The 288358-nt window shown below is 42.3% G+C and overlaps 1 protein-coding gene across 5 annotated transcripts; it reads left to right on the plus strand.

Moving 5' to 3' along the window:
• Positions 1 to 23344: 23344 nt before the first annotated feature.
• PDZD2 (PDZ domain containing 2) lies at positions 23345 to 239718 on the plus strand. 5 transcript variants are annotated; one of them, XM_075184731.1, is made up of 24 exons: positions 23345 to 24116; positions 143778 to 144207; positions 150265 to 150407; positions 151463 to 151595; positions 154843 to 154995; positions 172139 to 172250; positions 173782 to 173930; positions 177417 to 177536; positions 179408 to 179522; positions 180312 to 180385; positions 182098 to 182323; positions 182688 to 182805; positions 186514 to 186646; positions 192045 to 192126; positions 192710 to 192813; positions 193901 to 194072; positions 198203 to 198984; positions 199929 to 200073; positions 204416 to 207566; positions 210185 to 210302; positions 219746 to 219847; positions 221611 to 221866; positions 234032 to 234163; positions 236386 to 239718. In XM_075184731.1, the coding sequence occupies exons 1-24, from the start codon at positions 23641 to 23643 to the stop codon at positions 236550 to 236552; spliced, it is 7593 nt and encodes a 2530-aa protein (XP_075040832.1). In that variant the 5' UTR covers positions 23345 to 23640; the 3' UTR covers positions 236553 to 239718. The 5 variants fall into 5 exon arrangements, with proteins under 5 accessions (XP_075040832.1, XP_075040842.1, XP_075040851.1 ...); XM_075184741.1 differs by having other exon boundaries at positions 193904 to 194072; XM_075184750.1 differs by having other exon boundaries at positions 150268 to 150407.
• The last annotated feature ends 48640 nt before the right edge of the window (positions 239719 to 288358 follow it).

Here is a 288358-nt window from a genome sequence, read left to right on the forward strand (position 1 = left end):
GTACTGGCGCGGAGCTGCAGCTAGCGTAGGGGCAACGAAGCTGCAGCTAGCGTAGGGGCAACGGAGCTGCAGCTAGCGTAGGGGCAACGGAACTGCAGCTAGCGTAGTGGCGTGGAGCTGATATAAATCCTGTAAATAATTGAACAAAGAGCTATTTGTTAGGTGTTACTATCTGTATGTATTAACTATGGTTTTTCCTATAACTACGTTTTGCCAATTCAGATGTGAAGTATCATCATCAGCTATTTATATAGCGCCACTAATTCCACAGCGTTGTACAGAGAACTCACATCAGTCCCCGCCCCATTGGGGCTGTGAGAGCGGTACTCCCGAAGAACGTCTCGAAGGATCCCCTGTAATGAGGAAAGGTTCTCACCTGATCCCGAGGGTCGCTATGGGCGGAACCCGTCAAGTGCAGGAGGCTTCTGCTGCAGTCACGGTCCCTCCTGCGTGCGAGAGGAACAGAGGCACGAAAACAATGGGGGAAGTGGAAGGGGGTGTCCGGAATGCCGCCCAGGACTAGAGGGTTACTCAGCCCCGCTTGGCGACTCTCCGTTTTATTCTGGCCAAGCCACGCGGCTCCAAGAGTTCGGGGTAGAGAACGTTCTCGCCCGAACTCCCTACTCCCCTCTGGAGAGGGCCACAAGTGTGGGGACAAGACTCACTCCGCCGGCGGTGCGCCGCGAGGTATCACAGTCCCCACCCAGAACCGTCAGTCTCCTGCCGGCGTGCGGGCGGACTCCGTCTTACCCCACAAGGCACCGTCTGCCCTGGAACCTTGCCGGAACTCAGGCCAGACACCCCAATGGAACCGTGGACGGCCGTGACCAACCCCGGAACTCACCAGGGCAGGGCTGTACTGCCCCAGTGGAACCGCGGAACGCCCGAACCGCCCTCGGAACTCAGAAGGGCTGTGCTACACTACTTCCAAGGCACCGAGGGAGACCTTGATCTCTCCCAGCCCGCGAAGAAGTCGTGCCACACCGCCGCCCAAGGATCTGCCCCACCAGGGTCTACACGGAAGGGGGAAGGGAAAGGGGATAGACAATACTTACCGGCTCGGGAGACCCTCCTCGGTCCTTCTCCCTGGGGTGGGACGTAGCTTGCCTACTTGCCCTTTCCAGGCCGTACGCACGGCTCGGGAACGAGTTGAGTCCACCCGGCGATCAGTCCCAACACACCACTTTCCGACCCCTGCAGGGAGACACAACACGCCCCAACCACCCACTACACCGTACAATACCCCCCAATACAATACTCAATTGACAGTACAATACTCACAATACAATACTCAATTGCACAGTACAATACCCAGGACACTATTAACACGGAAAAGTGTAATATCAAAGCAGAGTGTGTGTGTGTTCCTGTCCTACTCTGCCCCAAGGGTGATACGGTTAGGAAAAGGGAGAGAGGGAACAAAGACAGACTTCCACGGCAGGGCCTAAAGCCCAGGGGTGACCTGAGGGCCTCGCGCCCTAGGGAATCTACTCAGGGCCTGGTGCCCTATTGGGTCTAACGGGAGCTACCAAACGGAAAGGCAGACTGAATGGACGCCGGCAGAAGGCCCTGGGCCCGGGTAAAGAGTGTCCGAGAGCCTGCGGGCGTGGGCCCGGGAGGGGTGGTCCCCACTGGGGTCTTACCTGGTCTAGGTCCTCCGCTCGCGACGTCAGCGTAACTCCTCTTCGGTTCTGCTGCTGCTGCTACTGTGGGTGCTACTGCTGCTGCTACCGTGGGTGCTGCTGCTGCTGCTACCGTGGGTGCTGCTGCTGCTGCTACCGTGGGTGCTGCTGCTGCTGCTACTGTGGGTGCTGCTGCTGCTACCGTGGGTGCTGCTGCTGCTGCTGCTACTGTGGGTGCTGCTGCTGCTACTGTGGGTGCTGCTGCTGCTACCGTGGGTGCTGCTGCTGAGGGTGCTGCTGCTGTGTCCGGACGTCCTTCCTCCAGCTTCACTTCCCGCTGAACAGGCCGCTTCCCACGTGGCCGCCGACGATGTCCCCGGGCCAGGCGCTTCCCTATGACCTCATCACGGCCGGGAGCCGTGATTGGTCCGTGGGCGGGCGCCGTGATTGGCCCGCGGCCCGTGTGTGGAGCCGGCGTCTCCACAGGGCTTACAGTTTAAATTTCCTAACATACACACAGACCAAGAGAGACTACCACTAAACCCACGCAAACACGGGGAGAACATACAAACTCCACACAGATAAGGCCATGGTCTGGAATCAAACTCATGACCCCAGTGCTGTGAGGCAGAAGTGCTAACCACTGAGCCACCGTGCTGTCCACAGTAAGAGTTCATGAAATTTCCCAGCATTCAAATGGGTTGTTTCCCATGAAACTTGTGCTTGTACAGAGCATCTGCAAGTCTCAACATAAATGTAGCAATGTATGTTTTTACCACATTTGCATAATATTTAAGTCTGGTATCTCATGTATTTTGTACTGTTTCCAATAATGGGCAAATAACTTTATTTCTGCTCTTGTTTTTCTCTGATAATTTTAAGCCACTAATTTTGATGTCCCAAAATAAAATACAAAGTAAGCATCACAAAGAGAAGGGAAAAAAACGCAAATGCTCTTATATGCACAGGGCAGATTTTTGTTTAAACAACAAAAAAAAACAAAACTTTTTTTTATTTTTTTTTATTGAATCATCCAAAGGAAAAAAAAAACATACATAAAGAATCAGAGTTCAAATGGCAGCTAAATAGATCAGGTATCATAAGCACATACACAACCAACCAAACTGGCAAAAAAACCTTTATCTTTTAATAAATATCGTCCTTATTTCCTGCTGTGTCCGGGAATATTCGTATAACGCATGTGTTTAAGTATTCCCTTTGCCAAAGAACCATCAGCCTTACTTAGTAGCTCTCAGGGCTTAAAGGGTAGGGTCACAAGGTACAGAGAGGAACTGGGTGGGGGGATGGGTTAGGGTGAACAGGAGAGATGGGATATAATATAGGGGAGGCTGTGTAATCGGGGGTGACCGTCTCACACCACGTGTGTGATGACGGTCATACATAGAACACATATTTGGTGTCCCTATACCGTGGACATCGAGTGGATTTTGTTTTGCAATTATTTGAAACTCATACTTGCCTACTTTTGGCAAGTTGTATCCGGGAGAGGGGCGTGTCGAGGGAGGGGGGGTGCGGTGAATCGCATCATTTTGCCCCCCCCGTGACAAATATGCCCTTTTGTCGTGGGGGCGGGGCCAAAATGACACGATTCACCCCTCATCGGACATTCCGGGAGAGTTGGCAAATATGAACTAACTATGGGAAGTAGCAATTTTTCCCTCCTATAATGCTTCTACAATAAAAATATACTCTATTTATTAAGCTACCAAAAGACAAGAAGAAAAATAATCTAAAATCTATTTGTATGGACTGTGCAAAGTAAGGTTCATTTGAATCAACACATCCTAAAATGTGAAATTTGGCCCAGGGAATAGTGGAACCCTGAAGCCATGAAGTGGATAATAAAGTATCACGTTATAATGACCAGTCCACAGCTAGAAGTTGGGATTGTTCATCTCCTTTACGTCTTACAAGAAGGAGCACTTTAAGAACAGAAAGAGTTAATGAAAGCCTGGTCACAAGCCTTCCCTGTGATCTTGATTGTCCGTATGTGGAATGTTTGGGAAACAAATGAAGGGAAATAAGTGGAAATGAAGGCTTCTTGAGGAAATGTTCCCTTTGATTACTGTATAATTACTAACAATGGGACAGAGGAACATGCAGCCCCCGCATTGATTATTATATGAGACCGCAGACGCCGGGCCCGAACTGAACCATGAATTTTGCTGTAAATGAATATGAAGGAATCCATCAGGTGTGTGTGTACATCTATAGTACTTGACCGTAACAGACACAGATTTATTCTTAGAACACGGTTTCTGGATAAAAATGAAAGGCGTTTGAAGCTGGAGGACTTGTGTGATCAGTTCTGTGAGCTTCCTCAGCTTCGGAGCCTGATAAGGAGGCCAGCCCCACAGTCCTGTCATCTCCTAGGCCGGAGACGTCTGTCTGAAGCCTCTTTTGAAGTGTCCTCCGTGGTGAGGCCGCTTATCGCTAATACTGCTTCACTATCTGTCACATTTCATGGGGTGTTGAAATGACGCTGCAGCTGTGCTCTCACCCGGTGTTTGATGATAAGTAACAGGCCCTCCAAGGAACTTTTTATTTTGAAACTGATCTAAATTGAAAGCACTCGCCTCCTGTGCTATTCTGGCAGCCGGAGTCACAGTTTAATTTCGGAAATAAGATTGTACTAATTCCGGACCAGAGTCAAACTTGTAGGAATTAATTACATCCGGATATGAACCAAACCATCTGCTATGAAAAGAAATATATTTTTAAAAAAACAACACGCATTATGGCTTAATCATCAGCATCATCATCACCATTTATTTATATAGCGCCACTGATTCCGCATCGCTGTACAGAGATCTCACTCACATCAGTCCCTGCCCCATTGGGGCTTACAGTCTAAATTCCCTAACAGAGACAGACAGACAGAGAGACTAGGGTGAATTTTGTTAGCAGCCAATTAACCTACCAGTATGTTTTGGAGTGTGGGAGGAAACCGGAGCACCCGGAGGAAACCCACGCAAACACTGGGAGAACATACAAACTCAGCACAGATAAGGCTATGGTCGGGAAGTGAACTCATGAGCCCAGTGCTGTGAGGCAGAAGTGCTAACCACTTAGCCACCATGCTGCCCTTATTTATAAGCATTTATTTGTATACGTACTTGGCCACTTTTTCTGGATGAGAGGTCATGTGATGAGTGTATGAGGTGCCTACTCTTCTGTGCATTCTGGGAGAGTAGGCAAGTGTGTTTATATAGCTCCACCATAGTCTGCAGCGCCTCACAAATAAATAAAATACTTTTTGTTTTCCATTCTTCTTGATTAGTTAAGCAATGTATAGGAGAAGCTTTGTAGGAAAATGTTTGTTTTAGAATTCTATCATTATGTCTATGGATTCATTTTAGTAGTTATCTGGCTACCATTTACAAAGCCATATTGAAATTCCAAGCGATTTATACTAAAATGGGAAAAAAATTGAAGTGGTGAAATCCAAAAATGTTCTTAAAAATGGCTTTGGAATGACAATGTTACATCATACAATATTAAAGTTTATGTTATGGGCGTCCTTTTTTGTTTGTTTTGTTTTAGTTTGTTGTTTTGTTTATGCTCTCTTAAGATTTTTTCTTTTTAAGGCCAGATACATTTTATTATTCGGAAAGGAAGTAAATGAATACATAGTTTAAAAAAAAAAAAAAAAGCCTCTGCATTATGTGTATTCAGTAAAAGTAGTTTCCAAGAAATGGATCCACACTAAAAATGCAAATCCAGGGAGAGAACACCTAGGGCTTGCACCAGCCCTGATTGGACATATCCTCAGGAAGGGGCAATGGTGAAGATCTGCATGGGTGCTTAGAATTATTCATTTTTTGTATTTTGTATATAAGTGCTGTTTGTTGTGCTTGTTGTTTGTTACATTTTAAGTTAGAAAAAGTTTTTATAATTGTAATCTACTTTGTGATTTCTCAGAAAGCAGCAATGGATTTTGAGCAAATTACTTACAAAAATAATGTTTTTAAAAGCATTTGTTTTTCCTCCCTGATATCACTTCTGCAAGCAATTAACCTAATTGACTATTTAATCTCTACTTTTCCAATGATCTGAGTAAGGTTGTATGATCGGCTAAGTGTTTCCGGATGGAATCATTACATAAACATGTGGGTGAGAAGGACTATGCGCTAATCCCCGATGTGTAATACAACCAATGCAAGGAGGAATATTTTAAGCAGATGTATCTGTTTTATTGGTACAATAGACCTATGTACTTGCTGAGCCAAGACGTATCGCTAGAAGTGTTACTGTTGTCTGTTTTTCTATTACTTTGGTGGGACTGTATAATGTCCCTGCTTGAACAGGGCAGTCTCCCTGGGCTTGGGCAACTTATGCCCCTAGAGGTGGTTTGCGGCCAACTTCTCCCTACCTCAATGTTGAGTTCAGTCCCATTGGGAACATACTTGCCCACTCTCCGGGATCTCCCTGAGGGGTAACCGAAAAAGTATGGTTAACATAGGCAAATCGAGGGGGGGGGGGTTCCTAGTGCCTGAAAACCCCCCTCCAAGCCTGGGGCACTGTATAATTGAGGTGGCTGGACCATGTCCCCGCTTCATACAGCTCTGCTTGAAAAGGGAGAGCTTCGTGCATCTAACAGTAGTGCACGTAGCATTGCCCATGTATATTATAGGGATAGGAAGAGTTGGAGAGCAGCCAAGCACTGTCTAACATTATAGCCACACCCCCAGGCATGCTGGTCACGCCCACTGGCGGCATGGTGTGGAAACCCCCCCTCTACAAATCCTGCGTTTGCCCCTGGTTAAGTTGTTTAAGACCACAGTCCAGCTCTCTTAAGGGGGCCTCGTTATGTTGTCTTATGGGTGCTAACACCAATACAGTGAAAAGATTTTCTTATAACAGCCTGGTTATTTAACGCTTGAGAGTGGCACTGCTCCTCACAGTGCCTATAGGGAAGAACGTTTAGTGGTCATGTAACTGTGTATAACACTCCCACCTGCTTGTCAGAGCGACAATAGACAGGGACAGTAAGTTATGATATGTGTATGTGACATTTGCAGTGAGCAGCAGGTATTTACTTTCTTGTCTGAACCTTTTGGATGAACGGATTCTGGATAAACAATCTTACATTTGTTTTATAAAACGGAACCTAAGAGTCCAAAAATGCTGCCTGTCTGTGCAAAATAGACCTTCATAACATAATTTTTATTGTGTGGTTGGATCATAACGAAGAAGAGAAACCTCACAGGTGACTAGAGGGGGTGTATTTACTAAACTGCGAGTTTGAAAAAGTGGAGATGTTGCCTATAACAACCAATCAGATTCTAGCTGTCATTTTGTAGAATGCACTAAACAAATGAAAGCTTGAATCTGATTGGTTGCTATAGGCAACATCTCCACTTTTTCAAACCTGCAGTTTAGTAAATCTAGCCCCAGGAGTTTATTCCAAGTCTCCCACATTCTGAAACTTGTAAAAAAAAAGTAAACTGTGCTCACTCTTTACTGAAATGCTGACTTTTTATCATACTTTTGTCAACTATTGAAAAATGATTTCAGGGAGATTATACAAAGCACACCTTTGTGCTGCGCTTGTGCTGTCAAAGTGGGCGTGCACAGCTCCACCTAAGGGCTTGTCTGTTATTCTTTATAAGATTATTTATACCTGTATTGTAGTAGTCCTTTAAGTGAATGCAGAGGCTACATTCACCATACACGTGTTCTAGCTACAGTCACCTGGGTTGCATACAGGGCACCTCATAAATTATGGGCCCCCGACAATGTTTTATAAACTCTGTTTGAGGAAAGAGTTTGAAACTTGTTGTATCTCAAGGTCCAATTAATAAAATTAAGTTTAGAACAATATTTTGTATTATGTTTTTGGGTGGGTAAAGCAAATACATGCAACAAAATTTTACATTTTAAACCAGTGGTGGGTAACAAATTGCCCGCAGGCTGCCCACTAAACAAACCTTCATCATCCGCTCCTGATCTTAATAAGACCGGGGGCAGCTGATCTCCGCATCACGTGACCTGCTCTGCACAACGCAGGGAGGTCACCCTGCATAAGGAGTAGGACGGAGTGTACTGTGCTCTCCCTCCTTCCTCTGTGTGGCCCCTTTGAACGTTAGTGGGTCCCAAATGCAGCCATCGAGGAACACGAGATTGCCCATCGCTGACCAGAGGCAGCAGAAAATGTAGAAGCCAAAAGCTCTTCCATCGAGAAGTATAATTCATGCTTTGTTGATAAAACCAAGTTGTTTTTCTTGAGGTGGTTATTATTATATAAATGTTTGCTGAATCCTCATTCTTCACAAGCTGAGTACAAAGTAATCTGAAAGCAATGAGTTCTGAAAGAACAGTTTGCAGCTACATTAAGGGGAGACTTTTTGTCATCTTTTTTTGTAGTTTTGGGGAAAAGTTGCTTTGCACATTGACTTTGCTGGGTGGATTTCCTTACTTTGGGTTTTCGGACAAATCCTTAGGATATTTAGACATACTACACAGTGTGGAGTGAGCTGAACTAGAAATGGTGATCTGAAGAATACCTCCTAAAGTATAACAAACCTCTCCAACTCTCCAACAATGAGCTCCAGGTGCGAAGTCATTTTGTCAGTTCTGACAACAGAGGCAGATATTTTTTTAAAATCAACTTCTGCATTTTCTTCTTTCGTCGCCCGATGTGATATCGTTAATGATTTTACCAGTGAAAGTCCCGATCAGCATCCTGATTCCTGTGCACACACTATACACGTTTTACCATCAGATCTGTGCTCCTCATCTGTCATAACCATCGGCTGAAAAGATGGTGACTCTGTAAGTTCTACGGAGATCTGCCTACACTGCCGGTCCTTAGTGCGTACACACTGCAGAATCAGCACGACATCGTTTCATTGGTTATAGAGATTTTTAGTCTGTTTATAAAATCAAATGAAACGATACAATGTGCTTTGGAACCACGATCGTTGCAGCGCACACAATAATGCGATATCGGGCTGAACAGTCACTTATCGTGTGATTGGGCCGATAATCGAGTGAAAGACCTGTAGTGTGTTACACTTCTCTTGTACAGCACTAAGTGCGTTAATGACCTCTGTTCAATGTTAAACAAGCGTTTTAATTACATCAGTTCTTGAACTTCACCTAGTTTCTGAAACCTTGTGAAGAGGTTTCCCAGTGGGCTGAAGTAGCACCTGCACTAAAGAAACGATACATCTGTCTCGTAGAGTTAAATAAAACACAAATATGTTGTGAACTGTTAGCAGCACGAACACCAACTAAGTTTAGAGAGTGGGCAGCGCAGGGAGAGAAAGTTACAGTGGGGTTTGAGTCTTTCATCCGAGCCTGAACTCCTCATTTAACTTGTCCAGACATATTTTGCTCTATGATTGTAACACAGAGCAGACATTGTTTTATGTTAACTTTGTGCCTTGTGATCTCTTTAACATTCACATTGGCTGTGGTCATTTTATGGAACTCGTACTATTCCATGAACCGTTTATTAATTGTCCTTTTTTATTTTCATCTCTACCATATAAAACATATCTTAAAACCCTTATGTTCTGTTCGGTCTTGGAGATGACCATGAAGCTTTGGGATGCGTTGTCTGAGTGAAAGGTTGTCAAGGCAACAAGGTGGGTTAGAACATAGCCCTGTTTTTCAAAAGTTTCTAATATATATATCCTAATGTTAGTTCTTGAGATCATAGACCCCCAACATGCCTGCAACCGCCCCCGATGTACCTTCCCTGTGGGCTGCCCTGGCTGCGTATGTATGACCTCAAATGAAGTGTGACCTTAGAAAATAAAATAAATGTAAAAATCCTACCACATTTTTTGAAATTGAGTGACAGCACAGAACACGTTGTCATTCATTCAATACAGGTTGTTTTTTTTATGGTCTGTCATTCAATACAGGTTGTTTTTTTTATGGTCTGTAAAAAGTTTGTATTCATGACAGATGACATCTTCTGTTTGTAGCTGAGTTGTGACATTCTGACCAGAAATCTATTTTTTTCCTTTCACTATTGGGATCAGACTGTTCTAATCCATGGAACCACCAGCTTTAATTCCTGGTTTAGAAGCGTATTCATAGACCGTAATCTCTTCAGCATGTCGTTGTATTGTTATGGCTGTTTCCACCAGCATCCGCTTCCTGGATCTTTTCCAGAGATTTATGAAGGTACAGGCAAAAATAAATATATAAAATAAAGTATTTAAACCCTGTAATAGATGCAAATCCAATATACTGGCGTCTAAATACAGTAATAAGCTTCTGACCTACGAGTTTTATTAATATCAGTGGAACGTAATAGTTTTCAGTGTGCCTCCGTGTGGCATGTGAGTTATATTTAATTTATTATGAATGGAAAACTTAAAATGAGGCTGCTAAAGTTGTGATGCTAAGGAACAAGGCTAAGGGGTATATTTACTAAACTGCGGGTTTGAAAAAGTGGAGAGGCTGCCTATAGCAACCAATCAGATTCTAGCTGTCATTTTGTAGAATATACTAGATAACGAGAATCTGATTGGTTGCTATAGGCAACATGTCCACTTTTTCAAATCCGCCGTTTAGTAAATATACCGCTAAGAGACCACAGCGCAAGACAAATCACTGTTTTTCCCTTTTCCCTGCCATGCAGAAAATAAAAGGATGGAGAAGTGCCCTCACTTGGAACCTTTACCTTCAGCTTGCAGCTGGACCACGCTGTTTATATAAATGCAGCTCACAATGCAGGAAAACAAATTCTCTCCAGTTTGGTTCAAAAGACCAGAATGGAAGGAAAAGAATTAGAAGAAAAAAAAATGAAGCCCTTAGTTATGAAGCCCATGCGTGGGGCCTTGGTTGTGGAGCCCATGCCTGGAGCCTTGGCTGTGGAGCCCATGCGTGGGGCCCCCTTGGCTGTGGAGCCCATGCGTGGGGCCCCCTTGGCTGTGGAGCCCATGCGTGGGGCCCCCTTGGCTGTGGAGCCCATGCGTGGGGCCCCCTTGGCTGTGGAGCCCATGCGTGGGGCCCCCTTGGCTGTGGAGCCCATGCGTGGGGCCCCCTTGGCTGTTGAGCCCATGCGTGGGGCCTCCTTGGCTGTGGAGCCCATGCGTGGGGCCTCCTTGGCTGTGGAGCCCATGCGTGGGGCCTCCTTGGCTGTGGAGCCCATGCGTGGGGCCTCCTTGGCTGTGGAGCCCATGCGTGGGGCCTCCTTGGCTGTGGAGCCCATGCGTGGGGCCTCCTTGGCTGTGGAGCCCATGCGTGGGGCCTCCTTGGCTGTGGAGCCCATGCGTGGGGCCTCCTTGGCTGTGGAGCCCATGCGTGGGGCCTCCTTGGCTGTGGAGCCCATGCGTGGGGCCTCCTTGGCTGTGGAGCCCATGCGTGGGGCCTCCTTGGCTGTGGAGCCCATGCGTGGGGCCTCCTTGGCTGTGGAGCCCATGCGTGGGGCCTCCTTGGCTGTGGAGCCCATGCGTGGGGCCTCCTTGGCTGTGGAGCCCATGCGTGGGGGCTCCTTGGCTGTGGAGCCCATGCGTGGGGGCTCCTTGGCTGTGGAGCCCATGCGTGGGGCCTTGGTGCTAGGTTAGTTATAGAAAAGGGCCAACGGGTGTAAAGTGGGGAGGGTTTAATTGAATAAGACATTATTTATTTAGTCTGATATCACTTCCTCATAGCTTTTTCAGTTTCCCAGTCACTTCTTATTATGTTCACAATATGTTATATGTTTCTGTGTCCAATTCAAGCTTTGGGCATCACTAGGGTTTGTGTTTTTATGTCAGGAGTAAGTGCCGAGTGATAGTGATGACGGCTGTGTATACAGCTAGAACATGTTTGCAATCAGGATCAACTGTTAAAATGCATTTTATGTACAGTAGACATTATTAACATCCTTATAAATGTGTTGCATGGGGGATAAAAAGATTTCTTTTTATTTTTTTTATTTTTTTTCATTCATGGCTATATTATTAGCAGGTCACATTCATTGTAGTTGGATACACACGAATTACATGCGTTTTTCAAAAACACAATTTACATTCGTTTTCCGTGCCTTATTGAATCGGGCCCATAAAACGGAGACCACTAATGAATGTAATGTGAAGACACGTGGGTGCAATAGATGATCCACATGGATGCAGGAGAGCAGCTCCTAGAGTTGGACGCTCCCACGGGTACTCGGATGCCTCCAGGACTTAACGTAGTAGAAGCCTATGTGCAGGAGCTGGTAGCACTGAGATAGGAGAAATGGGGCCAGGAGCACGGCCCCCACGTTCACTCAAGAGGCAGCAATAATATAATTACAGCCAGGCGCCCCGGCTGCCTGTCACTAGCTAGGACACAGCGGAACTGTGAGGCGTCCTGGTTGGACGCCAATGCATTAAGAACAACCAATAACCACTAGTCTGTGTGAAGTGTATTTAAGTTTGGGATTAAAGCAATTGATCTGCAGTATTGTCTTATCAATGTTGTTCCCACTTGTAAAGCGCTACGGAATTTGCTGGCGCTATATAAATAAATGATGATGACTCTTTTTTTTTTTTTTGTTTTTTTTTAATTAAGATCACCAAGTGAAATTTTGTAACTTTAATTCCTATAATGTGTGTTCTCGACATATATATATATATATATATATATATATATATATATATATATATATATAATTTTTTTTTCCTATTACATGTAGCTAACTGTATTAACTTCTACTGTGATGTCTCCCCCCTCCCCCCCTGATTAAATCACCAAGGTTTTCATTAATCTGAACCGGCATTTGGCTTGTACCCAGCAAAATCTGTTATATTTTTGTGGCCTACTGTAAAAGTGTTATAACACCCGGAGGCTTGACTGGCTTTTTCCAGCACAAATCTCCCGTTTAATCCACAGCCTAATAACTCGCCTAAATGTGAAATCACACAGAACGCAAGTAATAAGCGGTTAATTTGGCTTACAGAATCTAAAATTCCCCCTGTCTAGGTTCATTTCTAATATACTTTTCTGGGGTGGGTTTGTTTAGGCTGTTACTTACTCTCATAATGTACATTTCTATATAGCTGACTTTTGTGGATTCTGTCCAGAATATGTGTTTAAAAGAAAACCTTTTATGTATTTCTTGTGTAACTTATTTATTTTTCTAACACACCCATACCACCCAACGTTAGTCTCTCTTGCAGCTTGGGGGGGGGGGGCATGGCCATGGCACACTGGGGGCTAGGATGCCCCCTTTTCTCCTCCCTTCCCCTCCAAACCCCCTTCATTGCCATGTATAGCAGCAGTGGACAGAATCTTCCCCAACTTTCCCACCGATCGGGACAAAGCTGTCCGGATCAGGATGTCTGGACAGAGCCCTAAAATTGGGACTGTCCTGCCTAATTTGGCATGATTGGTATGTATATGCAGAAACAGTATGCATACCCATAATGTGATTTGGGGCAGCACTGTGGCACAGTGGTTAGCATTGTTGGTTCACACTGTTAGGGTCATGAGTTTGTTTCCGACCAGGGGCCTTACCTGTGTGGAGTTTCTATATTCTCCCAATGCTTGCGTGGCCTTCATCCAGTTTCTTCCCGCACTCCAAAAAAAGCATACTGGTGGATTAAGTGGCTTCTGACAGAGTGGACCCTACTCTTTGTGTGTGTTAGGGAATTTAGACTGCAAGCTCCAACAGGGGGCAGGGACTGGTGTCAAGGATTCAATATTCTCTGTACAGCCTTGTGTAATATGATTGGTACTATGTAAACAATCAATAATAAAAAATAAATGTAAGTGTATGAGAAGTGTTACTGTCCACATGCACACTTTCGTAGAAGCACTTACACTATTAAGACTCTTCCAGGATAAAATTGTGATGTGCACAAAACACGTGAAGAGCATTTACTTAACAAAATTTAAATTCAAAGGAGGAATCCTCCCTGTGAAATCACTGCTCTCTCCCCAGGATCTTCATAGAGGCTGTCCCCATCTTTGTTTTGTAAACAACTAGAATCCCTGCTGCCTATTTTCTTTGTATCAGAAACATCCAACAGGAAAGGAAGTGATAGGTGAAATAAAACCCCCAAAAATAAAAAGACCAAATTTCCAGCAAGGGCGGTGTGTTCTAAAGAACGTGCTCATTCATGGTGACTGGTGTTCTTATCCCAAAATCTGACTACTTTTATTTTCAATTGGCATAGTCAATATTTAAGCATGCAATTCCCACACCAATCCATGCGACACAGAAAAAGAGTGTGTCAATGTGGATTATCACTTGCCTCTGTCCCTTAGTAGTGCTGTATAGGGTTTACTTTGAGTTTTCTATTCAAAATTGAAATTTCAGTTTTAGGTGAAATTATCTTAATATGAATATACAGCTTGAGAATCATTAGACTATATCTAGAACAGTAGTGGTTTAGCATTAATCCCAAGGCAAATGCAGGATTTCTAGAAAGTGGATTTATTTTTGCAACAAAGCTAAAAATAAAAAAAGTGCCTCAATAAATCTACAAGACATGTTCTCCCCCAGATCATGTCTGACCACCCAGGAAATAATCCTTTCCCCAATTTGACAAAGTCAATTAGATGCATAAGTCATGATAATACCCCCAAATAAAGGACCCTCCATGCTTCTTCCACAGTGCATTGTTCCCCTGGCAGGTCATGATTGGTAATGGATTCCCTCTCTCAACGGTACTTACCCATGGTGGCTACAAGTTCCAGGCAGTGAGGAGTATCTACAATAGGCTAGCCGGGCTCTCGCATGCGGTGAAAACCTTGTCTCACAAGACAAGACTTTGCTCACGTCTCACTCTTGGAACTAAGAGCTCCGCAGTAGAGCATGTGACAATCTGGCAGCGAATCGGACTGCAGCTGATTTATTCTAGTTCACTCTCTAATCGCTCCTAACTTGGCCAATGGTCTGGGCATCAGGAAACCAAGTGCACAAAGTGATCCTCTCATATATCCAGAGAATACAAACTACTACGCACGGCGATTGAAAGAGGAAAGCTAGAAAAGCCTGTAAATAAGAGAGCGTTATTTAGCCAGTGCATATAATTATACAGCTATGGTTTGGTCTTTCTGTGCATCTAGTAAATGTTTATTATTGCAAGTAGGATCTGACATATATAGATAAAATGTGGCTTACTAGCAATCAAGGGGGGAAATAATTGCTAACTTGAAACCATAATTACACCTTTAACCTGAGTAATGCTATATTTTCAGAGCGCAGTTAGAGGCTGGGCTTTGGTTCCCCAAACCTAATTGAAAGCCTCAGCAAAAACATATTTTTTTGCAATAAATGTAGAGAAGACTCCAGACAAAAGTCTATAGAAGAGAGTTAAGAAAACTCACCCCTGGCCCGTTCTGTGTAACGGGAACTCCCTTGCCTAAATGTGTGTCTGTGACCATTACTCCTCCCGCACAGCAACACAAGTATGAGATTCCTTGTAGATTTGCCCTTTTGCCTTCAATACATGAAGATTCAGAAGATTGAAGTTGCCACCTTGTCATTTCCTATGTCCAACATGTTATTACGTTGTGCAACCAAACTGTTCAGCGGACGTGTAACTCAGAAGTCAGTCTTGCAAAAAAAATAAAAATAAAAAAATACACACTCATAGGGGTATATTTACTAAACTGTGGGTTTGAAAAAGTGGAGATGTTGCCAATCAGATTCTAGCTGTCCTTTTGTAGAATCATCATCATCATCATTTATTTATATAGCGCCAACATATTCCGTAGCGCTTTACAATTGGGGACAAACGTAATAAACTAATAAACAAACTGGGTAAAACAGACAAAGAGGTGAGAAGGCCCTGCTCGCAAGCTTACAATCTATGGATGCACTAAATAAATGAAAGCTAGAATCTGATTGGTTGCTATAGGCAACATCTCCACTTTTTCCAAACCCGCAGTTTAGTAAATCTAGCCCATAGACTTTTTCCCCATAGGTAATCCAGCCTGTGCCTTGCAAACCACAAATACGAGTATAGGTAAATAATTGCATATATATTTCTTTGGATTGCTAAAAAAAAAGAACTTGACAATCGGGTTGTGTGCTGAGTGCCAATTAAAAATAAAACAAATGTGATGAAATGAGGTTTTGGTTGTCAAAGAGGCTTTATATATATATATATATATATATATATATATTAGTATATACACACATACATACATACATGTAGTCCTTGGACCCTAGAGTGATCTGCTCGGTGACCTCTAGGGGCAGTAGTGTGCATTTAGCAAATTTACATTGAGCTGCAACCTTTGCACTGAAACACAGCAACCAATCAGCAATTAGCATTTACATATTATATAACTTAGGGAAAGCATGGCTGGTTGCTGGGATTTGTTTGTATATTGTCTCTTTAAAACAGTATTAGAAAATGAACCTGAGCACTGTGATTTTAGTATGCAGGGTTCAATGTCTTGGCTTCTTGTAATTAATACTACAGATAGTTAAAAGTGTATCATTAGTTCCCCTCCTGGCTGAGATCATTTTATTTACATAGTGACTACACAATGTGTACATTTAATTTAGTTAAAAATCTGAACAGTTGTCTTAATAGTTCTATTTAAAAAAAAACCAAAGAAAATATGTTTTAAACATTAATTTACTTGTTTGTTAATATAGACAACAATATAACTCTGCCCCTGTCTAAGTAGTGTACTGTGTAGAGAATAATCTGCATATATTTGTGTGTATGTATGTATATGTGTGTATGTGTGTGTGTGTATATATATATATATATATATATATATATATATATATATATATATATATATATATATATATATATATAATATGGATCTTTTTGCATGCAATTAAATATATTCAAAGGTATCGATGCTACTGGGTGGCCAAATTATCACAAAGACTGTTTTACACTTGTGTGACATTCAATAACTTGTGAGAACATAATTTCTGTGATGTTTTTACTCAAGGGCAAGAATAAACATGGACATCTTTGATACAAACTTGTATCTTAAAGGACCAATAAACCCAAAAAATATAAATTTCCCTTATATAAAAGAGCCACTAGCATATCACAAATATATAAATATATGTAATGTCGTATATAATATTCATATTTACCCTATTTTGTCTCATTAAATTACTCTGCTGCCGTTTACTTTTAACTTTCTAGGTTATCAAATGCTTTAAAAACAAGAACTAATATGCAAGTATTAGAGACAGTGTCAGTGGAGGGGATGTTTCTCTAACCGTAGGTAAACGTCATAATATTTCTTAGTGTAGATGTTTTACATCCCTGTAGATCTTACGAGCTGGTATCGGTTTTAGTCATTGAAGTTTCTATGCGGCTTGTTCGATATCCAGGAGATTTATCATTGCAAACAAATGAGAGGCCTGTATGATTTGGATGAATGAAAGTAGACTTGCCATGGAGAGCCTTCAGTTGTTGGGGTATACAGCTCTCCAATTCAGTTGACATAGCTTCACCTTGCTGGACCGGATTTGACTCCTGATCATCCGCAGGCAATTCGTCTAAACATATCTCTCTGGGTTGGACAAACCCCTTGAGACTTAGTAGTTAAAGCAAGGTAGAGATGGAGAGGGGGGAAGGGGGGACCAGTGTTCTCTAGGACATGGGTTAGGGAACATAACCTTTAATAGCCATTGTGTGTTGTAGGTCAATCATTTTTGGAAAACCCTTTTGCCTTATAATGGTTCTATTAATGGCACTTTGCATTACTATATAATAACGAAGACCTCTGGATTATTCATAGCGATGCTTTTAGTCAGAATTAGTATGAAGGAGTTCCAGCTTCTTACAGGACGTAAATATGGGTTAACCCTCTAATAACCACAATAGATGTCTGCTAAAAAATATCTAGTTCAGGGTCATGGTCTTGGGGTACTTAAAAATATAATATATATATATTCATCCACTTTGGGAGCATGGAATCCGACAGTTGGCCAGTGGGTGAGTATTAATACATATGAGCTGGGCAGTACGGTGGCTCAGTGGTTAGCACTTCTGCCTCACAGCGCTGGGGTCATGAGTTCAATTCCCGACCATGGCCTTATCTGTGTGGAGTTTGTATGTTCTCCTAGTATTTGCGTGGGTTTCCTCCCACACTCCAAAAACATACTAGTAGGTTAATTGGCTGCTATCAAAATTGACCCTAGAGTCTGTCTGTCTGTCTGTGTGTGTATATGTTATGGAATTTAGACTGTAAGCTCCAATGGGGCAGGGACTGATGTGAATGAGTTCTCTGTACAGCGCTGCGGAATCAGTGGCGCTATATAAATAAATGGTGATGATGATGAGCTAAAGGAGACATGCGGAGGGGAGGCTGCAGTCAACCTGGCTAACATTGGTTTAATTAAAGGAGTAGGTTCTGCAGTTATATCATGCACGTTTCTAGCATGGACGCTTAAGAACATACACAACGCAATTATATCTCATTACAAGTCTGGCACTTAAGTGAACTTAAGAAGTTTAAATTCTGTAATTGCTAAATAATGTTACGTCACCATAACAACAAGTATTAGAGAGTAGGAAAGTCAACAACAGAATAGGCGTCTTCATCCAACTGACGTGCTGCAGTTTAAGGAGAAGTGCATTGTGGGTACTAAGCAACTAGAGCGTAACTGTCCGAGGATATTGAACCATTCAGCAGAGCACTATGTAACTGCTGGAAGAGAAGAACGGTAACTAGATCAATAGACTTGATCCTACCAAAACAGCAAAGGGAACGTGTCCCTCCATAAACACTGGTAAGAATGGAAGCACATGTAGGAGAGAGTGAGCTTGTCAGGTCGGTGCGGGGTCAAGTGGCCCCAATCCTTTGTACGAGAGGGATCACTTATCTGGGACTGTCTGCAACTCTGATGAGCCTGTTGGGTCCTTGAGTTTGCCTAGATTAGTAAGAAAGGCTGAACCATCATCTTGGGTCTCATAGGTGAGTCCATATTCGGTGACATTTAGTTTAAAGGTTGTTTTTTTTAGAGGAGACTTCAGTATGGCTCCAGTGTAGGTTTATTGTGATCTTTAATTGCAGCATTCTTGGCGTGAGCCATTTTAGTTAGTCATTTACACTGCACATACCTATAGCAAGATGTCCTTGTAGGTAAATGTCAGTAATATATATATTTATAGTGAAATCCTGTGTGGTTTCCAGCTAAATGTATCCCAGCAATTCTCTACATAACATGACAGAAGGAAAGAAGAAGGTTTGGTTAACTATAGTCCTTGTCTGTAAAATGTGTACAAAGTACAGATTATTCCATCCAATGAGGATGGAACCAGTGAGGTGTACAGGTGGGAGGAGCCCCAATGTTAACATTTAAAAAAAGAAATAAGTTTCTCGTGGGTCCACCATTAGCGCAGGGATAATATTAATCAATGAGCATATGAATCATATGGAGTGCTCTTATCCACAAAGATGAATGTAAGTTCAATGGGTCTCCTTGATGAAGCTGACAATGTACATGAAAACATTGGGAGAGGTGAGAAGTGTCACATTCTGCTCTAGCGTTCAGAGTGTGATTTTATAAATCTGCGGCTGGTGCTGAAACCACATTCATACGCCTGTAGCGGATCTTACATTCATGTTTGTGGGTGAGAATGTTCTGTATAATTATTATCATTGTGCTGATCTATGACCCCTGTAAACTTAATGGTGCTGCCAAATGGACCATGGGGCATTTGGAAGCATAAAAGAAACAATAGGATTTTTGTACTCACCGTAAAATCCATTTCTCGTAGTCCATTGGGGGACACTGCTATACATAGGGGTATAGTAGGTGGTACCAGGAGTCCAGGCACTTAAACAGTTAAGTCTGTGAGTGTAACTCCACCCCTGCTATACCCCTCTCACAGAAAGGATATTCAGTTTATGTCTAACAAAGCCCGAAGGAGGTCAACTAGGTTAGCTAACCACAAACACAGTCAACCATACAACATTCAGAGCAAAGGTGGGTGCACAGTGTCCCCCAGTGGACTAAGAGACAGGGATTTTATGGTGAGTACAAAAATCCTATTTTCTCATATGTCCAATTGGGGGACAGTGTGATACATAGGGAGCCTAGCAAAGCTGCACGCAGAATCGTACAGCCAAAGCTGGCATCCTGTGATGCAAAGCCCTGTAACCTATAGAATTTTACAAACGTGTAAACAGATGTCCACGTAGCCGCACAGCTGTTCAGCAGAAGCTCCGTGTGACGCGCCGCCCAGGAAGCACCTACAGCCTTAGTGGAATGAGCCGACAAACCTCCTGGCAATGGTCTATTTGACTTCTAGTAAGCCAGCTTGATGGTGGAGGTATCCACCTAGCTAAAGAGACCTTAGAAGCAGGCCAAGCTCTTTTCTTTGTGTCATAAAGCACAAGGAGATCTGTGGGTCTGCGCAATCCGGCTGTGCGGCCCACAAAGCACCTAAGAGTCTGATGAAGGCTTCCTGGCCTTGATCATGGTGTTAACTACCCTAGTTGGAAAAACCTTTGGCCTTCAGAATCATGGTCTCAATAACCATGCCGTTAAAGTCAGACGATCTAACGAGTGGCACTGAAGGGGACCCTGAGTGATTAAGTCTGGCCTGATAGGTAGTCTGAACGGAGGTTCTACTACCATTCCTAGCAAGTCTGAGTACCAGGCTCGGCACGGCCAGTCCTGAGCTACTAGGATGTCGTTCACCAGTTCCCTCTTCAGTTTCTTGAGAACCTTCGGGATCATAGGAAGGGGAGGGAATAAGCAAACTAGGTGAAACTACCAAGGAATCACTAGAGCATCCACAAATCCTGCTGCGGGGTCTCTGGTCTTTGAGCAAAAGAGAGAAACCTTGAAGTTTAACCACGAGGCAATCCCCAGCGTTGAACCAGGAGATCGAAGACTTACGGATGATGGGACCATTCTACCGGATGAACTATGTTTCAGTTGAGATAATCGGTCTCCCAGTTGTCTACACCTGGTATGAATATTGCCGATATAATTGGAAAGTGTTTCTCTGCCCACAGTATTATCCTGGTCACTTCGCTCATGGTCCTGGCACTGCGCCTGCCTCCCTGATGATTGAAGTATGCTACTGCCGTTTCATTGTCTGAACTCTGATCGACTTTACGCACAGAAACACCTGAGCCTGTACCAGCACCCTGTATATAGCTTGTAGCTCCAACACGTTTATGGGAAGAGCCGACTCCAGCGAGTCCCACCGACCATGGAATCTGGGGGTTGAAATGAATCCTCCCCCCCAACCTAACAGACTTGTATCTGCGGTGACAACCGTCCATTCCCAGGTCTGAAGAGATCATTCCCGGGAGAGATGTGACCTGAGCAGCTACCAAGTGAGGGACAGGCGGACCTGAGATGATAGCATGATCATCTGCCTGTCCAGATGTGAGTGAGAGCATGACCACTTGCGTAGGATTTCCCACTTCAGAGGCCGCAAATGGAACTGAGCATAAGGCACTGCTTTCAAGACTGACACCATTGTCCCCAGCAGCCTCATGCATCACAGCAGGGACACCTGATTCTTGCTTAAGAGGTCTCTGATCCTAACTGAAGTGATAGAATCTTGTCTTCCGGAAGGAACACTCTGACGTCTGGTGTCAAAATCTAACCCTAGAAACTGCATCTTCTGCAATGGGATTAAAGATGACTTTGGCAGGTTGATTATCCAACCATGCTCTTCTAGGAAGGATCTGGTCAACTGAATGTGTTGTGACAAGATCTGAGCCAATGGAGCCTTCAAAAGTAGGTCGTCCAAGTAAAGAATTATCGTGATACCCTGGAAGCGGAGAAGGGCCGCCATTACTGACATCACCTTTGTAAATACCCTTGGAGCAGTCACTAGACCGAAGGGTAACTGTTATGGCCACCAGTGTGACATAAACTCATAGAACAGGTAGAAGAGGTCTTCACCTTTAGCAGCCGCCTTTCCCGTAGAGAGTGGTTATGCTCACAGGTACTCGGATACCCCCAGGTCTTATGCTCAGAGAAGTATGAGTTTATGCTAACATGGCAGCGCACAGGTACAGGAGGTAGCACACGGAGTAGCGGCAGGCCAGAGATCAGCGGACTGGACAGCGCACCAGAGAGTATGTCAAGTACAGGCAAAAGGGTCAAGGGCACAGGTTCAGTATCCAGGGACAGGCAATAGATCAGGGTTACTAGCACAGGTCCAGATTCCAGGAACAGGCAAAGGTCATACACGGGTAGTCAATCTCGGGTTACAACACCAAGCACTAGGAAAAGGTTTAAGTAAAACCCCAAACCTCTTTCCGGTGGCGGAACTGGAATGATGACTCCCGCATCCAGCAAGTTCTGGATTGCTATCTGCAGGGTCTTGCGCGAATACCACAGCATGGAAGCCTGCTGATCTGTGCCCCCTATGTGAGGTGCAGCCACTGCTGTGCTCTACGATTCAACGGAGATCTGCTGTGGCTACTTCTGGTCCCTCTTCTTGCCCAGCAATGCTCGTTTAGGGGGGGGATCGCGACCGCAGCTGTGTGCCGGGAAATTTAAAAATGAACTGCCAGCAATGCTGGGGGAGAGTTAGCTGTCAAAGCTACTCACTCTGGCTCAGGGACCCGGGGTGGAGGGAGGCTGCAGGTTGTCAGCTAGGCGTCCCTGAGCCTAGCACTCCCTTCCCCCTCCCCCTCCTTCCTGTGGGAGGGGTATAGCAGGGGTGGAGTTACACTCACAGATTTAACTGTTTAAGTGCCTGGACTCCTGGTACCACCTACTATACCCCTATGTATCACAGTGTCCCCCAATAGGACGTAAGCGAAATATAGTTTTTAGGGACTTTTTTTGAGGAGTTAGTTAGGTATGATTTCCATTATTTTTTTTATCTTTGTATTGCTGGAATGTGTTTTTGTGATACTGATTCCTGTAGTTATTTTTCATGTGCTACAATTATTATATTTACTTAACCAGAGTAAGGTTTAGTATTTTGTGCAGTTTTATAAAGATGAAAGAACCTTTGATGGCATTTAGCCTTCAGTATCGGAACATTCGCTATTAGGATTTTTACGTAAGGCTTCTGCTTATCACAGGTCAATCTGCTGCTTAACAGGCACATGTAAGTGTTTATTTAATGCTGTGTGAGTATATGATCAGCGAGATGTGACGAGCCCAGTAACAGCGCCCGGCGAGATGTGACGAGCCCAGTAACAGCGCCCGGCGAGATGTGACGAGCCCAGTAACAGTGCCCGGCGAGATGTGACGAGCCCAGTAAAAACTAAATCAATCCGGATTGAATTATAAACCAACACATATATAATCAATATTGGTCTTAGCACATCATGATGTTTAGAACAATAGATAAGATCAATTAAGTTGGTTCCCATAACATGAATAATGTGTAGGGGTTTTATTGAAACAATGATCTCCAAAAGTCCTGTAAAAAACTGTATCCGCATATCAGTTTAAATACAACCCCTACACATTATTCATGTTATGGGAACCAACTGAATTGATCTTATCTATTGTTCCAAACATCACAATGTGCTAAGACCAATATTGATTATATATGTGTTGGTTTATAATTCAATCTGGATTGATTTAGTTTTGGGAGATACTGGTAATAATACATTTATTATGCATAACTTTGCATTTAATTTTATTTATCAGTATTGTTTTTAATGGTTTTTAAATGTGTTTGCAACACTAGTGAATGAAGTAATTGATATTTTAATCAGCGCTTTCCTCATTAATCTATATCCTTTAAACATATGGAGTAAAAGAATAATTGACACCGTATCATAAACTTGAAAATCGGTTTTGCAGTAATTAATTAACTGTAATTGTTGCTGTTTTGCAGGTGGGTTGAGCACAATACTTTTTCTTTGTTCCACTGTGGATCTGATTCATAAATGTTGTGACACGAAGTGACTGAGAATTCCGGGCTGCTTCCTGCATCCTGAATGCTCCTCTGCAGTCGGTTCATTTTCGGAAGCTTGGTTGAACCTTTCCAGCATGTGACATCACATAAGCCAGTTCCGCACTCCCCCTCTGTAGGATATGAATGTGTGTTGCCATCTTTCACCTTTACTGGAGAGAATCCCGCCAGTGCCTATGCAGCGCTAATGTGTCACATGATGCTAGAACTATCTGCCTCTCACAATGCCCATCACTCAGGAGAATGCTGTCTTTCATCTCACTCTTCTTCACCAGTGGCTGCAGGACAACCTCCAGGTGGACGACAATGGACCAGAGGAGACTCTGTACCTTGCTGCCATTCGGAAACTCAAGGCGTATATACAGCTAAACTTCGTTTTGGACGAGGTATCGTCCGGCTGCCATCCAGGCGGTTTAGACTTGGAGATCTGCACTGTTTACCTCACCAGGGGAGGAGATGATGACAAGATCCTCGGTCTAAATTTTGGAAACATTCCCATATTCGGACACTGCGGAGAAAAGCGCAAAGGGGGCAAAAAGCGTAAAGTGCAGAACGGGCCGGTGCTCGATGTTGGATGTATTTGGATAACGGATTTAAAAAAGCAGAGTCCGGCCGCGAAGTGCGGAAGGATAAAACTGCGGGATGAGGTCCTTTCGCTGAACGGGCAACTGATGGTTGGCGTTGACGTCTCTGGCGCCAGGTAAGGGTATCAACATGAATAAGTCACTTATATTTGTGTTTTTACAGTTGCTATGCAGCTGACACAAGCTATTGTTCTCAGTTATCAGCCAGTTCAGATTGCGAGTGATGATTGCAGTGTTCTTCAGTGTATTTAGCGCTCGTCCAGATAAGCGCTTATTTAGAAACTATTAACTTTTGAAATGCAACATGATGCAAGTATATAACCCGGGTTAAATACCACCATTAATGATCCTATGACAGAGCATTTTGTGTTCATCAGTGATTAGTATTCCTGAATAAATCTTTTTATTCCATGATGTAGCACAGTGGTTAGTATTGCCGCTTCACAGCGCTGGGGTCTAGAGTTCAATTCTCTGTGTTTGCAGGTTTCCTCCCACACTCCAAAAACATACTGGTCGGTGACTTGGCTTTTGAAAAAAATAGACCTTAGTGTATATATATGTGTGTGTGTGTGTGTTTGTGTATATTAGGGAATTTAGACTGTAAGCTCCAATGGGACAGGGACTGATGTGAGTGAGTTCTCTGTACAGTTCTATGTAATATGATTGGCGCTATATAAATAAACGATAATAATTATTCAATTATGTAAGAAAAATAAAATGTGAAAAGCAATATTAGCCACTGTATATATTTGTGAAAGTTATTTTATACATGGTACTTTGTAACCAGAGATGTCTTTTTGTTAAAAATAACATTTTAATATGTCACTTGTGAAGGGGGTGGAATGCGATTTTGTGTGATACAGTAAATGGCTGCCTGCTTTGGTTCCTTGATGTGTTAATATTAACATATTGATCGTCATTAGTTTATTCCAAAATCACTTTAAAGTAATACATGGATTAAACTCCTTTAGTACATTACAATCTCACACCTGTAAAGTTTTAAGGCTAGATTTACCAAAGGGCGGTTTTTGCTCAATCCGCCGCTTTTTGGCTATTTTTTTAAAAACCGCCAGATTTGCTAAAGCCCAAACCGCTGTTAAAACGGCAGAATTGACACTTTTCAAAACCACCACTTTACAAACCACCTGATTTTAACGCTGATGAACATACAAACCAGCAGATTTACTAAGCTGGTTTTTCAAAACTGCCGCAAAACAGCCATCCAAACGGCCAAAATGATAGAGGTGGTTGTGAGTGGGGATATTGCTCAAATTGCTGCTGTTTCAGCTATTATTAGAGGAAGCACCATTGACATTTAAATTATTTGGGTAATTATTATTTTTTGATTAAGGGGCAAAATGAATTTAATAACTTATGAGGGATTTTTTTTTCTTTTATATATTTTTTTTAAGGGGACACTAATATAGCATTATATTATGTGGGAAATGTGAATATATAATATTATCAACTGATTGATAATAGGGGATATAATTATTTATGCTGCACAATTTGTCATTACATAGTGCCCGAATAATATAATTAAATAATTTTATCCCCTTAATATAATGAAATTTTTTCCCCCCATAAGTTAATGTTTAATTCAGTTTGCCCCTTAATCAATAAATAATGATTGCCAAAATATTTAAAAGTCAATGGTGATTTCTCTTATGTTCTGAATTGCAAAATAGTTCAATACGCATGTTTGAGCTAACAAGTCATTCTGAAGCAGGAAAATTAAAACTGTCCTGTCCTGTCTTTTGGATGGCGGTTTTGATGGCGGTTTTAACCAAACCGCCGACAATTTAGTTTTTTCAATCCACCACACATCACCATTCATTTTAAATTGAAGCCTCAAACCGCCCTATAGTAAATGCAGCGGTTTGGACCACTAAACTGCCGGCGATGGGCGGCGGTTTCAAACCACCACCAAACTCGATTCTTAGTAAATCTAGCCCTTACTCTCATCTATTAACTTTTCTGCCCTGAGTCATTAAGGAAAGTAAGGCACACAAATACTTGATAGCTTTATTTTTACACTGAAATGTAAAGTTGATCTAGGACATACCCTACCCCAACTATAAATCTGTCCCCACATTTTAAATTTACCTCCCCCTCCAATGCAACATGGTTTTGCCCAGGTGCAAAGTTACTCCTTTTTTATGCTTTGCTCTCCTTAATGACTCAGACACTTCATGTTTATATTTATTGTGATGCATCAAATTCATCAATCGTAAAAAATAAATAAATGGTATTCGATAGTACTACTGCTACTGTATAACTTCGGAATCTGAATCCTTGGTCTTTATGGACCTTTGTCATAGAACATTGTTGCTGAATGAAATTTATGGGAGTATGTTATCCTACCAAAATTACAGCTAGGTAACAAGGCAACCTGCAGCCCCACTCTCAGTGGGTATCAGCACAGTATCACTTGTCATATCTTCCCGAATTATACCATTATATCCTCCCAGAGCTCTGCTGCCAATCTCAAGATGGCCACACTCGAGCAGCCGGATAGGTACCTCTCAGTATGTCTGGGCATACCAGTGCACACAGGACAATCGCGCTAATCTGCGGTCACGCTCTTTCTGCCTTGACCGACATGACGGATATTGATCCGGTTAATTTCAGTCAGGTATTGCTGTTGTTTTTGGCTACATACGCAGCTTAATCAGGACTATTGCATGACCTGTGGCAAGTAATATATGTGACATAATTGGAAGCAGGATATGATATCAATAAGGGTGTGGTAATTCTGGAAAATATTTGGGACAATTAAATCTAGGGCTAGGGTTTGAGAACTGGGGGTAGACACAAGATATTGAGGTTGGGGAACCCAATAAACAATGATCAAATAAGCAGTGCCCAAATGTCTGAGCCAAAATGTTGATAATATTACGTACCGCTCTGTGGTAAGATGATGGTACTGGTACGTACCGCTCTGTGGTAAGATGATGGTACTGGTACGTACCGCTCTGTGGTAAGATGATGGTACTGGTACGTACCGCTCTGTGGTAAGATGATGGTACTGGTACGTACCGCTCTGTGGTAAGATGATGGTACTGGTACGTACCGCTCTGTGGTAAGATGATGGTACTGGTACGTACCGCTCTGTGGTAAGATGATGGTACTGGTACGTACCTCTCTGTGGTAAGATGATGGTACTGGTACGTACCTCTCTGTGGTAAGATGATGGTACTGGTACGTACCTCTCTGTGGTAAGATGATGGTACTGGTACGTACCGCTCTGTGGTAAGATGATGGTACTGGTACGTATCTCTCTGTGGTAAGATGATGGTACTGGTACGTATCTCTCTGTGGTAAGATGATGGTACTGGTACGTACCGCTCTGTGGTAAGATGATGGTACTGGTACGTGTACCTCTCTGTGGTAAGATGATGGTACTAGTACGTACCTCTCTGTGGCAAGATGACGGTAATGGTACGCACCGCTCGGTGGTAACATGACGGTAATGGTACGTATGGCTCGGTGGTAACATGACGGTAATGGTACGTACCACTCGGTGGTAGGGTGTTGGCAGAGCCACTTTTAGTGACTCCTCTTGGGCATTTATGTTTTGGCAATGGATTGGTGTTCACTGTTGGGAATTTCTACGCTATAGGTAGAAAGCGAAGGAGAAGGAGTGCTTATGTGTTAGATGGGGCGTATAGCAGATCGACCAGGCTGACCTATCCGCCCCCTTAGGAGAAGTCGTAGAGTCCATTAAATCACTCGACCACTTATATAACTCCAGGCTGTACCAGACATTGTCTGACGCTGACGAAAGTATCTCTCTACTGAAGCTACATCGTGTTATTGTTGTAGGTTACTGAATAATTATTTTCCATCCCACTTCCCATGCAACAGCAATCAGTAGTTGTACAATACTTTATTAAGTATAAAAGCGAGAGAACGTAAGTTGATGGTAAAGCCCTTTTTAACGCTGTGGTTTTCACCCCCCCCCCCTCCCTCATGGGACCCGCCGACCACCCTGGGAAGCGGTATTAGGAAGGACCTGTGTTACCTGCCCACACTGGAGAGCACTGATCTTCTACTGCACGAAATTATTGGGCGGTTGCCACAGATTTCTGGTCTGGCTCTCGGCCTGGAGGGAAAGATTGGAAACCGCTGCGCTAACTGAATAATACTCCGCAGACAAAGAGGGTCTATTCCTTCACATGTCGCAGTCATAAAAACACCTATAATTTGCTTTCCTGGGAAATAAACGAATTACTGACAGTTATGTGAACATTATGTCAAGGTCATAAAAACAAAATGTGTGTTTATTAAACAGTGATTGTTCCCTGTCCCTTGTGCGTAAGATGCCAAGAGATGCCCTAGATGTTTGCAACACTTTATATTTTCTGCAGAGAGTTTTGGTAATTCTACCGCAGTGTTTATATAACATGCATAGATTTTGTGTTCTATATTATCATTTGTATTCTCTATCTCCTTTAATTATGTTTTTAGACTTTATGCTCTAATGGTTTTTAGTTCCCAATTACACAATATAACAAGGCCACGTATTGTCCTCCAGGGCTGGTTTTGAGGAAACCTCAAGTAAACACCGCAGATAACAATTGTGGGAAAAACAAATGTGTTCTCAGCACTATTTTGTCTGTTCCTGAGAAATATCCCAAACTGTGTGTTTTTATAAACAACTTTCATTTCAATCACAGTATAGAACTATTATACTGTGATTCTATACAGTTATATAGTTCTATACTGTGATTTTAAATTGTTCTGGTTAGAACGTGTTTATCATCATCATCATCATTTATTTATAAAGCGCCACTAATGCCGCAGCGCTGTACAGAGAACTCGCTCACATCAGTCCCTGCCCCATTGGGGCTTACAGTCTAAATTACCACAGACAGACAGAGAGAGAGAGACTAGGGTCAATTTGTTAGCAGCCAATTAACCTACCAGTATGTTTTTGAAATGTGGGAGGAAACCGGAGCACCTGGAGGAAACCCATGCAAACACAGGGAGAACATACAAACTCCACACAGATAAGGACATGGTCGGGTATCGAACTCATGACCCCAGTGCTGAGGCAGAAGTGCTAACCACTTAGCCACTGTGCTGCCCACACTATATGCTATATAATTGTATTAAAATATAATTTTGTATATCCACTTCTTTATTTTTACATATACACATTTCATGCGCCCAGGAACCGAATCCATTTTTTTAATATCGTTAATTTTGGAGGGTTCCACCTTGTGGTAGCATGACCATAAATTAGGAAGCGCGGCCTTACCTATCTGTATTTTTCTATTTCTTTGAACTTTTATTTCAAGTCTGACATATGAAGTGTAATCTTTTGTTAGCAATGCGAGTGCACATTTTTTAGAAAAGAGGTATAACCCCACTAGTTATATGTAAACTTCTGTATATAGAGAGAGAGAACATTTTTCTCAGCCTTCACAATACATCAGTGGAGCAAAGACTTTATACACACATACAATCAGTGCCCATTTTATTAGTTTCACCTGTACACCTGCTCGTTAATGCAAATATCTAATCAGCCAATTCAATGCAAATGCATGCAGACACGGTCAAGAGGTTCAGTTGTTGTTCAGACTGAGCACCAAAATTGGGAAGAAATTTGATCTAAGTGACTTTGACCATGGAATGATTTTTGGGGCCAGATGGGGTGGATTGAGTATCTCAGAAACTGACAATCTCCTGGGATTATCACATGCAACAAATTCTAGAGTTTATAGAGAGTGGTTTGCAAGCCAGAAAACATCCAATGAGTGGTAGTTCTGTGGGTGAAAACTCCTTGTTAATGAGAGAGGTCAGTGACCAAGCTGACGGGAAGGAGACAGTAACTGAACTAATAAGCTGAAGAACATCTCTGACCGCACAGCACGTCAGACATTGAAGTGGATGGACTACAGCAGCAGAAGACCACACCGGCTTCCACTCCTGTCAGCTAAGAACAGGAAACTGAGGCTATAGTGGGCACAGACTCCCCAGAACTGGACAGTCGAAGGCTGGAGAAGCGTGGCCTCGTCTGACGAATCTCTGTTGCATCATGCAGGTGGTAGGGTTAGAATCTGGAGTAAACAGCATGAATCCATGGAGCCATCCTGCCTTGTGCCAACGGTGCAGGCTGGTGGTGGTGTAATGGTGCAGGGAATGGTTTCTTGGCATCCATTAGACCCTTTAATACCAAATGAGCATCATATGAATTCCACACTGTCCTTGAGTATTGTTGCTGACCATGTGCATCCCTATATGGCCACAGCCTACCCATAGTCTACTTCTAGCAGGACGACGTGCCATGTCACCAAGCACACGTCCTCTCCAGCTGGCTCCAGGTACATTAAGTTCAGTGTACTGCGATGGTCTCCACAGTCACCAGATCTCCATCCAATAGAGCTCTTATGGGAGGTGGTGGAATGGGAGATTGGCAGCATGAATTAGGAGCCGCCAAATCTGCAGTAACTGCGTGATCCCATCACGTCACCGTGGACCAGAATCTGTAAGAAATGTTTCCATCACCTTGTTGATCCATGTCATGAAGAAGTCAGACTGTTCTGAGGGCAAAGGGGGGTCCCATCCTGTACTAGAACGATGTACTTAATAAAGTGACCGCTGACTGTACAAATCAATTGTAAGAGGTACAGAGTGTCCTGTTTATAAGAGATTACATTCTGAAGAGTGTCCTGCTTATAAGAGATTACAATCTAAAGTGGAAAAGTGAAAAGTCCATCAGGAACTGTGTTGTAACAGAGGGTGGAGTGGTTGGAGGGCCGTAAATGTTTGCAAAACTTAAAGTTCTGTGTATTCAATGTTTATACAAGTGATAACAACAAACTTCATGACTACACTGTAGATGCTGCTGAGTATGTATAGTTTATTTATAACAGTAAACCACAATGTGAGGCTCTTGACATAATTATAAGGTGCATACAAGTTAAAAAAGTGCATAAGGTAAAAGAATATTCATTCAACAGAAGCAAGGGAATTTCCTTTCCCCCAGAGTTTTGCACCGTGTTTACAAACACATTCATATTGCATTTAATGCAGCAAACTATTTGATGAATAAAGAGGTTCTGTGGCGGATCATGCTGCTTATATCTCAAGAAGAATGTAAGAAATATACATGTAGCAATTCCACAATTCCTCTCTTGGCAACAGAGAATGGTGCTCACAGAGACTACTCAATGCTGCCACCTTGTGGGGAAGAATTTCTTCACCTCATCCTCATCTATGGGCTGATAAGGGATATTAACTACTGTAACTTCCTTGCTGAGATTTAATATACTGACTGCCATACTGAGCATTACAACCTGGATAATGATCATATCATAGTGATAGTACAACATTTAATTTTAAGCCATCTTTCATTGGCACTATTATTATTCCCATTTATTCATATAGCACCAGCATAGGTGATAGCTCCTGACTAACATAGTAATGAAACAAGTCTGAGTATTAACAGACAAGAGGTAAGAAGATCCTGCTTGGAGCCTCACAATCATTAGGAAACAGCAGTTGGATATCTCTGGTTAAGTGTCACAGATTACATATTGGTCCACCCAGATTGCAATGGGAAAAAGTGCATAGTGGAGTTATATAAACCAGACAACCAGCAATGTGGGCTTGTGGGCCAGTGTGAGTATAGAAGGTGAATAAGTGTAACTGAGTGAACTGTGTAGAGAGGTGGTAGTTCGTAGAGTAGCCGAGGGAGGTGAGGAAGATGGTTCAGGAATTTGATAAGCTTGCCTGAAGAGGTCAGGTGTGGAGACTAGGAGAAAGTTTTGGTGTACAGGAGAGTGAGATCCAGCGAGTAGAAGCAGCCTAGGAAAGGGAGCAGGTAATGAGCGTGGATGCGAGGCGCAGATCTCGTGCAGAACGTAAGGATTAAGCTGGACGATACTTTGAGACAAATGAAAAGATGTTTGTACGTGCAGGTTTTTTTAACGGCTTAGAATAGAAGTATTTTTATATTGGATACAGTGCAGGCAAACAATAGTCTGGCAGAGCGTAGCAATTATTATTATTATTATTATTATTATTGTAGATTTGTAAGGCGCCACAGTGCTCCGGAGCGCCATACAGTAGGGAAAACAGTACATACATAAACCAGGGACATACATAAAACAGGGACATACATAAAACAGGGACATACATAAACCAGGGACATACAAGATAGACAAAATAAACGCAGACATGAAAACAACGGGTATAAAGGACCCTGCTCATTAGAGAGCTTACATTCTAAAGGGAGAGTGAACAGCTGAAACAAGAGGAGCGAGTGTGGCTCAGAGTGGAGATTGGGACACTTTTGAGGGTGCATTAGTGTGAATAGTGTTATCGGGGATAAGGTCACCTCTAAAAAAGATATGAGTATTCACAGAGCATCTAAAGATGTGTGTCAGGCACCGTCCCCGCATCGCGACCATGGAGCGGGGACGGCCGCCCACCACCTCTGGCCGAGGGAGCTCTGTTGCTAGGCAACGGAGAAGCAGTCTCCCCCGGCCGTCTGAGCGTCACCCGAGCAGGCGCAGTAGCGTGCCCAACAGGATGCTATTTTTGGCTTTCGCTCTGCGGTCTGCGACGTCACTGACCGCCGACCTATCAAATCCAGGGCTTTACTATTAAACTTGTCTCTGGCACCATTAGGATGTCAGAGTATCAGGTCCATTCCTGCCTTCAGCGTTTCTATGAAGAGATCTCAGCTATTCCACCTGTTTTGACCCGGCTTGTTCTGTGACAATGCTTCTGGATCCTGTTTCTATTGGTTTGCTCCCCTGGTTTGACCTTGGCTCCTCTGACCTCTCCTTTAGATCTCCCTCGGTACTGCATTGTCCTATTGACTCGACCAAGACTGTCCTGACCACCCTCGTCACTACTACACTGGTGACTGTCCCAGAGAACCGCGACCTGTGCACCTCTTGCAGCGAAGTCCAGACCTCTTGTGGGGTTCCCTGGTGAATACCGGGCACTCCGCGCCTCCTTGTACAGTTGAGCTAATACCAGCTAGTAGCCCCATCCAGGTCACAGTCCTGACAATTTGAAGGTTGAGGGAAAGTCTGATTGGGCGTGGTAGGGAATTCACGGGAGAAGTCTTGTAGGCGGGAGCAATAGTAGAAGAATGTTTTGTGAAAAAAATTATTCTCTCTGCTGCATTAAAATTAGAATGTAGAGGTCTTATCAGGGAAAGCCCAGTATGGAGTGAACTACAATAGTCAATGCGAGAGATTGGGCGCATGATTTAAGGCTTCTGCAGGGTCTTGTGTGAGTTATTCTGAGATGTATGTAACAGGATTTGGATACAGATTTGGATGAGGGGAACAAAGGACATTTCTGATTTGAGGATGGCACCGATCTTAGGGGTACAGTTTATTGTTGCGCTTTCAACAGAAATAGAGTTGTCAGTTTCTGTCAACAGGTGGAAATATTATTAGCTTCGTTTTCAGAAGCTTGTGTTTGAGGTGGTGAGAGGACATCCAAGAGGAAATGGCAAAATTACACGTAGTAACACAGATATGAAAGATCCGAAAAAAGGGAACATACATTTGGGTATGGTCCATGTAGATGTGATCCTGAAAATCAATGGTGCTTGTAAATTTTCCAAGAGAACAGGCATAGATAGAGGAAATAGAGGGTCCGAGCGTTGCACTCCGACTGATAGAGGAAACGGAAAGGAATGAAGTCCAGAGAAACGGACACTGAAGGATCAGTTTGATATGTCCTGAAGATCGATGTTTTACAGAAGAGAGTGGTTGACTGTGTCAAATGCAGCAGAGAGGTGAAGGAGATTTAGATGTGAGTAGTGTCCTTTTAGATTTAGCATTGAACCGGTGTGTTGTGTGGGGCAAGTGCAGGCAAACCTCTCAAAAGCTTGGAGGAACAGAAAGAGAGATGTTACAGATGTTAGTTAATCTGATCGACTGATTTTTGAGGGCACTGGTACTAGAGTGGGAGAAGAAGGTAGAGACTTCATCTTCTTCGGTGAAATCAAATTAAGAGAAGTTGCAGAAAAGGAAGTGAGTAGAATGTTGCTCAAGGAAGAAGATTTCATTCTATATTTGTTGTTGTCAATCTTTACCTTGAAGCATTCTAGGAAGAAAGATCCTATACAGTGATGGTGGTCAGATGGGTTGTTTTGCATTTTTGTTGAAAGAGATTTAAATATATAAAAGTGTGTGGGGTTAAAACTATTTAAGAACGCAATAAATAGGACAAATAAGAGTCTGTTTTCCTGGTGGTGTCCTACAGTGTAAAGTTGCACTTAGTTTGAGCTTGGCATACCCTGTGTGTAGTCTTACCTGGTGTGTCTGGAAGATATTTGTTTGTTCACGCTGTTGGCTTTGTTGACTAGCATACATCATTCCATCCCTACACCTGTCCTATATAAAGCAATTGGGCTACATTAAGCTTTTATCAAAGGCTGACTCATCCTGCCACCGCCTATAACTATATCGAAGCCGTCCCCCGCATGGGGAATGCTCTGACCTGCTTTCAAAGCTTTTACATTCCCTTAAAAGAAACCTGCGCTGCTGGTAACACTTCTTCCAAGGGAACGACACTCTCAGGATATTCTACCACTTGTTCTGTGGAAGATGGAACGTTACATTGTAGCAAAGAGATGATAGAATGTGGCGTAGAATGTTGTCACCACCTGTTTCCACCAGATTTGCTGTCACGTAATTTCAATTTAATTATATTTTGTTGCAGATCTTGGAGTGTTTATTAGTTTTTATTTTCATTTTGAAGCGATATTAAAGCCTAAAACCGAATGAGCTTCATTTAGTTAAACATATCACATTCTATTCAATGGCATAGTAAGTATTAAAAGTGTTGTCTTGCTGAAGGGTTGCTGAATATTTCAATATTTACCACAACAGACTGGCGACATGGCATGGAATAGATCTTCCACTATGTCCAGCTATGTATCAATGGACTGTGGCTCTCCTGTTTCTGTGGAACTATAAATCCCAGCATGTCCTACAAGTACGCACCCAGACATGGACTTGTCTCTTGTTTTACTGTATCTGCTTGCACAGTGTAGTACTGTGTTAAGCTCAGTACACACCTAGGCACTCATACTTCACATGCAATACCTCTAACGATTGAAAGTCCCAGTGAGCATGCAGTTTCATGTGTGCACTAATTACCGTCAGATCTGTGCTCTTCATCTCTCATAACCAGTGACAAGCATCAGTCAGTCACACGCATCAGTCAGTCACACGCATCAGTCAGTCACACGCATCAGTCAGTCACACGCATCAGTCAGTCACACGCATCAGTCAGTTACACGCATCAGTCAGTTACACGCATCAGAGAGAAGACCTGAACAAACACCTTATGTGTCATGGGGCACTCGAAGGATAATAGAATTATATTAAAACATATCCAAATTTGTATATGTTTTAATATAATTCTATTATCCTTCGAGTGCCCCATGACACATAAGGTGTTTGTTCAGGTCTTCTCTCAGATTTTGTATTTTGTGTGGGAGCACCTACCTCCAGGTGTTAGATACTATATGAAGCAGGATATTTATTTATCATGATATTATATCCCTCCATCTGGAGTATTAAGGATTATCCTGGTGTGATTGGGTGGTTCTTTAATAATCAGTTACACGCATCAGTCAGTTATAACACATCAGTCAGTTACACGCATCGGTCAGTTATAACACATCAGTCAGTTATAACACATCAGTCAGTTATAACACATCAGTCAGTTACACATATCTGTGGGCAACATAGTGGCTTAGTGGTTAGCACTTCTGCCTCACAGCACTGGGGTCATGAGTTCAATTCCCGATCATGGGCTTATCTGTGCGGAGCTTGTATGTTCTCCCCGTGTTTGCGTGGGTTTCCTCCCACACTCCAATACAGGGCTGGTGCAAGGTTGCCCAGCACCCTAGGCAAAGCTTAAGCTTGCCGCCCCCCCCCCCCCCCCCCCCCCCCCCCCCCCCCAAAAAAAAAAAAAAAATCTATTTTCCCAGCCCCTAACACACTTAAAAATAATAACTCTTACCTCCTCTTGGCTGGCTAGGATGCAGTCCAGATGTCTGAAGCAGCACTGATGTCTGATGCAGAATGCTGTCCAGGCTTCACTGCTGCCCAGGAGCAACACCAGGATATCTAGAGGGGAGGCTCCAAATGCTAGACTTCAGAACAAAACAAATGAAAGAAAAGAAAACATGACATCACTCACCTGTTACACACTGACATTTACCCCGCTGCCCACCAACTTCACTCACACATGCCCATCTGCCCACTAGCTGTTCTCACATATGTCACCCCTTGCCCATCAGCTTGTGTCACATATGTCAGCCGCATAACACCAGCTTTACTCACATGCCCCCCTGCCCACTACTTGGCTCTCCTCTGTTGCTGTCTATTAATGTATTCTGTAGATGATATATTAAATATACTAACACATGCAAATAAATAGAGAAAGGTAATCTAAATGACAGATAATCTAGACCGTTCTATTTTATTTGCATTTGTTAATGTAGCCGTGTGAAGCGGAGGCAGGGTCCAGCCACCTCAATTATACAGTGCTCCAGGCACTCAGGCACTAGGAACCCCCCCCCCCCCCCCCCCCCCTTCCTCAGTTTGCCTATGCTGTACAGCGCTGCGGAATTAGTGGCTTTATATAAATAGATGATTATAATAACCATCTACTGAAGAGATGGTGACTCTGTACACACTTCCACATTTGCCCGACATTGTTCCATCGTTGATCGGGATTTTTAAGCTTCTAAAACCAAACCAAACTATATAATGTGCTTTGGAACAATAAAACATGATCGACAGAGCGTACACACTCATATATATATATATATATATATATCTCAATATCTGAGCACACGTTCGTGAATCGCGTGATCTGCACGATAATTGCATAGGTGTGTACCCAGCTTTATTTCTTCTGTGGGAAAATACATTTATTTCACAGTGCTGTGCATAGTGTAGCATTAGAGATGTCCTCTAGGGGGCAGTAGAGGACAAAGTATTAGCCTCAGGGTTTCTCTCCTTTATAAAAAGCTTATTCAAATAGCACTTGCAGGACTGTCAGAAACCATCTTTGTCAACCTGACCTGATTTTATGCAGGTTCCAGAAACCCATTCCTTTTCTATCGGGTTCAACACACTGAGAATTTATGATGTAACCCTGCAAGTGACTCATTGTTTGTGAACATTTTGAGCAATGTTATGTTTTTTGTAGATCTAATCAAATATCCTGTATGGCTATTGTTATTGTGAGCAATTTCCCTGTATATTAGACTTAAGAATGGGCTGACTGATTCATGGGAGGATGCGCTGAAAAATAGTCTTCCTATTGAGTAATATACAAGTGTGCAAGTTACTTAAAAATGGTAGTACTTCCTGGGGTAAATGTGTAATAAGTAAATGCTGGAGAAATGACTAATGGTCTTGATTCTGGCCTGGTAATTGCAGGTGTTCCAATATTATTTGTTTCTATATGTGGGGCCTGATTCATTAAGGATCTTAACTTGAGAAACTTCTTATTTCAGTCTCCTGGACAAAACCATGTTACAATGTAAGGGGTGCAAATTCGTATTCTGTTTTGCACATAAGTTAAATACTGACTGTTTTTTCATGTAGTATAAACTGGATATTAACAGACAGCGGTAGGAGGGGACTGCTTGCAAGCTTACGATCTGTTTTTTTGGTCTCATGGAAAGTTGGAGCAGTTTAGTTGTCAGAATGGTGGATGCAGCGTTTTTAGCAGCTGAAGCGCTTCCTGTGTGTTAGGGAAACCGCGTTTCCCATTCACTGCCAAGTGTCACTACACTAGTTCTAGAATGTTGTGCTTCTCTGGCTTAGTTCCGGAGTGCCACGTTATCTACCCCTGCTAGGCCTTGCAGGTCAATTCTGGTGTTTGACAGAGGATATCTGTGAATAAGAAATGTGGCTGCTGGCAAATTCTAATTACATTTTAGCCCTTTAAGTGAATATTGTACACCAGTTCATGCAGACGGACTATCTTTCCATTTTGGAAGCTTATCAGTAGGGAGAAAGTTTTCTGCATAAAAGTACTGTAAAGCCAGCCTCAACGAATAGGATAAAGGAGAGTTTTTGAACATCTAATTGGCATAATGTGAATTGGGGGCACTACTCTGTTTCATACTGTGAATTGGGAGCACTACTGTGTGGCATAATGTGAATTGGGGGCACTACTGTGTGGCATAATGTAAATTGGGGGCAATACTGTGTGGCATAATGTAAATTGGGGGCAATACTGTGTGGCACAATATGAATTGGGGGCACTACTATGTGGCACAATATGAATTGGGGGTAATACTGTGTGGCATAATATGAATTAGGGGCAATACTGTGTGGCATAATGTGAATTGGGGGCAATACTGTGTGGCATAATGTGAATTGGGGGCAATACTGTGTGGCATAATGTGAATTGGGGTCACTACTGTGTGGCATAATATGAATTGGGGGCAATACTGTGGTGGCATAATATGAATTGGGGGCAATACTGTGGTGGTATAATATGAATTGGGGGCAATACTGTGGTGGCATAATATGAATTGGGGGCAATACTGTGGTGGCATAATATGAATTGGGGGCAATACTGTGGTGGCATAATATGAATTGGGAGCTACTAGCGTGTGACATAATCTGAAAGTTATTTTTTGGTCCTATTACTATTAATATTATCATGATGAAATAAGAAATTATATATTTATTATAGATTTAGTCGGCTTATTGATAGAAAAGGTTGTTGACCCCTGGACTAAGCAAACTTCATGCCACAGAAGTGTGCAGAATTCATGGTTAAAAAAGGAACATTTTCTGCATCTTGATGTACTGTGTACAGAATATAATTGCCAGGGCCGGCTGAACATGGTAATCCTGGTAAACCCCACATTTACCGGGAGAGGTTGACTGCGCCACAGAGTTTTTTGTTTCGGTGCGGACAACTTCCCCTTGTACCGAGTCCCGCGCTCTAAATACAGCGAGTACAGAACAAGCGAGGGGTATAGAGGATTGGTGAAGGGCTTCACAGCTAGAGGTGCTGGAGAACCCCTGACCGGCCCTAATAATATCATATGTTACCAATATGTTCTTTATATATAAAAAGTTCTTTGTTGTCCATTAGAGGGAATGCCAGGGTCGGTAATACCTATTAAGCTAAATGTGGATTAACATAATAGTATTTGGATATTGCTGTCTCTCAAGGATTTGGCACTGGTACATATTTGAAAACACTTCAGCACTGAGTGGAAGGAATAATCTTGAGAACTTTTATTGTATATCCAAACAAACCCAATTGATGATTGGAAGCAGCCGTCCTTCTATGCTGAAGCACACGCATCATAGACGAGCAGTTCTCACCTCCGTGAAGATCCGTCTTGTGGATCCCAGATGTCGGTCTTGCTGTGAAGTTTATTGGAAAGTGCTAAGTGTATGAATCATGATTGCACAAGCCTGAAACTCCAGGAGGCTGACAACTCTTATACCTTTCTCTGCAGTAAATATAGACGTTGATGGGATAAACTGGGAGAATTAATGTATTTCTTTACATGTCATTACATCTGTGGGAATATCATTGAGTCCTTATCCTCAAATGCTGATCTGCACAAGATGTGGTGAACAGATTTACATAGTGACAACTGCACAGAGCTTCCCGTTGTGTAGTCTGTATGTGTGGATTACTACCGCCTCACATTTAATGTATGCTTCTTGTTTGTTCTGTATGGTAATGTAATCCTCACCTAGTTTTATAAGCCATGTAATATATAACTTAATGTGTAAATATATGCTGGCTATTACAAGTTATGATATAATGTCATTGGTGGCACAGTGGTTAGCATTGCTGCCTTGCAAAACTGGGGACATGGGTTAAATTCCAATCAGGGCACTATCTGTGTGGACTTAGTATGTTCGACCCATGTTTGTGTGTTCAAAGCCATACTAGTAGGTTTATCATACTTGCCAACTTTTCGTTGTTGGCTTCTGGAAGATCCCGGGGGAGGTGGGCGTGCGGGGGTGGGGCTTGATTAATTGTATCATTTTGCCCCCCCCCCCCCACCTAAATGATTGCCACCATGTTGGCCAATTACAGCAGGGGACGGAGCTAAGATGACACAATATTTGCGTCATTAAGCCCCCCCCACTTATCTATTGCCAGGGCGGGAACCGGGAGGTTGCCCTGCTCTCCCGGGAGACCGGGAGGTCTCCCAGAAATGCGGGAGTCTCCCGGACATTCCTGGAGAGTAGGCAACTATGCGTTAAAGAAAAGCAGCTAATGAATCTACAGACTGAAGTGTCTCCATTACTGAAGTCATGTTGTCTTACCTGTCAGTCTTTGATTAAATCTTGGTCTCCATGAAAATGGCCACCTCCATAGACATCAATACATGGACATAGGACACAATTTCTGAACTGTGTCATCATGCCACAGATGGCGAAGCCAACCACGTCTTGTACTGGCTCAGCATCAGGGAGAATGCCAGACTCTTCAGGGAGTGAGGGAGGTCACCCCTAGTTCAGGGAGTCTCCCTGACATTCAGGGAGAGTTGGCAAGTATGGTGATAAGTGGAGAAGGTAAAGCCATGAAAAAGCCAAATCGTACAGCTACCACTTATTACTTTCAGTCCTTTAACCTGTCTCTCAGCCCCACCAGACCCTCGGCACTTGGCTCACATTTCCCTTTGTTAATGTAGTCCTTGGACTGTTCGGTTTCTTGTCATCAGTCCTGGCCCTGTGTTGTGTTGTCTTCCTGTGATGGGAAAATTAAATGGTTAACTCCACTGCAGCAGGAGGTAATATGAATGAATACACATTATGTGATTGTACAGTGCTGTGTAATATGTATAAATAAAAGATTAGAGTTTTGTAATTAAACTTTCAGACACTACAATGTTTCGCTAGTTGTCTTTGGGTTTACCAGTCTAAAGCACATTCTTACACGCTTACTATAATAATGAATGTGGCAATGGACACGTTCTAGGAATCATTCTAGAAAACAGGAATGTATTGTTTGCAGTGAGAGAAACTCATGTATAATGTGACTGATCTCTTGCCAGTGGTAATAAGCAAAGTGTAGAAGGATGTACACAAGCCTGTGCTTGTAGCGCATACTGCAAACGGATATTCTATGTTACCTAACGATACATGTAATGTATTGTGTGCTGGTAAACGGCATTGAAGGAAAGACTGACCGTGAATACACAACATAGTATGATAGATACAAATAAGAACAACCGCAACAAAAATAATCTCAGCGATTTGTTAGGCAATAAATATGATATACAGTAGCTGACAGGATAAACTGCAGCAGTGAAATCCGTTTCTTTATTTTCCAGGGTGCTGGATTAGGGCCCACGTTGTGCTATTTGCGTCATCAGATGAGCGGGACGAGCTTAGATTCATCATTACACCAAACCCAATCAGTGTCCACTCATTAGGGCATGTCCCTGCCTACCTTGCAAGCACCCCTGTGAGAGAATTGCTTGCTCTCTCACATACTTGCCAACTCTCCCGGAATGCCCGGGAGGCTCCTGAATTCCGGGTAGGTCTCCCGGACTCCTGAGAGAGCTGACAATTATACCCACTTCCTAGTGAAGTGAGCAGATTTGAAGCCTCAATCATGTGATTCTCCGGGAATCGCATAATTTTGGCCCGCCCTCCGTGCTACAATGACGCTACAGTTGCGTCATTATGTCACAGGGGGCGGGGCCAAAATGATGTGATTCGCGGAGCCCCGCCCCTCACGCCCACCTCTACACTGAGACTCCCAGAGGCCAATCGTTAAAGGTTGGCAACTATGCTCTCTCATGAGTCCAGGAGTACTCAGACTAATTGAGAAGTTTCCGGGAATTCGGGAACTTTGGCAATATTAAATGTCTGAAATAATATTTTACCTCTGCAATTAGATTCTGAGCATCATAACAAGATTAAAATGTTAAGTTTAGTATTTTGCAGTCTCAAAAATATTACCCAGTACCTTATGGTCCAAAATGTTTGTGCAATTAGGAGGGGTGCGATAGGCCTGGGCTTAGCCTAGTCTCACAGTTAATTCAATATTAAAAATATTTAATCGTGGACTAAATTAGGGATAAATGATTGTTTTTTACGCATAAGCACCGCAGTGGAGGTTCAGACTTTGGAGAACAATAGTGTTGCTGATGGTGGAATGGAAAAAGCAGTTTGATGTAGATGTAAATCCAGCCGGAGAGAAGATCATTTTCAGATTGAAAAACTTAATCCCCAGAAATGCAGATTTGATTGATTCGTTTTGAAGTTTTTTCATTCTAAATTTTTATAACAATTATTTAATGGGGTCGGCTGATGACTCCCGGTGGAGCGTGAGGTGTCAGCTGACCTGATCGCGGTGTACAACATGTAAGTAACCAACTGTCTATTTCATTCTATGGTGCTAGAATGACCAAATCTATATAATCCCGGTCTTGAGGCCAGTTGTTCGGAGATCTGGCGTTTTGGTGATCAGACAATGTGCGTGGCCATATTTAACTTAAAGCAGTTAATTGGTATGTTACATATTGACTAGTGAACTTTACTAGCCATCATTGTTTGGTTTTTATTGAACCATGTGCCTCTTGTCTCCAACTTATTAGCCATATTTACAAAGTAGAGGGAATTAAAAAAAAAAATTCTATGCGGATGATACCCAAATCTATTTATCCTCTCCTGATCTCTCGACATCTGTGTTGTCCCGTGTTACTGACTGTCTTTCTGCCATTTCATCCTGGATGTCCTCTCGCCAACTCAAACTCAATCTTTCTAAAACAGAGTTAATAATATTCCCACCAAGAGCATACCTGACATTTCTATCTTTCTATGTTAATAACATGACCATAAATCCCACCCCACAAGCTCGCTGCCTAGGTATAATCCTCGACTCACACCTATCCTTTGTTCCCCATATTGACTCTATATCTAAATCATGTTACATACATCTAAAAAACAATTCCAGAATTCGCACATATCTCATGCAAGACACCGCAAAAACCTTAATTCATGATCTTATCTCCCGCATTGAATATTGCAATTCCCTCCTTACTGGTCTTCCCCAAAACACACTCAAACCCCTACAATCTATTTGGCAAGCTGTGGCTAGATTGATTTTCCTTGCAAATCGTTATTCCTCTGTAGAATCACTCTGTATGTCTCTACACTGGTTGCCTGTTTTCTACCGAATCCAATATAAAATACTTTCACTAACCTACAAGGCCATCAACAAAGCTGCACCAACATACATCTCCTCTCTTGTCTCAAAATATCTCCCAACTCGGCAACTCCGTTCTACACAAGATCTGCGTCTCTCATCCACCCTCATTACATCCTCCCATTCCCGGTTACAGGACTTTTTTCGGGCTGCACCCACTCTATGGAATTCACTACCTCGCACAATAAGACTCTCTTCTGGTCTACAAACTTTCTAGTGTTCTCTGAAAACCTACCTCTTCAGACAAGCATATAATATTCCTCAACCACCCTCTTAACCTCACTACATTACCCTATTACCACACGTTACACAATTTCACACAAGACAACTACCCCCTGACCAACATTGTTGTGTTACAGGATCATTTAGCTTATGAGTCACTTTTACCTTTGCAGCCTGGCTGGGCCGAAATGCAAAATGTAGACTTAACCTCATGTATCAAACTCCCATTGTCCCATAGATTGTAAGCTTGCCAGCAGGGCCTGCTCACCTCTTTGTTTTACCCAGTTTGTTTGTTAGTTTACTATGTTTGTCCCCAATTGTAAAGCGCTACGGAATATGTTGGCGCTATATAAATAAATGATGATGATGATGATTTTACTGTAGCGGAATGTTTGTTCTTGTTCATTTCCGTCTACTGTAATTCACATATATATTCGCCACACCTGCACAGTCTAAAAATAGTTTAATGGAAGACTTTTGCCAAAATTATTTTCCATCAGATTTACTATCATTCTTTGTAAATGTGGATAAAGACTCACTGTTTTTAGCATTAATTTATTCTAAGGAAAAGTTGCTAAAGGAAGGAAGGAGAAAGATCAGTTAAGTCTGGATTAACAACATTACTTTGTCAAATCTAAATTTCTTTTTATATGTTTTGGTTGCCAAATAATATACTTTTATAAGTCAGACTTTACAACTAAATGACAGTATAGTTTCCTACATTAATACAACTTATCTTAAATATTATTGCTAAAAATGGAGAATGAATAAGGATACCAGAAGTTTGTCTGGTCCAATGTCAAACTGACTATTGTAAACTTAGTGAGGGAATGGGAAATTCATTTTCCATTCTACTGTATTTACCATTTGTTGCACAACTTTAGTTGTTTCACCTTGTTTTACAAACCTTCTCGCCAGTCTGGTCTCATCACTGCCAATTCGTGACATCAATCACCATGTATATCAGGAGGCCTTTGGAAGCTCTTTAAATGTGTCAAAGTCTTCCAGTGTTTGCTTGTAAACCCTCAACTGAAGAACGGTTTTTCTTGTATCTTTCAACTCCGTGATTAAAGCTAAAGCTTCTATATAATAACCACACCTATTTAAGTCACGAACATGGTGCCACTTAATTGTTGAAGAATCTTGTCAGTGAGATTTACAGCTGATGCCAATCCTTTCATTGTTTGCGCTTGGGAGGCCCATTTTTAATCTGCTATGAATTAATGTGAGGTCAACAGCAAAAAGAATGATAAAACCAGTATGTTAATACTGTTAGAAAAGTGAATTTGTAACTCTGAGGGGTAAATGTATCAAGCTGCCAGTTTCCGGCAGGTTTGTAAAGTGCAGATGATGCCTATAGCAACCAATCAGATTCTAGCTATCATTTTGTAGAATGTACTAAATAGATGATAGCTAGAATCGGATTGGTTGCTATAGGCAACATCTCCACTTTTCAAACCCGTCGGAAACGCGCAGCTTGATAAATTTGCCCCATAATGTCAAAAGTACAATATATTCTCCATTCAAACCTTAAATCTCTATGGTGGTTCCAGGTACGTACATTATACCTCTCCCTCGGCTTATCTGTCCTTTGTTGTGTTTCTTTATAACTTATTTCGGATCATTTTTGTGTAATGTTTTTTTTATAGTCATGTTTTACCTCACATGATTTATTATACTATATATATGTCCGGTGTTGCAGAACCTTTGCTGTCTTAGAAATAAACGATGATGTTGATGAATTCATACACAATAACGTGGTCAGAGAGGTCACATCAATCATAGCTGATTATGTTAAGGGAAAATACGTACTTAAAAATACATAATTACACTTTATAGCAATGTCTGGTATGTGTCATATATACAGTATGTGGTGTGGTTTTTCTTGACAAAATGAAGTAAAGCAATATGAGGACATGTTGCTCTCTGCACTTACACTGAAGGCTGTTTGGATATTTGAGCCAAAACACAACATCTGTAGCCTCAGCTAAACTGCGTCTACACATGGAATTCTCTTCCCTTCGCACACATTGTCCAGATGTGCCTGGTCGTCAATGGCGAGAATATGTGTCAAAGCTCTTCTGTAAAATACAGTATATGATAAACCTTGTGCTAATTGTGCTAAGTACTGAAATTCTGATTGTTATCAGAGTAATTTTTGACAAACATTGTCAGGAGACATAGATCCTCATTACTGTCCTGGTCTTGAAGGACCGTCCCGGCCAGTAACTGTTGGGAGTAGTGTCCTGTTGTTCGTGGTGAGTTGGTGGCATACGCACCTACTGCCACCTGTACGTTTGGCAGTGCAGGGGTGTTTTGGTGGGGGCGATGGGGGATTTGTAGTGGGTATACACATCAGAAGTGCTAGACACACCCCTTTGGGTACACCCCAACCTGACATGGCCGTACCCCCTTTTCACTATCCTCTATTCCAATCGGCACCGAGGGAATGAAAAACCATTCCTTCATAACCAATAATAGTTCACTTTTCAGTGGCCAAAAAGAGTGGGGTGTACTGATCTGGTCGTGATGTCTGTAAATGGGGTGCTGGCTTTGCTGATGGGGCATGGCTCTGAGGATTATGGGCAGGTCTTGAAATATTTGGAAATGTAGTGTCACGGTCGTCTGAATTTCTTGATCCGATTCGGGACCCTTGGGACTAGCTGGAGCAGGAGTGAAACAGAACTTAGCAGCCTGGATGAACTTCTTGCTCATGTTCGTGCTGATTGTAGAATATAGCAGGGGAATTAGCAGTCTGGAAATGTAGACAGGAACACTGCACTTGTAATGCAGTCAGGAACACTGCACTTGTGATGCAGTCAGGAACACTGCACTTGTAATGCAGTCAGGAACACTGCACTTGTAATGCAGTCAGGAACACTGCACTTGTAATGCAGTCAGGAACACTGCACTTGTAATGCAGTCAGGAACACTGCACTTGTAATGCAGTCAGGAACACTGCACTTGTAATGCAGCCAGGAACACTGCACTTGTAATGCAGCCAGGAACACTGCACTTGTAATGCAGCCAGGAACACTGCACTTGTAATGCAGTCAGGAACACTGCACTTAGGAGTGCAGACAGGATTACTGCACTTGTAATGCAGTCAGGAACACTGGAGCCAAGAACTATCCTCTGGGGAGAAGTGTGTTGTTCTGGCAATGAACAGATCACAGCAGCAGGTTTAAATAGGATGTCCCAAACAACTATTGGCTGATCAGTTCATGTGATCACAGCTTCTGAATCTGGTTGGTTAGGACTGATCACCTGACTGCATCCAAGATGGCCGCGCCCATGCAGCAGGACAGACAGTATGTGTTTGTTTACAAATGAAGGTGTGGAGAACGGGAATGCTGCAGATGACCAGAAGGGACCCAGGTAGCCGTGATATGACAGCGGCGGATGAGGTAAGTGCGGCTAAGATCCCGATTTGTGACAGTACCCCCTCCCTTACGAGTGGCCACTGGACACTTAGATTGGGGCTTAGTTGGAAACTTGCGGTGAAATTTTTTGATGAGAGATGGAGCGTGAACATCAGAAGCTTTGATCCAGGCCCTCTCTTCTGGACCATAGCCTTTCCAGTCGACTAGATATTGTAAGGTTTTATGTCGAAACCGAGAGTCCAAGATCTCTTTAATTTCATATTCGTCACCATGTTCAGTCTGCACTTCAGGAGAAACCAGTTTGGGTGTATAAAACCGATTTAGCACCAGTGGTTTCAAGAGAGAGATATGGAAGGTGTTGGGTACCCTGAGGTAAGATGGTAGATGTAATTTGTAGGACACTGGATTGATGACTCGGGAGATGTTAAACGGTCCAATAAAGCGAGGAGCGAATTTCATAGATGGAACTCTGAGGCGTAGATTGCGAGTAGACAGCCAGACTCTGTCTCCGGGTTTCAAGCTTGGAATGGCTCGTCGCTTTTTGTCGGCTTGAATCTTGTAGCGTTGGGACGCCTTAAGTAGAGATTCCCGTACCTGGCGCCAGTGGCCTGAAAAATTCTTTAGGAAAACTTCAGAGGCAGGTACTGAGGCTGTAGGAAGTGGAGTAAACAAGGGTACCCTGGGGTGTAGGCCATAGACCGTATGAAATGGAGTGGAAGCAGAGGATTCGTGATAATGATTATTATGAGCAAATTCTGCCCAAGGAAGCAGATCTACCCAGTCGTCTTGAGAAGAGGATATGTACAAACGGAGAAATGTTTCTAGGTCTTGATTAACTCTTTCCGTTTGCCCGTTGGATTGGGGATGATAGGCCGAAGAGAAGTTTAGTTTGATCTGTAGTGCTTGGCACAAGGATCTCCAGAATTTCGCCACAAACTGAACTCCTCTATCTGAGACGATTTCTTCAGGACACCCATGCAAACGGAAGATCTCCTTTATAAATTGCTGAGCCAGGATAGGTGCTGATGGGAGTCCACGGAGAGGAACAAAATGCGCCATTTTAGAGAATCGGTCAACGATGACCCAGATGGTATTGAAATTATTAGAATTGGGCAAATCGGAAACAAAGTCCATAGAAATATGGGTCCAGGGTTTGGTGGGAATAGGCAGAGGCAAAAGTTGACCAGCTGAAGATTGTCTTGAACTTTTATGTTGGGCACAGCTGCCACATGCGGAAACAAATTGCTGAACATCCTGATGAAGCGTAGGCCACCAGTAGCTTCTCAATATGAAAGACTGAGTTTTGCGGATGCCAGCATGACCGGCAAATCTGGAACAATGTGCCCATTGGAGCAATTTTTTACGCAGATTCTCAGGAACAAAAGTTTTCCCCTGGGGAGGTGTATTGTCGGGTCTACTGACTGCGATGCTGAGTGGGCTGATAATAGGCCGTGGATCCACAATGATGGAATCTTCTTCTTTTACCATAGAACGTGACAGAGCATCGGCCTTGCGATTTTTGGAACCGGGACGGAAGGTGACATGGATATCAAATCGAGAAAAGAATAGTGCCCATCGGGCCTGACGTGGATTCATGCTCTGTGCAGTTTTAAGGTAGAGCAGATTCTTGTGATCCGTGTATATTGTGACAGGATAACGAGCTCCCTCAAGTAAATGTCTCCACTCTTCAAGCGCCAATTTGATGGCAAGCAGCTCTTTGTCCCCTATGGCATAATTTCGTTCAGCTGGTAAAAATTTTCGGGAGAAGAACCCGCAGGGATGCCATTGCTCATCAGCTGGTTTTTGGGAGAGAACTGCCCCTACTCCGACAGATGAGGCATCAACTTCCAAGTAGAATGGACAGGTTAAATCTGGTTGCCTCAGTATGGGAGCAGAAATAAATGCTTGTTTCAGAAGTTGAAAAGCAGATTGGGCTTCTTCAGACCACTTGGCAGGATTAGCTCCTTTTTTGGTGAGGGCGGTGAGTGGTGCTACTACAGTAGAGTAGCCACGAATAAATTTTCGATAGTAGTTAGCAAATCCCAGAAATCGCTGTACTGCCTTTAGTGTAGATGGTTGAGGCCAGTTAAGAATAGCTTGCGCCTTCTCTGGGTCCATACGGAGACCAGTGCCCGAGATAATATACCCCAAGAATGGAATGGATTCAACTTCGTAAATATTTGCGCACCTTTGACTCTGTCAAATAACTCTGTGATGAGGGGCAGAGGATACCGGTTCTTGATGGTGATGTCGTTGAGACCTCGGTAATCGATGCAGGGACGTAATCCACCATCTTTTTTTTTTACAAAAAAGAACCCGGCTCCTGCCGGTGAAGAGGATGGGCGAATGAAGCCCCTTTCCAAGTTCTCTTTTACATATTCAGACATAGATTTTGTCTCAGGGATAGAAAGAGGGTAGACTCTGCCACGCGGTGGGGTTTTACCCGGAACAAGATCAATGGGACAGTCCCAATCCCGATGAGGTGGTAGAGTTTCAGCGGCCTGCTTACTGAAAACGTCTGTGAACTCTTGGTAGGCAGAAGGAACTGGCAAAACTTCCTTATCAGAGGTGGAGCAATGTGGAAGAACACGTTGTAAACAGGACCCGAAACAAGTTGGAGCCCACGCCAGGATTTGTGGAGTCGACCAGTCAATATGGGGGTTATGCGTTTGAAGCCATGGAAACCCAAGAACCACAGGGCTAGTGGCTTCTGGGATGACCAAAAAGGTAAGAGACTCGGAATGCAGAACTCCTATTTGGAGCGTCACTGGAGAAGTCTGATGCGTAATGGTACCCCCTGGAATACGGCTACCGTCAACCGCAGAGAGAAAGATGGTCACTGGAATTTTCTCTAGTGGAATGGCTAGTTCAGCAGCTAATCTGGCAGACATGAAATTCCCAGCTGCTCCAGAATCCAGCAGGGCTGAAATGTATTGGGAGCCTTGAGCGTGTTTCAGAGTGACTGGGATAATACAGTCCTTGCCTTGTGGGGAGCGAAGAGCCACTCCTAGGCTCACTTCCTCATCGTCAGCTAGGAGGTTGTGTTTACCCGGCTTACGAGGACAATGATGTAACAGATGTCCGGAACTGGCACAGTATAAGCAAAGTTTCTCTCTAACTCGCCGTTCTCGCTCGGTGGGTAAAAGACGTGCTTTGCCTAATTGCATGGGTCCTTCAGGGAAAGGAGACGGTACACGGACCCGTTGAATAGGGTGGAACTTGGGGTGTTTCAGCTTCCTCTTTTCTAGAGCTCTTTCTCTGAACCGAAGATCAACCCGATTGCAGGTGGTAATCAATTGGTCTAGCGTTGTAGGTAAGTCCCGAGACGCTAATACATCCTTAATGTGGTCAGACAGGCCCTGCCAGAAAACCGCAACAAGAGCATCGTTATTCCAAGATAGTTCAGAGGAAAGTGTTTGAAATTGAACGGCATATTGGCCCACAGACTGCTGCCCTTGCCGAAGGCGCAGAATATCTAAAGCGGCTGACGTTGTTCTTCCAGGCTCGTCGAATATTCTGCGGAAGGTAGACAGGAAGCTATCAATGTCAAATAAAATTGGGTCAGATTTTTCCCAGAGCGGTGATGCCCATGCCAGAGCTTGCCCTGATAGTAGCGAAACAATATAAGCAGTTTTGGTACGTGCAGTGGGGAAATTTCCGGGTTGTAATTCAAAGTGTATACTACACTGGTTGAGAAACCCGCGGCAATTCTTCGGATCGCCATTGTATTTAGCTGGCATGGGAAGATGGAGTCTGGATGAAGTAAGTAGTGAAGCAGGTATTACTGGCTCAGGCGGAGTCTGGGATGGTTGACTGCGGAATAACTGCAAGGTATCCATACGTGTAGAAACATCATGCAGCAATCTCAAAATTTGCCCCTGGTTAGTTTCTTGTCTCTCAATGCGTTCAGCTAATATTTGGACAGAGTCCTCCCTCGGGGTATGTTCCCCTAGCGGATCCATTAGGCCAGAACAAACTGTCACGGTCGTCTGAATTTCTTGATCCGATTCGGGACCCTTGGGACTAGCTGGAGCAGGAGTGAAACAGAACTTAGCAGCCTGGATGAACTTCTTGCTCATGTTCGTGCTGATTGTAGAATATAGCAGGGGAATTAGCAGTCTGGAAATGTAGACAGGAACACTGCACTTGTAATGCAGTCAGGAACACTGCACTTGTGATGCAGTCAGGAACACTGCACTTGTAATGCAGTCAGGAACACTGCACTTGTAATGCAGTCAGGAACACTGCACTTGTAATGCAGTCAGGAACACTGCACTTGTAATGCAGTCAGGAACACTGCACTTGTAATGCAGCCAGGAACACTGCACTTGTAATGCAGCCAGGAACACTGCACTTGTAATGCAGTCAGGAACACTGCACTTAGGAGTGCAGACAGGATTACTGCACTTGTAATGCAGTCAGGAACACTGGAGCCAAGAACTATCCTCTGGGGAGAAGTGTGTTGTTCTGGCAATGAACAGATCACAGCAGCAGGTTTAAATAGGATGTCCCAAACAACTATTGGCTGATCAGTTCATGTGATCACAGCTTCTGAATCTGGTTGGTTAGGACTGATCACCTGACTGCATCCAAGATGGCCGCGCCCATGCAGCAGGACAGACAGTATGTGTTTGTTTACAAATGAAGGTGTGGAGAACGGGAATGCTGCAGATGACCAGAAGGGACCCAGGTAGCCGTGATATGACAGCGGCGGATGAGGTAAGTGCGGCTAAGATCCCGATTTGTGACATGTAGCTTGTCCATCCTTAAGCATCCTAGATGAGTCTGTGGATATTGTTTACTGCTGGCATGCTGTCTCCCACCAGTGGGGTGCTGGGCTTGGATTGGTACTATGCAGAAGAAGGGGTGTCAGGAATGAAAAGGGGGTGGCTAGCAGCATTGATGCTGAGACCTGCTAATTGGTTCACTCCTTGAATATGTAGTATTAAGTCATGCCCACCACTATGTTTAGACTTTATCCAATATCCCAAACCCAGTCCTCTTGGATTATTATTATTATTATTATCATTTATTTGTTATGCGCCACAAGGTTTCCGCAGCGCCGCACATAGTACAAACAGTAGACTATACAGGGTATAACAGTACAGAACAATAAACAAAAAGTAAAATACTTCAGAAACTCCAGGCAGGGAGATGCAATAGACACGGAGCAGAAGAACGGGTAAGGAGACAGGAGGGAGGAGGGCCCTGCTCATTCGAGCTTACATCCTAAGGGAGGGTTGACAGACCAGGCACAAGAGGAGCCAGTTAAGGGAATGGGAGAGAGGGGAGAATGAGCGGAGGAGATAGGGGTTAAGTGAATGGGTGGTAGGCTTTGAGAAAGAGGTGAGTTTTGAGTGCACGTTTGAAGGAGCACAGAGTGGGAGAGAGGCGGATGGAGCGAGGGAGGTCATTCCAGCGAAGGGGGGCTGTACGGGAAAAGTCCTGGATTCTGGAATGGAAAGAGGTGATCAGAGTGGAGGAGAGGCGACGGTCATTGGCCGAGCGCAGGGAGCGGGCGGGAGTGTGAATGGAGAGGAGGTTGGAGATATAAGGGGCAGTAGAGTGGGAGAGAGCCTTGTAAGTCGTGGTAAGGAGTTTGAAAAGAATTCTGTAGGGGATGGGGAGCCAGTGAAGGGCAAGGCAGAGAGGGGAGGCAGAGGAGGAGCGGCGTGAGAGGTAGATGAGTCTTGCAGCCGCGTTGAGTATAGAGCGGAGGGGGGAGAGACGAGACTGGGGGAGGCCGGTGAGGAGGAGGAGGATTGGATCCCTAACAGTACATGTTCTCCATATCTCCTTGCTGGAGCTCAAGTGTAATCATTAAAAAGACTTCTCCTGTGCTGCTCCCCACTTATGGAATTCCCTGCCATGCCCATTAAGGTTTTTAAACAGCCTTCAACCTTTAGACACTCTCTGCAAACCCATATCTTTTTTTCAGAGATTACCTGATACCGGATTATACTATTCACACTAATGCACCCTCACATCTGTCCCGATCTCCACTCTGAGCCACACTCGCTCCTCTTGTTACAGCTGTGCCCTCTTCCACTTAGACTGTAAGTCTCATGAGCAGGGACCTCCATACCCTTTGTTTTCATTTCTGCATTTATTTTGTCTGTCTTGTATGTCCCTGTTTTATGTATGTCCTGTTTTCCCTACTGTACGGCGCTGCGGAGCACTGTGGCGCCTTATAAATCTATGAAAACAATAATAATCATTACTAACTGACACATTGTAACAGATCCACAGGTGGTATAATTATTTCACCTGTGACCTGGAAAACCTGCACTGTTATGGGTCCCTGATTGGGTTTGGGAAACTTTGCAATAGGGCAAAGTACCAATTGAATTGCTAGCAATCTGTGATTTATGTATACAGACATTTCATCCTATATTTCCCCAAATCATAGAACAGCCTGATAAAGGCACGTGTTTATCCTCTGTGATAGCACCCCACCCCCCACCTCTGCTGCTGGGTCCCATGGCTAAAGTTACACCCATACTGGTAGGGAATTTTGGGAATGATAAACCCCTCCCAGCTATGATATTCTACTTGGCAAGTTGGAGATTGTTCAAACCAAAATTAGAGTTTCTTCAGTGGCATTTGTGACCAACAGGTCAAATCACTCTCATTTATTTCACTCTTGCAAACCCTTATTGTGAATTTCATCATCATCATCATCAATTATTTATATATTTGTTGACTATTTTAGGGAAAGATGGGTATAGACCTATGAATGTGTTTTTAGGATATTTTTATATTTTTATGTATGATTATATATACTGTACATGACTGATGTAACATGATTGCATTTTTCATTTGAGAAATTGTTTTGCTTTAATCCTCCAACAATAATCCTGCACTTGCTCCTGTCTGATCGATATTATGGATTGTGTGTTTCCTAGCTGAAAAGTACCATTCACATCCTCACCATTTGTTAGACGTTCATTAAAAGCCAGACTGATGGCTCTTATGAGTTTTCAAATGAAAAATCTTTACCCATCTTCACTGCACATTGTGATTATCAGGCTAAATCAGGACCCTGGGAATGCAGCTAAGCTTCGATTATTAATCAATATTTAAATAGCATTGAGGACAAATGACCTTTTCTCATGGCTTGAATGGACACTGTGGTAATTCATATTCTGCTTGTGGAAGGTCTGTTAAATACACATTAAGAAGCTTTTGACCTAAAATGTCACACAAAGTTTCTATTCACTACTGGACTGGGGGATGTCCACAACGTTAGTTGTCCGGTTGTTGACTTTGTTTGTGTGACCGTGATTTTAGGTTAGTAATTGGTGAATAGATTAACACATCTTGCGGTTCTTGATCATTTCAGTTAGAAAATTTGTTTTGTGAAATCCAAAAGACAAATCACAGTTAACCAACCTATATAAAGAAACTGATATAAAAACAGTGAATAAATGGTGGCTGGGTATCCCTTTTCCCCCACCATCATATTTCAGAGCATGAGTTGTACAATATTAAGCTCTAAACACTATCCAAAGACACAATCACGTATGGCATCTTACACGAGGAGGCCACAACACCAACATGTGATCTAATATATATAATATGGTGTAGGGCCACTGCAGCGACCCAGAGGGGCCCTGTCATGGTTAGATTGTCGCTCTAAGTACATACAACTGGAGAGTGGCAGTGCCAGAGATCCCGGTGGTCTAGTCTAGGCCACTGCATCGATTCCCGGAAGGCCCAGTGGTGTTTGGCTGCAGTGTGACTGGCGAGTGGCTGTGTCGGAGGCCCTCAAAGCAGCTGTGGAAGGGTTCTCTAATGAGCCTGAAACGAGCATTGCCTCCTGGGAGCCGATAAGCTACAGACCCCTGGCTGTGCCTCCAGCATCTGGCTCCAAATCTCTTGTTAAATTCAGCTCTCAGGTGACGCTGGACCCCAGGGACAACTAAAGCAAAGTCAGCTTATTTATTGGTGCTTAACCCCTTCATGACCAAAGGTAGTTTGTACCTCCGTGACCCCTCCATTTTCCACACTGCGTTCATTTCATTGGGTATGCGTTTTATATTTCTTAGCTTACCCATGCAAATTTTATATTTATTTCAATGACATATATGACTTCATTCCTACTTTATTTAGTTTGGTAGTATTTTTTCTTTCTTTCTTTTTTTTTTTTTTTTACTTTTCATTTTATCACATTATTATATATTATTAATTTTTATTTATAGGGCGCCACAAAGTATCCGTAGCGCCGTACAAGGGCAAACAATGGCACATATATATATATATATATATATATATATATATATATATATATATATATATATATATATATATATATATATATATATTATATATATATATATATATAATATATATACACATTATATATATATATATATATATATATAATGTGTATATATATGTGTATATATATATTTTAGCCATATAAAGCAGAGCGCCTGCATGCTCAGCAGCGTCATGGCGTACTGGCCCAATGACATCATCATTTTGCAACTCCTCACCCCGCCTCCACCAACAGGAGATACAGGTGGGGGGTAACTATGACTTTTACTTCTTTGAACCAGTGCCAAGGATGAGAGGGACTCGTCCTTAGCACTTTAGTGGTATAGATGGAGGACGAGTCTCGTAGTTTGTCCTTAGCGCTGAAGGGGTTAATTCATAGCGTGAAGCAGGTGCAAAGGCCAGGAACTATCAGGCATGTGAGTACCTGATTCCATCACTGGAGCCACGGGTTGACATTGACAGCTGGGGTCACCAAAGCAGCCACGGTCAGCGTTTTAGCCCCAGACTTGCAAGCTGCATCTATGCAATACCTTGATAAAAAATTATGCATGAAACATGAACATTTCTAATGCAAGTTTAGTTCATGTAAACAGATAAAAAAATGATTAAAAATCATCTTATCAAATGAGATCACATACAATTCCGTTTTCAGGTGCGTTTAATTTGCATTGCGTTAATTTTGAATGCGTATTGCTCCATTTCAGTGCGGGTTGTCAGTTGAAAACTGAACCATCTATAAATACATACCTAAACACACGTCAAACACGAACCTGCGGTAATCGCAATGCGGCTTATAGGCATTCTTACTTGTATATTAACAAGCATTTATACGTGCTTTCCAGACACCACTGATGTGAATTACGGCCCATTTACCTTTTGTATGTTCCTAGTAAATATTCCCTGTGGCAGCTTTTGAATTTTATTGCAGAAAAAAATCTGAATTGAGGAGAACATCTTGTTTACCCCTTAGGTGTACATAGATCGCCGTCCAGGCCTCTGGAATAACAGACTGAATGTTCTGGGATCTGTCATATCGGACGAGGAAATACAACAACTTTTCCTACCTGATTATAAATGAACGTCTTGGGATCTCTGGCACTGATGTAGGAGCAGATCTTGCAACACACGAAGGGGTCACAAACATAAACAGCATTTTTGGGTTGTGGTAGAAATGGTTTCAGATTTCTTCACAGTAGAAAAAATAACTTATTGTACAGAGGTTTTCTGGAATTGAAGGAATGGCTGTAATTAATTCAATAACACAAAACTGTTTATAGTCTTATACAATATGTGCACAATAAAACCTGCAGTTTTATCCTGTTAGCAAACGCAGTGTAATAAACAGCACATCCAACACTGTGCTTTACAAGAACTATATAAAATACAAACTAATTTATACCTCTCATTGGTTAAGTACCAGGTGTGGTGCAACACAATTAAGTAATTAAATAGGCAATCAAACATAATTAACTATTACAACTGTTGTTATACAGCAGAATAATGTTTATCATCAAGGAATTCCTGAAAAAGAAAACTGTTCAACTGTGAATGGGTGTTTGAAGGCGAGAGGGGGTACAGGGCAGTCTAGCACTACAAAACCACTAGGCACGCTCTTGGGGTGTGGCCACTCCCTCATTGCGACATGGTCCCGCCCCCTGCCTTTAATGGAGAGGTAGCAAAGTTGGGAGATATGCTCTATGTGACTTCAGATGACCTTTGCATGTTTACCTATACATACATGCACTCCTGCAACTCTTACTAGGTACATTGCTTTACCCCTCTGCTTTCTGTGATACTCATCCATGTCTAATTATAATCAGGCACAGTTGGTTACCTTTGCTGATGTGGGATATGACACAGCTCAGCTGTGCTTAGTGGGTCTGATACATTGGTATCCAGAGAGCAGCTGTGTCGTATCTCACTGCAACTAACATAAATAATTTTGATGATATAAAGACATGACTGAAAGGCGCGGGAGAAGCCAGAAGGATAATGCAGTGGATTTAAAAACAAACTTGCAGGAAAGCAGGTACATGCCAATAAACTAAAGCCTCCTGAAAATAGGAAAAAACCCTTTAACTTCAGGTTACCCAGGGCTTCTACCGTTACTAGCTGTCTTGAAACCAGCTACAAATAACTGTTGTTACACTGGTCTGTGTGAGGTGCTCATTGGGGGGTGTTCAATTGTCCACGAGTTCTTTCTTTTGACCGTTAAAGTAGTTTTAACGCTGTTTTTTATAATTTTCGAGCGGGTTAACTTTACCCACAATTCAATTCCATTTTTAACGCTACGGTTTTTTCATCAAACGGTCCTCTCGAACTCCAGTAGATGGTCTATTGAAAGTATAAGGTGTGCAAGAGGCAGCCGCGTTAAAAGCTATTCAATTCTTTTTTATTGCGGCGGGTAAAACAGGCCAATATGCTGTTTTATCTCGCACCTCCTTGGGGAGTGTTAAAAATAAAAAACCTCTGAAAAATATTTGAAATCATGTAAAAATGTGGGGAAAAAAGTTAAACTTATGTCTATCACTAATGCCTAACTTGTGTAAGTTGATTTTCTTGTGAAAAAATAATGAAATTAAAAATAAATAAAATAAAATCACTAATTATATTTTATGTGTGTATTTGGTACAAATATGAATGTAGTAATGTGTTTTGACATGGTATAGATGATTGTATGGTAAAAAAAAATAGTCCAATTAAAAAATATGCTAAAGAAAGTGCTGTAATGTAGATATTATCAATGTGTAATGCAATCTAATGTATGGAAATGTATGTAAAACCTTTTTTTTGTGTTTTATACATGACCGTGTTAAAACTCCCCTTCACTCCCCTAAAATCTCGCAAACACAATTTTTAACGCACGGGGGCAGGTTCCATCTTTTTCAATTGAATTGCACGAGTTTTCCCGCTGCGCTAACTAAAAACCGGTCGCTATTGCCGTCAAAAACCCGCGGGAGATTTTCTTTGTTTTTTACACGGCGGGGGAAAAAAAACTCGCTAACAATTGAATACACCCCATTGTGGGAGAGTGTCTCAGAGTTTGTAGATGGAGACATTTGTGTTGTGACCTTTTGTGCTCTAAGAGGCATATTCAATTATCCCAAATTTCGAGCGCTCAAAAAATATTACCGTTAATAGGGTAATCTCTCGCTGGATTTCAGCTCGCAGCTCCCTGAGCTGCGAGCTGAAATCCAGCGAGTAAATTACCATATTAACGGTTTTTCCGCGCACGATTACCGTAATATCGGTAATCATGCGCGGTCCGCGGGATTGCCGATATTACGGTAATCGTGTGCGGAAAAACCGTTGAATATGCCCCTTAAGAGTACTTCTGACTGTTACATTAAACACAGTCTCAGTTTTACAAGAGCAAAGACAAAACAAATCCTTAGCCTTGAGTTTGACCATTGCCCAGTTTTGGACTTGGATAACAGACCTTCAGTTTGTCAAGGCCAAAGAAACCTATGTAGAACTCAATGAAAGACTTACTAATGTCTTGAAGTTTTAAGTCTCAGACCTTCACATTAACGGGGTTCCACTTATCTGTCTGGCAGGCCCTGGCCAGGCAGCGTCTATACACTGCTTGGCTCCATGCTCCCGCCATTTGATGGGTCTGTGGACCGTCGTTTCCATGCAGCTCTCCTGCCTCTCACTGTAACGTGCAGTATGTAATAGCGCATTCAAGTTGAACTTAGATGCTGCAAAGCAATGGTTCACTGCAGTAATTGTCAGCTAGATAAGTGGAAATAAAATATTAAAATGAATATTATTCTGTTCCTTTATTATTTAACTGAAGGATCTAGTGGGTGTAGTGATCATCAATGCCCCAATAAGTCAATTTTTATTTTTATTTTTATTGTGTCGATAGAAAAATATTACTTATATCTGCAATTTATAGAAAAAAAAATAATACTCGCTCCTTCGCCAGTTTTAGTAACTGTGCACATGCGTGAACAGGCTCGCTAGCTCACACGTTTGAAGTGGAACTGAAAGCTTTTGATTTTACCTAATAAATTTAAAAATGCTAATTGCAGACTAACAATAGATAAAATGTATTTTAAAAATGTATTATTATGGAAATAATAAAGCCATTTTTTTTTACGATGATTATGCACATGTACTATCGCCGGCTTCTTAAAGTGAATCTGCCATGTAATATGTACAATTATTAGTATGCACATCATTCTTGGTATATCTAAGCTTTAAATCTCCTCCCTAACTCTTTCCCAGTTTTTGCCCTGAAATGTCTCTCACATTATTTAAAATAGCAGATGGTGTGGGCTGCCCTGTGGACCATAGATCTACATCAGATGTTCCTACTCATAGTAATACTCATGAATATCATTAGATGTTCACAGTAAGTGTAACATATGGTTAGTTACAATATCGATTTGTAGTTGCGTGGATGGAACAAGTCCACTTTAATGTTTCTGAAAAATATTACAAGATTTTTCTTTTATCTTTTTATATGTATTTTCTGTAAAGAGAAAATCGTCCAGCATCAAGCTGCATCCTAGCTAAATCCTTACCAATGACCTGTATATATTTCTTTCTTGCACAACGGCATGGCTCTAATTACAGAGGTTGCCTAGAATAACCATATAATCTTACAGATTGCTGCACAAACTATCCTTTACTGTATAGTTCATGTTTATTTTCCTACCCCGCTGGAATGTCGCGGAGTTCGCAGAACACAGGTTTCAAACCGCAAGAGCGAGGAAAAGCTTTCCAAAAACAAAACAAAAAATATATGTTTACTTTTCCTCCTGAACCCACTGCTGCCCGAAGAATTATAACCCAGATAATGACAGACTTTTACTTAGAAAAATATTTCAGCCTTAAAGTATGAACTTTCACTCGGTGTTACAATTGCTTTTAGAATGTGTGATGTATCCATTTGGCATTGTTTGCTGCTTGTAATCACTTTGTGTTATCCCTGGGAGTGTGAAATCCATTTGTATCCTGTTTCTCTTAAGTGCGTTTCATTGTATACAGATCAACGCCATCTACCCGGTCCTGAGACTGTTCATTCTGACTAAATGTCCATTATCTTCAAAACATTAAGATGCTAAAAGCCTTTCTTCAAAATTAATTTCAGACAACCTACTTTAGTTTTAAGGCTAGGCGGTATAGATAGATATATATATATATATATATATATATATATATATATATATATATATATATATATATACACATACACATACATATACACAGACAGCTGTAAAACAGTAAAGCACTAATCTCATCCTACTTGGAGAGAGGTGGAAGTTTATCCAGCTGTAAATTCATGCTCAGAACAGGAAAACAGCTTAATTGAAGATAAATGCTATTTTTAGACCCTGAGCCTATAGAATAGATCTCGGTGGGGTTATGCAGAGATGCATGTATGTATGGACATCACATTAATATTGCAAAAGGAATAATAGAACATTAACACATGGAAAATGTGTTTGTCTAATGTTCTTCCAACAATAAAATGTTTGAAATACGTTTAGTAAAACCTCAAATCACCTTTTCTGGCATTTATTCTGAATATTGGCTGTTTACAGCTCAGATAAGAAACAAGTTGGGCACTTTTCAAAGAGACAGAGCCTAGCCTGTACCCTTCTACTTATACTGGTACTGATAGCACACAGCGCTGCACAGTCCAATGGACTACAAAGAGACAGAGCCTAGTCTGTACCCTTCTACTTATACTGGTACTGATAGCACACAGCGCTGCACAGTCCAACGTACTGCAAAGAGACAGAGCCTAGCCTGTACTGTTCTACTTATACTGGTACTGATAGCACACAGCGCTGCACAGTCCAATGGACCACAAAGAGACAGAGCCTAGCCTGTACTGTTCTACTTATACTGGTACTGATAGCACACAGCACTGCACAGTCCAATGGACCACAAAGAGACAGAGCCTAGTCTGTACACTTCTACTTATACTGGTACCGATAGCACACAGCGCTGCACAGTCCAATGTACTGCAAAGAGACAGAGCCTAGCCTGTACTGTTCTACTTATACTGGTACTGATAGCACACAGCACTGCACAGTCCAATGGACCACAAAGAGACAGAGCCTAGCCTGTACTGTTCTACTTATACTGGTACTGATAGCACACAGCGCTGCACAGTCCAACGTACTGCAAAGAGACAGAGCCTAGTCTGTACTGTTCTACTTATACTGGTACTGATAGCACACAGCGCTGCACAGTCCAATGGACCACAAAGAGACAGAGCCTAGCCTGTACTGTTCTACTTATACTGGTACTGATAGCACACAGCGCTGCACAGTCCAATGGACCACAAAGAGACAGAGCCTAGCCTGTACTGTTCTACTTATACTGGTACTGATAGCACACAGCACTGCACAGACCAATGGACCACAAAGAGACAGAGTCTAGTCTGTACCCTTCTACTTATACTGGTACTGATAGCACACAGCACTGCACAGACCAATGGACCACAAAGAGACAGAGTCTAGTCTGTACCCTTCTACTTATACTGGTACTGATAGCACACAGCGCTGCACAGTCCAACGTACTGCAAAAAGAGAGAGCCTAGTCTGTACCCTTCTACTTATACTGGTACCGATAGCACACAGCGCTGCACAGTCCAATGTACTGCAAAGAGACAGAGCCTAGCCTGTACCCTTCTACTTATACTGGTACCGATAGCACACAGCACCATCAGATCATAGATCTCCTATGCCCTGGAACGCTGCTGTCCCAGTGTAAGCTAGGAATCCGGGGATATTTGTGCTTGAAGAGAGCATCAAAGAGAAAGGGTCTCCTCACCTGCTTACTTACAGAAATCATTTATTTTATATTTATCCACTGTTCAAGTGAGAAATTGCACCAGAACACATCATTCTAATAAATAATTTATTTTATTAGTATAAATTTTACTTTCTCGAGACATAAATCTGCTCGGTTGATACATTTTATGGTTTGTTGTAATAATTTTGTAAGAAATTCCAACTTGCAGAAGTTTGACCAGATGTGATCAACAGCTCATACTACTACTTATGTACAGTGCAGCATCCAGAGAGTCATAACTAATAGCTAGAAGTATATGTATCCTTTAATATTCCTTTCCTACGTAAGGACTACCTGTCTTCAATGTTTTCCATGGTTCTACCTTATTATTTACTTAAGCTGCATAGTGAAGGATTCCTTTCTGATTTCATAATGTTCCATTGCAATGCAAACTGCATGGTTACTTTCAGTGGATATGAATTCTGAATAGCTCCAGAGCTGTCTATTGTGATGCCTTACCCATGGCTGCAGAGCTTGCAGTTGAGGTACACTGAGCTTGTGTGCAGAGCTTTCAGTTGGTGATGCATTGTGCTTGGCTGCGGAGCTTGCAGTTAGTGATGCATTGTGCATGGCTGCAGAGCATTCAGTTGGTGATGCATTGTGCATGGCTGCAGAGCATTCAGTTGGTGATGCATTGTGCATGGCTGCAGAGCATTCAGTTGGTGATGCATTGTGCATGGCTGCAGAGCATTCAGTTGGTGATGCATTGTGCATGGCTGCAGAGCATTCAGTTGGTGATGCGTTGTGCATGGCTGCAGAGCATTCAGTTGGTGATGCATTGTGCTTGGCTGCGGAGCTTGCAGTTAGTGATGCATTGTGCTTGGCTGCAGAGCATTCAGTTGGTGATGCATTGTGCTTGGCTGCAGAGCATTCAGTTGGTGATGCATTGTGCATGGCTGCAGAGCATTCAGTTGGTGATGCATTGTGCTTGGCTGCAGAGCTTGCAGTTGGTGATGCATTGTGCTTGGCTGCAGAGCTTGCATTTTCGATGCCTTGCCCACGGCTGCAGAGGTTTCAGTTGCGACACATAGTGCATAGTAACTTAGTATTAAATGCTAGTGCATCTGGAGAAGTGTTGCTACATGCAGAATATAAACCAGACTGATTTATAGTTCAGTTCTAACCGGCTTTATACTGATCTGTGACTTACCTGGGTAAGCACAGGCTAGCTGTGCGGCCACACCATTTTCTGGTGTTGTTTTTCTGGAATATTGTGATCACATTTCAGGAATACTCTGACGTTTCATACAATCCTCCTAACATTTACTAAAGAAAAACTTATATTTACATCAACTGAGGCAGGAAGCCAGTATGGGGGGCAATGCAGATAGTTTAGACGCCCTGTTCCAGCTTCCTTAGCACTTTGCAGCTGGGCTTCTGGCATCCCTATTCAGAGCAGCTACTTGTTTCCCCAGGGAAGGGCTGCTGATTGAAGTGTGTTGGAGAAGGGAGGAGCCGTCTTGTTTAACGGAAGGTAGAGAAGAAATATTTGGACTATGCAGTCAAATCAAAACTATTCGGCTCAGCGAAGCCAAACAGCAAAGTGAATCTAATAAGATTTATATAAATAACCTAAATCTATGAGTGTGTTCTGTACACACATTTTCAGGGATGGCTGGGCTGGGGGGCATATGCCCCCTGGTCTAGTCCCCAAGTGGCCAACCTTGGGCTGGGTCACTGGGATACCTGCATTTATTTTCCTTTAAAATATTGCAAATTGGCTGTTGAGCCGAGCCTTGACCCCTGGGCTAAAATTTGCCAGCTCTACTCTGCACACTCTAGTGGCAGAGTATTTTGGGATTTGTAGTTCAACAATAGCTTTTCGCTGTGTAAGCTAATGTTATTCCTTCGAACATAATACAATTTAAAGAAATAGTGTCGTCGCTAACTCCTAGTGAAATGCATTATCATAGTGATCGGTTTTGCCCTTAAAAATTCCTGTCTTCACTATCTGTAGGCAATAAGGACACTCTGTGCTGCTGATTCTGGTAGCCCACTTTGGGTCCTGACCCACCAGCTCACATCTCTGGTTTAAATATCTTTAAACTCATACTTGCCAACTCTCCCTGAATGCCAGGAAGAGTCCCTGACATAGGGGTGATCTCCCTCACTCCCTGATGCTGAGCTAGTACAAGACGTGGTTGGCTTCGCCATGTGTGGCATGATGACACGGTTCTTCTATGTCCATGTATTGATGCCTATGGAGGTGGCCATTTTCATGTAGACCAAGATTTAATCAAAGACTGACAGGTAAGACAACATGACTTCAGTAATGGAGACAGAAATGTAAAAGACACTTCAATCTCTAGAGATTCTTTAGCTGCTTTTCTTTAACGCATAGTTGCCGCATTTCTGGGAGACCTCCCAGGCTCCTTGGAGAGCAGCGCAACCTCCTGGTCATCTCCCCCCACCATAGATAAAGTGGCTGGGGGAGGGGGGCTCGGGCTTAATGATGCAAATATCGCATCATCTTGGCCCTTGCTGTAATTGGCCAAAATTGTGACAATCGTTTAGGGGTGGGACTAAAATGATGCAATTCACCAAGCCCTGCCCCCGCACGCCCACCTCCCCTGGGATCTCCCTGAAGCCAACAAGGAAACGTTGGCAAGTATGTTTAAACCTCCCCTGCAGCATGCAATATAGAAAAAGTTGATGCATTTAGTTGTACAGTTCAGTGGTGCTGGCTCTCGCATGATGCATAATAAAAGAATTCTGATGTGCAGGAATATGGCAATTGTTTCAGTGTTTGTCTAATCTCTGTTACAGGCAGGCTGCCCGCCACAGAGCTTTGCTACAGTTATTTAGTTCAGCTGTTTTGGAAATTGTTTGCTCAGTGCACTCCCATACAGACTAATGCTAGGTAAACAGAGCTCCCTCCTCTGTGTGTTGTGTGTGTGCTCCTTCCTCAGCAGCTGAGTTTGCCACACTCACCGTGAATGCCAGCAGGTGATTAGGCTAATGGGATCTCTGCGTCATCTTATCGTGGATTAACCTGCTGCAGAGCTCTGCTCCAGAGAGGAATCCCACGGAAAAGGGGACACTATGACGGAGAAATAATATTCCAGAGGTATGCCTTGTTTTTTTATATTGCTAATGCTGATGTCAAGTCAGAAAGGCTGTCTACACACTTGTTTTATAACCATAAGACATATGATTTTCAATATGATCTACTGGCAAATGTCTTCCCAACAAACTTGTACTATATACAGCAAGTCCAGGGGACAGAGGTTTTGATTGCGGATATCCTGTGACCCAATGGAATTTAGATTAGAACTATTAACGTTTCCAGTCTTTCTTAGTTGATGTTCTGCATCATTTTATTACTTGATTTTATTGAGCAGAAACTAAAGCACAGGTCACAGTCACTCTCTGGCAGCCTGATAATGTGTTACTGAGTATTCTACAGTATTTTCTTGCTGTATTAAGGATTTACCTGCTGTGTAGATACACTAATGTGGAGGGCGTCTCTTCTCCATCTCTCAGGACTTTGCATCTAGTAAAGGGAAGATAAATAACTAAATTAAATATCTGAAATAGTGAGAATGGATACAATTTCAATAGATAAACAGTAAGTGATAAAACAAGTCAGATAAAATAGAACGTTGCCATAGTTGAAAATGGGATCCTGAGAGTAAGCGCCAGAGAGATTGTGAAACTCCCAAATTATAGGATTTTCTCAGCTCCTTTATGATGACTGATGTTTTGATTTTATTCCTCTATTTAATAGGCAAACATTTCACTCAGGACTAAAGTGTCAGATTTTCAGGATCTCTAAAATCCAAGCAGTGTCCTGAATACCGGACAGGACATCCCAAAAACTGTGACCTGGGGCAGGGGCAAACGCAGGATTTGTAGAGAGGGGTTTCCACACCACGCTGCCAGTGGGCGTGACCAGCATGCATGGGGGCGTGGCTATAATTTTAGACAGTGCTTGGCTGCTCTCCAACTCTTCCTATCCCCATAATATACATGGGCAATGCTGCATGCACTGCTGTTAGGTGCACGCAGCTCTCCCTTTTCAAGCAGAGCTGTGTGAAGCGGGGGCAGGGTCCAGCCACCTCACTTATACAGTGCTCCAGGCTTGGAGAGGGGTTTCCAGGCACTAGTAAACCCCCCTCGTTTGCCTATGTGGGCGGGGTATGGGACTTCTAGGAAGTCAAGATTGAAGCAGGAAAAGCAAATTCTTACTTCATACTAATCTATGTAACAAAAGGAAAATATTGACTTGTATTATATTGAAGGACTCTTGTAACATTGCTGCAGTGAATCAATCCCCCTTTATTGTTAATACCATCTACATAAAGAGTAAGTATGCGTTGAGTTTCTATTGGAATGTTTTTGGAACGGTTTGTATCAATGACTGCCGAGGTGTATGAAGTAAGGGGTGAAATAAAACCATTGGGTTGCTAGTTTCGAATTTTACAAATGAGATGCCAAATATTATACATGAGTTTGCATTGGTGAAGACATAAGTGGAACATGGCAAAAGTTTTTTGTGGCTGAACCTTTATTCAAGCCATCATGAACAATGGATCGACTGCGTCCACTTTAACTTATTTGCAAATGAAAAGAACAAACGTTAGAGGAAATAAGATGCTATGAGGTTGTCCATGATACAAAGGAAAATGATAACAAAACGATAACATCGGTGGCCCCTTGATATTGTGTATGAATGAAATGAAAAGGGACAATAAATGTGTTGAGGGTCTGTTCTCCGTCTGACCCCTCAGTTTTCTTACTTATTGAGTTCCTCTGCCTTAAAATGCAAACCGAGCGCTCCGATAATAAGCGTAGAGTATATTTGTGACATTGCTCGGATTTGCATACATTTGCATTTTTCCAGAGATGAAAGAGCCGCTGTACTCGCTGCTAACGAGCCGCGGCTGTGAAAAGTTTGTTTCTCATTTCACATGACGTTATAATTTCCTTCATTGATAGATCTCCATCCAAGACCATTATGCAGTCAGTGCATCTGGGAGAGAAATGTTTTCTTGTACATTTCACACATGGATCCTTTCTAAACAAACATATTGCTTCCTGGGCACAATAGAAAAAGTGTTTGGTTTTTTTTTTCCTATTTTAATTTATTTCCCATGGTCGTAATAATAAAAAGCATTATTACTTTTAGTTTTCTTTTTTTTCCAGACATCCTGAATTCCTCCTCCATCCACACTAGGATCACCAATATGAGAAAAATAAATACTGAAGAGGAAAGTTGACTCTATTGTGGTAGTGTCTTAGTTAAAAAAAAAAAAAAAATGGGCAGCACGGTGGCTAAGTGGTTAGCATTGCTGTCTCAGCACTGGGGCCATGAATCTGATTCTGACCTGGGCCCTACCTGTGTGTGTGGAGTTTGTATGTTCTCCCAGTGTCTGTTTCCACCCGCAGTCCACAAGCATACTGGCAGGTTAATTTATACTTGCCAACTCTCCCGGAATGTCCGGGAGACTCCCGCATTTCGCATGAGTCTCACGGACTCCCGGGAGAGTGTGGAAATCTCTCGGATCTGTGGGCAGAATTAGGTCCAAAGCGCCGGGAATTGCGGCGTTTGGCCCCGCCCCCGCTGTAAAATGACGCGGTTTGCGTCATTAAGTCACTGGGGTGGGGCAAAAATGACGCAATTTTTGAAGCCCCGCCCCCTGCACACCCTTCTTCCCCGGCAGGCTCCCAGATCAAATTTGCCATAAGTTGGCAAGTATGGGTTAATTGGCTTCTGACAACAATGAACCCTAGTTCATTTGCAATGAACGCTCCAATGGGGCACAGGTATTGATGTGAATGATTTAACATTCTCTGTACAGCGTTCCATATGTGAAGCTCTATAGATAAACAATAATCATAATCTAATATCATCTATTGGTTTATCTGTCATTGGAAGCTGCCATAGCTGAATGGATTTTCATTTTTCTTGTGCCCATTTTTTTTTAAATCTAATTCTAATAGTACAGATTGAGTAATTCACTGCATTGCAAATGTGTTAATACAAATACCAATACCAGCCATAAATCTGTGCCCCTCACTCCCAGCGTCATAACTACCTTGGGCATTATTTAAATTAGTTGCTGTTGCGGTCAGACGTTCCTGGGGTCCTGAGCTCATGTGATCATTAAGAGCCATGGCACTGAAAGCTGGCGACTTGATGACATCACAGCGTGTTTTTCAGGGGCACACTGAGCATGCTCCTGCCAGTACATGGTATATTCATTGTCTCGGCAATAGGCATGAGTAGTTACACTTGCTGAGAAGATGCCGGACTTCTTAAAAAGAGTGTAAGAAAAAAAACAACGGGTGAACATAGGAGTAACACTACAGCTGTAACACACAGTAAATGCAGCATGTTTAGTTGTGTTGTCTGTTTAGAAATCTGCAGCCCCCCCCCGTTGTGGACACTGCTTGCCCCAAACAGTGCATTTGTGCAAATCAAGTCTGCCAAGCTGTCAGTCACTCTTTACCTGTGGTGAGAATCACTTCTCTCCTAACATGGTAACTCTTCAGTAATATTATTCTGGCCAGTAATACACAGCTTTGATAGATATATTGCTTTTAAGATGGGTTGGTGGTTTTCCTGCCTACTTGCATGCAGTGCATTGAATTGCCAATTGTTCCAACCGTTTTTCACTTTTCCTCTGGAGAAAGTCACTGGGCGGGAGATTAACAGCAGAATCTCACCACCTACCTGTGGTTAGAAAAACTATTTAGACTGTAACAACCCTTTGTAAAGGGAAGTGACTTATTGTGCTTCTGTGGAAGTTTATTTAGCAGTCCCAGCCGATCCCTCTCCTGTGATCGCAGAACGCAGCCATTGAAATAAAGGCATTCTCTGCTCTTCCTGCAGAATACGGTCATGCTGTTTTCAAGTATTATTTTCTTTCTTAAGTGTACCCTGGCAGGATAAAGACAGGAGAACGCTGAGAGAAGAGCTTGGGAAAGGCAATACCAGAATCCTCAGGGGATGATTTATGTGCAGGATGGAAAAATATCTAGAGCTGAAAGTTAATTCTTAAAACAGTGTAATATACAGGATGGGACGTATAGGATGTTCAGATAATGTACAACATTCTGCTTCTACTCTGTATCATAGGTTAAAGTGTATCTGTCACCTAAAGACATGGTGGCACTGTGGTTAGCATTGCCGCATCACAGCGACATTTTATCAGGGTCTGCACCCAGGGAAATCTAGATACACAGCGTCTCAGCGTGCCACTGGGGGGTGGGGGGGGGACATTTCTAGCACCACCTGGGGGGGAGCCCAGGGGCACCAGATCATATCATGCCACACAGTAGTGCCCCTAGTTCATATTATGCCACACAGTAGTGCCCCTAGTTCATATTATGCCACACAGTAGTGCCCCCGGTTCATATTATGCCAGACAATAGTGCCCACGGTTCATTTTATAATACACAGTAGTGGCCCCAAGACAGCTCATCTCCGCCCCTCTGGGGGTGGAGGTTATTAGGGCACAAAGTGAATGGTAGGGCGCTGCAACATCCTGAAGTCACTGAGTGACTTACTGACACGGTCAGTTTATTGGTATACCGCCGGCACTGATTGGTATACCGCCGGCACTGATTGGTATACCGCCGGCACTGATTGGTATACCGCCGGCACTGATAGTTTTGCTGACAATCACGAAGACTGTGTTTGACATTAGGGTGTGTCTGGGCACATTCTGGGCACACACATATGCTCACCGCATCGGAGTTACAAGCATACTTGTAAGTTAACTGGCTTCTGATAAAATGGACCCTAGATTGTGTATGTTAGGGATTAGAGTGTAAGCTCCAATGGCGAGGGACTGATGTGAACAATTACATATCCTCTGTACAGAACTGTGTAATATGATATGCTCTATATAAATCAACAATATTAATGGAGGCAGTCAGTGACCAGCCAATGCCAGGTCACCCTGCGACCAGTTGTACCTTAGACTCGTGTTCTGTCAACCATACTGATTCCTAAACTGTACACAAACGCCTAATTTAGATACAATGTTTCTTCTGTACTACCTCAAAGTGACGATTGCCTTAATTCATGCGAAACCATCGGTACCATCTTACTCAATGACGCTTAATAGGTTTATCTGTTCCAGGGCTTGATTAAGGGTTCAGCCCACCCTGGGCTAATATACTCGTAGCACCACCCCCCCCCTCGTCTGGCTATTAAGTAGTAGACGTAAATGAGAGCTCACGTTTAATAAAAAAATCCGGCTTCCTTCACCACCACCACCATATGGCTGAAAAATGAGTCAAGTTTTGGAATCCTTTCCAATAAAGAACCTTCTTGGCCGTCTCTCTCCTTTGTGCGTTTTCAAAACTCTGCTCCACTTGGCTTTTAAAGGGGTCCTGTCATTCATTTTGTTTTCATTATAATCAGAACACTGTAGTAGATCGGATGTGTGAAAGAGTGCTTACTGAGGGTGGAGCGGGGCTGTCGCTCTCCGAGCCTGACTCATTGTTTTCAGCCTTTACTATGACAGTATGGGAATTAAAACCTTACTACGTTTTTTTTTTATGTTTTCACTTGTTTTATCTTTTTACTTTGGAGAACAACTATTATCTCGTATTTTAAAATTATTTTCAGTTTATGCCTCTCACTCTTACAATTTTGCATCCCTAAAAATCTTGCGCTGCCCCTTCAAAAGCCTCGCGCCCTAGGCTGAAGCCTGTAGCATTACCAGGCCCTGATCTGTTCAGACATCATCTACTGTATCTCAAAACACAATGACAGTGTCACAATTGTACAGTTTTACTAGGAGCCTGAACAATATGGATGTATTCACTAGAGTTTGATTAATACACTGTAACTTGGCCTAATTTCCGGACACCCATAAAATGTGCTCATGAATTGACTAAGATTGTGATCACAATAGCCAGACAATGCTACTTTGTTTGTATTACTGGGGAAAATATTGTTTTTGTGAGTATTGTTCTTGCCTAAGTGATGAAGTTAATATGTTGACATTGCAGTCTTTATCAGAATGGTTTTTATGATGATTTGCTGTCAATATTTTTAAAGTGAGAACGTGCTGTGGTATGGAGTTCAGTTACATATTGATTTATATAATTATTACCACTGATTATTTATCAAGCGTCCACTTATTACGCACTTCTGTACATCAGTCCTTACCCAGTGGAGCTTACAGCCTAACTTTACTTTGCTTTTCTATTTAAAGGATTAGTAACTGGAAAACACTGATTGTCTTTTATAAATAGAATTCAAAAATATGTATATATGTATAATATGTAAAATGTAGACCCTTTTTGTGCATGACGTTAGCCATCCTCTGGGCAGGTATGAATATTTGAGTATCAGAGTGTTGGCATCCTAAGTAATGGCAGGAGCAGACTCACTGTACCACTGAGGTACTTCCTGTGACATCATCAGAGGGGGGGGGAGCTTGGCAACGTTCAGCACATACTTGCCTACGTTCAGGCAGTGCAGTGCGGGAGGAGGCGGGGCGCGGTCAATCATGTCTTTTTGCCCCCACCCCAGTGATGGAAATGCCTGTTTGTCACGGGGCGGGGCCAAATGAAGCGACTCACTGCGAAACGCGTTATTTTGGCCAGGGATGCGGGAGATTTGCCTGCTCTCCCGGGAGTCTGGATGACCGACACGGATTTCGAGAGTCTCCCGGACATTCCGGGAGAGTTGGCAAGTTTTTGTTCAGCACATTGGCTGCGAATGATCACATGACATTAGCATCACGTAATCTGCAACTGCGTCCAACAGCTATTTTACTATTCTTATATTTCTTTATATGACACCAACATATTACATGGCCTTTACATTGAATGCGCACCAGAGCTACACCTGGAGAGAGCACGCAGCCTCCTTGCATGTAGTGCCTTGTCCTCTGTGCCCCCCAGATAAGGTAGGAGGCGGGGGGGGGGGGGATTATTTTTTTGCAGCTGTTCTCAAGAATGGCATGTGTGTTAAATTACATTGCAAGGGGGGGGGGGTTCTTTAGAGTTTCTTGGGTTTATTATACTTACCCAAAATCTGGAGTTATTTAATCACAAAGATCTCTTGCCATGGACAGGTTTCTGCAAACTTCCCAGAGCAGCACCAAGTTTGAGAGCTATTTGGATTGTTTTGCTGGCAGAAAGTCATTAGGCGATGGGAATAATATTTCAAAAATATTTGAAATGCTTAGAACTGGGTGCCATGAGGTTGTAAATAAATCAGCGTTTGATACTAAAAAAAGGCCGCTCTCACCTCTGACAGAATACTGATCATTTCATAGCACTGCAGTTTCTGCATCGTTTCCAGCAGATGTTCTAAGGAGTAAAAAATAAAATAAAAATGTTCAATTATATGTTTTCTGAACGCTCTGCTTTCTATTTTTTCACTGCTACTTGGCCTGATTGAGAGACTCGTGCACAAAAAATGCATGTGTATGTACAGTACACGTAAACTGCACTTGTGGAACCTTGTGCTTGGAGAGGCCCTAAGAATCAAACTTATCATGCTTGTAGAGTTTGAGGAGTTTGTGTGCATTCAAAAGCTGCCGTCCCCTCTACAAATCAGGTGTGTGTGTGTGTGTCTGTTTACATAAATCACTCTTGAGAATTTTTGTCTTAGGGTTTTGATTCAAGCTCCTCTTAGGGAGGAATTCAATGCGCGGCTGCACATTTTTACTGTTTTACGGTAAAATTAGCCACTAATTTTCGCTGGCGCCTCTATGGGGTCACAAGCAAAATCGGGGGATATTTCTGTGGGGGGAGAAAATCTGCGCAAAGTGCCTTGTGGCCTTCTGGAATTGCCGGCTTAATGATTTAAAGTTACCATGGCAACCACAGTCATATGACCTAGAAAATGCTACTTTTTCAATAGGAAAGGGAATAACTGAGTTTTAGGAGAACCCCCTGAAAAAAATGAGTATCAGCTTCATGTGAAAGAGGTACTAAGCTTGCTGTTTAAAATAATTAAATAAATGTTATCTGTGTGGTATTACACCTTTAAAGAGGCACTGGTTCTCTGATGATTAAGATTATTATTATTATTATTTTTTGCTTTACTATAAATTGCCTTGTGTTAACAAAAAAAAGTCTCCTTTTGGCCATGAGAGAGTGTTTTAATCTGTTAATATGCAATGCTCTCTCCAGGGGGTAAATGTATCAAGCTGAGAGTTTTCCGGCGGGATTGAAAAGTGGAGATGTTGCCTATAGCAACCATTCAGATTCTAGCTGTCATTTTGTAGAATGTACTAATAAATAAATGATAACTAGAATCTGATTGGTTTTTCAAACCCGCCGGAACATTCTCAGCTTGATACATTTACTCCCTGGACTGTTTACTTTCAGGCTGCAGGGGAGCTGTGGGGTATAGAGGGAGCGGACCTGGAATTATAGCGCAGTGTGATAGACTCAGAAGACGTGACGGACTGTCAGTCTACAGAGCTCTCTCCTAGACCGCTTCCTGTATCTCACAGCTCTCCCACTGTGGGTCTAAAAGAGACAGAATATGGGAAAGAACAGCGTGCAGAGACAGCAGGATGAATACAATGCTTTACTTTAATTTTACTAACTAGTGCACAAAGCGCTGTATCAAGGCCGCTATCAGAATAATTAGGGATCTCTGAATCCTAATTGACCGGGCCCTACACCACCCTCCTGTTTGGAGTCTCACTTCTTACTACGAACTGATAAAACATTTGAAGCCAATGGAGACGTTCCATTGCAATCTATAAAGCAGAAAAGAAAGTGCAAGGGGGATAGAGACATTTTGTCGGGAATTCAATGAGCCGCAAAGTGTCTCCGGAATGTATGTGAGACACTTCGGCGGAGATTTGACAGATATCTTAACTCATTTTCCCCGCACCCCATAGACATGCGAGCAGGGCCGCCTTCAGAAAAAATCGGGCCCAGTACGGGCCCCCCCCCTCATGAGCGCCCCCCCCATGAGCAACACATACTTTCATACTTACCTGGGGCCCGCCGCTGGTCTCCGCTATTCTGTCTTCAGCCTGGCTGTCACCGTGCTCTGCCTGTGACAGATCACATGATCGCAGGGGGAATGATTCCTCCACCCCTGCGATCGGATCCTGGTGCCTGGCTGTCACGGTGACAGCCAGGCTGAAGACAGAGTAGCGGAGACCAGCGGGGCCCCAGGTAAGTCTGTGCTGAGCTGTTGTACCGGGCCCCCTGGTGAGCCCGGGCCCGGTACAACAGTACCCCCCGTACCCCCCTGATGGCGGCCCTGCGTGTAAGGAAAAATGAGTGGAGATTTGTACCACAATTCCCGGCAATGTCACGTGACACGATGTTCGTGCTCCACATCAACAGCAATTAAATTCCCCCCTTGGCGTTAAGAGTTTAATACTTCATCCCACTCAAAATTGTAAGCGTTTTTATCAAACTCCCACCTCCTACCACTTTGACATCATCCCTTTATAGAAAAATAAACTCTTCCATTTTTCTCCTGAACCACCACTCGGCTTAGAGACAGTGAGGAGTCTTTATTATATGTAGCATGTTTGTGTATGTGTAGCTTTTACTTTTATTATGCTGGGAATTAACCATTGACATGGTGATGTCTGTATTAATATGCCTGACATATATGCCTTACCAAAAAAAAAAAAAGGATGATTATGTAGTTCGGAGTCCTAACTTGCACACAATACTGACGGCATTGAAGACTGATTTATATAATCCTCCGTGTCCTATGGTGTTTCAACAGTTTAGGGCTCTAAGCTGCCTGATTGCTGAAGAAATTCTCTTTTGCAGACTGAAAACTATACGGCCCACCAAGGTTGCCGTTTTGCCAGTTTTCCACACATCTTGGGCTATGTTGGCTAGAAGCAGAATAGTTTTAGAGGAAAGACTGAGTTAATACTGTAGAAAGCAAGATATCTGAAGTAAGTATGGATGAGCTTGTATTATGTACATCTATTAAGCCTACTTGCCAACCTCTGAATAGTGAATTCCAGGAGATCCCGGTCAGGGGACCTGTTTGGAGGGCAGGAGGGGCGGGGCGCGGCCAATCGCGTCATTTTTGCCCCACCCCCTCGACCATCACTTTGTCGCGTGGGGCGGGGCCAAAAATGCAGCAAATCACGTAATTTTGGCAAGTAAATTGCAGTATGCGGGATACTTGCCTGCTCTCCCGTAGACCTACCTGGATTTCGTGAGTCTCCCGGACATTCCAGGAGAGTTGGCAAGTATGCTATTAAGTAGCACTATTAAGTATTCCGTAACCATGGGCTAGGTTATAATCAGCATTGGCTATTTGCAGACATCACATTTTCAGTTAAAGTAAATTGGTGGCTCTTACAACAATGACATTTGCAGGTTTCACTATATGGTAAGACGCTAATTAATGACGTAATTGCATTTTAGGGATCACTTTGCAATTACACTGAATGACAGAAAATGGAAAACAGCTCTTTATTTTCACTTTGAAGTAAAAGTTTGAGTGTTCCACATTTATACCAATTTGTAATCCCTACAGATTCTGTCACCCATCCTCGGGTGCAGGCTAAGAACCGGTCCCATAGTGGGCTACCTGGGGCTGGGTCACTGGGCTACCAGCATTTTTTTTATCTAAAATGTTCCTAATAGGCTGCTGAGCCGAGTCCTGCCCCCCAGGCTAAAATTTGCCAGCCCTCCCCTGCCTATCCTACCTCTATATCGGATATAGGCAACGTCTGTCACTCTCCAACAGAAATGGAACTTCAACTGCTTTGGCTAACGAGGCTTGTTGGAACCTGTAGTCCTACAGCAGCCCCATGCTATGCCTGCCTCAGATCTATACTAAAAACTTTTGAACGTCTGCTTTTATAAAAACAAGATGAGTATATTTGTTGTTAAATAAATAGTGGAACTTTTTATTTCTGCATTGATTTAAAGCCTTTAATCCAGTATTTGAAAGGGTTTTTCCACTTTCGACAACCCCTCCTTAATCAAACATGCTCCTCACCTATAGCAAAGAGTGGAGGCCCCATGAAAAAATAAGTTGTGTTTTTCAACATAAATCATTGTGGCAGGCTATAATTTGATTATTGTCCTTGGTTTGCTTCTTCAGGCTGCTATTAATGGTTCATAAATCTGCAGTGTTTGACAGATGATGTAGTGAGCAGAGAGGCTTTGGAACGCCCATCAGAACTCAATCTGCTCTTTGCACTGTAAACTTCCCCCTGCTGCCATCACATGACATGTTGAGAGCAGTGAGTCTGACTGGGTGTCTGCCTTCCAGAGTGATTTTGAAAAGGAGATAATGATTTGTAGGGAGGTAGTTAAGAAATATGATTATTACATGCAAGCTTAAAATGTACTTAGCTTGCTATTCAAAAATCCTAAAGAAAACCCTAAGTGAGTTTGTTGCTTTAAGAAAGTCCATCCATTTGGACTCCAAAGCTCTTCAGTCGATTTCTACTGGACGGTTTGCAGAGCGCTTGCTTGCCTACAGTATGGACTTGATTCAGCTTGAGCTAGCTTTAGGATGCCGGTAATGAAAGTGGGGGGTCATATTTGATCAAGGAAGTACTGTACAAAAGTGGATTTACCCCCCTTTAACTGAATCTGTGTATTATTACAAGACGCTGTTTCCTATCACGAACTCTGTAATTATTGACAGAATAATCACTATCTTGGCTGCTGAAAGCAGAGTCCTATGAAATTTCTTACAGCTGTCGAACGGATGGTGCCAGCAGTACAATAGCTAAGTCATGCATTTGAGAATCTGGGGTCAATAAATTCTCTGTTTGTATTTGGAACTGGCTCCTGCATGGTATAATAGGAGAGCCAATAGTGTGTGAAAGGGCCTCGCCCCTTTAGAGCTCATAGTAACCGATACATTATGGTGCAATGTGCTCTCTGTAGTTGCACTAGGTGCGGTTGTGACTGTAAAAGGTACTGTAACTTAAACATTTTTTTTTTGATTAAAGGATATCTGCAACAAAGCTTTTATTTTCCCAATAATTGTGTACGTGTTTTTCTGTTTTTAATATATATACTTTTTCATATCTCAGTTGTGATGTCCCCATTTTGGTGGGACATCCCGATTCGTGGCCCGCTAAAGGGGTGGGGCTTAACCGGAAAGCATGTGGCGTTTTATCTATCACAATACGTCCATTTGTGGGCAGAGTATGGGTGAATCGGGGTGGGGCTTATTTTGTCCCGCTTTCGGGATTCTAAATGTTGGGAGGTATGCTTTCTGTAGACAAAAATTCTGGGAATCCCAGTAACATTTTAAAGGTTTTGTATTTTTTCAAAATGCAGTACTATGGAGGCGGGTAGCCTGTATTGTGTGTGCTGTGATTGATTGATAACTACATGTACATTCGTGCATTACCATATGTCATATCGCACAACGTTTAGAATCCCAAAAGCGGGACAATATAAGCCATGTCCTAATTCAGCCCAAACTCTTTCCAGAAATATGGGTACAACTCCACCCTCTTATCTGTTAAACCACACCCCTTTACGGTCTGCAAATCAGAACCATTGGGGGTTATGATATGTCTCTCCCCTGTGACATATCACCAGCTGCCTGCAGCATACGGTTGGAGCAACAACTGATGTAATCAGACGTCCAAAGAGCTAACATTTGCAGATAAGGCACAATAACCTAAAAGTTTGAATTGGAAAATGGCAGCCAGGCCTAAGACTATATAGCAGCGCCTTTTACCAAGAGCAACCAAACAATACTACTAAACAGGAAGACAGACAAACAGGCATTACTGTATCTTCTCAAAAGCGCAGAGGTACCATGTTGTATTGGCAAATATGTTTTTTTCTTCATAATAGATTTGATATACACAATTTTGTTTGAAAATGGCAATGACCGTTACCCATGCCCAACATGCGGGATTACGAGGAATGTATAATCTGTACATAGTTTTATCTCTCTGTCATATTGTCAGTACTTTCAGGACCCGACTAGACCCACCAATTATGTTCACACCATCCCAAAACAACAACAATAAAACATTATTTTGTTAAGATGATGGTAAGATCTAATATAAAATGCTTACTTACATTCCTTGCTGCATTTGCTGGAGTCATGAGAGACTCTGATGGGTCTAGCAGAGCATATATGGTAGAGATGAGCGGGCTCGGATATCTGCCGATCCGAGCCGGATCCGAGACAGATCCGGGTATTCCTGCCAATTGCAAAACTGAAACCGAGGCTCTGACTCATAATCCCGCTGTCGGATCTCGCGATACTCGGATCCTATAAATTCCCCGCTAGCCGCCGCCATCTTCACTCGGGCATTGATCAGGGTAGAGGGAGGTTGTGTTAGGTGGTCCTCTGTCCTGCTATATCTTGTGCTGTGCTGGGGAAATAACAATGCCCTTAGAAGGGCACAGCACAGCACGAATTTTTTTTAAAAAAGTAAAAAAAAAAATTATTATTAAAAAAAAAAAGAAATTAAAAAAAAATATCCAAAAACAATCCTGCAGTATAAGTCCATTGGTACTGCAATATTACAAAGTTCACTGATTCTGCAGAATAGACTGGGAATTAGTGGAAATGATTGTTATTGAATGTTATTGAGGTTAATAATAGCGTAGGAGTGAAAATAAACCAAAAAACTTGATTTTAACACTTTTTATGTTTTTTTCAAAATAAATCCGAATCCAAAACCTTAAATCCGAACCAAAATCTTTCGTCAGGTGTTTTGCGAAACAAATCCAAACCCAAAACCTCAAGCAAATCCGAATCCAAAACACGAGACACCAAAAGTGGCCGGTGCACATCCCTAGTATATGGACCTTGGCTGATACCCATACAAATGTGTGTGTGTGTGTGTGTGTGTGTGTATATGTATATATATATATATATATATATATATATATATATATATATATATATATATATATATATATATATATATATATATATATATATATATATATATATATATATATAAATAGTTTGGGTTGGAATTATCCTGTGAATATTCACATCAGAAAAATGCAAAGGTAAACTATCAAAATATAGGATTAGAGGCAATTTAAGATGTCAGCAAAGAGAAGGGATACATTTGTTACAGGCTCTTAAGGGGATCTCAAAATGATTATTTTTTTTGTTACAGCTGATCAGCATTACTAGTGTATCACAATCACACCCATTATTAGATACATTTTATATGCGTAAACAGTAACCGCTATTTACATAATATAATATGAAATGAAAAATATTCTTCCCAGTCCTGAGACATCAAGTTGATGGGTAAGAACAGCATAAAATGATTGGAAAATATTTTCAGAATGTCAAAGCTTTTATGTTCCTATTCACATTCCTTTGAACTAATAGGATCTTGCAGTCAGACATTTTGGCAAGAGTGAGAACTGATTACAGACTAAAGATGGTACACTTCAACACTGCATATATATATATTTTTATTTTTTTTAAATGTATGGCAAGAAGACCATTTCATTAGGTACCTACATATGTTATCTATAGCTAGTTGTCATATACTGGAGTGGTACCTGTAAGTTTAGGGAGAAGGAAGTGTTTATTTATATTGGTTTGAAACTCCTTGGGCTGGATTTACTAAAGGCCGGTTTTTGACAAATTTTTCCAGTGGTTTTGAAACCGCCGGATTTACTAAAGCCCAAAGCGCCATAAAAGTGGACAGGATTGAAATGTTTAAAAACCCCCACTTTACAAATCGCCATCCCGATTTTAGCAATGTTGAAAATACAAACCACTGGATTTACTAAGCTGGGGTTTGCAAAACCGCCATCCAAATGGCCAAAATAAAAGAAGTGGTTGTGAGTGGTGAGATTGTTCAAATTGCACCCTGTTTGAGCTATTTTGCCATTTAGAACATAAGAGAAAGCAACATTGACATCTAAATTATTTGGCCAATCGTTATTTATTAAGGGGCAAAATTAATTTCATATTAACTTAGGGGGGAATTTTTGTTTAAATATTTTTTTAAGGGGGTACTATTATAGCATTATATTATGGTAGAAATGTGAATATATAATATTAACTGATTGTTAGTGGTGGATGTAATTATTTATTTTGCACAATTTGGCATTATTATAGTGCCCTAATCATATAATAATTAAATAATTGTGTCCCCTTTAATATAATTAAAAAAAACTAACCCTAACCTTAACCCCCATAAGTTAATATTAAATTAATTTTGCCCCTTAATAAATAACTATTGTCCAAATAATTTAAATGTCAATGGTGCTTTCTCCTATGTTCTGAATGGTAAAATAGTTCAAACAGAATGTTTGAGCTATCAAGCCATTCAGAAGCAGGTATTATAACTGTCCTGTCCTGTCTTTTAGATGTCTCTTTTGATGGCCGTTTTAACCAAACCGCCGGTGGTTTAGCTTTTTTAATCCGCCACACATCACAGCCCATTTTAAAACGCAGCCTCAAACCACCCTATAGTAAATGCGGCGGTTTGGACCACCAAACTCGATTCTTAGTAAATCTAGCCCTAGTCTTTATTATGGCATGATCAGGAGTAATATATTAAGGTAGTCCAAATCTCTCTTTCAAGATGAATTATTTTTAACATATAAAGTCCCTGTGTGTAAATAAACCAGGGATTAATGGATACTGAATCTGACAGCCTATGTTTTATCCCTCCATTGGAATCTTTAACCTAGGATAAGATCAGCATGTCAGTTAGGGTTAATGGTGCAACCCAGATGCTGTGTATACAAAGAATAATGGCTGTGGGCACCCCAGTGCATTTACTGCAGTGGAAATACATTGAAACAAAACTATTCATAATCCATATTTGAGAAGATCCCAGGAACACATCTATAACCAGTAAAAACAGACACATGATATGTGTTATCTATAAATGCTAGTCTCATAAGGAAGATATAGAGTAATTATTTTCCCAAAGGACAGATCAAGCATATTCATGTTTCCTATACATGTGTGTGGGGAATCATAACGTTCTTATTATATTTCTGTGATGTTCCAGTGAAAAGATATCCTAGTTATAGAATTCACTACTAAAAAATAGGTAATGTACATTGCGAGAAATGTCAGTTTTTGGGGTCAGTCTGCTACTGTCCACATTCTAGCATTTCCCCAGGCAACATACTAAAAGTCCTTGAATTTTCTGTTACTGTTATTGTTCCTTTTTATTTAATGAAACCATGCTGCATATGTAATTCTCTGTCAATTTGGTATCCGTTTTTATTCAGTAGGCATTGTGACTTTTTTTGTCACATTAAACTCCATTAAATAACATTCTGTCTTTGTGTCCTTAATGAATTCACATGATGGTAGACTTGGTTGTTATAAAGCTACATTAAGGGTAAATAATTGTTTGGTTTACAATAAGTCTGATTAAATAAGGTTAACATTGTATTTTGAGATGTCAGGTAGTAAACTTAGTGTCAGCTCTAGATCTAAATCTTAGTTGTTGCAGAACTGGATGGTTAATAGTAAGTGGAAGATGTGACTTTGCGGGGATTATGGTCATATATAGACACACCAGGTGGTTTTGTTTTGATTAACTCTTTCACAAACACTTGTCATGCATGCTCAGGTGAGGCTTGTTGTGACACTCCCCATACATGTTATATAACATAAATTATAGCATGCCACCTTTATTGCACCATGAGAAATGTTTAGAAATCAGGAATGCAGGAGTGAGAATGACAACCTTTAATTCAGTGTAATTAGTAATTTCCCGCTGTCTGTGTTTATGGTCACATAAAAGGTATTTTTCACAGTGTGATAAATGAGATGATGTAATTACACTTAGTAAGGGAGATTAGCTTCTGACTTCTGGAGTTTGTAAGGGAATGGGAAGGAGGAGTGGGTTGTGATGTTTCATATGGTAAAATAGTTGTGTGTCTGGAAAGTATAGAAGACATCTGTTGCATAATTACATCTTATACCATATGTGGAGTTCATACAAGTTTATCAAAAGTTTTTCGTTTGGGTTCATTAAGGTAAGATGCATGGTTTGCACTAGACTTAACAGTTGTCACTTTAAATTAAGGCCGCAACATAGCTAAGGAATGTAACTGGACTCACCCACCATTAGGGGTCCAGACCTTCTGCTGCTTCTTTACACTTTATGCCATTATATATGGCCTATAAGTTATGCTGCCCTGTGTTGTGGCACAAATACAGAGAAACATCCCCCAGCACACTGTGAACCAGTATCAGAGCTGCTATTCTACACGCACAATGCAGAAAATTCACCTATTCACATTTGCAAATGTCTGATAAGCCACCCGCCCCGTGAAGGCGCTTCTGCTAATACGGTGGTCCTATCTTTACACATTGAGAGTCCCTATATTGGGTCATTCAGTCATGTCTTTTTAACTTGAGAGCTAACTTAAATTACCAAAGTGTACCCCAGGCACCTCCATCCGCTACTGATACCAAACTTGCCTCTCTGTCCTGTGTTGTGACACAGTCAATCAGAGCTCATGGAAAAATGTGAAAGAGGAATGTGCCAAATCCACTGTGTTTATTTAATGTCCTTTCAAAGGGCACATACATGTATTGGACAGCATGAAATAACACAGTGATTAACTGCGTTCTCCTGCACAGCAAGTGAACACCATGATGGTAACCAGCAAATGAGACATCCTCATGTATTGCAGGTAAACACCGCCTATTGAAAACCACATATTGCGGAGAAGCAACTCCCCCATTTCAAATCAAGCCAAATAGAACACGCCCCATTGTAAACCACATTTTGCAGAGAAATACCCCATTTGTAAACCTTATATTTCAGATAAAGATAAACATCCCATCATTGCCAAACAAGGGAAGCATAGACCACACCCTATTGTAAACCACATATTTCAGAACCCCCACCCCACCCATTTTGCAGGGAAAACCTCCCGCACGGAAAAACCTGTATTACAGATAAACTCTTTCCTCATTGCAAACCGCTTATTACAGAGAAACACCTCCCCCATTGGAAACTGTATAATGCAGGCCCCCCAGCCCCATTGCATTCCATGTATTGTAGAAACACTCCATCTGCCAATCACCTTTTGCACAGAGGCTCTCTAATTATAGAGTGCTTATACCCTAACCACCCGTATCAGGGGCAAACGCAGGATTCGTAAAGGGGGGTTTCCACACCACACCGCCAGTGGGAGCGGACAGCATGCATTGGGCGTGTGGCTATAATTTTAGACAGTGCTCTCCAACTCTAACTATTCCCATAATATACATGGGCAATGCCGCATGCACTACTGTTAGGTGCACACAGCTCTCCCTTTTCAAGCAGAGCCGTGTGAAGCGGGGGCAGAGTCCAGCCACCTCAATTATACAGTGCCCCAGGCTTGGAGGGGGGTTTCCAGGCACTAGGAACCCCCCCCCCTCTCGGTTTGCCTATGCGTATAATAAATTGTCTTTTCTTGTTTTAATTAGCTGGTAAAATATATAATGGCAAAGTGAAAAAGCGCTCCCTTATTTGCAGAGAACCCAGCACCCAACGTTATCTCTACCAATATAAAATGGATCCAAAAGCAGCATCTTATTCATACTTGCCTACTCGCTCGGAATGTCTGAGAGGCTATCGAATTTCGGAGAGTCCTCCAGAAAGTCCCATGGGCAGATACCCTCTTGGATGCCGAGCGTAGGTGGGGTTTATAACACAATTGGCGCCGTTAACAGGGCTGTGGAGTCAGAGTCAATTTTGGGTAAATTTGGAAAGAATTTATCGACTCCAGCTACAATATAAAAACACAAAACGCTAAGGAAAGAAATTAAAGAAAAAACAAAGACGGATCTGACTGGGGCTATTCTTTTCCCAAGGACAAATTCTTCATAGATTTATGAAAAATACTAAGTGTGCACCGAGTAACATTGTATATTTTCGTCTCGCAGAATTTTTTGGTTCAGATATTTTGCTCAAGTAACTATATTTTGTGTTCTAATAGTAATATTTATATAATGTTGATTAAAGAGAGATCCTATTTTTTGGTAAGGTATCATCATCATCATCATCTATTTATTTATATAGCACCACTAATTTCGCAGCGCTGTACAGAGAACTCACTCACATCAGTCCCTGCCCCATTGGAGCTTACAATCTAAATTCCCTAACATACACACAAACAGACGGAGAGAGACTAAGGGCAATTTGATAGCAGCCAATTAACCTACTAATATGTTTTTGGAGTATGGGAGGAAACCCAAGCAAACACTTGAGACCATACAAACTCCTCACATATAAGGCCATGGTCGGGAACCAAACTCATGACTCCCTTGCTGTGAGGCAGAAGTGCTAACCACTAAGCCACCATAGTGCCCACTTTCTATTAGATTTACCATACTCACTAAAGTAGTAGCTATATATATTTACAGGAAAGCATTTGATAATATAATTCTAAAACGTTTATAAGCAGAGCACAGCTGATCCTGCTTTGTTAGTCTTACATTTCATATATTCTTAAGTTATAAGGTATATCCTATGTTTCTGTTAAGCCCCTTTTTATTCATTTATTAAATGCCTAGTTTGTAGTATATTTACTTTCATTGGAATTTAGCACTGCTTTCTTATTCAGACATTTAAATAAAATATATTTTATGTTCAATTAATGTGTGATGAAAATGCCTCGTGCTGCTGTTCTACTACAGTAAATCTTTTGTTACGAGTTAATATACATTTGCCATTTATGAAGGAGTTGGAGTCGGTCAGTGGTAAAATAGAGGAGTCCGAGTCAAAAGTTTGGCGTACCGAATCCACAGCTCTGGTCATTAAGCCCCGTAAATAGCGATATTGAGTGGCAGGGGGCGGACCTATGGCCATTCCCCCACTTGTCCCTTTAACCAGGGCCATCTTTTCCATTGGGCATGATGGGCAGGTGCCCGGGGGCCCCATATGCAGGGCTCTTAATTAGAATAAATAATCCTGCAAAAGAAAAAACCTGCAAAAAAAACCTCCAAGGGTCACTGAGCAAGTACATCTATCTATCTCTATCTCTATATATCTATATCTATATCTGTATCTCTATACATCTATATCTATATATCTATATCTATATCTATCTATATATATATATATATATATATATATATATATATGTGTAGGGGCCCCGGTGCACTGCTTTGCCCGGGGGCCCATAATGTTGTTAAGATGGCCCTGCCTTTAACACCCCTCGAAAAGACGACAAGTATCATCGTATTTGATCTCTATTTTGCATCTCGGAATAACGCAATGATGCTGACATATAACGCATGCTGCAGTGCTGTTTACTTGATTTCCTTGCTATTAACACTATTATTTCTAAGAAGTGTTACAGATTAACACAAAATACATATTAACCTTGCAGTCAACGGCATTCACCTATAAATCATGTAACACAAACATACATTATCTCAGTCCTATGGGCAGCATTAGGCCCTATACTATATCCCCCTAATGCCAGCCACCTGTTGCACTGCGACATCCCCCAGCAACTAACAGCCACTTCTTAATCTCTTGGTGCTTCCATTTTCAAGGGAGAGACCTTTATCGTAGGTAACATTTTTGTTCCAAAAAACGAAAATATTTCAAGATTGAAGAAATGTTCTCGCCCATTTAATACTTTTTCTTTTTTTTTAATGTGTTATTAAATTATATTCTTAGCAGTGTAAAAAAATATAGCTTGGTTACTAAATACCAGCGCAGGAAAGCAATCTATAAAGTTTCCTGTCAGTGGCGGCTTTAACCACAAGATGAAGTTGAAAGGTCACCGCTCTGTCTCTAAGATCACCATTACCCAATGTCCCAGTTAATTGCTTTGGAAAAACTACCTCTGGAAGATTTTTTTTCCAGGTCACTGGTGAAACTGTAATACATCCTGTTTACATTTTATGCATGTGCTGAGAATTAGGGTACTAAGGAACTCTGCAATGTATGCAGCTTTTAGACCCGATTATGAGATAGAATCCAGCTGAACTCCTTCACAATGCCTGGGAAAATGTATGGGACAAGTCCTGTGAAACAATTAACATAAACTATTTTTAATCCCATAAAACTTAGAGAAAAAAAATAACAGCTCATTGAATTCTTGAAGGCATATGTAGGGCCTTTTGTAGCCTCATCTTAGTACCAGCTGATAGCTTTGCTTTCTTTATATAGAGGTCTTGCAAACTGTCCATAATCATCATGGACTTACCTAGGTTTTAAACATACATCTATTTAAATACCATAGACAGAGCCCCGGGAAAAATGGTAGCATGTAGCATCCTAAGAGGCTCCGTCTATTGTCTAAAACATAACTGTTAATTTAATGCTGCTCACCAGTTTAAAATGGCAGTGGAAAATCTCTTGGTCCCCTTGTACACAGTCCCCCCTTCCCAGTTTCTGCCGGAGTTGTAAGAGGAAAGGAGAAGTCTCGGGATGCCAGCTAAGGGTAGGAGCACTTCGCTTACCAGCAACAAAATGATAATATGATTGACTGACAGCAGAAATAGGGCGGCAATGAATGCATAAGAAAGAATAATATAATACTACCAGGGAGCTTTTGTTCTTGGGACATGCTCACCACACATCAGTGTCTCCACCAATCACCAGCAAGGTCCTGCCTATCCGGCAGACTTATGATGTAGAGACCTTGCTGGTTATTTATGGACGCAGTGGAGTAGAGCATACTTTCTTACCGATGCACAGTGGCGGATCCAGGGGGGGGGGGAATCGCCCCCCCTAGCAGGGGCTTGCTGCCGGCGGCTGCACACTATGTGCAGATCCGTTCAGCAGAGAGAGTTAGGGAGAGAGTCCTGCCCAACTGCTCTGATTGGCACAATCAGAGCAGCCGGGCAGGACTCTCTCCCTAACTCTCTCTGCTGAACGGATCTGCACATAGTGTGCAGCCGTCGGCAGCCTTAGGTGTCAAAAAGGGGGCGGGGCTAAATCGCCCCCCCTAAATCGCCCCCCCGGTACAATTAACTTCTGGATACGCCCCTGCCGATGCATAGAGTTGATTGGACAGGGTCAGACTAGGACTGACTGGTCCACTGTAGATCTGCTTCAGGAGGTGGTACTACGCAGTGTCCGCATGCTAAAGAACCCACAGCCCATGGCCAGCACCATGAAAACAGTGTGGCAGCCAAGACTGTTCCTTTGATGAAATGAGATGAGAACCTCTCTCTCTCTCTCTCTGCTCTTCCTAGTATGGTTCCTCTTGAAACAAAGTTCTTACCTCACCTCCTAATACGACTCCCTACTTCGATGCCTTCTTTCACTGGTCTTTCACTGGTCTTTCACTACAGTAGTATCAATAGACAACAAGCTCTCTCTTTCATTAGTCTGTAATTTGGAAGAGAGAGCACTGAGACTGACAGCTTTAGAGGAGTATGACAGCAGAAGGAGAGATTGAAAGATAACCAGTGCATGCATCCTTACCTTAATATGTTTATGTCACATGATACATGTGACAGGATGGACCTCCTATGCCACCCTGTCAGTATTGCTGGGGACCAGCTGGGCTTGACTTGCCACCATTGCCTTTCTTTGTCCCAAATTTCACTCCTCTAAATACAGTAAGGGGGCTTGCTGCTGCCACCGCTAGGGTCCTTCGCCGACACCTAAAACTGATTCCTTCTGGGTAAATCTTGCTGCTAGTGTACTCCCTTGCTAGGCTCCCTGGGCTGGTACCCCTGACCTCTTCCATTAGATCAGGGTTGCTGTGGATGGTTCCCCGTGGCCTGTCACACTGGCCATAGCTGCGATAGTGGGTAGAGCGTTGGTACTGAATGCTGGGTCCCAACCTCGAACAGCCGGATAATGGATTAGATTGGTCTAATCTATCGGTCACAGGATTTGCCACAGGTAAGTAGGCGTCAAAGCAGGATCTTGAAGCAATGATATTTTATTCGCTCAAGCAGTCCTAATAAGGACAGTTACACGCCTGTTTATGGTACTAGCGATTTTTCCAGAGGTTACTGATGGAATAATACATTGCATGGTCAAACAGTGCTCTTTTTATACAGATTCTGACAGTCATGTTGGCAGGTGGTAACCCAGCCTCTGTCCTAGCTGGCATCGCAACATCTGATATATAACATTCAATAAATACCATTAGGATGTAATATATCCTCTAACCTTGGAGCTAACGCAATCTAAACTTCAACAAAATTTACCTTATTCTGTGATTTCCTAAAACTTGCTGTCTACATTGTTCAGAGTTTTCCTGCCTTCTTAGCAAGACTTGATAACAGGTAGCGGTCCCCTGCTGTGCTTTCAGGCTAGAAAGACCTGTTGATCACTTACAGATGAATTGGTCTAATTAGCCTAATTGGGATTTCCTCTAGAAAAGTTACAAAACCAAATCAAGACATACTCTCAGTAATCAATTTATTTTCATACACAATACATACCAATACAAAAATCGGTACATATGCAATGATATAAATGTGCGCACTGCGCTAATAATTTAAATAATTTTATACAATAAAAGTTATTAAAAGTGATCCAGCCACAGTATTTACAGACCCTGGTTATTATAACAAATGTCTCGATAGAGACTGAAACGTTGATCAACTGTTTGTTTCACTAGATGGAATACAATTGCCATATATGCTAAGCTGGTGTATAGTAATAGGTGTCCACCTCTAAGTAAAACATAATTACATGTTTATTAGATTTAGCTTTGTTTTTCTGTAACAATATATTGCATAAGTCCATCAATGTTGTTTTGGTTGTCAGGGTCACTGTGTGACTCAGCATTACTATCTAATTATGTTTTACTTCTTATAAGTCATTTTTTTTATCTACAGCTGGGTTATATTTATTTCTTATTTAAACATGTATGGAAGTATGGCATGCGTTCTGCATTAATGCAGGAAATTATCAATTTTACATTGAAGACTAGTAATATGGAGCAGGCAGAATAAATATATCTACAGATGTGGAGAGTACAAGAGGGCTCCACCCTTATTGAAAATGCTGTGTGTACCCATTTACAACATAAAATATATTCTGTTTCAGTGTGGGGGTATTTCCAGGGAGTTATCACATTGAGGCAAGGCAAGAGTTTTCTGCCCCGATCCTCCGATCTGTCCTGTTCTGGGCATTTTGTTTGTTAAACTCTCAGGTGCGCTGTCAAGATACCTACGTCATGAGCTTCCTATTTCCAAAAGCAATTTAATAGTTGTGGGTGGTTCAAACTATTAGGTTAGCTAGCAGTGCAGTGTTAACCTGTGTTCTTTTCGTTGGTTTGAGTTGTGTAACTGTGTTTGATCGTCACTGTTCTATTTCAGCCTTAATTTTCATACATGTTGGCAGTCCTTTAAATGTGTCTATTTAGGTTGTTAATTAAGTCTTGTGATTCATCCCTTTGATGTTTTTTTACGCCGGCAGCTATAACTATATTTTTTTTATAAAATGCTTAATAACAACTTTCCTCTCACATTATTTTGTGCTATGTCTGCTATAATTCTTATCGGACACTGAAGGATATGTTTTATACGGGTAAATATGCATTTTAGATTTTAACCTTGTATCTGTTTGAGGATCCTTAGACAACATCAATTCTTTGCTCTGATGGGTTTGGTCGTTTACCTTAACTGACAACACAGCGGAACGGTAATCGGAACTGTGCAAGAATTTCTGAGGGTAAATCTTTCAGGAATTAGTGAGAACTAGATATTTGTAGGATTTAGTTTACAAAACTAGTTTTATGTGTAACGTTACAAACTTGTAAATTTGTTTCTCACTGTATATGTGTTTTTGATAAGCCCTCTAAGCATTGTGTGCAGGTCACTGCCACGAATTAAAGGTGATCTTACATTCTGTGCAGCCCCAAAGTCTCCGGTTAGTTAAATTAATAGACGTGACAGCAAACTATTTGTTATATTGTAAAAAGATAACAGTATAGTGTTACTGTCTAAACTCAGTTGCTCGAGATTTTTTCCAGATGGAAACGCCTTCATTAACATTCTTGAATAATATTTAGTTTCCTTATAGGAAAAAACCCAGGTTATTTTGCTTGACATTTTTTTTTTTTCTGAGTTCATCGCCATTCATGAGCAATATTATGGTACAATAATTTCAGTTTTCTAGTTTTCTAGCGTTTATATAGCGTCATTATACTGTACCGCTCTGTACTATAACAACCTGTTGATGTTACTGTCATAACTTTGGCTACGTTTTATGAGCTGTTGAGTTGCCTGAGGGACACTCCACATTCGTACCAGGTGAACTTCAGGGCAAGCATGGAAGGAGGTCTACTGTACTCTTTTACAATGGGTTAGTAAGACTCAGTGGTGTATATAAAGGTCTCTTGGCCTGGTGCAAAATATAAGTGGATTCATCCACCCTTGACCCCATCGTTAATAACTACAACCACACTCGCATATCACATCAACTTGGTCCATGGACACGTCAACCAAGCCACCTGTCTTTCTAGGACTTGTCTGAAATCCCCATGTCTATCCCCTAGATCCCTCATGCCTGTCTCCTTTGGCTCTTGTTTGTCTCACTTGTGACTCCATTGATTCCATGTAGGATTTGCAAAAGGATCCTTCGGTCTTGCAGACATTGCTACCACCACTACCCCTATTTCTTGATATTGAACTATGTACATCATGCGGAATTGTGGTTGACTAACACAGTTAACAGTAGAGGAAGCTGGCTAGCACAAACCAGAAGAGGAGAAGATCTCTCCTTGGTGCAGACGTCTATAAAAATGGACACGTTTTTTTTTCCTTGACAGTAAGGAATTAGAATCAGTGTCACCAAGTATTGGTCCTGAAAGGAAAATAAATAATAAAATAAAAAATAAAACCATAGCAACCAATCGGCAGTTAGTTTTTATCTGTCTAGCACCAGGTAGACAATGAAAGCAAATATATGATTGGTTTCTGTGATTTGAGGGCAAGTGGATACCATTGAGCAACTTTAGTAAATAAGATTCACTTTTGCTATTGGGGGTCTTATATGTTCTTCTACACGGGACTAAATAACTTCATAAACAGCAAAAACTTATATTTTTACATAATCGGGTCTCGATCTTAGTCTAGCTATATAAGGCAGTGTGTCAGCGCATCAGTCAAGAAAAAGTTAAAGAACTTGACGAGCTGCTGAATGTTGGGATTCCTGCTCTCTAGATCAAACAATAAACTTTATGTACTCAGTGCACAGTCAGGATCATCCTAATAATGTTAAAATAAGGAGGTAAAACATTGGTGTGAATAACTTATTTCCTAAAAAAATATTGGTGTGAATAATTATAAAATAAAGGATATGAAATTGTAATATCTTATTATGTTCGTAAGAAGTCTCTTAATAACCGTACATCAGAAAGTCTTGTCGGTAGAATCCCAAAAACGGAATATTGTGATGGAAAATCATGTGATCTTTGCCCACTTCTTATGGGATGTACTGGACTTTTAATTTTGTTCATGTACCGTCTCTCATACACCGACCAAACATTCACATGTAGTCTAGTTTACATCTTCAATCTCCATGAAAACAGGTCAATCTTTTTTACCCAAAATTACACTCTTCAGAGGAACGCCTTCTAAATATTTGTTTCCTGTTTGGTATAAATGTTATCTGATGGTTTTGTCTACTGTAATATACTTTTTGTATCATACAATAAATACTACTATGTCCATATACCATTAATTACAATAGCATGTTCTATATGACTCTTCAAAACAAATAAACGGAGTAATGCAAAAATACTAAAAAAAAATATGCTACGATATGAAAAGTGGAGTATAAAAAACATCTTGGCACACAGTTAAGATTCTGCAGTGGCGTTTTAAAATTTTAATGCTCGTCCCCAGCTGCAGAGGAATTATTGATGTCGGCTGAGAAAGTGCTCATCGTGTTCCCTCGAACATCCCTATGGTACACAGGGAGAGGGATTTGGTCTTTTGTTGCCTGTTTGTTGCCAAAAAGAGAGTCTGCTGTTGACATTAGTGGATGTCAGAGTGAGCCAAGTGAGTTACGAGGAGAGAGCAGACACTGCAGTGATGTGCTTTAACGTTAGAAGTGACATGTAGTCGTATTATGGAATGGACCAGCGTTCCCCAACCATCATGGTGCTATAACTCTACTGCTGATACAGATGCACTGGAGTAAAGTCATTTTCTCTGATAAATCCCTTTCAAATTGTTTGGGGCATCTGGAAATAACGCTTGTCCGGAGAAGGAAAGATGAGCGCTATCATCACAGCCATGAATAAAGAATGGTGCCAAAACATCCTCCAAGAGCAACTTCTCCCAACCAAACAAGAACAGTTTGGTGATGAACAATGCCTTTTCCAGCATGATGGAGCACTTTGCCATAAGGCAAAAGTGATAACTAAGTGGCTCGGGGATGAAAACATCGAAATTTTGGGTCCATGGCCAGGAAACTCCCCAGATCTTAATCCCATTGGGAACTTGTGGTCAATCCTCAAGAGACGGGTGGACAAACAAAAACACACAAATTTTGTCAAACTCCAAGCAATAATTAGGCAAGAATGGGCGGCCATCAGTCAGTATGTGGCCCAGAAGTTAATTTACAGCATGCCAGGGTGAATTGCAGAGGTCTTCAAAAAGAAGGGTCAACACTGCAAATACTGACTCTTTGTATAAATTTAATGTAATTGTCAATGAAAACCTTTGCCACTTATGAAATTTTTGTGATTTTACTTCAATATACCATAGCAACATCTGACAAAAAGGTCTAAAAACACTGAAGAACCTTTGAGAAAACCAATACTTGTGTCATTCTCAAAACTTTTGGCCATAACTGTGGCACAAATGTGTCCAGACCTTGACTACTGCATCCTCCTCCAATATTACATTTCCCTTACTCAGATCCCTACACTGGCTTCCTGTTTCCTCCAGAATACTATTCAAAATGCTCCCCCTCAACACCTCAATCTGAAAACCCATCTCTTTATTAGAGCTTTCCCTATTCTCACCTATAGTACTCACACTAAATTACTCTCATAACTCTCCCAATCTCCACTGTAATTCACACTCGTTTCTCTTGTTTCAGCTGCTCCCTCTTCCAATCCAATTGCAAGCTCTTTCCTTAATTTTGTTTTCATATCTGCATTTATTTTGTGTACCTTGTATGTCCCGGTTTAATATTTAATGTTTTATATTTATGTCCTGTTTTCCCCATTGTCTTGAGCTGTGGAGCACTGTGCACCTTACTAATCAAAGACAATAATAATTAGTTGGTAATCACTGAAATATACCAGTTTCTTCTAAGGCTAGAGGTTGATAGGGATCAGTGGGAAGGACCTGTGAGTGGAACAAGTGGTCTTCACTGGTGCCTTGATTTACCTTTTCTTTAACATCATTTATTAAAGTGCGATGTTTGGGTTGTGCCCTTTATGCAATGAAAATTATGTTAATGAGCCTTCAGCTATTTATACATATTTACTGGAGCCCTTTGTATGGATAATGTGAACATTTGTATTGCCCTTTTAACACCAAAGTCAATTATGAAGGAGCATTTGCAGAGTTTAACGCCAAATATAATGGCGATCTTGTAAAATATAGAGCATGGCTGGATTGGTTGTACAGGATGTATTTGTCTTCCTAATCCCCAGGTGAATGTCTGTATTGCAGTTTACTGAGCTGTAGTACATGTCTTAAGAATAGTTACAGCTGGTCCATGGTACACCTGGCCAAGTCTTGTGTTGCCAAGTCTATATGATTTAGTGCACAATAGCCGGCTGTGGTTTATAATCTGATCTCCATTACTTCACAACAGAGCAAGGGCTCTTAAACTATTTTTGTAGAAGATTGATACCTTAAATGGCAGATTAGTTTCCCATTGGTCATTTATGTTAAGGCATGGAGATGGCTATGTATGTTAGGCGTAAGGTTGCCCATTCACTCTAGGTCTGACTCACAGCCAACTGCTCACTAAAGTTTCCATTCGGCACACTTCATACCACATGGTAAAACATGTTTATTAAAAAAGATTGTGGAGACTTGTCAGGGATAACCGTCTCTGTCAGCTCCCTGATTTAATATATTATCATATATTCACACGATATATCGCCTCTATTTTTTTCAGGACACCACTCCTGACCACATTTACCTGTCACAAACCGCACTCTGCGGACTCGTGACTTTAAGGTTACTGTAAGGGAACACACAGGAGTCCAGTCTTACTCTCACTCTCATCTATCTTTTAGGCTACAGATTTAACTAGTCCCTTTCCCAACACAGGCGCACGCTTCCACCCCTCTCCACAACTGCCACCAGCTACGTATAAGGCCCGTAGCAAACCTATGACTTAATTACCCAATTGCACACACTCTGTGCTCTGATAATGAAAATAGTTAACACTTCACACACTGGTATTTAAAGGGTTAACACAGCAAAGCAATCTCCTAAACAGGACCTCTCTTAAACAGGGTGAATTTGTTTAGAGCAATAAGGACGGCACTTATTAAGTATTATTATTTTTTTTATACAAAAAAGTACAATGCTTACAGGTTATAAAAACAATTAATAAAAGTTTACATGACATAAAATAAGAAAAACATAAATAGGAGAAACTTTCAGCGTATAACTTGCATACGAGTTGTATAATCTGTGCCAATGGAAATTGGCTTGGAAGATGGGCAGCTCATCAATGTTGATTTTCCAAAAGACCGACAATTTTTCTTAAAGACACTTTTCACCTCCTGCCTACAGGGGTTGGTCTCCAAGTGGAGGGGGCTGTGACACAGTTTACAACCACAATTACATCTTTCCTGTTTTGATTCCCAATGCTAAAATGTAACATAACTTTCCTGGAGAGTGTCACACAGACACAATTTTATTATTAATAAATCCAATACCAATTTACGGATCTCCAGATACCAAACATAGAGATGTCACATGTATTAGTTGAGCTGATGCTCATTTCCTCAACTTCTCTGTGTGACAGAATGCTTTACTTGCCATATGGGGTGCCCTTCATTCATCATCCTATTTATGAATATGTTGCTTATCACTAATTATATTGTTTGTAAGGAATATTTTACATCCACCAAACCTTCTCCATCTTTATTCTCCTCCTCCCTCTTTCCTGTTCACACGCCTCTTGCGCTTGATCACCTTGATCTCCTCTTGTGCCTGCTGCCTGTTTAGTATGTAAGCTCCTATGAGCAAGGCCCTCTTCCCTCCTGTCTCACTACCATTTCTTCATCTCCAACGTCACTCTACTTGCTATGCTTGGAGCTATTGGTGTCTTGGTTGTACTCATCTTGTTCTTTGTTCTGTACTGTTGTACCCTGTATGGTCCACTGTTCCTTTTTTATTTTGTACGGTGCTGTGGAAACCTTCTGTTGTGCCATATAAATAAATAATAATAATGATAATTTGTCTATATAAAATATAACAAGCCATCACGTGTCCTCCTTGTGTAAACTCTCCTGCTAGGAGTGGCTCCCTATTGTCTCTCTAGGTGTCAAAAATCTCTCCTATGTCAAGATGTAACTCACTCCAGGGGGGCCTTTGAAGCCGCTGAGCTTCCCCTAAAGGTGACGCTGGTATCTTGTAACACAGGGGTATACAGAGCCACAGAATAAATCAGTACTTCTGGCTTCACATTTTACATCTTAGCTTACAGAGAAGCTCAAATTATCAATGGAATCATGTGATTCCCCTTCCCTTATCCTCCGTTCCTCCTTCTCTCCCTCTCTTCCCTGTGTCTCTCTGTCTGTCTAACCCACCCCTTCGCTTGTACGCTCCTTTCAGCAGGGTCATCTCTCCTCCTGTCTTCACCACTTTGAACTCAGCTCTCCAGCTACCTAGCCCTCCTCCTCGAGGACCCTTTTTCCCCCGTCCCCTCTCTCTCCCTCCTCTCCCCTCTGGGGGTCTCCCTGTCATCCGTGCCCTCCCTCTTGGCGGACCTTCCCCTCTCCCCTCCTGCGCCCCCTTAGCTGTGTCTTATTGTTTACTGTACTGTGCTGTCTCACCTCGTATTGTAATTTCGTTTGTCCCTGTATGGCGCTATGGACACCTAGTGGTGCCCTATAAATAAAAATGAATAATAAGAATAAAATATACAATATTTACACTGCAGTCGCTTATGCTTCATTCCCCCCAGTTATGTTATTAATCCTTATAACTGTAATCCCCCTCTGTTCACTACAGAGACCATGTTTTTGAGTTTGAACCTTTAGGACATCAGCTCACCACTATTCTCTTATGTGTCCAGGGCTGGGTATACATCACAGGAGTGTAACGTACTCCGACCTCTGTCTTGCTCCTTGAAGTAGTCAAAATTTTAAGCCGATTGGCCAATATTGTTACAGGTCACAGTGTAGCATAAAGCACCACTGTCCTACACAATGTACCACCTTTTCGGTAAAGTCTAGTGCCCCTGGGTGTCCTATCATTAGTTAAATGCTAGTCCTCCTTTGATAATTACTTAGCAATGTGTTCGCCATGGATTGCCATAACGCAACAAACTGTAAAGCCTACAGGGGAAAGATGGTTTCCCCTTTGCTTAGCAGGGGAAACATTCTCTCCTGCGTATATTCATATGGACCCCCGCCCATCTACACCTCCTCCTCCCAACCACTGCTCGATCCCTGAATTCGAACTTACTGAGCCTTAACAAATGCAGGCTAAGACTTTGAAGTTGCTGGAAATCTAAGCCAGGTTGGTCGGAGGGTTTGTTAGCCAAAAATATTGGTTAAGCCACATTGAATCTGTTGCTACATAATGCTCAGTTAATAATACTCCTTCAATTTAATGCATATAATTTGCTTTTTCCCTTAGTTCAAAGCTTGATATAAGGAATGTATAGTCCAGTCTTCTGAAAAAGCCATCTACTCGTATTCAAGTTACAAATGAAAACATTGTTGTGTTCAGGATGTATTTCTATAAGAACATTCACTGATATGGGATTTAGAGTCAAGAAGTCACCATAAATATATTACGGCACAAACCGACACATTCTTCTCTTAATCCCTTTCACTTTCTAATTTGGCAATTTAATCCCTCTCTCCTATCCTCCACACAGCACAGTGTGAAAGGTAGCGATTAAAACTGATTACAGGAAAAGATGACCGTATAGTTTTACATATTTTCATGCACCTGGCTCACGTTAATAATAGCAGAGGTGATTCTAAATACATTATTGTGCCAAAAACCTTTCTTGGCAGTTTATGTTGATTTGCTGACTAAGAGAAGGAAACATTAAGGGTAAAAGATTCCATTATTAGTCAATCATATAGACTCTTAAGACAGATGGACTCCGAAGAAGAAGTCTTCTTGGCCTGAAGTATAATTATCAAGCTTTAAACCATACGGAAATGGCTGTTTCCTCATGTTTTAGGCATATTTTAGTATCTGGACTGTGCACAAAAGCCTAAAGCAGGAGATATCAGCGATGGCGTTAGTGTGTATAGCCAACAGGGAGAGCATTGCAGTAGAGGGATCTTCTTGTCCTTTCCCAACAGGCTTTATGCTCCTTGCTCCTCCCTTCCCAGATGGCCTCACATGTCCTATTAGTAGGCCAGGTCAGAACCCCAGAAGTAAAGTGATAGTGACACTATAGACTCTCCTCTGGGGCGGAACATTTTTGATCAAATAAAAATTCATTCATTATCACTGCAATAAGAAATTATTCTTAATGGGGACAAACTGCAAAGGATCATAATTAGATTCCTTAATCAAGTACATTTTTAATGCCCCCAAATCCTAAAATGAGGTCTCGTAAAGGTTGCAAGCGGCAAGAGCCACACTTGCCCTTTAGCATAGGATAGGGTAATAAGAGCAGTCTTGGGGCAATGGATAGACAGATGGGCCATCTGCCTTGGGTACAAGTGTCAAACCCCAAAACCTGGGTACCTCAGAGTGTAACTATGTGTAAACACATGTAATATGTGTGTACACATGGCTATATTCATCTACCTGCCTGGTTGGCAGTGATTACATTTGTTAGTTGTTGTAAGTGTTTATAAAGAAATTTTAAAACAAATAAAATTAATTCCTACAGGCAAAAATTACAATTGGTAGTAATTGGTGGTTGCCGGGAGTGACAGTTGGGAGTGGTTGGTGGTTGCCGGGGGTGACAGTTGGGAGTGGTTGGTGGGTGCCGGGGGAAGGGGGTGACAGTTGGGAGTGGTTGGTTGTTGCCGGGGGTGACAGTTGGGAGTGGTTGGTGGTTGCCAGTGGTGACAGTTGGGAGTGGTTGGTGGTTGCCGGGGGGGGGGGGGGTGACAGTTGGGAGTGGTTGGTGGTTGCCAGTGGTGACAGTTGGGAGTGGTTGGTGGTTGCCGGGGGGGGGGGGGGTGACAGTTGGGAGTGGTTGGTGGTTGCCGGGGGGGGTGACAGTTGGGAGTGGTTGGTGGTTGCCGGGGGGGGTGACAGTTGGGAGTGGTTGGTGGTTGCCGGGGGGGTGACAGTTGGGAGTGGTTGGTGGTTGCTGGGGGGGGGGGTGACAGTTGGGAGTGGTTGGTGGTTGCCGGAGGTGACAGTTGGGAGTGGTTGGTGGTTGCCGGGGGTGACAGTTGGGAGTGGTTGGTGGTTGCCGGGGGTGACAGTTGGGAGTGGTTGGTGGTTGCCGGGGGTGACAGGGAGAGAGGGGTGTGATGCACAGGACCGGTGAGAGAGATCCCTGGGTTTGGTTACACTGAGAGCGATAATATAGGGACAGAATGGAAATGGGACAAAGTGATATATAAGAAGATAAAAAGGGAATAAAGTGGAAGAAGAGAAGAAGTGCGAAAAAGAGAGTCGTGGGTACAAACGAAAGTACTGAAATTATTAAGAAATAGGGATGTCTGTGAACACACACAGCAGAGACTGAGGGCTAGATTTACTAAGCTGCGGGTTTGAAAAAGTGGGGATGTTGCCTATAGCAACCAATCAGATTCTAGCTTTCATTTATTTAGTACATTATACAAAATGACAGCTAGAATCTGATTGGTTGCTATAGGCAACATCCCCACTTTTTCAAACCCGCAGCTTAGTAAATCTGGCCCCGAGTCTATGTACTGATGACCACGTGAGAGGAGAGAGACAAGCTGGGATTACATCATTGCAACTGAAAACATCAGCAGTCACTTAGACACATGTTAATGATCCCTATTTACTTGGACTGCTTACTTGAATTACTATAGAAAAAGAATCAGTTTTTCAGGAAAACCTGCAGAAGCAGTGTTTTACCAAACCCTTCTTGTGAAAGTCTGCAACTACGTAATAAAGTGACTATTCATAGAGTCCAACGGGCTAAAAATATACACTGTTTTTTAAGGAAATGAATAAAAAAATATTCTCAGTAGAGGAAAGAGACTGTGTCAAGGATCTAGTCCAAAACATCACCGCTTTATTTGGAGTTAAAAAGCAATTTAAGGGACCCAACCACATGCACCACTTCTACAAAGAGTTATTGAAAAATATATAATGTGGGTCTTGTAGTTATATAATATATTATGGGAAGATGAATTATTTATCCTGTCAGAAAGATCCGCGGACATAGAATTCCAATAAGATAGTGTTATTAGTATGGTTATTTTAAAGGTCTGTCAAATGTAAATAGTTTCAAATTGATAACACATTGTTTAGAAATAATTGTGCGTTTCTAAAATTTAGAGTTGAGTAATTGTTATGAATAAAAGGAAATTAGTTCAGAATCTAGTTTTGTCATCTTAAATGTCTCTGAATAAACCTCCTTACCTCACTGTTGCATTGAAAATCCAAAGTATTGAAACCTGGAAGAGAACTATCTTATACTGGTAAGGTGCAACTTCAACCTATTACTTTAAATAACACTACAAGGGGTATCACAAGTCTATTTTTGGCGTCACAAACAGGATTCCAGAGTCCAAAGTAAGGAATATTCCAAAGTAAAGACAATGTCACAAAAACATCAAGAAATGGAGTATTCATCTGGAGCAAGTGACAGAGGCCCCAGGCCTGAAGCCCCACAGACGTCTCCACTTAATCTCATAACATTGCCATCCTACTTTGGCGCTCCCTGGTTGCCCACCTATTCTGGAGGATACATGATGCGGACCATAACAACCTAATTGATTTCAAGAACAAGATACGATCTATGATTCGTATATACCCAGTTACTGAACAGCAACAGGTGAAGATCCTTATTGGACAACTTAAAGGCTCTGCCTTGCGAGAAGTTACCTCCTGGCCCTCAGGAGAAAAGCAAAAAGTAGAGCAAATTCTACAACGATGGACAAAAACATTTGAAGTCAGTACCATCTCGAAACTCAAGATGAAGTTCTATGCACGGAAGGAGCTACTTGGGGAAATTCTTTGAGATTACGCGCAGGTCCTGCAAGAGGCTTTACGGGCTATACAAGCAATAGAAGAAGATGAAGTGAGGAATGTGGAGGAAACTCTGGTGATTTAGTTTATTGACGGGGTGAATAATGATAATGTTAAGACACAATCGAGATTATTTTGTATGCAATTACCAGAACATATTTTATTGGATTTTAAAGAGGCCACTATTCAGATGGTGGGATCCCAGCTGGTACGGGAGATACCGTTCCAGAAATTCCAGATTACAATGGATTGAAAATCCTGGGGAGACCGCAGTTCAAAGCATCTAAACTTCATCCGTTGATCCACTTCTAGTACTAAAGTCCCAAATTGAGGAGTTAACCACTGGACTGGCAGAGATGTGTTGTGAGATTCGTGACCTCAAGAGTCAGCCGAATCCCCCAGTAACAGAACCTAGGTGGGGAATAGAGAGAAGAAGGGCCACCAGTGATTAGTGGGAGCCTCCACAGAGAAATGAAAGGAGAACTTGTGACCGTTTCGAGCTCCAAAAACGACCCATCTGCCACCGGTGCGACAGGAGCGGCCATATAGAACAAAATTACCAACAAAGTGAGCATTAAAATGATGAGACCCTAATGGAGGAGGACCGACCCTCAGAAGGAACCACAGCAATAGAGCCATCTGCACAAGAGGCGTGGCCTTGTTACGTAGGAGAATGTCCCCACCTGAAGGTCTGGATAAACGGAGTAGAGCTGTCTGCGTTGTTGGACAGGGCTCCCAGGTGACGATGATATGACTATCTGAGTTTCTACACCATTGGGAGGATCAAGAAATTATGTCTACACCAATCACTTGGCCACACCTACTGGCTAGCAATGGTGAATCGATTACACATCGTGGCTACTGGAAGGCCGACATGCAGATAGAAAAGAGCACTTTACTCCAGCAGGGATTTGTTATCCCCAATGTCCAGGAAAGAGATGTACATCCGGTAATCATTGGAATTAACGTTCTTCAAAATTGTCCGGAAAAGTTACTAGAAGCCCTCTTGAGTAAATCCAGGACAGAGGTGAAGCCCGAAAAGCTGGCCTTTCAACATACTGTTTGGCTCCTACAGGGTCATCAAAAATTTGCTGGTCCCAATGTGAAGGTTTTTGGCGCGTCAAATGGTTTAATGTGTGTAAGGAGTATGGATTTATAAACAGGAATGACACCAAGGAAGACGTGTTTGTACACCAGACTGCCATTAAGAAGAACAACCCACAGAAGTATCTTGGCAGCGAGTGAGATGGCGATACAGTAGAGTTTGATGTGATAGAAGGGAAGAAGGCTCCTGAGTCAACTAATGTAACCGGTCCTGATGGTGCTCCAGTCCAAGGCAGCAAATATGCAACAGCTCGCAGCCGTTATAGGCACTATTCATATCGCAAAGATCCTCCACAAAACTATCCGCAAAACTACCAAAAAAGTGAAACCGATGTAGTGAAGTCAGAAGATATTGAAAGTGTGTCAAAGGGAGAGTGTGCTAAGCCGCAGAACCCTTATCGGAAGTATCCCTATTCAGCATACTACTTGGATACCGTATGGATACAGACTGCAATATTCTAATGTGCCACTCCAGTACAGAGTGAAGTAGCGATAGGGAGCAAAGTGCTAAAAAAGAAGAAGCAGCGGCACAGTAAATTGGACCATCAGTGGGAACAAATTCCATACATTGTAACTGATATACCTGGAGAAGGGGTAGCTGTCTACCGTGTAACAAGGGAAGATGGTCTTCAGGAAATCCTGGTCCACAGGGATCAACTTAAGTTGTGTCCCATGCAACCTACTAGTAACCCAGAAGCACATGAACCCCAAGTGAAGCATTCAACTGTCTCGCAAACCCGAGGTTCCTAATAAAGCTCTGAATCTCATGCTGAGCATGTATTGGTGGATTGTGGCTACTTCAGAAACTCCTGTGCGGATTGAACACTTAGAGACCGTTGTCCGAGATACTGTGGAAGATGAGATCTCTGATATCCCTTCTTTGAGATGTTCAGAAAGAAGCACAAAAGGAGTTCCACCCCTTAAGTATAGACACTAGTATCATCATCATCATCATTTATTTATATAGCGCCAACATATTCCGTAGCGCTTTACAATTGGGGACAAACATAATAAACTAATAAACAAACTGGGTAAAACAGACAGAGGTGAGAAGGCCCTGCTCGCAAGCTTACAATATATGGGACAATGGGAGATTGACACATGAGGTTAAGTCTACATTTTGCATTTTGGCCCAGCCAGACTGCAAAGGTAAAAGTGACTCATAAGCTAAATGAACCCGTCACACAACAATGTTGGTCAGGGGGCAGCCGTCCCGCGTGAAACTGTGTAACAGGCTAAAGGTAGCGAGGTTAAGAGGGTGGCAGAGTATGTTAAGTCATGAAGATTGTGAGCAATGTTGTGTTATATATTTACATGAAAAATGTCTCAAACCAAACTGTAATATGCAAATAGTTCATGAGAGAAATTAATGTGTATGCGGACTCGCATGTTTTATGTGGGGAGGTGTGTGATACTCCAAAATCTGAGTACCCCAGAGTGTATCTATGTGTAAACATATGTAATATGTGTGTACACATGGCTATATTCATCTACCTGTCTGGTTGGCTGTGGTTAGTTTTGTTAGTTGTTGTAAGTGTTTATAAAGAAATAAAAAAAAAAATAAAATTAATTCCTGCAGCCAGAAATGACAATTGGTAGTAATTGGTGGTTGCCGGGGGTGACAGAGAGAGAGGGGTGTGATACACTGGACTGGTGAGAGAGATCCCTGGGCCTGGTAAAACTGACAGCGAAAAGATGGAGACAGAATGGAAATGGGAAAAAGTGATATATAAGCAGATAAAAAGGGAAGAAAGTGGAAGAAGAGAAGAAGTGAGAAAAAGAGAGTCGTGGGTAAAAAGGAAAGTGCTGAAATTATTAAGAAATAGGGATGTCTGTGAACACACACAGCAGAGACTGAGTCTATGTACTGATGACCACACGAGAGGAGAGAGACAAGCTGGGATTACATCATTGCAACTGAAACAATCAGCAGTAACTTAGACACATTTTCTGATCCCTATTTACTTGGACTGCTTACTTGAATTACTATAGAAAAATAATCAGTTTTTCAGGAAAACCTACAGAAGCAGTGTATTACCAAACCCTTCTTGTAAAAGTCTGCAACTACGTAATGAAGTGACTACTTATAAAGTCCAACGTGCTAAAAATATAAGCTGTTTTTGAAGGAAATAACAGAAAATTTATTCTCAGTAGAGGAAAGAGACTGTGTCAAGGATCTAGTCCAAAAGATGCACCACTTCAACAAAGAGTTACTGAAGTATATGATGTGGTTCTTATAGTTGTATTGACAAATTCATCTCTCTCTCTCTCTCTCTCTCTCTCTCTCTCTCTCTCTCTCTCTCTCTCTCTCTCTCTCTCTCTCTCATATATTTATCCTGGTAGAAGCATCCACGGACATAGAATTCCAATTAGTGTTATTAGAGTGTTGGTTTTAAAGGTCCGTCAAATGTAAATAGTTTCAAATTGATAAGATATTTTTTGGAAATAATTGTGCGTTTCTAAAATTTATATCTGAGTAATTCTTAGGAATAAAAGGAAATTAGTTCAGAATACACTTTTGTCATCTTAAATGTCTGTGAATAAGCCTCCTTACCTCTCTGGTGCATAGAAAATCCAAAGTATTGAAACCTGGAAGAGAACTATCTTATACTGTTAAGGTGCAACTTCACCCTATTACTTTAAGTAACACAACACGGGATGTCACACAAGTGGGAACAGGGATGCAGGTCCAACACGGAAAAAGCTTAACTTCAGGTCTGCCAATGAAATAGCAAAATGTGCTTCTTGCTTTAACATTTAATTTCTGGTTATTTTTTAACTATATAAATACAAAGTACATAGTATTGTGATGTTATGAAAGGGGAGTTATTCAGTCGAGGGTCGTTGATTCCAGAACACCTCAACCAGCCACTGAGTTTACGGTGTCTGTCATATCAGGTTTCAAATACCCTTCAACTACTTCCTAACAGTGCTGCTGCAAATGGGTGCAGGGGATTTTATACTCCACCACAAATTCTTTTCAGTAAAGTCCAAATTTGATATTTTTAGGAGCCACCTCAGGCGCCCGATGTGTTATCAGTCCTTGGCTCCTGGAATAAACAGATGGGAGCATAGTGTCACAGCAAAGGATTTAAATCTCATTGTATGGTGACTTTATCTCCTGGAATAGAGATTACACAGAAACCATAGTCTGTTATTCCTATGTTCTCCTCTGGATTTCAGTAGAATAGGCCTGTTAAGATGTAGTATTCTGCGCAATGAATGGAAAAACATTTAGCCCGAGGTGGACAGTGCTGACAAAGACCTTTTTTATTTGCTAGTCAAGCATTTCAGTCTGTGTGAGGTTGTTTTGTATTTTTTCCTATCCATCAGGGCTTTTTATTTGCGGTCAATAAACCCCTCAGTCAAAGCTTTATTCATTGTTGAACTTTGTGGCCTGTTTAACCGATTTGATGTTCTTAAATTGCCTTTATTTTTCTACAACAACTCTAACAATGTCAAAAAATTAAAACCTTTGAGCTTGTGTTATTACCTAATTAATGTGTTATGTTTACATCACAAATCACTTTTTGTATTTTTTTAAGAATTTGCGGTCTCTAAAATTAAATTATCCAATAGGCTGTCTAGGCTACAGCCTAGGGTGCAAGGCTTAGGGGGAGCACAACATTTTTTTGCAAAATTGTGTCAGGGACAGGTATAAGCCGAAATTTTAAAATATAAGAATATTTGTTCTCCAAAGTGAAAAGAAAACATGAAAGAAAAATGTAGCAAAATTTAAATCTTGACATATTCCCATGGTAAAGGCCCCCTCCATCTTCACCCTCAGTAACATGCCTCTGTTCTCCTATACAGTTCTGATTTTAGTGACAATGAAATGAGTGTGACCAGTTTAAAAAGCCAAGTGGAGCTGAGTTTTGAAAACACGGCTACATAAACATTGTTTGGGGGGGGGGTGAAAGAAGCCCCTGTTTTAAATTAAGTTTGTTTTTATCTACCGTCTATTTAGCCTAGGGGGGAGGCGCTATAAGCGCCTTAGTCTAGGGCAGCCTGAAGTCTTATTCAGGCTTTTTATCTGAGGTTGCAATGTTCTAGTAGTGGCTATAATGAAATACGCTTTATGCAGGTATCAACTCGAACGCAAATATTTTTTTCCAAATTTATAGAGCACCATCATCATCAGCATTTATTTATATAGCGCCACTGATTCTGCAGTGCTGTACAGAGAACTCGCTCACATCAGTCCCTGCCCCATTGGGGCTTACAGTCTAAATTCCCTAAAAAACACACAGACAGACAGACTAGGGTCAATTTTGATAGCAGCCAATTAACCTACTAATATGGTTTTGGAGTGTGGGAGGAAACCGGAGCACCTGGAGGAAACCCACATAAACACAGGGAGAGCATACAAACTCCTCACAGATAAGGCCATGGTCGGGAATTGAACTCATGACCCCAGCGCTGTGAAGCAGAAGTGCTAACCACTGAGCCACAGTAATGATGTTCTTGTCAGGCTCAGCGAGCACTGAGGACTCAGGATGCAGGGAAACCAGTAACTGGTATTAGCGCCACTGAACTAGGAGGTGCGGAGTCTAACGTACCCCCGGTGTTCACTATGGACCCTTGCAAGGAGACTTGGGCTTAGCTGCACAGGGTACGCTGGTCGCGGTCCTCCTAGACAGTTACCAGAGTAGAGATAGAGAGTAGTCAGAACGATCCAGGTCAAACCAATCAGGAGAAGGCAGTACCAAAGGGAGATCCACAGAGAAGTGAGAGAGGCCAAAGTCACAAGGATAGGACAAAGAGCGAAATCCAGAAGAATGGTTGACAATCCGGGGTCACAACAGAAGGCAAAAGGGCACAATCCAGGAGAAGTCGGAGGATGCCGGGTCACTGTCAAAACAGGAGCAGAAACATACAGGAATGCTGGAAACAGGAGACCTGATACTCTGGCACCCTAATGGTGCCAGAGCAGGGTTTAAATAGAGGCAGCAGAGCTGTGATAGGAGGAGGAGAGGTCGGTCAGACACGCTGACCGCTGAGCAAAGGAAGCACGGGACGAGTCACTTCCCATGCGCCTGATGGCATAAGGGCAGCCGGGTACGCTGCATGCCTGTTGCTTAGCAACAGGACACCCCTGGCTGGAACTGTCAGATGGCCATCCCCGCTTCATAGAGGAACAGCGGGGATGGCGCCTGACAGTTATCTTTAGTTAAATGTCCTGTTTATTTCATTTTGAAGATAACATATTTACACACTCTCCCGGAATGTCCGGGAAACTCCTGTCAGAGCAGGTCACCCTCCAAGATCCTGCTGTAATTTGTCCATCAGTGTGCTGGTCCTGATGACGCGATTCTATTTGAAAACCATCATAATGGTCCTACTACGCGATGACGCAAATTGCATTGTTGCGCAGTTTTCTGGACTGGACCGTGATGATGCAAATCATGCTGTCACATGTCCCTTGGGCCTCGCTTCTGGGATCTCACGGAGGGGAGGTCCAAATAGTAGGTGACCTTGGAATATACTCTCTCAGAGTGACATTACCACGGCATGGGCAGATGTAAAGCTGTCTGTATTGCCTAGTAAGTGAATTCAGCATTAGCAGACCTCCATGTAGAGATCTATTGGTCTGTATGAGAACATTAAACAGCAGTCCCTCCAGTTTTAGAATTAATATGCAAGCCTCATAGTGATCAAAGAAGTCTGATCACGCTGCGTTCACCTACTAGTGAATAATAGCACCAAGCAACGCACTACATGCGGCTCTACAGGAGCTTACTGGTAGATGTGATGATGTGTTTCACCGACGAGATGCAGCATTAAGACGCTTCGGATCATTAAAAGTTAATATTGTTTATTTTCCTTAACTTGTGTACATAAATAGAGCTCTTCATATTGAGCAAGTCAAGGGTGATAAATATTCCTTTTATTTATTTAAAATAGTGTTTTGTAGTGATTACTGGCACTACTGTGCAGCCCCTACCTCTGTTCTATAGTGTGCCCCATCAAATGTTGTACATACTTCAAGTTTTTATTCTGGTTGGGTTCTTTGTAAAGTGTAACTGAAGCATTGTAGAGAAGACTAAGGCAATCAATGGTCCTTTTTAAGGGAGGGATGATATATTGGCATCCTGCCACAGATTTGCCAGTGTAGTTTCCGATCCACCTGGTTTGATAAATAAATGAATAACACCTACTTGGTGTTATTTGGAGTCTATGTCATCTGAGCCTTCTGACATCATCATCACCATTTATTTATATAGCGTCACTGATTCTGCAGCGCTGTACAGAGAACTCACATCAGTCCCTGCCCCATTGGAGCTTACAGTCTAAATTTCCTAACACACACAGACAGACAGACAGACAGAGACTAGGGTCAATTTTTGATAGCAGCCAATTAACCTACCAGTATGCTTTTGGAGTGTGGGAGGAAACCGGAACACCTGGAGGAAACCCACCCAAACACGGGGAGAACATACAAACTCCACACAGATAAGGCCATGGTCAGGAATTGAACTCATGACCCCTGTGAGGCAGAAGTTCTAACCACTTAGCCACCGTGCTGCCCATACTTTGATTCTACATTTGCCCTCCAAATCACATGTCCAGATAAAATTCCTAATATAGTAATGTGTGGATATTGGGGTAACATTTAGCTGTTTTGCGTTTCCAGCTGACTTGACTCGTAAGTAACCTTATGTTCTAACCTGACGCTCCTGGTACAGTAACGTGGGAAATAAATCACCCAGACAAATATAATATTTTATATTATACAGGTTTATTAATAAAAAAAGAAATTTACAGTGGAAAGAACACTATTAGGGGATAGAGTAAAACACCATTATCAATTACAGCATTCATAGGAAAGGGTCAACACAGATATTCCACAGTAGAGGCATATATTTACAGCAGTTCAAGGATTGGTTACACTATACCAATGGAACGCAAGTCCTGCAAGGGGATACAAAGGCAACATTGGACCAATCTATTAGTAGCCACCTTTGGGCGAGGGGAGGGGGATCTGTTCTGAACAGGGGCTTCTCTCCTGTCACCATTGGGGCAGCAGTCCTGCTTAACTCTTTCACCCAGCTTTTGGCTGACACACATGTTCACAAGACCCGCAGGGATGTCCGAATGAAGGGGGAAGACTTGCTGATCCGCACTTTCCTCCAGTAGCGCTATAATCTTGTCCAACAGGAGCTGTAACCACAATGTCTGCAGTGGCCTAACTTCACTCAATAAGTCAGGTTATACTCAACATGGTTAAAGAAATCCATATTATTATAATACATTGGAGTATATATATCGGGGTTACCCGGTGGGATTGACCTTTATTGAAAATGCTGGTACCTGATTCTCCTTCAACCTGGGGGACACAAGGGCTGAAAAGTATCCCTGGCTAAAGTCAGTTTCTTGTGCAAAACCCCTCGTTTCATCACAAGTAGCCAAAAGGGTACGTTTTTGCCTTGTTCCAATGTGAGCTGTGTGCCCCCACCGTTACGTGCTATAAGTAAAATGGACTTGGCTGGGCCTTCCATCTGTGTTCTATGTAATATAACGCAGTTCTAAAAATGGTTTTGACTGCTTCATAAGTAACGTGTTCCACAGTAATATAAGAGAACTAACTAGTATGTCGTAATTTCACAAGCCATTTGGCTACTTCCTCAACAAGGTATCTTCTTGCCCTTTTATCCGGTCTGTGACCTGCATTCCTTCGAGAATTTGTGAAGTCCACACGTTCATAGCTTCCACTGATTGAACAGATAGCGTCTGACCAGCACAGTATGTCTTTGTTCCTGAAACACAATATTTAATTAAGTGACTTACTTTATTTTGAACTGGTGCTGATTTTATTTCACTTTGACTGTAATTATCTTTGTTTCCCTTGGAAAGCCATGAAAAGAGTTAACAGGTAATATGTTGGCCCTGTGTAAATAAAGTTTAATAATAATAATATGAGCGCTGTTTTATTGGATTAAAAAAGAAACAAACATGGACCTTGTTTAAAATCTAGAGTCAGGATATGGTAAGGTTAAGTCTTTTAATAGCATCCAAATTATAATATAATTGTCTAAATATATAATTGCAATCACACTGTGTTATATTGTGTTTTGGTGCTTTGCAGTGTTTTAGCTGGCTAATGTTGGTTGTTTTTATAATAATTTGTATCCAAAAGTCGTTTGCATGCAGGCGTGTGGTGATTGTTTTTTAATGGGGGTGGTGTCCGCTCCAGACGCATGTCACAGGTTGTGTAGGCCACCCAGACCACCCCTGTACACCAGGGCTTTTTGGTAGCATTTAATTTAGGGCAATTACACAATCCATGTGCGTGTTTTGAGCTTTTCAAACCGTATGAGTTATGCAGTCATCTACGTTTATTATTTTACGCCATAAAATGTTCCGGTACATTAGACGTCCCAGAATCTCTATGATGTAAGAAAATAAATGCTTCCCCCCCCCCCCCCCCCTTTCTACCTCCTCCCTGAGATTTTTAAAAAGAAAGACCCCTCATCCAAAGGAACAATAGGTGTCCCTAAAATACAAGTCTCTTAGTTGCCCATATTCTTTGACAACAAATTGTCGTATGGTCTTGAAACAAAATCGGATACTCCACTGTGGAGGGACAATATTTGCCATTCAAGCTGTTGATGACCTATACGGCTCAGTAAGCCTCACCAGCGTCTAAACATGTTTGCAATGACTTTAATCCAGCGAGCGATGGAAAGTCCAAGCTTGCACATTTTTGCTATACGCACATGCCGAATATTTTGATTTGTTCCTGCTCTATATTACCAGGCACTGGCAAAATTTACATTAACCTAAATTTCAACCCCAATAAAGCAGAAAAGGCCCAATTTGTCAATAACGCTGCCTTGTCTATAAGAGCTGACACAGAAGCCAGCTTCAATATAGAGGCAGATTCTATATGTTTGGTACCGTTCACTGTATCAATCTTGCAATCAATGACCTTCCTGTTAAACTGATAGGATGCTCATGTAATTATATAGAACACATTTAATGTCGCTTTCAGTTTTTCTATATTACATATTGTATTGTGCATTACAGACCTCCTCCACAGAGACACATTACATGTTTTAAAATCATACGTCTGGCTTATCCTCTATGTAGTGTTCTGCCTGTAGTGATTGCAGCCACCTGTTCACTGCACTCTATCACTGTATAAGAGCGAAGAGTGACCTCATGCGTATTGTAATGCAGTTGTCTTTGTTCCAACATGCATTACCTGGTGATTCATCTCTGACTGCTGATGTTTTCCTCTTTGCTGATGGCTCTGTGAGCCTCAGAGATTACAAGTGGTACTGTAGCTCCAGTCTCATGATCAAGGAAGCTGTATGGTACCTAAGTGTCTGTTGTTGGTATATTTTCGTCTATTTCCTAATAATATTATTATTAAAGTGGACCTGCTGGGGGAGGCTATTCTGTTCCTTGAGGTAGCAACTGAAATAGTTTGCTGATTATACCTCATACAAACTACAAGAAACATTTGTATATGATTATTATTATTTATTTATAAGGTGCCACAGATTCCGTGGCGTCGGATACAGGAGCAAGTCACAAATAGATGATGTAATACATATAAGTAGCACAGAGGAATGTGAGTAATGCTATGGGGACTCACACAGAGGTCGGCAATAGATGTGGCAGGGAGGGAGTCAGACAGTAGACAGATGTGAGACAATAGGTAGAGAGGACCCTGCCCGCAGAGCCGGATTTAGACCTCATAGGGCCCTAGGCAGGATACTGTTTTTGGGCCCCCTCCCTGAAACAATCCATAGCACTATATTTTTGCAGCCTACCATATACCCCTATAGTTAAGTAGATATGAAAGCATGTGCCGCCGCCAAAGGAGGTGAGGGCGTGGCTTGCATCTTTGGGGGCGTACCTAACATGTGAAAAGAGCAAGGCCACCCTGCTGCAGAAAAAGGCACCCCTAAATAATTACCAAGCAGTCCCATTTTTTTAAGTCGTTGGGTCAAAACAACTTAATAAATATTGAAGTCAGGGCAGAAATACTTACTTAAGTTGTTTGCAAAAATAATACGCATAAATCCAAGTATGTGCTCTTGTCACTTTTGTCCCTCTATCATCACACTGTGCCCCTTCATTGTCACTTTTGCCCCTTCACAATATCACATGTGCCCTTTCACCATCACCTCTGTGCCTATCACCATCACCACCTCTGTGCCAATCACCATCACCACTTCTGTGCCAATCACCATCACCTCTGTGCCCATCACCATCACCACCTCTGTGCCAATCACCATCACCACCACTGTGCCAATCACCATCACCACCTCTGTGCCCATTACCATCACCACCTCTGTGCCCATTACCACCTCTGTGCCCTTCACCATCACCACTTCTGTGCCAATCACCATCACCACCTCTGTGCCTCTTCACCATCACCACCTCTGTGCCTCTTCACCATCACCACCTCTGTGCCCTTCACCATCACCACTTCTGTGCCAATCACCATCACCACCACTGTGCCAATCACCATCACCACCTCTGTGCCAATCACCATCACCAATTCTGTGCCCCTTCACCATCACCACCTCTGTGCCCTTCACCATCACCACCTCTGTGCCCATCACCACTTCTGTGCCCTTCACCATCACCACTTCTGTGCCAATCACCATCACCACTTCTGTGCCAATCACCATCTCTGTGCCCTTCACCACCTCTGTGCCCATCACCATCACCACTTCTGTGCCCCTTCACCATCACCACTTCTGTGCCCCTTCACCATCACCACTTCTGTCCCTTGTTTTACTTACCTTTCTATTGCGCGCTGCTCCTCCTCCGTCAGTCCAGATGTAAAAAAAAAAAAAAAAGAAAGAGTCACGTGATCGCTCGTCGGGTCCCGGCAGCCTCTCTTCCTCTCTCTATCACTGAGACACTGAGAGGAGAAGAGGCTGCCGGGACCCAATTCGCGGCACCCTCCCCCGACTCACGGCACCCCCCGCGCGACTCGTGGGGGAGGGGCCGCATTTTTTTTTTAAATTGCTCCTGTCCCCCCCAGCTGTGCCCCCCGAGAGCCGCTAGGCCCTAGGCAGGTGCCTAGGTTGCCTAGTGGTAAATCCGGCCCTGCCTGCCCATCAGAGCTTACATTCTAGAGGGAGGGGTGATGATTCATATTGGGTTTCCTCCCACACTCCAAAAACATAGTAGTAGGTTAATTGGCTGCTATCAAATTGGCCCTAGTCTGTGTGTGTGTGTGTGTGTGTGTGTGTGTGTGTGTGTGTGTGTCTATATTAGGGAATTTAGACTGTAATCTCCAATGGGGCAGGGACTGATGTGAGTGAGTTCTCTGTACAGCGCTGCAGAATTAGTGGCGCTATATAAATAAATGATGACGATATTGTAGTTTTGAAACTTTATTAGATCAACCAACAACACAAATATCACCAATTTAAGGTTTTATTATAAGGAAATTTGGCATTTTTTATATTCCTTCCCTTCATGTTGTTGCCCCCCAAAAAGTTACTGCCTGAGACATCTACCTTAGGTGGACTCATCCTAGGCACACCTCTGTTTGTACAACTACATTAGTGTGTTCAGAGTATCACATTAGATAATGGAGTGTTACAGACAGTAAGGAACTGTTGTCATTTCCTTTTCTATCCACATTTTTCCCTTTGTGTTTCCAAAACCATATATTCAATCTTCACTCTCCCTATGCCAAGATTTCTGGTGCCCCTTCACACTGCTGTACTCTCATAGGCACAAAACTCATTGGCTCCAACTTTCATTAGATCCCATATTTATAGAATAAATAAATGCATTCTGCTTGTAATTAAAAATCATATTTTTATACTGATCGGCAGACGTAAGAATATGTCCCCCCCACTTGTGCTGTCTTACAGATCCGGACCTGACTCTCCGTCAGTCATTTCAAATGGTGCCTCTTCTGCCTCTGATGTATTGGTTTGTATTGACCAACTCCTCCGAAGGCTCCTAGGTTTATAGTAACATGTGCCCAGCTATGGTAGGAAACGTTTAGCACTTTATTTTAGGAATCTGTGTTGTATATTTATATTCAGCAATTCACAAAAAATATTATAGCAGCGTTTAAAGCAACCCCAGTTAAACAGTGCAAATACACAAAGGTCTTGATTAAAAATCCAAAATACAGTCAGTCAGTCTATCTTGCTCAACTGAAGATGACAGAGATACACTGAATGGGGAATGGGAGGATGTGAAAATACTAAAAATGGTAAAGATCCAGACCTCGATAGCTACACAGATGTGAACTGTAAAAATATACAGAGGTATTGTTATCACATTTTAAAAGTTTCTTAAGAAGAATAAAATCCTTGCTAACCTTAGTACATAAGTCACACACAGACTCACAGGAAGCATACAAATCATCAGGCTGATAAACTAAATTAACTGTGAAAGCAAATTACTGTCTAAACCGCTAGTGAATATATATCATGCAGTTGTTTGATAAGGATAAGTGAGGTTTTATTTCAGCATGGAAAACCACACAAGATATTGGATCGTTAAACATGTTTCTTTTATGAGAAAGTAACTGCTCGAACTTAAAAAGTTCTTGAGGGTTAGTGTTCACATAAAACATTACAGGAAATTAGAAAATCGAGAGGAACAATGCAGAGTTGTCCACTCATAAAGAGCCGGTGTAAGCCGTGGGTAGGTCCCCTCACCTCCTTGGAAGTGCACCACCTCCACTGCTCATATTTTAGCAGGCGGGAGGTAGGAGCGGCATCCTCTACTCCTCTAATATGGAACGCAACGGTACATCTCCCATCTTGTTAATGGTGTTCCCTGTGGTCTAGTGGAGACAGGAAGTGGGGCGGCCTCCAGCCATCCGCATTGCTCTACTGCGCATGCAGAAACTGGAAGTTCGGCTCTCAGCAGGTTCTTCCAGTGACAGTGGAACTGCAAAGACGTATATAACTGGAACTGTATCCTTATTGTGTAAACTTACTTTTATATAGATATATAAAGTGAGTGGAGGCACAAAATATATATGAGAAACCTGTTCTCTGACATTGTCCACAATATAAGCTTACTACCATCTGCATATATTAATGTACTATAATAGTGTTAAGTACATTAACTGCATAAGCATGTCATACTGTCCCGTCTGTTGCAATCAGTATCAACTGGGAGCGACTGTATATATAATCTGTTACAACCAGTTCTGAAATAAAACAAACAAATTTAGTTTAAAAGCATTTTTTGGTTTAACATCTACCACTAACACCGCTGATACCTGTTACATATATAGCGGCACAAGTTCCCTGATAATAGGATTCTGCCAATAGGATTGTGGACCCTGGATGTAACCTAGTAGCCCAGCGACACAATCCCAGTGTTTCACCGACATTGAGGAGCAGCTGCCGACAGCTTTAGAGGTAAGAGGCTGATTCTCCCCCATGTCTGTGGCCGGCGCTCTGTATGGGGGTGCCAGTACTCCCTGTCCATTTGCACCCTAGGAAACAACCTAGGTTCATCTAATGGTAGCGTGGGACCTGCTCTCCATCTAGACCCATGAACTAAGGCAGTAGGAAGGTTAAATACACAAGATTCGTTTATACTTTCCTTTTTGGCCCACCAAGGAGACAGAGCATCTGAATCTTTCAGAATTGACCATACACTTCTGTCTAGGGATATAGCCAAGTCTGACAGACATTCATTCATCTGGACTGTGTACGGACAGGTTTACACTTTTTTTTTTATTATTATTTATTATTGACTATCTGAAGGCCGGGTTTATGTAACAAAGCAATGTGCACTTTAGGACAGAGAGGTCATTATGGCAGTTTACAGTTGGAAAACGATTGAGGTTGTAAAACTGATATAAATTCATGAATATTTTAGTCATATAGTTCTTCTTTTGTTTACTAAAGGATGCTCAAAGTATACTGGAAATAAATTCCCTCCCCTGCGCCTGGTTCACCTGGGAGAGGGATAGCTAAATGTTCTCTACTTTTTTACTGGGCAGTGCTTTGTCTCTCCACCACCAGCCCAATTCTCCACCCCTGTGCTTCTCACTGGTCTACGCTGCTGAGCTAGAATTAGAAGGGGGCACTGGCAGTCATTAACATGCAAGTTGCTTAGCATGGTCAATGGCCTGATTAGCATGCTAACCATCCAGCCTTCCTCCCATCATCTGGGCAAAATCTGGCTATGCCCCTGGTCCACCCAGACATACCCTGATCCCACTGGACATTTGGGCAAAGACCACACCCCTTTAATTCGCAGCCTATCAGACTGTCCTATAAAAATCAATACTACTAAGCATTATGGGGGACAGATTTACATAACATAGTAACATAGTTGATGAGGTTGAAAAAAGACACCAGTCCATCCAGTTCAACCTATTTTGGATCTCCTGCGATCCCTCTCTTATATTTGAAATTGAGCCAGAGTAAGCAACCACCAATCTGTTTCAATTGTGAAAATCCACCCAGACCCAATATTGCAATCCTATTTTTACCCTATAGCCACTACTATCCTTCATTTTAATTAACGGTCGTATCCCTGGATACACTTTTCCGCTAAAAATTTGTCTAACCCTTTCTTAAACATATCTATTGAATCTGCCATCACAACCTTCCCTGGCAGTGAATTCCATATCCTGACTGCTCTTACTGTAAAGAACCCCTTCCTTTGCTGGTTGTGAAATTTCCTCTCCTCTAACCTTAGGGGGTGACCGCGTGTCCTGTGTACAGACCTTGGGGTAAAAAGTTCCCATGAAAGTTTTCTCTATTGACCCTTAATGTATTTGTACATAGTAATCATATCTCCTCTTAGACGCCTCTTTTCTAAGTAAACATGCCTAAACTGGCTAACCTTTCCTCATAACTTAATGACTCCATACCCTTTATCAATTTTGTCGCTCTTCTCTGAACCCTTTCTAGTTCCAAATTATCTTTTTTTTTTAGAACTCTACTGCATATTCAAGATGAGGTCTTACCAACGATTTATACAGTGCCAAAATTACACTGCCTTCCCTTGCATCTATACCCCTTTTTTTGTGATTTGTCTATACTATACATTGCTAAATACAGTTAATATGCAGCAGAAAGCCTTCTCCATAATCAGAAGGAGGATTGGTAAATGATGAAGGACTTTCTTGGTTACCAGCAACTGACTGTCTTAAGCTTTCTACAGTGATTGGTTTATCTCTCACAGCTCCGCCTCCCACTTCTCTCCTGAATCCAATCGGATCACATCACCGCTAACTGCAAAAACAATAGTAGGCGCCAGGGGCTGCTTAATTATTGGTGGCTGATAATGTTTCTGCTTTACAGTAGCCACGCCCACTTTCCCCACCATCGGCAACAATTGTTTTTCCGCTACCTTATGTTTCAATTGTTCCCCGCGCCTCTTAGATTGTAAGCTCATTTGGTCAGGGGCATCTTTACTTTCTGTTTTATGTCATTGTATGTAATTTGTTTGTATTATGATCCTACTTACAGCGCTGTGTAATATGTCATCGCTTTATAACTAAAAGATAATAATTAATGAATTATGATCATGTGAGTATGCGGCAGGTCCCATCTAAACACACATCTTCTCAGCCACAGAATCCTGATCAAATCTTATCTGATGTATTATGTTCTGCTGTCACAACTCATCTGTTATATAGTGCTAACCCATGCGATATACATGCAATGCTTAAACTCTCATTATATCCTAATTACAGGGGGAAGTTTAATGTAGAGTCCTGCTCAGAGCGCGTCCTTACAAAGACTGACTCACGATTGATGCACATATTGATTTGTACATATCCATTGTGAAATGCAGAGATTTAATGTAATCTGGTACCTGTAGCTCCAGTTTATCAGTTTGAGTAATCATTACACTATGAGACAATGTTTATCGTGTTCTGCTCCTTTATAGACAACTATGAAGAGCTTGTTAACCATCTCTGCGCCAGCAAATCTCCACTTTTAGGACTATTACTGTATATATCAGTGAACGGGTAACTTTTATACATAGAGAGGTGTATATAATGTATATCTGTTGTATAATATAAAGACATATTTTACTTTTGTCCTCTTATATTTTCATGAAATGTGAATAAATTTGTTCATACCCCTCTATCCGTCCCCTCAGCTCATCTCTGCTGTTGGCTTTGAAAAGCTCAGCAGAGAAGATTTTCAGATCCTTGGGAGATAATTGCACCCTAAATTAACTCTTTGTGAACTGCACTCCCAGCACCGTTTTGTGTCTTTTGTATTCCATCCATTTCTACAAGTTGTACCGGGAACGTGAAATCACCACAGAGGTTCCTTGTTCTGGTTATTGTTATAGGAGGTACTTGGTGGACCCCACGTTCCTTACTAAATGCGGGCTAGGAGCACTCAAGCAGTTTGTAATGAATCCATGTGCACACATGGTGAGATGGGCAACAAATAATCTACTTTGCTCCTGGGAGCACGAGGAAAGGTGCCTTATGTTGTGAATAGTAAAAATATTTGCCCTGAATATTATGCAGATCAAGGTGCTGTATATGTATAATGCTTAAATCACAAATGTGCAAAAAGCAGAAGGTCCAAGTTGGGTAAATAGCTTTAGTGCTGTATCTTACGTGGCAACGCAGCTCTTTCACTGTGCAAATGCTTTTTTTGGTTTAAAAAAAATTCCATCTTTTCAGATATATTAATATAATGTGCTCTCTAACCTGATCATTTAAAAAAAACAAAAACACCCCAAAACAACTGCTATATTTTCCGGTTACAACCAATGATGTCCCTATGCGGAAGCGCTATAAGAGCGTCTCCCAATCATAGTCAGGTGCAGTGTGTCTAAACAGGGGCGGGCTGGGCAGGGGGGCATTGGCCCCCTGGGCCGCTCAGACCTTTCGCTTTTAGGGCCGGCCGGGAGCCCGGCCGGCCGCCTCCCGATACAATTTCCCCGTTTTTTTACCTGCAGCGGCATCTGATAACATCAGATGCCGCCGCGTCAGCGCACAGGCGGCCGCATCACATGACGCAGGATGCGGCCGCGTCATCAATGACGGCCGCCTGTGTGCCCCCCGCCTAAGGTCTCCCAGCCCGCGCCTGTGTCTAAATGAGACTTGCTAACTTACACACTGCCACTCTTTTGTAGCTGACCCACACAGTGCTCTCATCTGTACATTACTAACACACTAGGTTTGCTGGCAGGAAGTATTAGTGGCCTACAGGAAGAAATTGGAACAGAAAATTACAATGCTTTTTGCTGCGATAGCCGCGGATGTCGCCACGCGTGGCCCCGGAACAGATGAGATTATGTACCTAAGAAAATCATCATGGATCATTATTGGGCACGTCGGTAGATGTGGTTGGAAGATGGTTGCTCTTGGCCTATGTGTGTGCAATTGTCTTCTGACTGCACTAACCTCAGAGAGGGAGAAATAGAGCAATTTTACTGGCAGCATTTTTTATGTAAAGTATTTTGCATGCTCAGAAAGTGGGCGCATGCATATGTGCAATGCCAGCTTGTTTGATTCTGGCACTAATACCTGCCTGCGCCTGCAGAGGCGGGAATGACAGGGTGTTATATTGTAGGCTGAGTACAGTAAGGGCGTGTTTATGCAAATGCACCTCAGGTAGACTTGCAGAAACACACTTGTATGCCTATTAGGGGGCATGTCTTTAGCAGCTGCTACAGGGCAGGTGCAAGTGCTCGCTGATGATGACAACTCGTCGTAAACCTTTTTCTAAATGTGTACAGCTCTGCATATGGGTGGAAAGGCGCTGTTTTTCCATGTTTTTTTTATATTTACTTTTATTATAGTAATAATTTAACATCTGCATCAATTTATCCTTAAATATTTTATGAAAAGAATGAAAATGCATCAGTGTTGTGTTTTCTTTTGTTTGTTCTTGAATACTAAACTTTATTGTCTAATATATTGTTTATAATAATATAATATTTAGAAATGCTCACTGACCCCCGTGAATTGATTTTGGTTTTGGATCTGGATTAACTTCCTGTTTTGGTTTTGGATTTTTTAGAAAAAATCCTAAAATATGCTAAAATCACATAATTTTTCTCTTCTTTTGTTCCTACATTATTATTAACCTCAATAACACTAATTTCAAGTAATTTGCAGTCAATTTAGACCACCTCACAGGTCACAATATTATTTTTATACACTTTCGGACAATTACTGCAGCGACCTGGCTGGATGGTAAGTGACAGAGCAATGACACAAACACACGGCAGTTCCTAGCACATCTAGGACACATTGGCACACAGCAGTGGCAGAAAAGAAAAGTGGGGGTCCACCCTCCCTCCCACCCCTCGCTATGTTGGATCTTAAAAAGGAAATAAAAACTTGCGTCATGATGACGTTTTGCCTCATTTTCGATTCCGGGGGCGCGCGACACTTGGATCCCCTAAGTTCCTGTGTGGTTCTCGAGTAACCGAGCTTGAACATCTCTAATAATATAATGCTTTAACATGCAAACATACAAACTCCATGTAGTGGAACGTAGAAAAAAATGCACACTGTGAACTTTTCTATAGTAAAGTTTTCCTGGTGCATCTGCCTAGGGAAAAGGTAATTTACCTACTAAACAGTGCGTTTTAAGATATTCCATAATAACTCTAGAACCAACATTTTACAGGTGATACTTTTATCTATCTTTGATACTTTGAAAAGTGTTAATGATGTCTAGTCCATTCATAAATGTTATCTCATTTACACAATAGTTGTAATCAGCAAAAAGTTCTAAAAATGAAACAAAAAAAAAGCAAGTCACTAAATAATTAAGAGTTAACAATGTATGGGGATGAGTTAGCTGTGATGATGGTACAGGACATTCCAGGGGTTAAACCTGGGATGAGTGTGCAGTAGGTGTGGCGGCTGTACAGTAGCTGTGGGGGCAGGACAGATGCACAGAAGGCTGCTGCTGCACAACTAGCAGAGATTGCAGAGAGGGCAGGATGTGTGGAGCAGAGCTGAGCCCAGAGCCTGGGAAGTGTGCAGAGAGTTCTGAGTAATATACTGAGGGTTGTATACAAACCATGACAAACCATGGCTGGATTACGGGGGTCCTGATACTGCCAGACAGAGGGGTTAGTAAAGGGATTGCCTCTTAACAAGGTATGTAATGCTGGACCATTAAAGAAGGAGAAATATTTCATGTCTTATGTGCTTTGGAAGTTAGTTTTATTTTACTGCAACCAGAGCTTTGATTTGGTTTAATTTTCAGGTGTCTTCAATTTTGAGAATAATATTTTAGAACTTGGGACCTGTTTTTGTGATGAACTGACATGTGGTCATTTCCAATATATATATTCTAAGTCATGTGAATCAGTTAGTCAACCTATAGCCCTCAAATATCCTAGAGATGACAGATGGTGCTGCATGTGGATATGTACAAAAGTTACTTATTAAAAAATACATGTATGTGTATATATATATTTTTTTTTTTTTATTTAATACAGTTGTGGAGAGATACTGCTCCTGTGATTCTTTCACATTGCACTGTCTGTAAGTAGCAATGATGCCTAGTTGAGTAGACTGGGGTTGTTTATAACCTGTAATGTTGCATGAGTGTTAGCGTGACGCTTTGTGTGTTTTTGTCTTGTTTTCTTATTCCCTGCGGAAGGCTGGAGATTCATTCATTGATATCTTCAGCCAAAAAAATTGCAAGATAAACACATGAAGTGAAGTTTTTTTTTATCCTGTACAGACTTGTTATGTTTGTTACAGTTTCACTATTTGGCCAATTGTTGTTTATATCAGGTGGTGTTATAGTCGCTGGAGAATATGTATCTGAGCGCATTCTATGGAATGTTGGGAACCAATCAGCCCATCTCCTCTGCACATATAACTTATTCAGCTTAGACCTGTTCTGTTAGAGGAATTTTACTGCTGGTTCAAAACACTTACTGCTCCTTTACTAATGTAATAATATATTGGACTGCAGCATGTGATTCCTACCTTGATTTTGCATTGTTATATGAAATGTGATAATTAAACTGTATAAATAACTAAATAAATGTATACAACGGTATATCAGTGTAACAGGTGAACTAAGAAGACTCTTCTAAAGAGCTGATCATACAGTGACCCAAATGTGCTGTATTATATATACTAAGCACCATATTTACCTACAAGTTGTCTTGTTATATTTCCTATGGCCCATGTGGAAGACAGAAATTACTACATCATCAACTTTGACACATCTATTTATGGGAGGTTTAATACACACAAGATTCGGGGTCTCCTAGCGTGGGTGAAAATATATTTATATTCCTATTTATCAAAGGGTGAAAAGCTTTAAATTAATGAAATGTGTACAAGTGAATGAAATCATTTGAGACGGCAGCCAAGGGCAATTGAGACTAAAGTGCATGTGCAAACAGAAGAAAACTGTTGTCCGGCGTTCAGAAACAAACAGTATATAAAAATCACTGTGTTTCAGGATATACATAAATGAGAATTTTGTGCACAATATACCTATAGTGCGTTTAAGCTCACCTGCCAGCGTCATCTCCTCTAAGTGAGGTCACCTACAGGTGATGCCTTGACGCTGGCAGGTGAGCTTAAATCATTATAGCTATATTGTGCACAAAATTCTCCTTTGTGTGTGTGTATATATATATATATATAAATATATATATCAGTGGAACTTAAAAGCCCAGTTTCTCTGCGCAGGCTAACCGGCTTACGCATGTACATATCTGTAGAGACTGGCCTGGCAAAACGGTGAGTTAACCCTTACCACACCAGGCCATTAAAGCTGGGGCAGTTAAGTATTGCACATCTGCCCTAGTGATATTTTCTTTCTACACTGCGGTGATAAGTGATTTATTTCCCCTAGTGTCTGTTAGAATTGTGTACTATATAAGAAGTAGCATAACTCCTAATATAGATTGTATTAGCTTTGTATGGTTGTAGTTTACACTAGAGGGCACATTACTCCATGTATATCTACAGCATCAGTATTATACAGTGTGTCTTACAGGTGCCACATAAGAGGAATTTTCACACAGCTATAAACCAAAATTGTTGTATGCATTACATATTTTTAATGCATCGTTGCCAATTGCCCCAATTTACAGGCGCTCTCTCTTTTTTTAACATTTTTTTTACTACTATTCCAATGAGGTTTTCGTTCCTGGAAGATTTTCTTTTGCTTTTTCTAAGTATTCATACCCTCAATGATTTGGCAGCTGAAAATCAGGACACTATTGAAGATCAGGACAGTCTGGGGATCTGCCTATTAAATGCTCTGTAGCACTTCTCTTTTTTGTGAATGTATTTCATAGTATCCGTTCTTATACTCTGTTTACTGAATGGGGGATAAGAGATAACAATAGAAAGTGAGAGAGATTTAGATAAAGCAGAATATTTTTCGGTGCCTTAGAATTCCCGTCAGTATCCAAATAGTCCCCTTTTGTGGAGTTTCTTGATGGGAGTTAGCATCTTTTATTTTTTCTCCATTTGCCCCCTATCTAGTTATTATTGAAGACTGGGATCCCATTCGAAAGGACTCTCCCCCTTCCTTCCCCTCCTTTCCTATCCTCACCTTCCTTAATATGTATAATTTTGTTTGGTTTATTCTTTTTAAATATTCAATGTTTAGTTAACTAGGGCATTTAATCTCATGTATGTTATACTTTGTAAAATCGGCTGATTTAAGGTTGGAATTTAGAACTTTTTTTAACGAATTTCGTGAGAATTATTTCTGTTCAACTCTTCCTACATCCATATAGTATGACAATTTGTTTGATTGCCCTTTATTTACACATGTGTATATTTTTAATAATTTTTCTCAATAAAAAGTTATTGCAAAAAAAAAAAAAGTAAAGTAAGTGGGAGATAATGAATGACCTCAATAACAAAAACAGTACTGTAAGAATCAAACAATCTACTACGTGCTGACCATAGGAGAAGTATAGATAGGTGCTCTGCACCACATATAATGGTATAAATAGATGTTCTGCGCTATATAATGTTATAGATAGGTGTCCTGCGCTATATAATAGTATAGATAATTGTTCTGCGCTATATAATGGTATAGATAGGTGTTCTGTGCTATATAATGGTATAGATAGGTGCTCTGCACTACATAATGGTATAAATACACTACCTGGACTAAGGTATGTGGACACCCAAACATCAAATCCATATGTATTGTTGACTATCCCATTCCAAAACCATGGGCATGAAGATGGAGTTGGCCCCCTATTTGTTGCTATAACCGCCTCCACTCCTTCTGTGAAGGATTTCCCCTAGATTTTGGAACATGGCTGCATTGTTTTGCACCCTTCAGCCACAAGAGCTGTAGTGAGGTCGGGCACTGATGATGGGAGGCCTGGCTTGCAGTCGGGCTTCCAATTCATCCCAAAGGTGTTCGATGGGGTTTGAGGTCAATCAAGTTCTCACACACCAAACTCAGAATGCTATTTTTTGATGGACCTCGCTTTGTGCATGGGGGGGTATTGTCATGCTGAAACAGGAAAGGGCCCTCCCCAAACTGTTGTCACATAGTTGGAAGCTCTCTAGAATGTCATTGTATGATGTAGCAGTAAGATTTCCCTTCACTGAGGGGCCCATGCAAAACTATGAAAATTGGTTCCAGACCATTATTCCTCCTCCACCAAACTTTACAGTTGGCAGCACACATTTGGTATTCCTCTCAGCTGTCCCAATTTAGGTGGGACAGTCCAGATTTGAGGACTCTGTCCCACCATTCCGATTTGTCCCGCAGGTGGGAATGTTGTGATGTATCCTGTTCACTGCTGTTCTGTAATGAAGGGAAGGGAGCTTAAGGCACCCCGCCCCCCCCCCCCCCTAGGGAGTGATGTGGCCACGCCTTCATCCCCATGCAAACTTCCCAAATGTTGAGGTATGATGATATCGGTGGAAAGTATTCTTTTGATATCTGCCAGACTAGATTAGTCCGTCATACTAACGGATGGTGAAGTGTGATTAGTCACTCCAGAAAATGGGATTCCACTGCTCCAGAGTCCAACAGAGGTGTAGCTTTACACCACTCCAAATCAATGTTTGGCACATGGTGATCTGAGGCTTGTGTGCAGCTGTTCTGCCATGGATCCTCAATCCATGAAGCTCCCAATGAATAGTTCTTGTGACGTTGATTCCAGAGACAGTTTAGAACTCGGTAGTGAGTGTTACAACAGAGGACATAACATTTTTACTTGTTACGTGCTTCAACATTCGGCCGTCACTCTTTGTGAGCTTGTTTGGCTTACGAAGTGCGAAGTGGCAGCTGAGCTCCTATGAATTGGCCTTTTCGAAAGGTGGAATCCTATGAGTGCCACATTGAAAGTCACTGAGCTCTTTGGTACGACCCATTCTACTGTTAATTTGTCTCTATGGAGATTGCATGGCTGTATGCTTGATTGTATGCACCCATTAGCAATAGGTGTGGCTGAAATGGATTAGGATATTGGCATCCACATACTGGCTGTGTAGTGTAGGTGTTCTGCAGTGTGTTCAATGATCGGATTCTGGTTTTCAGTTTCTATAAAGTCTGAGAACTCCATTAAAGTCTCATGAGTGGAGATGAGCGAGGTTGTGGTGAATTTCATGACAGACCACTTCTGCTTCCCCATTCCACGGAATGCCATGTAGTACTGGTTTGTTTGTTTTTTAATTCATATTTTGTGGAACTTAATCTGTGAATACAGCTGGGGCGACAATGCCCCCTTCATTCTACTGTGTTGTGTAGTTGTGGGAGGACTGGGGCCAAATTCTGACGGCAAAAAGTGAGAAATTTCTCTGCCAAATACAGAACAAGGCGAAAGTATCATGGACCCGTTTCTAAAATTTTTGCTATTCTGTAGTCATGTGTTTTGGGGGTTTTAAGGCACAAGGGTGTAAAATATCTTCAGCAAATAAACACACAGCATCGGGTAGAACAATTGTGTAACTTACATTTTGTGTGTTGCATTTTTCCACACATCTGACAGATTTATATGGCTGCAGACACATCCTGTTATAAGGTGTTTTATATTCCAGTAATGAGCAGAAGTTCTTCTATCCTCTAGGATTTCCGGGTACTTTCCATGCTGTGACTGAGTACACGTTACCGCCGGTTGTCTTGTTTCGCATGATCTGCCTTTACCATCTATGCTTATCTGGTAAAATATTTATGGCTGCCAAATATAGTCTCCATTCTCTCCTATTTCACAAAGAATACTCTGCAACAAGACATCATACTTAAAGAGCAGATATGCCTACTAATGGACATAAATGTGTAATAAAGTCTTTGCAACATAATATCCTCAAACTGAAGAGCTTATTCCTAAAGGAATTTTCCACCCTAAATTACATTATTTGTAACCCCCGCCCCTCCAACTTAATGCTTTGGAATTCCCTCCTCTAAGGCGCCTGCTGTTTCCTGTGCTCAGCTTCCATAATCATCTTTGAGCATCCAACACAACTCTAGAAATGGTAGCCGGCTGTTGATTGGATGGTTACGGCGCTGCTTCAGCCAGTAGTCTTTCTTCTAGCCCAATGTCAGGTTCTCTACTGCTCATGAGTCCATACAAAGGGTGGGCAATAGAGGTTTTAAGGGGAGTCATTTTCATACTATGCTTTGTTGTTTTAGCTGTTTGTCTCGTATCGGCCCACGTTTTAGTCATTGACTTTTAGCTGTGAGTTTTATCCTTTTGAATGGTAGCATCTACTTTGTTGAGATTTAGAATCGGCAATATAATATCTGTTGGCTGTGTGCAGGGCTTACTAAGGTGAATGGTGCAATCCATGTTTCCCAAAGTGTAGCGGGTACCTCGATCCTGTTCACAAGAGTAAGTTCTTCACTCTTTTAACATCTCTATTCGTGATTGAGAATAGTTTGCGTATAAAATATACGGAGACTTAACAGTTTTTTTTATTGTTTGTATATGAAGTTATTGTATATGAAGTTTTCTAAGCATCGTATAACTTGCATCATGCAAATGAAACTAAAGTTTAAAATCACTTGAAGGTTTTATAGTTTTCATATGACGTGAATTTATATAAATTGCCGATATGCATTTTAGATATTTCCTTTAGCACTCTCAGTATTACGCCTGCTCAATTTATATTCTCCCTCCCAGCCTTGTGTGTGTATATAACGAGTATAACTTGCATTGTGTATGTTTGTGACCCAGAGGGAAAGTAAATTACTGTTAAACCCATAAGCCTCACCCTTTCTGTGGTTTAAAATAAATCTGAACTGTGTGGTATTGAGGTGGTGTAAATAAATATTTAAAATTGTGAAATATTGAGAGACCTCTGCGGGAATGTGGGGCGTTGTATCTGCTAACAGCAGCACAAATAAATGAAATGCTGTGTTGTCACCCACTGCCTACACACACACACAGTGGAGGAGGCCATTTTGTGAGCTGAATCGATATGAATAAAAATATCTGCCTTTCACTAGGACCAGTGACCTCACTGGGGCGTGAGTGCAGCCATTTTGTGGCTCAGTGACATCACTAGTGGATTCTAGTGAGGTGGCTGTATGCGTTCACATGAACCACACAATGGCTGCCTCTGATGTGTGTTAGCAATGGTTGTGTTTTCACATATGGGTTTCATTGATGGTTGTGGATTGTGATCTGTGTTTAATTAACCAGACTTGATTAAGTATTGTAAATAAACTTCTGTAAAATAATTACAGTGTGCACATTTCATATAGTATACCCATGTATACTCCTTATTAGAGATCGAGCTAACTTAGTCTGCCTGGCCATACTTAAAATATTGATCCAATTCAAAATGTAGCAAAAATGTGAAGCGTTTTATGAAGTACGGCCTTATATTTATGCAACGTGTATATGCAATGTCATTTTGTGACAGAAACACATGGATGTAGTTTAATTAAATACAGAAAGTGTTTCCTGCGTTAAACACTGAGAAAATGTAAATATACAAGGCTGGATTATAAAATATACAAAGGGGGAGATAAAGGTACAGGTCCTCAGTTTAGTTTTGTTTTTTTCTTTCACTGTGCGCAGAATTTCCATTTCAGTTTATCTGTCCACGTGAGCTTGCAATCTAGTATTTGGTAGCGGGGACACCAGAAGACAAAGTGAATTGTCCACAGACAAAGACAGCCAGTATATCTTAGTATCAGTCAGTGCCCTTAACTGTGGAGTGTCCCAACTGTCCAGATTTTGTGGAGTAAATGACAAATTGTGGGGTGGAGTTTATACCACAAAGTGAGCGTTTTGAGGAGGATCTGGGCGGGATTTGGGCAGACTGGGGTGGGGCTTATCCATACTTGCCAACTCTCCCTGAATGTCAGGGAGACTCCCTGAAATAGGAGTGATCTCCCTCACTCCCTGAAGAGTCTGGCATTCTCCCTGATGCTGAGCCAGTACAAGACGTGGTTGGCTTCGCCATCTGTGGCATGATGACACAGTTCAGAAATTGTGTCCTATGTCCATGTATTGATGCCTATGGAGGTGGCCATTTTCATGGAGACCAAGATTTAATCAAAGACTGACAGGTAAGACAACATGACTTCAGTAATGGAGACAGAAATGTAAAAGACACTTCAGTCTCTAGAGATTCATTAGCTGCTTTTCTTTCACGCATAGTTGCCCACTCTCCTGGAATGTCCGGGAGACTCACGCATTTCTGGGAGACCTCCCGGGAGAGCAGGGCAACCTCACGGTTTCTCGCCCCCGCAATAGATAAGTGGCTGGGGGCGGTGTTTAATGGTGCAAATATCTCGTTATCTTAGTCCCGTCCCCTGCTGTAATTGGCCAAAATGGTGACAGTCGTTTAGGGGTGGGGCCAAAATGTTGCATCCATCAAGCCCCGCCCCCGCACACCCACCTCTCCCGGGATCTCCCTGAAGCCAACGATATTCTAGATTTACCATACATAAGCTTAAAAAATAATTTTTATGTCGCCATTTTGTAATGTTTTCAGCATAGTTTTTTGTCTTTGTACCTCATACCTCAATGATGCCCCTCGGTCCTAGTGAGTTAATAGGTTGAATATTATTTCATCCCATAAAATTGCTGCCTCCACTTTGGACAGGGTGCACTCACAGGTCCAGAAATTACATCATTCCTCAGGTAAACCTGATGAATTGAATTTCTGGACCCATGAGTGTTTACTGTATTCATAGGCATTTAAATGACCCGGGAGCGGTGCCACTGAACTGCGAGTGATGACACGGGGTGTTGATGCAACAGCGCCAGGGCTGCTATGGAGTGCACAGGGATAGTAAGGTGTGATCCAACCGTTCATCCAGCGCTCAGGGGGGAACTGAGCCTTTTCTGTAAAATAAATGTACAGATGTGCGCAGTGTGTCTGCAGCCACTGCCGTAGCTTCACGGAGTTCTGCAGCATGAAAAGATATTATTTCTGACATTTGGGCTTCTAATGCTGACTCTTGTACTACTTAGTTGAAACCTTTCAGACTGGCAGCCTAACGTTTGTAGAAGTAGCTGGTGTCTATTGAAGTGTCTGCACAGCAGCTTGATGTGCTTGTGTTCCTCACCGAACACTAGAAGCCCAAGCAATACAACGAAAAGCAACTACTTGGATAGGCAGATGTGTGTATGTAAAAGTGGCAAATAATTAATATATCAATTATATTAAACTGAAACATACTGCAAGTTTGTCCGTAGTGAGGCAATAAATATGTATTCATCAAGCCGACCATCTTCAGATGGCGTTAGCCATTGCAGACAAGTTCCCAAAAGGTAAGCTTCTCGGAACGTGATTAAAGTCTGACTATTATAGGGACTTAGGCTCAATGTGGTAATTTACCTAATGCAGACAATGTCTCCAATATCTTCTAGCTCTCTCCGGTCGGCCAGTGACCCTCGCCTTTCCTCCCCTCTGTTAACCACATTTCACTCCCTTATGCAAGATTTCTCCTGTGATGCTCACACCCAGTGGCGGATCCAGGGGGGGGGCGATCGGGGCGATCGTCCCCCCTAGCAGGGGCTTGCTGCCGACGGCTGCACAGTATGTGCAGGTCCGTTCTGCAGTGACAGTGTGCTGCCCAGCTGCTCTGATTGTGTTTTAAACACAATCAGAGCATTCGGGCAGCACACTGTCACTGCAGAACGGACCTGCACATAGTGTGCAGCCGCCAGCAGCATCAGAAGTGAAGTGGACAGAATTCGGGAGATTGCCACACTCGCCCGGGAGTCCGGGAGACTCTCGCAAAATGCGGGAGTCTCCCGGACATTCCGGGAGAGTGGGCAAGTATGATTTTCCCTCCTGTTCTTATTACCTAAAACCTTTTTTTTCATGCTATCATTAGCTGTGTTGTGAGTTGTAGTGTTATTTGTTTACTATATTGTACTGTCTTGTTGTTTTCCCTCTCTACAGCACTGCAGACCTCATGTGGTCCTCTATCAATAAAAATAAATAATATATATATATATATATATATATATATATATATATATATATATATATATATTATACACACAAGTGACGCATTTATAAACTCCTGTAAATAATGTGTAGTTCTGATGTCATTGTTTATAATGGGCGAGTGTCAATGTCATCACTTCAGTGTTCATTACGGAAACTTGTGTGTTATATAATTGTAGGTTATATGGATATAGAGGAAGTCTGCTCTGTATAAAAGCTACAGGTTTGTGGTTTTAGAAGATCACAGAACTCCTCTGTAACTTCTACTATCCCTACAATGTGCAGTAGGGATCGCAATGTCCCATATCATTCACAGTAGGATGTACATTATCCCATAACTCATTTTAAACAAACAATTACACGTTATAGCTTCGTGCATACTAATGAGATGAGTGTAGACTTATTGAAATGGGTTTTTATTCCTTTCTTCCAAGATTAGTACACTTTTGGGGGTCAGCCCCTCCTGCAGCTCTCCGGCAGTGGTCTCAGCAGAGGTTCCAAGGCAGTATGGGGGAGGGGCAGCTAAATCACACTAATGGGCAGGAGAAATAAGAGGAGGTGGACAGCCTCGCCCCTCCTTCATGGTGTTATGCCCCTGTAATTGCAGCCTTGCTTTAATTGTGATGCCTTCATTATGAGTAATTATTTACAGTCTAATTCTGAAATGGCATTCAGCAATAGTTTTCAAATATATTCTAAATATAAAATAAAATATATTTTCTCTTTTTTTATTTTCAACGTTTTATTTTTACTAAGTGAAAGCCCAAAAATTATAGTGAAATAAGAGCACAGAGGGGTGTACCAAAGCATCTCTGCTCACTACATCATGTCTTGTGACAGTGGTTGCCATGGTAGCCATATTACACTGTGGAATGGCTTCAGAAATATAAATCATTAATAGCGGTCTGAGGAAACAAACCAAGGAAAAAAAGATTATTATCAAGCCGTTTCTTCCACATCGATTCATGTTAAAAAAAAAAAATGAATCTAATTTTTTTCAGCTGGTTTAAAGGTTATATAACTTTACATTTTGCATTTATGAACACACTTCATCCAGCAATTTGTTAAGACAGTGGAAATAAAAAGAACAGAGAGATGGAAATTTATACAATTCTGAATGGCAAACTTTGTTTTTTTTTTTGTGTTTTTCTTTTGTAGTGCTTCATCAATATTAATCACAAGCGCTCAGGTCATCTAAGGATTGTTTTGATCTATTTTGAGATTTGAAGCTTGTTTCATGCTCAGCCGATAACACAGGGCCTTTTATTTAGGGCAAGTATTAAGAATGCAAGAGCCGATCTCCTCTCATTTCATCTTCACATGTAGGTTTTAAAGACAAGATCATAAGGATAAGCTATTGCCACCTTTATCTAAATACCTGTTTTTTATACTGAGATTTATAAATGGCATGTTCAAGAGCGCTGTACCATAATTTTATATTGCATTTGTATTTTTCACTCACATCAATATCTCCAAACATTTGAACATCTGGCTGCGGGTCAGGAGGCGTGGCCTAGCACTTTTGAGGCGGGAGACCTACTCGGAATTTGGGAGTCTCCCGAACATTCCGGGAGAGTTGGCAAGTATAATATATCTATCCATTATCCATCCATTCCTTGTTCATCACTCCTATTCTGTCTAAATATCTTCTTAAAAGAACCCATAGTATACACCATACTTGCCAACTCTCGGGAGAGCAGGCAAGTCTCCCGCATCCGGCAAATACCTGGCCAAAATAATGCGATTTGCGGTGAATAGCCTCATTTTGGCCCCCAACACCACCCCCCCGCAACAAAACATCATTTGTGATGTGGGGGGAGGGACTAAAATGAAATGACGCCACTGACCACTCCCCCTCCCGCCCTCTAGTCACGCCCCCTGTACAGGATCTCCCGGACTGCAAATGGGGCAAATCTAACTAAATGTACTGACGGATCTGGTGTTGGAAGGGGCCGCTTTCTAAAACTCTCAACTCTAAACCACAGAGTTAACATACAGCTGCCCAGTATTGTGCGCTACATATATATGCAGCCAATATTTTTCCTGCATGCAGAAAATAGCATTGAGACCTCAGGCATCACAACATTGTTTTGCCCAGGGACTAATTTGCCCCATTTCGCTGAATTTGCTGCTAACTCTGAGGTCCTAATTCTTCATTGATAATAATAAGTCTATTTGCTTCAGAAATAATATATTGTATAGAAAAAATCCTCCCGTGCTCGCAACCACATTGCTCTTTCAGAACAAAGCGAGAAATTAGCCAGCGACAGACACTTTTTGTGATGATTTGTTGAGTCGTCGTATTCTACACTTGTTTAAAGGGAACTATTGAAAACTCCTAAACTGACCAGTGAGTTATCTGGAAATTCTGTACTAAGGACTATTGTTCCTCAGAAAAGAGGGACTTTGTGGCGGGTCCCCTGTGCTGGATATATGTACAGTTTTATATACTCATTCACGCAGCATAGACTTTAAACCTATTTAGGAGATACGTGTTCATTTAGAGTCCAGCTATGTATCGTGATTTATGCATTTTATTGAGTTTATATTGAATACATGTGTATATATTTTTACATTGTCTTTGTGGTGATAAGTTCATATCCTCTGCTTTCCTTACAGATTATTCTGTTTTGCACTTGATACATTAGGAGACCCAGTAATCCCCATTTTATAAATTTATTGTGATATATGTGAAAGCGTTATTACATTATTTGTTGATTTATTTAGGTGTGAGGCCAAGGTTTATTTTGTATTTATCTCTCTCATACACACTCACTCACACATTTTTCATACACACACACTCAAACTTTCATTCATACATACACACCAACACACACACTCCCAAACACTCACCAATTCCTGTTGGGCTGCCTCGTACGTCCTCTGTGGCTTGGGCGATGTAGGTAAGGATCATATCTGTGCTCCAATTGGCTGAGTGATTGTGTGATGGCCAGCCAATTGGAGTACAACAGAGCGTCCTAGGCACTCCCGCCAAAGCAAGAAATTTCCCAGAATTACAGGCCACTCTACACTTCCTGGTTTTTGTGGGGGGACTTTAGGATGAATTAGATTCTGGGGGGTCACATTGCACACACTGCATTGGGGGAATGGGGCTCCTCTGTGAGGCCCCACAGATTCCAGTGCACTAGGCAGATGCCGTAGGCTGCCTAATTGTAGAGCAAAGCCTTATTACTTTTTGTTCCAGCTTTGTCAAAGGGTTACTTCACTTAAAAATGATCTTGGCTAATTACAAACATTATTTTGCGTAACTTCAATTTACTGGAATAACTAGAAATAGGAATTATTCCTGAAATTACATCTTTAAACATCAGAAACAACCACTGTTGCTGCAATTTAACAGAGAATTAATGAATAACTGACCTTCCTTCTATGACCATGGAAATAATCAGTTCAGTCCACAGTTTATTTTTGTTACATATGTTGCTGAGGAAGGTCAGGTATCCACAGCCATATGGTGAATAACGACAACAGTGTGTTTTGGGGTGTATGCAGACAATTTCAGGCATAAATCCTGTTTCAAGAATCAGGAATTACTCCAGTGATTGCAGTATCCAGCATAAGAGTCATTTTAATATTCTTCTGCAAGTCTTGTCTCCAGCACTGAGCGCAACGCTCCAGATGTGACATAACTCAACAGGAGGTAACATTAGTCAGGATGCTGTCTCTGACTATAGAATGTACATTCTGTTATGTAACCTGTCAGTTTGAATTACCAAAGAAAATGAACATTTCAGAGATCCCAATGTCTAGTAATGACTTGCACATTCGCATTAGTCTTGTGAGATTCCATAATACTTTCATATGGATGCAATTAAACTTTATTCCAGCATCAAAAAATGCCGTGACCTACATTCTGGTATGTTGTCATACACTTACCGCTACTTTCTTCTCCTGTTTTATCCTGCTAATGCAGACGTTTGCATCTCAGGGGCATGCATAATGATACAATGGTTAATGCGGCAGTGAGCCAAAACCTCTCTGTAAGTTGCTGTTCTTGGAAACCGTTACACAGGTGCCAAGTATTACCGTAAACCGCGTTATTACATTTCTGTTAGTCTACCTGGAGCTGACATATTGTAACTTGACCTTTATAGTTTGTAACCTGTCCTTATCTTTTGCCTGTAGCCAACTGATTTTGTACCTCGCTACAGTACTGGTATTGACATGTCCTCTTTGTCGTTGCTATGGTTCTATTCTTACCACATTTCTTTGTACCTGCTCTCCTGCCATGGAATTCCTGTACAAGTTCATACAGCTGCCAGGTTTCTGGAAGCAGAACTGAAGGATTCTAGGTGGTTGAACAGGAGGGAAGATCTAGGTTAGACCTGGCTTACCTGTGGCTCTCCATGTGAAACTACAAGTCCCAGCATACCTATTGCTGGCTCTCTATTGACCTATGGCCATGCATGCACAGGAAAGACTCTGGGTCAGTACCTGGACGTTCCTTCTAACGCTGCGATAAGTGAGCGGTGAAAGAATTGTGAGTACCATACAGTCATCGGCGAGAGAGCCTTATCAGAATGCACTGTCCTGGCATGGCTTTTTTTTTAAGGTACTGGGCAGCACGGTGGCTTAGTGGTTAGCACTTCTGCCTCACAGCACTGGGGTTATGAGTTCGATTCCTGACCATGGCCATATCTGTGTGGAGTTTGTATGTTCTCCCTGTGCTTGCGTGGGTTTCCTCCGGGTGCTCCGGTTTCCTCCCACACTCCAAAAACATACTGGTAGGTTAATTGGCTGCTAACAAATTGACCCCTAGTCTGTGTCTGTCTGTCTGTGAGTGTATGTTAGGGAATTTAGACTGTAAGCTCCAATGGGACAGGGACTGATGTGAATGAGTTCTCTGTACAGCGCTGCGGAATCAGTGGCGCTATATAAATGGTAATAATAATAAGGTCAGAAAAGGCGTCCCTTATCACTGCGAAAAGCGGCAATGTGGACTGATCATTAACGGGGGCTGGGGCAAATTGCAATTATAATGAGAATTAGCAGTGACACGTTAGTCCCCTAACCTTAGGGATATTATACAGTTCTTTGAAATATTTGTGTTGTGGTAAAGAAATAACAATGATACTTTTCATAGTTGATTTCTACTTTCTACGTGTGATATACTAATCATTATTTACTAATTATTTATCAAACTGACCCTAGTCTGTGTCTGTGTGTGTGTTAGGGAATTTAGACTGTAATGGGACAGGGACTGATGTGATAATATTCTCTGTACAGCGCCGCGGAATTAGTGGCGCTATATACATAAATGACGATTGGTCTGTCTGTGATCAATATGCAGGATGCACTCCTCCTAAAGCCTGGTCTATCACTTCCTCCGACGCCTCTCCTTTCTAATTGCTGGTGGTTGGAAAGACTTGACAACCTGTCAGCAGGATTACTGCCGTCTCTTAGATGTAAATCTCCAGCCTTTGAGTGAAGAACATCAGCAGAATCCTGAGCCCATAACAAACTGGGCCGATCTAACCCATAAAATATAGATGAAGGTAACTTTGGTTTTGGTGCAAACAGGAACATAACAATAAAGGGGTTTTTTTCTCCACCATAAACAGGCTTGTAGGAGGAAACGCTGCGGTACGAGATTTATAAACTATGTTAGAAGTAAACAATAAACTTCTCTCGTCTGTAATTGCAGTTTATATGGACCTGTAAATCTGTGCCGGATGCTGAGAAGATATGAAAAGCTCAGATTTTAGGAAGCCGATACGCAGTTTCCTGCTTTATGAAAACAAGCATTTCGTACAGACGGGTGTTTGAGTTGGTCCATTTCATTCAGCCTGTGTACAGCTTCTACATGGGGCTTGGAGCAGACATCATTAACTCTAATGTTAAATTAAATGTCCATAATAGATGTTAGAAAAACATATGATGGATCAAGAATGGGGAGGAGAAGATAAATATATGGTAACGTGTAACGTTAAACGTAAAATCGTATATATGGTGTAAATGTCACATTTGTTATGTGTAACTCTGGGGCATATTTAAGAAAAAACGGTAATGCACTATCGTGCACTTACCGTGTAATTTGGTCCAGAAAGTGTCCAACGCAAATTTATTAAAGTCCCATCGCACTGATGACTGATGAAAATGACTGCTTTTCACTTCAGATCGTTTTTGCGAGCAGTCACCATACAACAGAATGGTGACTGCTCCTGGCCGCAATCTAACAAGTCCTGAAAAAACATTTTTTTCGGGAACTTGTCATGTTAATGTACGCCAGCAGCTGAAGCTGGCGTACATCATCGGAATTGAAGAAATCGAATGCTGTCAGCTCTGCTCCGAAGAGCAGAGCTGGACAGCGCATGTGTGGAGGGATCACATGATCCCTCCCTGTCACTCACCGCTCGCTCTCTCTCAGAGAGGGGATCTGTGTGCGCATGTCCAGTTCTTGGAACTGGACATGCGCAATTGAAGAGTGAAGAGAAGACCCGGAGACAGCGCTTCCGAAGAGGGGGGTAAGTATGATTTTTTTTATCACTGAAACAGCAGTTTTTCGGAACTGTTGTTTCTGTGAACGGCTGTACATAAATGTGAGAAATAGTTCAATCCTTATCATTGCGATAAGGATTGAAAACTACTTTTCACTTTATGTGAATATTGATAAATGTGCCCCTAAAAGTTCTTTCTTAGCCAACGTCTTGTGTATGCAGTTCGCTCAGGCCGTGTTGTAGAAGTAGTTATGTCATGAACCGATATTGAAACTTGAGTTAAGTTTAGTGTCCAGGGAGAGGAACATAACAGGAAGAGACTTGTCAGCAGTGTTAGATGGTGATTCAGGAAGCTGTGAGTACATTGTTGGACGAGTGTTTGTGTCATCCTCATTAGTCACCTGCTGTCTTGCAAATATGTAGAAACGGAGGCAGGGAAGCGCTGCAGGACTGAGCCTCGGGACAATGCAAAAAGTCATTTGTTATGACATAAGGACATCCAGGTATCTGCCAGAAGTATCAGCATATGGCAGCTAAGCAGCACTTGATTGTTAACACTTGAACAAATGCAGAGTCAATGTAATTCCAGCTCTGGCATGGAACAGCCACAAATGTTGATGTTTGAATTTATTTTATACAGCCGATTCCAACAAAGAGAAGTGTTCGGTCCTTTAAAATGTACCCGTCACCTGCACAGCGGAGGAAGCAATATAGTAAGCTGGATCAATACTGCTATAAGAATGAGGCCTGTCGATTCAGTATGAACTAGCTGGCGTCACTGAGTCATGTGATTCTTCAGTGATGTCATCATTTCTTAGTGAATTTATAACGAACTGCGCTGCAGAATAATTGATCATAAGGAGAAGCTTAAACAAGTACCCATTGTCCACACTGAATGCAGACAGTGATACACTTTAAAGACAGCGCTCGAAGTGTGGGTGTATATGGGGGTATGCATACCGCCACTTCTCCTACTGCCTTCATTGTAACCCTATCACATTATATAGATATACACAGTGATGAAAGTGGGGGTGTATACAGTGGTATGTCATATCACCACATATCAGTCACTTACATTATATAGATATATACAGTAGTAGAAGTGGGGAGTATACAGGGGTATGTCATACCGCCACTTCTCCTACTGCCTTCATTGTAACACTATCACATTCCAGTCACTTACATTTCCATATTACATTTTTCATACCGCCACTTATATATTTCCACTTCGACCACTGATTAAAGATATAGCACTTCTTTGTTGGGATGGCTTCATTAAAGGTTTTGAAACGTTACCATTTGCGGCTGTCCTATGCTAGTGCTTAAACTATGTTGAATTTTGCATTTGTTAACAATGACCTATTCAGCTGCAATATGCTGTCTGGTTTGGCAGATACCTGGTTGATCTTCTGTTGTAACAAATGACTTTGCCTTGTCCGGAGGCTCAGTCCTCAAACGTTTCCCTGACTCTGTTCCTACATACTTGTAAGACAGCAGGTGACTAACGAAGGAGATGCAGACACTTGTCTAACGATATATTCACAGCTTCCCGAATCTCTCTCCAGTTCAGGAGAATATACTTGTCAATAAAGACAATTTCTTGGTGACGTTTTCTGTAAACAGGTGTTTAGATAATATATATATTTGTATGTATATATATATATATATATATATATATATATATATATATATATATATATACAGAGAGAGAGAGAGAGATAGACGCGTACATCAGAGAAAGTTTATGGATGAACCAATGTGGCATCGGATGGTGTAGGACAGTGTTGGCTAACCTGTGACACTCCAGGTGTTGTGAAACTACAAGACTACAAGTCCCAGCATACCCTTCCAGCAAGAAGCTGCTATATATTGGCTAAGCATGCTGGGACTTGTAGTTTCACAACACCTGGAGTGTCACAGGTTAGCCAACACTGGTGTAGGAGGTGATAAAGGAGAGGCATAGAGTGTCATCACAGATGTACCGTGAATAAAGGTGATGTAGTGTACTTATTGAAGGATAAAGCGTGATAATGAGGGACAGTTGGCAAAGATACACTTTTAACAGGCTGCCGGGGCTGTGCCAGCAGAACGTGAAGTTAGTGATTTAATGTAGAAACCATTCCCCTATCACAGGTGAGTCACAAGGGTGACCGTGCCCTGGTTTATTGTGTCAAGCACTCGCCTCTTGTAATCAGTTGTTGGTGATGTGCAGGATACAGATGGGGGTTTAGCTAAACATTTAGGGGAGTAGAAGTGCTTTAAACTAACTGTTAAAAAAAAAAATCTGTGTTGAAAAAATATGCAAACTTTTATTCAAATGCAAATAAAAGCATAAACCCAATGAGTAAACAGTAGGATAAAATATATATTAAAATTAAAACCTGATGTTTAACGGGTCCATCTACCCACTTCTTTAGTTGTAATATATTTAGGAGTGTCTTTTATGGGATTTCTACACTGTATCACTCGGGACTCACTTCAAATTCTGCCTACAAAATGCTCAGCAAGAAGTTTGTCAGGATTTTAGTTTATGGCATCATTAATTATTATTATCGTAGATTTGTAAGGCGCCACAGTGCTCCGCAGCGCCGTACAGTAGGGGAAAACAGGACATACATAAATCAGAGACATACATAAAACAGGGACATACCAGGTAGACAAAATAAATACAGACATGAAAACAATGGGCATGGAGGTAGAGATTGGGATGCACTTGTACTGAATATCCACCTACAGACATACTGTTTCAGCCTTATTAGGGCTCATCAGTGTATGAGTCACCCAGTAGTGTATTTTCCTAAATAGTAGCAACATATTAAACTATTCTAGAAATACACTTATTTAGTAACATCTGTACTGCAAACATTACATAGATGGGTCTTAGAGTCTATATTGTCTGTACAGCAAAGTACAACCTATACTAGATGAGCAGAGTGAGATATAAGATTCAATACAGTTTCCAGATGAAGTTACAGTGGGTAGAAAATGTGATTATTTAGAAGACAATGACCTGGCTGAGCGCGCACAGAAACATGATACAATACTGTTTGTACAATTAATTATGAAGTCATAAAGCTCATAATATGTGTGTGTATTTATAAAAGATTAATTGGAAACATTGGACGACCACTTTAATTCACATCTAATCCACTTGGAAAACGGTTGTCATATCAGTTTAGAGCAGTGTTCTTGTAGTGTAGCGATGCCTGAACCATTTAAGATGACATAATGTTTTGAGCTTGGAACCTAAATATAAATAAATCCTGTGATCAAGACATTTTGCCGTTCCCTTTATCTTTATTTCCCAGAAAAACAAACAAATAACTTTATTTCTGGCACATTTTTATACCTTGACAAAGAACGTTGTTTTGTTTAGCCTGTAACCACTTAAAGACAATGTCAGCTTCTTTTTGTTTTCCCGACATTAATTTTGCTCTCTTCTAAGTGAATGAAAACTATAATTCATCATATTCATCATCATCATCATCATCACCATTTATTTATATAGCGCCACTGATTCTGCAGCGCTGTACAGAGAGAACTCACTCACATCAGTCCCTGCCCCATTGGAGCTTACAGTCTAAATTTCCTAACATACACACAGACAGACAGACAGAGAAAGAAAGAGACTAGGGTCAATTTTTGATAGCAGCCAATTAACCTACTAGTATGTTTTTGGAGTGTGTGAGGAAACCGGAGCACCCGGAGGAAACCCACGCAAAAACGGGGAGAACATACAAACTCCTGGGTATCACTTTTTTCTAAGTATACTAGTTGGAAGAAACTGTTTATAGCGCTTACAAATACCGTCTCACAAAAGCAAAATACTGTGTACTTGTTTCTGTACTCCAGCAGTAGTTGTATCTGCTTGATGCCAGTGGTTTTGGCAGGGAAGGGCATGTAACAGCTCAGACTTTCATGTTTTCAAACTCACTTGATACATGTCGGTCGAATTCTCTAGCTCACATACAGATATCGAGACAAGCTTAATACAGGGGGTTACATCTGTGCATACCACTCCACAGGTGACAAAAAGTGCCTTACCTGTAAAACTTCATCATTTTTCTAAGGCAGTTTGCCAAAAAAAGGAACTTACCAGTCTACCAGTTATCACTAGTAACTTACTGCATTGCCATCTTCAAATATCAATATTGCAAAAAGTTTGAAAAAATATTTTGCTTGCTCTTGCGGAAAATAAACCAACACAACAAAACAGAATGTGGCAAGAGAATCATTGTAATACTCAACAATACAACATGACAGCTCTGCCCTGGGAACTGAACCATAATCCGGGTGATTAACTGAATCATAGAGAGGTTATAGAATATCTCTATTTAATAAATAGGTTCCAAGTGCCTGAGGTTATTTGGTTGTAGATCCGGATGCGTATTGCAGCTTTCCTGACTCGCTCTGTTTGCATTTAGCTGCAGGATTTGGGCAGAAGGCTGCATGACCGTATAATTTGTGTACACCCGTGGAATACTATGACGTAATGGTGGTAACATCAGGATCTCCATAATAACAGTTCTAGTTTTTGAATCGCATTTAGTAAGTGTCTGTTTCCGAGAGGGAGGAATGGAAATGATGCCTGGCAAATGGACATGGTTTGATTGCTTAATTGTAGAAAAGGGCGTGTGAAACCAGCATGTTGTACTGTCAGATTATTATTATTATTAACATCATGTATTTATATAGCGCAGCTCGTTACAGTTGGGAACAAACACAGTAATAAAATAAGACTGGGTATTAACAAATATCCAAAGCTGTAAGGAGGTCCGGCTTAAAATCTGTATGACAATAGGAGTTTGATACATGATGGTAAGTGCCACAGATTGCAATGGGAAAAAATAATTAAGGGCTATATGATCCAGCACAGCAATGTTGTTGTTTTTTTATATAAAAGGAGAATAAAGGTATAGCTAAGGTGGTTACAAAGGTGGTTTTGGAGTTTGATTAGTTTGCCTAATAGATGGGGATGGCGAGGGTTGTTTAGGGAACACTTCAAGGTGTGGCTTGGAGGCTAGGAGAATGCTTTGTTGTATGGAGGATGACTGGGTTCCAGTCTGTCCGGGTCACTTCTAATTCTGGTTTGTCGTGAACAGGACAGTACAGCTGGGTCAGTGGATGACGTATAGGGTGTGAAGTTTCTAGGACAGCACGGTGGCTTAGTGGTTATCACATCTACCTCTCAGCGTTGAGGTCATGAGTTCAATTCCCGACCATGTGTGGAGTTTGTATGTTCTCCCCGTATTTGTGTGGATTTCCTCCGGGTGCTCCGGGTTCCTCCCACACTCCAAAAATATACTGGTAGGTTAATTGGCTGCTATCAAAATTGACACTAGTGTCTCTCTCTGTCTGTGTATGTTAGGGAATTTTGATTGTAAGCTCTAATTGGGCAGGGACTGATGTGAATGAGTTCTCTGTACAACGCTTCGGAATCAGTGGAGCTATATAAATAGATGATGATGATGATAGCTAAATCATCACCAGTCATGGCGTCACCATGGAATTGGTTGGATGCATAGTCTCGATGTCCGGTGGGGAAAAAGTGTTGTGGGTGGAGAAGAGTGTCGTGGTCTCCGCAAGTATTGGGCATGGTCTGCGTGGGTCAGGGTTTAGTGTGTGTGTGGATTGGCCACAAACTAATTTGTCCCAAATTTCCTTTCGGGAATGTGGACATGTGACACAAAGTTGCAATAAAGAAGAAATATCTAGGGGAGAAGCTTTTACCACCTGACAACCTTATCCCAAGTACTGATAAATCCCTGTACTTGTATTTTAGATATTTCCACGTCTCCGTCAGGCTCTGTTCTCTGGGTAAGATCACTAGATATTCGGGAAGACTTTAAGACTCGGGAGTTAATTCTTTCGGCTCTACAGGAATGTCACAGTATTCTCTGCCATGACTTGCTAGAATGCTGTTTACTCTGGCTTCTATATAGGTCATGTCAGAGGGAATAATAGACCATTTCCTCGCACAAAATAGACCATGGGAATATAACCGTACTTGATAAATAACAGAAAGGATAGCCTGTGTTTTGTGCTCATAAAGAGGAGTTGTTTTTAGGATAAAGAAAGCCTTTATTTGTATATTTCATTCACTGCCCAATTTACATGAAGAAAGGCAGATGCTGAAGTGCATAGGCCTTAACCGCTTCCTAACCACTGCAGTTAATATATAACATGCAGCGGCTGTAGAAAGTATTCACCTTCTTTGGCATTGATCCCGTTTTATTTCCTTACATCACGGAATCAGAATGGATTTATTCAGGAATTCTTATCACTGAGCAACACAGAATAATCTGTTATGTCAAACAAAAATGTGCAGCTCTGGAAACATCATCTAAACGTTCAACCCCTTGTTTTAATGCATGTTAATACACCTTTAACTGCAATTACAGCTATGAGTCTGTTTGGATAAATCTTTACCAGCTTCGCACATCTGGACGCTGCAGTTTTCATCCATTGTTGTGCAATATTGCTTAAGTTCCATCAGGTTTGATGGGAACAGTTGGTGAAAAAAAATTGTACAGATTTTCAATGGGATTGAGGTTTAGGCTTGATTTTTTTTTTCTATTTAAGCCTCTCTAATGAAGCTTTTGCTGTATGATTAAGTCTTTGTCCTGCTGAAAAATAAATATTCTTCCTAGTATTCAGTATCTTGCTGAAGGCAGGAAGTTTTCCTCCAGGTTAATATCTTGCTCAATCCATTTTGCCATCTCCATAGTATTTAGCTGCCACCGCCATCATCTTGGGACGATGTGCAGTGTTAGGCTTGCAAGAAACATAACACCTCCTCTTGCGGCCAAAAGAGTTTAGTCTTCATCTTATCAGACCATAGAATCTTCCTCCACTTGGTAAGCGACTCTCCCACGTGCTTTCTAGCAAACTCTAGGTGAGAGTTCATGTGTGTTTTCTTTAATCCAGGTCTAATACATGTCATTTCGTGTTTTGTGTCTAAAAAGCAATATGTATTAATCTCAGGATTTGTTTAATTTCCCTAATGTTTTTTATAGCATTTAAATTGTTCTCACAAAGGCCAATCTGGCCATTTATTTTATTTCCTTATAACCCACCTCTTCCTTAAAGCCTTCCAGCCCCCCCACCTAACTGACTTCCTTCCAATCTCCCACATACCCCCCTCCCACCCCTGCCCTCCCTCCTTTCCCCCTACTACTTCTCTCCTCGTCATTCTCCTCTCCCCCCCTCTCCATCTCTGCCTCCGTTCTCCCCCTTTCCTCCTGCTACCCTTGCGTCTCTGTCCGTCCTACCCTCCCCTTAGATTGTACGCTCCTTCGAGCAGGGCCTCCTCTCCTACTGTTCTCCACCACCTTAACTCTGCTCTCCAGCTCCTTGTCTCTTCTGTGAGGTCCTCCTGCCCTTCTACCCCTCTCTCTACCCCGCTGGGGGCTCTCACCTATCATCTAGCTGTACTTTGAGCTTCCGAGTTACTGTGCTTTTCGTTAACTGTACCATGCTGTCTCACCCTGTATCGTGTTTCTGTCTGTCCCTGTATGGCGCTATGGATACCTAGTGGTGCCCTATAAATAAAAATTAATAATAATAATAATTTCCTGGACATCCTGATCAGTGGGTTGACAGGCTGGGCCAAATTACACACCTAAGGTTGCTGCTAGTTTTGCCCACCTGCTACCTTCTCACTTACCAATGGGGTGGTTGGCAAGTTAGAATGTAGGGCCAGTTTTGCCGTAAACAATGAATTTGCTTATGTGTGGGCATCTTAAGGAATACGTGTAACAATAAGAATTACTAGGCGATGTTTGAAACATTTGTTGAGTAGTTGCTTTGTTAGTGAAAGAACTAACCTATTTTTGGTATTTATTTCGTAGTTACCTGGCCGAGCAGTGCTGGAATGGCGGTTTCATCTACTTGATCATGTTACGCCGCATTAAACGCAAAGCTCCTCTTCCTCCTACCAATGGCGGCCAAAGAAACACCTGTGAACCCAAAGCAACCAGTTCTACCTCACAGCCAAGCGTTAAAACAACGCAACATGGAAAGAGAACCAGGAAATTTGGAGTCATCTCAAGGACTCTGGCCAAAGACAGCAAGGAGAGTGACAGCAGACAGGAGGGCGTTCATGAGAACGGGCATTGCGCGCCTATGGAGGTGGATGGAGGTCTCTCTACGGAGGAGGCCCCTGGAATTGATGGTCACACAAGGCAGGACTCTCACAGCAATAATGATGAGGAGAAGTGCGATTACCACCTGTCAAAGGCTGCAAGGACATCATCTAAACCCAGTGACTGTTCTGTCCAGGTAAATATGATGCTCCTATTTTTTTATAGAGATATAAGAACATAATTTACAACAAATGCTGGCCACACACCCTGTGGTACCTTGCACATGTTGGTTAATGCGGTTGGATGAAGATTGCACCTCTAGTGGCTATCTTTGTGGTCATCTTCCAACATGCCCCTTGGAAGAGATGGGTCTTGGACCTTTGGACTGTGATACAGTCGCTCGGGGGTTGACTTGAGGTCGAGTGACAGGATCGTATGTTGTGTGGCCGACTTTTGAGATGAGCAGATTTTTTGCCAGTTTTGGTGATTTGTAGAACTTGTGTGACATTGGAGACTATGAACAATTGCAATGAAAGTGTCACGTGGTTGTAAGGGAACCAGATAGAAGGCAGGGAAACAGTCATATAGTAACAGATACTAATAGACTCCTCTATAGTGCTACATTATAAAGTAGTACCGCCATTGGTATTGATAATAAGTGGGGAGTATACTAGATATATAAAATAAACACCCTTTGCCCCCACAATTGAGTTCTAAATCCGAAATAAACAAAGTGACAATGGGTAGACATTTAGTTGCCATGTGATCCGGAGGTTTTGGGTTTTTGTGGTCTTTGGATCATGGGTCAGCATTGATGGTTCCCCCGAACCCCAATACCACCACCCAATCTGCTATAGGGCCCACAATGGAGTGTTACCTGTATGTTCTCATGTCTCTGCTCAAGGTCCACCAACAGGCCACCCATTTCCCTGTTTTGAAAATAAGTGGTATGAGCCCTTTTTATCAGTAGATCTCCAATAGTGTCCATAAGTGTAACATTTTTATTTTATGGTGGCGAGTAAAAACTGCGTTTATCACCGCAATTTAACAAAAAAAACCCTGTTGCTGGGCAGCTGAGTGTTACTATAACACAAGAGAACAGATATTGCAAAGTATTTGCCAACAGGGTTATTGCCAAGGTATAGGGAGAAACAAAAATGAAAAGCCCTATAACATGAGTTTCCACTGACTATAGAGCTTGTCGTCCTGTGATAAATCTGCCCCATGGTCTGTTTGGGGCCCTTGAGCAAGGATTTGAGAAGAACAGCCTTAGAGCCCTTGTTCTCCGTCTTCTGGGCCTACTGACCGTGCATATGTTGGTTCTCCCCAGAAGCATTGGTGAGCCATTAAATGGGTTGTTCACCTTCAGGTGACTTTACTTTATCGGTCTATGTATATGTCCTTTGCTACATATTTTGCTTTATCTATCTGGCTTCTATCCGCGTTTTTAGCTGTGTATTTAAATAATCAGAGAGCTGTCTATCTTGGTGCACCGTGGTACAACGCAGCTTTGCTGCCATTTCTGCATTGGAGACATTTATATCCAGAGAGCAGCTTTTTGTCATTTCCGTGGCTGTGAAATTAAATAATTCAGCTTGGTGATACAAATATACACGGCTGAAAAGTACAAAAGGAACACAGAAATATAAATCAATATATGAAGTAAGGTTGTAAGAGGGCATATATAAACTAATCTGAAGGTGCAAATGCCTCTTTAAATGCCCTCTACTGCTAATAATTAATCTCACTGTCCTCATTGGAGATCCGCATAATATGCAGTTTTTCTTAGGCCTGGTGACAGCTTTGATTCACCTAAGTTTATTTCATTATCATTTATTTGTTAAATGCCACCATAATGCACAGTGCTATCTAGAGAATCAGTCATTCACCTCAGTCCCTGACCCATTAGCGCTTTGCTGGCTTCCTTCAGTCAAGAGGGGAATGGAGGTGCTTGTATTGATGTATTAATAAAAATTATAATTACATAAAAATATTTATATATAATACATTAGTTTCCTATATATGACTGTTTAAACATGCGGCTAATCTAAATTTATACAGCATCCAAAATACAATCAAAATATTCTACCCAAATTCACAAAATGTGTCCTTAGGTTCGTAATAGTGACTTAAAACCCCAATGATAGTATAGGTAATCCCAGCAGTAACATTTCTGATTTAATTTGGTAAGAACCTCTAAATAGTAAATTGAATTCAGACCCATAACTGTACTACAGTTTAAGTCATAAATATTTAGATTAGCACATGAGTATTTAACGGATACGTTCCAAATATTCAGACAAGTCTGCACATATCTAATATAAACACGAGGAGGCCTGCCGCCAGCGAACATATTGATTGTTTGAACATATGTCCAACCAAAACAATCACAGGACGACAGTGTTTTCCTTACAGTGCTTGGAATGACACATGGTTGGTTTGGACTCTCTCTAGGTTATGCTGTAGCTCAAGTTTGGGGTCATTCCAGAATGCTAACAATGGCTTAAACCAGAGCTAATTAGTCTACAGATCACCTATGGGTCACCAAGACTTTTAAGGTGGATCCCCGTGATTTGGTCTTTCCATGCTCAATGTATGCTGCCAATTACTATTTACTAGAGATGAGATAAAGAGTTAAACTGTTCTGTGAAATATGATTACCCTTTATATTGTAACAATAAGGAATGTTTCATCATTCACATCAGTCCATGCACCAACAGAGCTTACAGTCTAATTCTTTAACACACACACATACGGGGAGAACACAAACTGCGCACAGAGAGCGCTATGACAGGCCTGATGAGGGAGGGGGGTTGGGGTGTTGTATTTAGGGCTGAAGTCCCGTCCCCGGCCTCTGGAGGGCCCTAGTTAGCTCTCACAGGCCCTGCTAACCTACAGTACTCCCTGAAAGGCCTGACGAGGGAGGGGGAGAAGGGGATAGTCAGGGCTGAAGTCCTGTCCCCGGCCTCTGGAGGGCCCTAGTTAGCTCTCACTGGCCTTACTAACCTACAGTACTCCCTGACAGGCCTGGACGTGACGACTAGAGACAGAAGGAGTGGAAGGCTGGGGAAACAAGCAGCTTCCTTTGTAAGATACCCCAGAGAGGTTATGCAGAATGGTGGTTTTGAACCGAGGCTGGAAAGTGCTCTAGCCCCAGGGGCCTGTATTGCTCACCACGGCCGTGTGCCCTGACAGTGCTGTGAGGCAGCAGTGCTGACCACTGTGCCACCGTGCTCCATACGCCCCATTCTGTATTTACATGTAAAATTTTGCTAATTTATCTGCAACATTTGGCTTTAAGGGCTCCCAGTACTACCCGACTGCCGTTGCTCTAGCTCTATTCATAAACTACAAAATCTGCGAAATACATATTTACAAATACAGTGAGGTAACAGTGAAACAAAAGCGGATATACTTGAATGCAAGGCTCTCTTACTGAGAAAGTTCTGAATAGCCTCCTCCTGAGCAAGTAAGGAGGACAAAGGTAATATCAGTCATAGAGGGGCCAAAATACAGATATGGGATCTTTAATCCAGAGACCTGGTATCCGAAATGCACCGCCCCCTGCGGAGCTAAGAAGAGCAGAGCCGGCCCCTCTGGAACGGATTGCCAAGACTCTCAATTGAGTGCTATACCTCTGGCGACGGGAATCCTTGCACAACCACTGGGTTTACCATAAGCATACTGTACAGTAAAGTACAATAGAATAATGTGCAGTTGTTCGCTACGGCCATGCATTCATTAGTAATTCATGACATTCTTCCTCTGCTCTTTGTAATTAAAGCTTGATACATTTATTTGTTTGACGAGTTTCAGAATTTAGCTGGAATGCAGATTACAGAAAGCACTGTGTTATGAGGGTATTGCTATGTCCATACTCTAAATTCCTGAAGAGCTTGGCAATTCAATAACCCATTCAGGGACTGTACTGTACGTCGGCTTTATTTGTATGGGGTACAGGATTTATAACAGTTAACTGCCTGGCTTTATAGTATTCAATTACCTTCCCCTTGATAAGGAGAAACCGTATACAGTGCTTAATTTAAGAATGATCATTAACTTTAAATATTTTAATTCCAGTAAATGTTACATGTGTCACTAAAGGTATTTACTGTGGGTGTGATAAATACTCATAGGACATATCATGGGTTTACGATGCCCTAAATATTAACTGAGAAAGTGAGATAAATTTGCCCCATCTGGAATGTCATGTAGCACAAATAATCATCTTGTCCTGTCTGCAAATATGGCATTCTGGGGGGTATTCAGTTGTTAGCGAGTTTTTTTTTTTTATTTCCCCGCAGCATAAAAAAAAATCTCCAGCGGATTTTTGACGGCAATAACGACCGTTTTGAGTTAGCACAGCCGGAAAACTTGTGCAATTCAATTGAAAAAGAGGGAACGTTGCCTACGCGCATTAAAAATTATGTTTGCGAGATTTTAGGGGAGTTTTAACGCGATCATATATAACACAAAAAAAAGGTTTTGCATACATTTCCATACATTAGATTGCATTACACATTGATAATATGTACATTACAGTACTTTCTCTAGCATAATTTTTAGTTTAACTATTTTTTACCATACAGTCATCTATACCATGTGAAAACACATTACTACATTCATATTTGTACTAAAAACATACATAAATATAATTAATTAGTGATTTTTGTTATATGTTTTATTCCATTATTTTTTCACAAGAAAATCAACTTACACAAGTTAGGCATTAGTGATAAACATAAGTTTAACTTTTTTTCACATTATTACATGATTTCAAATACTTTTCAGAGGTTTTTTATTTTTAACACACCCCAAAGAGGTGCGAGATAAAACAGCATATTTTCCTGTTTAACGCGCCGCTTTGAAAAACAATTGAATAGCTTTTAACGCGGCTGCCTCTCGCACACTCTATACTCTCAATAAACCTTCTATTGGAGCCCGAGAGGACCGTATCATGTAAAAAAACGGAGTGTTAATAATTTAATTGAATTGCGGGTAAGGTTAAACCGCTCGAAAATGATAAAAACAGCGTTAAAATGACTTAACGCGGTCAAAAAAAAAACCTTGCTGACAATTGAATACCCCCCTACGTATAAACTCAATTCTTAAATGTATCGTTTCCTCGCACATTGTTGATGAGATGCAGTCTTTAATTGATGGAATTTCTTGAAATATGTGTACACAGCCCAAAGCTGCCCAAACATTAGAATTTGGTTCACAATGAAATTGGGCCAATCGCATATTCTGTGTTCCCATAATGATCGCCCTTGTTGATTTAAAACTGGAACACATTGGATTTTGAATAGGATGGTTGTAAAAAGGCGATCTCCTCAGTGTGTGAATGGCCTCATGGGTTGGGTGATCAGATGTGCCCTTTGTGCTCCGTATGTCCAGCATTACTTGTACTAGGTGCTTTTAATTCTTATTTAACCTAAGATGGGTGTTAACATTGTTTTACTTTCACTTGAGCATTTGGTAGCGTAGTTGGTTAGCGGGGAGACCAGGCTAGCTGAGGATAGTTTGCTTCATAACTAACATTTATTTGCACATTGAGGCTTTACTACAACATCATGCACCTGTGTCTGCTGCAAAAATCTCAGGGCACATTCTTTGTCTACATATCTAAATATATATATCATTTCTTATTTGTATTTATCAATGAAATACTTCTGTGTTTAGTCTCCCAACTAATTAGAGGCCTTACTACTTGTTGTTGAATGAGCAATGCTAAGATTGTAGCACAGTTAGCGTCATATCCTCTAATCGGACACTTTCGGAGTAAAATTAAATACTAGATTGGCTTTAGTTGGTCGGAAAGTAAAAGGGACATCTAGGTTGCAATGTTATGTTACACGTCTTTTTTTAGTACGATTATAAACAAGAGTTGGAGGAACGTCCAATAATATTTTCAAAATCCGAGACATTGCTGCCTTCAGGTTTCAATACAAAATGACCAGCTTGCTATTTGTACTATATTATGTCCTGCCATAACTTCCAGGCTTTAACACTTGTCTAGTTTATTGGTGTTTAGGGAAACTAATAGAATAGAGAACTTTGCAATGCTGATTCTGTTTATTTCAGCCAAGTTACATTAAATGTGTGATCACTGGGTGCTTACTAATTACACTATATTCACTCTGAGTCTGCCCTGCATCTCCATGATTACCTTATATGCCTTATGTTCTCTAACCTTGTTACTGTGAGTCTTAACTGTGCAAGTAAAAAATATGTTTCAACGTGTTCCTTTTAGCAGGAAGGCTGCTGTATATGGAAGATGCACATGCTGAAGGGATCAGATGGGCTGGGAGTTCAAATTACTGGTGGCCGAGGCTCGAAGAGGTCCCCTCATGGTATAGTTGTTGCCCATGTAGAAGAGGGAGGTTCAGCAGACAGGTAATAAAACTATTTGTATTGATATTGTATTATTATGTTCTGTTACTGTTATCAGGCCATGATTCACAAATATATCTCCTCATCTCCTTCCCCTGCCCGGCTCCTTGTTGTGTGCCAACCTCCACCCATTCCACCACCGTTACTGCTGGTGTCTTCTTACTCATCTGGCAATGGTGCTGTTCACTACAACAAGTCTTACCCTGGGCTTCAACATTCAGCAGTAGGGACCATTAAATACACTGTAGCATGGTTGCTGGGCCAATATTGTATGTTTTGGATGGGTGCAGGATTTCCCATTCTCAGTTGGCCAGTGATGGTGCTTCAGTGGAAACAAATGCTCATAATTCTACAGATTGGTCAATTAGGGGGTACTGACCAAGCTGATAACCCAAATATTACCTTGTCGGTAGTTTTACCTTTCCTTATAAGGTAACACCTCTTTTCTCTCTATAAGAGGTCTAATTACCAAGACCCCTCCTCATCGCAGAGATAGAAAATCTTTTATCAGGCAATTAAAAAAAAAATAAAAAAGGTCATCGGGGGTGTTTAATGATGCCAGTGATGGTCTTCACTGACCTAGGTCTGTGGTAAATAAGGAGAAGCCCTAAAGCCTATAAAAACCCTGTCTTATCTCCATTTGATAAATAGATCCCTTAATAAGGTTTCCTGCTTCTACGTTTCACTACACTGTATTGCTCTGTTACAATGTGTATCACTATACTGCACTGTGTCACTATACTGCACTGTGTGTCCCTATTTTTGTTTTATGATCTCTCTTTCCTGTGTTTTTTTTGTAAATGCGTGAGACAAGCGCAATGTTTTCCTGAGCTTACATCGCCAATATCACAGTAACCTAAGCTGATTTCTCTAGAATTTTGCTACATTTCCTTTGACCTAGTTGTATTTCAACAAAACTGCATGAGGAAGTTGAAGTGCTGAGATTTGGAGTAGTTTGTGGGAGAGAAGTTGCATCCTTTGATGCAGACTGGTTACATTATTGTGTGTTATATGCTCGTATCTTGTTTCTGAGGCTTTATATCCCTGTGTGCTTCCAGGGACGGTAGATTGAAAGCAGGAGACGAGTTACTGATGATAAACGGCCAGTCGCTGGTGGGGCTCTCGCATCAGGAAGCCGTGGTTATCCTCCGCGCTACCGCCGGACTGGTGCAACTTGTGGTTGCCAGCAGGGTAGGTTTATAACGTTACCATGGTAACAGTTCTGTTGAGCCCGTGTTCTAAAGCGAACTCATCCCTACACACAGTGAAAGCAGCCATTGTGTGTGGTGAGCCAGTATTCTACCTATCCATTCACACACAATGCCCCAGTAATCACACTGGCTCCTAAATAATAGGCTGAACTTTATTAACAGTTTTATTTATCAACAGTTTTTATATAGCACCTATATATTATGCAGCACTTTTAAGGAGAATATTAATCATTCACATCAGTGGAGCTTACAATCTGTATTCTCCATCACACACACTAGGGTTAACTTTGAACCGTTACCTTTTCAGACAATAGTTAGATTTACTTTGCTTTCATGGGAGGGAGAGGCCGTGGGATAGACGTATAAGGCACCACACATGGACGGTTGTTGTACAGGGGAGTAACTATAGCCATAACAGCCCATGTTGCAGTTTTGGGGCCTGGAGACACAAGGCCAGCTAATGGCATATGGCCACTTTGTGTGCCCAGTCTAGGGAACACTGCACTGTGTTACTCTGTGCTCCTGCACAGAACCGGCTGTGTAAGTGCTCAATCCCTGACACACCAGCCCTGCTGCGCTCTTTGGACGCTGGCGATGTGTCTGACCTTATTCTGCCTGTTCTGCGCAGTAAAACAGGGTATAAGCGCAGAAGCCGATTAACGTGACTGCAAGGTGACGTTAGCTGTCTCACAGAATGGTGAGATGTGAAGAGGGATGGGCCCCTTTAAAATGCTGCCATCGGGCCTTGTTAGGCCTGATCACCCCCCCTATGATTATGTGCAAGTAAAACACAACGCCTTACTAATCTCTTTCTTCAGTAGTTCTCATAGCAGATGATCTACTGAGCCGCCCTCGTTCCTCTTATGTGACCTCTCCAGCTCTCCTGACGTGGGTTATTAGATGGGTTATTAGATGGGCTGAAACATAAAGTGAAAGTGTGTCAATTACTTAATGACTTTTTAAAATTTTGAGTATAATTACTGAGGTAATTGGGACACCCCTATTAACAGAGACTTATAGATATAGTTAAAGGATAAGGTAGTAAATAGAATTGCAGCAATTACGCCCACAGTTCTCTGGGTTGGGGACACTCCTCCCTTTCTTGTTTATAAATATCATATTCACTTTACAATGTATTTATCTGGGTTGGTCATGTCACTCCCAGTCACGTTCACCTGTGTTACCCTAGCTCTCGTTACTCCTTTCCATGTTCCCCTGTGTTCCTTCCTTACCCTGCCCCCCTGTGTTTCGTCCCTCCCCTGTCCCCCAGTGTTGCGTCCCCTGTCTTGTCCCCCTGTGTTGCATCCCCTGCCCTGTCCCCTTGCGTTGCGTCCCCTCCCCTGTCCCCCTGCGTTGCGTCCCCTCACCTGTCCCCCTGCGTTGCGTCCCCTCCCCTGTCCCCCTGCGTTGCGTCCCCTCCCCTGTCCCCCTGCGTTGCGTCCCCTCACCTGTCCCCCTGCGTTGCGTCCCCTCACCTGTCCCCCTGCGTTGCGTCCCCTCACCTGTCCCCCTGCATTGCGTCCTCTCACCTGTCCCCCTGCGTTATCTGTGTCTTCTGTCCCTAGTTTCTGTTCACAAGGACATTGCTGACATTTGATCACATCATAATGTGTTATTTACAGACAAATACTTTTTATATATTATATAGTTATAGAGATAGAGAGAGAGTTCACTGCACCAATCACATGTAACATCGTAACAAAAGTATGCAAATACTTTGAATCTATTTTCCTGCTGTACTGAATCTATTTTCCTATATGATCTGGTACAGTACAGTATATCTTGCAATGCATACATAATTTAGGATAGCGAATGGTTTATTTTCATGGTTTTGACCATACACAGACTTTAGTGTCGTTAGAACCACAAGAACGTCAAGTTCACATCAGATTTAGAAGCAACGCTTTGTTGCCATTTAAGAGCCCATTCTTCACATTTTACACAAAAATAAAATCCTAGTAAGACTGCTGTCACACAGGGACGCTTGTTCTAGCCTAAGCACCCAGCTTTGAAGCCATAATACACCAATGCACAAAGCAGCTGTGTGACATTGGCCTTAAGGCTAATACACGATTGGCGTATCTTCACACATTATTCTGCACAAGGACCCGTATGTATCTCCTCTCTATGGGGCATATTTAACACCCATCGCAAAATATATAAGTTAGTTTTCAATTCTCCTCGCATTGCTAAGGATTGAACTAATTTCATAATTATTAAAAAAAAACCTTCACACGAACAGCAATTCCGAAAAACTGCTGTTTCTGTGAAGGGCAAAACTTACCTTTCACTTGCCTCTTCTCTTATCCTCCCATGCGATGCCGACTGCAATGAGCTTTCCTCCTTTCAATCTCTGTGCACATGCGCCGACTGCAAACCTCGGGCATGCGCACAGAGATCCTGGACTGCAGGAATGTGAGTCATGTGACAGGGAGGGATCACATGATCCATCCACACATGAGGGATCCTGTTAATGTCGGCCTCTGCGCTTATACCCCGTAAAGCGAAGAGAGATGTACAGCAGCAGATATCTATGCTACGTTGATAACTTACATTTTTGTGGTTGATTTAACGGGATTATTGATTGGTTGATAAGTAGACCGCCTATATGAGTGTTGCTGACATATTCTTCTGAGGTAAACATTTAATTCCTATACGGCTGTGGTGTAGCGTTGGCCACACCTCTTAGATTGTAAGCTTATTTGGACAGGGCCATCTTTACATTCTGTTTCATCCATTGTATGTTGTTTATTTGTGTCATGATCCCCCTCAATGTACACCGCTGCATAGTATGTCAGCGCTTTATAAAAGTAATAAAAAAATATGAAAAATGTAATACGTCTTACCAGGGTCGGATGCCCCACCCACAAGACACTGCTGAGACTGCAGCCTATCAACTTGCTAGAAACTAGTGACATCACTGAACTCGTTCTACCAATGTTGCTGGTTCTAGTTCATTCGTAGGCTGTTTTAATATGCACGAAAACCCGTTTAAGTGTATCAGGTTGCCTCTAGTACCTGATGATTGTGCAACCGAGCATCAGTTTACAACAACACTCAAAAAGACCAATCACAGTCCAGATTTAAAAGTAAAATATTAGTAACGTGACGGGGTACATTTATATCAGATGTTCACCCCTTCATAATTAATGAATGCAAAACCAACAAGAATTAGGAAGACTCTTTATTCTCTCACCCTGACACTTTGTAAACCGTTTTGTTTTAAGGACGGCACAGACGTGGACTTCTGCAAATACCCGTCCACCAGTCTGCCAGACTTGGTGAGTGCGTGCGCTGCCCAGGAATCTCGCACAGACAACAAGGAGAACGTGGAGCCAGATGGGGAGCAGGAGAAAGGACGGGGGATGTCCCCAACAGCTGTAAGTGTCTTCCCCTTTATCCTCTGAGCGCCGCAGAAATAGCCATTGTTCAATCAAAGCTTCAGACTTTCCTGTGCTCAGGGACTGGACCCTTCACAGGAAAAAATACATGAGGTCATTTCTTTTGGTATAAGATAATAACTTTTCGATCTTTATTACAGCAATTAATACTTGTCAAATTAACAGATTAAGTGGTTATGTTATTGAAGGGGTGTTAAAATGGAATGTAGATTTAACACATTGAGTTAATGGAGTTGTCCAGCCGCAGAGTGTCTATGTAAAATGTATTCAGGCATTGGTTACTGTTTAACCATACTTACCTCATAGTTGCCAACCTTTAACGATTGGCCTCCAGGAGTCTCGGTGTAGAGGTGGGCGTGAGGGTGCGGGGCTACGTGAAACTTGTAAATTTTGACCCCGCCCCCTGTGACATAATGTAGCAAACGCATAATTTTAGCACGGGGGCGCAGGCCACAATGCTGCAATTCCCAGAGAATCGCATCATGGAGACTTCAGATCTGCCAACTTCACTAGGAAGTGGGCAGATGCGGGAGAATGGTCAGCTCTCCCGAGAGTCTGGGAGACCTACCCAGAATTCGGGAGAGTTGGCAAGTATGATTTACCTACCTTCTGTTTCTTCCCGCCCCTGGGAGATCAATATGACATGACATGCGACAAACCACGGCATGGAGTCCCCCATCCTACCCACTTCCGTAGGAAGCAGGCAGAATTCGGGAGAATGGCCTGCTCTTCCGGGAGTTCGGGAGACCTACCCGGAATTCGGGAGTATCCCGTACATTAAATAACGTGTACTCATCTACAGCCTTTTAGTATCTATTGTTTAATTGCAATAGCTACAATATATACTTTTTTTTTTATCTTGCTGTCATGTGTTTTGTAGCTAATATAACACCACCCTCTGTTCTAGCTAACAAATATAACTTGCTGTTTACTATTTACATTCACAACTAAAGTGATGGTAGTGCGTAGACATGACATTGTTGTCTGATAATTGCTCCCAGTACCAGAAGCTCAGAGAAATGTCACAGTAGTAATGACTTCAGTTTGTTGTAAGGTAATATAACCTATATAATGCTGTGTGACTGCATGTTCTGTTACTCGTAGATATGAGTTTATATTTGGTGTAGAGCCAGGGGTGGATCTAGACATTTGTCCTACCCGGGGCGATTTTAGGGGGGAAGCGATTTAGGCCCCGCCCCCTTCCTGATGTGTGCAGCTGCCGGCGGCTGCACACTATGTACAGGTCCGCTCGGCAGTGACAGTGTGCAGCTAGCCCCTGGTAGGGGGGTGGGCGATCGCCCCCCCCCTGGATCCGCCACTGCCTAGAGCAGACGGCCTATGGCTCTCTCCCTATTGTGAAACTACAACGTGATGGGGGAGGGGTGTGATGGCGGGACAGAGATGACTATGTTTGGGTTCGGGGGGGGGGGGGGGTGTTGTACCTGTGCTTGTCTGTTGTAGAGATGAGCACAATTTTCCAAACTGTTTCTCATATTTGCCCTATTCTGCATTTGGGCACGAAATCTAAATCAGAATCTGCTTTAAAGGTTCCCAATCCTACCCCAACACCACCACACATCAGAATCGTTGTTCTAGTTATGTTTATACACTATAAATTCTGCAAAGTGCAAGTTCACTAATACATTGTGGAAAGGCCGATTCTCGGGAATGTCAAAGATTGTATCTCCGGAGCTTTGCACCTCAGCAAAACCCAACAAATATAGTAGTAAATTAACCAACCAATCATCATATACCTCTGATGAAGGAAGCTGGGTGTTCCCAAAATGCAGAATGAGATGGTGGCTTATTCATAGCACTGGATTGGTATACCCACATGGGTCTTATTACTGCTCGAGGACATGTCTATGAGACCCCATTAGTGATGGGCACACTTATTACAATCTATTATAAACATGGATATGATACATGTGTATATACAATCCTTTTCTATATGATAGAAAATATTTTGTAAATAAGACTCGTGCCACTTTGTTACTGCGACTTCTTTTGAGATTCAAAGTTACTGTATCTAATTTGATAACGATTATATGTTGCAACACAATACTTCGTTTACTTTTAACAAAGGGAACTGAAAGTCCAAGTCTTTACTTTTAGTTCCAATGTGCCTGTATCACACAGCTACAGAGACTGGCCCGGCGAGGTGGTAAGTTTAATCTGACCTCTCCAGGCCAGTATTACTGGCCTCAGTGATGTTGTGTGATCAATGTGACGGCAGAATATTCATGATTATGAATTAATAATAAATAGGCCCCAGGGCACTGGAACTGTGGCTGTTTATGTAACGGGTCGTCATACGTTTGTGAGTGGTGAGGATAAACTCCACACATCCTAGGTACCTATTGTAAAGTTTCCATCTCGCACCGTCTTTAAAAATGAGCTTCATGATTACTTAAGTCGCTCTCTAGTTACTAGTATTCTGCAGAATGTGAAGACGTTGATAGGCACTTGTACAACTGGCTTCAGAAAGGCTTCCACGTGGCTAGGATAGGGCACTTTAACAATGTGTGGCATTTAAATATGACAAAAGACTGTAACTCTGCTATTCCTAGAAGTGTACAGACACTTGTGCTAGCTCCACCTTGCTGGGCAGTGTAATTTGTAGACCATTCCAGCATTCCAGATATGTGTATAGATATATGTGTGTGTGTGTCTATAAATATAAATATATATATATATATATATATATATATATATATATATATATATATATATATATATATATATGTTAACCCGTGCATGATACTCATGCATTCTAGTCAAATCAAGCTACTTAAGGTGTTAAAAAGGTTCTTGTCATGCATTTGGGCCATAGCCCAGGCCTCCTCAGGGGAAGAGCGTTACTTCCCGACGCAAGCGCCCTTTTTTAACGTGGTTTTGTCCACATGTCACCACCTCATCATTCTTCTCCATCACCTCATCCTTCATTTTCATCGCCACATCTATCCTGATGTCTATCCAGACACAGGGATCTCTCTCAGTGGTCCTGAGTATCACACTCCTCTCACTCTGTCATCCTCGGCAACCACCAACCACTCCCCACTGTCACCCCCGGCAACCACCAACCACTCCCAACTGTCACTTCTCCTTCAAGAAATATATATATTTTTTTTAAATCTTTATAACAAATTAAAAACATCTTAGTATACCAAATTTCAGCCCTTTCTGAATTTTTTTTTCCACACACACTAAGAATTTAGTAGGTCAGTGTATAACTCCGCCCAGCAGGTGGCGCTGCAGCTTGGTTTTATTTTTTACACACACAGACAGACAGACTAACACACGCCACTAAGCATTTATATTATAGATAAATATATATATATATATATATATATATATATATATATATTTGTAGAATTAATACGAGGCTTTGTTGTAATGAGTGTACCGTATATTTCCCCAACTAATTAACTTTGCATGTAAAATGACTTGAAAGTAGAACATTGTACCCATACAGATGTTGCGTGTTGCTGTTTTATTGCAGGAGTCTTGTTCAGCGTAAGAGTGAATGAATAAAACAAAACTGGCAGAATTATTTATGGGGGAGGATTGGCAGACACGGCAGGCTTCATTTGCATGTATAATTGATGCCATGACTAATTAAACAAAGTGATGTGGGCTGGACAAGAACTTGAATTTAAGCCTTTGGGTAGGTGACGTGATGGTTTTACGCCGTTAGAATACTGTAATAAAACACAATATTTGGTTTAATGTGGTTTCTGTTACTGTTGTGATTTGACAGTTTTAGAGAGAGTGTGAGTGGAGCGTGAAACAGTTTTACTTTATTTTGTGGGTGTTATTCATACGGTTATAAAATATAAAAAAAAAAAATTTTTTAATTCACATGTAAAATCACTTTTTTTTCTTACCTATCTAGGGTTAATTGAAATTATTTATGTATAGATTTCAGTGGAACGGTTCTGCTGGGGGCCAAATTACTACAGATTATTGTACAAACGTTGCTTGAACTTGGACTAACCCTCTGTCAGGAGAGTAATCCTGTCTTGTTCAGCGTGTAAACATAGACATCAGCCTGATGTCGCTGGTACGAGATCTGGTTTTAAAGGGACTAAAACTCTATTCTTGTATTTCCCTTTGTATTTGTCTAATGTATATATAAGGATGACTGTATAAAAATATTCTTGTTATAGCATCTAACTTCTATGATGGTGCTAGGAAGTATGCTTGCAGAACTCTAGTGCAGGTGTCATAGTTTGCCTCCTCCTCCCCATGTCCCCCTATTCTTCTCTCCATGCTGTCCTGTCAAGCTTACTGAAGTGTGTTAATCCTCTCGCAATATACAAAATAGCTCTGGTTCCTGATCTCGTGGCAAGAGCTATATGGAACAACATTTGAGCAAAGCATAATGTAATTGGGGCTTAGCTAGGTGCAGAAAGGATCGAAAATATGACCATGAGAAAATAAACCGGTGTTTGTAAACAATAAACTATCTCTAAAATACAAATTTTTCTGTGCTAGACACAATTAAGCCAATGTAACTTTTTGAGGTTGCGGCCCCTTTAAGTAGTAATGGAATTGGGTGCGTATCATCCTCGTTCGAAGGTGTGTCATCCACTTTACAATAAACTGGGAGCTTACTGCATTTTGCAGATTGCCTGGGGAGAGGTTTACTGATGAGAATCCAACATCTGCTAAATAGATTTGAAGGTATTGCAATCCTCTTTCAGTCGTGGAATTTCCAAGCCCGTCATAATTCGTTACTTTAACTGAAAAATTATTGGCAAACGTTACTCACGTTCAGTAGTAGAGATGTAAATGAAACACAAATACCATACTTTAATTAAACGTGCTCTCAGAGGGGCCTGCTAATCCTCATGACACAAGTGATTTGTACGTATGCGTATAATCGCGGCCAATTAGCGGGGTCTCGCTGCTCCACTGCTGAGTTTTGAGAACTGTCACAGAGTTCTAAACTGTAACTGCTAATGTTCCGTATTATTAAATTGAGATCATGTGTGCAGGGATTGGAGAGAGAGAAGGGAAACAGTATCTGGTGTTTTAATAAAAATGTATTTTAGAGCTGCCAAGCCCTGTAAACGTGCCACACGCTCCGATGTGGGAACGCGGTTGCCTGGAACAGATGTTTTCTATTCTTTCCCACGGATTGGGCAGCGTCGAGGAGCTTTTGAAGTGTCACCTAGGCAGCTTGAGGGTTAGCACCTGGAGAAGGATGCTGCATCATTCCAGTGGAAAAATGAGATTTCCTCCACCTATAAATGGTGCCAGACATTTGGGGGTCTTTAGATGGAGCTCAGTGGATGGACATTTTCCCTGGCTTCTTAACAGGTGTAGCTGGCTCTTAGATTTGTCTGTCTCGATTTTAGGCAATTTTGTCCACCCCTTCCATTTGTGCGTCTGTCTAGACATCTTTATTGATATAAGGCTACGACCAGATGGACGTTTTTTTTTGGAGAGCGTTTTTAAGCGATGTTTCAGATATGCTCATAATACACGTGTAAAATGCCTTGGATGAGGTTCTGAATAAGATCTTCCATACCTATTAGTCTCCAGATAATGACAGGTACAGGAGTGGGAAAATAAGGGCTGCCTAATTTTCCCCTCCTGGATGTAACATGAGAGGGGAAATTCCAGTAGCGTGCCTAAAAGTGTGGGGGTGGAGTATGTCCGTATATAGCCAAAACAAATGGATCAATCCTTGGATTCCTCACATATTCTGCAGCCATTATGTACATCAAATAAACCAGTGAGAGCCAATCAGGGAGCTGCTTTAGGGAGCAAAACTAACGTTGTATTTGCTGAAAGACTGCAAACTTACCATTCTGAAATCCATACTGTGACAAAGTCACAGGATTAATGCTAAATTACAGAGATATTTGTCCCAGGTCCTCTGTCTTGTATACACTTACATCAGGGAGATTGTTTAGCTCTGTGGGGAAAGTTTCCCAGAGTATGTTTCACAGCAGACTATTTAAGAGTTGTACCTGTGTGGGGTCTGTAAAAGGTTGCAGCCCTGATCACTCTGTCTCTCAGACCTGGGGAGGAGGTTGGATTCCTTCTGAGAGTACCTGCTACGGGAGAGGAAAATAATCTTTGGTGTTTAAGTCTGGGACACAAGGTCTTAGACTTGAGAGAGGGCCTCTAAGGAATGTTTAGTTACTGCCGGAGAGGCTTTTGTTTATGTTTTGTTTATTTGCGCATGCTCAAAAAAAGGTCAGTTGTACCAGAAATCCTGCATTTTTCGTGATTTATTGCTGCTGTTCAAAGCCATTTACCCCAGGTAATTGTACCTGTTCCCCTGATTATGTCACAGTACATACACACTGTGCACACATTAGGGCTAATTTGCTAACAATCTCATCACTTGCCCATCATTGGCTGAATCTGCCCCCTCCAGCTTGTGAAACATGATTGCTATTGATTCCTACCCACCTTAACTTGCAAGGGTAAAAGCTTGGCATGTCACTAGCTGGATAGAACACAGACCCATCACATATTGGATGAAATGTTCCACCCCTGCAGCAGCCTGTGTCTGCAGAACACCACACAACAATACAAAGCTGTGCAGGTATCAGATTGTTTCTCAATGGCCATCCTCAGGGTCAAACACAGGACTTTTAAGGGGGGTTTTCCAAATAGTTGAATTCGGAACAAAGCAAAAATAAAACATAAAAAATAAAGTACCACAATAAGCAAAATAGCATTGATAACACACATTAAAACTAGCAATGATACCGCACATTAAAACTAACATTGCTAACGCACATAAAAAAAATGAACAACAACAAAAATAAACAAAATAAATTGATACCATGACACACGTTTGGACTGTATTACAAACATATATGCAATATATATAATGTTAGGGCAGCATGGTGGCTTAGTGATTAGCACTTCTGCCTCACAGCACTGGGGTCATGCAGTCAATTCCCAAACCGTGGCCTTATCTCTGTGCAGTTCGTATGTTCTCCATGTGTTTTCGTGGGATTCCTATCACACTACAAAAATGTACTAGTAGGTTGGCTGCTATTGACACTAGTCTCTCTTGGTCTGTGTGTGTATGTTAGGGAATTTAGACTGTAAGCTCCAATGGGGCAGAGACTGATGTGAGTGAGTTCTCTGTACAGCGCTGCAAAATTGGTGATGCTATATAAATAACTGATGATGATAACCAATATATTATAGGATACCCTTTTTCATTACTCATTATTAAAGTAAAAATCAAAGCCTGCCTGGTATATTAAATCTTGAAAAATATATGCAAACTAATTAAAGCTTATAGGCAGGCTCCAGTAATTACTTTAGTGAGGATAAATAAGTTAGAAGATCCTAGAATACTATATATATATATATATATATATATCACACAGCTCTGCATTTCAACCCTGCAGGCTCACCAGAAATGGAGTCTTGGGTCTATGAATCAAGGGTAAAACAATATACAAGATTGGTTGTGGGCAGTATCTGGCTTCACCCCATAACCCAATAACTAATAAATGCACTTATATGCCTCGACAAGTAACAGACCTATTTATCTATATCATTTTCCATATAAGCCCAGTGTCCCTGGGACTCACCGTTCAGCAGGGCAGCCAGTGATCCAATGCCTGGGAGGAGCTGCTGCGGGCACACATGCGCAGCAACTCCATTTCGGCGATGCTGGATTGTACAGCAGCCGCGGCGCTGTCAAAGAAGCGTCCGCGGCGGTGCTGTAGAAAGGGACAATGTTTAGCATGTTTATACATTTGTGCCCATTGCTTTGCGGAGGGGAGGGGTTTCTGGAGAACCAGAAACCCCCCCTGCGTACGCCCCTGATCCTCATCAGTACCTTGGCAGTTCTAGTTTAGAACGGATTGGTTAATGCTACTCTTAAGTCGGCTGAGCACAGTGATTGGATTGTTGGGCTGAATTGCCCGATTCCAGATCTATGTTAGATTTGGCTCTAAAAAAAAATAATAACTCTAATCAGTATGTCAAATCTTCAGTTGGGCTGGACAATCGCAATTGCAATATGTTCCGTGCCTTCTGAGCCTTTGTCTGACAAGACTTTCCAGCTCCGTCAACATCTGATGGGATTTTGAGTGTTCGAAAAGGTCACTAGTAATTATTTGACACTGGCACATTATGGTATTGGTCAACTTTGGGCTCCTTATACATCCCAGAATGAGTGGCTTTTTTTAGATACTGTCTTAGCAGTACAGATACAAACATTTAGGGGCATATTTATGTAAGGGGTATGAAAATGGGTGGGGATAGGGCACATTTTTAGGTTTGTCCCATTTATCAAAAGACTTGTCGCTGGAGATACCATTATTATCACTGGCGATAATACTAGCTTTGCATGAGGAAGTATTGTGGTGGTACTTATGATACCTGTTCTGTTGTCACAACCATCACAGTCAAAATAACAAAATCATTTTTTTAAAAAAAAAAAAATAATACTTGAAAGTTTTCAAATATATTGTTTTAAATTTTCAAATAAATTTTGTCCATTTTTAAACTCTTAACAATACAAACAAACAAACAGAACAGGAAATAATAATCTATATGTAGTGTGTTAAAATCAATACGTTAATATATCTTTTAAAATTGCACATAAATGAAATCATGTAAAGGATTATGTGCAATTTTAAAGGATGTATTAAAGTATTGATTGTACTACACTGTATGGAGATTATTTCCTGTTTTGTTTGTTTGTTGGCTGGAACATCCACACAAGGAAAAGAGATCTACTTAGATGAGCCAAACGTATGATGAGGTCAACTCTAATGTTTATATATTTGGTGCGCACTATTTATATCCTTGCACGTGATGTAGTTGTGTTCAACATATTGCATTATTAGGCACTCTCTGTGTATATTATTTTCCGATGGCTGCCGTCTTGAAATTCATGGGGAGAAGAACAATTTTTTTATTCGGTGATAAAAAAAAAAAAAGATTGCAACGAAGGGGCAGTTAATCACAATTGCCCAACGTTGTGCACAAAATCAGTGTCATCTCCCCATTGGTTCACATTCCCAGGGCTCCAGGCTAGGTAACCAATGGGATTTTTCTTATCGTATACTAGCTTCTAATGGAGAAGGCTACATTACACCTGCCTGCGCAGACTGTGACTTATTGTGGTGGAAGTGAGTTGATGTCAATGTGGATCTTAACCCAGATATGAAAATCTGAACACCTAGATCCATGTAAAGAGTCGGAGTTTAAATAAATTAAAGCTCAGCGATCACCATGTAGCTAATACAACCAATGTTTACATCTTCAACTGAACAGCTGGCCTTTCCCCGAGTGAGGCATTTATACGGCCGCTGTCAGGTCAGTATCTATACAGAATTCTCATGTCATCCGCAGCAAGGATGAGCTGGGAGAGACTCGGAACTGCAGGAAACTTCCTGCAAGACAACTGGGACAATGTACTTTTTGGCATACTTGCAGAATAAATTCACAATACAACAGGATGGAACCTTCAAGACCCTGTGAATTGTTGCTGATGAGCATTAGCCAACAAGACCTACAGGATTACTTTGAAAAAAAAAAAAAGATAATTAAAAGACATTTCTTTCTGTTATTTGAAGGAAACAAATTCCGTTTTGGCAAAAGTGGTGCGTGTCTATTGTTAAAAAAAATGTTGTTTTAATCATATCTCATGACCAGCTATTTGTCATGCTAATCAATGTGCTGTGTTTCAAAATATTCAAGCAAAGATTATCCATTCCAATTAGGGTTTTATTGCCAAGCATGTCACTGACAGAATACAGACAACAAGCTGCAATATTCTTAACTATTCAGGGTAGAGAACTAATGTAGTCTATGTTAACTTAAAACAGGCCTTCCAAATAAACTATAAAGGCTAAGTTCACCTTTGTGGATATTTTGGGGGGTTCATGTGAAAAGAAGAGGCAAAGGGTCTGTTTTTCAAATATCAGTCTTGTCTTGTCTGTGATTGTAGTTTAGGTACACTCTCTAGCAGTGTGCATCTAACAAGTACCTTGTTGTGAAGAGCTCTCTGCATACACTGGTCATCCACCACAGTGTCATCTCCTCAGTGTCAGTAATTTGAAATAAGAGCAAGATATTTGCACTAGACCAGTGATGTGACGCTTTAACCTCACACATGCCACTCCGACCTCCTCACATGCTACTTACATGCCAGTCAGACCTCACCACTTGTCACTCACGCCTCCCCACATGTCACTCACGCCTCCCCGCATGTCACTCACGCCTCCCCGCATGTCACTCACGCCTCCCCGCATGTCACTCACGCCTCCCCGCATGTCACTCACGCCTCCCCGCATGTCACTCACGCCTCCCCGCATGTCACTCACGCCTCCCCGCATGTCACTCACGCCTTCCCGCATGTCACTCACGCCTCCCCGCATGTCACTCACGTCTCCCCGCATGTCACTCACGCCTCCCCGCATGTCACTCATGCCTCCCCGCATGTCACTCACACCTTCCCGCATGTCACTCACGCCTCCCCGCATGTCACTCACGTCTCCCCGCATGTCACTCACGCCTCCCCGCATGTCACTCATGCCTCCCCGCATGTCACTCACGCCTCCCCGCATGTCACTCACGCCTCCCCGCATGTCACTCACGTCTCCCCGCATGTCACTCACGTCTCCCCGCATGTCACTCACGCCTCCCCGCATGTCACTCATGCCTCCCCGCACGCTCCTCCCATGTCACTCACGCCTCCCCGCATGTCACTCACGCCTCCCCACATGTCATTCACACCTCCCCACATGTCACTCACACCTCTCCACACACTCCCCACATGTCACTCACACCTCTCCACACACTCCCCACATGTCACTCACGCCTCCCCGCACGCTCCCCACATGTCACTCACGCCTCCCCACATGTCATTCACACCTCCCCACATGTCACTCACACCTCTCCACACACTCCCCACATGTCACTCACACCTCTCCACACACTCCCCACATGTCACTCACGCCTCCCCGCACGCTCCCCACATGTCACTCACGCCTCCCCGCACGCTCCCCACATGTCACTCATGCCTCCCCACATGTCATTCACACCTCCCCACATGTCACTCACGCCTCCCCGCACGCTCCCCACATGTCACTCACGCCTCCCCGCACGCTCCTCCCATGTCACTCACGCCTACCCACATGTCACTCACGTCTCCCCGCACGCTCCTCCCATGTCACTCACGCCTCCCCACATGTCACTCACGCCTCCCCGCACGCTCCCCACATGTCACTCACGTCTCCCCGCACGCTCCTCCCATGTCACTCACGCCTCCCCACATGTCACTCACGCCTCCCCGCACGCTCCCCACATGTCACTCATGCCTCCCCACATGTCATTCACGCCTCCCCACATGTCACTCACGCCTCCCCGCACGCTCCTCCCATGTCACTCACGCCTCCCCGCTCGCTCCTCCCATGTCACTCACGCCTCCCCGCTCGCTCCTCCCATGTCACTCACGCCTCCCCGCTCGCTCCTCCCATGTCACTCACGCCTCCCCGCTCGCTCCTCCCATGTCACTCACGCCTCCCCCTCGCTCCTCCCATGTGACTCACGCCTCCCCACATGTCACTCACGCCTCCCCGCTCGCTCCTCCCATGTCACTCACGCCTCCCCGCACGCTCCTCCCATGTCACTCACGCCTCCCCCTCGCTCCTCCCATGTGACTCACGCCTCCCCACATGTCATTCACACCTCCCCACATGTCACTCACACCTCTCCACACACTCCCCACATGTCACTCACGCCTCCCCGCACGCTCCCCACATGTCACTCACGCCTCCCCGCACGCTCCTCCCATGTCACTCACACCTCCCCGCACGCTCCCCACATGTCACTCACACCTCCCCACATGTCACTCACACCTCTCCACACACTCCCCACATGTCACTCACGCCTCCCCGCACGCTCCTCCCATGTCACTCACGCCTCCCCGCACGCTCCCCACATGTCACTCACGCCTCCCCGCACGCTCCCCACATGTCACTCACGCCTCCCCGCACGCTCCTCCCATGTCACTCACACCTCCCCGCACGCTCCCCACATGTCACTCACACCTCCCCGCACACTCCCCACATGTCACTCACACCTCTCCACACACTCCCCACATGTCACTCACGCCTCCCCGCACGCTCCTCCCATGTCACTCACGCCTCCCCGCACGCTCCCCACATGTCACTCACGCCTCCCCGCACGCTCCCCACATGTCACTCACGCCTCCCCGCACGCTCCTCCCATGTCACTCACACCTCCCCGCACGCTCCCCACATGTCACTCACACTTCCCCACATGTCACTCACACCTCTCCACACACTCCCCACATGTCACTCACGCCTCCCCGCACGCTCCTCCCATGTCACTCACGCCTCCCCGCACGCTCCCCACATGTCACTCACGCCTCCCCGCACGCTCCCCCCCATGTCACTCACGCCTCCCCGCACGCTCCCCACATGTCACTCACACCTCCCCGCACGCTCCCCACATGTCACTCATGCCTCCCCGCACGCTCCCCACATGTCACTCACGCCTCCCCGCACGCTCCTCCCATGTCACTCACACCTCCCCACATGTCACTCACGCCTCCCCGCACGCTCCTCCCATGTCACTCACACCTCCCCACATGTCACTCACACCTCTCCACACACTCCCCACATGTCACTCACGCCTCCCCGCACGCTCCCCACATGTCACTCACGCCTCCCCGCACGCTCCCCACATGTCACTCATGCCTCCCCACATGTCATTCACACCTCCCCACGTGTCACTCACGCCTCCCCGCACGCTCCCCACATGTCACTCATGCCTCCCCACATGTCATTCACGCCTCCCCACATGTCACTCACGCCTCCCCGCACGCTCCTCCCATGTCACTCACGCCTCCCCGCTCGCTCCTCCCATGTCACTCACGCCTCCCCGCTCGCTCCTCCCATGTCACTCACGCCTCCCCGCTCGCTCCTCCCATGTCACTCACACCTCTCCACACACTCCCCACATGTCACTCACGCCTCCCCGCACGCTCCCCACATGTCACTCACGCCTCCCCGCACGCTCCCCACATGTCACTCATGCCTCCCCACATGTCATTCACACCTCCCCACATGTCACTCACGCCTCCCCGCACACTCCCCACATGTCACTCACGCCTCCCCGCACGCTCCTCCCATGTCACTCACGCCTCCCCGCACGCTCCCCACATGTCACTCACGCCTCCCCGCACGCTCCCCCCATGTCACTCACGCCTCCCCGCACGCTCCTCCCATGTCACTCACGCCTCCCCACTCGCTCCTCCCATGTCACTCACGCCTCCCCGCTCGCTCCTCCCATGTCACTCACGCCTCCCCGCACGCTCCTCCCATGTCACTCACGCCTCCCCCCTCGCTCCTCCCATGTGACTCACGCCTCCCCGCACGCTCCTCCCATGTCACTCACGCCTCCCCGCTCGCTCCTCCCATGTCACTCACGCCTCCCCGCTCGCTCCTCCCATGTCACTCACGCCTCCCCGCTCGCTCCTCCCATGTCACTCACGCCTCCCCGCTCGCTCCTCCCATGTCACTCACGCCTCCCCGCTCGCTCCTCCCATGTCACTCACGCCTCCCCGCTCGCTCCTCCCATGTGACTCACGCCTCCCCGCTCCACTCGCTCCTCCCATATCACTCACACCTCCCCGCTCGCTCCTCCCATATCACTCACGCCTCCCCACTCCACTCGCTCCTCCCATATCACTCACGCCTCCCCGCACACTCCTCCCATGTCACTCACGCCTCCCCGCACGCTCCTCCCATGTCACTCACGCCTCCCTGCACGTTCCTCCCATGTCACTCACGCCTCCCCGCACGCTCCCCACACGTCACTCACGCCTCCCCGCACGCTCCCCACATGTCACTCAGACCTCCCCTTCAAGCCCCTATGGGACCCCTGTACAGGTTCCTGGGAGGTTGGGGGGGACGTCCCCCACACCAGTGGCAGGTGCACTCAGAAATTCAAAGCGTTTTTGAGGGATGGATTTGGGGGCTGTCTAGCTCTTTGTAAGCTATAGGCACACCCCAGGGGTGGTGTCATGTACCCAATGTAGTATGATCACACTCCTAGCCTGCTGCTGTATATGACCTTTGGTTTTGCACTTTCTAGCTGTACTTTTACCCCTAACCCTCTGACGCCCTTAGTCTTTTAATGTTCTGCATTTATCTCCACATTGATTTTTACACCAGTCTCCCTGAGAGTCTGACTGTGTGATAATGGTCTTCTCCAGCTGCATCCGTCCATTCCCTGTTTCGCCGGTTTCATGAATGTGTTGATGGACAGTGTCCCTACTTATCAGGATGGCATTAGTGTGGTTTCCATGAAGACCATTGATGCCCCGTCCTTAACCTGTTGCCCACATTCTATCTACACAGATCTCTGAATAAGGGGGGAAAGTTTTTTCAGTTTGATATATCAATAATTTTAATTAAAATGTTCAATCCAAGTATCAGCTGCACATAAATATTCAGTTCTAGGTGTTTGAAATATTAATAGTATTTTTAGGCAGATAAACTGATGAGCAGTTGACAATCTGGAATGTTTCAGTGGAAAACTTTTGTCTAACCCCAGTAATAACCTTTTTACATAAGTATGACCATATGTTTAAGCACTAGGAAGCATGAAAGAGATGCCTGTGTGAAAAACTGCCTCAGCCCTATAAAATACAGTTTCCTCCACAAACTGTAAAAGTATATATATCTATACTTCATAACGAGCAGTATTTCAAACACATTCTTCAACTGTGCTCCAGGCAGAGTGAAGTAAGATTAAGATGTTTAAATGCACTAAACTGCAAATAGTACTTGATAGTTATGGAAGATCGAACCAGTCACAAAGCTGTCCCGATCGGGATAGCGGGACAGAGCCGTCCGATTGGGACTGTCCCGCCTAAATCAGGACGTTTGGGAGGGTATACATTATTACTGACAATACACAGGTTTTCCTTGTGTGTTGTCACTAGAGCTGCTCAGGCTCGGTTCCTCGAGAACCAAACACACCCGAACTTAGGGGATCCGAGTACCGAGCCGGCTTGGTACTTTCTTGCACTTTCGGAATTGAAAAAGAGGCCAAACGTCATTGTGACGTCGTCGGATCTCTCGAGTTTTGAATTCCTTTTTAAGATCCAACATAGCGAGGGGTGGGAGGGAGGGCGGACCCCCATTTTTCTTTTCTGCCACTGCTGTGTGCCAATGTTTCCTAGATGTGCTAGGAACTGCCGTGTGTTTGTGTCTTTGCTCTGTCGCTTACCATCCAGCCAGGTCGCTGCAGTATTTGTTTGAAAGTGTATGAAAATAATATTGTGACTTGTGAGGTGGTCAAAATTGACTAAAAATGACTTGAAATGAATGTTATTGAGGTAATAATAATGTTGGAACAAAAAAAGAGCAAAATTATGTGATTTTAGCATATTTTCGCATTTTTTTCTAAAAAAAACAAAACACGCGAGGGTGGTTTTATCAAAACACAAAGCTAATCCAGATTCAAAACCAGTTCACGGGGGTCAGTGAGTATCTCTAGTTGTCACGTTTTTGCATCACCCCCCCCCCCCCCCCCCCAAGATGTGCCAAGCAGTGGTCATGATGCCGCGGTCTGCTCTGCATTGCGTCAAGGCCCCGCCCATGCCAGAAGGGAGGGAGGCAGGGTCTGCATAGGGTAGCCTAGTATGTGTATTATATATAGAAACACTGTCTTCTTTCCAATGTCATTGAGCAGTTTTAAAGTAAATAAGCACTCAATGTACAAATATATAGATAAGATAAATATTTATTTTGTGGAGCAATATATAGACCAGTTTATGGATTGTTAAAGTGGACAGATATAGCCTCAGTGATGTCACTAGTTCCTAGTGAATTGATTGGCTGCCTTCTCATGAATATAATTCATCAGACAACATGGCTGCCTCCACCGTGTGTGGATGACGAGCGCACTGTAATTGTTTGTGATGAGGAAAGTAACAGGTTTTTGTTTTCTTTTACTGTGCATTAGTATCTAGTATTAGTCCATGGAGTTTAAATTGATAAACTGCTGTAAACTAAGAGAGAGTTTGTAAAAAAAAACACATCAGTGTAATGAATGGAATCTTGGAGAAACTGATGGAAATTTCTTACAGGAAGAGATTGCTGACACCCAGGCTCTCTATAATGTCTTGTTTAAAATGACTGGAGCATGGTGGGAGACACAAACTGCTGAACATAGATGACACTTCATCTGCCTGATATATATGCATTGTATATAAAATTTGTGTGTCAATATAAAAGGGAAATTAAGCCCCAAAAATGAATCCACCCTGAGATATATCTATTCCTAAGTGTGATAATTGGGTATTTTTCAGATTGGGTAATGCTGACCTACATTTATTTTAGAGAGAAGAAAAACCTAATTGCTGCATGTATTGCTGTTGACAATCTAGTATATTGATTCTAGTCGGTGACTTGGAATATGGGAATGACTTTAATAGATATATATGGTAGCATGCAGCTTCCTCTTAAACACCTTTCATTTGCAATACAGATATAATAAACAACATATATGGCATTGCATGGAGGTATACCCCAAAATTCCTTACACGGTGGGGTTTATATATGAAGCAACCGTATATATCTTTATTTCAGAACCCGCTGAACTTCAAAAACAATATGTATTATAAAAGGGAAAAAAAGGTTCAAAGTCCTGTTTTCGTCAGCATAAACTAAGTGGAAAATGGAGGGAAAAAAATTAATAAAATTAAAACAAATTATGCTGACTAGAAAAAAATGTCATTAATGTAAAGTATCAAAGTATATTTAAATGTAAAGACTAAAGTTAAATGGAAAGGATTTCCATTTAACTTCCTCCACTGTTTTTTCCCTGTTGTATCACTGTGAGAACTTATATGGGGACGGGTATGATAAGAGTTCTTTGTCCATCCAGAACATCCCTCACAATGTTTCTTACCGTTAATAATCTCTTTTGATGTCTCGGTATTCTGTTTGGGTAAAGGCTGAATATAATATTTTTATTTATACAATAATTGTTTCATATCATTATTTTACGTTTAATGGGGCCTAGCTTCCGACCTCTCATCTAACTGTGTCAGTAATTCAATATTTGCATTTCCCTCTATTTAAAGGTGACGGAAACTGACAACTTTGAAGAGAAATCGTTGGCGGACGATCCCAAAGGAAGTTGTCGCAGTCCAACTTTAGGCAACAGTCTTCTGAAGTACCGAAGTCGATCACAAGGTAATCCGCTGCCGGTCGGGCATGAAGTCGGGTATCGGGCCATTTGGGGCATTTTTCACCACATTCCACAAACAAGATTTCTTAATAAAAATCTTTTTAAGATCAATGAGAGTTACATGTGGTGGGTGTCTGTACATCTGTGCTATCACTGGTACATATTGGCCCCAGAGTTTTTAATGATCAGCAGCCTATAGTCCTTGGGAGTAATATGGAAACACATTGCTGACAGGCTCAGAAAGTTAATTTATGAACCACAAGATGTGCGGCTACCCAACAAATGCACCTAATTTGCACTTTAGAGATGTGTAGAGGAAATGAGGCCAAGAGCGAACATAGTAGAAGTATGAAAAGCTCAACTCGGAAGTCTGGTTATCAGAGTTAGAGCCACCTCCTATGGTGCCTTCATCTATATATCACAGCTGTCCTGCTATGTAAGCTGGAGACAGCCTGTCCGGAACATCCCACATACAGAGCTTTAAATCCAATACTCGAGAGAGAGAGAGAGAGAGAGGACAAGGTTCTGGGGGAACCCACTCTTTCATTTTTTTTCTCACAAAGCATAGAAAATAATAACATCTAAGGATTGGATCAATTTTGCTATGAATTTGACTACTGCACAAATGTTCTAATTTCATAACTTAAATGATTGAATTCCGTAAAGATCAAGTTTGTTTTAAATCAAGTAAATTTTTTATTGGTTTTGATACATACAAAAAAAAAAAAGTATAGAAAAACAAACTAGACAAAAGAAAAGGACAATACATAACATAAGTTAGCCGCCAATACAAGTTTGCAGTGGGATCGATGCCAAGAAGATATTATTGTAAAGGTCACGTTTTTAATATGTAGGTCACATATATTGTATAAATACCTAATCGAGGGTCAGATTCCATTTTAGAGAATATTCACCTACAGCGATCCTCCCATAGTACGTAGCCCTTCATGGAACAGGGCGGGTCCCTCGTCACAACCGATACCTTAGATTGTATCCTTCTCCTTACTGCAAAATACCAAATAACCGTTTACACAGAATGTAGGCCAGAAAGAGGATGGCTTTTGTCAGTGGTTACCTTTTGGACAAAAATAAAATAAAATAAAAAAAACAATATATATATATATATATATATATATATATGTATGTATGTATGTATAAATCATAGCTGCCTACTCTCCCGGAATGTACGGGAGAATCCCGAATTTTTGGGAGTTCTCCCAGACTCCCGATAGTGCTGGCAAAAAACCCGGATCCAGCTGTCGGGGGGCGGGGCTAAACGCGCCATTGTGGCCCCGCCCCTTGCTGCGATTGGCTAAAATTGCACGAGATTGACGGGCGGAGCCTAACGGCGCGCCACGCGTGGCCACGTCCCCCTTGGGACCCCCTCCCGGACAGCTGCCTTCAAAAGTAGGCAAATATATATATATATATCTATGTAATGTGTAAATATTATTATACTGCTATAATGTCATGCTTGTTGCTATAATGAGACCATCCTCTAACTATGTACTTGTGATCTGATGACCCTGTACGTAGGGAGCGGCAGCCGCTTGGAGTCAGTAGGTGAAGATGACGAGCTGGCGGTGGCTAACGGAGACACTTATATTGAGAAAGGAGACAAAATACCACGCGGGGGTCGAAAACATTCACTACCGCAGCAGCTGGACTCAACAGGGTCCCGTCAGGTTAGGAATCTATGCTGCAATAAAATAATGTATGACCATTGACTATTATTTATTTAGTGTAGGTTAAAGCCAAAAGTGTAATTACATAACAAGTTTATCTTCCTGTTTCTTATTCTCTAGATGATCCTCAATTGCTCACAAACTGATGTTATATTTTGGTGTCTTGAAATTTCCTGTTACATATTAATGTCATCTTTTTTTTTTTTTTTTTTTTATCTCAATTGACACAAGATTGCTGAAATTAATGCCAGAATGTTGATACACAGTGTAATATAACATGTTTTCCTCATCATCATCATCAGCTATTTATATATTGCTACTAATTTCCCAGCAGTGTACAGAAAACTCACTCACATCAGTCCCTGCCCCATTGGAGCTTGCAGTCTAAATTCCCTAACATACATACACATAGAATGAGAGAGACTAAGGTCAATTTAATAGCAGCCAATTAACCTACCAGTATGTTGTTGGAGTGTGGGAGGAAACCGGAGCACCCGGAGGAAACCCACGCAAACACGAGGAGAACATACAAACTCCACACAGATAAGTTGGGAATCAAACTCATGACCCTAGTGCTTTGAGGCAGAAGTCCTAACCACTGAGCCACCATGCTGTCCACAGTGTAATACAAGTTATTTTTTGAGTTTACAAGTAATTTTCCTCTCAGATTTGGCAAATTTGGAAATTTGTTCTTTGTCTGGATCCCCGTAACTGGGTTTAGCAGGAAGTGAATGGAATATTATGACTTTGTAATTATGGACTCTAAAGATTTAGATCCTGGGTCGGTCTCTAAAATTTTCTTTTGAAGCGTCTTCCCCTATGCAGGCTGTTATATCAGTAAATTAATTGATGTAACGTGTTTATTTATTTCTATTAACAATCAACCACCTAATGTGTGCTATAAATATGGAAATTAACACGGTAATTCAGTTCTTTGGCGTCACCACTAAAAAAAACGCCATTGAAAAAAATGTTCAGTTTGGCTGCACACATGAAGACCATATTCATACAGATAAACGTGTATCCTATGGGGGGAGAGGCAGTGTTTTCTGTCAGCTAACGAACGCATAGAGTCTGATGTGGTCATTATCCCACCGCTTGTTCCATCCTGGATCAAAATTAAGTTTGGAACAGACCAAAATAATCATTTTCAGGAACTAAAATGTGGTGATTTCAGGTCAATCTGGTTTGAAATTACCGAATTGACCATGGAAATTGTCACGTGATCACATGTTACTTAGATGTATAACCAGATGTATCGTCGAACAAGCGGCTCTCATGAGGAATTACAGCGCTTAGTCAGCTGATCAATATCGTAGCGACTCTTGTTCACATTTCCCGGAGTATCCACCAATTTTGTAACGTTTTTACATTTCTTGCTTTAATATTTTTACATCTTTAATTGTCAATAATACGTTAAGCTTCATGGATAAATTATATATTGATTTCTAGTTATTTGCTGTGATATCGCAAATTCTCACTAATTAATTTCTTACTCGGACTTGTCTTTCTTTGCCTCATGTTCAATCATCCTGGACGCCTCTATGTAAGTGGTGCATTGCAATGAGGAATTTAGGCAAAATACTAAAACCTTGCATCGGGATAAATAGCTAAGTAGTACAACAAGTCTGTCTTGTACTGCTTGGGACAGTCTTGTCTTTACAATCCTTCTTCTTCTGACTTAATGTCTATCCTATTCCTTAAATAACTCGTCCACGTTTAGACCCACCTTGCTCTTTAGTCAGTCCCGTCCCCGATAGGGTTCCTCAATGGGACCCATCCCTTTTAACAAGTTGGTGTCTTTTAAAAATATTTAGTTGCTGTTCCCAACTCTCAGAACTGTCTCCTTTATCATTTTTAAAACTTTTGTTCATGTTACGAAGAAGAAAAGCACATTTCAATGATAAATGTGCCAGACGTGGCCTGCAGAGGCGTTTTTCTATATTTCTCTGACGCCTCTACCCACTGCTGGTATAATAAATTTGCTTTTGTACCTCTGTTAGCAACTTAATGGAGAATAGTCATTCGCACACCTCTCTGTGTCACAAATGCCTTAAGCATTATTTAAATTAGCTGCTGGTGTCGGTGTTAGTTCCTGTGACACAGCTCTCACGTAATTATTCAGAGCCAATGTACTGAAAGCTGGCGGGTTAATGATGTCACAGGGGGTGTTCCTCGGAGGCACAGTGAGTGCGCTCCTGCCAGTATATGGGCTGATCACTGTCTCATTATTACTCATGAACATTCATAGCCGCTTAGAGGACGGCTGACTTCATGCAAAACGTGTAAAACAGTGAATGTAGAAGAAACTATACAGCTGACATATACAGTGAATGTGATATTAAGTTATGTATTGTCTGTTCTGATATCATTTTATAGTAGAGTTGTGTTTAGGTGACAGTCACACATTACTATATTATTGTGTATGTAGTGCTGAGTATTTTTCTTTGTTAGTAAGTAGAGTAAGTTATTAGAATTGTGTGTAGTCTGCTATAGATATTTTTATTTGATAAATGCTTCTTAGAGGAAATTGTGTAATTTCAGAGAAGCTTCCAAGCAGAGCCGTTTCAGTAAAGAGGAACTTCCCTCGGCCCACCAGATAATGCCCACTACATTTACTCATAATACAGACTGGATTAGAGAGGCCCCAAGAACCTTTATCTCAGCCTAACGGTGTCATAGACAGACCCTAGTTTCAAATTTCATGTGAATTGTAAAGTTAACATATTCAGATTAAAAAGAAAGGGAAAACCAAATGTAATTAGTAGCCTCAACCTTATAATCTAAATATTAACTCTAACATTACCCTAATATTAGCCCAAGTTCTAAATCGGAACCTACGTCAAATTTTAAGCCTAGACCTAAACAAAGTAATTTTCCAAGGCTAACCATAATCCTGGCTCACGTTCTCAAATTATTTTGAATCTTTCTTGCCTAATCTCCTGGAATTTCTGAAAGGCTCCACAATTTCGGGGAGTCCTCTTGGAAGAGTCGGCACCCTCCTGGTTCAAAGCAGAGACAAGGCTTTAATGACTCAATAAGCGTCATTAGCCCTCCCTATGCAATGCCGTGAAACTCGTTATTACGAAGCAATGGCGTCACCTCCTGCTCTTACCACCTGACCTGAGGTTATAAAAGTTGGCAAGCTATTCTTTCCGTTAATGCCATCCGCAGTCAAACCAATAATGGACATGGAGGAGCAAAACTAAGCTATCTCTTCTTTAATTAATAAATATACTTAGTCCAATTTGGGGGTGATTTGGAAATCACACTATGTAATCATGTATTTACTTATTTTCCAAACTGATGGCAGAATCAAACAGACATGATATATGTAAATTTGGGGAACTGCTGTCTTTAATTACACAATTTCTCTTCCTAATTCCTCTTACACAGTGACTAGTACTGCTGATAAGAGGTTAACAGCCTGAATCTGTGGGAACGTTTTAGTTTTATGTCAAAACACTCCTCTGTCTCCCTTACCAGGAATACGCTTTTGTGAAGAAGACGGCGAGGTCTTTAAGCACAGCGCAGGTGGAGTCGCCCTGGAGATTCGCTCAGCCATCCATCATCTCCAATATCGTCCTAATGAAAGGCCAAGGGAAGGTAAATGTGTACCTGGGGAATGGCTTTCTCTGCAAGATTAATCAGAGAAAAGGTTTCTAATGGAACGCGTAACTTCTTCAAAGCTCGAATCCCACCCACCAGTGTTCAGAGCGGCAGAGTTTTATTTGTAAATGCCCCTGTGCTACACATCTCATAAGTTATCTACGCAGCTGCCGTGCCGTAAAGTAACTCTCATAATTCCTGACCTCCTTAATGACCGAGACGCTCTCTGCGCAGCTTTCCAAGAAATGTTTTTACAAGTCACACTAGAGTTATTTATCACGCCACCATTACTTCTGCTCTTAAAAGCACCACTGTCACTGAAATAGGATGAGACGAAGAACGATGGGGCCTGGTAATATTTTAGAACGTAGATTTGTTTTAAAAGAAAAAAAGATAATACCTGTATATCTGTTTCTTGTTTGTAATTTGAAACTTTGGGAGTTTTGGCAAACTCTCTTCCCCTGATGTATTTACACAGTCTCCTGTAGGGAGAATGTTTTTTCTTTTGCAAACGTATTGAAAACTCAGTTACAGTTTGATCACGTTTAATGTAGTCGCTCTTTGCATTGTTTATTTTTCTTAATGACTCTGTGCATGTGGACGGTTCCTGCAGACGGTATATAGTAACGATTAGCAGTGATTTATAAACCATAGTGTGGATAAATACCCCAGTACTTAAAGGCACCGCTATAATGATAATGCAATGCAACTGAATGTTGGATTAAATAAGCATATTTTTATAGATCGTTATGAAACATATTTGCCAATTTTTCCTTGTTGGCATGAGAGAGATCCCATGGGAGGTGGGCGTGCCGGGGGCGGGGCTTGAGGAATCGCATCATTTTGGCCCCACCCCCTAAACGATTGTTACAATTTTGGCCAACTACAGCAGGGGGCGGGGCAAAGGTGAAAGAATATTTGCGTCTTTAAGGCCCCCCCACCCCAACACTTATCTTTTGCGGGGGCGAGAACCGGGAGGTCTCCTAGAAATCCCGGACATTCCGGGAGACTAGACAACTATGCTTAAAGAAAAGCAGCTAATGAATCTCTATAGACTGTTGTTTACATTTCTGTCTCCATTACTGAAGTCATGTTGTCTTACCTATCAGTCTTTGATTAAATTGGTCTCCGTGAAAATGGCCACCTCCATAGGCATCAATACATGGGCATAGGACACAATTTCTGAACTGTGTCATCATGCCACAGATGGCGAAGCCAACCACGTCTTGTACTGGCTCAGCATCAGGGAGAATGCCAGACTCTTCAGGGAGTGAGGGAGATCACCCCTATTTCAGGGAGTCTCCCTGACATTCAGGGAGAGTTGGCAAGTATGGTTATAGACCATTTTTTTGTCATGATGTTCCTCCCTTTTTAAAATGTTTTAACAGACTGTTTCTGGTAATGCTCCTAAATAGGTTCACGCTGCTTACACACAGAACCAACATAAAAAATCAAAATCTAGATCGTTATAGTTTTTATTCTTCTGGAAGCAAATTATTTAATCCTACAATATAGGATATATAGAGCAGAGTGAAAATAATTCTATAAGTGAGTGTGAAAGAGCAAACCGTGCAGGAGATTATTCTGGTAACAAGACAAGTAGGTTGTTCCTCCCAAATGGTAACCGCTTCTTGAAAACTCATATTTCTTAGTGTAGTTCCGTTTAGAGGACAGAAATAAATTATATCTGTTTTCAAGCAATATACCCTGGTATCTTTGCTACAGTTCAATAACCCAGCCAGAAACAATAAAGTTGTGTGAGACAGGAACATGTTTTGGGTATAGTTCCCGATTAATTAAAACCTAATTTAAACACGTAGTTCTGTAAAATAAGCAAAGTGTGTTAATGCTTTCTTGATTGTTACCAGGGCCTCGGGTTCAGCATTGTAGGGGGTCAGGATTCCGCTAGAGGTCGAATGGGAATTTTTGTAAAGACGATTTTCTCAAACGGAGCCGCAGCTGCAGACGGGAGACTAAAAGAAGGTATGAATAAATTCACAGTGATACTTGTCTTTATGTTCACCGTTACCATCTTAATTTGCTCATCGTCAGTCCATCTTCTGATATCTCTGCCTTAGTTATTGCATGTCTGTACTTCCTAAATGAGTCACTGTGCACCCTGCATGCACAGGTCTCAGTATCCCACTGCCGACACCAATATTTTTTACAGCTTAAACCGAAACCAAATAATTCTCTGAGCACTGGTGCCCTCGACATGCACCTGGGTTGCCTACTGACTAAATACAACCCTGCCCTGGAACTCTCACACTAATATAAGTAATCGCACAGTTAATTCTTTATTTTGAATTACTGCAAATATGCTTCAGTAAATTCAGATTGCAGCGTATGAGCAGTGCAGCTAGTCTCTTCTGACCTACATAATTCCCATATTTATTCCAGTCGAGGACTTTAAGTTCATCTGTCCTTCCAGATCTGATCAGAGAAGCAAATATATAATTTTTTGTCTTATCGTGAAGCCCTTCAGCGTCAAGCATGTGACCTAGATAAGAGTAAAGCACTGCTGAGGCGTTCAATCACTGTACTTTGTGTGTGATGCTCACATCAGAAATGTCTTCAAAATAATTTGTCACAGACCACCTACGTTAACCATTGTCATGGCAATAATTTTCTTTCTCACTTTCTCTCTGTTAAAATTTAATTACTTGCTGCTTGTTATGTTATAATAAAACGTATTTATCTGCGTGTTTGCTGTTTTATATTTGTTTGTGTTTTCCCATTATTTCAGCACTAATATCGGTGTTTTATTAACAGGAGATGAAATCCTGGAAGTTAACGGAGAGTCGTTGCAAGGGTTGACCCACCAAGAAGCTATTCAAACCTTTAAGGTATCCTGGAAGTCGGCTGGATTATATAATGATATATTGTATACATACACACAGTCAGAGGTTTTTTTTGTCATAGAACTCACAGAACTGAGTTCCGGCACCTTTTTTTTGACGGATTTTCCAAGTTTTCAAAGTAACTTTAGAACATTTGATGTTTGGTCCATGTGGCCTTGAATCGCCCTGTCGAGCGTAGCAGGTCGGCGGCAAAATCATTAAAACGGTGCATGCGGGCTGCTTGTGTGTCCAGTCCGATGCACGCGTACTTCGTCTCCGCTGCTTGAGATGGCGCTGCTCGGCTTGTGGCGCTGCTCAGCTTGTGATTGGTCGTGCGCTGAGAGCTTACTGCGGGCGGCGACCGTTATGTTTCGCTACACTACTGACGTGTGTGGGTGCGTGTACAGTGATTGACTACGTGATGTGAGTTCCGGCACCTTTTTTCTTACAAAAAAAGCACTGCACACAATAGATCCTCTCTCTGTTAATGCTTCTAGTGTGTTGTCTAACAGAGCCCATTTCGTAGAGATATAACTTATCTTGGCCTTTTTGTACACTCTGACCTTCCAGGTCGTATGACATGGATATCGAATGGGTGCCGTTATACTAAAGGGTAACAGACAGACATTCTATATTTAGCTAAAGTTGATAAGTGTTGGTCTCATTCATTACCTAAAGAGCCCAGATAAGGTCACATTTAAAACAACAATTCTGGCCTTTTAATCTTTTTTGCTACACATGTACGGAGCATTATAGAAACCAGGCCACGATTCCGAACTCCCATATGTCACTGTATCAGACAGGCGTCTTGAGTCTTTGTGTTTGTGGTATTTAACCTGTTATCCAGAAAGTAATGAAAGCCAGCGAGGGAAAACATGTAAATAATTGCTGCTGCTCAGTGACCATCAATCACTGATCTCTTCTTCCAACAGTCACTGTGAGGAGCACCGATCAGGGCCGTAACTAGGGCTGTGCGAGAGGTGCGACCGTCCAGGGCGCAATGCTGAAGGGGGGCGCAATTTAGGAATGTTTTAGGTTCATTTGGTTAAAATTGAGGGCTAGGGGGGGCGGCATTTGTCTTTCTCGCCCCGGGCTCTAGAATTCTAAGTTACGGCTCTAGCACCGATAAACAATTTAATGAAGAGGGGACTGCCAGGGGCAGTGTGTGGAAAGACATGGGTCAGCTTTAAAATGTAGTTTAGATATGGTGCTCTGTATAAAGCAAAAACCCCTTACCTGTAAAATCTAAAGTCTCAAGAATTCCAGATAAAATATCTTATATTTGTATTGACATTTATCATCCTATAAAAGTCCTGGCTGATTCCAGGGACTAGAACATTTTTACTAAAAAAATTAAAATACACCCCACAAAAGTGCCTATGGGGGCACCAACCACCCAGGTTATCAGGTATATGAGAGTCGATGTCACTGGGGGAGCAGACTATCCCCTGTGGAATAATTGTGTATGACCCATTAGTTTATTGTGAACCGGACTCTTCTGCTGGTAGCAACAGAGGGCGTTCAGCGCTAAAGGAGTGGAAGAAGGCGTCATTGGCGGAAATTTTCCCGCTAAGTTTGATGCCTTTGGATCATACGTTCATGGGACTGTCCAAGCAGAAGTGTTTAATATACTCTCTTATTACACTTTTGTAATAAAATATATAGACATATATGTGTGTGTTATTAACCTGTTGCTATGTATGTTTTTTTTTCCACAGCAACTCAGGAAAGGTGTGATAACGTTAACAGTGCGCACTCGGCTGCGCAGCCCCAGCCTCACACCTTGTCCCACCCCAACCTTAATGAGCCGCTCCAATTCCCCAAACTCCAGCATCGGCGCTGGGACACCTGTGCCCGGCTCGGACGAGGGGGACTCCTCTGCTCTGTGTCGCAAGGGACCAGGCCCCAAAGATAGGATCATCATGGACGTAACACTTAACAAAGGTAAACTAAAAATATACTTCTATGTTTAGAACCTTGGAGCAGAAGGCGCTGTAACCGTGCTGGATGCTCAGATCTTCTAGAGAAATTGTTGTGATCAGTATTGTGCCAGGAACAATAGATCTTTTTGTTGTAGTATCATAATAATAGAGAATATTTGTATGAAGATGTCATTATTGTAACCAAACTCAAAATTACAGTTCCTTACGACATTGCCGTCTATATCTATATTGGTCAAAATAACGAAATACTTGTTGTATTAATCAGTGTTCCAAGACCTGAATTTGGGATTCATGGGTGTGTTAAGTTATAGGAGAACACTTAGTGCACATTAATGACTATATCCTCTGCTGTGTCCCTGTTACAGAACCCGGTGTTGGTTTAGGTATTGGCGTTTGCTGCCTAACACTTGAAAACAGCCTACCAGGGATTTATATTCACAGCCTAGCGCCAGGATCCGTAGCCAAGATGGATGGAAGACTGAGGTACGCGTCATTAAAATCCGAAACACAATTTTTATTTTTTTCAGTTATGCTTTTTAATTAAGTGATAACAATTGCTCCAATGATCTAAGACATAATGACAATAAATGTTTACTCTTTTACACAGTTTTCTCAATAAATCTAAAAGTGACTATCCACATGGAATTATTCTTTGGTGGTGTAATCACTGGGATACCACAAGTGGGAGATTCTTGGTCCTTTAGTGCCTTCATTTAAAGTATTCTATATATTACTTATTGGAATGCTGTTGGGTTACCATGATTCCACTAGTTGGGGGAGGAGAGAATGTGTGCAGTATACGTAATAATTACATATCGTAATAATTTAATCTAGAATGCAGAATAAGGGAATTGGTACTGTGCGCATGCAGAATTAGGGAAGTGGTACTGTGCACATGCATGGATGTTATTAAGAACAGGTTTTGATAATTGCGTTCGGAGTGATACTGTTCAGACCCAATCAAAATTAAAACCTCCAAATCGCAGGACTGTCCATAGAATTTAAGGGCGGTTTGCAACTATGAATATTCCCATATTTATAATTGCTGTCCTCTCTCCCACTGCTGAACGGTAACCGTAATTGTATTACTGTTTTATTCAAGTCGACTATTCCTAAATATCATATCACTATTACTAAATATTTGCTGTTTCCATTTATACAGTGTAACGTTCCATATATCTAACGGGAGCGAACACTCTTTCATGTCAGATGTTTCAGTTGTGTATATTTTCAGAGCTATATATTAGTATATTAAAGCCTGTTTGATGTAGTCATTCCACTTAAACCAGTACGCAGTTATCACTTTGGTCGAAAATTGTAGCAAAGTCACATAAGATTAAATCAACAGTTCTCGTGAAAGGATCTTTTTTTTTTTTTACTGAAAATATGGTTTTAATAAACGGGGAAATCCTTCTGAGACAGCCTAGATGATCTATTTTGTGAATCGTTCCAGATGTTCTTATATAATGACACCGTTCAGTGTGAATTGTTGCAGACTTTCTTCAATGCTTTTTATTCTGGATTAAGTCCCAGCAGTTAATTCATTATGCAGCTCAATCTCCTACACCTACAACACATTCCGCGTTTTAAATTTTTGATTTATTTATGCCATCGGTGTCACCGATCATGAAAGACACTGTTAAACGCCACACGCTAAAATATGTATCTGTCAGATCAAAGAGGTTTAAGTTGTTTTTGATCTTAATGAGCCGGAATTATTTATCCGTAGAAAGGAACATTAATGAACTTTCACAAGGAATTACGATGTAATCAATCTGGAGTCTAAATGGCAAAACTTGTATATATTCCCCATATATTTTTTATGGAGTTGTGTTTACAGGAGACATAATGGAATGAAGTACTCTGCTTGATAATATCAAATACCTTTTGCATCCTAAAAGGAAATGACTTTTATCAACATTAAGGGGCATATTTATGAAAGCACGGTAGTGCACTTACCGTGAAATTAAGCTCCCTGGGTGTCCTCCGGATATTTATGAAAGGTGCATCGCAGTGGATATCTGCTGCTTTGCACTCCTCTTCGTTTTTGGGAGCAGTCACCATTCTACGGTATGGTGACTGCTCCCAGCTCAAATCTAACAAGTTCCGAAAAACATTTTTTTCGGAAACTTGTCTTGATAAGCTGCAGCCGGCGGACATTATCATAATCGAAGAAATCCAATGCTGTCAGCTCTGCTCCGAAGAGCAGAGCTGGACAGCACATGTGTGGAGGGATCACATGATCCCCCCCCTGTCACTCACCGATCTCTCTCTGCAACGATAGTTGCAGCGACAGAGTGGGGATCTTTGTTCTTGGAACTGCACATGCGCAATTGGAGAATGAAGAGAACGAGGAGAAGATCGGGAGACAGCGCTTCCGAAGAGGGGGGTAAGTATGATTTTTTTTATCACAGAAACAGCAGTTTTTTGGAACTGCTGTTTCTGTGATCTGTTGTTCATAGATTTGAGAAATAGTTCAATCAAATAAGGATTGATAACTATTTCTCACTTTTGCCGAACATTGATAAATGTGCCCCTAATTATCTTCAAAAATCTTAGTGCTAGTGATATTTCTTTTCTACTTGGATAATATTTAGCATAAAAAGAATTAAAATAAGTATATGAAAGTGGGATGCACTCTTTGGTCATTTCTAAGTGGTTATAAATTATGCTCTGAATAAATGCAACACTGCAGCAACAGAGGCAAATCAATTTGTATCCAACTGATAAGTCAAAGCATCACAGTAGAACAATATTATATACTTCATTATCTGCACACTTAATATTTCTGAAATCCCATATATAAATGAAATGTCAGTCTTCTAGAATGTTATGCCATTGTTTGTCCATGATGCACTTTCATATACATGATTCATTTGTTTGTTGTTCCAGTTGATTTGCTCTTTTCAACAATAATTGGCTTCTAAAGCTTTTTGAAATTGGACAGCTCTTTCAGAATAGCTAATAACAGTTGGTTAGATTCATTGAATCTGGGCATAACAGGGCTTAAGTATGAATGCTGTGTTCAAACCCCACACTGACCTCTTTAGACAAGCCAAATAGGTGGAAAAACATGGATGTACATTGGTCCTGCTGGCAAATAGCAGAAGTCAGGTTAAAGTCCTGTACTAAGAGCTGGGTGTCTGACATGCATTTTAGCAACAAATGTTATGACAACTTAGTGACATGTGTTACTCATCGTAACCACCATGTGTTTGATTTGCAATTTAAAGGGACACTAATCTCAACATTTTTGTTTATTTAGGTGTCTGACAAAGTGAAGTACTTTAGTCTGCAGGATGGAGGGTGGGTGGTGCTGATAGCAGGGTGGCGTGACTTTAGTACAAACTTAGGGCTTGTCCACATGATATTGTATAAAACTTAGAGGCTTCCACTCAGTTGCGTATATTACTGCAGTGTGCGGTCTTGTCATCAGTGGATCTCTCTGCCGTATCATTTCTCCAGAGGCTGCTTCACATAGACATATAGGAGAAGGTCTTATGCTGCTTACCTATCAGGCACAGTCACACAATATACAGAAAGCCTTTCTGTACAAAATGGAATATGAATATACATCTTTATCAAAAACTTTGAATAAAGTGTCATTAATAAAGCACGGTTAACACTTCAATAAGCTTTGTGTCTCATGGGTGCTTTAAATACATTGTTTGACGTAGACAAAGCTCTGGTATGACAGGGAAACGTCATTTCAGCCACACCTGCATGCAAATCAATTACACACTTGATTTACTAGTAAATAATGATAAGAACTCCCTTTGTATTCTTTAAAGCAGTGGATCCCAAACGTTCTCACTTCGAGGCACCCCTAAGGTCTCAATAATTTTTTCAAGGCACCCCTAAGCCAAAATAATTACCAAGTAGTCCCCTGCCTTGCTTACCACGGGCCCTGGCTGCGGCACCCCTGTGTGATCGCCGTGGCACCCCAGGGAGCCGTGGCACACAGTTTGGGAACCACTGCTTTAAAGGATTCCTGAACTTTTTGTGGCTCTCCAGGATCCAACTACAAGTCCCAGAATGCCCTGCCAGCTAACCATTACCTGCTGGCTGGCAAAGCATGCTGGGGCTTGTAGTTTTATAATACTTGGAGAGCCGCTGGCCATCTTTAGAGGTTGTTAAAAAAAATGACTTGCTACTAATTATGTTTGACCACTGCTGATGTTGTAATTATAGCCGCGGCGATCAGATCCTGGAAGCTGACTCTGTTAGTCTCCGCCATGCTGCATTAAGCGAAGCATATGCCATATTGAGTGAATGCGGACCAGGGCCCGTCAGCCTGATCATAAGCCGGCACCCAAACCCAAAGGTGAGGACAGCGTCTTGACTTCACACACTATAGTAAACCGAGCAAATGTTACTGGAAATTATGTTTATGTTAAAAAATGGCAACGGTACAAAATAAAGCAATAGATACTTAAAGAAGTATTCACCCAAAATCAGTAAGCTGCGGTGGACTATACCGTTCTACTTGTCTCTGTGCCTGCATTCTCCCTGATCCGAAGGCTCCAGCGTTCCGGTCCTGTACTCTGCTCTCCTGTTATATTTTGCCTGATATTTCCAGGCAACAGTGTTGATGGTGCCCCTTCCACCATGAATTTCCCAATCATGGGATTGGTTGGTACATGGGAGAGAGGTCTTTGAGGGCATCAACGGATTGGTCAGACAGTCACACTGAATGTACGTAGTATAAATCAGTAAGTACATGTAACAATGTAATAGCAAATGAAGTCAAACACAGCTGAGAATAGATGGTATAATCTACCTGTGCTCTTAGACATTGGTTAAAAAACAAGATGGGCCAAAAGTATTCTCAGTGTAGGAAAAGGTGAACGGAGGTTGGTGACTGTAGAGGAAAACATTTCACGAGCTGAGCAAGTGAAAGGAACGGAGATCATAGTGTATGTCAGAGGTTAGAAATACTACAGGAAAGAAGAAGTAAAATATATATGTTAATATTAAGCCTCCAAATGGTTCTAACCACAGGAGTCCCAGGCTCCCCTGGCCACATCATTGCTCTAACATCATTGTGAATATCAGCTACTCTGCAGGCGTGCTCCGTGTATGAGCTTGCAGATCCAATGGCACTCAGTCTATTGGCAACAGATGAGCAGGAACAATTCTGGAGACAATGGAATGGGGAGGGGATCGTCTGCCCTTTCCTCCCACTAACTATTTTTCCTCTGGTATCCCCCATCTACCGGTGCACATGGAGGGCATACAGTGATTAATAAAATCATAAAAGACATGTATAGTGATGGTGGTTTAAAAGTTTAGAGATTATTTTAGTGACTTTAATTACTAATCTGTGACATAATTTATCAATATAACCTATTTACGCATATGAAGCTACGAACAGTGTCTTGTGTGAATCTGTATTGCCAAACCACAGCATGGAAGCAATTTTACATGGGGCATAACAGGGGAACCACCAAAATTATACCCTGTTGAGATCTAACCGGACCTCCATCAAAACCTCAGTAATCAAGTTGGACATTTTATTCAATTCCTTAAATAAATGCAATCATCACTAATAAAGGAGTCTCTACATCTGTTCAAAGCAGATACAATCACGTTCTGAATTCCAGTTTTCCCATCGGTCCATCTTGTTTAGTTTTAGTAACACCTGGAAACACGTAAGGCTAGGAAACATAAGTATGATGTTTTTGGAAAGGAGCTATGTTAACTCTCAAAAAACTTGCATGCTATGTGCACGTGTAACCTAATATGAGGGGGATTTTGCAAATATTGGTAAACTTAGCATTTATGATTGAAAACTTTAAAAATTAGATTACTTCGCTTCGATCAGATGCCCTAGAGGGTTTGAATGTGATATATGCCAAACAATTATCATATTGTTTTAAAGACTGTGGTTCTAACTGTGTATCTCACAACCTGGGGGAGCGACAGTGCGGGAACAATTTCAAAACCATAATAGAACCATTTAGGAATTGTCTCTTTTTGGACCTCATTGTACTTTTTCAATTTCTTTGCTCCTTTCTTTTACATTAGTTTTGTTTCTGTTGTATTAGACCCCGTCTAGTAGGCCCCAGGTAAAGATCACATTAGTAGACCACCACCCTTTTCTAACACATGAGAGGTACTCCAAAAATATGCCAGACGTGGTGTGTTTCAGCTTTTGCTTCATGTAGATACTCTTTAAAACTAATGTAATATTGGCTAATATTATTTTACTGAAAACGGAGTGGTAGATTAACAAACTTCCAGCAGATTTAATTGTAAAAATAACAGTAAAGGAATTCATAAGTGTTTGGCATCGGGACAGGATCCTAGATTAATAAGGTAAGCGGTCAAACCAGATGGCCCGATTGGCAAAAAAAAAATCATATTTTATTACATTCCTGCTCACTTCTTGCAGGTTTACATTTTGTTCGATGAAATTAGATCTTTGTTATAGGATTAGAGATGTTTAAAGTTTGGGCACAGTTTCTGGTTAAGATTTGGGTTACGTCCAGGTGTTCGGCTGCCTAAACGATTAGGTTTACATACCAAGGTAGGGCTGGGTAATGTTTGGATTAAGTGTTTGTTTGAAGGGGTTTTCCACCACCTATAATAGGATATTAGTGGGAATCTCTCCGGTGGGACCCACCGTTTGTCGTATTTAGCAGCCGCATGTGAGTACCAAGATCACTGCCGTTCTGCTCGGGTCTTTTTACGTTTTTAGCTTTCTGATCTTGTAGCTTGTAAAGGAAGCATTATGACATTAAGGGTTTTGTATTTAATAAAATTGCCGTTTTAAAAAAATGACAGCAAAGCGCCGAGGAGCAGTGGTTCGTCGAAAACCGCCGCTTAGTAAATATACCCTTAAGTGTTAAATACTTGGAAGAATGGACTGAAGTCATGAGTTCAATTCCAGACCATGTCCTTATCTGTGAGGGGTTTGTATGTTCTCCCCGTGTTTGCGTGGGTTTCCTCTGGGTGCTCCGGTTTGCTCCCATACTCCAAAAACATACTAGTATATTAATTGGCTGGTAACAAAATTGACCCTAGTCTGTCTGTCAGTGTGTGTTAGGGAATTTAGACTGTAAGCCCCAATGGGATCGGGGACTGATGTGAGTGAGTTCTCTGTACAGTGCTGCGGAATTAGTGGGGCTATATAAATAAATGGTAATAATAATAAAAATAATAATGGAAGTTCACTATTTTCTTATCTTGTAAGGCTGTCATCACCTTAGAGGGTTAGAGTAGTTGGAGCATTTAAATTCAATGCTTAATGTGTCCTCCCCTCGCTCTCAATTTCATACAGAAACAGAAGCTTCTGATTTCTTTTCTAAACAAACACGATAATGGAAAGTAAGTCACAAGATAAAATGCGGAGAATGAAATTAAGATGTTCTGGTAAAACAGCGGGTTTTATGGCTTGGTTTATTGACTTTGGCTTTTTCCGTAATATGTTTTGTACGAGAGCAGTTTTTACATCTAAATCCTATGTATAAAAGTTTCTATACCATGACAGAAGTTTAAGGGCTCATCTACATTGGACATCCCCTTGTTTTCCTATAGTGCCTTAGAGTAAAGCTTTAGCTGGGGTTCTCCGTCCTCCCTCCCCAGACCCCCACAGTTACTTGTTTACCTGGATGCACGGGTCTTGTTTCTTAAGATCCTGCATTAATTGCATGCCGCAGTTCGAGCAGAAGTGAATTTCCAGTCCAGGCTTGGCTACCTGCTGGTATCGGTGATGGTCTGGTTAGTGTATTAGTACTATTGGTATCTGTCCCAAAAAATATTGAATAGATGAAATAGAATAGATAAAAAACATAACATTTTCCCAGTAACACTGTGAAAAATGGTGTAGTCACCCAAGGTGCAAAATTGCAAAACTCTGGCAAGGAATGGGTCCATATGTATACAATTGTACACAGTATTGATGAATGTCAAGAGTAGTTTTGTATAAATCCACTTAGATTTTGGGTGTTAGTTTTTCACTCATCCGTAACGTTCCGTAAAAACCGCTCTGTTCCGTGACTGCAGTAACGTCACATTTCATAACAGCGACCTGACAGCGTGCCCCTTTGTATAGAGAATAATAAAATAAAGATGATTCAGAAAATGTGCTCTTAAGCTTTCCAACGTCTGTGTTTTATTTTATTTTTTTTCAGCAATCTAAAGACAGCAGCTCGTCCCCTGTTAATATAAAAAATGCAATTGTAAAGTAACAATATAAAACATATGCCCATTGTTAATTGTATTTGCTTTCATATATACATAGTTTTTCCATATGCTGCAGGAGCAGATGATGAGAATTTCCAGTGAGATTTACTCATCCTGGACTTTATTTCCGTTCAGCAGCAGTTTATTCTTATGACTTGTGTATTCCATATTAGACAGTCATTCATATAGCAGGTAACAAATATTCCATAAAATATTATACATATATATCTATGTATACAGATATAGTTTGTCACCGATATTTCTTGAGTGGTCAGTGATCAGATAAGGTGTATCAACACGGCTGGCCGTAGAGTCTGTGAAATACACACAGATCTGGTATTGCAAGAACTCTGATTTACAGAGACAAGGACATCAGTTTTGGAAGTTCAGATTACGTAGGCAATAACCGTGCAAGAGTACCAAGTATGTAAAATATTAGGCATTATGCCATTGAATACCAAAACAAAGTCCATATCTCAAGGCTAAGCAGACTAGAGAGAAAAATACATCAGTTGTGAGTAGAATTAGAATATATTTCTAAAAATATTGATACTAAGTAGGTGTATTATATATGCACCTCATAAGACCTTGGGTTAACAAGTAACAAAGAGCTGTGTATCTTACAAGGCACTGAGCCAATATATCCTCTATACAAACCATAAGACCATGATTTTAGCAAGTGAAATGCTGCTGCAGGCTAGAAAATAAACTGCATATATCATAGGCTGGTCTTCCTGCGTGTACAGTGCAGTGTTGACCGCAAGTTATGGACTATCGTCATATGGTTGCTGGATCGAAGTGCCAATTGGTCAGATCCATCCAAAGTGCCTCATGCTATAGAGGCCTCACCGGCTTGTAATGAGTAGATAGGCTGCATTCCTATAACAATTAGCTTAGCCTACAAAACAGCCTGCCCCTGCTAGGTCTAGGGGACAGGTACACTCCAAGCAGAAGTAATGTACCCATCTGATATATTTACACTCATTGTGTCGGCACAGTCCTCTCCTACATACTGTGCAGCATTATTAGAGGTATTAGTCTGATGGATGGGTTGTTAGGTCACACAGCTTATAGGGTAGTTACAGTAGGTGCTTTACAAGTATAATATGCAGCCATCTAAAGAAGACTTTGCCTACACATAAATTCCACTTCCCTAATCCTTTTATGATGTCCTGTTGTACTTTCTGCTGTCTGTTTATTACCATCCAGTTCCCCTTACCAACCCGTTCCTTTATTAGCCATTCTAGTTTCATGTATGCAGCTACATATAAGCCCAAAAAACCCAAACATAAGCCTAATCCATGAAAATCACCAATACCTAACTACAGTTGCTGTTTTCGTCTTCAGACCTATAGGGCGATTTACTGGACAGTCAGTAGTGATTGAGTGGTGTGTTCTCCCAGGAATGTGCTGTCAGCGCTACTTGGCAGCGCACAGAACAGAGTGGGAAGCGGGATGATAACACGCCTTTATGTGAACATTACTTACAGTTATTCCGCTGCAGCATTTAATGATTTATTTTCTATTGCATGAAGATGTCTGAGCAAGAAATGGATGAGACCATCTCTCGTACCACTCATCGTGAGAACAAGGAACCTGGGTCTTCTCACAGCCCCGGTAAGTGACTTGTGCGCTGCATCTTCAATTGTGGAACCAGTTAGAGAAGATCTATCACTACTCCAATCCCCTGCTGATTGCCCAGAAGAGGCTGCCTAGTTTGGGTGATTAGTATTCTGACTAGTGTGCTAAAAAGCTCGACCACCATGCTAACCGCAGACACCGTCATCATATTCCTCTATGTCACTACTCTCCATCGGTCAGAGGATGGGACAGATCACCGTCCGGTATGCAGTCAGCAGAATAAGTGCACTTTGGGTCTGTCCCTCATCCAGGAGTGTACTTTGTATACAGTAGACTTTGTATAGCCACACAGGTGACACATCCTCTTTTATTTATTTTAATGATGCATGTTGTTATTTCAATTCATCATCAACATCTGTGGACCGTTAGCCGTTTAGCTGCCATCTCCAGGCTGTGCAGGGCTTGTATTTCCCCAGCAACTGGGGGAGCCACAAGTTCCCAGCCTCTGTCTTTAAATAAATACTTTTATTGAATATATTGTTAAATATAATTTTTTTGTCTTCTGTAAATTGTGTTTTTAACTGGTGGATAAAACATTTATTTAAATACAATATCCCAGGTCTGCATTTGAAGAGCCCGTCTCCAACTGTGAAGCCAAAACAAGGAGACGGATCCGCGCCGCTCAGCTGGACCATGAAGCGCTTCCTGGAGCCCGCCAGTCGGGTAAGGGTGGAGATGATCTATATACTGACTAAAATCAATACAAATAGCAATAGTACTTCAGTGTTTCTTCATGCTTTGTTGTATGCTCTGCAAAGAGCAGCTATGTGGTCTTGCTTGGTACAAGTTTATTCCTCCATTGCTGTAGCTGTATAGATGGATTTTTTTAGAAAATATATATAATATTAAATTGCCTTTACTTTTATGGGACCTCTTGGCTGCATGCAGTGGAGGCAGCCATATCTAGGACAAAACCATTATTCAGATGCAACCAACAGCTCACTAGGTGCTAGAGACGTTCCTGAGTATGAGGTAGATTAAATACTTTTTAGTTAGCTGCTCCTCCAGTTATATTTTGTGGAAAGGACTTATGTAGCTTTAGCCGTACCTTCTTTGGTGCACATTCAGTTAACGAGTTCACAATATTTGGGTTATATGCCCATTTTAAGTATCATACTTGCCAACATTCAAACTTTCTAAGTCGGGCAGGACAATCCTGGCTACTGAAATGGCGAAACATTCCCACCTACATCGGCAGATTTGGGAGGTATGTAGTATGAAAACCCAAAATTGAAAATACATTTAAGTAAACAATAATTCTGAATATTACTTATCTGGAGTTGGACGTTCCTCCTGATCCTGTGGATCCCCCAATGTCTGTAACTATCTAGTGACTTTTTCCACACCGCTTCTGCCCCTCGCCTGTTGTCAAAGCCCCTCCTCATAAAATATAAAGTTTATGGAGGAGGGGCATTGACAACATTCTGTCCACCTCGGCAATAGAGAGGGGAGCGTCGCTGCGCTCCCACAGATGTCGGAGGACCCTGCAGAATCTGGAGAAACGTCAGACTCTAGTCTGTTACTAACCAGTCTTATTGTTTAACTGATCCTTTAAATGGCAACTTGAGCACAATCATAAGTTAAATTGAATTAAAGATAAAGTCACAAATATGTGGATCTTGTGGGGAAGTGGCTGAGCTCTCCTTAGATAAGTACCTCATGTTCAGTTCTTATAGTTCAGTATGATCTGATGAGCAGGTCTTATCGCAGTACATGTAGTTCCTGAATCATGTCTCTTCCTTGTTCCCAGCAGGCGTCTGTGAGCTCTGAAGCTGAGCTGTCGCAGTACTTCTCCCAGGATGCCCCCAGCCAGTCCTCCCTCTCCGACACGGTGGTCACTGGCTCCAGTGAGGAGGAGCAGCTGCGTCTGAGGAGTGCGAGCATCTCAATGGAAGAAAACACTGCTCCCTTCAGCACTGCCAGTAGGATTTCCCTTAACGTTCACTTCTGAACAGTCTTTGTCTGTGTATATCTGTCCTGTAATACCCACACTGCACCTGACATCTGCTAATTAATTTATGTGTGATCCTCATCACTCTGGAGATGCGTTCCAGCCATCCTATAAACTTCCCACCGCTTTACAGGCTCCTGACCTCTGACCCAATGACCACATGTCACTAACAGTGAGCTGTTGTTGTTCAATACGCAGAACATGTACTTCCTCTAATGATTGCTTTTAAAGTGGACTTGATGTCCTTCCATAGATCAGCATTAGTATTTACTATTAAATAAGGATTGTATAGGTAGAATCTTATTTATCTTATTAATCCTCTTCCATTAGCATATTAATCCTCTTACAGCATTTTTATTTTGGAATCCGTGCTGGTCCTGACTCCTATTTCTCGTTTGCATGCAGTTCCATTGGCAAAGCGTTACTCATGAGAATAATGCTGCCCGCTCACTATTACTGTTACCACGGTAATAGTGCGCTTTGTTACCGTTAGTATAGTCATTTCAGCGCTGATTTTTGCTCGCAGCTCAGCAGAAATCCGCGTTAAAATTACCGTACTAACAGGAATAGTGCGCGCCCGCGTTATTCTCATGCGTAACGTTGTCAATTGAATTCCCCCCATAGAGAATGACAGATGGCTTTAGGACCGGTTTTAAAGAGCAATACATGTTCCGTTATTTCATCCGCAGTAACATTTTTCTGTCATCAATAAGAAACCAGTATATAATATTATATTTATACATCTCTGAAGTGACTTTAAACATCTGTATAACCCTACCAGTAAGAGTATAACTTATAATTAACAAATGGTCCTACAGTGTCCTGGACATTTATATGACCTCCCAGGGTTGCTATTGGATTACAGGGAGTAAAGCCACGTGTGTACAGTTAAGAGTTCCTGGAACTAAAGGAATGGAGTATTGAAAAAAATATCTCCAGTATTCTGATATTGAGGCCATTTTGTTGGAGACAAAAGTCAAACTCTGTATATTTGATTATGGCAAAGTTGCTCCTGTAATGGGGACATGGTTTTCAGGTCAAGTTGTTCCGCCTTGTATAAATCTGTTGTTCGTCTCAGAGAGCCCTGCTTTTCAGCCCTGCTCATGGTACAACTGTTAGGACAAAGACTATGAGGTCTATTTATTAAGCTGTGATTTGCCAAAAATGGGGAAAAAACAGCTGTTCTTTTAATATAAAGCAGGAGAAGTCGGACATTTCTTCCGCCTTATCCTATTTGACGCTGGTTACCACAGTCCGCTTAGACCTCTATGGATGTTACGTCTCGCGGGAGACTCCTATTAGAGTTATCACAGGCCGTTCCAAGGCGTGGATTCTAACGGACCCCCCGGTCTTCACCAAGAACCGCCGCAAGGCGAGATGGGTTTTGCTGCCGTGGCCCTTAGGTTAGCCCCATGATGTAATAGGTGAGAGGTTGTAGATGAGAGATCCGGAGAGCAGACTCTGCAGCGGTAAAGCACGGCAGGATAATTTAGCTGAAATAGATCAGCACACAATGAAGAATCCCGTCACGTCTCAGTGGAAAACCGGGTCGGATACGCTAAAGAGATTCCAGCTTCAGAAGAGTTGCAGAGTCGGATACACTGATACTCAGACAGCGGAAAGGACAATAATAATAACCAGGCCAGATGCACGGAGGCACAGGCAGCAGAGTAGTCAGTATCAATAGCCGGGTCGGATACACAGGAGCACAGGCAGTAGTCAGTATCAATAGCCGGGTCAGACACACAGGAGCACGGCCAGAGATAATCCAGAAGCAGTGGTCTAACAAGCCAGAGGTCATACACGGAGGGCACACCAGGAAGCGGCACAGGATACACAGAGAGGGAGAGCCAGACGACAAGCTGTAACTTGTTGCTCTGACACAGGCAGTGTGTCACAGCGTGCAAGATATAGGAGAAAGGAATTCTCATTCCCCGTCACATGACCGCAGCCGTGCGCCGCCCACCCAGAAGAACAGAACGGCGGCTGTGATCGAGAACAGGAGCGAGGTACAGGTAAGTCTCTTACAATGGGGACTGCGATGTGACCCAATTTCACAAGTGGCGAAAAGCAAAGCTTAAAAATCTGAGATGACGTTTGGCGTCCCTTATCAATGGAGTCTATAGTTCTCCATCGCCTCCAGAAAAGGCGCTGTGGATCCTTCACAAGGTACCATGTGCAGGTGCGACCTTAGCCGCGTATGTTCAATAGCGACACAGGGATCAGTTCCTTCTTTTGCCGGCACCGTTAGGCTGAAGGATTTGTAGTTAGGTCAGCAGCAGTGTGCAGCGATACAAAGTGATACCTAATGCCACCCACTAGCTACCAATGTTAAATAGACCCCCCAAACTTTATGCTGAAAATTGAGGTATGCTGAAAAATAACAAGAATGTGGCCATTAGGCAGCAGCGTTCTTTAATACAGCATTATATGGCATTTGGCGGCTTCCTCTCATATTACTAAATGCCAATAGACCTCAATCAGAGAATAACATTTTTTTAAGGTGTGTTTGACTAGGGTCAGAGCAGCTGTCTGTCATAATTCCCCCTGTGAGGACAGGGCTGCATGTGACAGAGCAGTGTCATGATGTGGGAAGGGAAGTGACATTAAGCTGGAAGACACAGACTGAGAGTTCTATAATGGAAGGATCAGGTTCCCCCAACAGCACTGACAAATAATGTGTCAGAAATAAACTGTCTCTATGACTTTCAAGAAACTGACCATCCACTATGCAAGCGGATGGAAAATAGATTTCGCCATAAACTACGAAGTGTGGTTCTCATAATGTTCTGGACACAAAATTTATAGAGCTCACTGTCTTCCAAGTGACGTATGCCATACATCTATCCAGTGTGCGGGGTATTAGTGGGGGCCCTCTCATAAATTAGCAGCAATTCTTTTGCTACAATAAGTTTAAACTGTTTCCATGAATTAGGGCCAATGCCTAGACATTTCCTTGGGAAAAAAAAAAAAGATCTGCAAAAAAAATATCTACTGTCTGGGTCTACGAGCTGTCTGCCAGAAGCATTTCATTTTCCTAGAGTACAAAATGTTTGTATGTGAACAGTGATGGACAAATACATTTATCATGGATCAAAAACTAAAAAAAAGTAAAATCTTTGAAGTAGTTGAGGCTAGGGTTGCCAACCCGAGAGATAGTATTTGCAGACAACTGTATGAGTTTAAAGACTGATCGCTTTTTTTTCTATTGATATCGCTGGGTTTTGTCCAAATGTTTTTTTAACTGAAAGACGCAACATTTGCAGGAATAGGGAGCTCAAGGGTTGTATGTAAGGGGTTAACAGCCGATGATAATCTGAAAATCTTGGTTGTTGAGGTGTATTATTGTGATGTCAGAAGGGGTGATATTTTGTTTTTACTTAAGTCTTGTAAATCATAAAAATTGTACACTAATAGTGATTGAAAAACATAGGATTAATGAGTTCTAGAATGACTGATCCTGAGATATTGGCCATAAATCTTTAGACCCTGGACTGTACTCGGTATAGAGTTTCACCTCTTTGACATCTTTGCTCTGTGGATAGAAATCTGGTGGTGGTTACAGGCATTGGATCTCCTCCTTTACCTTCCAACCTCCGTTTGCGTAAAAGGAGGAGCCAAAATTTTCCTGCAGTTGCTGGTGGAGTGGAGCCGTCAAGTAAGTTTCAAAAAGTACTGCCTGATTGGACAGATGTGACGGCAATCAGATGTTGCATTCAATGTACCCCTTCGTCTTGACAACTATTGGCATTTTATTTGGTAACTCCAGCTTATGTTCAAGCAGCATTTGTAAGGTAAAGGACAGGATCTCACAGGTTATAATGAGCTCTTAAATCGCTCTCTGTGACAGGGTATGCTCACATAATGACGTATTTCAATTGTACAACATTTCTGTTAAGTGCTTTGGACACTTGTCCAAATTACTCATCTGCAGTCCTCTTTGTTTTGCTCATAGAAATAAACTATTGAAATTTGGAGCAATTAGATGCTGCTCTTTGAACTTTGCACGAAAACTGTTTATATGACGCCACTCTTATATTTAAAAGTTTAAAATGTTTGTATATATTTTTTTCCTCTTCTTTTTTTTATCATTCTGTATAGAAAATGGAGCAACAAAGGGACAAGGTTCGGTATGCTTCTCTCAGAGAAATGGAATAATCCAAAGTCCAGGTAACAAACATTTTCCCTCAAACCAATCCGGTGTTGAAGGAAGCCCACAGTTGATAAGAAGCCCTCTCCAGCGGCAGGGAAGGATTGTCTGCTACGATGATGACGATGCCAGTGAAGAGGATGATTTCAGCAAAAAAGGTGATACCAGAAAGAAGAATGCCGATGAGGATTCCGGGATTGTTATGACTACTCCGCTAGATGTTGATGACGAAATCCAATCGGTAGACTTGCCAAGAAGTATTATCGGTGAGGCAAGGCCATCTGTGTGTGACAGTTCAATGGAGTCTGAAGACGGCTCATTAGAACATGTGGTGGACTCGCCTTTTTGTGCTATTAAATCTTTTGACTACTCTGGTAGGACGGAGATTCGGCCGGATACTTTAGGAATAAAGGACCCATTAGAAGGACAGCCTGAAAAACAGAGGTCGCCTAAACTTGAACACAAAGCTGTGACCCGGGTAAAGAGTATGATGAGCTCAGAGAACCTTAATGCCCCCAAGCAAAAAAATGAGGACAACAGGCCCTCTGCAAAGCCCTCAAAGATGGTTCCACAGGTGAAGAAGCCGGAAGGAGCTGAGATTTTGGGCAGATCTAACACGGAAACGGTAGAGCTGCTCTGTAGTGAATATGAGTCAGTTGGGTTACATTTGGAAATCAAAGAATCACCTACAAGGGTTATACTAACCGGCTTGAGTCATGGGGAAACCGATAACGTGAGTTAAATTGTATCCCCATTTTATGTGTATTGTTTTGTTAAATGTATTTCACAGTTTTGATTCCTTGTGAGTGTTTTTTATTGTAATTATTGTTTGTATTTAACCAGTTTAAGGGTAAATTCAAGTTACAGTACTTGCAAGGTTCTGTGCTGAAAACATTTTTGCAGGATTTAAATGATTGCATTTACACTTTTATTGAGAGAGTGAAGATAAGCCACTGTGACCGTCTAGGAGGGCGGCTTAGTTCAGTTGTATGAGATGCTTTCATAGATCGAGTTTTTGTGTCCTCTTTAATTTATAATATATAGAAATTGACATGGTTTTTCAAATCATGTTTATTAAAGATTTGTATATACAATGCAAAATACAAGAAGCAACTAATAAAATATTAACTAAAACAACACCAAAATGTTGTCTGCAAACAACCCTAGGTACAAGTATAGGGATGAACACTGTTAGTACATTCTGTTAATAACGGACTACTTTAAATTCACACAGATTCTGCTAGATTAGTAATTAGCACTTTACTAGTGGTATACTGTCTGTTATAACCAAATTTAGTCTTTTATTTCACCTGGAGGTATGTAATACATACTAGAAATATTTATTTTAAGGAGAAATCCTTCCAAATCAATTGGGGTTTTTTTTTTAAATGAAATATTTCTTCTCAAGTATCAGACCAATGTTGTCCTGATGCTGGAACTCATGATCTTCAAAATTCTGACTCTACGCGTTTCACCAGGGGTGTCCCAGATTCCAGGGGTACCAGGCATCAGATGTTCTTGATTTTTCGGTGACAAAAGTATTTTTATATTTAAAAGATTGATTTGAGTAGACTTTTTCTTCTAAGGAAACCAAACAAATGTTGTATCTCTGCCATTGTCCTTCTTGCTTTCTTTGCCGATTTGACAAAACGTGTCCTATTGTAATCATACTGTTAGGAATCTATGGGAAAGTTGGCTCCTGGAGATGAGATTCTGTCTATTAACGGCATCCGCGTGAGTGACTTGTCTTACCAGGAGACCTGTGATTACGTCCAGTGTTTGCCCTCAGCCGTAACATTGGAAGTTCGGAAACCTGTATCAGGTAAAAACCGCACCACTCGCTTAGTTAACGGCTCTCAGAGGTATTTGCTAAATTTTTTTGTTTAGGTTATTTTTAATGCACGTAGATGTCTAGTCTGAGTCTGGGTTATATGGGCTTATTGGGGTATAGTTATAAAAATGAAAGTAATATGTTTGCAGATTTATGGTCATTTTTATTAGATAGTTCCTTCTGCAGTTTGCATACCTACAATTTCGCTGACTGCAATTTGCTACAGTTTTAACTAGAGTTTTCAAGTCTGCTACATTGCAGTTACTTCAAATGCGTGTTGTATCACCATCATCATCAACATTAATTTATATAGCGCCACTAATTCTGCAGCGCTGTACAGAGAACTCATTCACATCAGTCCCTGTCCCATTGGCGCTTACAGTCTAAATTCCCTAATATACACACGCAAAGAGAGAGAGACTAGGGTCAATTTGATAGCAGCCAATTAACCTACCAGTATGTTTTTGGAGTGTGGGAGGAAACCAGAGCACCCGGAGGAAACCCACGCAAACGAGAACATACAAACTGCACACAGATAAGGCCATGGTCGGGAAGTGAACTCATGACCCCAGTGGTGTGAGGCAGAAGTGCTAACCACTGAGCCACCGTGCTGCCCATGTTGTATGTCAGTCATCTCTAATTTTGAGATGTTCTGATAAACACAACTTACAGAATTCAGCACCAAACTAAAAATGGTCTAGGGTTAGGCAAGAATAACTGATACACAAGGTCACTGAGGTTTATTCCATATAAACTAGTTGTATAAAGTTGATTGAATAAAGCACTATATACACTGATGTCAAGTTGCAGATTTAAATAATATTGCATTATGCCTTTTTTCTTCAGTTCCAGTCTTGCACCAAACACAGGACGCTCATAATCTAAAAATGAAAAACCAGGATACTCATGTCACGTTCCGGCTGTAAAATTCAGCCTATACTTCTTTTAAATGCCAAATGAACACAAACATTTTAGAAACTCTTCTCCTCTTATTCTGTTAATTTTGGTGGATCAGGAGTTTTAATGGTGTGAAATAAGCACTGTGGGAAAAAGAAGTGTTCTAGGAAACTTGTGACAAACCGAAGCCCTATACTGATTACCAAATCACCAAGGAATTCTATGGTAATTTGGTCTTTGTCTATGGTAATTCTATCCCTTTTTTGTTTCTAAACATGAAACATTCAGTTCTCCTATAGGAATTCTGTGCTCGGGAACAGCAGGTTCCCAGAGATGGGACTCCCACAGCCTTACTAGTTGGAAGTAGGGGTGACCTATATAATGAAATAATACTTTTACAATTTCCTTTCCGTTCAGAGCCTTAAACTGTGTACTGTGTGTGCTATGTGGCTGGGATAACTTCTATGGCTATATGCCAACCTCACTTCATGTTAAGCCAGATGTTCTGTCATATGTAAAGTGTATTTTTATTGATTTAAGTGCTTTGAAATGGAGGTTCTGCTGTACAAGTTGGATATTTTATATTGTTGTCGGTTAGAGAAATGTTATACACCTTATTGTATGTTCTAGGGAACATGATGTCAGAGTGGTGCATGGTGACCTCTGACCTCCCTAATCATGGCGGACTCTGATGCAACCCTCGATTTGTTGCTTCTGGTAGAAGTGGAGGCCAAGAAAACTGTGTGCTTCTTATGCATTATTATTATTACCATTTATTTATAGGATGCCACAGGTTTTCCCCAGCGCCGTACACAATATAGACAGTGGACCATACAGGGAAAACCGTACAGAACAATAAACAAGTAATACCAGGACTCCAGAAGCTTCAAACATAGCTAGAAAAGTGAAGTTGGAGCAGAAGAGTAGGTAGAGAGACAGGAGGGAAGAGGACCATGCTTGTAAGGGCTTAGATCCTCAAGGGAGGACAAACAGACAGGAGGCACAAAGGAAGTCAGAGGAAAGGATCAAGCACAAGAGGAGCGAGTAGCTAGACAGGAGAAGAGAGTGGTGAGGATCAAACATGGAGAGAAGGTTAGGTGAATGGCTGGTAGGCTTTGAGGAACAGATGAGTTTTAAATTCCCGTTTGAAGGTGCACAAATTAGGTGACAGTCAGATGGATCGTGGGAGATCGTTCCAGTGGAGTGGAGGGCAGCCCAGGAGAAATCTTTAATTCGAGAGTGAGATAAGGGTAGTGTGTATGGAGAGGAGTTTGAAGATGTATGTGGCAGTGCAGTGGGAGAGACTTTCTATGGGGGAGCAAGTGTAAGGGGAGGCAGAAGAAGATGCAGCTCCTTTCAAAAAAGCAGAAAGGATGCATCTCCCGACTTTCTTTCTTGCTCGCCAGCACTATAACTGGGAGTTAGCAAAGGTCTCTAGTATAGTCCAGATATTATTATGCAGAATGGCCATCTGTATTTTTTTTTAAGCCTAAAGATGGCATCATCGATGGACATAATGTTGCATAAAATGTGTGTATGCATTGGCCTTTATTTAAATAACAATTATGTTGGGCAAGTTGGTTTTGTTTTATCTTTGCTTGTTCTTTCATGTTTTTTTTTTTACTGCTATTGGAAAACTGTATGCTGATTAGTGGGTCTTGGTGATCCATTAACCACTATACCTTGCTAGGGTGGGGGATTAGATTGTGGTCAGGTAACATTTTACCAGCTGTTCCCTGATATCCAACAGTACTGCAATGGAAAAGTCAGACTTGTATTGTGATTAGTACAACTGTATTTAATTCCACTTCCAGGGCAGATTAATCATTAGTGATTTGCCCCATGATTACATTTTCTATAGGTGCTCCTCATTTATCTACTCATCACAAACCATCTGGAGAAAAGTCTTGCCCAGTTTCCAAATGCCTTTCGTGCCTCATAAAATAGAGAGAGACGGAATTCTGTAGGGACACGCGATCTGCTTGTAGACTAAACTTCTACTGCCGCGTATTAGACCTCAGCTATGTTCTGTTTGTGAATTATTCTTCTCCAAAGATCTGCTCATCTGGTTTCATTAAATCCACACTTAACATTACCTGCAATGTCTCGAAATGAGCTGTTATGGTATTTTCAGTATAACACCAAACTGAATTGCCTTTGGCTCATCAAATCACAGAATGAAATGTTTGGAACACTACTTCAGTATTCAGTGCTGGTCTTCAGTAGAGACTGAAAAACTTGGTTCCAACAAACAAATCAAATAATAGATTTGTGTGGTTGGAATTCTGATTTTCCAACTTTCTTTTTCTTTCCGTGGTGGAATAATCACATTGTTAAAGAGTTGAGAAGTGTTGTGTTGTCTTTGGAATTGCTGTTGCTTCTTCATAAAATAGTTCCAGTAGTAGTCAAATATTACTACTGCTCTATGAGCAATTTCGCCATAACTAAGATCCATCAGGCTTGTCACCCCAGAAGCATAAAACAAGCTATTAGAGAATTAAACCTTGTCCTTGTGAAATTACCCGGTACCATTTATTTTAAAAATACTATACTATGTTCTTCAAATACTTTACCATTACTAATACACACTACAGCTCATCTCTACTAACTTAGTGTTCACTTGCAAAATTGACACTTAACTGTGTCAACCAGTCAGAAGCTTGCTTTCATTCTCAAATTTGCTCTAGCTGAAAGCTAATTGCTGATTGGTTGCTGCACTTGCATGCAATGTTACTAAATGAGGCCTACTGAATGATGGTGTACCAGTGTGACTAGCGCAGTCTCTAGTAAAGAGATGGGTTTTCAGAAAGTGTCTAAAGATTTAAAAGCTGGTGGAAGCATCTGATTGGATGTGGTAGGAAATTCCATAAATGGGAAGCAGCACTAAACCTTAGTATTAGTAAAGTAATGTTATACAAATAGGTATTTTATTCCGGGACATACAGTATCCGTTCAGCAGTGGTATCTGGAACCTTTCAATAGAGCCTTGGAACCAATCATTAAGATAAGCCTTTTGTCACCTATGCTCTGGCTTGTAACATGCTGAGAATGTTACGATATCATCAGTCTAAAATTTGTATACTACTGTCATTACAGAGAAAGGTTCCTGTATGTGCCATAACAAACTATTCTGTTACTAGCAAACCAAATGGCTGTACTGTGTAACAACAGTGGTGCTAAAGACCAATTCATGAACAGATTGTTGGAGATGAAGTAGAATGAGTTTAATGTATCACACAATGTACATTAGCTCACATATTTGTATCAGGATTACATACCATTTGTAATAAAGAAAATAATAAAACACTGCAGTACTATTGATGACCAGCAGGTGAGCTGTAGAGTCATCACATTTTCTATTTATTAGGCATTGTGACTGGGGGGCTGTTCTAGAGTAGGATTTTATTACTTATACTTATTTGTGTTTTTGTTACAGCTGTTGATAGACTGTCCCATATTATCATGGCATCTGGATCAGACGCAACCAGACATGATCAACAAGAGGAAAGGCTAATGGAGACTTTACAGTGCAATAACCACTCTCAAGAATGTGATACGGGGAATGATTTTTCAATGATTGGGTCTGCGTCTTCTCTTTCTACAACTGCCACCAAGGAGGAAACACTGCTACCCAAATATTGCTCTTTACCTGGCCACTGTGATGGGAGTTCTGTTACCAACATTGATGACTTTATTCAAGAGTTCCAGCACTGTGGATCTGCTCCTGTACCAACTGGTGAGTTAAATCGAGCTGAGAACATGGAAACTAGTATGATCTCCGAACAAGCAACTTCTGCTAAACGTGATGTCGCTACACTTGAACCACCAAAGATCTCCACAGACACATCCAGCCAAGCAGAGGATAGGGGTAACCTCTTGGCCTTTTCCGTTCTGGACTCCATTTCTATCAACAATACAATTGCTGTTAATAAAAGCAGCTTGAGTAATTACTGTAGGAACTTTAGCACCCTGGCTACTGATGAGTTCTCTCTGTCCGAACCATTTGAAAGCAGCTCTGTTGATCTTTCAAATTGTATGTATGGAGCAGCAGAGGATTCGGACAGTGAATCTCTATTGGAAATCCCTTCGGATTCCACAAGTGATATGATCTCATCGCTTCAGAATCAATCTTTTGCGTCCGAAACTCAGGCCGCTACAGACTCTGAGGATGAACAAATTGAAATCTGTTGCTCTAGCAAAAAAGATGATATTGAAATGCAGAGGACATCCCATTTTTATCCTCCGATACAGTTTAACAGTGAACCCAAACAAGTGAAGTTAAGTTCCTCTTGTCTGAACAGTCTACAGAACTTCAGTCAGTGTCCAGTTTTAGAAGACAAAGGCATTGTTGGAAAAAAGACAGACAAGACACTCTTAGACATGTCCTCAGTGTTACTTAAGAAAGATTCTCAGGAACTTCATGATGAACGTGCCTTAATTACAGAAGATCATGTGAAGGAGGATGTGATTACAAGTGATACTTCGAGAGTAACGGTGCCTTTGAGCGGTGATTCTGTTGATATTGGTTCCTCAATCTGTTTGAATGCCAGTGATAAACACGGTGATTGTGACAGTCAATCATTTGACGTTAACCTCAACGGAAGAACTATTAGTGGTTCTAAAGAGCCAATCAGTGCCATTAAATCTATAAGTACAAGCAAAAGTAGTAACCAAACCTCTACATCAGATGAGAAAAATGTGCAAGGTAAAACAGAAACAAAGGCATTAAAAAGTTTAGCAATGAAAAGCTCTATTGTAGATAAATACAAGGTAAATGACGCATTTACAAAACTACATAATGACAGCAAGAGGTCACTGAGCAGCAACCTTGAATTGCTTAGTGCTCAGATACCCAAGCCAGGGCCAAAGTTGAAAGGTCTTATTATTAAAAGCAAAAACAGGACAAGCTCTGATGTAGCTAAACCAAATACTAGTAAGGTTGAAATTCATAACTATAGAAAATCATCCCCACAGCCATCTCCTAAACTTCTTCATAAGAGGTCCACCATAACAGATGGCTCATCTTCTGCAAGTGAACTGGGTACCGGAAGTTTGAAAACTCACGAGTATGAACAAAAACACAAAACAGTACTATCTTCAAATAAAGTGGATTCAACTAGTAATGTATGTACCAAGTCTAGTAATTTTAGTAATGAGAAATTAATTTTCAATGGAACCAAGAAATGTCCACACGAAGGCGGCCAAGAGGAGAGGTGCTCCGCAAACCCGGTTAGTGTTGGTTTCGATAAAAAGTTTGAGAATGGGGATACAATCCCTGTTACGATGAACCAGGAAATAGACACCACTGTTTCGGCTTATAGAAAATATGATACAGCCACAGATAGCAAATCAAAAGGAAGCCTAAATGGGCTTTCTAGAAGCCTCACGGCAACCAAAAACGACAATCAGTATGTGGCTTCTTTCACGGTCCATGAAGAACAAGTGGACAACCACGACATTCAGCGGACATTTATGGAAGTAAAGCTATCTCCTTCTTTGTTACCTGCAAACCACACCTCCTTAAAAATGGACAACAAAAAAAAAACCGATATATCCCGCCACGACAACTTTGCTATTGTTTTTAAACCTGCCAAACCCAAACAAGACACTAATCTTGCCGAGAAGCCGCCTAGTGGGTCTAAATCGGTGACCAGAACTTATTCCATGCCGACACAGCTTCCCAATATCACAAACCATGACGGAATGCGCGGAAAGGGAAGTCCGATGGATGATCGTCTTCTTTCACCAGTGTCGGATCAAAGTATGGATGACTATATTACTCAAGATTTTCCGAAAGCAGCTGAAGAGAATCAAGTTGCCAATGATAAAAGCTCCATAAGGAATGACGTGTTAAGGACTATTAAAAGAAATTATTATTATGAACTTAACTTGTCACATGAGGCTTCTTCTTCTCTGACCGTCAAGCAGAGGATTAAGTCGTTTGAAAATCTGGCAAATTTTGACAAAACCGTAATGAAGGTGATTGAAATAAATAACACCCCTTTTTCATGCAAACCTCCCTTAAGTCGAAGATCGTCCGGTTCCATACCCTCACATACACAACCCCATGAGAGTACAAAGATTTTGAGGCGCAGTTTGAGCTCCTGTTGTGACAACCAAAGTGAAATGTTCTTAGCGACACAAATAAAAAAATCTCCATCGAGTGCGGCCTTAACTTGTGTTGAAAAAATGCCAGTGGATCCAATACAGGAGCAACCGATAGATGAGTCAACTAGGGTTGAAAAAAATGAGAGCCCTGTACAAGGGGTACAGGTCAGGAAAAACAGGGCGTCTCCAAGCCACATACGACCATCGTTGTCTCGATCTAAGCTGCGGGAACTAAGAGCGTTGAGCATGCCGGATCTCGACAAGCTGTGCAGCGAGGACTTCTCTGTAGAACCAAAAGCCCCACATTGTAAAACAGAGCTTGAGATGGCACCAAGAACATCACCCGCCGCCGGCAGTTTGTCTACTCAGAATGGGTCTCGGCTAAGTTCGAAGGACAGTAGCGGTGGTACACTTGGGTCATTGTACGATGGCGAGACAATACAGGATGGGGAACTCAGCAGGAGATCCTGGTCAGTCAGGTAAGAAATTGGTTTATTTGTATAATAAATAATTTGGCATGAATGACCATCCTATTTGTCTGAGCATTGTTATTATAAGGACAACTGAATATTCTCCGTAAGTATGAATTTAGCAGTTATACACTTGATTTGTTGCTGCAGGTGGACCAGAATCATTAAACCAGGTTGATCTGCAGCCAAACTCGCATAACCTCGTTTCCTGTTCTCTCTGCACTAATTGAAGTGTTGAGTCTGCATTAAAAGTGGTCTGCTGACATTAAACTTTCATTTAGATATCCAAAGGTATATAGTAGTAGAAACTTCATTAAATCACTTACTACAGCTGTCTCTTTTCTGCAAATTCCCGTTTATTAGAAAGTCATGCACAATGACCAATGTGTCCGCTGGCACTACAGTGATATTCCCCAAACACAATTTGGGGTGCGGGATGGGGTCGATTGGTTAAAAAAAAAAAGTTTAGAGTGAGTTTTATAGAGGTTTTTTTTCAATGTCATATCCTTGTTTACATTTAAATCTAGTTTTTACTACTTGGTATTTTTTTACTTCTTAATAAATTGAGTGTGATTGTTAATGGTTTAGTTCTGTATGGTTTACAACCAGTAATTGGCTTTTATCTGCTGGGTGACTATTAGACAGTGAAAGCAAATGTCTGATTGTTCTGATTTGATTTGCATCCTGACCCCTCTAGAGAACTTCTGTATTACTCTTCATATTCTTTACATTTTAATGTCATTTACACATTTCTTATTCACATTTCTATTGTGTGAGTCGGGGTTATTCCCTGGTAGAAAAATGTGTTGAATGCAAATCTATTTATTTGCTAACCAGCAGATCTCTGTTAAATAAAAGGCACTGTGTAATCGTACAATTGGCCTCTGTTTCACTGACCGCTAGTGTGTCAGCAAATTTCCCTTTAAATAAGCATTGTGTTCTGTAGCCAACGAAAGTCGCTGTAATACATTCTACCCCTATAGCTGTGTAAGAAAAAACACATACATCAATATTTCTTTAAATCTAGGGGAAATCAAGGTGTAGGTGGTTTGGTTATGGTTAATCTGTATTCCAGGCTATATGTAATAGATGGTTTATTGTTAATAGTTCAGAACAACAGTCTCTGAGAATATAATATGTTGACAGCCAAGGGAGTGTATCGCTAAAACAAAAATGTCGTTCTTGTCCGTTCGTCCCCACCACCTGCATCTGACCACACCTCTCCCACGCTGCAGGTAGCAGTACTTTCTTCTTAAACATTAATATAGATGGGAGGAGAAAATAAGTAGAAGGAACTTTCAAGGGCCACTCATGACTGCTTACCATGAAACACTTCTCTCTCTTGGTTCTCATACAACCCAACTTAAAAAATCGGGACAATTTAGCCTCCGGTCTTCTCAGACCACGCCCATTCCTCACCAGACCATTCTCATTTTCCAGTAGATTAGGCCCCTCGTGACTGTCAGGAATTATGAAGTCCTTGTTGGTCGGTAGATATGGGTTTTTTCAGATGTTCCAGCATTCTGGAAGCTGTTCTGTTAATGTGGCTTTAAGAGTGACTTCTGGGCTGGCATATGCCTAAACTCCATGATGGACTCCCATAACACGGAGATAGCTTGGGTCTGTATATACCACTACCTCTCTGCCACAGCAAGCCACTCTCATGAGGTTTGCAATAGAAAACAGGGATACGCTCTAGAGCAGTGATGGGGGCAAACTATGGCCCGCGGGCCAGATCCGGCCCACTTAGAGGTTCTAACCGGCCCACCAATATTTTAAAAAATGTAATTAGTATACGCATAAAATTATTAGGGCCGACCCTGTGTGTCAGAACCTTCATTTTTATGCCTTCCCAGCTATTTCCTCCATTACACTTCATTCTCCTTCCTAAAAGTACACTTTGTATGTCAATCACTCAAACACCTGCCCGCCCCCTAATGGCTGAAAGTCATGTGAGAAGAGATGGGCTGGGCCATATACTAAGGCAGATTTCGATTGGCTGCTGTGTTGTCAGTTAGTGGCTCACCAGAAAGACGGACCTGCAACAAGCTGCTGAAATAAGTGCTGTGTCTGTACGATCGCTGCACTTATAGAGGTAACACTGCTATATAACACCCTCCCGTCCCATTCAAAACATTTGTATTATATATTTCGATATTTGAGTTTTTTAATAAATTATATTGGCCCGCCTAAAGTTTTTCTTTTTTATTTGGCCCGTCCCTGAAAAAGTTTGCCCATCACTGCTTTTGAGTGTTGGTATCCATCAAAGTATAACACCCCTATAAAAATAATAGTGATCATTGTTAAATTAAAGAATTTGTCCAAATATTCTTGGGTCAGCAAACACTAAAATAAGTTCAAAAAAATATTTTAAGAGACTCGCAGACCGGTCTAAATAATCTTCATATGGATTGTGATTAATATATTTTCAGTTGGTAACTTTTTAATTAAAATCATATTGCACATTTTCACTAGATATTTCTGTTTTTGTCTGGTTTTCCAAAACATAAATCAAAGTCGTTCGCTGAGAAACGATCCAGGTAAACACGTACGAGATGCGAGTTAGAAAATATCTCGCCGTATTGTTGCCAACCTGTCGCTTGGTCTAATGATCTGTTTATGTTTAGCTTGGATCAGCTGATCGTCTCCACCAGGGACCAGCAAAAGCTGCAGACTGTTTTGATTTCTGTAGCATCCAAATCAGATATCATCACCCTGATCCAAGAAGCCAAAGCCCAAGTCGAGGTGAGTTACACATATTTGTTACACGTACCAAGTCTCACAGTGAGGTTTGAAATCATTTATTGCAAAACGTTCTCTCCAAAGTTTTCTCCATGAGCTCCGAAGGTTAAAATAATCTCAAGACTGAAAAAATAGTTTTTATTGAGTTGCTAATCTTATTATTTTCATATGTGTCTGTATTTTTTGCCTGGTATCATCTGTATCTTGTCGTTTTTAGACTGTTCTTTGTTTAATCAAATAGGGACTGGGTGACTGTGTCAACTTGCGCTTGTGATTGTCCACCAATCACATTTAATGTGCGCACTCCATTCCCCGTCCTTGGCACTGCACCCAAATACCACTCTGTGCCAAGCTGTGTGGGTTTGCGGATCCATCGTTAGCATGGAGGAAAGAGTTAAACATTACTTTAAAGTCCCAACCTACTAACCCTTTAGGAACTCCAACAGTTTTCCCCAAATTACTGCCTGGCTTGCCTCCAATTATGTCTTAAATTAAGAGCGAAGGGACATCTGGGTTTCTTCTTTAATGTATCACTTTTGGGGGGTTAAATGTTTTTATTACCTTGGTGGTCAGCCTTGAAATGCGCCAATTGGAAGCTGTAAAACGCGTCTCATTTAGAGCATAGAGATGAGACCCAATCCCCACCACCTCAAAGTGGTGGAAAAATCATTATCGATTTGTGGGGAAACAAAACCTCTGATGCAGGGAACTTCTTCCTAAATACACCTCCTTCACCCCCAGCGTAAATGTATTCGCTTACACATTAAACTGGGTGCATTTGGGCAAAGCAGTCATCTGACGTCACAAAGAGTATTTACACTGTTGTACGTTCGTATAGGAGCCTTTGTGAGTGATCACCCGTACTACACAATAGTGTTGCCACTGGCACAAATGAAAGTCAAACAGTGTCAAGACCAAGAGACAGCAATAGTTGCCAACACCAACATATTTTCTACCTGTGAGCTTTATTCCGCTTCTAAGCTATTTTTTTTGGGGGGGGGGGCAAGGGGGGAGTTATGAATAATATACTACACAAACATGGTGCCATTATTCAAATGAACAAAACTCGTTTGTTTGATGTGTGCCTTTTCCACAACGGTAATTCAATTTTGCCGTCTTGGTGCCACTGGCTGACCACCCTGGATTAGTATCCCACTTCCTGGATCTTTACTGTCAGTGATTCTCTGTTATCTGGGTGAAGACAGTCTGAGAGGTGTCAGTCTGCATCTGAGATTCACCGACAGACCAAGCTCAGGGCACTTTGAGTGCGAGGTGAGGAGCTCAGGTCGTAAATTCGTTAGGAACCAAAACCAGACAGGTGACATCCCTAGCGTAGAAGGCGCATACAGCCATGATAAGACGTTCTCCATAGACGACAACTATGACATTCTAATAATCAGACTCGGGAAGTGATAGTTGCAGAGAGAAATCTTTTCCTGCAATGCTTTTTGGGAAATAAAATGTTAATATACGTTTGGGACATTGCATTGTGGCCTTTCACATGCAGGCAGAAGGGGACACACCGTGCCAGGACTTTCCTGTTCCCCTTTGTACAATCTATCCTGATGAAAATAATATTACATCTGTTAATAAGTGCTTGGAAATGTACCACACAGGAAGTAGACTGTGAAACCAAATACTTGTCTACGCTGCTGTATAGTTGTTCCCCCTTACACTAATATAAATATTATCATGCATACTTGTGGTTCGGGGCATCTTCAGTTTACTTTGCATAATTTTAGCGTCTTTAGAGAAAACTTTCAAATTGATTTTTCCAGATTAGATTAATATATAGTTTTGTGTGTTTTGTCTTTTTTTTTTTTTTTTTTTTGCTACCCCATATGTAGGATTTACTTCTTTAGTTGACACAAGTTATCGGGAGATATCTGGGTGGTAAGATATTTCACAATGTATTTGGCCACTCTTGTATTGTAAGAAATCTGTTGATCTTGAGAGAAGCTGCCAAAAGATTTCATAGTTCTGGTATTTGTTAATGTGCAAATAATTGTGAGAGGCACAGTGTACGCATTGAAAAAATGTTTTTACTTTTAATATTTTCCTTTTGGATGACCGAGTACTTTATACAATGAAGGGCAGCAAATTGTTGGCAGTTTTTCTGCTCCGTTAAGCAAAACAGAATAAACTTTGTCCCCTAGAGCACAAAGTGGCTTTTCCAAGGTCAAAAGGAACCAATGCTTGGATTCCTTGAGCCATCCATGTTTAATGGGCTTATGGATTTTTCATTTATTTTTTGAGATCGGTCTTACCAACTGAGTCTATCCTGTATTGGGGCTGTTTGTGGTGTTTGATACAATCATTTCTACAACATTCAATAGTTATTAAAGAGGTTTTAGAACTCTAGCTAGTTAGGCACACCATCTTCCAACTCCTACTCAGTTTCTAAACGGTGAACGCAGCTTCTGGATGGACGGAATCAGCAACGGATCTATTGAATAGTCAGTCGTCGTACAAACTACCTATTTTGCTGGAATAGTGAGGGCAGGCTAGATCACATTTATCCGACTGATTGCTCCTCTTTCTTACTGTTGTGAAACCCACTTACATAGGGGTACTTGGGGAGGTGTAGTTTGCCTCCATAGAAGAAGATGTACAGAAGTGTCCACCAGCTTTTTAGAGAATTTGCACAAGTGTATATTTGTGGTTACTTATAATTATTCACCTGTCAGCGTTATTGTCATAAGTCAAGATGGAATAAATATCTCTGGTGTTGACTGTGCATTTGTACAGAACCATTTCCCTACCACGCAGGACAAAGCCCCTTCTATCCCTACACTTTGGATGTCAAATTATCATAGACTGCTGGATTCTGGTCCGCAGAAGCTTCACTACGACTGCAGAAGATCACAAACCAAGCAACATCCTACGCCGAGTTTTGCTTAATAGATTAGACATCCTCTTTTTTTTCAGCATGTGCTCAGACCATTATTATCTCTATAAAACACTATCGATTACAGAATTTGACCAGAAAATCAGACCAAGGAAGCCTGGCACTCGGACTTTATCACACTAAGCTCTCCTGACTTACCGCTGGGTGCACTTGATTCTTTGCTGATATGGAGGGGTTGGTTAATGCAGGATTGCTCCCATAAGTTCAGAGATAGTGGGGAGCCTAGGAGGCAGTTAGCAAGACACTACCCATAATTTGCTTTCATATATTGTGACTGCGCTATTTAGACATCAATCTTATTGCAATTTCAATCTAATTTATTATGAGGCAGACTGAATATCAACCATTTGGTGTTAATTCAGTTCCCAGGTCCGTGGTGCAATAATCACTTAAGACGGGACAGAGATATATTTCCAGACTTTTGTCTCCTTATTATAGTGTTAGTCTTGTATACAACTATATTAGTGATAGAGAGCTGACCACTAATCTAATACTACAGCCTGCATATTAACTACACTAGTACAGCCTCCTAACCATAAACTCCATAAGTTGAGTATATAGGTATTAGCATCCAGTGCACCCAGCTATTTTATTTCTGATTTTGTTTATTAGATGATATCTTTTTTTTATATTTTGCTTTTAACTATATTAAATAAAAGTTATGTTTTAAGTGGATGGTTTATGTGATTATAAATATTAATTGGGGATTCTTAGTGCACCGAGCTAAAAACTCCTGTTCTTTTCCATTTGCAAATACATTATATTTGAGTTGTAGGTTGCACCCCAGTTATGAAATCATAAAACTACTAATAAATTATTAAAGGGAGTAAAATACTACTTTCATCCCTACTGATACGACGATATGTACTGGGTCATAATCCTCTGGTTGGTGCGGTAGTACAACCTTCCTTAGTTTACTTTTCACTCTAAATCAGTTACAGGATACCTCCACCTAAAGCTAAAACTTTTGTTTTGTATGGTGTGAAGATACTTCGTCAATCGATACTCTTTTACTTTGCCAGCTGGATGGTTTGCCCGGACGCAGCCTTACGCATCAGCCTGGCACACCCAAAGCGATTTCAAATCACTTAGGAAAACAGTTGATTAAAAAGCACAAACAGACTTTATTGTTCAGAACACACTCAATTACAGCTTTATTTTATTTTATTTTTTTTAAACATATTTTATTAGGGATTTTTACAGTATAAAGACAAAATCACATTGAACAATTGCCAAGTAGAAGGTTATTGAAGCAAAGAGAGAAAGAGAAAAGAAGGATTGCAGCACTATTATGAAACCATTTCCATTGTGTTCACTGCATACCAAGCCTATTGAACATACCTACCCTAATGAAGCTTTAGTCACAGTTTCCATTGGAGAGTTCCTCAGGCTGCTGAACTACATACACACTTCATTCTTCTACCAACAAGGTAGGGACAAGGCCCATTGTCTTCCTGCTTTTAGCAGGTACGTAAAGTGACGAGGTCCGCAGAGGTATCGCAGATTGCACAACACTGTCAATGAGTGGAGTGGGGGCTCTTATGACACAAAGGGGAATCAACTCCATATTAATTTCCAATGGTTTTGGAACAAGCACATATGAATGTGATGTTTGAGTGTTCACATACAATTGGCCAAGTAGTAAACAATGGGGAACCATCGTCCGTGTCATCTATAAATCCATACATTCCGCTCATCCAAGGTAAGTATGATTTGTATTTTTCATGGTAACTCATTTAATTCTTTCGAAAAGTAAGTTTAGTTATACCTATATGATATTGTATGTGTGTATATATTTACCATGCTTGAGCATTCCTCATTCCATAGCGTTTTAATGAGTGGTACCTTAATTTTACGAATGAAGTATGGTTTACTCAAGTGGTTATTTTTTTATTACTGTCTTAACCAGACAGCTCACCTAAGCAGTACAATTCACTGCTAATTCAGAAGTAATATTTTTTTATTTATTATTTTACTTATTTTGATTTTTATTATTATTATTAATTTTTATTTATAGGGCGCCACAAGGTGTCTGTGGCGCCGTACAGGGACAAAACGAATTACAATACAAGGTGAGACAGCACAGTACAGTAAACAGTAAGCACAGTAACTCAGTAAGCTCAATGCACAGCTAGAGAGGGCGGGGAAAGGGGGAGGGAGGATCTTTCTTAATGAATTGCAGTAACTGGTATTGGGCATATAGCTCTCTCTCATAGGCAGCCTGGTTGGCATCAGCAAGTACACTCAAAGACTGGAGCAGAGTCAGGAGTAGGGCAGCCAGTAGAAGGTCTGGGTTGAGAGATGTGATACGTTTATGGTTTGGACCAGTAGGATGCCTGTCTGGCATGAGCTAAAAGGACATATTTGAGGTTCCGTCTCAGAACCTCAGTTTCACATTTCACAGGTTTGGCTTTGCTGAGAGGAGTGTAAAGACCTGGCAGGGATTAGTTTTCCAAACTATTTACTGAAAATGTAATGTCATGCTACCCAGTTAAAGAACCACAAATCCCTAAATGTAAGTTGCATTAGATAAAATAACTACTAATAACTTTAACAAACCTATATAAATTCATTTTTATAAATCTGTGTAAACTATTTTATGTTAGATCAACTTGTTATTTGGGTACTGTGACCAGTTGGAAGAAGTGTTTAAGAAGTAAAACACATAGGAAATGGTTTTTAAGTAGCGCCAAACTACACGGTACCTGTGCAAAATGTGGCAGGAAGATGAACCTCGCTGCAGCAATGACACCAGGAGAGTTCTCATTCCAGAGGGTAAATGTATCAAGCTGTGAGTTTCTGGCTTGTTTGAAAAGTGGAGATGTTGCCTATAGCAACCAATCAGATTCCAGTTGTTATTTATTTAGTACATTCGACAAAATGACAGTTAGAATCTGGTTGCTATAGGCAACATCTCCACTTTTCAAACCCGCCGGAAACTCTCAGCTTGATACATTTATACCCAGGGATCTGAATATTTTGAATGGTTCATTTAAAATGTGTTAAAGTGTATAAACAAAATGATCACCCATCGGACAGTCTACCCAGTGAGTTGTGGAAGTGTTCATACCTGGTAACGTCAAGAGCCTGAGTCTTATGGGCAAGTTCTCATTTTTTCTGCTAATAGTGTATGTATGTAGTCTGAATGTAGTGACTTCAATCAAGATATCACATATCATGAACAGATAGGGGCCTATTTAACAAGCTCCCAATCCCCGAAAACTACTGTTTTTCCAGGGACTACCATTAATTTTAAGTATCCCCTCTATTTATAACTTTATAAACTCCGATATCTGCTGCTTTTCCACTGTTTTCAAATGCAAAGCAGTCCCTATAAGTTTCTATGGGGACAGCTAATTTGCGTTATTTACCTAGTTCCGAAAGTCAAAGATTTTCGGAACCTGTGCCGGGTGGTTAACGCCATCTGAAGATGGGCTTAGCCATTGAAGCCTATGGGCAGGGCATCACCGCATCTTACCTGCTCTCCCTACTTTGCGATACTGATCCGGTTAGGAGATTGCTGTTCCCTGCGACAGCCGTTTATCGTGACTGCTGTTCCGGCAGAACACTTCTAATAAATGCTCACAATCGTTCATTCCTTATCATTGCGATAGGGAATGAAAATGATCGTGCCAAAGTGCCCCAGTTAATAAATATGCCGCTACTTTCTAGAATGTACAGCAAGAAGTATTTGAGCTGCTTACAAGAAGTCCATAAGAGCCATTTACTAACTGCAGCAATTGCAGAGGCTCAATGCATTTGATTTAGTGTAAAGCATCTATTTGCTGGCTAAGCACCTCCATACTATAGGTGCAGGCAGGGCCGGATTAACCCGAGGTCTAACTGGGCTGCAGCCCAGGGGCCTCGGGCATTCAGGGGGCCCTTGACAGTGCTCGGCGGCATTATTGATCAATGCTGCTGAGCACTGTCACTGTAGTCCTTCCGCGACACTCAGTGATATCTCCTTACCGAGGAGATCACTGAGCGCCACGGAAGGACTACAGTGACAGGAGGAGAACAGAAAAAGGTAACTGCTTGGGGAAGGGCAGCGGGCGGCTCATGGGGGGAGCACGGGGGGTCAGATCTCAGGGGGGGCTTCATGGGGGAATGGTGGCCTCCTTAGCCCAGGGGCCTACATTCCCTTAATCCGGCCCCGGGTGCAGGCCCCCATTCCGTCTTTTGGGAACTCCTCCCATAAAAACTCTGAGATTCATATGGTGTTAGTAGTAATGACCTCACTTCCAAGTCCATCCTATAATCACTGTTGGACCCACTCCCTCAATTCATGTCAACTATATGTATGCAGATGGTTTTATTTCATTGAATTTGGTGCACATTAAAACACACTGTCCTGTCTGGGCATAAATCTGCTTAGAACTATGTAAAGTTTCTTGAAAAATAGATGCAACATTACAAAATTTCACTTGCACCTTTTTAATGTAGTCGCTATAGTCCGGTCTTCTAAGCGCTTTGGGATTTGCCGTTGCTAGTACTGGATGTAATTTTGACTCAGTTGATGGGTAATTAAATGCAGCTTTATTCTATTGTTTTCTCAAGATATTATCCTCCTAAGTCTGTGGTATGTGAACTATTTCTCATAGTAAACATACAGCATAACTTTATTATCTCGGGATAGATTGGTATAAAACAAGGTGGACTGGGATTGATATGAGAGAGCTTAGCCGATGCTTGACCTATAACTGTGGATCTCTATATATTTACATTTGATATGTTCTCATTTTGGTCTCTTTAATGTCTTCATGCTGACAAGTCCACACACCCAGTAGACTATACACTTTTGACCCAGTAAATCTCTTTCTATCACTAGATGATAATTTAACTCATTTGTGGTTTAGAAACCACGTTTCAGCTCATAACATGTAGGTTTATGGTGGGAATTGGGTTACTGTTTGTAATAAATGCAGTCTGTTGTTGGCAGGGTTTAAGTGATGGCGTTTTATGTTTTTGCTTTGCTGTGGTTTAGTGGCTGAGATGAATATCCTGCAACAAAGCTACGATTAACCTTATGCACAGCCCAGCGTAATTACTACTTTGGGCCGTGTATATCTGTTCACTTGTTCATAAAATACAGGTTTACGATGTAATATGTTTTCGGAGGTTTATTATTTGCTTTTTAATCTATCTTAACTATTATTTTAATTGTGTTTGTCGTCTCATTTTACAAGGCAGACTGTATATTTTATTTAAGTATACCCTGAGGTTTAGTCATTTTTAGTGCCCATTGTTGTATAAGGATATCCTGTTTCATAACCTAGTTCCACCGACTGAAAAACGATATCTCCCTTTTACAAGGTTATCATCATCTTTGTACGTCCATTTCCAGGGCTTATGTGGAGTACAATTTAGGTGTAGACCTGGAATGTTGTTTTCTCCAACGACGGCAAATTCAGACCTGTGGGTTTCGTGAACCTAAAGTTTCATGCAAGGTAGCAAAATAGTGTTTTACTTGGTGATGTTTCCGTGGCCGCGGTGCCCAAATGGCGATAGAAGTGTGACCGGGTCTTCTCGTGGAGATCACCTTAAAATGAACTTGTCACGGGTCCTTCCTGCATTTGAACGTATAAAGAGGACATGTTTGTAAATCAGATCAATTATATTATATATTCAAATGCCAGAGGATTCTCTGCTTAAGGGCTCATGTCTGGTTATGCTGATGTTGTTATTCAGTCACCCTTCCGTCTGGTCCTAAATTTGTGGAAATGCCAAAAGGGAACAGGCAGAGTTGTTTGTTAGTAGATTGCCCATTATTTGATCCACCAGTGGTTTGTAATATATATTACCTTCTCCCGTGCTCACCTCCAAGACTTCAGCCGTGCTGCCCCCATTCTTTAGAACCACCCTACCCTGCCTCACTCGACTTTCCCCCAACCTTCAGTCCTTCAAACGCTCACTCAAAACTCACCTTTTCAAGCTCGCCTATCCTACCACCTCCTAATCATTCTATCCATCCCCTCCTCTTCCTTCACCTGCCATCTCCATTTATTCCCAGTCGGTCCTACTGTCTCTCACCACCCCTCCCTCTAGAATGTAAGCTCTTGTGGGCAGGGTCCTCTCTACCTATTGTCCCACGTCTGTCTACTGTCTGACTCCCTTGTACGTCCTGTCACGTCTATTGCTGCACTCTGTGTGAGTCCCCATAGCATTACTCACACTCATCTGTGCTACTTATATGTATTACCTCATCTATTTGTGATTTGCTACTGTATTGGGCGCTACGGAATCTGTGGTGCCTTAAAAATAATACATTTTATTTAAATATATAACGGGTTATTTTGCTACAGAATGTGTAAGTGTTTATTGGCTAGCATAAAATTGATCATATTAATTCCGAGCATAAAATTGATCATATTAATTTCGAGCTGAATATACGCATTCCTTTGTGGTGATTAGACATGGTGAAAGTTTGGGTGATGGACGATGGGCTTTGGGGGTGAGGTTTCAGCACAACAAAAATCAGACTGGTAGGATGGCCGAGAGAGAGCTCAGTGACATTATCCTGTTGTTTTTGTCTCGGCAGAGGAAAGAAGACGTCTACTTTGTAGTACTAAGTAAGGACGAGGGGGCCGGTCTGGGCTTCAGCGTTGCCGGAGGAGTCGACCTGGAGCAGAAATCAGTCACAGTAAGTGATTGTCACCTGTTTCAGCCCAACAGATAGAATGTAGACATCAGTCATGTATTTGTACAGCGTCTGTAGCCGTCCATCAGCCGCATCCTCCTTCTTCAACAAGCCTCTGGGTAGCCAATTTCTCTCCAAGGCAGACGTGACAACTGGTCAGCGGTGGCTAGGCCCGGCGCACAGTCACATGTCAAGAACACGCTATAAATATGTCTGATTACAATCGGGATGTGCTCATCACTCCAACAGTTGTTTTTAACATTATCAGTAAATACGAAGCATCAGTGGATATGTAGCAAAGACAGAAATAAGGGGAATTATAGGGAGTTAGAATTATTATTTATTATCGTTTATGTAGCGCCACCGTATCACGTAGCGCTGTACAGAGAATATTTAATCATTTACATCAGTCTCTGCCTCACTGGAGCTTACAGTCTAAATTCTCTACCACACGACCACACACTATAGGAGCATTTGGAGGAAACGCGCACAAACAGGCAGATCATAAACACTCCACACAGATGGTGCTCGGGATCAAGCACATGACCCCAGCGCTGTGAGGCAGTAATAGTAACCATTGTGCAACCGCGCTGCATCATTATTATATAAAATAAAATGTCATTATATAAAAATGATTGGGATGAGAAAAATTGTGCTGACTACAGAACACCAATTCGGGGAAAATACATTATTATACTGTTGTGCCCCAGGGGCATTTTCAGGAGTCACGTGGGGTAATAGCTCTATTGATTACCCCTCATTTATTGGGGACCACCTGTGTGTTGCGTTGATAAAGCCTCTTATGAACGCCCGCACACGCCTGTCTATCTCCTTGTTTATATTATTGTCGTATTTGTTTGTGATTTTTCAATTCCCCACCAAACTTCAACATAAATGATAACTTAAGAAGCAGTGTATTAAATTTAGCTGCTCCCTGTTGTCCGCTGTATGTATGTGTATACGTGTATGTATGTGTATACGTGTATGTATGTGTATACGTGTATGTATGTGTATACGTGTATGCATGTGTATACGTGTATGCATGTGTATACGTGTATGCATGTGTATACGTGTATGCATGTGTATGTGTATACGTGTATGTATGTGTATACGTGTATGTATGTGTATACGTGTATGTATGTGTATACGTGTATGTGTATACGTGTATGTGTATACGTGTATGTATGTGTATACGTGTATGTATGTGTATACGTGTATGTATGTGTATACGTGTATGTATGTGTATACGTGTATGTATGTGTATACGTGTATGTATATACGTGTATGTGTATACGTGTATGTGTATACGTGTATGTATGTGTATACGTGTATGCATGTGTATACGTGTATGCATGTGTATACGTGTATGCATGTGTATACGTGTATGCATGTGTATACGTGTATGCATGTGTATACGTGTATGCATGTGTATATGTGTATGTATGTGTATTAACCTCCATGGTAGAGGGAGGCATTCAAAACAAGCAGCTGCCTCAGTTGTTAAGATTTATAATAGCTAAAAGTGATTTTATTGTTTGTTTGTTTTTTTTGGAATAAAATCTATATTATTTGTGGATTACGGTGAGATACGAGCACATTTGTGCTTAAATTGAATTTCCGCCTAAAGTGCGCTGAGTGATAATTGCTTTCACACAATCAGAAATAGAATATAGGGGGAATTGGATTGCTCCCTTAGTGTGTCTCTCCATAGACTTTCTTTTTTTTTTCCCTTTCTAATGATGTCAGTTCTTATTCTATTCCGTCAGGTGCACAGAGTGTTCTCCAAAGCTGCTGCATCCCGCGAGGAGATCATTGAGAGAGGGGACCGCATACTGTCCATCAATGGCTGCTCCCTGCGTGGCGCGGCCCACGGCAACGCGCTGGGCGCCCTGCACAGGGCCAAGCTGCACCGAGAGGCCGTCATTGTGATCAGGAAGGAGAGGCCTTACAGACCAGACACGTCTACCCCGGGAGGACGACACTCCGCATCTGGAAGGGGTGTCGTTATGGCAACACAACCAGGTAGGAGGTTAATCCGGGGACACATGGAAAAAAACTTCACGGGGAAAGTCACATTTGTTTCGCATTATCACTGGGAGACTAGCTGCAGTCTCTGGAAACTAATGAAATACATATTACACATCCACATCTCCTCTTCACAAGTCGTCATTCTCCTTTTCTGTCTGCTCGGGCTTTTGTGCAGACTTCTGGCTTCCTCGCAGAACGCTTCCTGTCATTCTGTTCTATCTCCGCTGTGGAGAAGATTTGCACAAGAAAAATATCACAAGAAGCATGATAGCGTAGCCAAGACTTGTAACGTCTTCTCTTCTGATGCAGGGTAGAGTCATCTATATGTCTAATAAATGAATGTGTTTATGTTTTATTTGAGCAGCTACTGTGATAAGATCCCTCAGCTGCAAGTTCTTCATATCTGCCTCAGTCACCCATCTGTCATCTTCATTCAGATGTTTTATGTACTGTATGATCATATAATACACAAGTGATGATAATATATGTATAAACGCTTGTAAATAATGTGTATAAACAGCAAGTGCTGATGTAATCACTTTTATAATTGGTGAGTTCGCAATTCATGTTTGTTAAGAAGCCTTGTGGATTTCTGCTCTGTATAAAATGACTGAACCCCTTGGTTACTTCTAATACCCATATAATTTACAGCAGGGGGGGTGCATTATCATCTATATTTTGTGACATTGTGATATCTGTCTGGAAGCTAACATGTAGTCCTTGTTTCCTTGTGGGGGTGGGGGGCTGACTATACCGAGATAACAGATCTCCAGGTCTGCAGGGGTTATACTTAATCATATCTGAGCATCCTGGTAAAACATTTACAGATACCAAGCAGAAGGTCCATCCATGACTGTCATGCTGATGGAAAGCAGTCGCCATTCAATCATAGGCTGTTTAAAAAAAAAAAAAATGGAACTTTATTTTAGTTTTTAGATGTACTGGTTTGAATACAGAAGTGGAATATACACAGTTAGGGAGAGAAAATTTCAATTTGTTCTCAGTGGCTCTGGATCATGGAAATCATCATCATCACCATTTATTTATATAGCGCCACTAATTCCGCAGCGCTGTACAGAGAACTCACATCAGTCCCTGCCACATTGGGGCTTACAGTCTAAATTCCCTAACATATACACACAAACACACACACACAGACTAGCCTCAATTTGTTAGCAGCCAGTTAACCTACCAGTATGTTTTTGGAGTGTGGGAGGAAACCGGAGCACCCAGAGGAAACCCACGCAAACACGGGGAGAATATACAAACTAATGATAGTTTGTGATCTAACAGAGTGATAAGTACATATCATTAGCAAATAAGCAATGTCAAGATGGGCAGCACGGTGGCTAAGTGGTTAGCACTTCTGCCTTACAGCGCTGGGGTCTTGAGTTCAATTCCTGACTATGGCCTTATCTGTGTGGAGTTTGTATATTCTCCCCATGTTTGCGTGGGTTTCCTCCGGGTGCTCCGGTTTCCTCCCACACTCCAAAAATATACTAGTAGGTTAATTGGCTGCTAACAAAATTGACCCAAGTCTCTCTCTCTCTCTGTCTGTCTGTCTGTCTGTGTGTGTGTGTGTGTTAGGGAATTTAGACTGTAAGCTCCAATGGGGCAGGGACTGATGTGAGCGAGTTCTCTGTACAGCGCTGTGGAATCAGTGGCGCTATATAAATAAATGGTGATGATGATGAAGATAGAGCACGTGAACTGTGTTGTCCAAGGATGTATATGAAGAGGGCTCCATTTCTGTTATAAATTATGTGATCATGAGACAAGTACTGTTTAAAAAAAGAGTTTATGAAAGTTTAAGAAAAGTTTTTGAGGGCCACAAAAAATGCCTTGGAGGGCTGTGTCCGGCCACCAATTCGGCAACCCGGAGTGTTTCGAAGATATAATTTTCGGCAACATATTTAAGACACTATTTAGACCTCACTGAATTAAACGTAGAAAGGCTGAAGACCAGCAGATGTGGTAAAAACAATATTTGCCAGATCTGTGTTTTAAACCGCAAAGCAAATACTAGCAGCAATCCTTTGAAAATCAACGTAAAGGATAATACCTTAAAAAATAAAAATCTTTTTTTGGGCACAATTAACTGAAGTAGGTAAAACAAGATATAGGGCTAGATATTCTAAGCTGCGGGTTTGAAAAATTGGGGATGTTGCCTATAACAACCAATCAGATTCTAGCTGTCATTTTGTTGAAGGTACTAAATAAATGAAAGCTAGAATCTGATTGGTTGCTATAGGCAACATCCCCACTTTTTCAAACCCGCAGCTTAGTAAATCTAGCCCATAGTCTCACTTACCTGCACTCCCGGAGGGTCTGGCAGTTCCGTTAACGGTCCAGAGCAGGAGAAGCTGACAGCAGACAGGGCAACGCTGATATCAGTGGGTGAAAACCTGCCTTAGACATATTGTGGGTTTTATGACTTTGTCCTATTAGGAAGGACTAGATTTTTGGACTCAGTAAAACTCTGTGTTCCAGTCATGTCATATAAGGTCTGGGAGAGACATGTAATTTCACCTGTTTTTTTTTTTTTTAATCTGGGAAAGTCATGCATTCAGTCTATCAGCATTGTAACACTTCATAAGTGCTGTGCTTGTCTCTGCTGACCCAGAGTGAACTACTTCCACACTGCCAATGTATCTGTAAATCTCATCACTATGTCTCAGTGCTACGAAGAAGTAGATGATTTGGAGCTGGAGATGTCTTGTATGCATAGTTATTGTAGCTATCAGTCTTTAGTGGCTGTTCTGGTTCCTGCTCACTGCTTGGTGATAGTGATAGTGTTGCATTATTTCCAGTTTTCTGGCATTCAATCCAGTTGATGAGAACCTGTCCGGCTTTCAGGAATTCTGGGAACCAGACCAGCACTCCAGTGCTACCGTTAGGCGAACTCAGGCAGTCGCCTAAACCGCCAACTTTTTGGGGGTGCCTAAAACACTGAATGAGTGACATCATGTGTGATGTCACAGCGCAGCACCACTTTTCCAGGCACTGAGACCGAAATGACCCCCAGCACTGTGCTGGGGAAAGTGGGACACATGGAAGCCTTACAATCTCCGCACCCCTGCTATCAATTATCAGGCTTTTTGTTTCCTTGCAGGGAAAGCTTTAGTTCCCTTCTAATGTGGTTTTTGGAGATTGTCATTTGTTTAATTAGATTAGACTTCATTTTCCATTGTTATACCTCCCAACATTGTCCTATAGGGAATCGGAACAATTTGTGTCCGCAGCTTGGCGACAGTGTGTGCACAGAAATGTTGCATTGTCGCGTCAAGTAGGGCGTGTGGTTATGTTAGCTCCCCTCCCTTCTTCTTCACTAAAAAGACCTTGGCATTGCCCTGTGCACCATACCAGCAGGTGGGGCAAAAGCTCTAACTGTTGGGATGGCAGGACAGGCTCCTCAAATCGGCACTGTGCCGACTAAATTGGGAGACTTGAGAGGAAGTTATTATGAGACTCTTATTCATTGTTCTGTCCCATGTGAAGGTGGGTCTGCTATTACTGTCTGTAGAAAGTCTTTGCCATTGGTACACTGCCAAGTCGATGAACAGCAAAGCATCTAGTACCTCCAACAGGCTACGACTAGATACACTTGCAGCCAAGAACTTATTGTTTTTGCAAAATAAAACAGTGCTGCACAGAGATATATAGATATATATATATATATATATATATATATATATATATATATATATATGCATCTTAGATCATATAAACCCTAATACAATATAAAGATGTCCTTTTCTCCTCGCAACTAGCTAATTTCTACACTTTCTAATTAATGAAGCTACATTATACAGCTTTTGGAAACACTTAAGTCTTGATAGGTAAACATTTTCCCTAATTACAAACCTGTAAGGCCCCATTTCATATCCTTCAGGAATGCCGCCTTCAGAACAGACCGAATGTATATCCCCCTGGCAATCTGTGATGAAGGCCTGGACTTTCTGCAAGATTTAGCTTTAATGCCTTTTCTTGTTAGTTTTGGAAAATAAGTAGGGTTGATCTTCTACAAAGTACAGACAGCTTCCTCTCCTACTGTACATTAAAGTGCAATTATGTAACACGCCCCAGTGTCTAGAACACTCGTAGAGCCCCCCTTTGTGCTGGGCGTTTGTCCTGTAATATTTACACAGGTTGAAGTGTTTAGTTGGACGCTCGGAATGTTCTCCGGATTATACTGAGGAAGTTCTTGTCTGGTGGTTAAAGCACATAAAAAGGCTCATTAATTATGGAAGAGCTCTAATACAATTATTCACTCAGCAATCTGCGCTCCCACTCTGTGTATAAATCACAAGCTGCTGTAATGCCAATATGTCTATAAAGTGAGCTAGGTAACCCATGTTATCCAGCTATTCTGGAACTACCGGTCCCAGCTTGACCTGCGGGGTCCTGTGATTCTACAGTAGGCGACCGTCCAGCTATGGTATAATCACAGCACCCAGGTCAGGCTGCTTTCTTCCTATTAAAAGTCGTATAAACCGCGATGCGCAGTTATTCTTACACAACCTATTTACAATTGTATTTTCATGTACAGGAGAAGTGCACTCATTGAAGTTATTTGTACCCTCTGTAAATGTTTTATGTTCTTTCTCATTACTCCATAAATGATTTGGATATAGCAGTTTGGTGTTGCATCTTTTTAAATACTAAGGGGGGAATTCAATTACCCCCAAATTAGCGCGGCGTTAAAGCTATTACCGTTATTACGGTAACTTTAACCCGGAGCTGTGAGCAAAAAGGCAGCACTGAAACTACCGTAAGAACGGTAATAATGCGCAGGCCGCGTTACTTTTACCTGTAACGCGGCCAATTGAATTCCGCCTTAAAGGGTTAATTTTTGCAAAGGATACATTTTTGTAGCTAAATTTTGCAAGCAAAAGAAAAATCTTGTATTGACTCAATCTGTATGATCACAAAATACTGACCAGCTTTTCAGTACATGGGTCCCCACTCTTAGACATAGAAGTGATAGGCGGGACAAGCAGACACTAACGGGACTGGCCGGCATTCTTGATAGTATTCCTTTCAACCTGACCCATTCTGTCTGAGACTAAATGCTCTGCTCCCGAATTTTACACTTATTTCTCTATGCAGTTACCTGAGATGAATTAATTAGAGAGTGTGTGGTCTTTAGCATCACTTAATTCATGAAGCCAGAATTGCTGCAGTAGATCACTTTGCAGTAAATGGAATGGGTCATGTTAGGGGTCAGACTGACAGGACACAGGGGTACTCAGAATGATAAGCAACACATAGACTGACAGGACACGGAGGCACTCGGGGTGACAGGACACGGAGGCACTCGGGGTGACAGGACACGGAGGCACTCGGGGTGACAGGACACGGAGGCACTCGGGGTGACAGGACACGGAGGCACTCGGGGTGACAGGACACGGAGGCACTCGGGGTGACAGGACACGGAGGCACTCGGGGTGACAGGACACGGAGGCACTCGGGGTGACAGGACACGGAGGCACTCAGACTGACAGGATATAGAGGTACACACACACTGACAGGACATGGAGGCAGTCAAAATGACAGGACATAGAGGTACACACACATTGACAGGACACGGAGGAAGTGAGACTGACAGGACATAGAGGTACACACACACTGACAGGACACCGGGCAGTCAGACTGACAGGACATAGAGGTACACACGCACTGACAGGACACGGAGGCAGTCAGACTGACAGGACATAGAGGTACACACGCACTGACAGGACACGGAGGCAGTCAGACTGACAGGACACGCGGACATCCTGACACTACTTGCAAAAAATTGCACCCTGCAGTCCAGGTACAGCTTCTCCTTCTATCTTGGAAAACTCATAATGACATGAGGGGTCCACTAATATGCGGGTTCCGTTTTTTCTTTTTTATTATCTGCTTTCTTTTACTTTTCCACATTCCAGTCCTCCTGTAGTTGCAGACATCACAGCTGACTAAAACAGCAACATGTGCAATAGAAAAAGTAACATGGTCCCAGTTACTTATGGGAGAACTGCTGGATGTGGGGCCCCCTGGTGACCTAGGTCCCTGGGCACCTGCACTGCTTGTCCTGTCCAAATGCCAGCCCTGTGGAAATATGTTTCACAATGGAATGCATGCTGAATCACTGGGCCCATGGTGCTACAAACCTAGATACCAGGAGAACATCCTATAACAACGTATTTTTCCTCGTTCCGCTCTGTGACTAGAACTAATCCTTTATAAACATAGAGAAACATGTTCAGTGAGAAATGTGTGGAGTCTGCAGGTCTTGAACTGAGGACAGAAAGTCTTTCACATTTGAAATCTCCAGATGTGTTACATGAAGGGATAGGGAGGGGCCATGTTTTCTTAAATCATCAGCGGAGGCTAAAAACATTGAAGGGTTAGTAAGACCTGCTGTTCAGAGATATATTATAGGAGATAAACTGATAATAGGCCACTAGCATAGGTTTCTGACAGACCGGTTGTGCTGGATTTATCCAATTCAGCTTCTATGAGGAAGTAGGTTGTAAACTGAAACTTGATAATGCTACTGATATATTCGGATGTTGCTTTACAAGGTATACACATATGAGTGGCGTGCTGGAGCTAAAAGTATTATATAGGGGATAATGCACTCCCTGATGTAAATTATAAGGATATTAGATGACACAGAGGATTACTGCGACCATATAAAGCACAAGATGGACGGGATGGCTTTTACCTGTCGTTGTAATTTACTGTATGGGGTGTATAACACCTTATAATATACAGGGTTTCCTAATGAAAACTTGACAATTTATCCTGATTCAAATTTGAGGTTCGAATTCACTATTCATGTTTCGCCAATTTGCATCACAAATAGTGCTCTTAAGAATGTAAATATGATTTTGAAATACTGAAAAAATAATAATTTGCGAAGACTACTGGGTTTGCTACTACCATTTGCGATTAAATTCCATTAAAATGCATCCATTTAAGGTCGAACCTGTAGCTCTTTAGATTTTTTTGTTTGTTTTTGATTTGTTTTCAATTAAAAATTCAAGAAATTCTGGCAAATTTTTGCCCTGGTTTGGCGAACAGTCATTTGAATCCTCCCTACTAATGAATACTGAAGTGATGACACCAGAACTCTCTTGTTTATACAGATTTGTTGTTTTACATGAACTTATATACATAGAGTAGCATTACTTGTATATTGTATGACTAGAAGAAAACACAGCGGGCTGTTCTAAATAGAACAAACTGATTGAGATAAAGGTGTTGGCAATATAGACCTGAGTATTGGGATCAGTTATTTTTGATTATTTATGCAGCTGTAGATGGTAAAGTTGCCAATTCACCCTAATTTTCAGGGATAGTCACAGGTTTCAAAGATTGCCAATGGAAAGTTTTAAAATGACCCCAATTTTGTAATATTGGCCAAATATCTGATCAATATAATTTGTCTTTTTCTACATGTATAATGCAGTTCTCATTAGCTCATGACCTATACATGTTGTCTGACCTTTACATGACATTTATGAAAGATTAGCATTGAAAATTTATAATCATGTTTGGTGACAATATTATACAAGGGGTTGTGGTGCAGCAATGCTGCCTAATCTGTGACTTACTGTACTTTAATGCCCCTGATTAGGAACAAAGTGTCCCTAGAAGTAATTTTATAATGTTGGCAACTATGTTAGTTGGCATACAGAATAATGTGTCTTTATTTGTAAGTTAAATTAAATGGTATGCGGTCCACGGCAAGACATTCAGAATGTCGACAACATTAGGCCGACTGTTCAAATGTCGACAACATTAGGTCGACAGTTTAAATGTAGGCAGTATAGGGAGAGGGCTATGCTTTGATGACCTAATAATATTGTCTAAGTTCGAATTGTGGAACTAATAATAATGTCAACATTTGAATTGTCGACCTAATGTTGTCGACATTTATTGCTAGCAACTAACTTTATTGTGGCAATTTACCCAGAAATGTATCTGTCTGGAATAACGAATATTTTCCTCCATTTGAGATTAGTTGGCAGATGCTTTACTGGATGTTTTGCCTTGAAATAAATCTCCTAAGAACATCCACCACACATATAACACCCACGTTCTCCTTAGCTATTTCTCTGATAAGGTTTCCTGTGTGATGTGGGCTCTGCTCCCGCTCCCAGGGGGAACTCAATTGCGCTGCGTAATTGCGGTAAAAATCTCCGCTCATTTTTCTGCACACCTCTATGGGGTGCGAGGGGAAAAATGAGCGGAGATTCCTGTGAAATCTCTGCCACAAAGTGTCTCACGAATGTTCTGGAGACACTTCGTTGCTAATTGAATTACCCCCCCCCCCCCTTATGGTGGTCTCCGGTAGTGCACTTCCTGTCCTGTCTTCCATAATATTTGTCACACGTCCTTATATTTTGTATTCCATGCCGTCTCCCCTGCCCTTAGCCTCATGTCTGTTTCCAGCTTTATCTCCTCTCTCATCTGCTTCTTGCCTCATTGTCTTTCCTAAAATCGGAGTAAATCTGCCGTACTGCCAAAAACTCCTCAATACAACATTTGTTACAAAATTGATCCTATTTTGTTAGGCCACGCTAAATGCTTATAGGCAGTTCACATTTTCAGTGTGAAATCAGGACTATCCCACAAAGGTGGGATTGCTAGTGTGGGTCAGTGAGTCCTAGTAAACAGCCACAATGCCCCTGTCTGTATGCATTCATTGCAACATAGAATTATGCATCGCTGAGGTCTCGAAAACGGATAGCCCTCTTGTCTCCCTTCACTGTCTTCTACTCCTACAGATTCAGACCCCTGTAGTATGGCACTTACGTGTATATTTACTAAACTGCAGGTTTGAAAAAGTGGAGTTGTTGCCTATAACAACCAATCAGATTCTAGTTATCATTTATTTAGTACATTCAACAAAATGACAGCTAGAATCTGATTGGTTGCTATAGGCAACATCTCCACTTTTTCAAACCCGCAGTTTAGAAAATATAGCCCTTAGACTTGCGGGCCCTGCAAATATTGCACAATATTGGTGTCGATATGCTCCGTTTCCAACACAAATCTAAACCAATTTTCCTTCATAGCAACAAATACTCTGGGATATGATATTCAGACACTTTCTTTTTATGAAACATGATTACATTTACAGACAGGCATATTATTTGACGGAAGCAGTCTATCTACAGTCCAAAAAGCCTTGAAGCACAAAAGTCAGCCTGACCACAGCAAGATAAATACATTTCACTTAATCCTACAGAACATAGATAAATTAAAGTGGAGAGACTGGGAAACCGGGGAGGGAGACGTGCACAATTGTCTATGGATAATTACTCATAATGACTGACAGGAGAAGCTTTTGAAGTTTGGTGGATACTTGTATATGTGGGAAGATGGTAAGCAGGAATCACCAGGATATTTTCCTGCACACTCCTACAGCTCTGGTAGTGTTGTTTTAAAGAAAAGGCAAGCAGATATACTTTATAAATGAATATGTTTGGTGATCCGCTAGCTAGCATTCTATTCCATGCCAAATAACTATAGTTTTTACCCTTTTATTATTTGTATTTATTATTACTCCAGCGTTATTTTTCATATACAAAATAGCAGAAGCGTGGATGATAGCTATTGTACTGGAGAGTTCAAAGTGTTTCACTAATTGCAAAATCTATTTCACATAGGACAATAGTTAATAATTGGTTTTGCAGGTCGATACAGACTTCTGTCTCCCCACCCCCACCCCCCCCCCCAAAAAAAAATCGTAAAAGCCAGAGAAATAAACTTAAAAATTCTCCAAAATTAGAAACTGTTGCAAACAGTTTACCTCTATCCTTATTTCCGTTTACACTAGATCTTCCAGTGATTATAAACTGGCAGGTAAATTGGGTTTAAGTCACTATGATCCATCAAAGTGTAAAAAAAAAAAACAACAACAACAAAGCTGTGTGCGCTGAATTTTTGTTTCGTATAAGAATCCACAGTTCTCTTTTTTTGCTCCACTCACTGCCGCTGAGTGTTTTAAAGATGCCCATGTGCCGTCGCCCCTTAGGTGCCTGGTCCACATCTAGTGTTCACATGGGTCCAGCGGTGGGATGCAAACTGAGATCTCCATCAATTTCTTTATTAAGGGTTATTTGCAAAAATACAGAATGTGCCAATGTGGGCCTCACTGTCCATCTTGTGCATTGATAGCTTCTACACTTTACATTTTTTGGACCTGCCCCATGAAAATCAATCTGCGTCAACTTTGGCAGGATGACAATGTCCAGTGGTCCTTCCTATTACCACATTAGGACCAATTGTGTCATAAATTAATTTTTTTCTCCTAAAATACTGCTTGGTTTACTCTAATTTATGGCTTACATTTATCATAAATGTGTGAGGACATTATGACTATCTTTTCTGTGTTTTAATGTTTTTATTACATTGGTTGAAATACGCTTCTCTTTTATTACGTGTATCTGGAAGGTCTCTTTGAAAGTATAGGGCCCCATCAGATTACCGGCACCTTCTGCTTACCAATAAAAGTGAGGGAAATTCTGTGCAGCCCCTCGCAAAACAGGAGAGGACCCCCTTAGTGCACCTCCTGCGTCTCTTGGACCACATTTAAATAATCTCATCCGGCATAACAAAATCCCTGTTTTGCATGTGACTGCGTACGTAGAGACGTTAATGCGACTGGCCCGCACTTAGCAAGGACGGTCCCCAATCTACTCCCTCCAATCAGAATATGCTAAATTTTACACCCCTGCAGACTTGGCCACCTTAACTCGTAGATACATGCGCTTCTCTGCAAAGCCGGTGCATTTTGGCAAAAATAGACACATGAAGTCACAAAGAGGTATTTGTACTTTCCTTAATGAATTTTAGTGTCATATCTTTTTACAGTTGTAACAATTAAATCACTGTATCTTGTTACATATCCCTGCCAGAGGTGAATCTGAGACAGCAGTCCCAGGTAATGAGATGACCGGTGTGACCTTTAGGCCGGGGGACAATAAAAGCACACACACAAAGTTTTCTGAGGATCTGAGAAAAAGTTATCCTTGGTTATAAGGCTACAAAAAAGGGCTACAAAAGTGATACCGATGACTCTACGCACTATTGGTACATCGCCAGACAACTAGCGCACACGGTAGAATAAACAAGCCGTACTTACCTAGTTGTGGTCATCCAACAAAAATCACTGCGCAAACCATAATAAGCTTTGTGACGTTGGAGCGCGGTGGAAACAGATAAGGATCTACAGATCCCTTTTTCATGGTCTACTCTCGAAGAACAAAAGTCGTACATATGGGAAGATACAAGGAGGAAACTGCAAGTGTGTTGATTGGTGGTGTAACATGGGTTAGGACTGTGCGTGTATCCTCAGGACCTGCACGGGTTACATTCATTGATGGGAAGAAATAAATTCTAGATTATAGCACCAAATTCAACAGAAAAAAATCAGTGTATCCTCTACTCAGCTGAAACGTAACAGTGTGTGGGTTTTACAGTACTATAGAAATCCTAAATACTCCAGTTAATTTGCAACAGATACCCCATGTTGGTATGACCAAATCAGAGTCCTGACCTAACCCCATGTGGGGCATGACCTGAACGGAGCAGCTCAGGCAAGACGGTCGTAAACTATCAGTGGGTTGAAGGGCAATGTGCCATAAATGTTTGCATGATGACATGTGGGATTGATTATTGATGCTAATGAAGACATGACCAGCATCTAAATCTAAATAACATAAACCGTAATTTAAAACATGATAAAGAGCCTCTTTGTGTTAATAGTAACATACAATTCCCTTTATCTACGGTTGGCACATAGGTGAAGATTACGTCACATATTAAGTCCAATCTATACAGGAATACAGATATATTTAAAGTGTTCACAAACGTTTTCTCTGCTCTGTAGATGACGTCACTGCCTCCATATTTATATTTTCTAAATAGTATTTTGATCATGTATCCAGTTTCATTCCCTGTCTAAAGCTTTGCTCCAGCGTATAATACAAACATTATGTGTAAGAGTAATAATAATGTCGGCTTAGTACAGTACAGCCATGTAATTACAGCCGGCCATATAGAGGACCAGTGGTTCTATAAAACAGCTTTACACGGGGCGTAGCAGACCCATGTGCAGGGGAAGAATAGGGCACTAATGACATGTTGTACTTGTTGCAGCTAACGTGGATCTGCTTGACGCTGTTTGTGTGGAACTTCATAAGACGTCCGCTGGGCTGGGCTTCAGTCTGGACGGAGGGAAAGCGTCTATTTATGGGGACAGACCTCTCTTTATCAAAAGGATTTTCAAAGGTATGTTTTATTGACCCCTCCACCTTATATGTTAAGAGAGTGCATACTAATAGATGGAAGATGTAGTAATCACATACAATATGTAAGGAAAACGAGGCAGCTGCTTTGGGTGCAGACACACCTGAGGGTTCAGTTTCAGCACTGAACAGTCCATTGTCCTGCTTCAGAAAACGGTGTCTAGTGTGCGCTTCACCCACATTAGTTTAACTGCCTCAGGCCTTCACCCACACCAGTATAACTGCCTCAGGTCTTCACCCACACCAGTATAACTGCCTCAGGCCTTCACCCACACCAGTATAACTGCCTCAGGTCTTCACCCACACCAGTATAACTGCCTCAGGTTTTCACCCACACCAGTATAACTGCCTCAGGTCTTCACCCACACCAGTATAACTGCCTCAGGTCTGCACCCACACCAGTATAACTGCCTCAGGTCTGTACTTCACCCACACCAGTATAACTGCCTCAGGTCTGCACCCACACCAGTATAACTGCCTCAGGCCTTCATCTACACCAGTACAACTGCCTCAGGTCTTCACCCACACCAGTACAACTGCCTCAGGTCTTCACCCACACCAGTACAACTGCCTCAGGTCTTCACCCACACCAGTACAACTGCCTCAGGTCTTCACCCACACCAGTATAACTGCCTCAGGCCTTCGCCCACACCAGTACATCTGCCTCAGGTCTTCGCCCACACCAGTACAACTGCCTCAGGCCTTCACCCACACCAGTACAACTGCCTCAGGCCTTCACCCACACCAGTACAACTGCCTCAGGCCTTCACCCACACCAGTACAACTGCCTCAGGCCTTCACCCACACCAGTACAACTGCCTCAGGCCTTCATCCACACCAGTACATCTGCCTCAGGTCTTCACCCACACCAGTATAACTGCCTCAGGCCTGTACATCACCCACACCAGTATAACTGCCTCAGGCCTTCGCCCACACCAGTACATCTGCCTCAGGCCTTCGCCCACACCAGTACAACTGCCTCAGGTCTTCGCCCACACCAGTATAACTGCCTCAGGTCTTCACCCACACCAGTACAACTGCCTCAGGTCTTCACCCACACCAGTATAACTGCCTCAGGTCTTCACCCACACCAGTATAACTGCCTCAGGTCTTCACCCACACCAGTACAACTGCCTCAGGTCTTCACCCACACCAGTATAACTGCCTCAGGTCTTCACCCACACCAGTACATCTGCCTCAGGTCTTCACCCACACCAGTATAACTGCCTCATGTCTGCACATCACCCACACCAGTATAACTGCCTCAGGCCTGTACTTCACCCACACTTGACCTCTACACACACTGGAGTGAGTTTTGTTAAGTAAAGTGTGGGTTGGTCCGCAATACTGCACAGCGTATACTTGCATTAATGCCATGTCTAGTGTGGCATCTTTACCTCGGGTACCAAAATACATTGAGGAATACATTATATGTGGAATGCTGCATACTGTGAATTCTTTCTAGCATATAATTTGAATTCCCATAAGCCACAGTGTTCTCTCCCTGTATTACACAATCACCCCTCTGTCTGTTGTGTGGGGGTCCCGCATGATTTATGAGTACTCTGTGTATTGTTAGTTTTTCGCACACTACACTCTGTCTCAGGCCTCTCGATGGTGTTAGGTTCTGCTCCAGTGAAAAGTACAGTGATTATTAAAGAAAGATGTTTATTTTCTAGATGACATCATACTTTGTCAGACAGAAAGAGAATGTGAGTAGCTGTACCCTTGTAACGCCATAGTGATTCTGCTGTTAAAATGTCTTACGCAGCACCTTAACCGCGGGATCGTTGTTGTGTGAGAGGCTGTTTACTTTTGTTATATGCTGATGCATTAAAACGCTGCTCCCTCCTGGTCAGAAAATGTAATCTTTCTAAGACTTACAATGCCCTATATCTTTATGAATTTTGCTGAAGCTCAAGAAATATAAGAAAGATTCAGGGGTCTATTTACAATCTATAACAATTTTCTGTCGCTGCGTATTGCTTCGACCACCCGATTTATAAATAAATTGTCACCAGGTTAGATGAGCGATGTTCAGCTCCTTGGAGATACTTGTTGGTGAGAGGAGTCTTACCACTCGCAAAGGCCAGTGCAAGTTCCCTCTGCACACGTGTGAGCCGACGTATATTTACCAGTGCATATAACTTCTTATTACAATGTGGCTCTTACCATAACTAACCTATATCACTGTTTTGCATACAGGTGGCGCCGCTGAGCAGGCTGGAAGGATAGAAGCCGGGGACGAAATAATTTCAATTGGTGGAAAAGCTCTGATTGGCCTCATGCATTATGACGCCTGGAATATAATTAAGGCTGTCCCAGAGGGTCCTGTACAGTTACTGATCAGAAAGCACAGAACTGCAGTTTGAGGATGGACCTCAAACCAATACATAGACAGCAAGACTCTGGTTCTATCTGCGGGCTGATTCCACTGTCCACTACTAGGCTGCTGGAGCCCTGCTGAAGATTATTATATCTTTACTCTGAGCTTTACACGAGCCTAAAACTTTTACTATCCCAAGAAACAGACGGGCTCAGCAGGGACTAATCCTAAAACCTGGTGTCATGCAGTGAGAATTGTCAATTCTGAGTTTCCATTGTGGTGAATAAACTTGAATAATGCATTTATTTATATCTCCTGAATTTAACACTTTATTGTTCTATTTAGTGGAAGTTGTGTTGTACTAAATCATTTTAAAGTGTAACAAAGCCCAAAATGCACATTTCCTTATATTCTATAGATGGACGTTGCAGGGGAGCCTCTTAGCATTGCTACATAGCTTTTTGTTCATACAATGTTACGCAAGTTCTCTCAAAGTATGGAAACTTGTCCATATACTTTTTGTATGTTCATTCAAATGAATATTTTGCGGTTGGCCCTTCAACTGAAATCCCCAGGGTAGATTCAATTTAATTCCTGTGATGACTGTAGATTTTGTTTAACTGTAAAGTTCTTATTTTTGCTATAAACTTGTTCTTTTATTACATATAAATCCACTTTTATTTTTCCTTGCCCATGACCTGTTCAAGTAAATGATTCTATTTATGCCTTTAACATGACCAAAAATTCAGCTTTTGTTTTTTTCAAGTTCAACATTAAGTGGATTCTACAAACTCCTTAGAATTCCATCGTCCTCGTCTATGAAAATCTGCCGCTGTCTTCGGTGTTCTGATTATGGGGTTTATGGTCCAAGAACCTTCATATAATCAAGAAGAAAATGACAACTTTTTTATATGCAACCGAGAAATATTGTGAAAGATTAAGTTCTAAAGTGACTATGGCATGTACACACAAGGGTATTGTTTTATAGCTAGCAAATTGACCCTAGTATGTCTGTGTGTGTTAGGGAATTTAGACTGTAAGCTCCAATGGGGCAGGGACTGATGTGAGTGAGTTCTCTGTACAGCGCTGCAGAATTAGTGGCGCTATATAAATAAATGATGATAGCTTAGCTCCGTAATAATTGATATAGTGTTGCTAGTGCAGCTTTAAGGCCTGATAAGTAAAATGAATGATTAGCTCCATCTTCTGGAAAGTCATGGCAACAACTCTTAAAAAAAAATAAAAAAATGAATTACCCATACAAATATATCTTTAGATTTGCCATATACATTGTATAGGGAGCGCAGATATAGAGAAAAATCACAGCAACATCTAAAATAATATTGGGTTTTTTCCTTCCAGAGAAATAACTTTAAAGATTTTATGTTGGAGAAAGTATTTATTTTTTTACAATGCATTTAGTATCTATGTCATCTACAGCCACTGTGAGTGTTCAGCAATGGGCAAATTCTACATATTGTTAAAAGATGAGCTGGTATTTTTTATTATATATAGTAATAAATAACTAGAAAATATCCGCTAGAGTCTATTTGTAAACGTAACGTAAATACTGGCATAATGATTTTTTTATAAAAAAAAAAAAAAAGTTTAAACAAAAAAACAACTTTAAAACTCTTCTTAACATAGACATTTTAAACGTACAGCAAATATCACCAAAAGTACTGCTCTGGCAGCTTAGAGTAAGAGAACCTTATACCCTATAATGAACTAATTTTATTCCTAGGTGATTTCATCTAACTCTTTTGCACGATTCATCACTAATCTTTGTGGATGATCGGACTCTACGTCCTTTACAAGTTCACGGTAGTAGTGTACTATATAGTTAATAAGCTCCATTTATAGAACATTGTATTTTGCATTTGAACATTCTGAGTTGGTTATTTCTGTAGATCTCCATGTTGAGTATTTATCCCACCGCTCAAAGATCATCAGACGTTGGCTGTTGGAGCGCCAATCATTGCTCATCAGTCACCCAGCCCAGTATGGGATTCCGTACCGTGTGTACTCTCCTGTGATTGGTGGACGATGGTTGCATGCTGCAATTGTTTCCAACATTCTATTAATCTATTAATCGATCAATGGAACAGTGGTTAAATGACTCCTAGATGTTTTTCCTTCTTATTATGTGTGTGCTTGAAGATTGCGGATGCTCGGATGTTAAACTTGTCTCTCTACACCCCTACATGGCTTCGCACTTTTTAGATGTAGATTTAACAATTGGGAACAAGGGCCAGTCACTAAATTGCATGCTCCCTCTATTTACCCCATCCCTGCCTGACAGACATTTCTATTTCCTTATCGTCTGAGGACGTGATAAGATTTTCCTACATAGAGAGGCGACTCTTAGTAAAGAACTGTAGCCCTGTGGTATGAGGTTACGTATCCTGTGTGAGAGACGTGAAAAGATTGTAGCAGCTTTGTTTCCGTATACGAGGCTGAAGTGCTCAGCCTTTAGGAAATGGAGGTCTGTATTCATCAGATTACAAGTGTCAAAAAACTTCTAGATATCAGCCTGAGTCTCATAGAGTAGTTCTGGGTGGAACAGAGGAATTTCCCGCCATCAGATGACTCTAATGTATTGGCTTGTACGTACCCTGCTGCAGCTTTAGCTAAATGCATTACTTTGCCCTGATAGCTTCCCTCTGTGCTTTGCAGTCATGTATTTATATCAGGCAGTGTTTATTTTCATTGCTCTGAGATGCAACACAACTCCGGTTTGCTTTCCTTATTGAATCCAAAAAGTGTCATATCCAGAGCAACAGAACTAAACACCCCTGCCTGATTGATATAAAGACATGACTGAAAAGCAGTGTTTTTATTCAAAGCTGCAAGGGTTTGTGAATAAACTAAAGTCGTCTGAAGGTGGGAAAGCCCTTTAAAATTACCAAGAAAGTCTTGTCCTTAGTCACGGCTGTTAGGTTGGTAGAGAGGGGTACGTCATATTTATTCACAGGAACCAGACGTGTAATGAAACAATCTTAATCACTATTGTATCATATTGTATATTTTGTTTATATAATTCTGTCCGTTGTCGGAGATGCCTTGTACATGATACACGATCATGAGTGCAATAACACAAAATAGACTGTACATTTTTAATGCTGCTTTTCCTCAGCTATGTAAATCTGATACTGTATCTTGTTTTTAGTAGTTTTACAAAAAAAATTATAATAAACACAATATTCCAGCTACTTTTTTTTGTATTTTCATTTTGTGCCTATGTATGTGTCTTAAGAGCAGTGGTGGGAGCCATCTAGTGGTGAGATATAACATTGTTCTTTCTGGTCAAACGAATGATGTATAAACGTTTTATATAGAGGTGAGTTTGACATCATAATTTCCCTTCATAAGTTAGACGGAAGCCTCACATCACTGCTCTGTACTCCTGAGGACTCTGTTCCTTCCACTATATAACTCTCAGGCTGTGGCTTGCTGCTGCCTTCATTCCTCTACTCACATCATGTCACTGCCCCTCTCACATGCAGCCCTGTCCTCACTGACACATCACTCATCTCCTGATATACTCTGTGCTGCTGAGGACACTGCTCCTTCCACTATATAACTCTCAGTCTGTGGCTTCCTGCTGCCTCCATTCCCCTCCTCACATCATGTCACTGCCCCTGTCACATGCAGCCCTGTCCTCACTAACATATCACTCATCTCCTGATATACTCTGTGCTGCTGAGGACACTGCTCCTTCCACTATATAACTCTCAGTCTGTGGCTTCCTGCTGCCTCCATTCCCCTCCTCACATCATGTCACTGCCCCTGTCACATGCAGCCCTGTCCTCACTAACATATCACTCATATCCTGATATACTCTGTGCTGCTGAGGACACTGCTCCTTCCACTATATAACTCTCAGTCTGTGGCTTCCTGCTGCCTCCATTCCCCTCCTCACATCATGTCACTGCCCCTGTCACATGCAGCCCTGTCCTCACTAACATATCACTCATATCCTGATATACTCTGTGCTGCTGGGGGACCCTGCTCCTTCCATTATATAACTCTCAGTCTGTGGCTTCCTGCTGCCTCCATTCCCCTCCTCACATCATGTCACTGCCCCAGTCACATGCAGCCCTGTCCTCACTGACACATCACTCATCTCCTGATATACTCTGTGCTGTTGGGGACCCTGCTCCTTCCATTATATAACTCTCAGTCTGTGGCTTTCCACTGCCTCCATTCCCCTCCTCACGTCATGTCACTGCCCCTGTCACATGCAGCCCTGTCCTCACTAACATATCACTCATATCCTGATATACTCTGTGCTGCTGGGGGACCCTGCTCCTTCCATTATATAACTCTCAGTCTGTGGCTTCCTGCTGCCTCCATTCCCCTCCTCACATCATGTCACTGCCCCTGTCACATGCAGCCCTGTCCTCACTAACATATCACTCATATCCTGATATACTCTGTGCTGCTGAGGACACTGCTCCTTCCACTATATAACTCTCAGTCTGTGGCTTCCTGCTGCCTCCATTCCCCTCCTCACATCATGTCACTGCCCCTGTCACATGCAGCCCTGTCCTCATTAACATATCACTCATATCCTGATATACTCTGTGCTGCTGGGGGACCCTGCTCCTTCCATTATATAACTCTCAGTCTGTGGCTTCCTGCTGCCTCCATTCCCCTCCTCACATCATGTCACTGCCCCTGTCACATGCAGCCCTGTCCTCACTAACATATCACTCATATCCTGATATACTCTGTGCTGCTGGGGGACCCTGCTCCTTCCATTATATAACTCTCAGTCTGTGGCTTCCTGCTGCCTCCATTCCCCTCCTCACATCATGTCACTACCCCAGTCACATGCAGCCCTGTCCTCACTGACACATCACTCATCTCCTGATATACTCTGTGCTGTTGGGGACCCTGCTCCTTCCATTATATAACTCTCAGTCTGTGGCTTTCCGTTTACCTCCATCCTGAAATAATACAAATGTAAAGATGGCCCTTAAAATATCAGAACAAGTGAACATTTATGTTCATTTGGCCACGTACACGCGATTCATAGTTGCATGATGATATTGCTGTATACAGTCCTTATGGGCCACACACAATTCAATTGTAACCAATTCAAAATAACCAAACTAGACAATCAAAGCTTGCTTCATCTCATTCAAAGAGGAACTTTGATTACAAATTAGCCGAAAGTCTGATGAGGCCGATTGTGAGTAAATAACCCTATTCTATGGCAGAGAGTATTGAGCAGTGAGCTGGACCTACGTATAGACATTTACAGGCTAAATGAAATAGTAAATAAAAGAGGAACACAGAGCTAAATGAAGAAAGTCACACTTGCATTTTTTTTTTAGAATAATACACCATTTGAAACAGAAAATACGAAAAAGGTAATAAATCCTAGCTTATACCACACACACATGTTTAAGTGAACTGGACAAAATAATTGGCAACTTTTAGAGGTAGTTAGAAATAATAAGTATGAAGTAGGTGATTCTCCTTCACTTTGGAACTGAGCTCACCTCTGATGATGAAATTCAAATGATTTTGAATAGAGAGAAGGACTTATTCTCTTGTTTTGTGTCACTGTGTGTAGTGCAATGAGCACAGAGAAAAGAAAGAGAGCCAGAGGATTGTCTGAGGAAGATTGTAGCCAAGCATGGACAATCTCAAGGTTACAAATCACTCTCCAGAGACCTCGAAGTTTCAACAAAATCATGTTCTTAGGAAGTTTAGGGGCCGTGGCACTGTAGACAACCTCCCTGGAAGGAGAAAGTTTGATGGAAGTTTGCAGCACAAGATTGTGGAGAAGACACCGGGATCAGCTGCCAGATTCAACCCAACCTTCAGACACAAGGTACGACCGTTTCAACTCGCACCATCCGCCGCCAACTCGATGAAAGGAGGTTATATGGTAGGAGGCCCAGGATCCGCCCCACTGTGACACCGAAAACCTGAAGATGCTAAATTCCTTCCGGACAGATGAGACCAAATTAGAGCTTTTTGGTAAAGTACATCACTGCCTCCTGCTGTCTCTGCACAAGTGGGTAACACCAATATCATCAACCATGTCAGGTACCAGGGACACAAATGGTGAATGATGCACATATTTTATGCACATATTTTATGAATATCTTTATATGTATATTTTTATATATATATTTTATTTGTATTCTATATTATTTTTTTATGTAGTTATTTGTGTGTGTTTTTCTTATGCATATATAGTATGTATTTATCAACTACACATTAAACGTATATCTGAACTAAAAAAACATAACTAAATATATGTCTACACTTACTGTGTGCTATAGCTGTATAGTTCCTTCTAGATCCCCCTTTTATATACCAGCATGATGTTGGCCATCTTCTGGGCAGCTATTCATGAGTATTAAAGCTATCGGCTCTCACTACTAATCACATGACATCATTATCACAGTGATCTCTGCTCACACCAATAACTAAACTAACTGTCTAAAGAACTAAGATGAGAGAGAGGGAGGGGAACCGTTTTATAGCTGATTTGTCTCAACCACGATATGTGTGCTAATAAATTTATACTGCAGTTAGGTTTTTCTTGGTTATGCTGATAACTTACAGACATTAAACCTGCTAAACCGCTGCATTCACTTCTATGAAACACATAGTAAAGATTGGGTGTGCAGTACTTCAAACCAGCCACTAGGGGTCAGGAGAATGTAATATTGAATTGTAGAATCCTAAATGAACTAGATCACAAACTTGATACAGTAAATCGCTGTAATGAGTATGTGATGAATATTTGTATTTTAATTATGAACTGGATTAATTCTTCAAGTGTTACATATATCTAGTCAGAGACATAACGGGGTCTATGTATTAAGGTAAATATAGAGGTAAGAGGCGCATATCCCCCTTTCCTCCATATTTGTCTCCGTTATGTCGCTTTGCATCTCTGTCCACTGGAGAGATGACTCAGGAGAGGGGTAGACTGGGCACATATGGGAAGAGATTAATCATTAAAGTGCAACGTGTGATCCTCTGTCTCCCCTTCTCCATGCCCCAAAAACCTCTTTAACCTCAATGTGGTAATTTAGAAGTAGCAGTATGAAAAATGTAAGTGAATGGAATTTGAAAGTTATACAATGTATACAATGAATGCAGTAGGAGAAGTGGCGGTATGACATACCACCATATACCCCCACTTCAACCACTGTGTATGTGTGTGTGTATGTGTGTGTGTGTATGTGCGCACGCACAGTGGCCTAGTGGTTAGCACTTCTGCCTCACAGCACTGGGGTCATGAGTTCGATTCCCGACCATGGCCTTATCTGTGTGGAGTTTGTATGTTCTCCCTGTGTTTGCGTGGGTTTCCTCCGGGTGCTCCGGTATCCTCCCACACTCCAAAAGCATACTGCTAGGTTAATTGGCTGCTATCAAAAATTGACCCTAGTCTCTGCCTGTCTGTCTCCCTGTCCGTCTATCTCCCTCTTTGTCTGTCTGTGTGTGAGTGTGTGTCTATATTAGGGAATTTAGACTGTAAGCTCCAATGGGGCAGGGACTGATGTGAATGAGTTCTCTGTACAGCGCTGCGGAATCAGTGGCGCTATATAAATAAATGATGATGTGTGTGTGTGTATATATATATATATATATATATATATATATATATAATTTAAGAGACTGGAGTGTGATAGTTATACAGCGACGGCTAGGAGAAGTGGTGGTATGACATACCACCATATACCCCCTACTTCCACCTATGCTTATATGTTGATAACCCAATAAGCATCTTACTGCTGGTGAAAACTTATCTCTAGAATCTTTGGATTACACTAGAATAATAACTAGAATCTTTCACATAGTTGCGCTAAATTCTAAATTGTTCGTTCCTTTTAGATTATTTTTTGTCACCTGTCACTAATTCCCAGGAATAATCTTAGGTTTTAAACACTTGTGTCTGATAATCATTTTCTAATTTGTATTATTAACTAAATGCTGAGTGTCACTTCTCTTGTGTTTTGTATTCTGTTCATACTGCATGTCACTCTCTTCCCTTGTCTTATGGACTGTATAAGTCCATACTTGCCAACCTTTAATACATTTCTTCCGGGAGCTGCAAGGAGGAGGTGGGCATATAGGGGGCGGGGCCTCGGAAATCGCACCATTTTAGCCCCACCCCGTGATGTAATGATGCAAATCGCGTCATTTTACAGCGGGGGTGGGGCCAAACGTCGCGATTCCCGGTGAATCGCGGCGTTTGAACCGATTTCTGACCACTTCACTAGGAAGTGGGCAGATCAGGGAGATTGCCAGACTCTCCCGGGAGTCTGGGAGACTCTCGCAAAATGCGGGAGTCTCCCGGACATTCCGGGAGAGTTGGCAAGCATGTATAAGTCATGTATTGAAGGAAGATATTTTACAGACGATAGACTTGTATTCAGATGATGCACATTAAACAGGAATCAGGGGGAAGGACGAACAATGTGTTTTGTACATCGTTGCACTGTTTAGTTACAGGAAATTGTATCAGATATTGAGAATTGTGCCCTCAGCAATATTTAACCTTCATACCACTGAGATACATTTGTGAACTGTGGGTGTGTATAAGAGGGAAGGAAGTTCCCGTGAGTGGGTTCTTGTAAGGACAGAGATTTATTGTGAAATCTTGGATTTCAAGGTGTGAATTCCAAGAAAACAGGAGAATTTTGCTGAGTTCCTTTAAGGAGAAAACAAATCTTCTTGAAAAATGTCTTTAATGTAACCAGAAGTAATGCTTCATCTTGCCATACATATAGCAGTGATTGCTTTAACACATGTACAGATGTCTTTGATACCTTGCACTCCTGGGGGTAAATGTATCAAGCTGAGAGTTTTCCGGCGGGTTTGACAAACCAATCAGATTCTAGCTATCATTTATTTAGTGCATTCTACAAAATAACAGCTAGAATCTGATTGGTTGCTATAGGCAACATCTCCACTTTTCAAACCCGCCGGAAAACTCTCAGCTTGACACATTTACCCCCAGATCGTACAGCGTTGTACACATCAGACTGAGCATCTGCCAGAAAAGGAGCATAAGTGACTCACGCTGGAGCATGTTGCTATCACAGCCTTAACCTACTGTGTCACAATGCTGACCTACCTGACCTGGCCATTATAGCCTATCTACATTGCTTTCATAAAAATGATGTAGATATTTTCAACATGACTGGTTGCAATGAGAGTGGTGAATGTGGGAGAGGTAGCCCAGGGCACACGCAGGACCGTCTTTCCGACTGGGCACGATGGGCAGGTGCCCGGGGGCCCAGCGGACAAGGGGGCCCGAGGTAGGACTCCTATAAAAAAAAAAAACTTACCTTTTGCGGTCACCTGACCGTTAAGGTCAGGTGGTGTTTCAGCTCCCTCCCTGATCCCCTCTTCCGTGACGCGCTCGCAGTGAATGTCGGGCGTGATGACGTCATCACTCCCGACATACACTGCGAGTACAGCACGGAGGAGCGCAGAACAACAATGAAGAACAGAAGAAGATTCGATTCGAAGAACAGTGCGATTGAATGGTAAGTTAAGGGGGATTTGAAACAAAAAAGTGATCTATATGTGTGTGTGTGTGTGTGTGTGTGTATGTATATATGTGTGTGTGTGTGTATGTATATATGTGTGTGTGTGTGTGTATATATATATATATATATATATATATATATATATATGGGCCCCGGTGCACTGCTTTGCCCGGGGGCCCATAATGTTGTTAAGATGGCCCTGAGCACATGGAAGCCACTTGTGCTGGAGAAGTTGGACTAGAAGTGTCTGACATGAACAGATTACATGGACGTGCACTACAGCGCCCCCCCCCCCCCCCCCCTCACCCCATGGCTTGGCCCACCCTGATACATTTCATAAGGACACCCACGCTGACATACTTGGAAACTTCCTAAATGTGTTACAGTAGAAGGAGAGGGTGGTGGAAGTGCAGGAAGTTGTGGGGTTGTCCTGCTGAAACCGCTTTTATGGACTTTCATTTAGTAAGGATGCAGGGTGGCACAGTGGCTAGCATTGCTGCTCTCTGACCAGTGTATGAGTGGTGGTTCTACTGTAGCTTTCTATGAAACTGGTGTTTGTGCCTCTGATGCAGAAATTAGGTTATAAGCTCTGCAAGAGCAGGGACCAATGTCAGTGCATAAACTCTCTTTACAATGCTGCATTGGGGTCATTTTAATGATAAGGGGCGAAAGCCGTGGGCCCACCATGACAGCTTCTAGCAACATAGTCTGGATTAGTGAGACCGTGAGAACTTCTCTTTCAGTCCGTTGGTGTCCTATGATGACAAAAAAATCTAATTGTTTTAAAGGGGAAAAATGTATAAGTAAAAAGCGAAAGTTTAAAATTACTAAAAGAGAACACTAGCTCCAACCTTAAATCTTAAATAACTAGTCCTAACTCCTGGATTTCTGGGAGTTGTTCTGCCTGCAGTTCTCATAGATGGCAGGATACGTGAGGGCAAGCACTAGTGCACAATGACGCAATTCATGCTGATCCAAATATTATAAGTATGCAGTAGGTGGAATAGCAATAACTCAGTAAAACTGATTAATGGGTTAATAGATGTCAACTACAGCCATTCAAGTAGAAACACCATATTATACCTAATAGAGACTCATCTCCCATTCTGTACTATATTACGTGAATAGGAGGATTACTGCTGTACTTCACTAAACACGGTAGAAACTCCTCTAGAAGCAGCATACAGCGCTCAGGGCCAAATATGAAAGGTTATAAGTTACTGTAATACGGTATTACAGGAGCTTCAGCAGGAAACTCATATTGTGAAACTGAGAGCTAATAATGTACTGACAATTGGAAAATCAATGACAGAATGGAATTGTGGCTGCAAATATAAGGGTCACACAAAGGTAATTCCATAGGCGTGGGTAAAACTGTCTTATCACACCTGGAGACAGCCCGATCCGCACGTCTCACACTGGCTAATTTTATTTTTTTCCTATTAAAAATAATTTAACAAAATGTATTAAATAATAATTTCTAGGCGCACTTTGCAAAAGTGTATGATGAAGATTCACTTACAATAATTGTGTGAGGGGACATTGGACTGTCCTTATTACATGCAACACTTTTGTCTGTTTGGAGCTTTAATATTGGGTAAAGAGCATCTAGGTAATTTTACCTCATGAACACACATGTGTACAGTGGCGGATCCAGGGGGGTGCGATCGGGGCAATCGCCCCCCCCCCCCCCCCTAGCAGGGGTTTGCTGCCGACAGCTACACAGTATGTGCAGGTCCGTTTTGCAGTGACAGTGTGCTGCCCGGCTGCTCTGATTGTGTTTTAAACACAATCAGAGCACACTGTCCCTGCCTGTCACTGCCGAGCGGACCTGCACATACTGTGCAGCTGCCGGCAGCCTCAGAACTCGGAAAGGGGGCGGGGCCTAAATCGCCCCGCCCTAACATCGCCCCGGGGAACAAACATTTTTCATTTTAACCACGTTAAAAAAGGGCGCTTGCGTCGGGAAGTAACGCTCTTCCCCTGAGGAGGCCTGGGCTAGGCCCAAATGCATGACAAGAACCTTTTTAACACCTTAAGTAGCTTGATTTGACTAGAATGCATGAGTATCATGCACGGGTTAACTTGTATATATATGTATATGTGTGTGTGTGTGTACATCCATACATACTTTGCAGATTTTCTGCATGTTTTACTCCTATAAATTGACATTTAGGGTCAGATTCAGTTCCCCGCGCTGTTCTACGGTAATAGATTCCCATTATTACTGTTAGTAGGGTCATTTCAATGCTGATTTTATACTTATGTCTATGCCGAGTGTGCATAAATCCCCTCACTGTCTTACGACCACCTCTGTAGGAAGGTTATTCCACCTATCTACTACCCTTCCAGTGGCAATAATATTTCCTCAAATTTCCCCTAAAACTACTACCATCCAATTGCTTGTCCTCTTGTGTTAATACCTCTTTTCTATAGAATGTGTCCCCCCTCCACCTCTAGATTCTTTAGTCTTTCTGGGTAAGTTTTGTGACGTAGGCTATGCACAATTTTGTTGCCCTTCTTTGCACAATCTCTAACTTATGTCCTTCTGAAGATATGACATTAAGAACTGAACACGGTATTCTAGGACACACCAATGACCTGTACTGTGGCATCGCCACCTCAATCTTTCTCCCTGATACAAATTCCTTTTCTTATGTAACCTAGCATCCGACCGGCCTTCCCCATTGATTTGCATGATTGCTTGTCTACCTTTAAGTCCCCTAACATGGTGATAAATCCTTTTCCTCCTCAGTAGTTTATATTTTAGTGCTATTAATACTATATTCAGCTTTGGGCTTTTGAGACTGAAGCATACTTGCCAACTTGCTGAAGTTGGCTTCCGGGAGCCTGCCGGGGCAGGTGGGCGTGATGGGGGCGGGGCTCCAAAATTCCCGGAAAATCGCTGGACCTAATTCTGTCAGATGCGGGAGATTGCCAAACTCTCCCGGGAGTCCGTGAGACTCTCGCAAAATGCGGGAGTCTCCCGGAGATTCCGGGAGAGTTGGCAAGTATGGACTGAAGTGCATGATTTTGCTTTTTTTTTGGGCATTAAACTGTAGTTTCCTCTTGACCATTCCTCTAGTCTAGTTAGATCATAAATCATTTTGTTTACCCCCACTTGTGTCTACCCCGCTGCACATCTTTATGTCATCTGTGAAAAGGCAGACAACCCCTTCAGTACTACTAGTAATACTAGTAATGTCTCCTTTAAAGACATTAAAGTGCACTGTGCCGAGTACTGATCACCAAGTTACTCCGCTGGTAACCTTTCCCTCCTCTGAATGTATTCCATTTACTCTGTGTTGTCTATCCTTCCACCAACATCTTATCCACTCAACCACACAGTCACAATCCCAAGCATTCAAATTTATTTTGTATTCTTTAGTGTGGGAGTGTTAACAAAGTCAACATATAAACATATTCTGTATCTATGCCTTCCTTTCCTTCTTTTCCTTCCTTTCTTTCCTTTCTTTCCTTCCTTTCTTTCCTTTCTTTCTTTCCTTCCTTTCTTTCCTTTCCTTCCTTTCCTTCCTTTCCTTCCTTCCTTTCCCCCCCCCTCCCTCCCTCCCTCCCTCCCTCCCTCTTATCCTATACAAGTTTCTAGCAATTAGTCTAACAAATTTAAATTGTAACGTCAGAAATGACATCCTAGGCTGATCATATGCAAATAATTCCCTTTCACCTACTACATTAATACACGTAGGGTCCTTAGGTTCTTTTTAGTCCAAAATCTAATGACAGTAATATAAAGTCAGTTTCGACATTCACTCTGTATTTTATCATATGAGTTTCTGTGGCACTGTTTAGAGTTTACACAACTATATTGTAGTGTTTTATTTCCTCCAGTTCACGTAATATTTATTTAGGTGTGCAAACAGACGGGAGATAGTCCACCAGCCCAGGAGTCTAGTGTAAGTTTTTTTAGGAACTCTGATAAATGTAGGCTGTTATGTGCGTTTCACAAGTCCTGATATAATGAAACTTCTTGGGCTAGATTTAGTAAACTGTGGGTTTGGAAAAGTGGAGATGTTCACTGTAGCAACCAATCAGATTCTATCATTTATTTAGCACATTCTACAAAATGACAGCTAGAATCTGATTGGTTGCTATAGGCAACATTGCCACTTTTTTAAACCCGCAGTTTAGTAAATATACCTCCTTGTCTCTAACCTTACCCTCTGTCACGGTCTCTGTTCTATGTGACCCTAATTACTTCTGCTGTAAAATAATTTATTTTTTTTGTAAACTGTTGTATTGGAAACAAGTAACATGTACAACAGTCAATATATATGATAAAGTTTCCATAGCCAAAATATTGCATTTTACTTCTTCTAAGAAAAAAAAAAAAAGGCAGGGTGGGGGGATTATATAAAGAGGAGGGAGGGAAAACCTCAGCAGCATAAACAGGAGATAAGAGGAGGATAGGAGAGGAAGGGAAGTCCTGTGCTCCTGTGTTATAGGAAAGGGCTAAACAGGGTATCACAGGTACCTCATGATCTGATATCGAGGTGGACAGCCTGATAGTATATTAAAACATTTGGTAACTGTAATCCCACCTAGATGTTTACACCTGTAGAGTAGATCATGTCTGAACCAAAGTTTCCTCCCAGACGGAAGTTTGGACTGTGGATTGGTAGAATCTGGAATATGGAGGAATGTGGATTGGTAGAGTCTGGAATATGGAGGAATGTGGATTATTAGAGTCTGAAATATGGAGGAATGTGGATTGGTAGATTCTGGAATGTGGAGGAATGTGGATCGGTAAAGTCTGGAATGTGGAGGGATGTGGATTGGTAGAGTCTGGAATGTGGATTGGTAGAGTCTGGAATGTGGAGGAATGTGTATTGGTAGAGTCTGGAATGTGGAGGAATATGGATTGGTAAAGTCTGGAATGTGGAGGAATGTGGATTGGTAGAGTCTGGAATGTGGATTGGTAGAGTCTGGAATATGGAGGAATGTGAATTGGTAAAGTCTGGAATGTGGATTGGTAGAGTCTGGAATGTGGATTGGTAGAGTCTGGAATATGGAGGAATGTGGATTGGTAGAGTCTGGATTAGAGAAATTATTTTAGGTAAAACATTCATTTTAATTACATTGACTCATATCCAAGAAGGCGTTTTAGTCATTTCTTGAGGTCTAAATGTATTTGCCAGTTTGCGCCTTTAAATTACTTTCTCTCTTTATCTCTGGACTGGACCCGGACTTCTTACAAAAGTTTCAAGTTTCTCTCCTTTATCCTCACAGCTCTCTCTGCCTTGAATCTCCCTCTGATTACTTTCTATTATTTCTCACTTGCTAATGAGATTCTCCCTCTGGTTCTGTATATAGTGATACTTTAGTTCTGTCTTCTGACTAGTTTGCATTCCTCTCAACATTTATACATGCAAAAGCATGACAAAGGAAGCTGTGTCCTTTTTTTAAATTTTTTTTTATCAATGAGTTAAGGTGATCAAAAAATGTTACATATCCCCATGAAGGGGCTGTTCATGATAAATAGGATGGTCTCTGCTTCCCTGCACTGCCTTGACGAAGCAGACAGACCAGACTACAAGCTTCCAATGTGGATGGACTCCGCTTCCCTGCACTGCTCCTGAGAAGCTACAGAGAAGAAGCAGACAGGCCAGACTACAAGCTTCTCACGTGGATGGACTCCGCTCCCCTGCACTGCTCCGGAGAAGCTACAGAGAAGAAGCAGACAGACCAGACTACAAGCTTCCAATGTGGATGGACTCCGCTCCCCTGCACTGCTCCTGAGAAGCTACAGAGAAGAAGCAGACAGGCCAGACTACAAGCTTCCCACGTGGATGGACTCCGCTCCCCTGCACTGCTCCGGAGAAGCTACAGAGAAGAAGCAGACAGGCCAGAATACAAGCTTCCCATGTGGATGGACTCCGCTCCACTGCACTGCTCCTGAGAAGCTACAGAGAAGAAGCAGACAGGCCAGAATACAAGCTTCCCACGTGGATGGACTCCGCTCCACTGCACTGCTCCTGAGAAGCTACAGAGAAGAAGCAGACAGGCCAGAATACAAGCTTCCCACGTGGATGGACTCCGCTCCACTGCACTGCTCCGGAGAAGCTACAGAGAAGAAGCAGACAGGCCAGAATACAAGCTTCCCACGTGGATGGACTCCGCTCCCCTGCACTGCTCCGGAGAAGCTACAGAGAAGAAGCAGAAAGGGCAGAATATAAGCCGCAAGCTAAGTGTACCTTCAGTCAATTGCACTACATTTATCAGTGCCTCTTGCTCTTCAGTGTTGTGGAACTACAAAGCCCAGCATGCCTTGCCAGAGGGCAAGCTGCGACTTGTAGTTTCAAAATAGTTGGAGAGCCTTAGGTTACACTGTTAACCAGCCACATAATACTGTTAGGAACCCCTCCAGCCGGCACAACACAACCCGGAGTCTACTCTGCCAGTCAGGTGTTCACTGGAGCCCCTGATGGTGGGGACAGACTGGGCTGCAGACTGACAGAGGGTCGTGAAGTGTGTACCGGCTGGGGAGAACCCAGGCAAGAAGAGTCAGGTCCACGCAGAGGTCAAAGGCCGGCAGCAGGTAACAGTAATGATGAACAAGCTGAGGTCAGAGGTCACAGGCAAAGTAGCAGAACGGGTAAACAAACCAAGGATCAGGGTCACAGGAAACACAAGCGAAGTCCAATACGAAGCCAAGGGTCATACACGGGAAGTCAAACGTAGATACAGGATACAGGAACTGGAACAAGCAGGTCAGCAGACTGGAGCACAGAAGCTATAACCGGCAATGAGGCAGCAGACCTCATTGCCTTAAGTACAGACACAGACCAATCAGCAGTTGAACACACTCCTGCAGACTAATTTACTAGTATCCAGCAGGGCCAATCAGGGCTTGCCCCTGACCTACACAGTTGCAGGCTAATGCCTGTTAATAAGCCTAATCAGCCCACAGGCTGCCTGCTATGTGCATGCGCCCGGCTACCAGCACCGCCGGGACGCAGCGCTAGTGTACTAGCGTCTGGCCGTTGCCCTGGTAATGGCCGGACAGGAAGAGGAAATGACGTCCCGGTCGTCAAGGTGACGGCCGGGACGCTGGGGCGCATGAGAAGCGAGCCGCGGCGGCTGTGAGTACCGCCGCGGCTCGTGACAGTACCCCCCCCTTGAGGAGGGGTCAAGGGACCCCGACACCCAGGTTTTCTTGGAAATTTCCTGAAGAATTCCTTCAATTGTTTGGGAGCATGGAGTTGTCTCCGCGGAACCCAAGATCGTTCTTCTAACCCGCGGTTCCTCCACTGTACCAAAAAGTGCACCTGTCCTTGCACTTTTTTGGAATCCAAGATTTTCTGAACACTGTACCTCTGTGGCTTGCCTGAAGACTGGGCTTGAGCTGGATAAAGAACTGGTTTTAACAGAGAACAATGAAATGTGTTTGGAATTCTTAACGAGCCCGGAATTTTTAACCTAAATGCAACAGAGTTCACCTGCTTGATGATGGGAAACGGCCCGATGAATTTAGGGCCCAACTTCTTGCAAGGTTGCTTCAGCCTGATATTTTTTGTAGACAGCCAGACTTTCTGGCCAACCTTAAGAGAGCAGGGGGTACGGTGTCGGTCCGAAAAATTTTTTGCAACAAGTGAGGCTTGTTTTAAAGATGAATGTACTTTCTTCCAGACAACTCTGAGATCCCTGGCAGTGGAACGGATCTCCTGAATACCAACGGACTGGAGTGAATACAAAGAGTTAGATCTGGGGTGGAAACCATAATTGCAAAAGAACGGAGAGGTTTTCGTGGATGAGTGACAGGAGTTGTTACAGGCAAATTCTGCCCAGGGCAACAAGGAGGACCAGTTGTCATGGAACTCCGATATGTAGCATCGCAAGAACTTCTCCAAGGACTGGTTAACCCTTTCAGTCTGCCCATTTGACTGAGGGTGGTATGCAGATGATAAACTGACCTTGATTCCCAGGAGGGTACAGAATGATCTCCAGAACTGCGCTATGAACTGGGAACCCCGGTCGGAGACGATGTCTGTAGGGAGTCCATGGAGGCGGAAAATGTGTTGAATGAACAAGATTGCCAAATCTCGAGCAGTAGGAAGCCTAGTGAGTGGAATGAAATGCGCCATCTTGCTGAACCGGTCTACCACGACCCAAATGGTATTGTGTCCCGCAGAGGGTGGCAGATCGACTATAAAGTCCATGGACAGATGTGTCCAAGGTTTACCAGGGGCGGCCAACGGAACTAACTGACCTACCGGGCGAGTCCTGGGAACTTTGTTCCTGGCACAAACTTCACAGGACCGGACGTGACTCTTGACGTCAGCAGACTGAGACGGCCACCATACAGTACGGGAAAGTATCTCTAGTGTTTTGTAGATGCCAGGATGTCCAGCAGTCCGACTGTTGTGTGTTTCAGCAAGAACTGTCTTCCTTAAATGAACTGGGACAAACAACCGTCCTACCGGAGTGTTGTCAGGAGCCAACTTCTGAAACCTTTGTAAGGTACAGCTCAGATCTTGAGTTAATCCGGCATGGACCATGGATACAGGAACAATAGGCTCTGGGTTAGTGACTGGGGCATGATGTGCCAGAAAACTTCTAGACAGAGCGTCTGCTTGAATATTTTTAGAACCAGGACGATAAGTGATAATAAAGTTAAATCGGGTGAAGAACAGTGACCACCGAGCCTGACGGGGGTTTAGGCGTTTAGCTGACTGAATATACTGCAGATTCTTATGATCCGTTATAACGGAGATCTGGTGTGCAGCGCCTTCCAACCAGTGTCGCCATTCCTCAAAGGCCCATTTAATTGCTAGTAATTCTCGATTTCCCACGTCATAATTGGTCTCTGCTGAGGAGAATTGGCGGGAAAAAAAGGCACATGGATGCAAGCGGTGAGTCTGAGGATCCTTTTGTGACAAGATAGCTCCAGCACCGACGTCAGAAGCATCTACCTCGAGAATAAATGGTACCTTTGGGTCCGGGTGTCTAAGGACCTGAGCGGACACAAAAGCTTCCTTTAAGGTTTTAAATGCATTTATTGCTTGCCGTGACCAAACAGCCGGATCACCCCCTTTGCGGGTCAAGGAAACGATAGGAGCCACGATGTCAGCAAAACCGCCAATAAATCTCCTGTAATAATTGGCGAATCCTAGGAATCTCTGGACCGCCTTGAGGTTATTGGGTTGTACCCAATCCAGGATTGCCTGGACCTTGGTGGGGTCCATGGAGAAACCCTCTGAAGAGATTATATAGCCAAGAAAGGATACCTTCTTAACCTCAAACTCACATTTTTCGAGTTTCGCGTAGAGATGATGTTCCCGTAGTTTCTGTAGGACTTGTCTGACATGACTCCGATGTGCCGGCAATGAATTGGAATATATGAGAATGTCATCTAAGTAGACAACAACAAAGTGTCCCAGGAACTCACGTAACACCTCATTAATCAAATCCTGGAACACAGCAGGAGCGTTACTAAGGCCAAACGGCATGACCAAGTATTCGTAGTGGCCCGAGAGCGTGTTGAACGCCGTCTTCCACTCATCACCTGCTCTAATGCGTATGAGGTTATAAGCACCACGAAGGTCGATTTTTGTGAAGACCGTTGCTCCTCTTAATTGATCAAAGAGTACAGAGATGAGAGGAAGCGGATAGGTGTTTTTAACCGTAATCATATTCAGTCCCCGATAATCGATACATGGTCTGAGTCCACCGTCCTTCTTGGACACAAAGAAGCACCCAGCCCCTACTGGAGACTTAGATGGCCTGATGAAGCCTTTCTCCAGATTTTCATCAATGTACTCCTGCATGGATTTGGTCTCTGGACCAGAGAGAGAATACAAACGTCCCTTGGGTAGTTTAGTACCTGGAATTAACTCGATGGCACAGTCGAACTCCCGGTGCGGTGGTAGAATATCAGCAGCCTTTTTAGAGAAGACATCCCAGAAGTCATGATACTGGGAGGGAAGCTGCTCCGGAATGGACCGAACCACACGTAGAGGTACTGTCAAACAGGACTGTGAACAATGAGAGCTCCACTGGACAATCTCTCCTTTTGCCCAATCTATGACAGGGTTATGACAGGATAGCCAAGGATGACCTAGAATCAAAGGTACTGACGGGCATTCAATGAGACGAAAGACTATAGATTCGGAGTGGAGAGCCCCAATCCTCAATTGTAGTAGCGGGGTCTCCCAGGTAACCTTACCGCCTGGCAATGGAGCACCATCTAAGCCACATACCGTGATGGCGGATTTGAGTTTAACCCGCGGAATTCCAGCAGAGCGGGCAAACTCGAAGTCCAGGAAGTTACCTGCAGCTCCACTATCAATGAAGGCCGCCAGACCCACAGAACAAGCACTGAACGTGAGCTGTGCAGGAACCAATACCGCATTTTTTTGGGAGACAATTTGTAGACCTAAGTGAACTCTCCCCTCGTTCCCTAGGCATGCTCGTTTCCCGACTTGTTTGGGCAAGAACGGGAGAAGTGGCCTCTTGCGCCACAATATAAACATAAGCATTGTGACCGTCTCCTGTCTCTTTCCTCAGAGGAAAGACGGTATGCTCCCAATTGCATTGGTTCCTCACCATCCTGGGAGATAGGAACGAAGGCGGATGGAGGAGATGACGTTTCCTTTTCAGTTTTCCGCTCTTTATATCTCCTGTCAATTTTAATGGAGAGGTGCATCAGATCCTCCAGAGAGCTAGGAGACGGGTATTGCACCAGCGAATCTTTAATCTGTTCAGATAGGCCGACACGGAACTGACTACGTAAGGCAGGGTCGTTCCATCCACTGTCAGGTGACCATCTACGGAATTCCGCGCAGTATTCTTCTGCTGACCGTCGGCCTTGTTTCAAGGACCGTAGATGAGCTTCTGCGGAGGCCACTCGATCCGGGTCATCATACAGTAAACCCAATGCCTCAAAGAAGGAGTCTACGGACTGCATGGCCGGACTGGTCTGTGGCAAAGAAAACGCCCAGGACTGGGGGTCACCCTGTAGAAGGGAAATAATAATCCCAACTCGTTGCTGCTCTGAACCGGAGGAGCGGGGTCTCATACGAAAATAGAGCTTGCAGCTCTCCCTGAAGTTCCGAAACAAGGTTCTATCTCCGGAGAACCGATCCGGTAAATTCATTTTGGGCTCACAGATGGGACCTGGAGGAGGTTGTGAAGCTTTTGTGGCTTCTTCTTGAACAGACATACGCTCAGCCAATCCCTGCATCATCTGATACAAAGACTCAACATGGCCTGCTATGGTTTGTGCCGGAGACGGTGTGGATCCACTTGCATCCATCCTAATCTTGTCTCCGTGAGTAGGCCGGTTATAATGTTAGGAACCCCTCCAGCCGGCACAACACAACCCGGAGTCTACTCTGCCAGTCAGGTGTTCACTGGAGCCCCTGATGGTGGGGACAGACTGGGCTGCAGACTGACAGAGGGTCGTGAAGTGTGTACCGGCTGGGGAGAACCCAGGCAAGAAGAGTCAGGTCCACGCAGAGGTCAAAGGCCGGCAGCAGGTAACAGTAATGATGAACAAGCTGAGGTCAGAGGTCACAGGCAAAGTAGCAGAACGGGTAAACAAACCAAGGATCAGGGTCACAGGAAACACAAGCGAAGTCCAATACGAAGCCAAGGGTCATACACGGGAAGTCAAACGTAGATACAGGATACAGGAACTGGAACAAGCAGGTCAGCAGACTGGAGCACAGAAGCTATAACCGGCAATGAGGCAGCAGACCTCATTGCCTTAAGTACAGACACAGACCAATCAGCAGTTGAACACACTCCTGCAGACTAATTTACTAGTATCCAGCAGGGCCAATCAGGGCTTGCCCCTGACCTACACAGTTGCAGGCTAATGCCTGTTAATAAGCCTAATCAGCCCACAGGCTGCCTGCTATGTGCATGCGCCCGGCTACCAGCACCGCCGGGACGCAGCGCTAGTGTACTAGCGTCTGGCCGTTGCCCTGGTAATGGCCGGACAGGAAGAGGAAATGACGTCCCGGTCGTCAAGGTGACGGCCGGGACGCTGGGGCGCATGAGAAGCGAGCCGCGGCGGCTGTGAGTACCGCCGCGGCTCGTGACAGTACCCCCCCCTTGAGGAGGGGTCAAGGGACCCCGACACCCAGGTTTTCTTGGAAATTTCCTGAAGAATTCCTTCAATTGTTTGGGAGCATGGAGTTGTCTCCGCGGAACCCAAGATCGTTCTTCTAACCCGCGGTTCCTCCACTGTACCAAAAAGTGCACCTGTCCTTGCACTTTTTTGGAATCCAAGATTTTCTGAACACTGTACCTCTGTGGCTTGCCTGAAGACTGGGCTTGAGCTGGATAAAGAACTGGTTTTAACAGAGAACAATGAAATGTGTTTGGAATTCTTAACGAGCCCGGAATTTTTAACCTAAATGCAACAGAGTTCACCTGCTTGATGATGGGAAACGGCCCGATGAATTTAGGGCCCAACTTCTTGCAAGGTTGCTTCAGCCTGATATTTTTTGTAGACAGCCAGACTTTCTGGCCAACCTTAAGAGAGCAGGGGGTACGGTGTCGGTCCGAAAAATTTTTTGCAACAAGTGAGGCTTGTTTTAAAGATGAATGTACTTTCTTCCAGACAACTCTGAGATCCCTGGCAGTGGAACGGATCTCCTGAATACCAACGGACTGGAGTGAATACAAAGAGTTAGATCTGGGGTGGAAACCATAATTGCAAAAGAACGGAGAGGTTTTCGTGGATGAGTGACAGGAGTTGTTACAGGCAAATTCTGCCCAGGGCAACAAGGAGGACCAGTTGTCATGGAACTCCGATATGTAGCATCGCAAGAACTTCTCCAAGGACTGGTTAACCCTTTCAGTCTGCCCATTTGACTGAGGGTGGTATGCAGATGATAAACTGACCTTGATTCCCAGGAGGGTACAGAATGATCTCCAGAACTGCGCTATGAACTGGGAACCCCGGTCGGAGACGATGTCTGTAGGGAGTCCATGGAGGCGGAAAATGTGTTGAATGAACAAGATTGCCAAATCTCGAGCAGTAGGAAGCCTAGTGAGTGGAATGAAATGCGCCATCTTGCTGAACCGGTCTACCACGACCCAAATGGTATTGTGTCCCGCAGAGGGTGGCAGATCGACTATAAAGTCCATGGACAGATGTGTCCAAGGTTTACCAGGGGCGGCCAACGGAACTAACTGACCTACCGGGCGAGTCCTGGGAACTTTGTTCCTGGCACAAACTTCACAGGACCGGACGTGACTCTTGACGTCAGCAGACTGAGACGGCCACCATACAGTACGGGAAAGTATCTCTAGTGTTTTGTAGATGCCAGGATGTCCAGCAGTCCGACTGTTGTGTGTTTCAGCAAGAACTGTCTTCCTTAAATGAACTGGGACAAACAACCGTCCTACCGGAGTGTTGTCAGGAGCCAACTTCTGAAACCTTTGTAAGGTACAGCTCAGATCTTGAGTTAATCCGGCATGGACCATGGATACAGGAACAATAGGCTCTGGGTTAGTGACTGGGGCATGATGTGCCAGAAAACTTCTAGACAGAGCGTCTGCTTGAATATTTTTAGAACCAGGACGATAAGTGATAATAAAGTTAAATCGGGTGAAGAACAGTGACCACCGAGCCTGACGGGGGTTTAGGCGTTTAGCTGACTGAATATACTGCAGATTCTTATGATCCGTTATAACGGAGATCTGGTGTGCAGCGCCTTCCAACCAGTGTCGCCATTCCTCAAAGGCCCATTTAATTGCTAGTAATTCTCGATTTCCCACGTCATAATTGGTCTCTGCTGAGGAGAATTGGCGGGAAAAAAAGGCACATGGATGCAAGCGGTGAGTCTGAGGATCCTTTTGTGACAAGATAGCTCCAGCACCGACGTCAGAAGCATCTACCTCGAGAATAAATGGTACCTTTGGGTCCGGGTGTCTAAGGACCTGAGCGGACACAAAAGCTTCCTTTAAGGTTTTAAATGCATTTATTGCTTGCCGTGACCAAACAGCCGGATCACCCCCTTTGTGGGTCAAGGAAACGATAGGAGCCACGATGTCAGCAAAACCGCCAATAAATCTCCTGTAATAATTGGCGAATCCTAGGAATCTCTGGACCGCCTTGAGGTTATTGGGTTGTACCCAATCCAGGATTGCCTGGACCTTGGTGGGGTCCATGGAGAAACCCTCTGAAGAGATTATATAGCCAAGAAAGGATACCTTCTTAACCTCAAACTCACATTTTTCGAGTTTCGCGTAGAGATGATGTTCCCGTAGTTTCTGTAGGACTTGTCTGACATGACTCCGATGTGCCGGCAATGAATTGGAATATATGAGAATGTCATCTAAGTAGACAACAACAAAGTGTCCCAGGAACTCACGTAACACCTCATTAATCAAATCCTGGAACACAGCAGGAGCGTTACTAAGGCCAAACGGCATGACCAAGTATTCGTAGTGGCCCGAGAGCGTGTTGAACGCCGTCTTCCACTCATCACCTGCTCTAATGCGTATGAGGTTATAAGCACCACGAAGGTCGATTTTTGTGAAGACCGTTGCTCCTCTTAATTGATCAAAGAGTACAGAGATGAGAGGAAGCGGATAGGTGTTTTTAACCGTAATCATATTCAGTCCCCGATAATCGATACATGGTATGAGTCCACCGTCCTTCTTGGACACAAAGAAGCACCCAGCCCCTACTGGAGACTTAGATGGCCTGATGAAGCCTTTCTCCAGATTTTCATCAATGTACTCCTGCATGGATTTGGTCTCTGGACCAGAGAGAGAATACAAACGTCCCTTGGGTAGTTTAGTACCTGGAATTAACTCGATGGCACAGTCGAACTCCCGGTGCGGTGGTAGAATATCAGCAGCCTTTTTAGAGAAGACATCCCAGAAGTCATGATACTGGGAGGGAAGCTGCTCCGGAATGGACCGAACCACACGTAGAGGTACTGTCAAACAGGACTGTGAACAATGAGAGCTCCACTGGACAATCTCTCCTTTTGCCCAATCTATGACAGGGTTATGACAGGATAGCCAAGGATGACCTAGAATCAAAGGTACTGACGGGCATTCAATGAGACGAAAGACTATAGATTCGGAGTGGAGAGCCCCAATCCTCAATTGTAGTAGCGGGGTCTCCCAGGTAACCTTACCGCCTGGCAATGGAGCACCATCTAAGCCACATACCGTGATGGCGGATTTGAGTTTAACCCGCGGAATTCCAGCAGAGCGGGCAAACTCGAAGTCCAGGAAGTTACCTGCAGCTCCACTATCAATGAAGGCCGCCAGACCCACAGAACAAGCACTGAACGTGAGCTGTGCAGGAACCAATACCGCATTTTTTTGGGAGACAATTTGTAGACCTAAGTGAACTCTCCCCTCGTTCCCTAGGCATGCTCGTTTCCCGACTTGTTTGGGCAAGAACGGGAGAAGTGGCCTCTTGCGCCACAATATAAACATAAGCATTGTGACCGTCTCCTGTCTCTTTCCTCAGAGGAAAGACGGTATGCTCCCAATTGCATTGGTTCCTCACCATCCTGGGAGATAGGAACGAAGGCGGATGGAGGAGATGACGTTTCCTTTTCAGTTTTCCGCTCTTTATATCTCCTGTCAATTTTAATGGAGAGGTGCATCAGATCCTCCAGAGAGCTAGGAGACGGGTATTGCACCAGCGAATCTTTAATCTGTTCAGATAGGCCGACACGGAACTGACTACGTAAGGCAGGGTCGTTCCATCCACTGTCAGGTGACCATCTACGGAATTCCGCGCAGTATTCTTCTGCTGACCGTCGGCCTTGTTTCAAGGACCGTAGATGAGCTTCTGCGGAGGCCACTCGATCCGGGTCATCATACAGTAAACCCAATGCCTCAAAGAAGGAGTCTACGGACTGCATGGCCGGACTGGTCTGTGGCAAAGAAAACGCCCAGGACTGGGGGTCACCCTGTAGAAGGGAAATAATAATCCCAACTCGTTGCTGCTCTGAACCGGAGGAGCGGGGTCTCATACGAAAATAGAGCTTGCAGCTCTCCCTGAAGTTCCGAAACAAGGTTCTATCTCCGGAGAACCGATCCGGTAAATTCATTTTGGGCTCACAGATGGGACCTGGAGGAGGTTGTGAAGCTTTTGTGGCTTCTTCTTGAACAGACATACGCTCAGCCAATCCCTGCATCATCTGATACAAAGACTCAACATGGCCTGCTATGGTTTGTGCCGGAGACGGTGTGGATCCACTTGCATCCATCCTAATCTTGTCTCCGTGAGTAGGCCGGTTATAATGTTAGGAACCCCTCCAGCCGGCACAACACAACCCGGAGTCTACTCTGCCAGTCAGGTGTTCACTGGAGCCCCTGATGGTGGGGACAGACTGGGCTGCAGACTGACAGAGGGTCGTGAAGTGTGTACCGGCTGGGGAGAACCCAGGCAAGAAGAGTCAGGTCCACGCAGAGGTCAAAGGCCGGCAGCAGGTAACAGTAATGATGAACAAGCTGAGGTCAGAGGTCACAGGCAAAGTAGCAGAACGGGTAAACAAACCAAGGATCAGGGTCACAGGAAACACAAGCGAAGTCCAATACGAAGCCAAGGGTCATACACGGGAAGTCAAACGTAGATACAGGCTACAGGAACTGGAACAAGCAGGTCAGCAGACTGGAGCACAGAAGCTATAACCGGCAATGAGGCAGCAGACCTCATTGCCTTAAGTACAGACACAGACCAATCAGCAGTTGAACACACTCCTGCAGACTAATTTACTAGTATCCAGCAGGGCCAATCAGGGCTTGCCCCTGACCTACACAGTTGCAGGCTAATGCCTGTTAATAAGCCTAATCAGCCCACAGGCTGCCTGCTATGTGCATGCGCCCGGCTACCAGCACCGCCGGGACGCAGCGCTAGTGTACTAGCGTCTGGCCGTTGCCCTGGTAATGGCCGGACAGGAAGAGGAAATGACGTCCCGGTCGTCAAGGTGACGGCCGGGACGCTGGGGCGCATGAGAAGCGAGCCGCGGCGGCTGTGAGTACCGCCGCGGCTTGTGACAAATACACACACTGTTTCATTGTCACATACAAATGCATTACCCAACTGGGCCCTTCATGCCCCAATCTGACACTACCCCTTCACGCGCTTGCTCCCGGTGCCATGGCCCCACGCTAAACCTCTGGACCCAATCATGTTTTTCATTACACCATGACTGTAATAGCCACAACATCCTTGCCATTATTTTAGTGGTGTAATTTTGAAGCAGTTAAGCAATTCAACACTTGATATAAGGAATGCCTCTGCTCCTTCCTAAGTAGCTTTTGTCCACCTAGGAATAAATGAGAGAAGGCTGAACCAATATTCAGAAGAAGCATCTTATCAATTCCCTAGGGACTAGTGATGTCACAGAGGCACAAAGCACCAGCCCTATTGTTTCCAAAAACTGCCTCCACTATGTGTCCGCAAATGTAACCTTACATTTATATTTTGTTTGTGGTTTTGTTTAAAACCCACATTAACAGTCTGTGACGTGACCATCGCCCACAGTATAACGTACAAACAGGTTCTGTGAGATAGTTCCCATCTCTGAGATCTACCGTCATCATATGATGTATTATCTGGCTGTTCTCGCAACATCACGTTCACTCTTGTGTAACCTGTTTAAAGCACTATGAGAAATGTGGAAGTTTAGCAGCAAGTAATGAACATTTACTGTCCTAACAGGGAAGTTGCTGATGGTTGGTTTTGTTTTCTTTCTTTCATGTACATTAAAAAAGACAACAATTTGTCCAGACACACATACATGTAAGAGTTATACAGTAGAAGCCTTCCTGGATTGTATAATTCTATCATCATCATCATTTATTTATATAGCGCCACTAATTCCGCAGCGCTGTACAGAGAACTCACTCACATCAGTCCCTGCCCCATTGGGGCTTACAGTCTAAATTCCCTAACACACACACACAGACAGAGACAGACAGACAGAGAGGGACAGACTAGGGTCAATTTTTGATAGCGGCCAATTAACCTACCAGTATGTTTTTGGAGTGTGGGAGGAAACCGGAGCACCCGGAGGAAACCCACGCAAACACAGGGAGAACATACAAACTCCACACAGATAAGGCCATGGTCGGGAATTGAACTCATGACCCCAGTGCTGTGAGGCAGAAGTGCTAACCACTAGGCCACTGTGCTGCCCAGTAATCACTAATTCTAACTCCAGGTGCAAGAACAATCTACTGTATAGTGCCCTCACTAGATCATTCAGCGGGCTGCATGCAGGTGTTGGGCTTGAGAAAGACCGGAAGGTTGAAACACTTTGTCTGTGATTAAGGCTGCTAAGAGGGATCTCAGGTCCCAGTGAGACCACTTTTTGGGTAACACCCCCCCCCCCCAGCCATAATCTGGCTCAGATGGGCTAGAGACATCTCCACCGAGCCCCCGAGGAAGGACCAGACACTTCGTACCCCCTCTGTGCCCCTGTCTGTGATGTCCCTACCAGTCCAGATAGTCATAGCAAGCAGGAGACAGGGGAGATCCTACTGTTATAACATTGTATGGGGGAAAGCAATGCAGGCTATTCTGTGCTCGATGCCTTGTTACTGTCTGTTCTAGACTTTACTCTGTGGTCTGCAAGATGGTGTATGAATGGGGAGAATTCAACAACTTTGTTGCTCTTCCAGGAGTTGTCCAACAAATTTGCTCAGGGACATCACAAATAACCCCAGTGTAGCAGCTAAGAATCCGTAGACCTCTCTTGTATCGGCAGGCTGACAAGGAGACAAATGCACTCCTACAGAATACTAGAAGGAGCAGGGTCCTCCATCAGCACAGAGTCTTGAGCCTACTCTAAAACTAAGACAGACAATTATTTTGTCAAACGCACCTCTCTAAGAGAGGAATACCATACATCCAACTTGTATATTATTACACACCTTCAAGAAGTCACCTATAAACCTTTATCTATTAGTCTGAGCAAACCTGACGGGACCAGTTATGTTCCTGTTCTGTTTATTTGCAGACGTCAGGCAATGTTTTGCTTGTTAAGTTCAATGTTCAATGTTTTTTTATTGTTTCTTTGTATTTACAAAGTAAAAGCCCAATAAAAATAAAGTTACAGTAAGTGAAAAATATAAGGAAAGATAATACCGGACAGAGATAAAGCAACACCGGAATTTGGGGGTAAAAGTATCATGTTTTCCGTGTGGTTTGAAAAGTGGAGATGTTGCCTACAGCAACCAATCAGATTCTAGCTATCATTTATTTAGTACATTCTATAAAATGACAGCAAGAATCTGATTGGTTGCTATAGGCAATATTTCCACTTTTCAAACCCGCTGGGAAACTCTCAGCTTGATACATTTACCCCCTGCTCTTCATTGCAGCAAAACCATCTTTACAATGTAAATTTACAATGTAGGTTTCAGGAATTGCTAAAATTCGTCCACATAAAATTATGTACTTTTCAGCTGTTTTTTGTTCCTATATTAGTATTTATATATTTTACACTAATTAACTGCTTATGGAATATGTTCTATTATTTGAGAAATTTCCTGTTTTTGGCAACACAGTTGCTTACATTATACTCTGCTTTGTTGAAGCTGTCACCCAGCATAGTATAGTTACACAATATAAACAATTGTTCCGCTGTTTCTGTCTCTAGGCTACATGAGAATCCCTCTGTGACTCCCGTTTAGAATGGCTGTCTGGCCAGAACGTCAGGAGCCTGGGCTGGTAACAACCAAATCTAATGAAATCCAATATCTAAGCTCATGAAAATGACGTATTACCTCGTTTTCAGATACGAAGAGTGCATGCACTTTTGTGTCAATCTGAGGCTCAACGTAGATAAACTAAACGAGGGTTTGTTTGATTAACCTGAATCAATTCCTCTCTAATCATGACATCTCACAATCTTATTATTATTTCTTGTTTTTCACTCTTATTCATCTTAACATTGTATTTGCTTATTACATTTATTTATTTATTCATCCTTCCCTTAGGAGTCTCACAGGTTTCTGTCCTTGGTCCTCTGCTCTTTTCTCTGTACACCTCCTCCCTGGGTGAGCTCATCAGTTCCCTCGGCATCCAGTGCCACCTCTATATAGACGACACTTAACTCTACCGCTCATCTGATCTCTCCCGTTCCCTCCTCTCTCAGGTGTCCAGATGTCTCTCCACCAACTCCTTCTGGATGTCCTTGCGGTTTTTCAAACTTAACATGGCCACTGAACTGAACTCATTGGGCCTGATTCACAAAGGAACGTAACTGCTGAGTTTGATCGTATCGTCCGCAGAATCACTCTACGCATGCCCAGAACTGGCAAATACGGCCTTGAATGCAGGCCTGATGCGTTGGCAATTTACAGTAGGGGTATGCCAAACGCGCATGCAGCCACGTCTGAATCAAGCTCTATGGCCAGCAGAGTATCCTGTTTCTCTGCCCGTTATCTTTTGCACTAGCTCTGGGGCTAGTCTAACATTAGCTGGCATGGGAAACCCCCCAGCTTATAAATAGATTCTCCAGCACTTGTTCCTTCATAGAGAAGCAAAGGTCACATTGTGCTGTTTATGGGTTTTTTTTATTTTGCTAGGCAGTATCCTGAGGATTATTTGGGGTTTTTCAAGAAAGAGGAAAAGAAGATTTTTTTTTCAACTACCTGTGGAATAATTTTATTTTATTTTTTTTACAGGACATTGGATGTGATTTGTTTTTTTATTTGGACCCCTACAGAACCTTACAATGTTATGGAATTCTTTATGGACTCGAGCCTTAAGGATTAAAAGCTTACAAGACTGGATCTATTACAGATGAAGACAACAGATGGTTAGTATATCTGGGGTTTTATTAATTGTCATAAAATAATGTGGTTTAAAAGAGGTGTGTGTTTTATTTAAATTTTTAATTTGTGGTACTACATGGCTCAACAGGCCCTGGTTGTCAGGGAATGCTGGCACTTGTGGTTCTCAAGGTGCCAGCATGCCCTGGCTGTCATAGGTATGCTGGTGCATTAGCATGCCAAAACTGTTAATGGCAGTCCGGGCTGGATGGGACTTGTAGTTACACAAACTAAAATAGTGTTTTAACCTTTTCTCTTCTTTTCTTTTTTGTTACATTTTATTACCCTACACCCACCACTCATGGGTGTGGGAAGAGCCCTGGAGCTTTCAGCACGGGACTGGTTATTTCTAGACGGGGACCCCACACATTTATTTTTTGCAGACCCCACACCCTAGGGAATCCAGCTCTGTGTTGAACAGCCTTGGTTTGTGTGTCACTATGACAGGGGGATCCCCTGCTGCGGGTTCCTCTGCTATAGTGCCACCAGCCCTGGCTGGCTTGCCTAGTGCTGGTTATCGTAAAATCGGGGATTGCACAATATCCCCCCTTCAAATTTGTGACTACCAGCAGTAGGCTGGCAGCACAAGGGGTAAAATTGTAAGGAGAGGGGGTTCCTATGCATTTTTTTTTTTTTATTTCTATGTTTTTACACTGTATAGAGCCTGCGGGTCCGGCGGCTGGAACGCCGCCACTGACAGGTACGTACGTACCTGCAGCGTCCTGTGTAGTACAGCACAGCAGCCGTATCCCAGAATTCAACAGGGCATGTATCTTGAGATCCGTTCCTTGCTGAATTCAGAAGTACACAAATTCTAAATATGTGCGTATAACAGTGAACGTGGGTTGCGCTCAGAATGAGTGACTTAATGTATCAGGCCCATTGTCTTCCCTCCATCAAGAGTCTCCTCCCCTCCCGACCTCTCTATCACTATTGACAACACCACTATTTCCTCTGTTCCCCATCTCCGCTGCCTGGGTGTCATTCTTGACTCCCTCTCCTTCCCCTCTCACATTTAATCACTTGCCTAATCCTGTCACTTCCAGCTCTGGAACATCGTCCATATCAGACGTTTCCTCTCCCAGGATGTCGCTAAAACTCTTATCGACTCACTGATCATTTCTCGTCTTAACTACTGCAACCTTTTCCTTACTTCCACCCCCCCGATCCATTCTCACTCCCCTTCGATCTACACTTCATATCTTCTTCTCTCACCACTCCACATCTGACTCTCTGCCCAACCTTACACTGACTCCCTCCCCTACAGAATCCTCTTCAAACTCTTTACCTTTATGTACAAGACCTTCTCCAACGCCACTGCTCCCTACATCTCCAACCTCCTCTCCATACATACTCCCTCCAGTCCTCTCCAGTTAGCCAATGACTTTCCTCCCTTCTGGTAACCACATCTCACTCCCTTATCCAAGATTTCTCCCGTACTGCCCTCACCACTGGAACAATCTCGCTCCTTCTATCAGACTATCCCCTAGCTTGTATAGCTTCAAACGGTCATTGAAAAACCACCTGTTTAGAAAAGCCTACCGGTCCTCCACCATATCATTATGTAGCACATCTCACCCTCTTTCATCCTTCATCTCTCCCACTCTTCCTTCTTGCCCTCAGATCCCCTTACATTGGCTGACCCCAATGTGTCAACCATTTGTCTACCCCTTTCCCTTTAGATTGTAAGCTGTAGTGAGCAGGGCCCTCTTCCCTCCTGTTCTCATTACCTATAACTTTTGCTCACCAGCTACACTGCGCACCTCCTCCTTGTGCTCTCTGTCCATTGACTCCACTAATCCATTGTATTTGCACCTCTTTCAGCGGCTCTAAACCTGTTAGTTGTGCCCACGTTATTGGGCACAGGTTTCAGCCCGCGATGAGTATACCCTGTGCACCCCAGTAGCTGTGTTGAAAGTTGTAGTGTTATTTACTGTATTGTACTGTTATACCATGTACTGTTGTTTGCCCTCTGTAGGGCGCTGCGGACCTCGTGGTGCCCTATAAATAAAGACAAATAATAATAAAGTAATCATTTATATACATATCTAGCATTATTTCATTTTGTTTAACTTATTTTATATATTATGTTGTTCTTCATCTTTGTTATCTCATCAATATCCCTATATTTACTTTCTATATTCAGTTACACATCTCCTCCACCCACACTCTACACTGTCACCATCTCATCTTCTTAAGCACATCCTGTCAACCACTCATTACCCAATCTAACTTCCATTCTCATATCTTATCCTTCCACCACCCATACTCTTATTCACTCTTCCGGATTCTTTTGTTCACAAAAACTCCCCAGTATACATATTCCTGTCCAACCTATAGCACCATCTTTTATGTACTTATAATTTACACCTTTCTCCATCTATCTATCCACTATAGCCGGAAACCCAGAGACCACTCCTCACTATATCGCCTGGACATCCTACCACACCTGGACCAGAGAAACAGGCCCAACACTCACTACATCAGACGCCTCTAAACCTGTTATATATAAGACTTCCAACCACAGGAAAACATCACGTAAATTCAATACATTATTCTAGCCAACAATCCAACAACCACCTAAGGCGAATCCCTTCAACAGCTGCCCCAACATCCAAGAAAGGAATTGATTGGTTTTCTGAATTCAATCTGAATCTAAAGCGTTCAGACATACCATGTAGATCTTCCATAAATGGCATTAAAGAGTCCATGGGGCCAGCCAAACCAAAATTGATAATTTATGTTATGTATCCAGATAATGTGTATTAACACAGAGGTTTGATTTAAATATCAGTTTCTTCTAGATTAGCTACAAAGGTGTCCACATACAGACTTGTCACATTGGACCCTATGGTTGATTCCTTCAACTGAAGTTAAAAATATGGAACAATATGTAACTGACTTAACTCAAAACCACAAGTAATTGTGTAGAAATCTTTTGTTCCACAATATACACGCCATCTGTGGACAGACAATTGGTCAACCTTCCAAACACTCAACATGGGTCATGGAGATATTGAAACTTCCCACATCTAGACTAGCCAAAATAGTCTACCTCATTCTAGCCAATTAGAATGAGGTAGACTAATGACTCATTTTCCTCAAAAAGTCAGATGTATCAGGTAGATATCATTTCTGGCATGTCTCATATTTCCTAAACACAATGCAGATACTATACCTGCCACAATTGTCTTATTTGTTTGTGTATCTCATCTAGAATATACTAGTACACATGGAGATTTTATGGTTAAATAATCTCTAAATTTAAAATCGATAACCTGCCTTGATACAGTACAATCTACCACTGTGACTATTCTTTTGTATAGAGAATAAAGGACCACAGTACAATAGCAGCTTCAGTGTTGACAAGATAATATATTTCCTGCTGTAGATAAGGAAGTATAATCATGTCCGGGTCTGTAGACGTGCCACAAGGCAGCAGAGGAATGGGATATAACACGGGGGGAATGTAACCAGGGCCTGATCAGCCAATAGGCTGACCAGGCTGCCGCCTGGGGCGCTGGAGCCAGGGGGGCGCAACGTCACTGAGATGTTTTTTTTTTTTTTTCCCTAAATGTGGCAAGCGGAGTCATCGGGACCGCCACTGGTCTAAAGGAGCGGTCCCGACTGTCACTATCACATGACAGGCAGTCTGGCAGCGATCGCTGCTAGCTGCCTGTCAGTGTGGCCGCGGGCGCTTCTTACTCTGGTCACGTGAGATCAGGACTTCCACATCTCACGTGACCACCAGAGTAAGAAGCGCCTGCGGCCACACCGACAGGCAGCTAGCAGCGATCGCTGCCAGACTTCCTGTCATACACAGCGCTGAAGAGAGGACTCCACAGCAGGTAAGTCCGTTCTAATGTCTCAGGGGGAGGGACGGCAGATGGGCAGGTGAGGTGGCTGGAGGGGGGGTGGGGGCGCTACGGCTGAAATAGCCTAGGGCAGCCGGAACCCTTAATCGGGCCCTGAATGTAACATTTCCTTTTGGCAGACAACGTATTACTCAAGTTAACTCAGCCCTCCAAGTTCTTTAACAGCATTTAGGTAGGAAGTTGTAGTGAACTTATTACTACAGATAAACCTGACACATATGAAACAATATATGCTTATAACTGTACTGGCAGTTGGCACCACTAAGCAACAATATTGGGATGATGATCATGCAGCCCCCTTTATAGATGGTGGAGAGTGCCATATCTGTACATTGGCAGCACACACATATCTAAACAAAGTCAATCTTTTAGGATGTGGAAAAAAAGCAAAATTTACGTCCTGCTTACATCCGTTGTCTTCTCCTTAAAATTCCTACATACATATTTTACTTAGCTTTGCCAGCTGCAAATCCACCCAGTTCTCTCTCTCCCTCACTGCTTACATTGCCCAAATGATGTGTTACTGTCCCAAAATAAATCTCCTGAATTACACAGCAAGTTCAAACGCTTCAAATATACTCTGTAGCCCATATTTTGTACAAGTAATTGAAAATATTTTGGACTGAAAGGTGCTATATAGGCATACTTGCCAACTCTCCCGGAAAGTCCGTGAGACTCCCGAAATTCGGGTCAGTCTCCCGGGCTCTCGGGCGAGCTGGCATTTCTCCTAGATCCTGGATATCACAGAGAATCGCGTCATTTGATGCGATTCTCGGTGAATCACGCCATTTTGGAGGGCGGGAGGGGGCGGGGCGAGGCCAATAGCGTCATTTTGGCCCCGCCCCGCGATGCAAATTACGGGTTTGCGGGGGGTGGGGCCAAAATGACGCAAATGGGCCTCGCCCCCCCCCCCCACCCTCCAGTCACACCCCCTCTCCCAGAAACTTGTTTCCGGGAGTTGGCAAGTATGTATATAGGTAGGATTTAAATGTGCTGCAAGAACCAATGTTGTGTAATGCTGTGCCTATTGATTGTATGTAGACCACCAAAAATTTAGGCAACTTTGTGTGCATTTAGGATAACATATTGGTAGGGTAATGTTAGTGTATGTGTCTGTGTGGTAGAGAATTTGGACTGTAATCTCCACTGGAGCAGGAAGTGATGGGAATAGTTAAGACTGTAAAACATTGTGTAATATGTCGCTCTATATAAATGATGGTAAATAAATTATATACCGATCAATCAGAACATTAAAAGCACCTACCTAATATTGTGTAGGACCACCTAGTGCCGCCAAATCAGCTCTGACAGTACCGAGCCGTCTCGCGAGCAAACTCGGATCCCCTAAGTTCGGGTGTGTTCGGTTCTCGAAGAAACCGAGCCTGAGCATCTCTACTTTACTCAAGGTCCGAATAGGACAACGACCAAATAGGAGTTGATCATTTAAATTTTTTCTATTTTATAATGTGAGGCCTTGAGACTCCAATAGGACACCCAAATTTTCAGTACTAATAAACCCAATGCAAATTTGAATTCATTCATATAGCTAAGGCCCAGGTTTGCCTGTCCACTGTATGTGTATATATATATATATGTATGTGTATATATATATATATATATATATATATATATATATATATATATATATACACATTGATTGGGCATTTATAATCCCCAAATTGCGTTTACTTTGACTCCTGAGCATGATCTAATATACAGTGGAAATGCTGAAATGCTTGTATGCCTACATATCAATCACAATGTGTTCAGCAAGGTTCTCAGACAGCAGGGAGAGAGAGGAACATAAACCAGATGTAGCTTGAAAAAAAGTCATGTTTTAGCAAGGAAAGTACACACATATTTTTCATTATCCCCAACTGATAGTTATAATGAATTATAAATCATCCCATTAACCTTTCTGGTGCCTTCTGGTGTAAAAATAAGTTGTCAGGAATCATAGTAATATATACTTGTCCACACTCCCGGAATGTCCGGGAGACTCCCGCATTCTGGCTAGGTCTCCCGGACTCCCAGGAGAGCAGGCAATTCTCCCGCATCTTCCCCACTTCCTAGTGAAGTGGGCAGGATGGGAGCCTCAATGATGTCATTCGCAGTGAATCGCGTCAGGTTGGACCCGCGACAAAATGTTGCTTGCGACACAGGACAAGGTTAAAATGATGCGATTGTCCACGCCATGCCCCCTTCTACCCACCGGAATTTCCAAGACATCAAAAATTCAAAGTTGGAAAGTATGTACCCGTCCGAGTGCTCTCATCTACCTCCCCTATTCACTATAATAGTAGGTGGTAGTCAAAAACCACTACTGGCAGGTGTTACTGTTATCTATCAGTGTTGCTGCATTCTGCGAGACAGTTAACCCATTGGGTAGTGTCAAACAAATTAATTTTTCCCAGTGAAAACATCACTAAATTCACAGCTGAATCCACGAGATATGGACCCCATGGTACAAACTACATGACTCCCCCGTTCCGGGCAACATGTAAATACAAACTCCTTACCCTCCCCACATCTGCCCCCCCCCCCCTCCCCCGTGCACCTCTTTCTCCCTCTTTCTTCCAGGGTCTCCCCCTACTCCTTTCTCCTTTACAATACTACTGGAAAACCTACTTTGTTGTATTTAACCCCTTCGATAAGATATAACATGGAACCAGTTTTTTTGTCATACTGTATTTTCTCATTGAATATGTTCTACACTGTTGTCTTTTTAACAAAGTGTGGAAATAAAGAGATTTAAAAAAACAAAAAAAAAAACAATCGCAGCTGAAAATTGTGCAAATGTGTTCTCATAGATGCTTATTAGAAAAGAAAAACACAGATCAACTGCCCTAAACAGGCGCACAACCATCCGCTGGGGGCAGACGAATATATCAACAAGCCCAAGACTCTCAGGAACGCACTAATGGCTGCGCAACTCAACCACTTGTCATTGCACGCTACAATTATCTAGGCACAGGGAAGGGGGCACTTGGTTTTAACCCAGGAAACAGAGCAAGTGTCTCTGCCACAGTAAAATAAAAATAATAATAAACAGGAAGGAGGTTCGGTTAATGGTGGAGGACGGTCATGGTTGCCAGTAGCTGTCTTAAGGTTTCTACAATGACAAGTTCCTATTTCATGTCTCCACCTTCCACTGACTCCTCATTTCCCCCATACCACACCACCGGTAGCTGCACAGAGATGCCAGTCACCAATATCTCCTTTATTATTGGTGGCGGATAATGCTGCCCCCTTACAGTAGCCACACCCACATCCCCCCACTGGCTGCGTCACATGACCCATACCTTATAAGGGTAATTAGTATAATAACAAGGAAAATACTTCTTCTAAATTCACAAAATTAACTTTATTATACGGTAACAAAATACAGTCCTATAAAGGACCCCAACAAACACAGACAATAACTATTAGAGATGAAATGATACTTTTTTATTTTATATCCTCTGACCAAACTGAAAAATCAGTAGCCATGACTTTGTCTGCGTAAGGTAAGCCAGCTGAATGATTGCATATTTTGAATTTCGTTACAATGAAAGAAAAACTGTAACCAGTTAAAGATTAATCTCAAGTTCAAAGTTCAGTAGGATTCTCTATGCTGTAACGAAGCGCATTACTTCACATTACAGTCAACAGACTCCGGCGTTGCTAGACAACATCATAATATGTCCAATAACAGAGGCGACTTTTGATCCTGGAATAATGCTTCTTCTATGTACACTCCAGCACTGTGGAGAGTCAACATTTAGCTGCACCATTTCACCGGTAAACGGCGTTTCTTGCCCATTTGCTGTATTCCAGGGCAGAACATAAGTTCTTAACCGTCCGCAAACCACATCCTGTTTAGAGTGACCATTTGCCTCCTCATGTTGACTTCTCGGTCAAGCTTGTACTCCAGAGCGATAATTGACAATAGAATTTTTATTTCCTTTTTTTTAATGATTGTAGTAATACAAAAGCAACTCAGGTTCCCGGAGACAGGATCTTGGTCACAATATTGAGGATTTTCTGCTTTGCATTGTATTTATCTCCAATCCACCGCAACTGCTTGGCCACCTCCGCAACAACCTCTTTGTCTGTAAAGAAAGGAGAGTTTTTATTATCCATCGCTTTTATAGCGCCAACATATTACACAGGGCGGTACAATCAGAAAGTGTTTATTCCTTCACATCAATGCCTGGTACAGTGGAGCTTACTATCTAATCACTCCCTACCACAAGCAAACAAATATACACACTGGGGGAAATCTCTCAAGATGCAGATTTGATGCAAATACGCTGCAAACCTGCAGCTTTCAAAACCATCACACTGCAAATCACTGTCCCTATTTTTTCACATTAATATAATAGAAATTGTAAAAATTATCAGGCTGTGGTTTTAAAAACCGCAGCTAAACCTGCAGAAAAAATGTCAAATAAAAGTCAGTATGAAATAAAATGGCCCCTTCATTATAATAATTATAATTTGTGCCCCCTTTAATGTAATAAACATAATTTGTGCCACCATTAGTTTTTCAAAAATGTTGCCACCGTTGTTATAGTAATAAATATTTTTACCCCCTATTTTCTTTAGTGATGTGGTTATAAATACTTACCTTCCATCTTCTTACCTTGATCCAACGTAATGGATTTGATAAAAAAGAAAAACCCCATTAGACTGCTTACTATGAGCTCCCGGCACAAATGAATTAAACTTCGGCAAACCCGCCTACTTAATTGACGGGCAGCCAATCAGGAGCATTCTCTCATTAGTGGAGGTAAAGAAGTACCTCCACTAACTATTGATACTTTACTGCAACTGTAGGATTTATACAACATTCATTCTATCGCTCTATAATATGTATGTGTGTATATATATATATATATATATATATATATATATATATATACTGTATATATAGACAGATGGATCGGCCTTTCTGATGATAATATAATTCTGATCTCGCATTATAGAGCGATGACTCCCTTAACATTCCCTAAATAATGATGGAACAACAATTAAAATTGAAAAACAAGTGACGTCACTGACCTAATTTTTCAGATAATTGGCGAATTAGTGACCTACATAATCTAATGTCTGATAATCACATGTCTAACGTGTGTCTGTACGCGTCTCTCTGTCATCTATTCCACCACAAAATACCTTTTAGATTAATAACATATGACCTACATAATATGTTTCTTAGCAATATTGAGAATTATATAAACATCACTGTGCGTTTTCTATATTTAAAACCATCGCAAGTCGCCTTTCAAATAATTTCTTTAAGAATATGTTAAATATTTTTAATTTTGTAACGCTACTGTACAATATTTCACAGGGTAACGTTAAATATATATGTTAGATTATAACGTTTATAAACATTAAGGAGACAGAGTCCTATGAATTTATATATAGCATAGCAAACTGGTGCTTTAGTACAACAGAATTAAATTAAACCTATATAGGTAGATACTGAAAAAACCTACATTCAAAATTGTTCTGCACAGGTTGATAGCAATGGATTATGTTAGGATTAGTCTAATATATATACATAAATAATTATTAATACCAAAAAACATAATACAGTTAACAAGCTCTCACTACAGAAAACAACCATAGACCAACAAATTGACATATACAATATAACAACTGACAATATAACAAACTTGTCCCAATTTTATAATATTTTCCTCTAAAGCATAGAAAACTGTTGGATAGTTTATTGAGATCTAAGGATCCCTACTTTTTCAGTTGTAGAACTACAAGTCGCAGAATGCCCTGTAATATTATTTTAGATTAGATGCTGGTTTACCTGCAGGATGAAGCTTTTTTAAGGATGTCCTCCCAGGCTTCATGTTGGGTTTCTGAGAGCCGGCTATGTTTGTAGCTAGTACAATACAGATGAGTATAGTAAGAGGAATCTTATAGGAAGAGCCACCCAGCAGCCAGTCTCTGCCGATCCGAGCACACATCTGATCCTCCCCACAAGGTGAAGGTGTTTTGTCTGGTTCTCTCCGCCCACTCAGGGTATTTCCAGGAGAGTTACGTTTAGAAACAGCAAATAGCTTTAACGAATGAGGAAGTGAGACATGTTCAGACCTATCACTGCAGTGATACATTGTATCATCCAGCGTGTACAAGGACAACGGGGCCAGGAAGTTGTCTGCTACAAGTGTTTGTTTTGTTTTCTGCTTACATTATATGTGTCAGTCTGCTGCTGTACTTTCTCTTTTGACCAAAGTAACCCTAACCAACCCTAATATGATGTAAAAAAAATAAATGGATTTTTTAATAGATTAAGGGACACATATATAATTTACTACACATTAAAACAAAAGCTTGAGCTTTGGAGGGTGGTGTTTATGTTGGAGGGCAGTTTATTGGCATTTCATGTTCATTTTAAAATAAATAGCCAACCCCAGGGCTTACTGGGGTCTATTTATGACCCTTCGTATTTTTTCAGCTGGTATTTTTCAATCCTTATCTCCTTGATAAGGATTGAAAAGTAACAGCAATGTATTAAAAAAACTTCTCAGCCACAGCAGTGCGGATAACCTGCTGTCCCTGAGAAGTTACTCACCTGATCATCGCAGTCTTTTCTCAATTTTGAAGGCTGCGGTGATCTTGGTTTTTTTATTTTTTCCTTTCCTTTTTTTTTCCTTTTGTTAGTGCGCATGCGCCGACCGAAAACTTGGTGCATGCACACGAACATCCTGGAAGGCAAAAGGTACGATAAGTGACAGGGAGGGATCACATGATCCCTCCGCACATGCGCTGTCCAGCTCTGACAGCTGCGAAAGTTTTCAGATATGCTCATGTACGCCAGCCTCAGATGGCGCCAGCCTCAGATGGCGTACATTAACATGTAGAAAAAGAGAACGTTTTCTCTAGTTAGACTTTAATATATAGCGTTACTGAGCACTTCCCATACATTGTTATGGGGAGTGCTCAGTAAAACGATGAGAAATGCATAGCAGCAGATATCTGAGATATCTGCTGCGATGCTAGAATAATACATACTAATTTAGCGGTTAATCACCGAAAATAACAGTTTTCGGGTATTTACCTCTAAGTTACAGTGGGAAGATGTTTGATAAATAGGCCCCACTGTGTGGTCCAGCACAGGGCTTGCTACATGCAAATAACTCTTTATTAAGTCAGTCTGTGCTGATGGCTTGCACCACATTTTATGGGAGTGAAGTGAGGCAAACAGACTAATTTTTGTACATCTTAGTTTCTTAAACAGTGCTGTATTCGTATTTATGTGTCATAACTGTACTTTACAGCTTGTAGTAAGTGGGTGTAGACTTACTGTCCCTATAAGAAGATCTAGCATGCTAAGTAAATCCTATCTCTTTGTGGGACCAATTTATTCATTAACAGGGTTTTGCTCCGTTAATTATCTGTCAGAGGATTTTTCGGATGCATTTATTAAAAAAATCATCCCGGGACCTGCGCAAAGGCATTTTGCGATAGTAACCAGAGGGGAGACCAGGACGGCTGCGGTGAGGGATCTGAGTATGTAGATACCACATAACCAGACTTGTAGACAGGAGTGAGAGGTGGTTACCAGAGATGAGACAAGGCGCAGGTCAGAGGTAGATCTAGGAGGGCGGGAGGGAGAGTGTTTTGATGTGAGATTTGAGATGTATGAATGGATGGTGTTGTTGAGGGCTTTGTAGGTAAGGGGGAGTGATTTGAATTGCATTCTGGAGGACACAGGGAGCCAGTGTAGGGATTTGCAAAGTGCATATGTGCAGCGGGGAGAGAGGAAGATCAGTCTTGCAGAAGCATTAATGATGGATTGAAGTGTGGATATATGGGTTTCAGGAATGCCAGATAGCAGGAGGTTGCAGTAGTCTAGACGGGAGATAATTCTATCTATCTATCTATCTATCTATCTATCCATCTCATATGTATTTATTACCTATATCATCATCATCATCACCATTTATTTATATAGCGCCACTGATTCCGCAGCGCTGTACAGAGAACTCACCCACATCAGTCCCTGCCCCATTGGAGCTTACAGTCTAAATTCCCTAACATACACAGACAGACAGACAGACAGAGAGAGAGAGAGACTAGGGTCAATTTTTTTGGGGGGAAGTGTGGGAGGAAACCGGAGCACCCAGAGGAAACCCACGCAAACACGGGGAGAACATACAAACTCCACACAGATAAGACCATGTTCGGGAATTGAACTCATGCTAACCACTTAGCTATCTATCTATCTCAAATCTATTTATCACTTCTATCTATCTATCTATCTATCTATCTATCTATCTATCTATCTATCTATCTATCTATCTCCTTATATTAAACTCATCATCAACCAATGACTCGTTCTATAGGATTCTGTACATAAGAAATCCCCCCTCATATAATATTAGTGTTTTTCCTTATTGCCCCTGGCAGGGGTTTACCATGGGTGTTGTTCATCCTGACAGTAATTAAGTTGGTATTTTAGCTTATCGTCTGCAGTTATTCCCAGGTATTTGTTTTCTTCCTTGTGGGGGATGTAATGTAACATTTACTGAAATCTGTAAATAAACTTAGAAGATTTAGGTTACAGATCACAGTTATATAAATGACACATTTGTTGTATTGAATGATAAGTTTCCAGTTGATCGGGGCAAACTGTGCTTAGAAGGTGATAAAAAAAAAATGTTTTTTAATTGTATCTAATTGAATTTCACCCAAAATAAATGTTTTGTTTCCTTTAAGATTTTTCTTTTTGTTAAAATATTTTCTGTTCTGAATTTTGTAGACATTTTAGTTTTCATTTGTAGTTCTCCAGCACAGTCATAGTGAAAGGTGAAAGGAAATCTGCTGTGTGATATATGTTCTGTGTTTACTGTTGTTGACTTATAGAAATTATGTGAGTATAACTCTGTGAGTATAACTCCTTCTCACTGGATAAAGTCTTATCACTGGCTGGCTGTGGTGAATGTCTGATTATATGTCAGCTCCCTGTTAGCCTAGGCCAGGACGTACCCAGTACGGACAGGGGGAAAATCTGTTATTTCTCCCTAATTTATCACAACTCGATTCCCTATTCTGTCCTCCTTTTTTTTAGTCAAAATGCAGCAACATACAGGAGAGAGCAGTACAGTCGGCCAACTGTCTGAAACTGGCGCCATGGTCCCTATTTTGGGCAACATTCCTGTACAGTCAGAACTTTGTCCTGACTGCGGGGACAGTCGGGAGGTACGTCGCTCCCCGCACTGCTCACCCAATCCGCCTCTTTCAGCATCCCTTACCATCGGGAGTGAGTGCCAATCCGGTCTCCGATTACTGGAAGTACGGTGCCGCCGGGTCCCGTCTGTTTATACCTACGGTGCATGTGCTGAGGCTTCCCTTCCATTCTGTGTCCTGTACGGATAACGGAGCTGCATGGAGGTGCAGAGTCTGGCTCCTGCATATGTATAGATATAAGTCCTGCACGGACATGCAGTGCTTAGCCCACTGAGATAAATATACATTATCCTGTCTCCACAATAGTGCCTGATATATATCTGTATCCTGTATACAATAAAACCAAGTTCTGGTCAAGATGACAATGTGTGGACTAACATCCTTACTCACATCTGCCGACACCTATTATAAGCAAGCATCTGCCAAAACTTACCATGCTGCGGTGTCTATTGGAGGAGGGGTCAGTGTGCTCCGCCATGATGTGGGTGGCCAGTACAGAGCACTATCTCCATCATCAGGGATAGAGTAAATCCCACATGGAGCCTCAGAGGTAGGAGCTGATGGAAGACCAGAGACCGCCACCAAACACCACAACAGGAGAACCTGTGGGGGTTGGGGCACATGTGGAGAATGGGGGGGGGGGGGCACATGTGGAGAATGGGGGGGGGGGCAAATGTGACAAGGATAGAATGAGGAATGCATATGTGACGTGACCTCCCCACTCTCCCCTTGCCACATATGTTTGTCCACCATTCCCCCCTTGTAACATGTGAAACGGGGCCACGAACACTATATTTGCCCACAGGAGCACAACATTCATAAATCACCTCTCGTGGCTTGGGTTTATCACAAAACCATTCAACAAATATTGTCCATTACTGTATATACAAGTTATGTGTGCTACATGAATATATTTTAACGATACAGGGGGTAAATGTACAAAGCTGCGAATTTTCTGGCGGGTTTGAAAAGTGGAGATGTTGCCTATAGCAACCAATCAGATTCTAGCTGTCATTTTGTAGAATGTACGAAATAAATGATAGCTAGAATTTTCAAACCCGACGGATAACTCTCAGCTTGATACATTTACCCCACAATCTGTTCTTGTTTTCGTTTTGGAAATCCAATTTTCTGGACAACTATAATATAAACAACGAACATCACTCACATACAGGGGGGTCAACACTTATATGGTATCTTTGCACCATAATCAGACTTATTTATTAACAAGATGCAGTTAACTCATACAGTGTAGGTCTATGTCCAGAGCCACCGGTCATTGTTTATACCTGGCGGTGATTAAAGGAAAAGTAGGTGGATTGCATTTTAAGACCATTCCCTCTCCCATAGCGCCTCTCTGGGAGTACGCTGCTTTCTCATCAGGACAATGCAACTCTCGATTTCAACCTTGGCACTTGAGAGGCATAAAGTTGATGAAAGACGTACTTGAGTCTTCGCAGTGTATTCCACTGGCGTACCTTATAGAAAAATGTGATTTTCTGTCAGTCAGCCCTTTTGCGTACCTTCAGGTAAAACATTATATCGAATCCCTCTCAAAACCTGACGTTACGAGAGGGCTGATCCCTTTGGAATCTATTTGTGTAAGAGATCCCCTTCAAAGAGGAATTATTTCCGACTCGTATAACCTTCTTGTCACCTCTAGGCAGACCAATAACCCAGTCCATGAGCTTGAATGGGAGTCTGATTTGGGCAGACCATCAGATGAGGACACCTGGTCAACAATCAGAGAGCAGGTCTCGAGGACATCTATCTCCTCTCTTGTGAAAGGAAATGCTTACAACATCTATTTTAGGTGGAGCCTGGTCCCAACTAGGTTGAAAACAATATACGGCACCACATCCAACCTATGTTGGCGGGGATGAGGCGATTGGGGATGATTCCTCCACATCTGGTGGTCCTGCCCAAACATTGCGTTGATCTGGGATGATGTGGCTGCTTTAATTAGTGATGTTACACAGGTTTAAATTACTAAATGTCCCCGGTCCTTCCTCTTGGGATCTCCACTGGAGGCTCTTGGTAAATATGCAGAGAAGCTGCCCACAGAAATACTAAACGCAACCAGTTGCCTAGTGGCTGAGAACTGGAAAAGTCAGACCCCCCCATCTAGACAACAACTCGTCAATAAAATATGGTTCCTGGCATCAATGGAAATTTTTTGGCATACCTAAACGATAAATCCTACAAATTCTCCCAAATATGGTGCGACTGGTTTATTTACAGTAATTCCCCCAATATACACGACAGCAGCTCTCTTCCTCAGGACACTTTATCCCTCTTCCTATATTTTTGTCTAACTTGAAGCCATATGTGGATTCAGCTTTCCTCAATTAGAGGAACGCTGGACCCCGGGAGTCCCATATCTTGTCTCAGTCCCCCCCATTCCTTATGGCGCTTTCTCCCCTTCCCTTCCTCATTACAAAGCAAAAATAGACCTCACACGCTGTTTTATCATTCAATAGTTTGGTATATAATATGCTTTAGCTGGAGCTGCTTCACAGACCCCTCCAGACTTTTATACTGTTACCTATTGTGGCATACAATGGCTTTCTACATTGTATGTATACATTGTGTGCTGGTACTCTATAAATAAAGTTATTTAAAAAATAAAGTGGGTGCTATAGTCACTAATTTATTAAACACATTATATTATATGAGATTTGCATATATAAATCTTATTTTATCGGTGGTTCATTCTGGAATTAAGAAGACTTTCCAGTTACTGTTGTGGTTTCTGTGTTGGTTCTATCTGTTGTTAGGACCTTATCTGTTAGGAGACATAGCCTCATATTGTTTCAGCATATTCTGCTCTTGTATGGTAACATTCCAGTTCATCCACAACATTTGCGTTGCATACTTGCGCCATTCATACCTATAATAGATAAAAGTGGTCTGCAGTGGCATATCCACCATGGGAGCAGGGTGGGCAGTACACGGACCCTCTGACTTGTGGGTCAACCTTCACCCAGGGTTGGCCCACAAGGGAATTCCACTAGGCCAACCCAGGGTTGGCCTAGTGGAATTTGGGGCCATAGTCTGTTGTCTAGGGCTTATAGGGACCAGTCTTGTCCTTTATGCAGCCGGTCCTAGTATTTGTGTGCTTCCTGAATGGGTGTAGAACCTGCCAAAGCAGGGGCAGGGACGCAGCCGTCTAAGGTACAGCTGTTTCCCCTGTTTATAGGAAGGTTTCAATACCTCCCTTACCATACAACCCCACTATTGCTATCCATTAAGCAGCAGATCTAGAGGTAGTATTCATTCACAAACTTATTAAATGCTGCCAACTAGTCTTAGAGCTGCTATAAGCCATTAATCAAAGAACCTGATAGCAATAACTTTTTCAGGATCATACGAGTGCTTCCGATGGGTCTTAGATCTGCTAACAAGTTGTGTGATTATTGGCTTATTTCTTGTCCTGCACTGAATGTTGATTGGCTGCTAGACTGTATTTAGCAGAACAGTTAGGAGGGGAGTAACTGAATTGTGTTTAATTTCAACCAGACTACGGGGTTTGTATTATGCACTAGCCACCAGAGAATAAGGTCTGTCATTTCTATGTCCACCAGAGATGAGGGTCTGTATTGTACACTAACCTCAAAGAATGGGCTCTGTTATGACCACTGGTCATAGAATGGTATCTGTCCACTGGCCACCCAAAAAGAGAATGGAAATTGTAATATTCACCGATAATTACAGATAGGGGTCTGTATTGTTCACTATCCACCAGAGAATAACAAGTCACAAAAGAATAGTGTTTCTATTGCACACTAAAACCGGATAATAAGATGTTGTTTCTTAGGGAGGGGGAATATTAATGTATTGTGGCTTCTGGTGGGGGCTCTCTATGTAAGATAGCAGCAAATGGTCTCTAGTGATTTCATATGGAGGTCTCTTTTTATCGGGGTCAGCGCCCCTGGCCCCGGTACAACAACTTCATGGGGCCCCCCTTATAGTTGACAAAAAATTGCAATGGCGCAAAAGTGGTAGTGGGGGTGTTTATACACTTGGGGGCATGGCTGTGCAGTATTGGGACGTGGCTATCCGGTGAAAAGCGCTAGGTCACCTTCCTACAGAAAAAACCCCTGCATTCTTGTGTACGCCTTTGGTACAAGGGTACAGTGTCCGCTCCCTGCAGCGTGACATATGTCCCAGCACTCCTGACTATCAGGACATCTAGCACCATAATGTAGTATATAAAGAATGCAGTTTGTACATAGAGGGCCTGAGTCATTAAGGAGAGCAAAGCATAAAAAAGGAGTAAGATTTGCACCTGGGCAAAACCATGTTGCATTGGAGGGGGAGGTAAATTTAAAATGTGGGGACAGATTTATAGTTGGGGTAGGACATGTCCTAGATCAACTTTAAATTTCAGTGTAATTATAAAGTTAGCAAGTATTTGTGTGCTAGATGAAAAAACAGCCAGTATTTAACTTATGTGCAAAATAATAATTTAATTTGCACCCCTTGAATTGTAACATGGTTTGTTCCAAAGAACATTTACTCCTTTTTTGCCTTTATGACTCAGACCCAGAGAGTTCACAATCTTGGCCTGCCCCATACATTGGGCAGAACAGTCGACAAAATTGTGATTGTCCCACTAGAATCACATCATTTCACACACTTTCCTACACTCTTCTACCTGTTCTTGTCACTTTCACCACATTTGGCTGCTGGTTTCTTTATTTGCGGCTTGTCTGGGTCCTGGAATGTTCGGGGTCCTATTTGGAAAAAAAATGGGTACATTTAGAAAATTCCAACCAGCCCCAGCGTTAAATCAATAGCACCCACAGGTAATAATTAGGCCTTCCTCCAGCCCCAACATTAAAATAATAGTATTCCCATTTAATAAATAAACCTATTTCCTTCCCTCCAATCAGCCCCAGCAATAAATTAATGTATTTACATTTCATAAATATACCTATTTCCTGCAGCCATCACTGCCAATAAATAATTCATAGTCACATTTACTAAAGAGACCTCATTCTCCCCAAACTCTCCCCCACACTGAATAGCCCCCAAAGCACCACATCTTAAATTAATAGTCCCCACTATTAAATTGCCCCACCATTAACCCACAAACAAAATTGCACCCATTAATTAGCCACAACCTACCTCACACAACATTGCCACAAGTCCCCTTGCGATCACACACACTACATTGCCACAAGCCCCCTGTGCCATCACACACACATTACTGTGCCCCTTCATCATCACCACACTGTGCCCCCTTATGATCACACTGCGCCCTCCATGCTGCTTTTCCCTCTTCACCTGGCCCCCTTCATCACACTGTGCCATGCTGCCCCCCCTCTCCTTCATCACTGTGCCATGCTGCCCCCCTCTCCTTTATCACTCAGTTCCTTTGTTTGCCTCTGTTCCTGTACTTACCTTTGTATTGGCTTCTTTCATCTCTTCTGTCTTCTGTCTGTTTGCTTGCTCCTCTCTGCTCCGCTCTGAATGTCGGGCGTGACGTGATGACGTCACGCCCGACATTCAGTGCAAACGGAGCAGAGAGGAGGGAAGAGGGACGGCGGCGCCGCGATCAAGTGAGTATTTTTTTATTTTTTTTTACTACCTTGCTCCCCCACCAATGAAGGGGACGGAGTCACACACTTCCCCCCACCCCACAGGAAAAAAAAAAGAAAAAGCGAAAGAAAAAAGAAAAGGTCTTTAAAAACAAAACAAAAAAGCAAAATAGTCGGCAGTGGGGGCCCGGGCATGCCAGGGGGCCCAGCCCGGGCCCTCACTGCCGACTATTTTGTTAATTAGTAACCACTAACACCCCCCCCCTCGGCCGCCCTGCTTATATCTATCTATCTATCTATATATCTATCTATATATCTCATATCTATCTATCTATCTATCTATCTATCTATCTATCTATCTATCTATCCCTCTTTCTAAAGATAACTAAGCAGAAGAGAAACTAAACAGAAACAAATGTCAGCGTTGTTCAACAATAGTGTGACAGATAACCATCTTTCCACTTGCTGTTACTTTCAGTATTAGATACAACTTCCCACAATGTAGTAAGAGAAAAAACTTCAACATTATTCCAATTCCCTTATTATAAATCAATCTGCAATCTTAGTTTTATAGTGGGGGGATTCTTAAACTGCATCTGAGTATATCAAGTTGCTGCCTACTTTGGGTGGTGAGTGTAGAAGCTTCAATTGAGTTTTATTTAATTTATATTTTGAATCCAGGCCCCTACACAGGGAAGGGTTTGTAAAGGGCTCATCAAGAAGTCCGGCGCCTGGTGAGCTCCTTCGAGTCGCTGCGGTTGGTGGGTTGGTGAGCAAATCAGGGCTCACCTCCCCGGCCTCGGAGAGCCCTGATTGACCACACCACATAACGTCAGCGCACCCTTGGCTACATAAGCCCCTGGACGTCACCATCTTTAGTTCAGTTTGTCGGCAAAGCCCTGAGAAGAGGACATTGTGGAATGTTCAGAAGAAAAGAAGAAGAGGATGCTGGCGGAAGTGGCAGCGAGCCCTTATAAGGGCTAAGAGCTTCCCTGCCAAAAGAAGCAACAAGAGAGATGCTGCGTCGAGAAAAGAAGATGGCGGCAGCAAAAGTGAGAGCCCTTGTAAGGGCTAGGAGTTACCCTGCCAGGAGAAGACGACCACAGCACGCCGAACGGGAGAAGAGGCGCTGCCAGCTGGAAGACCCATAGGGACTGGTTTGTTTCCAGGTTGTGATCATTTGTGAGGTGGTCGCTGGCCCATAACGTACTATATGTTGTTTTCTATGCCATCTGTCTGTCCCCATTACTGTACTCCCCTTTAGGATTCAGGAGTCAGGCCCTCGCTAAAGATTGTGTTCTGTCCTACAGGGCACCCCTCCCTTCTCCTCTCTCAGCATCATGGCCCGCACTGGACAATAGAATCTTTTCAGATTGTTAATTTTCAGCAGAGCACTGTGTGATGATGTTGTGGAGGACTTACCTGGCCGGGGCCGTCGTCATCCCTCGGGCGGCGGTTCCCTCAGTTCAGCCGGGACGGTGAGCCAATCAGGGCTCACCTCCCGGCCATTTCAAAAGGAAAAATGGCGGCGGACCAATCCGGACCCGCCATGTCGTCACGTGGCGTCGCGTCGACGCTACGTGATGACGTTAGCGCGGCGCCGACTATTTAAGTCGGCGCGCGCGCCGCCATGTGTTTCAGTTCGTCGGCGGAGAGAGCAGGAAGAGGACGTGTCGCGGAGAGCTGCGGGATCAAGACAAGAAGAGAAGACAGCAGAGACCAGCAGTGGCGGCAGAGAGCCCTTGTTAGGGCTAAGAGCGCCTCTGCTGCCTGAAGACCGGCGTGATCAAGACAAGAAGCCGGCGGCAGAGCGTGGAAGCAGCGGCAGACGGGGAAGGAGTCCAGGAGAAGCTCCCCGAAGACAGCACCAGGTAAGGCCCTTGCCAGGCAACTCCTCTCCCGGGCCCACGCCCGCAGCACACTAATTAAATTTGGGCACTAGGCCCGTGGGCACAGTCGGGCACAAGGCCCGTGGCACGGTAAATTAGGGGCACAAGGCCCAGGGACCTGGGCACTAGGCCCTGATAAAGTTAGTGGGCCAGTAGGCCATAGTATTGATGAAAAGGGGACAAGCCCCTATTAGTTAGACAGGAGGCGTGGGAGCCTCAGGTACAAGGGCACAAGGCCCTTAGGTAGTTAGTGGCCTAGAGGCCATAGGAAGGCCAGAGGGCCTGGTAGCCCATAGGCTATTAAGGGCACAAGGCCCTCAGTCAGTTAGGGAGGTCACAGGCCTCAGGCAGGGGCTAGGACCCCTAGGTAGTAGGGCATAAGGCCCTAGTGAGTGGGCTCAGAGCCCTGAGTTAGAGAGGGGGCTGAGGCCCATGAAACAGAGCAGAAGGCTCTGTGTGTAGCTGGGCAGAGACCCATGGTGTGTAGGGCATAAGGCCCTGGTGGTGTGTGGTAGAGGCGTGAGAGCCTCGTGAGTGTAGGCGCGGTCCTGTGTGAGGTGAGCACACGTAGTTAGGAGGTACAGTAGAGCGGAGGCTCCTGTGGTGCTGTAGCAACCTGCTGGTTGGCTAACAGCGGTGTGCTCTGGTAAGTAGCGTGCAAAGTACTGTATACTGTATTTATTCTGTCTGTGCGGCGAGTATAGTTTACATTACGGTATTTTGGGGTGTGCTACATAACTGTGTCCAGGGGCAAGACGTCAGGCCCCCATTAAAGGTAGGCTCTTGTTCCCTGTGTTTCCTGTGCTAACCCGTGTTGTGGGGACAAGTGTAGTTACCAGCATACACATAGTCAGGGGAGAACACACGTAGTTTCCCTGTCCCTTAGGTCCCCGGGGTCACACTGGTACCCAGAGGGGGTGGCTGAGTGAGTCGGTGGCAGTGCAGCACACCTTGAGGCAGTTCCAGGGGCGGCCGTGGTTCTGATCAAGGGTCCTCAAGGCCGGTTCCGTGCAGGTGGACCTGTGGTTCCGGA

This window comes from Mixophyes fleayi, chromosome 1 (genome assembly GCF_038048845.1).
Source record: "Mixophyes fleayi isolate aMixFle1 chromosome 1, aMixFle1.hap1, whole genome shotgun sequence".
Taxonomy (NCBI): domain Eukaryota; kingdom Metazoa; phylum Chordata; class Amphibia; order Anura; family Limnodynastidae; genus Mixophyes; species Mixophyes fleayi.

Coding starts and splice junctions, on each gene's coding strand:
- PDZD2 (XM_075184731.1), top strand. CDS start 23,641: ATGCCCATCACTCAGGAGAATGCTGTCTTTCATCTCACTCTTCTTCAC. Junction 179,523..180,311: donor AGACGGGAGACTAAAAGAAG/GTATGAATAAAT, acceptor TTTTATTAACAG/GAGATGAAATCCTGGAAGTT. Junction 182,324..182,687: donor GGACGTAACACTTAACAAAG/GTAAACTAAAAA, acceptor TCCCTGTTACAG/AACCCGGTGTTGGTTTAGGT.